Source organism: Oncorhynchus gorbuscha, linkage group LG05 (assembly GCF_021184085.1).
Source record: "Oncorhynchus gorbuscha isolate QuinsamMale2020 ecotype Even-year linkage group LG05, OgorEven_v1.0, whole genome shotgun sequence".
NCBI lineage: Eukaryota > Metazoa > Chordata > Actinopteri > Salmoniformes > Salmonidae > Oncorhynchus > Oncorhynchus gorbuscha.
In genome coordinates, this window is record NC_060177.1 from 24959599 (window position 1) to 25247956 (window position 288358).

Sequence of the window (288358 nt, forward strand, 5' to 3'; positions counted from 1 at the left end):
GAGCTGCCCCTCTGTCCCGAGCTGCCCCTCTTATGTGGGGATCTGGGTGAGGACTATTAGGCCATGGTCGGCGGAGAAGGTGGATTATCCCAGGACGCGAAGGTTGAGGAACTAGGACATTAATGGAGTGGGGTCCATGTCCCGAGCCAGAACCTCCACCATGGACAGACGCCCACCCGGACCCTCCCTATGCTCTTGAGGTGCGTCCGGGAGTCCGCACCTTAGGGGGGGGGGGGTTCTGTCACGCCTTGGTCATTGTATTTTGTGTTTTTGTTATACGTTTGGGTAGGCCAGGGTGTGACATGGGTTTATATGTTGTGTTTCGTATTGGGGTTTGTATTATTTGGGATCGCGGCTGATTAGGGGTGTGGTATAGGTTTGGCTGCCTGAGGAGATTCTCAATTAGAGTCAGGTGCTTATCGTTGTCTCTGATTGGGAACCGTATTTAGGCAGCCTGAGTTCGCTTTGTATTTCGTGGGTGTTTGTTCCTGTCTCTGTGTTGTAGTCACCAGATAGGCTGTAATTAGTTTAACGTTCCGTTCTGTTGTTTTTGTATTTAGTATTCAGTTATTTAATTTACCGCGATTTATTTTCATTAAAGTCATGAGTAACCTACACGCTGCATTTCAGTTCCGACTCTCTTCTTTCAACAGACGAACGCCGTTACACTCATGAGCTTTTAGTTAAACTGTCGTACCCTTTCAGAACCCAGGATATCAGCTTGTTTTACTTCAATGTTTGGAAACAAAGTAAATGTAAACAAACACTGTATAGCCTCAAAACATGGTTAAAACTATAATGTTGAGATCATGGATGTCAACATTATATTTGAGAATGGTTTCTCCAGCCATCTCTCAAGTATTTACTGAAAAAGGGGCGCATTGTTATTATTTCAACTCCGGATTGCCCCTTTAACAGACAAACTAAATAGAACTAAATGAAGGCCAACACTAAGCAGTGCTTCCACCTGGACTCTATCACTGCTCTGGATCAACTGCTGAATCTGCACTTTTAAAAACCACTCATTTCAGAGCAGTGCCAGGAACAGAGTGCTGACAGAGAGTAAACCTTCCACAAGTCAAGAGGAGAAAACAAAGCAATCAAAGAGAGAGGTTGAAAAACCCTGGATGATGATTGAGAATACTGTGGTCTCTCTAATATTAGAGACAGTAGTCTGAACAGTCTGAATCATCATCCGGGGTATTTCAAGATGGGAAAAGAGAAGTAACAATAAGCAGCAGTGTGGGGCTGTTGCCATGCACAGCTACTCCATGGGATGGGATATTCATTAGGGTCACAGAGCACCCTAGACAGCAGCCTCTTCCTCAGCTGGACCATGGTCACCATGGCAGCAACACCCAGGGTCCAGCCAACTTCACCATTGCTCAACACCATGCCAGTAGAAGAGACATCCATGCCAAGCCTAAGAACACTACCCAGACTTGGACTAATAGTTGTCTCGTGTCAATAAGTAAAAACATTTCTGACCCCGTCTGAGTCTCTTAGCCTGGCAGCCATAACTCCCCATTAATAAAAATACCCAGAGCTCAATTCCAGTGGAAACATTCCCCGCTACCAAAGCTCATGGGCATGAACATATGACTTACACCAATTAGTCAATTCAGTGTTGGTCTGAGAGACATTAACACCTGTAAACATGCAGTTTGGTCTATATCTATTAGTTGTAGGTGGTAGACATGAAAATCCAGGCTGCAGTGTTTCTCTCATTCTGCTGTGCAACTTACCCTGAAGTCACCTGCTTAGAAAAGATATATCAACATCAATAATGCAGAGAAAACCACCACTACTCCTTAACTGTCTTAAGTTCTTATACTGTTTATCTGGGCCAGGGCTGACGTACATGTTGAATAAGCTTTTACATAAGACAAGTGAAAAGAGGCCCTATTTTTCAAAGAGTTTGTTACACAATTGTACTAAATCAACTCTAGATAGTAGCTGAGGGTAGTGTGAACTGGAGACAGCTGTAGCCTGCAGGGCAGGGCTAGGTAGGCCTGGGTAGCTGGGTGCCTGTGTCCTCCCCAGGGAGAACAAACAGAGAGGTAAGGAGATGTGTAAGCTGAGACTGGAGGAGAGGTTTCAAAAGAGAGAATCCTCCTATGTACTGAATCCATGGAAACGCATGTGAAATGTCATATTTCACGAGAACACATCTACCGTTTATAAGTCTCCCTTAAATACATGACAATGTTTATGATAAGATTCACTTCTAGCCACACAAAAAAAAAATAATTACATGTAAAATCACATGCTATGGTATAGGGTGGCTAGATGTCACTGTGGGTAGGCCTACTCTTAAGAAGAGCCACACTATTTTCTTGCAGCTTGAACGTAAACAAACCATTTGCAGCAGGCTCTCATTTGTACCAATGATTTTCTGTGCCACACAGTGGCTGCTATTTGTCCAGACCAGTCTCAGCTTCCAGCTAGGAGCCCTCCTACAGGAAGGGAATATTTGCAAATGTTCAGCGCCTATAATAGAAATAATACATTTTTGCAAAGACAATATCTCCCTGGTCTCAGTTTTTGTATGGCGGTTTGTTCTCTCTGTCAAAGAGAACCTTCCATCCTTCTTTTTCAGCTTTCCATACATTACCGGGTAGATGAGTGCCACACATAGAATTTCCCTGAACTAGATCTCCTAAGTGGGTCCCATGGCACTGCCTAACATTGCTGTGGCAACAACCTTCACTCTTTCTAAAATCAGGTAGACCTCAATTATCTCCTGTAAACATGGCTGATAAGAAAATGCCATTGTGTGAGTTGTGACACCTGCAGGGATACCCTCCCATTCCCAACAAGTAATACCGTATTGCAGAGTTCCCCAATAGGCACCCCGTGGGCCAAATTCAGCCCCTGGGTGATTTTAGTTATCCCCCAAAAAAACATTTGTTGTTGGACATAAAAAAGACTGTAAAAATTAAAAAAAATAACCAGGAAATCAGCTCGAAGTCAATTTAAATTTAGGATATCTGTTCCCAGGTTTCCTATGCATAAATAGAGAGGCATATGTGGGTTTTATCCCAATGTAATCAAGGTTTGAAATATTTTTGTTTTTGTCAAATACTATCTGTTTGGGATTCTTGCGATGTTCCGGCCCCCCGATCATCCACTCAAGGATAAATTGGCCCACAGCTGAATGTAATTGGGGACCCCTGCTATACGGTCATTCAATATCCCTTTACTGTGGAACACATCTGGGTGGTCTGACATTCATACTCATTCATAAGGGATATGGGTAGAACTCTCTAGGAGTCAGTATTGGAACAAAATGTCAAGCTACAACACTGCCAGTTAGCAAAGAGTTTTTATAGTATAAATTACCACTAAATTATGTTTTTTCAAAAGAAAACCCCAATGACTGAAGGATTATACCAAATACTATTTCTCAGCTGTGAAATCACCTGCTAGTCAGGAGCCAACCACTTCTCATAAATGCAATACACCCTTCAATATCCACTGGGTATCTTGAAGATAGACCTTAGAAATCTTTCATGACATGGTATAGACTCCATCCTCAGGGTCTGAGACACCAAACTTCTTACTGATACAGGAGTTATCTCCTCTTGTGATAAGACTGTTGCCAGGAGGAGAGGCAATTGCCATAAACAGAAAAACCATCCTCTGAATTAGTGAGGCTTTAGCCCAGAAGCAGTCATGGGTTATGGCCTGGACTAATTGGCCCATTGAAACAGATATATGACAAAGTACCTCCCAGGCCTAGACAGGAGAACTCCTGAATAGGAAAAGGAGAAGAAGAGGGCCACTCACTCGAAAACACATCAATGCAGCAGGAGTTGTTTTTACAATGTGTACCAAAACTGTCTGGGTCCTGGGCCCAGTACTGCTGTGGCATAACACGGCTGAAATGAGCCCAGATGCCTCAAGTTACTGTGGGATAGGTCTGTGAAGGTCAGACACTGTTAAATGGTGTGGCTGGAGCAAAGCTAGGTGGATGTATATTCTCTAAGACACGATGAGTGCTTTCAGCGTCTGGATTTTTATCACCGCAACAGAGAGTGAGAGAGATATCTTCGACAGTGACAGAACAGGAGGGATACAGGCGGTGGTAGTGTGACGTGTCAGAAAGAAATGTGAAAGAGAACCTCGTCATAAGGGGTGTGGCTGGCTGGGTGTGTAGAAAAGCATGCCTTGTGCTTGTTCATGGTATAAATAGAATAAGGGCCCAGTTTATACATTGGATGTATGGTTCATTTTCCTCCTTTGGCTCCACCAAGTTCATTCCTCCGCTTATGAACCAGTCCTTTCAGGGGGAAAATAGAGGTTGACCGATTATGATCCAGATTATTGGAGGACCAAAAAAAAGCAGATACCAATAAAAAAAATTGGCCCATTTAGATAGGAGAGTAATAATGACAATTACAACAATTAACACTTTTATTTTCACTTAATATAAATACATAAATAAAATATATTTAGTCTCAAATAAATAATGAAACATGCTCAATTTGGTTTAAATAATACAAAAACATAGTGTTGGAGAAGAAAGTAAAAGTGCAATATGTGCCATGTAAAAAAGCGAACATTTAAGTTCCTTGCTCATAACATATGAAAACTGGTGGTTCAATATTCCCAGTTAAAAAGTTTTAAGTTGTAGTTATTATAGGAATTATGACACGTCGACTATTTCTCTCTATGCAATTCGCATTTTATATACCGTTGACTATTTTATGTTCTAATAGACACTTTAGTATTGCCAGCCTAATCTCAGGAGTTGATAGGCTTGAAGTCATAAACAGCGCTATGCTTCAAGCATTGCTAAGAGCCGCTGGCAAACGCAGTAAAGGGATGTTTGAATGAATGCGTACGAGCCTGCTGCTGCCTACCACTGCTCAGTCAGACTGCTCTATCAAATCACAGACTTAATTATAATAAACACACAGAAATAAGAGACTTAGGCCATTAATATGGTCAAACCCGGAAACATTTTCATTTTCAAAAACAAAACGTTTATTCTTTCAGTGAAATACGGAACCATTCCGTATTTATCGAACAGGTGGCATCCATAAGTCTAAATATTGCGGTTACATTACACAACCTTCAATGTTATCATTATTATGTAAAAATCTGGCAAATTAGTTCACAACGAGCCAGGTGGCCCAAACTGCTGCATATACCCTGACTCTGCTTGTACTGAACGTAAGAGAAGTGAAAAAATTTCCCTGGTTAATATTGCCTGCAACCAGGAATTTCTTTTAACTAAATATGCAGGCTTATAAATATATACTTCTGTGTATTGATTTTAGGAAAGGCATTGATGTTTATGGTTAGGTACATTCGTGCAACGATTGTGCTTTTTTCGCAAATGCCCTTTTGTTAAATCATCCCCCGTTTGGCGAAGTAGGCTGTGATTCGATGAGAAATTAACAGGCACAACATTGATTATATGCAACACAGGACAAACTAGTTAACCTAGTAATATCATCATCCACGTGTAGTTAACTAGTGATTATGTGAAGATTAAACTTATCTTATAAAAAAACAATGCTAGCTAGCTACTTACCTTGGCTCCTTGCTGCACTCGCATAATGCGTAGTCAGCCTGCCACGCAGTCTCCTCGTGGATTGCAATGTAATCAGCCATAATCAGCGTCCAAAAATGGCGATTACCGATAATGCATATTCATTCGGTCAACCTCTACCCGACATAGTGAGCAGTCCAACAGGGCAACAGCAGAGAACACATTCATTTCACTAAGAGGACACAAAGACACATAAACCGCCTGTGTCAATAACATCAGCTGTGTGATAAGCTGTCCGACAGAGGTGAACTAACAAAGCGACTTCTATACAAATCAATATTTGTTTTTTGGGCCCTGCTGCTGCTGTGTACGTATACAGAGAGGAAGCCACACTAGGTGCAAAATCTGTATAGTAAGTCCACTACTAGAGTGCCAAATTACAGCCTGCCATAAACTGCTCTGCCTAAACCAAGTTTGACAGATTCATACAGAAGCACAACGGCTTTTAAGAGATAGCAGCCCACAAAAGGGAAGCATAACTGAGAAGTTAATCAAAGCCAGACATGTGGGAGCTTTATTAAATATTCTGCCATCTATTTTTGGGATGAATTCTTTTTAAACGCGATTATACACCATAGTCAAACTCAAAATCAACTGGGTGCATTAAAAAAACAGATGTCCTGGGAACCGTAGAGACAGATTGGGTGATAATTTATCCTAAATGCTAACATCTAGCATGGCTCCCAGGACGGTAGCATCAGAGAGATGAAAGGCCGTGTGTACACCTGATGGTATAGAAAACAGGCAGACTAACAATGCTGGCTAGAGCATCTTACTCCCAGCCACTCGGGGAAATGGGTGCTGGCTGACGACCAAGAGCAGCACAACTCCCATCTGAGCTGATGTTAAACACTCAGGAAGTCATCAACAACGGCCTCTCCCCAGAAAGCATTCCACCCTCCCCAACTATGGCCTAATAACCTGGCTCACCCAACAGAACACTGGTAATAACCTGGCTCACCCAACAGAACACTGGTAATAACCTGGCTCACCCAACAGAACACTGGTAATAACCTGGCTCACCCAACAGAACACTGGTAATAACCTGGCTCACCCAACAGAACACTGGTAATAACCTGGCTCACCCAACAGAACACTGGTAATAACCTGGCTCACCCAACAGAACACTGGTAATAACCTGGCTCACCCAACAGAACACTGGTAATAACCTGGCTCACCCAACAGAACACTGGTAATAACCTGGCTCACCAAACAGAACACTGGCACAGACCTTTACTTTACACACCCATCCATTTACAGTCTGTCTGGGACTGGGTATGGGGCTGCTGTCTATCACTGTGTTTCCACACCACATGCCCAGAGAGAACTAATATAAAATGCTTATTTTTGGAATACTTTGTTTTGTCACCGACTTACTTTGTGTCTGAACAGCCCAAGCAGCTGACCAGGTCTAAAAAAAAGAAATGGAAGAGCTCAAACTCAGTCACTGCTACAGACACACACACACACACACACAGAAAAGTGATCCCAAATACAGCTTCATGACTTACTGTTCTGAATATACACAATGAATCCAATGACAAACATTTACATTCCACAAAGACAACCTTAATGAATCACAATCAGCTTCACTGTCACAACATCACATACCAGATTTCAGTGCAATCCTTTAGACACATTTCTCATAAAATGTTCTTTCAAAGCGTTTTTGTGCAGCAAAAATGTGAAAAGAATAAAAAATGATCGATGTTGCAGTAGGCTGTTTGTAGTCCTCTCCAGCTTTGAAGGGAATAATATAACACAGTTCCAATGATTTCCAGCTGACGATCTCTTGATTCTCTGATATTAATCTTATATTGATCACTATAGTATTGCAGAGCTACATCACACCATTTAGATATTTTCATTGAGGGTTACAGTTGATGTTTGGTTCAGTGATATGGACAGTTAAGACATATATACATATATATACACACACACACAGTACCAGTCAAAAGTTTGGACACTCATTCAAGGGTTTTTCTTTATACTATTTTCTACATTGTAGAATAATAGTGAAGACATTAAAAATATGAAATAACACATATGGAATCATGTAGTAACCAAAAGAGTGTTAAACAAATCAAAATATATTTTATATTCTTCAAAGTAGCCCCGCTTTGCCTTGATGACAGCTTTGCACACTTTTGGCATTCTCTCAACCAGCTTCATGAGGATTGCTTTTCCAACGGAGTTCCCAAATATGATGAGCACTTGTTGGCTGCTTTTCCTTCACTCTGTGGTCCAACTCATCCCAAACTGAGGTCAGGTGATTGTGGAGGCCAGGTCATCTGATGCAGCATTCCATCACTCTCCTTAGTCAAATAGCCCTTACACAGCCTGGAGGTGTATTTTGGGTCATTGTCCTGTTGAAGAACAAATGATAGTGGGACTAAGCGCAAACCAGATGGGATGGCGTATCGCTGCAGATTGCTGTGGTAACCATGCTGGTTAAGTGTGCCTAGAATTATAAATAAATCACAGACAGTGTCACCGGCAAAGCATCCCCACACCATCACAACTCCTCCCCATGCTTCACGGTTGGGAACCACACATGCAGAGATCATCCGTTCACCTATTCTGCGTCTCACAAAGACATGGTGGTTGGAACCAAAATTATCCCATTTGGACTCATCAGACCAACAGATTTCCACCGGTCTAATGTCCATTGCTCGTGTTTCTTGGCCTAAGCAAGTCTCTTATTATTGGTGTCCTTTAGTAGTGGTTTCTTTGCAGCAATTCAACCATGTATCCTCTAAACAGTTGATGTTGAGATGTGTCTGTTACTTGAACTGTGTGAAGCATTTATTTGGTCTACAATTTCTGAGGCTGGTAACACTAATGAATTCTACAGCAGAGGTAACTCTGGGTCTTCCTTTACTGTGGCGGTCCTCGTGAGAGCCAGTTATCATAGCGCTTGATGGTTTTTGCAACTGCACTTGAAGAAACTTTCAAAGTTTTTGAAATTTCCCAGATTGACTGACCTTCATGTCTTAAAGTAATGATGGACTGTCGTTTCTCTTTGATTATTTGAGCTGTTCTTGCCATAATATGGACTTGGTATTTTACCAAATATGGCTATCTTCTGTCACAACACAACTGATTGGCTAAAAACACATTAAGAAGGAAAGAAATTGCACAAATTAACAAGGCACTGTCACGCCTTGGTCATTGTATCTTGTGTTTTTGTTATATGTTTGGGTAGGCCAGGGTGTGACATGGGTTTATATGTTGTATTTCGTATTAGGGTTTGTATTAATTGGGAGTGTGTATTATTAGGGGTGTGTCTAGTTAGGCTTGGCTGCCTGAGGCGATTCCTAATTGGAGTCAGCTGACTCTAGTTGTCTCGGATTGGGAACCGTATTTAGGTAGCCTGAGTGCGCGTTGTATTTCGTGGGTGATTGTACCCGTCTTAGTGTTAGTCACCAGATAGGCTGTATTAGTTTCTTTCGTTTGTTGTTTTCTTCTTCCGTTATTTCATGTACCGTATTAGCTTCATTAAAAGTCATGAGTAACCTACACGCTGCATTTCGGTCTGACTTTCTACAAACAACAGACGAAGTTCATTACAGGCACCTGTTAATTTAAATGCATTCCAGATGATTACCTCATGAAGCTGGTTGAGAGAATGCCAAAAGTGTGCAAAGCTGTCATCAAGGCCAAAAGGGTGGCTATTTTGAATAATCTCAAATATAAAATATTTTGAATTGTTTAACACTTTTTTGGTTACTACATGATCCCATGTGTTATTTCATAGTTTTTGATGTCTTCACTATTATTCTACAATGTAGACAATAGCAACAAATAAAGAAAACCCCTGGAATGAGTAGGTGTGTCCAAACTTTTGACTGGTACTGTAGCTAATGAGATTATGGGTATTACTGGCACAATACAGTGGGAAACTGTGTGGCACAATAGAATACAATTTATGATTATAGGAAAGCCATAATGAGCCATTAGACTTAATCTAAGAAGTGATGCAGGGTGAAAACAATGGTGACCTAGGGCACGGTAACAGACTGAGATGGGTTGATAAAGTCTCCATGGGGCAGTGCTGGAGCCCAAACACTGAATCAGAGGCCTATGATCTTTTGACATAATGCAACAGAGGATAAGAAACAAGCTGAACAGATAAATGGAACTCAGCTCTGACAGAGCGTGACATTTTTCCATTTCCACAGCTGTGATAACGGGTGAGAAAACACATGCAAATAGAAGTTTCAAATAAGACTTTGTTTACTTTTTTGTTAGGTCAGAGCTTGCTGAACAGAGTTCCACCTCCTTAGTGTGGGAGACTGTAGACAGTGGATATCTGTTGAAAATTACAAAAGTAAAGCAACCAACCACAAAATAAGGAAAAACAGATCATGCAAATGAGGACATCTAGAGCATGTACTTGTCTCTCACTATGGTGTTACTTGTTTATAATTAAGCAATAAGGTCCGAGGGGGTGTGGTATATAGCCAATATACCATGGCTAAGGGCTGTTCTTACCAACTAAAGAATTCAGAGTGCCTGGATACAGCCCTTAGCCTTGGTTAGTTGGCCAAATACCACAACCCCCCCCCAGGTGCCTTACTGCTAATAGAAACTGGTTACCAATGCAGTAAATCATTTTTTTGTAATACCTGTAGTATACGGCCTAATATACCACATCTGTCAGCCAATAAGCATTCAGAGCTCAAACCACCCATTTAATAATAATGGCCATGGAATTCAGGGCATGTTTGTCTGTATGCAAACAGAACCCTCTCAGAACCCTGCTCAAATCCACAGACAAGACAGAAAAGATCCAGAGGCAGACATAAAAGACTCCAGCTGTGCTCAATGGGGCTGATATCATGGTAACTACTTTTGGAAAATATGAAAGTTATAGTGACAAATGTTGTGAAATCTTTGTCTCACAGCATGAAATTGCCTAAAATAAATGTCAAACCGACATACTTCAAGAAAAAACACGAGTTTCCATTTACTACACATAACACCTATAAAACTTAGCAGCTGTTTAATTGTGGCCCAGACTAGAACAGGTGGGTATTGTCTGAGCGAGAGAAGATATCACATCAGCCGTGAAGTCTGATCAAAAGTGGCCTCCTCTGCATGGGACCAAAGAGCTGCCTGGCACAGTCCTCCCCATCCCTCACTGGGGTAATGGGAGGCATTTGCTGTGAGAACAGACTGTGCTCTCCATTGGGGGTAGCCTGCAGGCTACCCTCACCCCAGTGGGCACCCAGTCCTGTGGGTAGTGGTGCGAGAGCCAGGCTCACAAATGGTGTGCTGTACCAAGGGCTGGGCATCAGTAAACCTGGGCAAGCCAAAAGAAAAGACTGGAGCTGACAGTGAGCTGGCCGGGACACACAGACCCAGATCACTTTACAGAGGGGAAAATGCAGCTGGCTGTTCCTCACCTGACCACCACATTCACAGCTGGCCCAGGTTGCTGAGGGATTTGTTTCAAATTTCAAAGACATTAAAGGCCTGCATTAGGGAAAGGGGGATACCTAGTCAGTTGTCCAACAATGTATTCAACTGAAATGCATATTCCACATTTAACCCAACCCCTGTGAATCACAGAAGTGTGGGGGGCTGCCATAATCGACATCCACGTCTTCGGCGCCCGGTAAACAGTGGGTTATCTGCCTTGCTCAGGGGCAGAACAACAGAACCACTGTGCCATCACTGAACCGACTGAGGAAAGCAGAAAATAAAATAATGATTTATGGAAACGTTCATGACACAAAGGTGAGGCAGAAAATGGGTATACAATTGGATCTAAAAGGAGAATCCTCTATATTTTTGCTTGCTCCAAAACCAATAGATTGACACATTTTATAATGTAGGGTTACCTGTGAATGGCCACAGTTAGCAGGTGGTATTAGTTTGCACAAAGGTAACATTTACATGTCAGTGAAGAACAATGGGGTTTTGGTTTGGAGAACAAACTGCCACCATGATCAACTACTGAGGAATACTAAGTAAGTGCCAAACAGAGGAAGTTGCTGTGTTAATGGCATCATGAATGGTCACCATGAAGCGGTATCCTCTAATCTGATGCACTTTAAAAGACATGGCAGGATGTGGCATCACATCAGACAGCATATCTGTTTGAAGACAAAGGTCAACAGCAGCTCTTTATAAAACTAATGAAAATGTTAAACTTTCAATAAAAGGCTCAATTAAAGAAATGCTAATTTTAACCAGTTTTATGTTTAATTCATCCTTTTAACTTTTCATTTTGCACAAACAAGTTACAACCAATAAGTAAATATCATTCAGAGGAGCTTCTGTGAGAACATTGTCAGAATACTAAGGCTAAGACGAGGGTTTAACAACCATTAATAAATCTGATTCTTGATCCAGTCTGATTCCATCTGTTCTGGAAGTCAGTGAGTCGGAACTTAGAACCTGTGTGATGGCTTATGGAACGCCACGAACATGAAGATGGAGCTTTGGAACAAAGACCAATATGCGTGGGATTGATAAAGAGGAGAGTGTAGGTTTACTGGATCTCTGTGAACAAATTGAACAAGTTCCCCAGAAGGGGTGTTCGCCCTGTTCTAAAGAAGGGCTCGAATTCCTGCAAAACTCTTTTCAGCATTGCTGGGTGGAAAAAAATGGAGCACAGGCTTTGAAATGAGGGGATATTACGGAGCATTCACCTCCCTGCAGAAAAAGATGATAAAAACCATATGCTGTCATACTGACCTAGTATTCAGCATCTGGCAGAGTGGGGCCTGTGAGTGATGCTGCCGCCTGGTGCTCCAGACAGTCAGAGTGACAGACTGCTTCTCTCCACACAAACCAAATATTAGAGTTCCCTCAATGTGACCCCAAAAAGCCGTTCTTTTTTTTTTAAAGGAAGATTTGTGCACTGAGTAACTGCGGTGTGTTTCATTCTTTATCTCTGACATCAGACTAAAGAGAGGAGAATATCTGGGGAAGGTTTATTATTTGACAGAAAGTCTGCTTATGACGAGCCAGGTTCTGACACATCCAGATGACGTACTATGATCTTGCACGCAAAACAGCTACCTACTTTTGGAGCAAACCTGGAAAAACAATTGCTCCTTTCATGTCCAATTATTCCAGGGCTGCAAAATGTTAAGATGCAAGACGTATTAAATGTTTTCCACCAGGTTCATTGAAAGGATACATTCAGTTGTGTCCAACAGTTTCATATTGTTTTGAATTCAACCTTTCCATTCTCTGCTTACTGAATATTATGCTCAATAAACCTGTCACTGATGAAAGGATCTGTATATACAGCACATATGTTCTACTGTCATTAAAGCTACCTCACCAGAAGGAAACCAGTCCATTTCCTTCTGGTCATTCAGCATGAAATTCAGCACCCATGCCAGGGAACCACCCACAAGCGCTAGTCTAAATAAGAATATCTCTTAACTTCAGCAGATCTAGGGGACTTGGGTTCACCGCAGCATATTACCTCTGAAGTGAGTCAGATTGTGCCTCAAGGCTAAAAGTTGTCTAATGTTGGCTCATCAAGATGTGTGCACAGCATGCTAAATCTATCCTCGTATCTGGGTTTATTCGTTGGAATCTACTACAGAAGGATGAAGATAATGTTTTTAAAACCATCATGAGCCTACAGAGAGGGGGTCATCCAGTCATCAAACAATGTATATGCATGCATTTTATGGTACAGGAGGACAATGGGTAAACCATTTGAATTCAATCAATTTTGACAGTACCTCTTTTTGATTTGAACTTAACCTTCCATACGTATTTGCCCATTGTAGAAATGGTCAGAAAGAGAAAGTGTGCTTCAAAAGATAAAGGTGTTCAAAAGTTGACCTTTTTATGCATACCCCACCATACTATTAGCTATCCATGTCTTCATCACTGGAAATTATACAGTTGAAATGTATAGAATTCAAAATCTTGCAAACAGGTTTTTTTGTGTTGTGCCATCGGTTGAGACACACAACATGCTCTTGAATACAGGGTGTCATGTTGTGGTTAATAAACGTAATAAAATGGGAATACAAATTTTTTAAATGCGACTTTCAAAATGGTATCACAAAGAGGGTTGGAGGTCCACAAATCAGACAACGTTGACTTAAAATGGTAATATATTAAAATGGTAATATATTAAAATGGTGCGTGGACCGGCGGTCCTCTTTGTGGTAGTAATTAGAAGTACAAATTTCAATTCAAATTTCAACGGTGTACCAGTTAAATCGCAGTTATCTGAAGGGATAAGATTGTTATTTCCATGATCGAGCACAACACAAATATCAGATGATATATCAGATGATGTAGGGTCTAAGAAATGATCAAATAGTTTGACAACCCCGTTCGTACGTTTTGAAATTATATCAAACTAAACCGTTTTATCTTTTCCAGTGATGAAAAGATAAATGGTATGGTGGGGTATGGAAAATGGGTCAAATCTGAGCACCTCTATCACCTGAATGTTTTGTCATTCAGGTCCAAAAAGTAACTTTCTGACCACTTCTTCCATGGGCAAACATGTATGGAAAGTTTTGTTTAAATCAAAAGGGATACTGTCAAAAAGTGATTGAATTCATATGGATTTACCCCAACGGAAGGTCACGTAAAATAGTTATATTGGAACTCCTGTAATTGTAACATTGTTCTAATACAGTGCATTAGGAAAGTATTCAGACCCCTTGACCTTTTCCACTTTGTTACATTACAGATTTATTCTAAAATTGATTCAATTTTTTTTCTCATCAATCTACACACAATACCCCATAAAGACCAAGTGAAAACAGGTTTAGACATTTTTGCAAATGTATTAAAAAACAGAAATACCTCATTTACATAAGTATTCAGACCATTTTCTATGTGACTCAAAGTTGACCTCAGGTGCATCCTGTTTCCATTAATCATCCTTGAGATGTTTCTACAACTTGTTTGGAGTCCACCTGTGGTAAATTCAATTGATTGGACATGATTTAGAAAGACACACACCTGTCTATATAAGGTCCCACAGTTGACAGTGCATGTCAGAGCAAAAACCAAGCCCTGAGGTCGAAGGAATTGTCCTTAGAGCTCTGAAAAAGGATTGTGTTGAGGCACAGATCTGGGGAAGGGTACCAAAAAATCTGCAGCATTGAATGTCCCTAAGAACACAGTGGCCTATATCATTCTTAAATGGAAGATGTTTGGAACCACCAAGTCTCTTCCTAGAGCTGACCGCCCGGCCAAACTGAGCAATCGGGGGAGAAGGGCCTTGGTCAGGGAGGTGACAAAAAACTTGATGGTCAATCTGACAGAGCTCCAGAGTTCATCTGTGGAGATGGGAGAACCTTCCAGAAGGACAACCATCTCTGCAGCACTCCACCAATCAGGCCTTTATGGTAGAGTGGCCAGACGGAAGCCACTCCTCAGTAAAAAGCACATGACAGCCCGCTTGAGAAATAAGATTCTCTGGTCTGATGAAACCAAGATTGAACTCTTTGACCAAGTGTCACATCTGCAGGAAACCTGGCACCATCCCAATGGTGAAGCATGGTGGTGGCAGCATCATGCTGTGGGGATGTTTCTCAGTGACAGGGCCTGGAAGACTAGTCAGGATCGAGGGAAAGATGAACGGAGCAAAGTACAGAGAGATCCTTGATGAAAACCTGCTCCAGAGCGCTTCGGACCTCAGACTGGGGAGAAGGTTCACCTTCCAACAGAACAACAACCCTAAGTACACAGCCAAAACAATACAGGAGTGGCTAAAGGTCTCAACGTCCTTGAGTGGCCCAGCCAGAGCTCGGACTTGAACATCTCTGGAGAGACCTGATAAAGGCTGTGCAGCGACACTCCCCATCCAACCTGACAGAGCTTGAGAGGATCTGCAGAGAAGAATGTGAGGAACTCCCCAAATACAGGTGTGCCAAGCTTGTAGCGTTATACCAAAGAAGACTCGAGGCTGTAATCACTGCCAAAGGTGCTTTAACAAAGTCGTGAGTAAAGGGTCTGAATACTTATGTAAAGGTGATTGGTTAAAAAATAACAATAATTAATACATTTTCTAAATGTTCTAAAATACTGTCTTTGCTTTGTCATTATGGTGTATTGTGTGTAGATCGTTGAGGGAAAGAAAACAATTTAATCAATTTTAGAATAAGCCTGTAACGTAACAAAACGTGGAAAAAGTCAATGGGTCTGAATACTTTCCCGAATGCCCTGTATAACTTCACGTTTTCAGCTCGACTGCTAGCCAAGGTACAGAGCTCAGTTACGTGGTACTGAGGGTTTGTTCCTTGGATTCCTTTGTGGGAAACCAGATCTACAGGCTCCATACCCTGAGCACTGGGAGCAGAGCAGACTGCATAACAGGGTTAACCTGTTCTAGAGAGACAACACGTGGGATATGGACCTTCCTAACACCTTTCTAATGTTTTGTACACTGTGTATATACTGTCATTACCAACCCCGCCCTATGTCCATATCCCACGTGTTGTCTCTCTAGAACAGGTCAACCCTGTTATGCAGTCTATGCACTGGGAGCAGAGCAGTGTATGGAGCCTGTAGATCTGGTTTCCCACAAAGGAATCCAGGGAACAAACCCTCAGTACCATGTAACTGAGCTCTGTACCCATTCTTGATACACACGGGAAACTGTTGATTTTGAAGAACCCAGCAGTGTTGCAGTTCTTGACACACTCAAACCGGTGCGCCTGGCACCTATTGACATACTCCGTTCAAAGGCACTTAAATATTTTGTCTTTCCCATTCACTCTCTGAATGGCACACACACAATCCATGTCTTAGTTGTCTCAAGGCTTAAAAATCATCATTTAACCCGTCTTCTCCCTTTCATATACACTGATTTAAGTGGATCAATAAGGGATCATAGTTTTCACCTGGATTCGACTGGTCAGTCTATGTCATGGAAAGAGCAGGTGTTCCTAATATTTTGTAAACTCAGTGTACAGTACATGACATTACAAGTCAAGCAAAGTCATTCAGTGGATTTGGGCAATTCAAGCAGAACAAATTATTTAAAAAAAGATTTATCCTTAATTAAATCAAAATACAGCAGTTGACTTGTTGGATTCAATAAACAGTACTTTAGCTGATACCCACAGTGGGATATCTGCCACAATGGCAATGGCCGCACGATCTGTGATCTAAACACAAAGGAAGAGGCCACGCAACAGGGACAACTTTCTCCATAACTCTCTCCGGTATGCTTAAGCTGATGACATTCAGTAAGCAGGAGAAACCGATCTCCGTGTGGATATCACACAGGCTGCTCTCTGTCTCCTCTTCCATGACCAACCTGTTTTATTCAAAGTAGGGCTGTGCCAACACTGTACCTAGGAAGTGGGAGCTGCATGTGACTGTCCGTCTGTATAGGTGGTTGCTATAGGGACTGTATCTGCAGGCCACCTTTCTTTTACTACAACACCAGATGTATACTTTTATGGTAAGTGAGATGAAAGTTGTTGAGTAGACAACCATTAAAAATGTGACGTTTTTTCCCATTATGCAATATTCGCTTAGTTGTGAGCAGTATGAACCACCTGTATCACAGGGAGTAAACAAACAAGTTTAACAACAAACTGGGCAGAGTGTTTCCACTGGGCCCTCTAGATCTCAAGAGATCCAATATCCAGTTTTCATCTTTAGCATGTCTCACTAAGGCTTTGATATCAGATACACACTGTTGTCAAAAACATTTTGGTTTAATGTTTTACCATATCTCTGTCCACATACAAAATCCTGCTCAGTTAGAGAGGGAGGACGAGAGAGAGTGTGAGAGAGCACTTTTATCATAAACATATGGTAGGTAGGTTACTCCTCAAATAGGAGGGGGAAAATAGTGGATTGGATTGTTGTTGCATTCTTATCAACATTCCATACAACCTGCTAGATCAGATTGAGACGAGAAGAGGCATTTAGTCCAAGTTGTTCTTTGAATTTAACTTTACACTGTAGCAAAACAAAATTTAATGATTTCAATTCCTGTCTACTTAAATATATAATTCTGTGAAATAGGCACTCATACATCTCATTATGTTATTATTCTCTATGACAATTAATACCATAAAGGCTATTGGTTGCAAAAATAGGCAACTTCACATCAGCCTGTAAAAATGACTCTTGCAACACCGCAGTAGGCTATGACTCATGACGACATTACCTTGTTGAATGACTAGCTAAACATTTCTTAAAATATTCTGGTGACAATTTACAGGATGCAATTTCAACCTTATTTGACCATTTAAATGATATGGTCATTAGACTAAACCCTAAGAATTTATTTAATAAAAGTACATTGTCCCCTTGCATTGACCATTTAATCTGTGCAATAGGAATATGCTAATCTTGCGATTTATAAGAATGTTGACATGATATTTAACGTCATCGTATCACGAATCCATCAGACCTCCATATATTTAACAATCTATAAAGAACTTTCACGTCCCTTTCAAGAAGAGACATTATCGTGTTCCTTCATATCCATATGAATATGTTATCCAGAAAAAAATTGTCTGTAAAAACTAAGTTATCTTACCATTCTTTCTCCTTCCCCAGATAGTTACAATGTATCCTTGTATTCCGTATTGAACAGGGGCTGGCTGTCTCAGTAGTCGTCTATTATTAAAAAATGTAAAACGTTGTTTTGCAGTTGGCCAGCTAAGAAAAAAAACAAGACAAAGTCTAAATAAAAAAATAGGATCGCAGACGCCTTCCAAGCAGGAACACACAGATTCTCCTCAGGACCAACTTCCTCTGTCCATTCTGTAGCTATAGTCTAAACATGAATAGACATAGGAACTGAACTCAGGCTCCCGAATGCTGCTGTTGTATGTTTGAGAGGTAAAGTTCAACTTCGAGGCTGGTAGCTGACTGAGCAGCCTGACCAAACAATCCCTAAATGGAAAATTCGTCTTTAGCCCTCAGCCAATAAGAGAGGGGTCTGGAAGCGTCACTCCAGAGGGAATCACACCAGATGATTTTGGGTACGTTGGAGAACGCATTTGCTGTGGCTAAAAATAGTAGCGATATCAAATCAGACAAAGAGTTTTGAATTTGATAAGAATTTATTCTAAAAGAGGACCATATTGTACAAGCATTATACACGGTATAATACTTTTAGGTCACTTATGGGAAAGCTTTTACAAGTTTATCTTTCCTTCTAAATTGAGCAGAAACAATGTCATGTTCCCTTTGATATTGCCATTCCGTTTATTTTTAATCCTGAAAAACTCCCCATTCTTTAACGATTAAAAGCATACTCATAACATCATGCAGCCACCACTATGCTTGAAAATGTGGAGAGTGGTACTCAATAATGTGTTGTATTGAGGACAAAAAGTTAATTGCTTGGCCAAATATTTTGCAGTATTACTTTAGAGCCTTGTTGCAAACAGGATGCATGTTTTGGAATATAACAAGCTTCCTTCTTTTCACTGTGTCTATTAGGTTAGTATTGTGAAGTAACTACAATGTAGTTGAGCCATCCTCAGTTTTCTCCTATCACAGCCATTAAACTCTGAAACTGTTTTAAAGTCACCATTGGCCTCATGGTGAAATCCCTTAGCGGTTTCCTTTCTTTCCAGAAACTGAGTTAGGAAGGATGCTTGTATCTTTGTAGTGACTGGGTGTATTGATACACCATCCAAAGTGTAATTAATAATTTCACCATGCTCAAAGGGATCTTCAATGACTTTTTTTGTACCCATCTACCAATAGGTTCCCTTCTTTGTGAAGGAATTGGAAAACCCCTGGTCTTTGTGGTTGAATCTGTGTTTGAAATTCACTGCTCGACTGAGGGACCTTACAGGTAAGAAATGAGGTAGTCGTAAAAAATATTGTTAAACACTATTATTGCACACAGAGTGAGTCCATGCAACTTATTGTGTGACTTGTTAAGCACATTTCTACTCCTGAACTTCTTTAGGCTTGTCATTACAAAGGGGTTGAATACTTGACTCAATATTTGTAATTAATTTGTAAAAAAAAAAAAAAAAAACATAATTCCACTTTGACAATATGGGGGGGTATTGAGTGTAGGTCAGTGACAAAAAAAATCTACATTTTATCCATTTTAAATCCAGGCTGTAACACAACTAAATGTGAAAAATGTAAAGGGGTGTGAACTTTCTGAAGACACTGTAAGTAACATAACCCAAATAATAATCAAATCAAATCGAATCAAATTGATTTATATAGCCCTTCGTACATCAGCTGATATCTCAAAGTGCTGTACAGAAACCCAGCCTAAAACCCCAAACAGCAAGCAATGCAGGTGTAGAAGCACGGTGGCTTGGAAAAACTCCCTAGAAAGTAATAATCATGTGAATTACATTTAATGAGTTCTATGTGACAGATAAGACAACTGTGTGAACACAAATAACTGGAGCAGTGGGATGAAGACAAAGCACACATTTTTCACTGTGTCAAATATAGAAAGAGTTCACCCAATTAATTTATTCCAAGTATTGAATATAAACCATTATATAGGGTGCGATTACACAGGCATCTCAATTCTGATATTTTTCCACTAATTGTTCTTTTAACCAATCACATCAGACCTTTTCATATCAGCGCCAGTTCAGAGCTAATCTAACTGGTCAAAATATCAGAATTGGGCTTCCTGGGGAAATGCAGTCTAACATGGTGGACCTGTTGAGTGGTTGAACCAGCTTGTGCCTTGTCAGTGCCAGGTGTGGGAGATTAATTGTAATTAACGGTATGGCCTTCAGTATATAACTAACCTGGATGTTTTCTGTGGCAGATTCCAATTACCATGAGACGGTTGGAGTGCATAGGGAAGATGAGATTGTCCAAATTCAGAAGGGGTGCTGCTCAGGTCATCTATAAGTCTTTGCTAGGTAAAGCCTCACCTTATCTCAGCTCACTGGTCACCATTGCAGCACCCACCCGTAGCACACGCTCCAGAAGGTATATTTAACTGTTCACCCCTAAAGCCAATTCCTCCTTTGGCCGCCTTTCCTTCCAGTTCTCTGCTGCTAATGACTGGAACGAACTGCAAAAATCACTGAAGCTGGAGACTCATATCTCCCTCACTAACTTTAAGCATCAGCTGTCAAGAGCAGCTTACAGATCATTGCACCTGTACATAGCTCATTTGTAAATAGCCCACCCAACTACCTCATCCACATATTTTTGTTGTTGTTGTTGCTCCTTTGCACCCCAGTATCTCTACTTGCACATTTATCTTCTGCACATCTATCACTCCAGTGTTACATTTCTAAATTCTAATTATTTTGCCACTACGGCCTATTTATTGACTTACCTCCCTAATCTTACCTCATTTGCACACACTGTATATAGACTTTCTATTGTGTTATTGACTGTACGTTTGTTTATTCCATGTGTAACTCGGTGTTGTTGTATGTGTCGCACTGCTTTGCTTTATCTTGGCCATGTCACAGTTGTAAATGAGAACTTGTTCTCAGCTGGCCTACCTGGTTAAATAAAGGTGAAATAAAATACATGTGGTTATGGCAAGGTTGCCTGCATGCAAGTTGGACCTGCTCTCCTTCTCCCTGGGCATGCCCCTCAGGTGTTGTGCAAAGTATTTTATTTTTCACTTATTTAACCCTTATTTTATCAGGTAAGTTGACTGAGAACACATTCTCATATACAGCAACAACCTGGGGAACAGTTACGGGGAGAAGAGGGGAAGAAATTAGAAAGAAATGGTATATTTGTGTTTGATTTATTTGATAACGAAGGAAACTCTCTTATAGAAAGTTCTTAAACATATAACTGCCCAATACATTATAAAGAATGTAATGTGTAATATGTAAAGCAATACCTTCAGGACTTCCTCAATTAATGAAATCTAATTTGTGTTTTGGAGAACGTATCAAGATAGAGGCACAATTTATGTTAGAAGGTTGCCCCCTGTTGGAAAATAAATGTAATAATACATTCATAAGAACTTTTTAAGTCAAAGAACAAGATCTCTCTTAGAGGGCAATTCTTCTGGAGTTCATACATTACTGGAATTGAATGGAGGAAAGCGTTGTTGCTCCGTCACAAATGTTGTATATCAAATAAAGTAAAAGAAATTCCCTTTAAAATATTGCACAAAATATACCCTTGCAATAACTTGTCTAAATTCATGGACTTAGGTCATTAGCCTTTTCTGTGATAAAGAAGGGGAATCTATATTACACATGTTTTATGTGTGACTCTGTGAAGTTATTTTGGCGCGAGTTAATTATTTACATTTTTAATTTCATCAATAAGTCCAATGTATTTACAACAAAAGATGTAATATGTTATTATTTAAATGAAAACAAAACTACTGAATTAGTCACTAATTTCCTCAGTCTCTGTTAAATTTTATATACACAAAAACAAATATTTAAAATTTGTCCGAAAATGCTAAATATTTATTTTGAAATCCAATATTTAATAACATTTTATTTTAGGTACCTTAATAACTTTCGAAAGTCAATTCTTGTGATGTTAATTTTTTACTTTTAATGTTTCTTCAGAGAAAATATACGTGTAGGGATGTCCTATGTTTGTATTATATTGTCATTTAAAATGTAATAATAATACATATTTTATGAATTACACAACAAAAAAACATACTAGCCTCATACCGACAACTGATATTGTTTTTCCTCAAAGTTGCGGGGATGTCACGTCCTTCTTACCAGTACACTCGTAACAACTTAAGCATTACGACACTTCTCTTTGATCAAATAAACTTCACGTAGTAAATAAGCCATACATTTTTTGTTGTCAATTCGACATATTGACCTCCACAAAAACTCATTGCTTGGTGGACGAAACAACAAAAAACGTCACCCGTTGGTGGGAGACTGATTTTCCGCAGTTGGGCCCTTCTGAAGAGATGGGTGCATGGCAATTACAGGAAAAAAAGGTATGTAGCGCCATCTGCAGGGACAATGTTTTAAGCACAAACTTTGCCCAGAGAAATTTGAGGCTGCAAAATGATAAGGGAACAGGGGATTTACATTTACATTTACATTTACATTTAAGTCATTTAGCAGACGCTCTTATCCAGAGCGACTTACAAATTGGATTTAGAGATGTTTTTATTGTTACATATTTACTTTGACAATATTTGGAATCACGACTCTGTCGTATCCAAAAACAAATGTTTTAGTCTTATCTACAGTACATTGCATGGAATAGTATATATTTACATAATGGGAATTGTCCTATGCTGATCATTAATGGACAGGATTTCGAGACTTACATGATTAACTCTTAAAATAAGATTAAATGTTTTACTAAATGTATAAGTACAACTAATCAGCAAAATAGTTTACTTCTTAACTATACCAGTCACATTACCTACTCACACCACACACGTCTGTTCATTCTGTCTTCCTGTCACAGGCAGCTCTATTTCCTCATTCTGTAAATCAAGAACAAGTTATTATTGTAAGTGCAACAGCCATGGATGTGTTAAATATCATCATGCTGATTATCTTGGGGAAATGTCAAGATAGGCAATTATTTTCACAAGCTAGTCAAACTTGATTGGGTTTGTTGGATACAATCAAGGAGCCTGATTCTTCTGTAACTTTGGAAAAATTATTTTCTCAAAGGGAAAACATGTCTAATGTATCAAGAAGACAAAGAAGTAGAGATACCACTGCAATGTGAAGAGGGTCTAGACAACACAGTCGATTAACTGCACTTCTGATGTCAATGAGAAGGAATGTGATGGCTTTAAGGGCAAAACACCAAGTACCAAATCATATATCACATTTAAAAATGTGCATTATTTGCATGTGTTTGCAATTTTACCTCAACATTTCTATTTTCTTTTCATTTCTGAAAAGATCCTTTATTGTGGCATTTTCTAAATCAATGAGTTCACATTTCCATTTCCACAAATTCACATTTCCTAAATGATCCTGTATGAGGAAACCAACTCATGTAAAATCTGATAAATATACACACGTATTCAATACAACTTATTTGCTTGATATTATATTCAGATCAATAGTTCAATCATTCTCTATTTCTGTTTAGGAAGATATGGTTAAAATGAAAATGTGTTCCTTCTCCATAGTAGTGAAAGATGTGCCTGATCTGGAAACTCAGGTCACCAAACAGGAACGAGAATCAATCAACCTTACATGCCATTTCACAGCTGCAAAAGATTATTCCGACAAGCCATTCTCCGTGTACTGGATCAAGACCATCAGCGAAGAAAGCACTTGTCTTTATTCCTTTTCTTATGAAAGCCATGACGCACAAACCTATAACCATCACTGTCTCACTGATAAGGACTTGCTTAAAAGAGTGACACATACTTCATATCCCTCCCAAAATGGACGCAACTATCATCACCTTAAGATGAACAATGTCACACATTCGGACAGTGGACAGTATGTGTGTCTTAAAAGTACAAGTACAAGGTGAAAAATGGTAGTCAGGTCATCACCAATATGACAGTCCCTGTGAAAGAGAATGAAGAATTCAACAACCACACCTCCAATAATGAAATAGCTCTGTAAAATAGTGAGTTACAGTACATTGTTAACACTAAACAATCATGAGTGAATAATACATAATTGATCTTCATTCTAAATGCTTTGTGTTTTAGATCCTTTCATACCACTATGTGGTGGGAGCCCTTTACTTCTGCTTATTTGTTACTACCATTGTTATTGTCATGAGGAAAACATTTTGGTAGCATTGCCTTTAAATTGTGGGTCAAATGTTTCGGATAGCCTTCCACAAGCTTCCCACAATAAGTTAGGTGAATTTGGACCCATTCCTCTTGACAGAGCTGGTATAACTGAGTCAGGTTTGTAGGCCTCTTTGCTCACACACGCTTTTTCAGTTCTGCCCAAAAATGTTCTATAGGGTTGAGGTCAGGGCTTTGTGATGGCCACTCCAATACCTTGACTTTGTTGTCCTTAAGCCATTTTGTCACAACTTTGGAAGTATGCTTGGGGTCATTGTACATTTGGAAGACCCATTTGCGACCAAGCTTTAACTCCCTGACTGATGTCTTGAGATGTTGCTTCAAAATATCCACATAATGTTTCTTCCTCATGAGGCCATATATTTTGTGAAGTGCACCAGTCCCTCCTGCAGCAAAGCACCCCCACAACATGATGCTGCCACCCCTGTGCTTCACGGTTGTGATGGTGTTCTTCGGCTTGCAAGCCTCCCCTTTTTCTTCCAAACATGACGATGGTCATTATGGCCAAACAGTTCTATTTTTGTTTCATCAGACCAGAGGACATTTCTCCAAAAAAGTACGATCTTTGTCCCCATGTGCAGTTGCAAACCGTAGTCTGGCTGTTTTATGGCGGCTTTGGGGCAGTGGTTTCTTCCTTGCTGAGCGGCCTTTCAGGTTATGTCGATTTCGGACCCGTTCAACTGTGAAAAAAGATACTTTTGTACCGGTTTCCTTCAGCATCTTTACATGGTCCTTTGCTGTTGTTCTGGGATTGATTTGCACTTTTAGCATCAAAGTACATTCATCTCTGGTTCATCCTTGGGAAATTGCTCCCAATGATGAACCAGACTTGTGGAGGTCTCCAATTTTTCTTCTGAGGTCTTGGCTGATTTCTTTTGATTTTCCCATGATGTCAGGCAAAGAGGCACTGAGTTTGAAGGTAGGCCTTGAAATACATCCACAGGTACACCTCCAATTGACTCAAATGATGTCAATTTGCCTATCAGAAGCTTCTAAAGCCATGACATCATTTTCTGGAATTTTCCAAGCTGTTTAAAGGCACAGTCAATTTAGTGTATGTAAACTTCTGACCCACTGGAATTGTGATACAGTGAATTATAAGTGAAATAATCGGTTTGTAAACTATTTTGGGAAAAATGACTTGTGTCATGCACAAAGTAGTTCCTAACCGACTTGCCAAAACTATAGTTTGCCAACAAACAATCTGTGTAGTGGTTGAAAAAACGAGTTTTAATGACTCCAACCTAAGTGTATGTAAACTTCTGACTTCAACTGTAGATGGAAACAGAAAAGTCTGACACTTCTGGGTAAAACACTGGGGTAAATCCTGTATGGAAATGCACCACTTGTCAGGCCAGGGAGTTTGGAAAAACTCCTGGTCGTCCCCAAAGCCAATTCCTCCTTTGACTGCCTTTCCTTCCAGTTCTCTGCTGCCAATGACTGGAACGAATTGCAAAAATCACTGAAGCTGGAGACTTATATCTCCCTCACTAACTTTCAGAATCAGCTGTCAGAGCAGCTTAACGATCACTGTACCTGGAAATAGCCCATCTTTAAATATCACTCCCAACTACCCCATCCCCATAATTTCTTTTTTTTGTTTGCTCTTTTGCACCCCAGTATCTCTACTTGCACATCATCCTCTGCACATGTATCACTCCAGTGTTAATGCTAAATTGTAATTATTTTTCCGCTATGGCCTATTTATTGCCTTACCTCCCTAACCTTTACGACATTTGCACACACTGTACATAGATTTTTCTATTGTGTTATTGACTACATTCATTTATCCCGTGTGTAACTCTGTGTTGTTGTTTTTGTCACACTGCTTTGCTTTAACTTGGCCAGGTTGCAGTTGTAAATGAGAACGCGTTCTCAACTGGCCTACCTGTGTCAAGCCCTGACCTTAGTTCCTTTTTATGTCTCTCTTTTGGTTTGGTCGGGGCGTGAGTTGGGGTGGGCATTCTCTGTTGTTTTTCTATGTTTTCTAAGTGTTTGGCCTGGTATGGTTCCCAATCAGAGGCAGCTGTCTTTCGTTGTCTCTGATTGAGAACCATACTTAGGTAGCCTGTTCCCACCTAGTGTTTGTGGGTAGTTGTTTCCTGTTTTGTGTTGGGTTGTGTCACCTTTCAGGACTGTTTTTCGATTTTCGTTGTGTCACTTAGTTATTTTGTATTTCGTGTTCAGTTATATTACATTAAAATGGACACTTACCACGCTGCGTTTTGGTCCGATCTTTCCTGTTCCTCAGATGAAGAAGATCGTTACAACCTGGTTAAATAAAGGTGAAATAAACATTTAAAAAACATGCTACTAATGATTTAATGCAATTCATATTTATTATTGATCTATTACAGAGATCAAGATGGAGAGGAGACGCATGACTCAGACTGTGAGTGTGCATTGTGCATGTTTATTCCATAATAGGAATGTGTGAATATGTTCATAGAAATACAGTGCTGCTGACTGCAGCTCAAACCCATCTAGTCCCACTACTTCCTCTTTCTGGGTGTAGGCTCCCCATATGCTGTGAGCAGAAGAGAGGAGGAGGGTCCCTAATCACTTCTGAAGATGACTGAAGTGAGAGATCCTATTACTGCACAGAACAGGGCCGAGGAACACTGCACAGAACAGGGCTGAGGAACATGCTGATGTTGCTGCCGAGCCCTATTCTGTGGTCATGCTCAATACTGAATATGAGGCCTTTGACCCCCAGGCCACACAGACGTCATGCACTTGACCACCTCAGGATTGGAACGAAAGTATGAATTACTAACAACCAATAGTTACTCATATCATGTAGATATTGTTTTTAGATGGGGGTTGGGGTGGGGCCACCAGGGGTTTGTTTGGGATGGGGGTCAAATCAAATCAATGTTATTTGTCACATGCCCCGAATACAACAGGTGTAGACTTACAGTGAAATGCTTACTTACAAGCCCTTAACCAACAATGCAGTTTTAAGAAAAAAATACCCCAAAAAATGTCAGAAAAAAAAGTAACATAATTAAAGAGCAGCAGTAAAATTACAATTGCGAGGCTATATACAGGGGGTACTGGCAAAGAGTAAATATGCGGGGGCACCGGTTAGTCTTAAGTAATTGAGGTAATATGTACATTTAGGTAGAGTTATTAAAGTGACTATGCATAGATAATATGCTGCAATTGTTTATGTGTCGGGGGGCTAGGATCAGTCTGCAATGCAAATAGTCCGGGTAGCCATTTGATTAGATGTTCTGAAGTCTTATGGCTTGAATCTGTTTAGGGTCCTCTTGGACCTAGACATGGCACTCCAGTACCGCTTGCCGTGCGGTAGCAGAGAAAACAGTCTACGACTAGGGTGGCTGGAGTCTTTGACAATTTTTAGGTCCTTCCTCTGACACCGCCTGGTATAGAGGTCCTGGATGTCAGGAAGCTTAGCCCCAGTGATGTACTGGGCCATACGCACTACCCTCTGTAGTGCCTTGTGGTCGGGGGCCGAGCAGTTGCCATACCAGGCAGTGATGCAACCAGTGTTGCTCTCGATGTTGCAGCTGTAGAACCTTTTTGAGGATCTGAGGACCCATGCCAAATCTTTTCAGTCTCCTGAGGGGGAATAGGTTTTGTCGTGCCCTCTTCATGCTCTCTTGTCTTGGTGTGCTTGGACCATGTTAGTTTGTTGGTGATGTGGACACCAAGAACTTGAAGCTCTCAACCTGCTCCACTACAGCCCCGTCGGTGGGAATGGGAGGCGTGATCGGTACTCTTTTTCCTGTAGTCCTTTTCCGTCGTTGTCGGTATTCAGGCTTACCACTGTTGCATCATCGGCAAATTTAATGATGATGTTGGATCCACTCATGCTGGATTGAACATTTTCATTAAATGGTGGTAGTGCTCAGTCCTACAGTTGTTCTTAATGTTTCTCTGATATTGTGTGATACTGAATGTTTGATTGCCTAATTATTATGTAGCATTGAATAAACATTGCATAAATAAAATGAATGGGATTTTTTATTTTGATATGCAATCTTTGCAATATCAATTTGATTATCAATTGGGGATAGTGTATAATGAGCCCTAAGTCGACATATGAATGGATCAGACGATGCTTGAGGAATCAAGAGCTTGAGAGAAATAACTTTATGGGGTTCTCCCAAGCCTCCAGTTTTAGGTCAAAAGGCCCATACGTTTTATAGTCTGGATAGCAGTCAGTTAAAACTGGTCCCAGGTCTGTACTTGGGGGTGCAACATAGCCCGCCTCGAAACTCCTCCCCTGTCTGTCTCTGTCTCCTCCCGAAGGTAAACATGGCCGCTGTGTCTATAAAGCGATACGATAGCAAAGCTTTGGATATAATGCTGCTAGCTAGCTAAATACCAAAGTTATCACTGCTGTATGCCATCAGGGTTTACGTTGTGGAGTTCTTCTCCAGCAAGCTAATGAATGGACCAACGTTCTGCAGCAAGGCGTTCGCAAAGTTCTGCAAATGGAATGCTTGCTAGATAGCTTTCTCTACCAAATTGTTTCACGAACTAAAACTTGCTTGCTAGCAGCGAACTGCAATGTTAGCTTACTAGCTCGCTAGGACACCCATAGCTCGCCAGCACAGCACAACAGCTGTGTGTTGACACGAAAGGGGATCGCCAGCCAGCTTTCTCAGCCTGATCCAAATGGAGAAATCAATCTCGAAAAATGGATTGTATTTGACTACTTGACATATTCAGCAGTTTATTTTTGAGCTGTTGTGCTATCGCGCTTACACGTTAGCTACGTTTTGACATTATTTTCTCACTGAAGTCTTGGAAGTATCCATTGATCAACTTTAGTTGTTGGACTCGAGCTATTAATAATGTTTTCTGTGAAGCCCATGAAACCAACCTTTAAATCCTACCTTCCGCCTTTACAGGTGAGTAACCTTACTTTACTAGCTACGTTACTTTGTCGTCAGTATACTATAACTTGTACTACTGAGTAGTTAGCTAGGTAGGATTACTTGTTAAATCCCTAGCTACTGTATATGTTGTGCATTTAGTTAGCTTATTATAGACTAACAAACTGTCTCTGTTTTACCTTTCATGCAGACTGATCTGAAAAAAATTCCACAGCCACCCATCAAGAAGTTAGAGGCCAGGTTACTTCCAGGTGAGTTTACAGTTCCCTCTGCCACAGCTAACTTGTTGCCTCTGCCTGTTCTAATGAACGAACAGCTATGTTATGAGACCGCAGAGGCTACATAAATTAAACCACCCATCAAAATATTTCACTCCTGAAAAATAACCAGTAAAGGCTGATCTCATCCAGTTATACTCTTTCTTCTCATGCTAAGGTAGAAGATAACTGATATTTCAATGACCAGCCAGTGAACTCCTGTATCTCTTCAGCTAAATGTAATTGGTTGTTTTGAATGTGTACTCTGTCAGTGCACCTCACTTGTGGTTTTGCCCACAGGTCATTTGCATCCCTAATTGTCACATTAGGCTGTGGTAATCTAATCCAATTTAGTCACTTTTTTTCTCTGGGCTGTTTCAAGTCACCATGGCAATGCAGTGCCATGGCTGGCCTCCTTTTCATCACTGCAACTAACGGTGCATAATTTAGCCTTAGTTAACAATGGGCTGGTTCATAAATTCCTTCCTGCCTTTGCAGAATCCCAGCTCAGAGAGGATGCGAGTTGGTTAATGACTGTCTTAAGGAGAATACAATAAGAGATTCACAAGGGTATTTCCTGTTCACATGGCATCAGTCACTAAAAGCTATTTACCACATTTAGTGTGTTTTTCTCCACCAATGAGTTTTTAATGTGTGGCAGGACCTCATGTTTGTTTATTTATATGTTTTTACATTAAGTTGGCAGTGTTTGTGTGAGCTAAACTGACACCCAACCTCTCCTTATTACATTTTGCTCCAGTATATTAAGATAAACAAGGAGACATCAGAAATAAAATGAAAATTCTGTGTATATATCTAACCATCACTTATCAAACTGTGTACAGGGAGGGGCCATGACCCTCCCACTCGATTCATGTTGCCCCCCCTCCCCCATAAACTATTGTTCCAAAAAAGCCAGGATGTGTAACAACATTCTTTGGCATTTCGGTTCATTCTAGGCTGTTATGGAGGCAGAATCTCACTGATATAATGGAGCAAGATTGAGAAACACTTGACCATATAACCTTGAAGTATCAGTAGGCCTATATCTGAGTCTAAGGACAAGTAATGAACCAGAGGTTGTGCTGTGGGACGAATTTCCCTTTGAGGCATTCACTCCTTATAATTAAGCAACAGAGAATAGACCTTCCCTCATTCTAGAAGCAATTAGCGCATATTTTTATTTATTTATTTTTTACGCTGCTGAAATAAAACCAAAATGTTGTCCTTTATTGTTATTTTCTCTGCTTTGCAGTGCTCTATGCTGACCTTGTTTTTACAAGGAACACATGTGCGCTGAAGTTGTAAAATGTTTGCGTACACAAAGAAATTTAGGAGCGCAGGGAAAAAATATTTGATGTAATAATGCTAGAATCCTTCATTTTTAGGATTGCACAGTAAAATATTTAGGCGCATATGTGAGTAAAACAGGTGCACTGTATAGCCCTGCTTTGGTTGTATACTTCTACTCTTCTCTATTTCTCTGCTCTATTTCAGCTGATCATTTTAAGATGCTGGTATGTTTTATAGAGGGATGGCCGCTGTTCTTTGACTGGAGGTTTAGCTAGTGTTATTGCTGGGTTCTGCCAGTGTCTTTAAATGAATGCTGGCAGTAAAAGTAAACATGAGGCCCTCACGCAGTGCCACCTGGCCTTGCTTTACAAAATAAGGTAGTCACCTCCTCTCCCTCAACTGGACTACAAACAGTTTAGCCTACATTGAATCTCAGGTTTGATTTTACACCATGGCCTATGTTCTGATCTTTAGTTCATGGCACTGTGAAGGTGGCCCTGAATGGGGAGACTTTGGCTTTGTTTGTGGGCTTCCCAGCTCCTTGGCAGTGTTGCTATGCAACTTGAATGTGACCCATTCAAAGGGCTCTCTGGTTGAATGAGCCATTCAAGTCCACACCAAACTGACCAGACAGAGGACCACACTGGGTCTAACTCATCTCAACAAATCATCTCAACTGTGCTCCCTCTTCTATCTTCCCCTCTCTCTCTCTGTTCATCTGTCCTACCCTTTTAATTTCTGGAGCTCTCTGTTTATATCTCTGTCCTATTCAGATTCTCTCCATCCCTGGCTTGTCCTTCGCTGGCTGACCACCATTTTTATTTTTTTCCTCCTCTAGGCCTAGTTCTCTCTCTCATCCCCCACTCTCTTTCTCTCTCTCCTACTCTCACTTTGTATGTGACTTGTGTTTCTGGCGTGTGTGGGTGTCCAAACATAGACAACCAACATTGACTGTCTTGCTTAGGCTCCTCGCTGACACACTGTCACCTTTATGACACATGTTCATCTCAACTGTAGGCATCTGTAATGATAGTTAGACAGGTACTTAGATGTCCCACTGTTGTTTTCTCAGTAGGAGAATGTGAGCTGAGGCCTCCTGAGGCTGTGGAAGAATGTGCCTGGCAGTGGTGTTTGCATGAGGCAAAGCTAACTCTCTGTACTCCCAAAACCCTTTCTCACCTCTCTGGCCACATACTAATGCTGTCCTCCGTCTCTCAAATCAAATCAAATGGATTTATATAGCCCTTCATACATCAGCTGATATCTCAAAGTGCTGTACAGAAACCCAGCCTAAAACCCCAAACAGCAAGCAATGCAGGTGTAGAAGCACGGTGGCTAGGAAAAACTCCATAGAATGGCCAAAACCTTGGAAAGAAACCTAGAGAGGAACCAGGCTATGTGGGGTGGCCAGTCCTCTTCTGGCTGTGCCGGGTGGAGATTATAACAACATGGCCAAGATGTTCAAATGTTCATAAATGACCAGCATGGTCGAATAATAACAAGGCAGAACAGTTGAAACTGGAGCAGCAGCACGGCCAGGTGGACTGGGGACAGCAAGGAGTCATCATGTCAGGTAGTCCTGGGGCATGGTCCTAGTGCTCAGGTCCTCCGAGAGAAGGAAAGAGAGGAGAGAATTAGAGAACGCACACTTAGATTCACACAGGACACCGAATAGGACAGGAGAAGTACTCCAGATATAACAAACAGACCCTAGCCCCCCGACACACAAACTACTGCAGCATAAGTACTGGAGGCTGAGACAGGAGGGGTCACCACGTAGTTTGTCAGCACGGGAGTTCTGCTCCGTTACTCACACAACCTAGGCTAATATGGGCAAAGTCATGAGTTTCTCAGAATGACATGTCTTATCGCTATCCATCAACAATGTCAAATCAAATGTATTTGTCACATACACATGGTTAGCAGGTGTTAATGCAAGTGTAGCGAAATGCTTGTGCTTCTAGTTCCAACCATGCAGTAATATCTAACAAGTAATATAACCTAACAATTTCACAACAACCACCTTATACACACAAGTGTAAAGGAATGCATAGGCAAGATGCAGTAGGTGATATAGAGTACAGTATATACATATGAGATGAGGAATGTAGGGTATGAGAATATTATAACGTGGCATTGTTTAAAGTGGCTAGTGAAACATTTAATTACATCAAGATGCAGTAGATGGTATGTGATTGTGTTACTGGCGCACTGTACTCTACTATTGTACAGGTGGAATGCTGAAGTATTATCTGTCCCTTTTAACTGCCATCTTTGTAACTGAGGCATTTCTCCCTAGTCCCATGTGACTGAGGGGATTGTGATAATCACTGTATACAGAGACCGTGTTGCGTCTCTGAGCCTGTGTCCCTCGCCACCAGCTGTCCGAACTGTGATCTGGTCTGCTAGGTGCTGTACATAAACACAGGCGGCCTGCTTTGAAAGCTACAAAACCCCAGGAAGCAAAGCCAGGTTGTGGCTAGTTGGGTCAGTTGGCAGGTCTGATCACATTAGTAGCACTATTGGATTTAGGGGTTTGTGGACTTAGTCAAAAAGGAGAACCTCATCCTTGGAAGCGTTTGTTCCCTCCAGTATGGTTACATGATATACATGTTTTTGACTTGCCAGTCACACACAGGATAGGCCTTGTGATTCTTATGGATCTGTGTTACCACGACCGTGGCCAACTGACATTTATCTGAATAGGCACTGAAAGTAGCCAACTCTGTGATAAACAGCGAGTGCTATGATGTAAGCGGTTGATGACATGACCACAGTACTGTTTGTTAGATGTTGTGGTAACCCAGGTTACTTGCAGAGTTGCTGTCCAGTGGGGGTTCAAGGCTGTGTGTGGCTGTACTGTACTCTTGTGTCAGACCCGTCAGCATTCTGCCTCCACAAAAAGAGTTGTTCACTCATCAAGCCTGCAGATTATTAGACCCAGCTTTCAAAAAAATACGTAATTTTTACCTTTATTTAACTAGGCAAGTCAGTTAAGAACAAATTCTTATTTTCAATGACGGCCTAGGAACAGTGGGTTAACTGCCTGTTCAGGGGCAGAACGACAGATTTGTACCTTGTCAGCTCGGATTTGAACTTGCAGCCTTCCAGTTACTAGTCCAACGCTCTAACCACTAGGCTACCCTGCCGCTTTGGAAGTGAACACGGTAGTGTTGGATGGGGGTGATGGTGGGCACTTGCTGACTTGTCCCACAATTACAAGAGCGGCAACCTATTTCTTCAGTCTCTCTCTCTCTCTCTGTTCCTTGTCTGATCTTAATCCAAGCTGAGAAACATGACCGTAGATCTCCACCTTACTATCCCCACTATCTTCAATAAGACTCACAGGCCGTAACGTTTTATTGTTATATCAAATAACTTGTAATGCAGTGACACGGGTCATATAATGTAGCTTGTAAACAATGTTTTACATGGATAACAGGCTAGAACAAATAAGCCTAGCCTTGGGTGGAATGTCCTATACAAGGAGTAGCCTACACAGTGCCTACACAGTGCAAGATTCACCTGGAAGTCAGCATTTCATTCCACTTCGTACGCCATCTTTATATCAATGTACGGTCAGGCTGTAATTTGGATGTACGGTCAGGCTGTAATTTGGATGTACGGTCAGGCTGTAATTTGGATGTACGGTCAGGCTGTAACTTGGATGTACGGTCAGGCTGTAACTTGGATGTACGGTCAGGCTCTAACTTGGATGTACGGTCAGGCTCTAACTTGGATGTACGGTCAGGCTCTAACTTGGATGTACGGTCAGGCTCTAACTTGGATGTACGGTCAGGCTGTAACTTGGATGTACGGTCAGGCTGTAACTTGGATGTACGGTCAGGCTGTAACTTGGATGTACGGTCAGGCTGTAACTTGGATGTACGGTCAGGCTGTAACTTGGATGTACGGTCAGGCTCTAACTTGGATGTACGGTCAGGCTGTAACTTGGATGTACGGTCAGGCTCTAACTTGGATGTACGGTCAGGCTCTAACTTGGATGTACGGTCAGGCTCTAACTTGGATGTACGGTCAGGCTCTAACTTGCTCATAGACAATGCAGTGTATAAAATGAATGCATCAAAAGAAACCAGCTCAATGGAAAGTGGCAGATTACTGTTGGGCTGAATGGGTTAAGCTCACGCTGACTGAGGAAAAACTGTCATTTTGACATGTGAGGATCCTGTTTGCAGTGCTGGGCCTGGTTCTCTTTGGCTGTTCCCTGCCTGTCCTACGGTAACCCTCTGCAAAGCAGCTCCAGCTGTTATGGATGGGCTGGCCTATAGTCTAGTGACGCTGCAGTGTCGCTCAACCATACTGCCACGATATAAAACCAGAGGGAATCACAACTGCACTGCATTCATGTAATGTACTAGTCTATCATAGTCTCTTCTACTTTAGGTCTTCACTTCATACATAGATTAAGCATGAATTTACCAATCATGAAATGCCAGGAACTTTGCACTATGTGAAGGTATCAGCTGCATTCGTTGAACTGGTCATTGTTTTAAATTTCAAATGTTTGAGAGAGACAACGGTTTGTCATAAACATTCATGTCCATCAAAGTTGCCAGCGAGTTTGCGAGCTCGTTACTGTCAGACCTCTTAGGTTCAGTGACACAGGAAACGGCAACATCAATAAAAACAACATTCATGGTTTAGTCTAGAAAGTTACGGTCTATTTTAGGACTGGGTACACCTGTCTTTTGATGAGGGGTTTTGATCTGGATGTAAACCTTGAGAGGAGGACCTCGATCCATCAAGCAGCCTTACTAACCAAAGCGGTTTCTGTCTGTTTGAGGCTGTGCTCAGTTAAAAGTTTATGCTTGGTTCTCAGTTCTCTTCATGGCAGATCATTTTCCCGGGAGGAGGACAGCTAGGCCCACCTGATCCCCATTCTCTGGCTCATGGGGTTTCCCTGGCAAGCCTGTAGTGCATGGGCTGAGTCTGAACTCCCACTGAATGGCCAGAGAGCGAGAAGGATCCTGGAGTAGAAACAGTCAGCAGTGTATGTGACTCATCATGGGCTCTTTTTTTATTTTGAAAAATATACCTCTTGGAGCCGTGTGCATCTGGGCTATGGAGGTAATTACAAAACATCTGTCTGTGACGAGGAGAGAGAAGTCCTGTAAATGGAGGGAATCCTCTTGAGTTCAGACACCAGGTTGTCAGGCTGTGGGTTTTTGTGTTGTGTCCTGAGATGCTACTGGAACCAAAGAGGGGTTAAAGTGTTGTGTTGACCTCCTCTGTCATGAAGCCGTCTAGCTATTCTCTGACAGGTATTTCCATCATCCTGACCCAATGCCTCAGACTGGAATGTGGGATCATTAGAGCCAATTCTAGGGCCTGAGAGGAGAAATGCACAGATCACTCTCCAGCAGTCTAACAGGATGCCTCTGGCTGGATGGCAGAAGCCTGAATGAGACTAGGAGAAAGACATTTTAGTGCGTGATCATTCCACTTCCATAGCATATTTCCCCCAGCTTCATTCATGTCATATTACTCAGCCATCAGTCCCTGTTTTGTTTCATCGCTATAAGACTTAAAATAACTGTGTGGTTAACACTCGCCTTCTATTTATGTCCCTTTTAGGCCTATGTTTTCTACCTCTTTCCTTTTTAATCCTAAATGTTATAGTTCATGTTACTTCCTGTTTGTCATCCTCAGGGGAGATTGTGGTGAACGAAGTGAGCTTTGTGAGGAAGTGCATTGGATCAGATAGCAGCCATGGTGACCTGTGGGGGAAGCTGATATGCACCAACTTCAAGGTTTCCTTCATCACCCATGATGCCCTCCCCATGCAGGTATGTTTTCAAGAAGGCTGCTGAGGGGAGGACGGCTCATAAAAGTAACTGGAACGGCGCGAATGGAATGTCATCAGATGCATGGAAACCGTGTGTTTGATGTATTTGATGCCATTCCACTGAATTCACTCCAGCCATTTACCATATGCCCGTCCTCCCTAATTAAGGTGCCACCAACCTCCTGTGGTGCACTCTGTATGCCCCTCTCTCAAAAATGACCGTAGCTCTATGGCCTGGTTACCCAGATTAATCCGAGACAATCTCCATTAAAATGTATTTTTATTCCACGACTAGTCTTAATCTGTGTCCCGGGAGACTGACCCTACATGATCACACCTGAGTTTATTGGAGAAAGTGTGGTCAAGGTTGTCTCACGATAAGCAACATGTGGGATAGGCCTGTTGTCTGTTGTAAAATACCCATCAACAAAAAGGTTTCTAGGACACTGCTGTCTTTCTTCCAGTGTCAGATGTTTTATGTAACCTCCCACCCTGTGCTTTTAGACCACCTGTTTTGTGTTAAGCTTATTTTGATGCCTTCCCCTCTTAAACAACTTAAGTGAGTCATCCCAGATCTGTTTACTTGAAAAACATAAGTTTATAGGACTCATGGAAGGATTGCACTACTCTTGGAAATTTAGCCTTGATTGTCATTGATTGCAAAGTTGTGGATTTGCCTTTCAGTTCAAATGGGTTAACTTTTAGATTAACATATTTGCTCAGAAGTTGTCAATGATCTCCATTCATCAGCTGATTCCATGTTAATCATTACATTTCACTGAAATACAAAAACAACAGTATCATCATCAGTGTTCCTGACCGAGCATTTCCAGATGGTTCAAATGTTTTCCCCTCAGCTGTTGATAACGTGGTGCAGTCTCACTCCGCTGCAGTTAAAACCAATCGTCTCCCTGGAACTATTGTATGCTTTTTCCCCAGGTCCCTCCTCACCATGTTCATCTCTGTGTTGTGTTCTCTCAGAGGTTCCAGGTTGCCAACCGTCTGCTTGGCGAGCACGATGTTCCCCTGGCGTGTGTGGAGCAAGTGGTGACAGGTAAGACCATGTGCCATTATGCTAACCATGGTGACAAGATGGCAAACAAACTCAAACAGAATTCTCCACCAAAATATAACTCCCAGTGGAAAGTAGCCTACATATGACACTGACAAGCCCTTTAGTCCAGAAAAAAGATCAGTTTAGGTTCCTGACAGGTAATGTTTTGTTTTTAAACGCCTGTAAAATAAATGACCTATGAAACGCATTGCCCCTCACGAATCTGTCTCTGACCAATATAGTGTATTTTGTCAGACACCCCACACTTGGACCGCTACAGCTGTAATGCTTCATCTACACCCAGCTGTTGAACTATGAATGCACAATGGACAGGTTGTGCTCTCCTCCTTTGAAATCCCCTTGAAAGTATTTTTTCTGTTGGCTGAGGGACCAGTCGGATCTCTCAGATTCAATCACATCCCATCTGGCTGACCTCAGTTTCTGTGTTTAGGTTTTATTTGACTGTCCTCTACCGGGCTGATTTTTAGATACACACCATTGACTTAAACCAGTTTTGGTGACTGCCTGCCTGCTCCCCCTGGTCACCGATCTGTTTTTAGTATCTCCATAGATGAGGTCATAGCCCAGACAGAGGGCCCTGGCTGAAAAGCCTATTCCGGATTAACCTTGTTTGTGTAACTTATAGCCTCACTCTCTGCTGACATGGCTGGGAGTGTGGGGCTCTTGTGCTGAGCTGATAGAGCATGAAGCAATGTTTTTTTACTCAGTACGCCCTCAACAAAGGTCCTTTATGAGAGCCTTGGCTTGGCAAAAACACTGACCCAATGCTCCACCCACCACAAACCGAGACGAGGCATAGGTCTTATCCTTGTCTTGTAAGGTTGAAAGTGTGTGCAGGTGGTGGTACACAGGCCAAGACTGGATTCCTGGTGTACCATGGAAACATGCATATCATCCTCTTCCTGTTATAAGATCATTAAATACTGAACAGAAATATAAACGCAACAGGCAACAATTACAGTTCATATAAGGAAATCAATGAATTGAAATAAATTCATTAGGCCCAATTGTCGTACTTGGGTAATTTTCTATTAAGGTATCTTTACTTTTCCTCAAGTAAAAGAGTCACCCAGTAAAATACTCCTTTAGTAAAAGTCTAAAGGTATTTTCAATATACTTAAGTATCAAAAGTAAATGTAATTCCTTATATTAAGCAAACCAGATGGCACCACCTTGTTTTTTATGTATTTACAGATAGCCAGGAGCACGCTCCAACCCGTAGACATAATTTACAAATAAAGCATGTGTTTAGTGAGTTCTCTGGCAACAACGCTGGTGGACATTGAGTTTCTTCATCTTTTTATGCCAATAACAAATCCACATACTGTATCAACACAGAACCCTCAAATTGACACCCTTTAGGGATTGTTTAAATGCAGCGTGATACAAAGTTGGACTATTTGTAAACATCATTCGTGCTCTCGTCCAGACATACTGCCAAATGTAATGTTACCTAATAGCCACAGTTGTTTTTTAAATTCTTGCAGGGATTATCCAACCCCAAAATCAGCTTACGTTACCCGTTACCCCACTAAATATAATACTTTTCTTGTGTAATTTTTGCCAATTTCAAGCTTTATTGCCCCCACACTTGCTTTTCCAATGACCAAAGGCCCCTTTGAGATTTTTCCGCTACCACCGCAATATTCGTATGATAACAACTCCCGCACAGACTCGGGAGAGGCGAAGGTCGAGAGCCATGCGTCCTCCGAAACACAACCCAACCAAGCTGCACTGCTTCTTAACACAGCGCGCATCCAACCCGGAAGCCAGCCGCACCAATGTGTCGGAGGAAACACCGTACACCTAGTGACCTGGTTAGTGTGCACTGCGCCCGGCCCGCCACAGGAGTCGCTAGTGCGCGATGAGACAAGGATATCCCTACCGGCCAAACCCTCCCTAACCCGGACGACGCTGGGCCAATTGTGCGTCGCCCCATATTCCTCCCGGTCGCGACCGGCTGCGACAGAGCCTGGGCTCGAACCCAGAGTCTCTGGGTTCTGCATCACGATGCCTTAGACCACTGTGCCACCCGGGACACCAAAATATGTACACATTTGATCTATATACTCACATACCCAAACTGTGTTCAAATACCTGTAATAATATACTGTATACGACATACTTGATTTTTATATACTTCATACTATATGCTATTAGTTAATTTTAGTACATTGTAAACAAACCGTAACCTTTCAGTTGAGCTTAGCATGTCTACCGGACGTTGATGCTGTTGCTATGCAGCCTCTTGCTAGCTTGTTAGCATAACATGACTAGTTTTGTTATTTTACAACTTCAGGTGTTTGGATTCAGACTGTTCAGAGCGCACACTACCCGCTCTCGACTAAGAGCAGGGTTGATCTGAGCGTTCTGACCTCAAAACCGTAGTCGAGCACATTTACATTTACGTCATTTAGCAGACGCTCTTATCCAGAGCGACTTACACCCAAGCTAACTGTCTAAAGTTGGCTAGCTTGTTAGCTACTTCCAGACACACATAAGAGAACACCTCACTCTAACCATTTTACTCTCTCTAGCAGAGCTGGTTATCCAAAGTGTTGGTGACTGTAACTGTGCTGCTGGCAACAATAGCCAGAATTAAATGTCTGTAGAGAACGCACAACGACTATACCATTTAACTAAGAATGACGTGAATAATCAAGTTAATAAACGTTGGGTAGTTAGTTAGATTATAGTTAATATACTGCCTAGGCTAAAATTTAAATGTACCAGTTCACAATAGCATATCTGAATTCTTTATTAGATTAGAATTTTGCCATCAGCAGGGAAATGCTTCCCAGTTTTATCCATGATTAGATGTTTTTCCCATATTTGAGCCGAATTGGTAGAATGCTCTTGCGCTTCTTTTAGTGCCTCTATTGCTTTGCTATAGTTGACCTTTTCTATGATGGTTATTTCTGCGCTTCTCTCAATGGTGTCAAGAGTTTAGATTTTCTTTCTCACAGGTTTTAATATGTGCCAGTTAAAAAAAACAAAATCCAAGATAGTGTTACCCACTTCCCAGGAGAGAAGTTATGGTATTTGTGCCTTTCAGTTGGTCACGGCACTTGATTCCTTTGCATTAGAACTAATAGTGAAGCGTCTGCCAATGTTCTACTGGAGAATATGGAAGACCTAATGTCTTATACCAGTGTCCCACTTCAAATATAACTGTTGTTGACAACACATGTTACCAAAATTAGGGTAATCATCATGTAAATCTCTCGTCAATACACACACTCAGGAAACATAAACACACAAAACAAACAGTATTTGGTTAGGAATGTCTTCCTTTGATATCATTTAAAAAATGAGTTATTTCTTCTCCAAATATTTTTTAATTACTATATGTAATTTTACATTTTGTAGCAACTTGGTAGTTTCCCCCATGCACATTTCAGTGTAAGGTTTAAAGTTATAGCTGGTATGACCTTTAAAAAAATAGATTTTTTTTTTTTATATATATATATATATATATATATATATATATATAAAAAATAAATCTATGTCTTTCAGAGAACAGGAATTTCAAAGTGTTCTTAGAACAGGTTTTTATAAGTTCCCAGAACTTTCCCCTATTGGAGGTTGCGTTTAAGAAAATCAGTCTCACCCTTAATTTATTTAGTCTGTTTGGAATGGCAAATCCACTCAATGACTCTCCCTGCCGGTCTGAGAGGGTCCCTTTTCTGCTCTGCTTTGAGTGTGGGGCTCCCTGCCATGTCTAACGCAACCTCGGTCTCCTCGGGAGCCATCAGGAAACTGAGTTAGCCATCACATCCGTGTCACCAAATTGTCAGATAAATTCTATAGGAAGAGACTGCAGATTCTTTCAAACAACAACAATTTTATTCTTAGATTTGCAGAAATTAAGCAATCAACCATCACTAAGAATAGTTAGAGTTGAAAGCTCTACAAACCGAGTTGGCCCTCAGCTTTTATAGAAAAGTCCAACCTCATTGTTTATGTGGCAGTTAGCAGATGTGTGCGTAACAGTGTACAAAAGGCGTTTAGTTTGTCTCTGTAGATGGCTGACGTTGCCACTATTGTCTGTTCCTTCCTGCATGTTTCCATACAGAGGAGTTCCTACAGATAGTACAAACGGGATGTTACATACTGCAGTCGCACCCAGCTCTTATCTGCACGCCCAGACTTATAACTGTCCCACAAGACAACAAGCCTGCATCGGGAGAAAAAAAACACGAGCATATAACAATGGACAATTATCTAAGTAAAAACGGCATAGTATGTCTAATTTAGTAATTTTCCACTACAACATTACTACAGTCAGCATGCCAATTGTACACACTGTCAACTTGAAACATCTGTGGTGTTTGTGTGACAAAACTGCAAATTTTAGTGGCCTTTTATTGCCCCCAGCACAAGGTGCACCTGTGTACCAATCATGCTGTTTAATCAGCTTCTTGATATGCCACACCTATAAAGTGGATGGATTATCTTGGCAAAGGAGAAAAACTCACTAACAGGGATGTAAACAAATTTGAGAGAAATGTTTTTGGTGCGTATGAAAAATCTCTAGGATCTTTTATTTAATCTAATGAAAAATGGGACCAACACTTTACATGTTACGTTTTATCGTTTTGTTCACTATATTATAACTGAAATAAACAGTTGAGTCTTGTGGAAGATGTTTTACCATATGTAATACTCGAGGAACCTCAAAAGATTTTTCTGTATTCAGAGTATTACCCCATAAAGAGTCATCCGAACATGAAGAATGAAGTTCCTCATTTGTTTTTAGACAGCTGAGGTCTGGTGGATCAATTTCAGTTCCTACTTGGTAGAATTTCTCTGAAGCTCTGTGGTGACATAGATAATCAGTTTTTCTGTCGAATCTTTGGTCACTCAGTTTCCCACTTCCCACATATACATTACCCCTCACAATACTAGTGTTGTCCCAGATCTGTACTGTATGTGCTTTATCCCAACTCTTCTAAAGAAAAAACATTAGTCCTACAGACCTGGGACCAGGCTACTACTGTTACTATTTGACTATCCATTAGCCCTAATAAGCACTGTCTCGCCCCTGGTCTTTGTTTTGTGTTTGTTCCTCTCAGTGAACGATGCTAAGGGGAAGCAGAAGGTTCTGTGTTCCAACCAGAAGCTGAAGTTTAATCCCACCGAGCTCATCCTTTACTGCAAGGACTTCCGAATCATCAGGTTCCGCTTCGACGAGGCTGGGCCCCAGAGCGCCAAGAAGGTTTGCGATATAAGCTTTCTGAACAAAATGGACACTGTTTTGATGTATGAACACTATAAATTGACATGGTGTTGACTCTTGAATTGAACCTGAGGCGAGATACCAGCAATCTAGCATGGTAATCCTCCAACTCAACTCTGCCTCACTACTACAGTGGATTAGTTTCTAAGAGGATTTCACTGGTAATTCACTGTGGAATGCCTCTGCTGTCAGTATAGCTGTTCCTAAAAGACTGCCACTGTTAGATTTAAAATATTTTTTAATCATCTCTTGTTAGTCTACATGATTATCAGAGTTCAATCGCATTATGTGAGTATGAGAGCAAACATGCTGGCAATGACACTAGTTAATCCTTTATTTTGCATCAGTAAAAATGCCATGTAGCATGTCCTCTCCCAGAAAACCAAACAGCTGTATGTTTATGGTAACACCATTGACAAACACACCAAGGAGGCTTTTGGAGAGCGTCTCCTTGGAGCCTTCTGGGGCCATGTAGGCTGCCCTATAACCTCCTCTCTTTCCTCCCCTCTCCACCCCTCTTCTCCCTTCTTCTCTCCACCCCTCTTCTCTTCTCTCCACCCTGTTGAGCTGCTCTCTGATGAGGGGATTAGTCTGTCTCCCTGGTCGGTGTTTCTTTCATCCTCCCTTCCATCTGGCTGGCTGAGAGCCTGAGATTGGCCAGAATCGCTCAGCCTGACTCAGGAGGAGTCAGGGTGGCATTGTCAGCATGTTGTTATTATCATTATCATGTATTGCTTTACATTTGTATTGCCTTTTTATGGTACTTTTCTTTTTCTTTTCTTTTTTTTTCAAGTAAGAACTAAGTCAATGAGATTATGCTTAGATATGTGTACAGGATGACTTGATACACATGTCACGGAGTGCTGCACAACAGCTGTTGTTGCTAGGCAACCTATGTAGAAATGAGTGTCAAATGAACATTCCACATTGACTCTGACCCATCTCTCTGAGCAAGTGGTGGATTATAGTCACAGATGTATCATGTCTTTAGAGTGGAACCAAAGCACTGCTCAAAAGGCCCCAGGACCCCCATGTGAAGAGTTGTGGGAGAGGTGTGTTGGATTGTTTTACTCACTGCTTGTTTTTGTTTGGTGTGAAACAATTACTTCGCTAATTTCTGACAGCAAAGCCAACAAACTAACAGGCCTGTTAAGATCATTCACCTGGAGTTACTGAGCCCTGTGGGCCTGTTGAGCTCATGCTGAACAACGTGAGGCTGTGTGCAGGGAGAAGGGAGCCAGGTATCAGGGAGAAGGAGCCACCCTGTGTATAACCTGCAAACCCCTTTGAACATGTGAAGCCTGGATGGAGGCGTTTTTAAAGTCACCACAAAAAAACAGGGAACAAAACCTCCATTCAGCCCTCTAGTTTCTGATCACTCTGCAAACACACATGCTGTTGCACCCTGGGTTCTGGTCCAAGGTCTCAGAAGCCAGGGGGCTGTAAGTTCATTCTAATGTGTTATGTGGAGGAGGGCCTCCAAGAGTTCTTAGTAGCAGCCCTGAGTCCTCTGCATGGCCGTGGCAGGGAGACCGCAGACCTCAGTATATCTTCCTGACAGCCTGCTTCTATGTACACACGTAACCTTAGATCTCCAGCCAGAGCACATGCCACATGGGAGCAGTTTGTCAGAGAAGGGGGGAGCTAGCACTTGAAGCGCCTCAACACACACCTGAAAGATATTGAACTAAGCGGTCATAACAGTGCCCAAGACACAAGAAGTAACTATCAACATTACCTGGCTACTCTACCTTCAGGGAGGGGAACCCATGACAATTTGATTTGTTGTGTCTTGGGCACTGTTATGACCGCTGTTTTGAAGTCCAATGGTAACTGGGTCCAATGGTAAATGGGTGTTTCTTTTTTCTTATTTTTTTTCCAATTTTACCTCTTTTTTTTTTTTTTTTTTTTTCTTTTTTTTTTTCTCCCCAATTTCATGTTCTCCAATTGTTGTAGTAGCTACTATCTTGTCTCATCGCTACAACTCCCGTACGGGCTCGGGAGAGACAAAGGTTGAAAGTCATGCGTCCTCCGATACACAACCCAGCCAGCCGTACTGCTTCTTAACACAGCGCGCATCCAACCCGGAAGCAGGTACACCGTGCACCTGGCAACCTTGGTTAGCGCGCACTGCGCCCGGCCCGCCACAGGAGTCGCTGGTGCGCGATGAGACAAGGACATCCTGACCGACCAAGCCCTCCCTAACCCGAACGACGCTAGGCCAATTGTGCGTCGCCCCACGGACCTCCCGGACGCGGGCGGTTACGACAGAGCCTGGGCGCGAACCCAGGGACTCTGATGGCACAGCTGGCGCTGCAGTACAGCACCGTTAACCACTGCGCCACCCGGGAGGCATGAATTGGTGTTGCTGCGCTAAGTATTGTAATGGTACATAGTGGGATTTAACTGCACTCCCTGTGTCTATTTCTATATGGGGACACACAGTGTAATTACTGTGGGGAGCTAAACCAGGGCTCGGTCCTTGTTTTTCTTTTGTGACATATGGAATGAAGCCATTCTATAATAGCTTATTATACCGAAGGAAATTACAGAGTTTGGAGTAGTCTCTCTCAAATACACACGGAGACGCGCACACACACATACATGAACACAAAAGTTCCTTCCTTGCATCCTGTGTTTTGGTTGCTGCTCCTCCAATGAATGGACAGCATTGTGTAATTCTATGCCACTGATGGAAAGCTCCAAACGCCAGACTCAGCCCTCTATCCCAATAGAAATAGGCGTTCTGCTAAGGTTTGCTTTCCTAGGTTTCACTTAAATGAGATCCTGGCAGCCACGCTCAAGTCTGAATTCTTGGTGCAACTTAGCTACCCAGATAGTCCCAAGGCACAATTACAAATACATGAGTATGGTTCAATGGTTGAACTTTGCTTCTCAAAGTTTGCCTTTCATTAGAAATAGCGAGACACAAATGTAATGTCTTCGTCACTCACTTAAAATGAAATGCATCACTGTGGTGAAATTACTTGGGGTTTTTTAATGGTCAAGTTCAAGGTTGACAATCTATTTTACTCTTCATCGTATTCCTATGTGAGTTCAATCTACCCTTCAAGGTGCAGAAAACATGACTTAGTGCCTCAGCTGTTGAGCATGTCTGGGCTAAATAATACTTTCAGCTGTTTAAATGGTGGAATCTTGTAGTAAAGGTAGAGGCCCCTTGCAGCCAAGGCACAGCTTGAAGTGTTATTGAAAGTTTCCATGCAGGTTCCTGAGTCTTTAGCCAATAAAAACAACTCCTGTAAAATGTGAACAGACAAAACACTCTGGCTGTGGTCAGTAGACTCTGAGGGCAGCCAGAACGTGCCTCAAAGTGCATTTCAAAGACACAACCCATTGAAAAGGGACATCATATACTATGGAGTCACCGACACCTCTCCATTCACAATACAGAATAATCTGGTGTCACATCTCAAAGATTCTAGCAGACCATCTCCCTTAGATTGTATTGTTGGGGCCAGGAGTTTTTCCAGACTCCCTGACCTGACAAGTGGTGCATTTCCATATAGGATTTACCCCAGTGTTTTACCTTGAAGTCTCAGACTTTTCTGTTTCCATCTACAGTTGAAGTCGTAAGTTTACATCAAATTAATTTCAAATTGAAAATATATATATATATATATATATATATATATATACCTTCTTACATCAGCTGATATATCAAAGTGCTATATATATATATATATAGCACTTCTTACATCAGCTGATATATCAAAGTGCTGTACAGAAACCCAGCCTAAAAACCCAAACCGCAAGCAATCTAGGTGTCAAAGCACGGAAAAACTCCCTAGAAAGGCCAAACCTAGGAAGAAATCTAGAGAGGAACCAGGCTATGAGGGGTGGCCAGTGCTCTTCTGGCTGTGCCGGTGGAGATTATAACAGAACATGGCCAAGATGTTGAAATGTTCAAAAATGACCAGCATGGTAAAATAATAGTAATCACAGTGAACAGGTCAGGGTTCCATATCTGCAGGCAGAACAGTTGAAACTGGAGCAGCAGCACAGCCAGGTGGACTGAGGACAACAAGGAGTCATCGTGCCAGGTAGTCCTAAGGCATGGTCCTAGGGCCCAGGTCCCCTGAGAGAGAGAGAGAAAAGGAAAGATACAAACACTTAGGTTGGAGTCATTAAAACTATTTTTTCAACCATTCCACAAATGTCTCCGTAACAAACTATAGTTTTGGCAAGTCGGTTAGGACATCTACTTTGTGCATGACATGTAATTTTTCCAACAATTGTTTACAGACAGATTATTTCACTTATAATTCACTGTATCACAATTCCAGTGGGTCAGAAGTTTACATGCACTATGTTGACTGTGCCTTTAAACAGCTTGGAAAATTCCAGAAAATGATGTCATGGCTTTAGAAGCTTCTGATAGGCTAATTGACATCATTTGAGTCAATTGGGGGTGTACCTTTTGGATGTATTTCAAGGCCTACCTTCAAACTCAGTGCCTCTTTGCCTGACATCATGGGAAAATCAAAAGAAATCAGCCAAGACCTCAGAAACATTGGAGACTACAAGTCTGGTTCATCCTTGGGAGCAATTTTCAAATGCCTGAAGGTACCACGTTCATCTGTACAAACGATAGTATGCAAGCATAAACCCCATGGGACCACGCAGCCGTCATACCGTCTCCTAGAGATGAATGTACTTTGATGTGAAACGTGCAAATCAATCCCAGAACAACAGCAAAGGACCTTGTGAAGATGCTGGAGGAAACTGGTACAAAAGTATCTATATCCACAGTAAAACGAGTCCTATATCAACATAACCTGAGAGGCCGCTCAGCAAGGAAGAAGCCACTGCTCCAAAACTGCCATTTAAAAAATCCAGACTATGGTTTGCAACTGCACATGGGGACAAAGATCATACTTTTCGGAGAAATGTTGTCTGGTCTGATGAAACAAAAATAGAACTGTTTGGCCATCATGACCATCGTTATGTTTGGGAGAAAAAGGGGGAGGCTTGCAAGCCGATCAACACCATCCCAACCGTGAAGCACGGGGGTGGTAGCATCATGTAGTGTGGGTGCTTTGCTGCAGGAGTGACTGGTGCACTTCACAAAATAGATGTCATCAAATGGGAGGAAAATCATGTGGATTTAATGAAGCAACATCTCAGGACATCAGTCGGGAAGTTAAAGCTTGGTCGCAAATGGGTCTTCCAAATGTACAATGACCCTAAGCATACTTCCAAAGTTGCTGCAAAATGGCTTAAGGACAACAAAGTCAAAGTATTGGAGTGGCCATCACAAAGCCCTGACCTCAATAAATTTGTGGTCAGGGCTTTGTAAATTTTGTTTTCTGACCTCAGAAAATTTGTGGTCAGAACTGGTAAAGCGTGTGCGAGCAAGGAGGCCTACAAACCTGACTCAGTTTCACCAGCTCTGTCAGGAGGAATGGGCCAACATTCACCCAACTTATTGTTGGAGGCTTGTGGAAGGATACCCAAAATGTTTAACAATTTTAAAGGCGATGGTGCGCTTTCTTCACCACACTGTCTGCATGGATAGACCATTTCAGTTTGTCTGTGATGTGTATGCAGAAAAATGTAAAACGTTCTACCTTCTCCACTGCTGTCACTTCGATGTGGATAGGGGGTGCTCCCTCTGCTGTTTCCTGAAGTCCACGATCATCTCGTTTGTTTTGTTTACGTTGAGTGAGTGGTTGTTTTCCTGACACCACACTCTGAGTGCCCTCACCTCCTCAATGTAGGCTGTCTTGTCGTTGTTGGTAATCACGCCTACTTCTGTTGTCGTCTGCAAACTTGATGATTGAGTTGGAGGCGTGCATGGCCACGCAGTCATAGGTAAACAGGGAGTACAGGAGGGGGCTGAGCACGTGCTCAGTGTTGAAGGTCAGCGAAGTGGAGATGTTTCCTACCTTCACCACCTGGTGGCGGCCCGTCATGGACCCAATTGTACAGGGCGGGGTTGAGACCCAGGGCCTCCAGCTTGATGATGAGTTTGGAGGAGATTATGGTGTTGAATGTTGAGCTGGAGTCAATGAACAGCATTCTTACATAGGTATTCCTTTTGTCCAGATGGGATAGGGCAGTGTGATTGCGATTTGCGTCGTCTGTGGACCTGTTGGGGCGATATGCAAACTGAAGTGTGTCTAGGGTGGCCGGTAAGGTGGAGATGATATGATCCTTGACTAGTCTCTCAAAGCACTTCACGGTGACAAGTGAGTGCTACGCGGGGGTAGTCATTTAGTTCAGTAATCTTTGCTTTCATGGGTACAGGAACAATGGTAGCCATCTTGAAGCATGTGGGGATAACAGACTGGGATAGGGAATGATTGAATATGTCTGTAAACACCAGCCAGCCAGCTGGTCTGCGCATGCTCTGAGGACACGGCTAGTGATGTCGTCTGGGCCAGCAGCCTTGCGAGGGTTACACGTTTTAAATGTTTTACTCACATTGTCCACAGAGAAGGAGAGGGAGGGAGGGAGGGAGGGAGGGGGGCGCAGTCCTTGTTAGCAGGCCACGACGGTGGCACTTATCCTCAAACCGGGCACAGAAGGTGTTTAATTTGTCTGGAAGTGTGACGTCAGTGTCCGTGATTTCCTGTAGACCCTGCCACATTCATTGAATCAAATGGCTCATTCATCACAAAGCCCACTGATATTGCCAACTACTTTAAGTACTTTTTCATTGGCAAGATAAGCAAACTTATGGATGACATGCCAGGAACAAACGCTGACACTACACATCCAAGTATATCAGACCAAATTATGAAAGACTATTGTACTTTTGAATTCTGTAAAGTCCGTGTGGAAGCGGTGAAAAATTAATTGTTGTCTATCAACAATGACAAGCCACCAGGGTCTGACAATCTGGATGGACAATTACTGAGGGTAATAGCAGACTATATTGCCACTCCCATTTGACACATCTTCAATTTAAGCTTACTAGAAAGTGTGTGACCTCAGGTCTGGAGGGAAGCTAGTGTCATTCTGCTACAGAAGAATAGTAAAGCCCCCTTTACTGGCTCAAATAGAAGACCAATCAGCCTGTTACCAACCCTTAGTAAACTTCTGCAAAAAATTGTGTTTGACCAGATACTATGCTATTTCACAGTAAACAAATTGACAATGGAATTTCAGCACTCTTATAGGGAAGGAGCACAGCACTTACACAAATGACTGATTGGCTGAGAGAAGCTGATGACAAAATTATTGGGGGGGGGCTGTCTTGTTAGACTTCAGTGCAGCTTTTGACATTATCGATCGTAGTCTGCTGCTGGAGAAACGTATGTGTTATGGCTTTACACCCCCTGCTGTAATGTGGATAAAGAGTTATTTGTCTAACAGAACACAGGGGGTGTTCTTTAATGGAAGCCTCTCTAACATAATCCAGTTAGAATTAGGAATTCCCCAGGGTAGCTGTTTAGGCCCCTTTCTTTTTTCCATTTTTATTAACGAAATGCCACTGACTTTGAGTAAAGCCAGAGTGTCTATGTATGTGGATGACCCTCACACTATACACGTCAGCTACTACAGCATCTGAAATGACTGCAACACTTAACAAAGAGCTACAGTTACTTTGAGTGGGTGGAAAGGAATAAGTTAGCCTAAAAGCATTATTTGGAACAAAACACTCATTAAACCCTAAACCTCAACTAAAACTTGTAATAAATGATGTGGAAATTGAGCAAGTTGAGATGACTAAACTGCTTGGAGTAACCCTAGATTGTAAACTATCATGGTCAAAACGTATTGATGCAATAGTAGCTAAGATGGGGAGAAGTCTGTCCAAAATAAAGCGATGCTCTGCCTTCTTAACAACACTATCAATAAGGCAGGTCCTACAGGCCCTAGTTTTGTCGCACTGTGAGTCGTGTGGTCAGGTGCCACAAAAAAGGACTGAGGAAAATTGCAATTGGCTTAGAACAGGGCAGCACGGCAGGACCTTGGTTGTACACAGAGTGACAGAGAGCTAATATTAGTAATATGCATGTCAATCCTTCCGGGCTCAAAGTGGAGAAGAGATTGACTTAATCACTATGTTTATTTATGAGAGGTATTGACATGTTGAATGCACTGAGCTGTCTGTCTAAACTACTGGTACACAGCTTGGACACCCATGCATACCCCACAAGACATGCCACGAAGTCTCTTCACTGTCCCCAAGTCCAGAACAGACTATGGGAAGGCACACAGTACTACATAGAGCCATGACAACATGGAGCTCTATTCCACATCAAGTAACTAATGCAAGCAGTACAATTTTAACCGATTTTAAAAAACCTTATGTAACAGCAGGGACTGTGAAGCAACACAAACATTTGCACAGACGCATGCATACACACACACGATAACATAGTCACTATACATACACATTGATTTAGTGGTGGTGGAGTAGGGGCCTGGGGCACACAGTATGTTGTGAATGTATTGTAATGTTCTTTTTAAATGGCATTAACTGTCTTAATTTTCCCGGACCCCAGGAAGAGTAGCTGCTGCCAAAGCAGCAGCTAATGGGGATCAATAATAAATACAAATGCATACATCTCGTGTCTGAGCCGTTGAATTGCGATTCCACCTTGTCCCTCTACTTGCGTTTCGCTTGTTTGATTGTTTTGATTCTTCAGAGGTTGTTGATTCTGCTCTTCACTAGTCCTCACTGCCAGCCCTAGCTATGGAAACAATTTCCCTAGTATAATATAAAGGTGTATACAATGGTGTTAGTCAAAAAGCAGCAATGAAACTTCCAGGCTCGTATAACTCGGCCCTACGGTGCATTCGGAAAGTGTTCAGACCCCTTGACTTTTTCCACATTTTGGTACGTTACAGCCTTATTCCAAAATGGATGAGTTTTTTTTCTTCTCATTAAACTACACACAATGCCCCATAATGACAAAGCAAAAACAGGTTTTTAGAAATCTTTACAAATGTATAAAAAATCTTGTTTTATTTTTAATAAATTTGCAAAGAAATCGAAACCCGTTTTTGCTTTGTCTGAGGTTTGTGTTGATTGCTGAGGAAAAAATGAATGTTGTCCATTTTAGAATAAGGCTGTAGCGTAACAAAATGTGGAAAAAGTCAAGGGGTCTGAATACTTTCCGATGACACTGTATGTACTGTATATTTGCTGGACCTGTTCAGTTCCTTCCTTTTGAAGTCATGCGTTTGCCCCACCCTGTGATTTAAGGTTTGCCTGGCCATCGCTCACTACTCCCAGCCCGCTGATCCCCAGCTGCTGTTTGGCTTTGAGTACGTAGGGAAGCAATACTATGGATCCTTGGGTAGGTATACAGTACACTGCTTAATCATCTGGTTCTGACTGAAAAGGCTTTGAGACACCCTAATTCCCTGTGGTCTGCCAAACTGTTCTAGCTATCAATAGCATCCCCACTGTACATGTCTTGACGTGTGAGGAACCTAAAGGAAAACATGCTGAATACACTGTTAACAGAACAATGTGATCAATTTAGTTTTGTTGGAACCCCGGGCAATGGTTGTGTCAAATGTGGCTCTTCAGTAAAGAACATATATTTACAGTTGTTGCAATGTTTGAGTTGAAGGAAACTCAGCAAGCAGGTGTGTCTTTAATTAGCAAGCGCTCACTGCTACATGTTCAGGGGAGCGAGTTAATGGAGTAGATCCCGGAGGAGGACTGCAGATGCCCCTGTTTGACCGGCCCTCTGAATGGGACCGAGAGATCAAGAGAACAGGTGCAGCAGAGTGGAGGGTGTGCTCCATCAACGAGGGCTACGTCGTCTCACCCAGGTGGGGCCCACATAGTTTAGGGGAGTGGGGATGAGGGGGAGGGAGGGTTACTGCAGGCGTTCAGCTCATTTTCTAAATGACATCATGGATTATTACCAGATTTGGATTATGATTAACATAGCTCATTAGTGTCATAATCCTCATCAGGCAGAATGGTAATACTTTATTTAACACACTTAGGTAATGGTTTACATTGACACTTTATGTAATAGAATCTTTGTCGAGATGGAAATGTAGTAATTGCTTCACTTGCTGCCACAGATTTAGAGTTTTTTCTTTTCATATTGTGATCAACCATTCAGAATCTGCTGTGGCTAATATGGCGCCTGACCCTAACCCTAACCCTCTTGCCATTTGGAGCATCTCTGTAATGCATATTTCCCTCTTATCTTTCTCTCTCCAGTCTCCCAGAGTACTTTGTGGTCCCAGTGTCCCTGGCGGATCAAGACCTGAAGCAGTACTTGTGTTTTTTCACTGTTCACCGCATCCCTGTGAGTGGCCAGCCTCTCATCTCAAGAAACAACACCTTTCGCTTAATAAAAGCCTTTCTCGCTGTTTTAGACAGAAACAGTCTGTCTAGGGAATTCTATCAAGCATTAATGACGCCGATTTTATTTTTAATTTAAGTGCTTTGAGAGGAGTGACTGCATTTTGAGTGTATGTGAGTGTTTTGTAAGTGAGAGAACGAGGGAGACTGTTTGTGTGACTGCTGAACCATGACAAGGTGGTGTGTTTCCCTTAAGTTGTGGTGCTGGAATCACCCCAACGGGAGTGCCCTGGTGCGCATGGCCAGCATCAGTGACCCACTGCAGCAGAGGAAGCTGGACCAGAGGTACAATAAGACTGAATAGAATGTCAATGATTTTTTTAAAAATTTGTTGATGTTTTCATATTGTTCACCACAACTATCTGTTTTCAATTTTCTTTCAAATGGTGTGCTTATCATGTCAGCACTGCGATTTGTTGTTTTGGCATAACTGACAAGTGAGATTGCCAAACTATTCTGTCCAGACTCGCAGTACCATTGAAATAATTGTGCTGTTAAGACTATTTCCAACAGTCTTTTCCTGCCTTGTGTTGTGGTAGGATCTGTAGTGCCATAACAAAGAGCCACCCACAGCGCAGTGACGTCCTCAAGTCCGACCTGGACAAGAACCTGCCCAACATCCAGGACATCCAGGCTGCCTTTGTCAAAGTGCGGCAGATCTGTGTCATCGGTAAGTCGGGGGAATTGAAATCAATCAATCAAATGAATGTTGTGATCTATTTGTTAATTCGTTTTTTTATGAAGGCACTTTGTTGTTCTTAGGCTTTTATTGCTGCTCTTAGGCATTCTGAAAGAGCTTGGGATATTTAACTGTGTTTGTGTGCAGAGCCCTTTGAGGAGTCTGAGGAGAAGTGGCTGTCGTCCATGGAAAGCTCTCGATGGCTGGAGTATGTCAGGTATGTACAAATACTTAGACGCCACTGGCTCAGCAGGTTGGCTCACCTTGCTGTTTACACGGGCAGTGCTGCTGTCTTGTCATGCATGAAGTTTCATTTAGAAAAGTACTAGCATTGACAGACGCTCCTGCTAGTTCTCTCTCTACCATCTGGTAGGGTTGGCAGGGTAGCCTAGTGGTTAGAGCGTTGGACTAGTAACCGAAAGGTTGCAGTGTCAAATCCCCGAGCTGTCGTTCTGCCCCTGATCAGGCAGTTAACCCACAGTTCGTTCCTAGGCCGTCATTGAAAATAAGAATTTGTTCTTAATTGACTTGACTAGTTAAATAAAGGTCGAATAAATATATTAGTCATTTTATTTCCACTTTTTAATGGTGGTAAAATTTACGGTGCAACTACAGGATCATTTTGGTTGGACTCAAGTTTTGGTCAGAGTTAATGAATGTTGTACTTAAGATGTATGTGTAAGTGTTACATATTTGTACCTAGAGTAAAGTCAACTGTATCCTTTGCTATTCCTGTCTCCAGGGCCTTCCTGAAGCATTCAGCCGAGGTAGTCTACTTGCTAGAGGGAAAACATGTGTCTGTCATTCTGCAAGGTAACGAAATACATGGTTTTGTCTTTTAGTTGTCTGTCTCTCTGTATGTTTCCTGTCTGTGTGTCTTGTCGATCTTACTACCTGTATTTCTCTCTCTTCTGTTCTGTTTCTCTCTTCTCTCTCCAGAGGAAGAAGACCGGGACCTGAGCTGTGTGGTGTCCTCTCTAGTACAACTGATGCTGGACCCTCACTTCCGTAGCCTTACTGGCTTCCAGAGCCTGGTGCAGAAGGAGTGGGTGATGGCTGGCCATCGCTTCCTCGACCGGTGCAACCATTTGAAGAAGAATGACAAAGAGGAGGTAGGCTCTGTCTATTTGCATACTTGAAGTGGAGCTTGACATGGAGTTGTACTTTGAAATGTTGTCATTGTTTTGTGCTTAGTGATTTTAATCATTTAGCATTTTAGTCATTTAGCAAACACTCTTAACCTTAATTCATCCTGTAAGCCGCGCTGGATAACGGCCTTGCTCAAGGGCACATCAACAGATTGTTCACCTAGTCGGCTCAGGGAGTCAAACCAGCAACCTTTCGATTACTGGCCGACCACTTTTAATCACTAGACTACCTGCCGCCCTTAATCACAGTATTCTTTCCCTTTCCGCTCTTCCTCTCCTCCATCCCCTCAGTCTCCTCTGTTCCAGCTGTTCCTGGACTGTGTGTGGCAGATTATAAATCAGTACCCAGCAGCCTTTGAGTTCACTGAGACCTACCTGACTGTGCTCAGTGACAGCATGTGGATCCCTGTATTCAGCACCTTCCTCTTCAACTGTGCCCAGCAGCGCACTGAGAACAGCATGGTGAGGAGCTCTCACACACACACAAAAAGCGACAAACACAGGAAGTTCCCCCTCAACCCTCACAACATAGTTGCGGTTGTATTCAACTCCGTCAACGCACCTCTGATATGATACAGCTCAGAACTGTTTGCAGCTGTGTGCAGTATTAGTGACTTTACCTGTCCTCCTCCACAGGACTTTGCTAAGAGTAAGTGCATCCCTGTGGGGGAGGAGAAGGCCCTGCGTTTCCCCCCTGTCTGGGACTGGTCACAGCAGTTCACCCCCAAAGACCAGGCCCTTTTCAACAACCCCATGTATGTTGGCAAAGGTGCCACCTGTGTTCAGAATGGAGCAGTGAAGTCCTTCAGACGCACCAAGGTCAGTTTGCGCTCTTTGTTTGAGAATGCAAATGATAACAAAGAGTTCTCAACCACCCCATAACAGGATAAGTACATTTCAATTCTAGATGGGTAAATGAAGGAGCTTTGCAAGAAAAGCTATGCAAGACTATCCAGGGACAGTCCCAGATGCCTGGAAATAACCTGAATTCATGAAGATCAAAATGTCATGTTCCTCAAAGTAAAATCAACACCATCTACATGCATGTACATTCTATATGAAATAACTTGTTAATGAGTGTGTGTTCCTTTATCTCCCAGAAAAACTACAGTTCTACACTCCGAGGGATGCCCTCTTCCCTGAGGAACATCCTGATGGACGGCCATGACAGCCTCACCCTGACCAGACGGAACTCCCTGGTGTCGCGGCTCAAACCAGACTTCTCCCAGATCAGAGAGGTGGTGGAGAGCCCAACAGAGCGCTTCTTCAGGGACTGGGTCTCCCGGCCCGCAGACCTGCAGGGGATGCTCATCCCCCAGCTCCTGCCTTCACACCTGGCCCTGTGGAGGCTCTACTTCCTGCGCTGGGTCCCTGAAGCCAGCATCCCTAAGGGCGGCCCTGTTACCGCATACCACAAGCTCTCCCAGCTGGCTGATGAGGTAGAGAAGCTGCAGAGCCAGCTACGCCAGTACAAGGGGGCCACTCCGGCCAGCACCCCGACCTCCACCCCCAGCGCCCCCCCATCAGACCACAGCAGGATGTACTTTACGGCCGGTTCCACCCACGAGTCCTCTTCAACTCCAGAGTACCTTAGCTCCTCCTTCCCCTTCTCTCCCGTGGGGAACATGTGCCGCCGCAGCATCCTGGGCACTCCTCTCAGCAAGTTCCTGAACGGGGCAAAGATATGGCTCTCCACTGAAACTCTTGCCAATGAGGCACTCTGAGGTCCCGTGGCTAAAGTTTTCACTCAAATCAGTGCTTAGTCCAGAAGGGATGTCCTATCATGCTAGAGGCTGGAGGCTAGCTCAGTTGAATATGATGTGGCTGTTTTGTTTTTGCACAAGATTATTCGTCTTTGCTTAAATCGAACATTTCTTCAGGGTTTTTGTCAGAGTTGTTCTCTTTAGGAAGTCACTTTCGATTTCCATTTTCATAGTTTTAGATTCAGTACGTAGAATGTTAGTGGAATATGATTTTGTAGTGACATGGATGTAGCGCTGATGACACTTTGCGATGGGAAAAAGGAGTTATGAGGAGGAGTTAAATCTGTGGTAGACACTTATCGCTTTATTTGTATCACTTAATATAGTTTAGTTGTATTTCTAGAGACCTTCTGGTAAGGTACTGCATTAATTCTAGAATGAAGATGAACTAAATCATGAATAGTGACAGGAGAAGGACAGAGGGGGCTATTTACTATTAGGCCTTCTTGCAGGAAATGATCATCAATCACGTAGTGCACCAATAAAATGCCAGGGAACCGGCACTGGAAAATGCCTTCACCGTTTGAGACAAGAAATTTGTGGACATTCATCAATCAACTTTTTCCTTGATGGCTTTGACATTGAAAAGCATCAGTATCTGGACATGTATGTTTTGGCGCTGTGGGCAGTAAAGAACCGCTGGGCAGGCTGGATACCAGTCTTATCATTACTGTACACCCACACAGCCTGAACTGATGCTGCTAATGGCTGGATGCCGCCTGAACTGATGCTCAGACAATCATCATGTCTATTCACCATAGTCAGGTGATGTGTTTCAGAGTGGGTTTGAAGTGGAGACATGTAAACAGTTGGAATCTGTTTTCTCTAATGAGCCCTCATTGCTCCTTCACCTGATATTAACAAGACAAATCCCAAATAAGAAGTGAAACTTTATGAAATAACTACTGGTAATGGTGGTGGTTGTTTGAATTATGAGAAGGTGAAAATAATATTCTGTTTTTATTTCTATTCTAATTATGGTACTTACTGTTTTTTTTAGACCCAACTTTTAGTTTATATACCATGAATGCACAGCCCTTTTAGTTTACCACTAATTCACACCATTGGTGCACTCAGCACTGTTATTGTATAACAATTGTGCTCCTCATTTGACACAATTTGATATTGATCAACAGTGCACATATTTATTCAGTTATGCAAATGTTTAAATACAGGGATGTAGGAAATTCTCAGTGCCTTTTTAGATGGAAATGTGGCTTTGCTTACTGTGTTCAATGTACCGGTTCACTTCTATCACTTATTCTACTACGCATGTTACACCCAGAGTAATGACGTTAGGAGAGACTGAATACTTCAAAAGCTGCACCTGGAAGCCAATTTGAAATTCTTGATCTGAAGGAACACCATGTTGGGATTAATGTTATGTTTTACCTTTGCTCTGTGGAGTGTCACTGTGTTAGATCAAGTTTGGAGATACACATTTATGGCATTGCAGAGCACTTGTTGGACAATTGAGTGGTCTGTAGTGCAATGTTGACCCTCTCCCCCCTTCAAAAGCACTGTCAACACTCTGACCACAGGGGATCACAGCTGTAAGGCAAAATGTCAATGTAAAGGAATATAGAGCAAATAAAAATGTCAAATGTCTGAAGTTGTTTTTTGTTATGTGGGGGGGGTGGTAGATGTGGGAATATTCTTCGACTCTGTATTTCAGACACCCAATAGGGTGGCTGGAATGCTTGTGACTGGTCTGGATCGGAAAGCTGTCAAAATAAGACGATGAGCAATGTCTGCAACACAGATTAGTGAGGGAAACTGAAGATATTTCACATGATATTCCATTATTTATTTTTTTCAATTTAAAGTTTGAACTTTTCTTGTTTTCAATCAACCAACAAAACACATTCCACATTCACAGATGTGACAGACTTGAAAAAATATATAAAATAAAATAAAAATATATACACACAAAAAAAAATGTATATAAAACTTGCAGCAGCACTACCAGGGTTCTTATGAGCTATTTCCAGCCTTTGCTGAGACGATGAGGAAATGATTAGTTTTTAGATTTTATAGCACCTTACATGTTGTGTATCTGCTCATTTCCTTAATCACCCCATTCACTCTGTCCAATTTGAAATATAGTTGAGTAGTGGAGACAAATCTGGCAATCAACAACTCTAAAATACATGCATATAGGTTCCACTTTCAGAGGTATATCTTTTACAGTTAGGAGAAATGTCTGTTCATTCTATGGAGTCTCAAAGGAGTGTAATAAAATTTGTAATTAGATTCTTTCATTTTTACATTAGTAGAGGAGCATTATACCCTGTCGCAAACCTCTGCCCATAACTTATCACTGATAGTCAGACCAAGGTCCTTTTCCCAGATTATTTTCAAAGGAGTAAAGGAGGAGCCTCCTTTCTCAGAAAGGAGTCTATAGATATAAGATATTTGCCTTCAATGGATTGTGCTGTGACAAGAAGGGTTTCAACTTCATTCAACTGAGTTCTAAACATCTTGGAAGTAAATGAGGAAATTCCATGTCTAATTTGAAGATAATACAAAAGAATGGGATCTATGCACATTGAATTCACTGCAGAGCTCTTGAAAGGATTTCAGTGGTTTTCTGATGAAATAGGTCTGAAAAGGTCCTGATTCCTAGAGTATGCCAAAGATTAAAGTTGGCATCCCTCAGGGCTTTTGGCAAGTCTGGGTTGCCTACTATAGGCGAGTGAGAACATATTTGGGATGAAATGCCCAGGTATTTGACCAAATACTTATTTTCCACCATAATTTGCAAATAAATTCATTAAAAATCCTACAATGTGATTTTCTGGATTTTTTTCTCTCATTTTGTCTGTCATAGTTGAAGTGTACCTATTATGAAAATCACAGGCCTCATATTTTTAAGTGTGAGAACTTGCACAATTGGTGGCTGACTAAATACTTTTTTGCCCCACTGTATGTGTATTGAGTCTGGGAGAACTCTGTTTTTCCAAAAATCCTCCAGCATTGGCTTGAAAATAGGGCTAAGCTGGGGCCAAAAAGCTTTGTAGAACTCTCTGGGGAATCCATCTGGGCCTGGGGACTTATTAGGTGGCATGGAGGTAATTGCCTCCAGGATCTCCTCAAGAGTGAAGGGGGAGTTGAGATCTTCTTGGTCGGTCTCTGATAAGTTTAAGTAGCGAGATTCCCTCTAGGAAGGAGTGGAGTTCTGCCTCCGTGTGTTTTCTCTCAGCAAATTAATATATTAACCATGCTATATGCAGGTCTGATATTAGTCAAATCAGGTCACACTACAGTCAGTGTATGTATAATAAAATGCAAAACTACTGTGCACTCTAACGTATATCAATAAGGCCACCAGCACCCCCTGCTGTAATACTGGAGCATCAGCCGGGAAAATTGCAAAAACAACTCGTCACAATAACATACCGGTACTGTGAATCTGAGAAAGGACTGCATTTGTAATTCAAGAACCTCCTAAAGTATCCCAAGGAGAGACCCATAATGGGCTAGAATACCACTTGTTTTCATTGCCAAGGGATTGCCATTTAGAGAGGAACAAGGCAACGTGTGTTCCGAAGGGAAATAGATAATTCCCTCATTTGTGCATACAGACATTCGGGGAAAAATGGCAATTTAGGTATTCCTAGCAGAAGGTAAACGTGTGTATGTTTTTTTATTGGCCATGAAGCTCAAATTTATGAAAATGATAGGATTTATATGCCTCAAAATCATCCAGGAAATTGAATGTACTGTGTGTGACGTCATCTAGGAGCGCCACTGGGTTTTCGTCTGCTGGCCTCCGATATGGGCTCGACTAATCAGCATTGATTTCATCCACATTTCCTTATCATATTAACTGTTCCGAAAGCGTAAGGCAGTTGAGGAATATCCACAATGATATTTGGAGGTAAGTGCACGAGAAGACAGGAAGTAGTGGCGTTTGGAGATACTATATTTGAACGATAATAACAGGTGATAAATGGCTATTCAGCTAACTAGCTAGCCATTACTAGTGTTCGCTGATGTCCAGCCATATATTCTGACGTTGCCTGGCCTTCTCACTTCACCATTATTTTGATTCCACGAAAGTTAACTTTTCTAACTATGCCCACAACCGTAGGTAATTGTCATCCAATTATTTGATAATGAGTATTCTCAATCTTGTATGAATGACATGAGGAAACACCCAACCAGATTGCTACTTTTGACACTCATCCAAACTCAAATTTCAGTTTTAGCCAGAGAACTAGCAAGAGAGCTTAATCAATTTGATATCAGATAGTGCAGTTTGTCCAATGTTCTACGTTGCGAATAACAAAAACATTATCTATGCTTTGGAGCATTGCTCCTATTCAAAGAAGATGAAAACAGCATATTTCACCAAATAGGCCTACTGTAGCGAATAACGCAACATTTCTTAATGGACATATAGACTATATTCGGGGGAAATGTTAGCACTAAATTGATGAAAATATCAAGCACCCTGCTGTCTTTCGCTCCTCTGCACGTAGAAAGTGAGCCATGTGATTTGAATGTGGGTCATTTAAGACGTTTATATAAGGTTTTATAAAGAATGGGAGGATATGTGTGGGTGGAAGAGGGTTGTTGTGTAAGTGTTTGTGCATGCCTGGGTGTTTTAACAGCCTCAAATCTGTCTTCACCTGTACGTTTCCCTCCCATGGCTTCCAACTAATAACCCAATTGACTGTGGAGAAAATACACAGCAGTGTCATGGGACGAGACAATATAATTAGGCAAGCTGAAAAAAGGGTTCTGAATAATCTGAAAGAATTTCTGGTTGCGGCAGCTGAGGTGTAGAGAAGTCTCTCCATTACTCTCCTACTCACTCTCCCTATCTCTTGTGTGCTGTCATTCACTATGCCATACAGTTCAGCAAGTAACAACTTGTTGCCATGTGGAGAAAGCAATATGGCACAGGCCATAAAAAGAGCTGAAGTGTGTGCCTAATCGTTATGGTGCTGTTGGTTTTCTCACCTCCTGTCATCACACAGAGGCCTAATTATTCAAGGAAATAATATCCAGAGTTAAAAGCTGCAATATGTAACTTTTTGGGTGACCTGACCAAATTCATTTAGAAGTGTGATATAGATCTGTGATTCTCATTTAAAGCAAGTCTAAGAGGTAGATGTGTTCTATGTGTGCTATTTCTAGTCAAATCCAATGTTATTGGTCAATGTTATGGTTAGCAGATGTTATTGCAAGTATAGAGAAATGCTTGTAATGCTTTATCATCCCTAAAGTTTTTTGTTTTTGCATATTATAATTTTGCTTATAGAAACTATACTTCAAAGCGGTTAGAAGATAGTGATTCTCTAAACTATACTTGCATGTTATGTCACCAAACTGAAATCAGGCAAACTATTAGAATTTTAGCAACCAGGAAGTGGCGGAGCGATTTCCGCATGGTGCATCTTTAACTGAAATTCAGTTAATTTGGTTTGTTTGTGTCCATTTTGTGGATCTCCTGTGCCTAGGTCTGGAAACACAAGTTTCCTTTCATCTACTTTCTCTCTCAAACATCTTGGCACTCTAAGCCTGGCTTGTGACGTGGGTCCAGTATGTGTTGATGTAGTATGTTAAGGTGAATCCTTGGGGTCGTCTGACGGCTGGTCACAGTCTCTCTCTGTGTTTCTAGGTGAGACGGTGGACGAGGTCAGCTTCAGGTTCTCAGAGCTGGTTCCTGTGGTGCTGATTGCCTGGATGACAGGCTCCACTCCCCGTGCTGCACAATAAAGAGCCTTTCAAGCCCAGACAAGACTACAGGGCACCGCCATGAAGCCAGGTCACGAGCGCAATCAGGAGTGCCTGCCTCCCAAGAAGAGGGATCTCAACAACAGCACCAGTAGTAGTAGTGCGGGAGGAGGGGCAGGAAGTGGGGTGGGGGGAGGAGGAGGGGGGGAAGTGGCCACTCAGAGCTCAGGGGTCAGTAGTGACACTCAGGGAGGAGGCACAGCAGAAGAGTGGCTGCGTGCCCAGCCTGGTCTACACTATGGAGTAGAGAGTGCTGAGGGCCTCCAAGGGCTGCCCGTTGACCAGTACAGCATGCTCTATAGGGTGGCTCTCCCCTCTGTCTCCTACTCCCAGACCAATCTACACCCAGTATTAAGCCATATCTCTCCAGCTTACACTGTCCCCTCATCTCTCCTACAGCATCATCCAGGGATCTCCTATCCCCCTCTAGGCTATGCCCAGATCCCCCACTCCTCTTTCCAGTTTGTCTCCCCATACGGTGCAGTCCCTTATGCAGTCCCCCCTGGCTTTGTCCCCAGCTCCCTGATCTCTCCCTCGGGCACCCTCTCCCAGCCCCACCTGGTCCCCTACCAGTCAGTCATCCAGGAGGGGGTGGTCTCCCCTCCTACCCAGACCCATGTATCTGCCCATGCCTTTGCCAAAGTGGGTTCATCCGGAGGAGTCCCGCTGATGCTGACCTCGGAGCAGGCTGCCCAGCACCAGCACCAGCAGCACCTGGGTGCGCTGCCTGCCGCAGAGCTCAGTCCTCGGGGAGTGCCAGTCTTTTACCACTCTCGGGGAACCAGGGCTGCACCTGCCCCCTGGGACCCCTACAGCGGGGAGCAGGAGACAGACGGGCATAGGGAGGTGAATGGAGGGGAGAGGGAGCAGGCTGCCAGGGAAATGCTCCAGGACTCAGTCTACAATGCCAGGAATGCACGGCTGCTGCAGGCAGCATCTGCAGCACTGGAGCATGCACAGGACAGAAGCCTGAAGAGCCGCAGGCTGGACGAGAGGGCTTCGCCTGGGCAGCGCAGCACCCCAGACACTGACCTGGAGGTAAGACTTGAGCTTTTGTTGTAATTACTTACACGCATGTATTTACTCATTTAAATTTATTTCAAATCTACTCCATAAGTCAGATAAATGTTTTATTTTCAATTTTCGAATAAGGAGTTTTGATATGAATTGTCCAAAATTCTGATTTTATTTAGTGCACATGACTTTTTATAGTGTCTGCTGTGGCACAATATCCATGTTCCCCTCCACTTCCTTCCTTTATTACTTTGTTGAGTGTGTGCTGATCATTGGGCAACCAGTCACATCCACACACTGCCTGCTGCTTCTAGGAAAGACTAAAAATGCTCTGGTTTGTGGTCTCGACTAGAGTTGATAGGAAACCACTGCTTTCTGAGGCTTAATAATGGTGGTTGAGAGGAGGTACAAGAGGACAAAACTTAAGTCTTTCTTTCCCTTTTTCTCAGACACAACAATCTATTACATTTAAAGATAAAAAGGTTGATTGATTGAAATGTGTTAATAAGATGAATCTTTTGTCATCCTCAAGGTTCAGCAGGTCGTTGGTCGCCTAGCCTCTCCTGTCCAAGGTGTGAGTGGAGGCCGCAAAGAGGTGTCCTTTGGTCCCCTGAACCTATCCCAGGGCTCTCAGAGAGGCAGAGAGGCTCATGGGGAGGCAGGGGAGAGTGCTGGCCGGACAGGGTACACGATCCACCCTGCGGTGTATGGAGACCCCCGAGTGATTGCCCATCAACAGCAGGCAGGGCAGCCAGGCCACGCTGTCATCTTGGCCAATGGACAGACAGTCCTGGTGCCCTTAGATTATCACCACCTCCCCCACCAACATCAACAGCCACCCCAGCACTACCCCAGCCAAACCAATGATGACACCTCTGCTGTCACCATGGCCTCCCCCACCCCCTACTCTAAAGCCTCTGAATCTCCAGCCAGAGTGTGCCTCCCAGACAGGGCTGTGGTGGAGCTGGCTGCCGTGGAGCAGCACCCCCAGCAGCCTTTTTCTGTCCCAGTCACGGCAGCCCTCACGCAGGCCCCGGCGCCCACCCCTGCCCCCTCCAATCCCTCCCATTTCATGAAGGGGGCCATCATCCAGCTGGCCACAGGGGAGCTGAAGCGTGTGGAGGACCTACAGACTCAGGACTTTGTGCGGAGTGCTGAGGTGAGCGGGGGGCTGAAGATCGACTCCAGCATGGTGGTGGACATCAGGACCAGCCAGCAGAGACCCGGCCTGGTGGTGCTGCACTTCACAGTTGGCGAGCAGCAGAGCAAGGTGACCATCGACGTGCCCCCGGAACACCCCTTCTTTGTGTTTGGCCAGGGCTGGTCCTCCTGCAGCCCAGAGCGCACGGCCCAGCTCTATGGCCTGGCCTGCCACCACCTGCAGGTAGGAGACGTGTGTGTGTCCATCACTCTGCAGCAGCCGCCCCAGCAACAGAAACAGCCCCTGCAGCAACAACAGCAGCAACAACAACAACAACAACAGCAGCAGCAGACCCAAGCCAGGACTTCCACCAAAGCCAACTCCACATCAGGGGCCATCGGCCAGCCCATGGGGCCCCCTGCCCCCCAGCAGCCCAGGCCACAGCCTCACTTCAGGATGGAACGCGTCCACAGAGAGAGGGAGAGGGGGGATAAAGAGGAGCCCATGCAACTAGGGGGTGTTGGGCAGAGTGAGATGCCTACCAGACCAAATAGGACTTCAGCAGAGCAAACTAGGAGCCAGAGCAGTTACTATTTGCACACGGAGGGTTCTGCTCGTCCAGGGGCGGGGGTGGGAGTGGTGTCGACAGTGTTGAGCACATCTCAGAGGCGCTGGTCCGCCCCCGGCCTTCAGAGATGCATGAAGGTGGAGGAAGGGGCGCACCCTCAGTTGGGCTCCTCTCGACCCTCCTTCATCCCACAGGAGGTCAAACTGTCCATTGAGGGGCGCTCTAACGCTGGGAAGTAGCACCAACCACAGCAGTCCACACCACAGAAGAGACAGTCAGAGGAGCGAAAGCATCAGAGAGGGAGAAAGGGGGTAAATAGTGGAAATGTAGCCTCAGAATGTTTAATATTTTGCACACCTAATAAGATTACAAGCTCTTTGTTTTCAGAGGAATTACCTGGTCTGGTGTCTGGTCAGGTCCGCTCTATTTAGTAGTCAGTCGGTCAGGACAGCTCCTGGTCCAGTGATCAGGAGATTGGGTCTCTGCTCTCCCAGGCTGACAGGGAGCGGATGCAGAAGCAGGGAGTGTATGTAGCTGGTGAATCGCCTACCAAAGTCCTCAGACTGCATCTTCCTTCATCCCTACCAACCCCTCAGAACCATCCTTATCAGAGGTGAACCAACTCTCAGAACCATCCTTATCACAGGTGAATCAACCCTCAGAACCATCCTTATCACAGGTGATCGCATTCACTGGACGTTCTCTCTTCTTTGACCAAACCATCTCTGGAAACCCAAGACTGTGGAGAATATGTAGCCCATGTCTGGTAAACAGACACCGGGTCTGACAGTGACAAGAACATAGCTATCCTATTATGCTCTGTCTCCCCCACATTTCTATTTTGGTCTGTTACCTTCAAAAGCGTTCTCCAAAAAGAAAAAAAGACTAAAGGTGCACTTGCGGAGCTGAATTGCTGCCATCGGCACATAGATGCTTTTCCCTCCAATGATATTGGTTCTCTTGATGCAGACTCTTGACGTGTCATCGTCACTTTGTGTGCTTCTCTAGTAGGAGCAGAGGACTTCTACCAAAGCACAGACACTCTCCCTCGTCTCCCTGCCTCTCCTCGTAGGGCCCAGTCTGCCGAGAGAGGGTCTGAGAGGAGGGTAGGCAGCCTTAGAGGTCTTTCAATCAGCTCCTTCAATCAACCAATCAGAACCTAGGAAACCGCTCACTCCTTTCGTAATGCACAAACCACACTTCCGCATTTTTAATTTTACACCCCAACCCCATTTTGTGCCACGGTTACATGCCAGTTTTCCTTTCGAAAGAAACCAAAAGAGATCATGCATTCCAGTATCCTAGTGATTATCATAGTGACCACAACACTCATCTTCCCGACTGCAGCCCTCCCTGCCTGCTACACTTCTCAGCATTCCTCTGAATGGTGACTGTTTACTGTCATTGTATTAGTAGACACCACTACTGGAGGCACGGGCTGGTCTCCACCAATGTCACCTGTGGGATTGATGCCTGCATGGAGCAGTACTGGCTGAGAGAGTGAAACCTCTCCATAGAGTCAATTTGTCTCTCTCAGTACAGCAGCCCCTGGGCCTATGAGGGGGAATCCTGTGTGTGTTGGAGGGGATTGAGTTGGCCCTGCTTCATACCTTTTTCACACTATTGTCCCAACACAAACTGGGGGGGATCTTTTGGCTTGCTTTCCAGTGAATATAATTGGTTTAAGGTTACCCTGCTTTTTTCCAGCCTGTTCTAGGTTGTTCATGGCTAGCTAAACTATGTGCCTCTGCTCGTTTAAAAGCAGGATGGCACTACATATGTTATCTGGCCAGGTCAGCTTACACGACTGTGTGAAATGGGTATATGAGACCAGTCAATCCTTGCTCAGTTACCAAAATGAAAGCAATAGTGTATTTTCTGTTTATTTGGGGTTTTCTGTATATTTTGTTATTGTTTTTATATAAATATACAGCTTGTGTATCAGACCTAATACTATCTTTAACCCTGACCTGAAACGTTCCTGCTTTTCAAAGGTGATGCACAATTTGGCTCTGAAATGTTTTGATCTTTGTTATTACAGATTCACAATCAAAGCATGCCTTTTGAAATGATTTTTATTTCAAAAACCAGGCATTTATTCTGAAGAGAATAGTCTCCTTTTTGATGGACTGGAGGTTCGGGCTCTGATCCTCACTGATAGTATTCATTATGGTTTTATATAGTTACCCTATATGGTTTTATTCAAGTGCATCTCCAAGAGAGGCTTGACTCCAAATCAGTGGTGAGCATCTTAACTCTCCTCTGTTTTGTCCTCTCCATTGTCTTTTAATCTACTTGTGTACATGTCAAATTGTTTTATTCTGTCCATGGCAATATTATTTCCAGTGGACCTTAAGATTGTCTTGTATTGCACATAGAAAACTTCACCTGTTGATTCACATTGACCTTGTAATGGGAATCACAAATAGTTTCTTTTTTTTATTTTTTATGAAGGGAAAATGTTTTTGTAGCTATTACATTTTTGTTGAAGTGTTCTTAAGGTAGTTTTGGCAATAGAGAAACTGACTTGCATGGTTGACACTGTTTACAAATTAGCCAAGAAAAAATGCTGCAGTTTCCTTTTTCGGACACAGATTTTAGTCACAGAAACTTCAAGTGGATGAAATCAAGATGAAGTGCAATTAGAGCAGATTCAGCAATCACACAGACATTTAGTTTGATATGTCATTCCATAAAGCAGACAGACATTTAGTTTGATATGTCATTCCATAAAGCAGACAGACATTTAGTTTGATATGTCATTCCATAAAGCAGACAGACATTTAGTTTGATATGTCATTCCATAAAGCAGACAGACATTTAGTTTGATATGTCATTCCATAAAGCAGACAGACATTTAGTTTGATATGTCATTCCATAAAGCAGACAGACATTTAGTTTGATATGTCATTCCATAAAGCAGACATTCCACTTAGCTTAAGGTAATTCCGTTTTTCTTTTGGTCTTCTAAAATGTCTTCACTGTTAATCCTCTTGTCAGAAAGACATTTCACCTCAGTTATGTCTAGTTTTAATGTGTCTGGTCACTTCTGAACCGATAGTCCTTGTCTGCAAATAATGTGTATTTGTTTTGATATCACCTGTGTCACATGATGTGCTCCAACACAGATCCAAGCATTAATATCCCATGCTCACCGATACTGTGTGAGAAGGTAACTGTGTGTTAGAGCATCTATCTGCTGGCCTGTCTGTCCTTGTATCCTGGGCTTTGAGCTCTGAGGTGAAGACTGGTGATTGTGTGTGGTGACATCCAATGCCTTCTAACGGACTTGAGTCCCTCATCCACGCTATTTATAGACTGCAGTGTCAAATCTAGTTCATACACCCCTTCCAACCCCACCACCCTACTGCCTCCAGAACATTTCTGTTGAGTGGAGCCTCCAAGGACACACGGTTCACTGAGGATAAAACCTCAGACAGTCTTTGACAACAAGCCATGAGAGAATGTTCCTGAAGGAGAGGGGGCGGTCCGTTAGGCCTGATCAGGGCAGAGTCACATGCCATTTGATACAGTCATAACAACCAATCTGTAATTTTGTTGAAATATAAATGTTTTTAAATACGGTAGTGGTTAAATGCCATACAGAGATGAGCTGGATGATTTTCCACAGTGGAGCAGTAGACATTTAGTCATAAACCGCTCAATACTTATTAATTTATTTTTTACAATAATTTACGTTTGTTACATTTTTTTATGCTATAAGCAATACAGTTAAACAGAATACCTAAAAATATGTCATGTAGTTTAAGGATGTGCTATGCAGTAAACTCTGAATTATTCTGCTCTTCAGTGACCAAGTGTACCTACTACGGGGTAGGACAGGTTTGTCATGTATGTAAGAAGGTGGCTGATGCAGTCATTGTACACTGATCTCTCTGAGTACTATAGCTTATCATTGCCCACCATTGGGTGTCTGAATATAGTGGATTTATTTTGTTTTTGTTTGGTTGTTTTAGTTCAGACCCTTAGTTGTCACTAACCTAAGTTCAGCACAGTGTTTTGTTCCAGTCAGCTCAGACTATTACCTCCACCTTCCGCTGCCAGGTAGTACAGGCTAAATCATGACCAGAGATGGGTATGCATGTGGAACTCAAATTTGTATGTAAATCTGTCATATCCAGTTAGATTTTGGCCTTACGATCTCTCTTGGTCACATGTAGCAATCCCTTGGTTAGATATGGTATGGATGTTACGGTGTGTATTCAGCCCTGTGGGGTCAGAGTCTTCTCTTTGGTGAACTTTTACTCTCCAAAATGTACTGCCTTACCAAGGGCTCTCAGCTGGGCCTGTCTCACATTTTATAGGAGATGGTGTGGAGAGTGCAGATGCTCTGAAAAAGGATGCTGTCAACAGCCTGCCTGTGTCTGTGCACTGTTGTCAAATGTTTTGTGAATGGGGTTGCATCTCATGTCCCACCTCCCTGGGGGCTCTTCTAGAAAGCAGGATCAATGAGTTAGCCAGCTAACAGTCCCCCAAAAAACAGGAAGAACTGCATTTTTTTCTAGAAATGTGAACTTTGAAATTTGTAATGGTATAATTGACTTGACAACCAACAATCCATATTCGGTTTTAGTTTTCTAAATAAAAATCAGATGTATTTTACTGTTTATCAAAGTTACCTGGCTGAGGTAATGATCCTACTTCCTGGAACACCCCACTGCTCATCAACACACTCTATCCTCCAGATATTCTTACTTCAGTAAAATATTATTAACATACAGAACTTCTGTGTCCTACCACCTCCTCCTCCCCTTGCCTTGCCACACGTGTATCAAACACAGTATTCTGGTCTGGGACAACCATTCTAGGTGCAACGCAGTGCCTCTTGTTTATTTACCTCTTCCTCTCTGTCTTGAACACGGTATGAGGCAGTGGCTGCATATGACCACTCTGACTCTCAGCAGACAGTCGGGTGGACAGGCACATTAGCAGCACGCCATCTGTTACACTCAGACTAGCATCGTTCTCAGACTTCTGCTCGGAGCGTGAAAGTGCTACTTCAGCTGTTTTCTAGGTTCTTCTCTTGACTCTAACCATCGTAAGAAAAGGGAAAACATTTGACCTGTACGTTTTTGACCTCACTCTTCTTATTACATAGTCAAAGAAAATTGCACTAATTTGCCATCCTTTATAGTATTATAAAATTAACGGTTAGTTAATTGAAGTTTTTAATTATTAGCGCTAAACACAAAACCCAATGAAACATTCACTTGTCAGTTGTGCATGTTTGTAGAGAATGTTTTGTATGGCTATTATCAAGCTTGTCAATAATGCCTTAAGATCTGTACAATGTGTTAATGGAATGATGCTAATAAGTGACCCAGTTTCCCTGTTTTTCTGTAGCTGCAAAGGTGGATCAGTTCACTCTTGTTGTATTGACCCTCTTGGCTCTCCTGGTGTTTTATTCATAAGCAGAAAGGCATTTGGGGATGGACTGTATCTCCGGATAGGGAGAGGTTACAGTGAGAGATCATGTTAGGGTGAGTCCCTATCGCTGCTTGAAAGCTGGACCAGTAACTGACTCACTGTTGTTGTTTTCACACACACACACACACACACACACACACACACACACACACACACACACACACACACACACACACACACACCACCCTCTGTTGTTAATGTGAGTGCATGTTGGGAGTAGGTCCCTGAAGGTGAGAGGTTGTGCTCAATGTATTTTTGTTCTGGTCCTGTCTGATCTACTTGGGAGAGAATGTGAGGCTTTTCAAACCAGTGACAACTTTCCTTTATTGGTAACTGTATGGTCTGTTTTTGTTTTCGTGATTATGGAAAAAGGCTTTATGACCCCTGTATAAAGTAGCCCTGTTGGTCTGATCTTGTATGACTGAGGTAAATAGACTGGATGGGATGGTGTTGTTGCCAGGCACTAGAGATGCAGAATTAAATCAGGAAGATGAGAATGGTTAAAAGTTAATGGAGTCATTGGGTATTTTCAGATTTTACATTTGTATTTTGGCACTAAAGTTACTGCTTTTTACGTGACATTTGACTAGTTTTAAAAGAAACAGCATCTTTTTTTAAAGTATAAAATCTGCAAAATATATGCAATGATGTATGTAATATTCAATCCTCAAATATAATCCAGGTTGTATAAACTTTTGTATAGTGAGTTTTAATATCGTATGGCCGTACCAATATGTATTGATTCGTATCAAAAGCCTTAGTTGTCTATCCAAAGTGCTCCCTTAGAGTACAGTACCCTACACCTACCTGAACTTTACAAAGCATTAATAACTATATTTTGTTGCGTTTTTTTATTTGTACCCTTTTTGAATAAAATAGATTTGTACTGTATATTTGTACCGCTGTGAACTACTTAAGGCTGTTTTGTTTTTGTTTTGCTGTTTTAATTCTATGTACTTAAGGACACAAAGATATTGTATTTTTATTGTTACAGCTAACTTCTTGGAGACATTGCATTTATCATGTTTGTTAAGTAAACACAATAATATATATATATACTTACTATTACCCTATGTCCAGAGTTGTGTTTTATTTGATCTCTTCTTTGACTGGTCCACATGGAGAGATATGTGGGTTCTGGAGCTAGTTCCAGGGTCATAAACCATCTCATCTGCAGCTTTGGGTTATCAATGATTTAATAACCACAAAGGTCAAACTTGAGTTTCAGGATTATGTCTGAATTACCTAGAGTTGTTTAACTACAGAACAATACACCAGTGATATTCCTTTCATTCCATGTTCCTGCTCTGTTCACACCCCAGAGTTCGCATTGGACAGCACTACTGTCTAGGTGTTATAGAGGCTTATTACACTGTCTGTGTCTGCCATGAATAGAGAGGCCATTGTGGCCTGGAAAGAGCCAGTCCATTTGAGTGGCATGCTTTATTTGCTGACTGGAGCATAGGGTGAACTGAAAGAGAAGAGAGATTGAATTTACACACAGCGCGGGTGTCAATGTTTATTTCCACATTCTATTCCTGCTTTCTAATATGATCTGTACATCTGTTAATCCAGTAGCAGAACAGCTGCCGTAAAAGTACCATTCTGAGAATTGTGACAACAGAACTAGCATAGTATTCTCCTTTTCACTTTTGTTTACCCTCATTGATTTTGGCCTCCTTAAAAGGATTTCCTTTGTAAACATGGACATCAAGAGAATATCCTGATAGACTAGTAAAAAGGCCAAAGTTCAAAGAACAGTCTTGATTAAATTGAACAAAAACAGGCAGGCATAGAATAACAGTAGAATACAAATGCAGTTTCACGACATGCAGTGCTAATCCAGACTGTCACGCTAGGCAGAGCTTTACAGTGCTTTTCAAAAGCACAAACAGAACCTGGGAAACTGTCAATACCATTTCCTTTGTAGTATTTTAATGTCGAAGAGCGTACTCCACATTTTCCATAGCATTATTCCACTGTGTGAGGATGACACTGCTGTCAGTTCAAATCAGTCAGAAAACCCAGTATTCATTATTGAAAAGGTGTCCATACGTTTAGTACTTGGCAGAAATGATACAGATTTTGTAGCAAAGATAATGACCGTGTGTGACAACACTGTCTGCAGCATGGCTCTGCTCTCTGTGTATCTTAAATTAGGATAGTGATATGACCCTGCTGAAAATAAGTTAATGGACCAGGGCGCTGAATCTATGGCCAAAGAGGCCTCACTGAGTTGCATTGCCTGAGTTGCACAATTCTATACATTTGAGTCCATTTGTTTTTTCCTGCACTCTGCATAGTTTTAAGAGTCAAATTTCCCTTGGAATAAACAGCACTGTTGCATAGAGGTTTGAACCGCTCCTAGACTCTTAAGGACAATTAGAATATAATAGCTTTTCCCTGTTGAGCGGGATACTATTCTGTTGTGGGCTTTAGCCTGGTAGTGGCTCAAACTGAGAACCCGTCTTAGTTCCTGTCTTGAGGAATAATCCAGAAAACTAATCATGTAACGTTGTCAATGTGTCTGCAGAGCTCAGTTGTGAAACAGTGTGTCAGAGGTAACCTTTTGAGGAAAGAAATTGAGAACAAATGACCAAAGAGAAGGAAAAAACAAATACATACAGTACAGAACCAAACATGGCAACATGTGTAATTGCAGCTATTATATTCACCAACAAACAAAATATCCCCCCCCCCCTTTTTTTTTAAACAAAATATATATATATATACATTCACATCATGTTGCATAAATATCAATTGGAATGAGGTCAATGAAACATAAGAGCAGAGATCTCTCCCAACTGGTCAAGTGGCAACAGGTTTAATAATGAGTCTAGAACATGCTCATTGGAGAGTTGAACTCTGCAAAGTGAGATCACTTGAAAAATGCAGAGATTCATTATTTAAAATATAGCATTTACCCTGACACATGAGCATTTTTAAATACCTTGGCTGGGTGAGGAAGGAAATATGACAATTTGGGGCATTTAGAAAAATGCTATTAAAATAGCATTCTCAGTTCACATGTTGAGTCCTAAATGTCCTAGAGGTAACTAACATATACAGAACAATAACAGCAGCAAAGATTGTGGTTTGATGAGCCAAAAATGTCAATGCAACAGAAGATGCATAAAGTAAAAATGTAATTATTACCAACTACTTGGCAAAGGTTATGGGAGTGTTGAGAAGGTACGAGGAAAAAACAGATTGAGGAAGGTCAATGTGACTAATAAAAGGCAAAGAGACCTACAGTAGTGGCAGTATACAGTTGAAGTCAGTTTTTTACATACACTTTAGCCAAATACATTTAAACTCAGTTTCACAATTCCTGACATTTAATCCTAGTATAACTTCCCTGTCGTAGGTCAGTTAGGATCACCACTTTATTTTAAGAATGTGAAATGTCAGGAAATAGTAGAATGACTTATTTCAGATTTGATTTCTTTCATCACAATTCCCAGTGGGTCAGAAGTTTACATACTAATTAAGTGCATTTGGTAGCATTGCCTTTAAATTGTTTAACTTGTGTCAAACGTTTTGGGTAGCCTTCCTTAAGCTTCCCACAATAAGTTGGGTGAATTTTGGCCCATTCCTCCTGACAGAGCTGGTATAACTGAGTCAGGTTTGTAGGCCTCCTTGCTCGCACACGCTTTTTCAGTTCTGCCTGCAAATTTTCTGTAGGATTGAGGTCAGGGCTTTGTGATGGCCACTCTAATACCTTGACTTTGTTGTCCTTAAGCCATTTTGCCACAACTTTAACTTCCTGACTGATGTCTTGAGATATTGCTTCAATATACACCATTTTCCTGCCTCATGATGCCATCTATTTTGTGAAGTGCACCAGTCCCTCCTACAGCAAAGCACCCTCACTACATGATGCTGCCACCCCCGTGCTTCATGGTTGGGATGATGTTCTTCGGCTTGCAAGCCTCCCCCTTTTTCCTCCAAACATAACGATGGTCATTATGGCCAAACAAGTTCTATTTTTGCTTCGACCAGAAGACATTTCTCCAAAAAGTACGATCTTTGTCCCCATGTGCAGTTGCAAACTGTAGTCTGGCTTTTTTGAATGGCAGTTTAGGGGCAGTGGCTTCTTCCTTGCTGAGCGGCCTTTCAGGTTATGTCGATATAGGACTCGTTTTACTGTGGATATAGATACTTCTGCACCCGTTTCCTCCAGCATCTTCACAAGGTCCTTTGCTGTTGTTCTGGGATTGATTTGCCCATTTCGCACCAAAGTACATTCATCTCTAGGAGACAAAGTGTCTCCTTCCTGCGGTATGACGGCTGCGTGGTCCCAAGGTGTTTAAACTTGCTTACTATTGTTTGTACAGATGAACGTGGTACCTTCAGGCGTTTGGAAATTGCTCCCAAGGATGACCCAAACTTTTTTTTCTGAAGTCTTGGCTGATTTCTTTTGATTTTCCCATGATATCAAGCAAAGAGGCACTGATTTTGAAGGTAGGCCTTGAAATACATCCACAGGCCTTTGAAAATTACATCCATTGTTTGCTGTTTGGGGTTTTAGGTACACACTTTGAGATTGACTCAAAAATAAATTTGATTTGATTTGATTTGAATTAGCCTGTCAGAAGCTTTTAAAGCCATGATGTAATTTTCTGGAATATTCAAAGCTGTTTAAAGGCACAGTCAACTTAGTGTATGTAAACTTCTGACCCACTGGAATTGTGATACAGTGAATTTACAAGTGAAGTAATCTTTCTGTAAACAATTGTTGGAAAAATTGCTTGTGTCGTGCACAAAGTAGATGTCCCTAACCGACTTGCCAAAACTATAGGTTTGACTCCAACCTAAGTCTATGTAAACGTCCCGACTTCAACTGTATATTGAGTTGAAGAGGACATGCTGGAATGAAGGAGAATGTTGCTCAAAACAGGGCTCATTAAATAATACAGAATATTCTGAGCATAGCTGATAGAATTGTGATGTATAGAACAGGCACGTTTTCTATCGTTCCTGTTTTATACAGTACATTTCTGACTGTCTTTCGGAATGTTCTGTCCTGTTAAATATTCCCCCAGTAAGCACATCCTAAAGATATAAACAAACCCTCAAACTAAGGAAACAACCCGCATTCTCTTCTGTAGTGTACGTGTAAAGAAGCTTGGAGTCAGAACGTAGACCAGAGGGCTCGGCCTCGGCCCCTTACTGAGGTAGTTGATTGGGTGGATATGAGCTAGCCAGAGCAGAGACCCACGTTGGCAGCGTGAGACAGAGAGAGGTGTAGCTACCGGTAAACTCCAGCGACTGGGCTAGCAGAAGGGACCCGAGGCGAGGGAAAGAGCTATGGGCTACGTGACTCACTCCTACCACTGAAGGTCCATGTGCAAAAGATGGAAGGGTGTAACTGCTTCTGTCACAATGGGCTGCTAAGTCAAAGTCTGCTTGCCCCCAGAACAGAAAATCTCTTGACAACATGCTTTATCAATATCATTAAGTGAAACATTCTTGACCCTGCTCTTCTTTCCTGCCAATCTGTAATAAATTAATGTTATTTGTTGACACAGGAGTTTGGGTATCAAGCCGTTGGACACAGAAGCTGCTGGAATTTCAACCAGCATGAAATGGTTCTATCTGTGACCATGGCAACCCATAGGCGTAGTGGAGTAAGTCATTGTAACTGTTAGTGGTCCAGTGTGCTGCCCCCAGTGACCTGGTCCTGCTAGGGCAGCTTCATGAAGAGGCTGTTGTCCAGAGAGGGGACAGGCATGGGGCAGGGGAACTGGAACAGGCTCATGTCTGCCGTCAGGGCAGCCATAGCAGCTGGGTCATGCTCTATCTGACCTCTCAGGGATGGGTCAATCTTCTCCAGCCGCCGTTTCAGTCTCTTGGCCTCTCTCTCACGGATCAGCCTAGCCTGCCTCTTATCTGGCGTCTCATTGGCCCTCTTCATCCGCATGGCCTCCCTGTCGCGCAGAAGCCTCCGTGTCCGTTGCTCCTCTGTCTCCTGCAGCCTCTGCATCCGCTTGGCCTCGCGGTCCCGCAGCCTCCGCAGCTCCCGCTCCTCGGGCGACTCGTGCTCCCGCTTGGTCTTCTTGGCGGAACGCTCGCGCTCTAGACGGTGCATGCGTGCCTCCACCGGCTCGTTCTTCCTGCGCATGGCCCACTTCCTCATGGGAGACTGGGCGTCCACCAGCTGCTGGTAGGCCACACAGCTGTTGCACACCAGCAGCACTCCGGCCGGGTGCACAGGCATGGGGCTCAGGATGTCTGGCAGCAGGGGTAGGCCTGGTGAGGGGCTGAGGGTGTCAGGGAAGGAGGGGGGCGAAGTGAGGAGGCTGTGGTGCAGAGAGGGGAGTGGGTGGCCTGGGAGGTGTCCGTGACCTTGGCCATGGTTGTGTCCCTGGTTGTGTCCGGGGTTGTATCCCGGGCCGTGGTTCTGTCCCGGGATGTGGCCTGTGCCACGGCCAGGGTTGTGTCCTGGGCCTTGGTTTGGGCCGTGTCCTTGGTTGTGGCCGAGCCCGTGGCCTTGTCCCAGGCCATGACCGGGGTTGCCCATGGGGCTGCTGGAGAGAGACCGGGACATGGAACAGTTCTCATCTCCACTGCTGCATTCCATACTGCTGCCTGTGTTCAGGACCTCTCTGAGCTTCTCCCTGTGTAGGGGGGCAGAGACGTGAGGAGTTACAGGACACAGCTGTTACAGGCTAGTGCAGACAGACAGCCTAACTCTCTAAACTCTGTAGATAACCCATGTCATTGTGTGCGTGAAAGGCTGAAGCACTACATTTACATTACATTTAAGTCATTTAGCAGACGCTCTTATCCAGAGCGACTTACAACTAGGGTATAGGGCTGAAATGAGGTAGTAGTGGTGGAGGAGGCACAGACCTGTTGAAGTTGTTGGTGTCGGTGAAGCGTGTCCCACACACAGCACAGTTGGAGAGGCGGTCCTCAGAGTGGATGAGAAGGTGGCGCCCCAGGGAGCCTGGCGAGCTGAGCGCGCGCCCACACACTGGGCACACATAGTTCTTACTGCTGCCCATCAACGATGTGTGCTGCTCCACAGAGAGACAGGGGGACAGAGAAAGAGGGAGCAAAAGGGAGAGAGGTGGACATTTATAGTCATTTAATTAGGTCGACCACAATCGTTTTGTCAGTGTGTTTTATAAGAGACATAAGAGACATTTTATAAGACAAACCCCAACAGTGCATATCTAAACATACACATATCTACAATTGTGGCATAAACATATGTGGTTAACACTACACCATCATGTGAGAAAGTACACAAATGGAAGGAGGAGGAAGTGGTTGCTGGTAAACGTTTAATTCTGTCTCAGTTACAAAACACTGGCATAACTTCAAACTGGATGAAACATCCAAACCTTAGGTTTGACACATAACCCAGAAATGATCACATGACCGGATCATAATTATCCTTCCCTCTTTAGTGTAGTGATGACAGTAGGAGGTTTAAAGGTGATTATCTAACCCAAGCCCATTATCCCCCTGATCCAACCGCTGAGGCTAAGGAGGCTTTGGTCCTGTCTGAATACTTGGTGCCATGGTGGGCTGTCTGGTACTGTACTGTCCTCACCTGGTAGACGTGTGTGATGAGCTGCTCGGGGCTGCTGAACTCCAGGGTGCACAGAGGACACACACAGCTGCTCATCAGGTCGGCCCCCTCCTCGCTCTCCTGAGAAACACAGAGGCATCAGTACTACTGTACACTCAGATACTGTGGATGCTATGAGGAGCTACCATACAGATCTGTTTCATCAGTAATATGTATGATAATGATTGTGTAATAATACAGTAAGTTATGTAATGGTGGTTCTGTCTAAACTGAGAATGTAGGGCAAATATTAGAAGAGGATTTCATGTGTACATCTAAAGGGTGGATATGCTCATCCTCTCTACAGTACCTCTATGGCTGGTCCAGGGAGCAGGAATCCTGAATGGTAGGTCATAAGGTTGTGTGTGTGTGTGTGTGTTGGGTGGGTTGAGGGTGAGAGAGAGAATTACCCTCAGGCCCCCAGTGACTCATTGACTGTCACTATGACACACTGTATGACTCTGCCATGGGTGTGAATCACACCACACAACCTGAGATGCTTTCGGTTTCTGGGGTCCGAAAGTGTGAGGATATTCTGTGAATCGCCAGTTTACAATTGACTAACGCAATTTATTCAGACGTATTCTTGTGCTGCATCGCTCTTTTTGTACGATTATCGAATAACATAATTCTGGAAAATGGACAGAGCGGGGTGGGGCAATAACCTTTCCACATATGTCTAGAGGGCCAGATGACCCTGAGATCTGTAGAACACTATCAAATCAGGAAGGAAATGCATGTGTGAATCAGCAACCAGGCAGGCCTGCACTCAGCGACCACACAGTGCTAGGAGGAGAGAACACCCCTCCATGGGTAACCCTGACAGCGACACTCACTTCTTTAACTCCCCTGTGGTGTGTTCTCTTGGTGGAGGTCATGTGGTCGTCAGCTGAGGTGTTGGAGGATGAGTCGTGGTTGTCCAGGTCGCTATCACTGTCTTCTATGGGGGCAAACACAGTCCTATCAATATAGACAGACAACAGAGCTAGTCATTCTCTCACGACACTCCCTACAGAGAGTATGTCACATTAGGGTCAGGTAAATGCCCTAAATGCCTACCTGAAATGCTGTCCTGTTGGGAATTGTTGCTGTGGCATTCGCTGTCCTCGATGAAATCGTCCCTGCCATCCATGTTAATAGTGTGAAGGGGGCCTGCAAAGCCGGTGTTGTGGAAGGGCCCTGTGAACAGAGGAGTCACAGGGAGATGATAGGACCATCAGAGGGAGGGGTGAACTAGGCATATCCACCTGATTTTCAAACACTTAAAACATGGAAGCCAAATGCAGAAACTATGGATACAACTTCCTTTCGCTGATAAATCCTGGAAAATACACCATATCACTGGCCTGCTAACGTGCCTGGACCTTGTAGGCTAACAGCTGAGAAGACCCCAGAACTGATCCAAATGGTTGCCCAATCAGGCAGGCTACATGCAGCCATTTCTAAATTAACATTTAAAAACGCTAGGCTTTTGAGCGTTATTCAAATGAAAATAGGCTATTCACTGTAGTTTACACCCTAGACTAGAGTTTTGTACTCAATTGAAAACAATAACATTCTTCATTACATTGTGTTGTAGCCTAGGTAGGATACATTTCTGGTACCAGGGGACTGGGAGGGAGAGCACTCAGCACAGCCTCAGGGGCCCACAGTGTAGGGTACCTATGATTTCCTGATCGAATAAACTTGTTTTTCCTTTCGTAAATTGACTGGATATATTCACTGCAGTATTAAGCCTAACATTGAGCTTATGAATTATGAGCTAATATGCATATGTTTCTAATTTAGGAGATCTACATCCCAAGCCTGTCCCAGAAAAAGCCAGACTACAAAAGCTTGCTGGACACTTATTTTCTTTAACCTACTAAATTAGCCTATTAGAGGAGATATACCTGCTGAATGTAAAATAGGCTACAGCATTAAGAACGGGCATGGAGTTAGAGAGGAGATGCCCATATTTTCCTATAGTAGGCCTATTTTAACACTGGGCTACATCGTGACAAAACATGAGTGGCCTGTATATGTACCTTTCTGGACCTTCTAAACTGCTGAGAGTAGTCCCAAACTGATCCAAATGGTATCAAAAATCAGGCCTAGGGGTTAGTAATATGCAGTTTTTTTGTTATGCATTTTATTTTTATTTTTTTACAAAATAGGACGTTTGAGAGATTATTCAAATTAGCCTACATAACATGGACAATAATTGTGTACTCAATTGATAACAGTAAAACTTTTCTTGCACTTTGACTGGTAAATATTGAGCTTCTTACTTCAGCTACACATTACTAGCCTCTCTCTTCCAGCTGTTCTCATTCACAACAGGCTATAGCAGGGGTAGACAACACTGGTCCTGGAGTGCAGCAGGCACTTCATGTTTATTATTTAATTGACCTGGAGGATCAGGTGTGTTGAATTTAGGCAAACATTGAACTGATCAATTAGCTCAGTTGGTCAGGTGTGGTGCCTAGTTGGAACAAAATCCTGTAGTACCTGCAGATTGTTGAGGAGAGAAAGTGCATTGGTGTGATCACTTTTGGACAGTTATTATGATAACACTGTTGCACTGATGCATTGCAAATGGTTTGCACAGGACAGAGAGATGAGCACAGTGAAAAATAAGACCCAAAGAAATTGACAACCATTAGAAAAATGGAAATCACTTGCAAACCACTTGAGCAATGAGGCAATGACATGCTGTAATAGATGTGCAGGCAATATGGTGTTTGTTATTGAATAGCTACATTTAAATACAGTAGGAGTTACTATATTGCTTTACAATAGGCCTACATTGACGTATTAGTTGCAGTTGTCACTATGACAATGAACAGACCCTGAAAGTACCGAATGGTCTGAACCAGTATCTGTGTGTTAGAGAACGCATGGTGACCTTATTAATAGGCAGCGTGCAGTAGGATGCGTTGATCGGTTTATTGACACGTGTAGGAGGACTTCAGAACAATAAACGTTCCTCTAGTGTGGATGCTCACCAACGTGTTAATAGTTATGTAGCCTATAGTTTATCATTATAGTTATTGGCTTGGTGCCTGGCCCTTAACTCTGACAACACAACTAACGTTATTATAACAACAGAACTAGCCTAGTAGGTCTAGTGAACAGAGAACTTGAATGAAATAAATGTAAAATTACACTTATATACTTGTTTACTTGACTTTTAAACTGTATACTATAAAATGACTCCAAATAATTGACCCTGGCTAATTTGCCACCGGCGAACTGCAGTAGAGAAGTAAAGCGAAAGTCGAATCCATCACTTCCGTTGATTGGCTGTGCCCATAACGTTTCAAAAATAAGGGTGGATACGATGGGAAAGTGTGACCACTAAATGTCGACTTTTTATTTGATTTTTTATGTTCTTTAAACGCAACAGACACAGATGCAAACAGGACGCAAATGAACATCTTAAAAGGCATCGGGTAGAAGTAAATTAATACACAAATAAGAATATAATTGTATATCTTAAATGACAAGAGTTTGAGAATTTGGTTATATAACCTTGAAGCCCATTCAAAAACCGGAAGATCGAGGAACCAAGGCAAAATGGGCGGTCACTTTCCCATCAAATTCTTGATTGAGGCAATCCCCTCAATGACATAGGAAAAAAAGATGTGTATTCATTTGATATAGTCAGGTGTGTATAATATATTGGAAAATACAACCAGTAGACAAAGCCTTGGGGTAAAACGTGCTAGGCATAGGAATGACAGCCCTGGAACAGAAGATTGACAGGTCAGTATAGTGCAAGGCGGAGCGTGATCATGAAGTCAGGGGAAGACATTTCTAGAGCACAGACCTGTAATATTCAACATGGAGGGCATAACAAACACCAGAGAGCCTGGTGTGTAGTCTGTACTTCAGTTACCTGGTGTAGGTGCTGACTAGCCACAAAAATCCAAGCAATCTATCACACATAGCCTACTGAAGAAAGTGCTTCAGATTAGAATAGCAAGCCTATCCAGCATTAAAAGGAGCAGTAGCTACACACATAAACCCAGCATAGCTGCTATAATACACTAGTACAAGACGGTTATAGAAACACAACAGAAATACATGAAAGACCTGAACCTTTTAAACACAATCATTCCCCGAGCCTATATGCAGTTGACAAGGATGCGTTCATATTCACTGACATGCCAATATAATGCTGCATCAACACATCGCAGAAGCGCACGTTGACACATGCACACATAACCAGACCCCCACTTTTCACAGAAGCAGAACGAACACACACACACGCTTATCCAGGCATGCTGCAGTCCCAGGGGGAAGCAGCCTGCACTCCTTTCCAGTAGCAGCCTGCAAGGCAGTGTTTCTCCCTCTCTCAGTACCACCCACACACTGCACAGCCTGGCTCACCCTCTGTCCTCCCTGTTCATACGCAGCTCTGACTGTTCTATATCCATACCAGCAGCTCTGAGGGGAAGGCCAATGCCTCATACCAGTGGAGCCCATGTGTGTCTGCTTAACCCCCTCACATGGAACTTAGCATTTTACAGCATCTCTGCTCATTGCATTCGTATCCCATTTCCCCTCCTATCTACACCCAAGCTTGACACAATTGGGATGGGAGCACAGGACCTCTCCAGTTATTAGTGACAGTACACTCATTCCTGAGGACCTCTCCTGGCATCAGTATCAAAACAGGATCAGAATACATTAATGGGAGATTTATCCTTTTTAGATATCTCAAAGGTAAAAATATATATTTAAACTGTAACAGTTTAGGTTCCATAGCCCTCCAGTTATCACCCTCTGCTTCTGAATGCAATGAATTCCCCCCTCCCCTTTCTGTCCAGTCTTTCCATTCAGTGTGATGGAAGGAACATCTCTCATCCAGTTACCTGAGGCTGGCAGAGGTAATTACAGCCTCTGTTCTAATCCTGGAGCAACACACCACTGAGGAGCATGGTCTGTGTGTGAGAGGGTTGAGGATTAATCTTCAAGTATCTTTTTTTTTTCAAACTCCACTCTAATCATCACAGGGCTGTCATACCAGCATTAAACTTTTTAGCGGAGTATGGTATGTGAAAATAGTTTGGGCACAATCCCCATAGTGATCCAGGCACTCATTAGCATTGGTAGAGTGGGTCTGATTGTTGAACTATGAACTGCTACAGACTGGCTCCACAGCACACAGCCAATGATTGATGTGTGAGAGCTACCCATCCCCCACTGCTAGGGTCTGTCTGTACATCTGTCTCTCTTCTCCCTCCCCATGTCTCTGCCACTCTGATGTTATCTCTGAGTCTGCGTGTCTGTAGGCAGGAGGTGACGCAGTGTCTGACTGAATCCAGACAAAGACAAACTCATCAGCCAACAGACACAGAGGGAGAGAGGAGGAGGAAGGGGGGACAAAACAAAACAGACAAAAGAGAGAATGCCAAAACTCTACTCAAACACTAAGCAATGGGGCTCCTGTTGAATTCAAGCTCCCCTCTTTTTTTACCCACCCTCTGCTCCAACACACACAGTCACACAATACTGTCTGAGTCTCCAGGAAGTGCTGGGGCCCCTGCCTTCCATCTGTGTACAGGCACTATGGTGTTCAGGACCATGGGAATGGTGAAACACAGACATCAGCTAATCCCAGACTCCCAGATCATTTATCACGTTGCCTAATTGACAGCCTGGTATTTAATTAAGGCAAGGAGGACACTACCATCACCCCTTTTCTCCAGAATCCCTCCCTCTCTATGGAGCCCTTCTCCCCAGTGAAGTGTCTGAAATGATCCCAACTCTGCTCTCAGAGAAATCAACACAAAATGACCCATCTGTATGGCTTCCTCAAGTATGTGTGTTGTAAAGATGATACATTATAGATCCACAATGAAGACTATTCTGATACAACCGGACTATCAACGCATGCTATCAAAACAGACCTGTTTATCATCACCAACCCTTTCAAGGCTAATGAGACTTCTAACAGAGCTGCTATGCTTTCCCACTACCCCAGCCATGATTGGCTCAGACAGGCTATCTGATTAGTTTCCCATGCTGGTAATGTCTGTGCTCTACATCGAGGGACATTTCACATCAGTTCATGACACAGACATCACTTTTAAGGATTATAATAATGTTTACTTTGACGGTGGGTTAAGAAAATGGCCAATTGTCATTTTATAAGCTGTGGTATGTGTGTGAATGTGTGAATTTGTCTTGCACCAACTGTATGTGGTCATAGGAAAGTGTGAAGGTCTGGTTCATTCGGAGGGTAATAAAAAAGACAGTTGTTATTTCATAACTATCAGTCAGAAGTAGTACGTGAAGCTTGTAGACATCACTGTAGAAGCCCCCCAAAAAACACCTTAGGATTGATAATGTGTGTTGTATTATACCGTGTTTGAACAACAGAGTTCTATGGACCAATAAATCGAGAAACACAATGCATCCTTACTGTGTTACTGTTTCCTGTGACAGATGATGTTATTAGCACATAGGGATTATTGAGGCCATTAGAGCAATACGCACTTCGATACGCCTACCTACCTACAGCACCCGATGTCACAGGAAGGCCAAAAAGATCATCAAGGAAAACAACCACCTGAGCCACTGCCTGTTCACCCCTCTATCATCCAGAAGGCGAGGTCAGTACAGCTGCGACCAATAGACTGTTTTTCAGCTTCTATCTCAACACCATCAGACTGTTAAACAACCACCACTAACACAGAGGCTGCTGCCAACATACAGACTCAAATCTCTGGCCACTTTAATAAATGGACTTAATAAATGTATCACTAGTCACTTTAAATAACACAACTTGAATAATGTTATCCTACATTACTCATCTCATATATATACATACTTTATTCTATACCATCTACTGCATCTTGCCTGTCAACAAGGCCATCGCTCATCCATATATTTATATGTACATGTTCGTATCCATCCCTTTACATTTGTGCGTATAAGGTAGTTGTGAATTTGTTCGATTACTTGTTAGATATACTGCATTGTCGGAACTAGAAGCACAAGCATTTCGCTATACTCACATTAACATCGGCTAACAATGTGTATGTAACCAATAAAATGTTATTCTATTTTGAAAAGGACCCTAAAGGACCTCACTGTATCGTTGGGTTCGATCCCCTTGGGTGGACTTATGAGTCCTCAGGCATCCAGTAGCCTACATTATGAAGGATCAGCCGGCCAATACATCATGCTCTCAGTTTGGCCTTTTAACATGCATAGGAAAGGGACATCATTACCATCAGTAGAAATGTTTGTCAGGCAACTGCACAGCTACCAAATCTGTGGTACCTAGACTATACCAGCTCTGGAGTAGTCTCCCACTGGAATTGGAGGAATGGTGCTTGCAGATAGCCCGAGTAGCTAAAGTAGTCAGTGACACTGAAAAACACCCTCCCCTAAAGCTGGTGACTATGACGGAGACAACGACACTCATGGAACATAAACTTAAAAATTGAGAAATAAAACGTGTTTTAGTGGCCACAGGCATTGACAGTGCCAGTAGTATGACCGACATTGCTATTCTCCACTGGCTGTACTGGTTCTGTATTTAAATCTAAGATGTCAATGTGGAGAGCTTCTCCAGAGAAACAGAAAGTACACTCAAAGCAAAAGCATGTTGTACCTAGTTTAAACTGACATTTTACGAGGGACATCATCTTAAATGGATTCTGAGACCAATAAGGGTGAAATCTGTCCTACTCTCAAGACTAACATTATTTGCATTGGTAGGCTATATCATACTCTCAAAACAAGAGTTGAAAACAGGGACCAGCATGCCACAGCAGGTGTTCATGCAGTCTCTTCTTAAAACCCACCAACATAAGCTCCGGTAAACACATGGAAATAACTATCTGAATAGTTTCCCTCAGAGAAAACGACCTGCGCACGCAATTGTGAGGTTGTCATCTCCATACAAATATGAATATCATAGTATTAGTAGCCTAATAATGGTTAATGATAATTTGTTTGGCTCAAAGATACAGACAGTCGTCAGTGTCACGCGCGTTGATTCAATGTATCATCAAAATTATTAAAATATTGCCGCTTGTATCAACGATGGTGATTGACACATTGTCTTGCAGTTCACAATTGCAACCGTGGCAAAAACAATCGTCTAGTTAGATGGATGGAAATGATCCTCCTCACTACTTTTCAACAAGTAAAAATGGCAGTTACAATATCTTAGATACCTACAATTAACTTTGAAGGGGTTGTTCTGTTTTCGCCTGGACATATTATCCCCCACTCCCGGTTGGAAAAAAATCGAATCTCCTCCTAGCCCAGACAGATTTGAAGATTCCCCTAAGCAATCCAGCTGTATTCCGTAAAGGGACTCCCTTCCGAGTACAACAATAACACTTAAATTATTGAAAATAAATACCAAATACCAGTTGATCAAAATGGTCTACCCAGGCAGAGATGAACACAGCTTACACCATTGGTGAGAGTCGGGGTCATTTAAATGAATACAAAACAAATAGCCTAAACAAAAAAAATAAAAGCACAAATGGCCTGGATACAATCTGATTCACTTCAATTTAAAACACTCTCCAGTCGATCTAGATATATTTTTCAAATGATAGAAACTGCGATTAGGGTCCTATCCAACCCGGACTGGGATGTTATTTGCTCAGCAGCCCCGAGCAGCTACAATCCTGCGTTGCTGTAGCTTTGCCAATGCACTGCAACGATACCTTGGCACAGCTTCTTCTTCTTCGGTTATAATGAAGTTCGCACATTTTGTTTGCGCATGCCGCCATCTACTGTGCGGTAGTGTGTGGTCGATCATGTACATTTTTGTGATACAAAAAAAAGGGTTGGGGGGAATAAATAAAAATGAACCACCAACTAACCCTACACCCATTTTTTTTTTAAATCACCACCCCATTCCACTACTTTGACCCTAACTGACCCTACACCAGGATCCCATGACTAAACCAGAATGTGAACAGGGGAAAACTTCCATCAAATAGTTTGACAGCTTGGGAGGACAGGACCTACACTACTGGTGCCAGCAGTGGGAAACCCATGATTTCTCTGGCCTTTGATGGAAGTTTTCCCCTGTTCACATTCTGGTTTGTACATGGGATACTATATTTTCTGGAAAATATAGTGCCTCCAAGTATGGGAGTGTACTATTGCTTCTGCCAAGCGGTCTGGACCTCTATGGCACATGTAGTAGTGTGCTCGCTAGTCTGAAACCTGGTGACGCTGGTTCAAACACCCATCCAGTTGTTCCTATTCAATCTATGTACAGTATATTTTCAGATGGCAGAAATAAATGTATACTTCATTTTTGTTTAAAGAATCTACGATGAAGCCCATGTCCTGATTGAACTTAGTGCGGAATTGTCAGTAAAGTACACTAGATGGAGCCCACACACCTCACAAAATGACAAATGTCATAACATTACATGTTGACGTCATCACTGTCCGCCACGAGGTGAGGTGTGCGAACCGCAGCACGACGTTGAAAGACAATATTACTCATCCGCACATTTCGGACACATCTAAATACAACAAAATAAGATACAACAAATAGCTACCTAGCTAGGTAGAACACCAGCCAAGCAAAATAATCAGACTGTTGCGTGATATATTACCAATACTCGAAGCGTGCATTAATATTTCTAAACGTCTCACAAGTGCAGCTAGAAAGGCAGGCATATGCTAGCTAATGGGTTATTTAGCTAGCTACTACTAGCTATAGCATTATTGCAGTGGTAAAATAAACATGTTCGTATAACCAAAATGCTTACATACATACCAGCAACCCATGTTACTCACTCAAATATCACATAGCAGTGTCGAGGCAGGTGGATTTGCTAGCTAATTGAGAGTTCTGTAAATAATTTGCGCGTTCGCCTGTTTGAGGTCTTCATTCCTTTCTCGTTCTACAAACGTTGAAGTTTTGTTTTTTTCGGTGTAACCCTCCGCCTGCGGTAGAAGTGCTGAGGCTAGGAGAGCCACCATTTTGAATGTCTGGTCTGTTCCTCCCTCCGTCGCAAATAGAGAAGATTCCAGCTATTTTCTGGTATCAATACGGCTAGTGAGTATAACTTTATACAACTATGTCAGTTAAACAGAGTTGTTTATTTTGATAATAGCTGAAAAAATCAGCACGACTTTGTATTAAACCTTGGTGACAATAATCCATGTTGGCGCTACATGATCGGAAGTGAGGCTGCGCTAACCACCCAGTGTACCGGGGGGTTGTCTGTCAGAGAAGCGTTAGCCTGGTGTCGGCTAGCTGGTATGCTTACCTGATATGTACTTGTGCGATCTTTAACCTTAAATCTGTTTTTATACTGAACTTTTACTTGCCTACACGCCTTCAATGTATTTCAACATTGCATTTGGTTATTTGCTGTGTAACTGAAACGAGATGTCCGGTAGGGCAAGGTAACTAACGTTATCTAGTTGTTAGTTAGCTAATCCTACTAGCTAGCTAACCTGCTAGCTAAGTCAGTGCGATGAAGGCCTCTTCGTGATTGCGTAGCTAGCTAGCTAGCTAGCTCTAGCTATGCTCTGTATGTCCACTTGCTAAAAGGGTTTACTTATGTCTGAGAAATTAGAAAGCTGTAATTGTGCCATGCTCGCCCTGAAATGGCCTCTGCTCGGACGTTAGATTGCTAACTTGTTAGTGCCAATGCTAACTAGTGGTAACGTGACAATGCATAATATATTTGACAGGTGTGGTTAAATGTTCGTAAACTTTTGTGTTCAAGCTAACCACCCTACCCAGCTAACGCGTTACTAGCTAGCCAGCTACTCGGTATGCGGAATGTAGCTATATACCGACCATTGGTACTGACGTGTACGTTTACCTAGCTCTCTACTTCAGCTAGCCAATTATGTTAGCTAAGTAGCTAGCTAACGTTAACTTAGCTAGAGCAATACCATGATGTGTTCAAGTTGAACTGTAACGTATACCCACGCTTCAAATAAGGTGTGTGTTATACCTAGCTTGGGTGTAAATGTTTCTACGTGGTTGCAATGAAGTCAAGCTTACTAACGTTACTTAAGCTAGCAACTATAGTATTGTTGCCACTTAACGTTAACTAGCGAACTAGTTAGCTACAATACTCACATACTGGTTGTGATTATTAGGCTAGTTATGTGCCATTACAGCCATTGGGTTGTTTTATTTGAGCTTGCTGCAAGTTCTTAAAATATTTGTATCTTTTTGAATTGTGATTTCCTAGTTCCATTTTGTCACCTCTTCTGTCAGTCGATTCTCCTGAAGTCAACATCAGTGTCATATACTCAAAGACTTGCTTTTTTTCATTGCATGTTCTTTGTATTTGCATTAAACCAGCTGACAAGTGCCCATGTTTGTACCTGCATTTTCAGCCAATTCAATGAAAGCTTTCTGTCTACAGTACACATATTGGTAGGCCAATACTTGGCTAAACCATGTAGGTCCAATGTTTTGTATAAATGTTCTGTCATACCACTTGCAGAATAGTTTTTTTGTTGGAATGGAGGTAGCATCCTGTTGTATCTCTATCTTTTCATTCAGACTCAATCATGGACACTCTTACTGACAGTTGTGGCTGCTTTGTGTGATTGTCTCTAGCTTCTTGCCCTTTGTGTGCTGTTGTTTGTGCCCAATTATGTTTGTACCATGTTTTGTGCTGTTATGTTGTGTTGTCGCAGGTCTCTTTATGTAGTGTTGTGATGCGTGTTTTGTCCTTATATTATACATATTTTTAATCCAAGGCCCCTGTCCCCGTAGGTTGTCTTTTGGTAGGTCGTCATTGTAAATAAGAATTTGTTCTTAACTGACTTACCTAGTAAAATAAAAACACAACCAATTAAATATCTCAGTGAGAGCTTGGCTGAGCAGTGACAGCAAAATGAGTGGCAAAGAGAACAATATGCTGAGATATTGTGTTGAAAGGAGCGGTCCCTCTACAATGGTGGCTTCAGAATTATTTCTGTAGCTTAATGAACTTCATCTGCACAACTTTGGTTAAGGGGGAAGTAAATTGTGGCACATACTCCAGTTCCTGTATTATTGAATAGTGTCGGGGTTCTCAATTGGAAAGAGCCTCATTGATGGTGTGCGTTGATTCTGGACATTGGAAATTGTCCCCAGTGGACTCTTCCGTGTGTTGAGGTTGTTTTCTCTTGCCACTGGTTGCTAGGCTCTGCAGGCTTGTGTATCTTCCAGAGTCTCAGGAGAGGAATGGGCAATTCCATTCACACAGGAAATCTGCCACAGTTGGTGTCAGATATGATCCCTTCTGTGGCTATATGAGGGTGTTGATATAAATCAATATATCATTATTATGTCTTCCTTTATGCCCATTTTGTTCCCAAAGCAGTCTTAAATAACATGATCAAATGCATCAGTATGCATGTGGAGGACAATAGCCTAATTCAACTGGAACAGGAATAAGTTCAGGTGAGTTTGAGATTCTCCCCCTCTAATTGATCAGGATAATGCCTCACGTCAGTCATTCCATTTGACAGAAATGTTTTTGGCTTGTTGGCTGTTCAAGCTCCTGTGAAATATAGCGGGGCTAAAATCTGTAGCGTGGCCACCCAGCCAAACAGTACTGTTTTTGTCCTGGGAGAGTAAGGCTGAGCAAAACTGATGTTGGTGAGTGTGTCTGGTGGTTGCTGCTCAACAGTTCAGCATGTGCAAACTTTCTCCACCTATAGTCTTCCTAATCCACTTATTGTGTTCAACCTGTCCTCTGTCGTGACCAAACGTGTCTTTTGTGCCAGCTTTTAGGGACATAATAAAGAAAATATTGTGTCTTACATGTTGTAATTAATAAAATAATGTGTGCTTATAAAAGTTATTGCAACATTGTAGTAGAACAGACATTTCATAAGTCTTTGTTAGTCTAGCAGAGACTGGATTTTCCATATTTGTTGTGTGCGCACACTTAGGAGCACATAGGCTGATTGGGGCCTTTGGTTACTTGTCAAAGGAAATATAAGCTTTTGTTTTGCTCGAGTCATTAAGCCTAGGTGACAGGCCTGAATGTGTTATGATTCATGCATTAAAACAGATTCCTGGACTATAGGGTGTGAATTACTTGTTGCAGTTAATTGTACTTTCTTGTTCTATCTGGGAGTGACGGAGGTTGCTAATGCGTTGTGCCTAAGAAGAACACTTCTTAGCCATGACGTTTTACCATGGGTTCTCATCTATGCTGCCCAGTTTCTGTTTGAATGTTAATGGAAGGGAGTCCACCTGCTCTTCTGGAATGTGCACTGACCTTCTGTTGCACTTTGATCACAGTGAATTCTTACATTATCAACATACTGGCTTGTGCAACTATGCTCCTTTCTCTGTACCTTCCTTGATCTATTTAACTTCCTCCAGACTCCACGGTAGGGCTGGGCGATATGGCCTAAAAATCTTATATATATTTTTTTTTTCTTCTTAAACATATGGATATTCACAATGTGTACATTATATGACAAAGTATGTGGACAACTGCTCGTCAAACATCTAATTTCAAAATCATGGGCATTAATATGGAGTTGGTCCCCCTTTTGCTGCTGTAACATCTTCCACTCTTCTGGGAAGGCTTTCTACTAGATTTGTGAGGTTGGGCAATTAGGCCTGTCTCGTCGGTGGCATTCCAATTCATTCCAAAGGTGTTCGATGGGGTTGAGGTTCGGGCTCTCTGCAGGCCAGTCAAGTTCTTCCACATTGATCTCGATAAACCTTTGCTGTATGGACCTTGCTTTGTGCACGGGGCCATTGTGATAAAACAGGACAGGGCCTTCCCCAAACTGTTGCCACAAAATTTGAAGCACAGAATCGTCTAGAATGTCACTGTATGTTGTAGCTTTAAGATTTCCCTTCACTGGAACTAGGGGTGTATAGCCAAATCCTTTATTTTGAACAACCATTTAAAAAAATCTAAATATGCTTTTGTTATACAATTAAAGGTCAAACAGTCAGCGATAATCTAATGAATTGAGGACTTGTGAAGTTCTACCAAGGCTAAATTCTAAGCCTTCCATGACCATAAAACCCATATTTTATAACAACAATAGTTTAACCTGCTTTTTTGCCATCACTAAAGTGGCTTTCAGGTCTATGAAAATGCCATTAAAAGAATAAATAAATTAAATTGAATAGTAATCATGTATATAATGTACAATTCAAGTTAGGAGTTTACAGACTTTTAGGTTGGAGTCATGAAAACTCGTTTTTTCAACCACTCCACAAATTTCTTGTTAACAAACTATAGTTTCGGCAAGTCTGTTAGGGCATCTATTTTGTGCATGACACAAGTCATTTTTCTGACTTTTGTTTACAGACCGATTATTAAACTTATAATTCACAATTCCAGTGGGTCAGAAGTGTACATACACTAAGTTGACTGCCTTTTAAACAGCTTGGAAAATTCCAGAAAATTATGTCATGGCTTTAGAAGCTCCTGATAGGCTAATTGACATAATTTGAGTGAATTGGAAGTGTACCTGTGGATGTATTTCAAGGCCTACCTTCAAACTCAGTGCCTCTTTGCTTGACATCATGGGGAAAATCAAAAGAAATCAGCCAAGACCTCAGAAATAAAATTGTAGACCTCCACAAGTCTGGTTCATCCTTGGGAGCAATTTCCAAATGTCTGAAGGTACCACTTTCATCTGTACAAACAATAGTACGCAAGTATAAACCCCATGGGACCACGCAGCCGTCATACCGCTCAGGAAGGAAACACGTTCTGTCTCCTAGAGATGAATGTACTTTGATGCGAAATGGGCAAATCAATCCCAGAACAACAGCAAAGAACCCTGTGAAGATGCTGGAGGAAACGGGTGCGGAAGTATCTATATCCACAGTAAAACTAATCCTATATCGACATATCTTGAAAAGGCTGCTCAGCAAGGAAGAAGCCACTGCTCTAAAACCGCCATTAAAAAAAAAACACCTACGGTTTGCACATTGGGGAAAAAGTTCATACTTTTTGGAGAAATGAGGTCTAGAGGTCGACCGATTTTAAATGGAATGGCCGATTTCAAATTTTCATGACAATTGGTAGTCGGCATTTTTGGACACCGATCATGGCCGATTACATTGCACTCCACGAGGAGACTGCATGACAGGCTGACTACCTGTTATGTGAGTGCAGCAAGGAGCCACGGTAAGGTGCTAGCTAGCATTAAACGTATCTTATAAAAAACAAGCAAACTTAACATAATCACTAGTTAACTACACCTGGTTGATGATATTACTTGTTTATTTAGCTTGTCCTGCGCTGCAAATAATCGATGCAGTGCCTGTTAATTTATCATTGAATCATAGCCTACTTCGCCAAACGGGTGATTTAACAAGCGCATTTGTGAAAAAAGCTTGGTCGTTGCACCAATGTGTACCTAACAATGACAGCCAACTTGGCCAAACGGGGGATGATTTAACAAAAGCGCATTCGCGAGAGAAAAAAAGCATAATCGTTGCACGAATGTACCTAACCGTAAACATCAATGCCCTTTCTTAAAATCAATACACAGAAGTATATATTTTTAAACCTGCATATTTAGTTAAAAGAAATTAATGTTAGCAGGCAATATTAACTAGGGAAATTTCATCACTTCTCTTGCATTTATTGCACGCAGGGTCAGGGTATATGCAACAGTTTGGGTCGCCTGGCTCGTGGTGAACTAATTTGCCAGAATTTTAAGTAATTATGACATACCATTGAGGTTATGCAATGTCACAGGATTATTTAGACTTATGGATGCCACCCGTTTAGATATAATACATCAATAAAATCCATGCTTTATTAAGTTAAAATAAGTGTTAATTCAGTATTGTTGTAATTGTCATTATTACAAATCAATTTTTAAAAATCGGCTGATTATTCGATCTCTGCTTTTTTTGGTCTTCCAATAATCGGTATCAGCGTTGAAAAATCATAATCGGTCGACCTCTACTCTATACCATACAAAATTTGTGGGCAGAACTGAAAAAGCGTGTGAGCAAGGAGGCCTACAAACTTGACTCAGTTACACCAGCTCTGTCAGGAGGAATGGGCCAAAACCCACTTTATTGAGGGAAGGGTTAGGGTTAAAACATTTGACCCAAGTTAAACAATTTAAAGGCAATGCTACCAAATACTAATTGAGTGTATGTAAGCTTCTGACTCACTTGGACTGTGATGAAAGAAATAAGTTTAAATAAATAATTGTGTACTATTATTCTGACATTTCACATTCTTAAAATAAAGTGGTGATCCTGACTGACCTAAGTCGTGGAATTTTTACTTGGATTAAACGTCAGCAATTGTGAAACTGAGTTTAAATGTATTTGACTAAGGTGTATGTAAACCATGGACCTTTACTGTACATGCAAATGAATTTGATCGCCCAGCCTTACGCCACGGTGCGGCTAACTTGACCTGAAATTTTTCTCAGCTGTGTGTGTGTGTGTGTGTGTGTGTGTGTGTGTGTACAACTATAGTACCTGACAATTTTTATTAGGTACACCACCCTGTTCCTGAAACTGGATCGATCCTACAGACAGTGAGTCATGTGGCCGTGACTTCCTATGTAAAGGAGGCATTCAGTTACTGTTCGATTGAATGTTAGAATGGGCAAAACAATTGACTTTAGCAACATTGAGCATTGTGTGATCAACGGTGCCAGGTGGGCCCGATCCAGTATCCAGAAATGGTTATCCTCCTGGGCTTTTCACACACGGTAGTGTCTCATTGTGACAAACAAAAAAACATCCAGTCAGCGGCAGCCCTGTGGGGGAAAACCTCTTGTTGATGAGGTCGAAGGAGAACGACAATCATGCAAGCTAGCAGGTGGGCCACAAACGGACAAATAGCAGTGCAGCACAACAGTGGTATTCAGAACAGCATCTCGGAAAGCAGTAACATTTCAGTTTACTTGAGTGTCCTGCAGTCCCCAGACCTCAACCCAATAGAGCATCTTTGGGGAGATTTTGAACTGGCTGTTCGCAGCATGACTGGACCGTCGTCCAATCTGCAGCGTCTGCGTGATGCCATCGCGTTAGCATGGACCAACATCCCTGTGGAACGTTTGACACCTTGTCGAATACCTCAAATAATTCAGGCTGTTCTAGAATAAACTGTCCGGTGAAAGTAAATTAATTATCTAAGACGTGCCAAATTGAGGTTATATCCAGCTCAGAGCTCCCGCTATGCATTTTGGTTTTCTAAGTGGCTAGATGTCAAGATCAAGCTCCTTGGTTACAGCAGGGACAAACAATCCCCTCCTGGATTAAGATCCATGTTGCCTAAAACATTTTTTTAAATAGAAATAGCAGCACTTGTGTGCACTCAAAGTAATACTGTATACCGTGGTTTGGAAAAAGTCTTTGATGTGATGATAATATAACTGGTGTTATTAATTGGATTGTCTGTTCTCTGTTGGACCTTTTTGTGTGTACAACACCAGCCTTTATATTTTCCCTAGTTCTAAGAGAGCCTCTTCTCTGTCCATTTAGCAAGTGCATTATTTTTTTCAGCAACCGCATCAGCTCTGAGGTGGCTTGATGAAGAAAATGGCTATGTTCAGCAATTAATTACTGTCGTCCCTCTTGCTGTAACGGCTCAATTATGCTATCCATGCTAACCGATACGAGCCATGCATCTTTTGAGATGGGAAGTCATAAAGCACCTCTTCTCCACACGCAGGAGCCAGCGGTAATAACTTACTCTCTTTGTTCCTGGCATAGTGGCGCGTGATGGATCCCCTGTTGTGGTGGTGGTGCATTTACACACACCCCTCTCACCAGGCCCTTCACTGCAATAAACAAGGCCTCCTCCAGACCCACTGCTGGTGCCAGGCCCTTGACCTTGTTCTGCCCACTCCAGCCTGCCCAGGGTTTCTCTTACAGCCTCTGTCACTCTGCTGTAGTACTGTAAGTGTACACTTCCTGAATGCACTACAATAGAGGGTAGGCTGCAGTGTTCATTGCTTTAACTCAGGTGTTGAAAGTCAAATGTGTCAGTGCTATAGGGGTTTCTAAAAGCAGGAAGTAGAGTTTGTTTAGCACACCCAAGGACATTGTGCCTTTGGAATGCCGAGATCTGTTGGTCTCTTGTCGTACGAATCACTTTCTTTGATTTGGCGTCTGTGTTTCATGTGCAGTTATTACACATTCATATTTTCCCCTTCCACGGTCTCTCATTGTGACAGTTTGTATTACTACTTTCTTTTTTACTGAATCTTTAAGGCCAAAAGCCTATTGAGCAATTTTGTCTCGCTGTTTCCGGATTGCTCTCACTAGCAGACAGTTCATGAAGGATTGTGATGCTCATGCACCATTTACCTAACTAATTCCTGCAGGTTTTAAACGTAGAGTTTCTAAACCCAGAGGCGCAACATCGTGAGACTTCAGGAATGCTTGCAAAACGGACCAAACAGACCAGGCGGTGGTTTGAAAATTCAATGAGCGAAGTGAATCTTCCTTGGTTGTTAATTTTCTCGAAGTCTAAAGGCAACCTAGATTCTAGTAAATTTCTTAAGTAGTTGAACATGTTGTTACTCCAATCTCGTGAAAGTAAAAAAACTGACAGCTTTTTCATTTTCGTCAAACTACTTTTATATCGAAGGGGTGACTTTGAATTGACGGCCTGCACATGCGCAGTTCGGCGCGAGATGACTGTTAGACCCGACGACGCATTTCTGCTCATGAGCTTAGCTAGCCAAATTTTTCATGACATCACCTACAAGTGTGATCGGTGATTTCTATAGGCTAAAACTGCTTCTCCAATCTTCATACTGTACTCTTGACTTACAGTCTAGGTCTCATTTACCTGTTTGTATATTTGATCCTCTGAAATGGGCATGAGACTAATTTAGTCAACTAGTGCACAGATCCAACATGCGGGCTGCTTCTTGACCAGAGGTCACTGGATTGTGGTAGTGTGCACATACAGACTAGGTGGTCAATGCGCAGGACAAGCAACTTGCTGTACCTTGCCGGCCTCTGAGACCACAGGCTTTGGGACGACCAATGTGAACTCGATTGATGGTGAGTGTTAGAACACACAGGAAGTCTACTTATCAAATAGGAAGTAGTACAGTGTATTTGTCATCTTGCCGCCTACCTATAAAAACAAATCAAATCCCTCTATCTCTGAGTCGGACACATACCATTAATGGGGTGAGAGATTATATGCTTGTCTAATAATTTAATACTGAATGCATCCTCTCATGGAGCAGCGTTCTTGTTAGAATGGGAGTACATTAGTAACATCGTAGAGGCACGGTCCTGTTAGTTCTCTTGTGTTTGTCAGGTCTGTACCTGGCTGATGTTTTACAACTGGGGCACTGTGCTCCTGTTATTATTCCTCTGTGTGGCTGCATGTTAATACTGGAGAATGTAATCTCACCTCCAAGCATGTGCCCCTTCAATATTTAATCACCCTCCACTGGTTTGAAACCTTAGTGCTCTCTTCACAAGCTTCTGAGCAAGGCATTCTCCATTTACTCGTCACATTTTGAGGCTGTACTCACAGAACAATGCTAATTTGCTATTCAAATATTTATAATCACATATGCTGCCAAAAATACCATTACAAGAGTATGCTTCTATCTTATAGAATGAGTGAGCACCCATGGCTTCCTAATGATAACTATATAATGAGCTAGACAGAAGTGGTGGTCAGGTGATTTTACTAGCCCCCCAGCTACTTGCACGTTAACTCAGAAATGCATGAAGACAGACGCTCTGTGGACCCACATCGGCCCAGGCATTCATGTTAATGGATTTGTCTGTAGTAACGCCATAAGCAATACACATGTTTGAGAAACAAAGTTACTGATCTTATTGTCATTTTTTTCCATACTTTCAAAATGACATAGGTCTACTTTCATCTACTGGTTGTCAGATTAGAATGTGACTTTGCAGTATGGCCCTTGTTTAAAAAAAAATAAAAAGCCACCTGTGCCAACATGTTTAGTTTCTCTGTGTTTTCCAGAGGATGCCAGCGCCGATCAGACTGCGGGAGCTGATCCGGACCATCCGGACGGCTCGGACCCAGGCAGAGGAGCGTGAGATGATCCAGAAAGAGTGTGCTGCCATACGCTCGTCCTTCAGAGAGGAAGACAACACTTACCGCTGTAGAAATGTGGCTAAGCTACTCTACATGCACATGCTGGGCTACCCAGCGCACTTTGGGCAGGTATGTTTAAAAATAACACTATGTTCTTAATTTATTAACCAACATCTGTGAGTGTCTTGTTTCTGGCAGTGAATGTGTCTCTTGCTGAAGAGAGCAGTTTTGTGAACGGATTAATACGGCTCAGTGTTAAACACCATAGTGCCCTCAAAGCTCATCACAAAGCTAAGGAGTCTAGATCTAAACGCCTCCCTCTGCAACTGGATCCCGGACTTCTTGACGGCCCACCCACAGGTGGCAATGGTAGGGAACAAAACATCCGCCACACTGATCTTCAACAAGGGGGCCCTTCAGGGGTGCGTGCTCAGTCCCCTCCTGTGCTCCCTGTTCACTCATGACTGCATGGCCAGGCACGACTCCAACACCATCATCAATTTTGCCGATGACACAACAGTGGTCACCAACAACGATGAGACAGCCTATAGGGAGGAGGTCCGAGACCTGCTTGTGTGGTGCCAGGACAACAACCTCTCCCTTAACGTGATCAAGACAAATTGTGGACTACAGGAAAAGGAGGACCGAACAAGCCCCCATTCTCATCGACAGGGCTGTAGTGGAACAGGTTGAGCGCTTGAAGTTCCTTGGTGTCCACATCACCAACAAGCTATCATCGTCCAAACACACTAAGGCAGTCGTGAAGAGGGCACAACAAAGCCTTTTCCCCTCAGGAGACTGAAAAGATTTGGCATGGGTCCTCAGATCCTCAAAAGGTTCTACAGCCGCACCATCGAGAGCATCCAGACGGGTTGCATCACTGCCTGGTGTGGCAACTGCTCGGTCTCCGACCGCAAGGCACTACAGAGGGTAGTGCGTACGGCCCAGTACATCACTGGGGCCAAGCTTCCTGCCATCCAGGACCTCTATACCAGGTGGTGTCAGAGGAAGGCCCTAAAAATTGTCCCAAGACTCCAGTCACCCTAGTCATAGACTGTTCTCTCTACCACATGGCAAGCGGTACCGGAGCTCCAAGTCGAGGTCATAAAGGCTTTTTAACAGCTTCTACCCCCAAGCCATAAGACTCCTGAACAGTTAATCAAAGGGCTACCCAGACCCCTCTTTTACTCTGCTGCTACTCTCTGTTTATAATCTATGCATAGTCACTTTAACTCTACCTACATGTACATATTACCTCGACTAACCGGTGCTCCCACACATTGACTCTGTACCGGAACCCCCTGTATATTGGCGCGCTTGTTATTTTACTGCTGCCGTTTAATCATTTGTTACTTTTATTTTACATTTTCTACTTAATGCTTTTAGGGGAAAAATAAAAACTTGTTGGTTAAGGGCATGTAAGTAAGCATTTCACTGTTGTATTTGGCGCATGTGACGTTCAAATTTATTTGAATTTTGTTTTCCAGCTTGAGTGCCTGAAGTTGATTGCGTCCCAGAAGTTCACTGACAAGCGGATAGGGTACCTGGGAGCCATGCTACTGTTGGACGAGAGGCAGGACGTCCATCTACTAATGACAAACTGCATCAAGAAGTAAGGCAGGCCAGAACCGCATTGGCTACATACAATTATTTGTAGTGTAGAGATGAGAGCTGTGCTGCAGGAGGTGGTGATGTGCACCAATGGCAGTATTCTGTTACTGCGAGAATTGTTACTCATGAGTGGTGCTCACATCAGCAGCGTGCGCTTCTGATGTTGGATATGGAAACAGCCCCATAACCTGCCGGATCAGCTGTTGCGTCTTTTTCTCGATCTCTTGCTCTCGTGCACATTTTTCTTCTTTCCTGTCTCCCCTGCTCCTTCGTCGTCCCTTTTACCCACCTCTCCCTGTCTATCTTATATTTTCTTCTCTCCGTCTTTCCTCTTTCTCTTCTACATCTCAGCGCCATCCTATATCTCTGATCTGTTATCTCCCTGTGAACGGAGACACAGCCACATTCCAAAGTCTAAGTTGAAAATGAACGGAGACCGGGCATTTGCCATTTAGACCCTTAGACTTTGGAATGGTCTGCCAGAGATCAAGCTTTCAGATTCAGTGCCTATTTTTAAATCCCTGTTGAAGACACACATTAATAAAGATGCTTTTAATGTATGATTTTGAATTAGTTCTCTTTTTTTAATTCTCCTTCCCCCAGTCTTTTTCTTTGCTAGTACTTTTATTTTATGATGTGAAGCTCTTACTTTATACACTATATAAAGTTATTATTATCTGCTATCCACTCATTCTTCCTCAGTGATCTGAATCACAGCACACAGTATGTCCAGGGCCTGGCCTTGTGCACCCTGGGCTGCATGGGCTCCTCGGAGATGTGTCGAGACCTGGCTGGAGAGGTGGAGAAGCTGCTCAAAACATCCAATTCCTACCTGAGGAAAAAGGTACCTAATTCTCACCTAATCCCACATTCACTCTTTACAAAGTAGTGTTAGTCAGGTGATTAGTTTGATGTGTGTCAGCAGACCTGCCAACCTGCACACAATTTGAGGTCAAAGTATGCTGGTATGAAAAACTACCCTAAAATACGCTTCTATTGGTATAACCGTCTGAAGTTGGAGCTGAGCCAATCAGGACTTTGGCGAGGATAAAACATCTCTAGCTCTCCACTCCGGCACGCCCCCTGTAGTCGTAGTAGTCTACTAATTTCCTCCCTCGAGCGGAATGGCAGCTCTCCACTTTGTCCGTTGATACCACTGATGTGTGAGGAATAAGTGTAGGGAAAATGGATAATTAACTATTTGGTGAATACATTTTCCAAAATTGTATGTGTTAATCAAACACGTGACCACCATTATTTCGTAGTTAGCTCCTTCCGCCATTAAGACTAATGTGTTAAGTCAACAGACATGGCAGAGAGAGCTGTTCTGCTAATACTGTCCTTCACAGAAAGTTATATTAGACTGTGTTAAGATTAGTACGCCTATGTTGATTTAATCAGTTGTTGATCTGGCCTCTTGATCCAGCTGTATGTCAACAGTAGGTAATGTTGTGATAATAATCAGTTGTTGATCTGGCCTCTTGATCCAGCTGTATGTCAACAGTAGGTAATGTTGTGATAATAATCAGTTGTTGATCTGGCCTCTTGATCCAGCTGTATGTCAACAGTAGGTAATGTTGTGATAGTAATCAGTTCACCAATGACAAGGCATGTTGATTGATGGTAGCCTAGTAGTCAGACCTTGATGGATGAGGTCAGGGATGGAGATCTGAAACAAACTGATATAGGCCTAGTTCAGTTGTTTCATATTCCAAACAGCCTACAGTAAGCTAAACCACTATATTCCATCCTGTAATTGAATTATTCTAAATGTTCTCCCCAAACAAAATTAAGGATCCAGTTTGTTTTTACTAGACTATCCACACACCTATTAATTTTAATAATAAAAATTAACCAAAATGTAACCTAGAAAAATTTGAGTGTCATTGAGATCACCAATTTCATTAATTTCTCTCTCACTCAAACGTTTTAGAACATCTACTGATTCCTATTTTTACTATTTTCTACATTGTAGAATAATAGTGAAGACATCAAAACTAAACAAATCTAAATATATTTGATATTCTTCAAATAGCCTTCCTTTGCCTTGATGACAGCTTTGCACACTCCTGGCATTCCATTAGGTAGTCACCTGGAATACATTTCAATTAGATGTGCCTTAAGTTAATTTGTGGAATTCCTTTCTTTCCTTGATGCGTTTTGAGCCGATCAGTTATGTTGTGATAAGGTATGGTTGGTATACAGAAGATAGGCAAATGCACTTTACCATATAGGGCTATGATTTGAGCAGTGTGGGTGCTGCACGTGCACCGTCGTGGGATCCGGGGGTGCCGCCACGCTAAAGCCGTAGTCATAAAACTGATTTAAAGTTGGCAGGTCTGCGCTTGCACGTCATAGTTGAGGACTTTGAAAACATTTAGAATTTTCTCCCCAGGCGGCGTTGTGTGCAGTCCACGTCATCAGGAAGGTCCCAGAGCTGATGGAGATGTTCCTCCCAGCCACAAAGAACCTGCTGAGTGAGAAGAACCACGGTGAGACAACCGGGGGCTGGGGGCAACTGTGTCCTGCACAGAGAGCATTGGGTTTGGTCACTCACAGGTAAAATGAAGATTCTGGTGCCCTCTATACAGTTGAAATGTCCTTCAGTGACTAGAGTTGGATTAATGACTGTGTCCTGATGAGCTGTGGAGCTGCTGCGTCCTTCACAGTTTTAAATTGATCACCTCAGGTGTTTTCACTAGACACTGATGGTTGTCATAGTACAATGGCTGATGTTCTGACAGCTTTATAAAGAGGTGCTCTTGTCAGAACCAGTGTTATCACTTCACATATGTTTCTAAACAAGTTTGATAGATGAAGTTGCCCCTAGAAATTGTATGGTCAGTTTTGTGTTTTCCCCTCAATGGTCAAGGTAAGGATTTGGTGAGTTGATGCTAGATATATACCTGTAGTTGTTTTTTTGTAGTGCTAAAATAGGGCTTAATGGCATTAAACTGGAACTTACTAAGAGTGAGAATCCAGACTATAAACCACCACAACGGAACCAGCAAACAGCTTCCCCCATAGACTGTTCCTTATTTTAGTAACAATGCTGTGACATTGCAAAAACGTTCACTCACAGGGAATTGGCAAGGAAATTTGTGCAAATTTGTTAACTACTACGGTTCACCAGGGATGCTGTTTTCAAACTAGTTTCTCTTTGTCTCCTTAAGGTGTTCTCCACACTTCTGTTGTCCTCCTCACTGAAATGTGTGAAAGAAGTCCTGACATGCTCTTACACTTCAGAAAGGTATGGATAGCCACCATCTAATTAGAGAAATTACTACTATCAAGAGTTTTTGGGTTACAGCGCAAGTCTTCAGGGAGTTAATTAAGCATTTGTCCTTAGCTCACTCTACATTTCATTCTCCCTTAGTATTCATTTTCCTTTCACTATGACTGTTTTGGATATACTTCAAACATATCTTGCACTTTGAATCCTTGGATTACATTTTCCCTTAAGGTTTGCTCTACATTCATAGTAGGCCTATGTCTCAGTCGTATCTCCTTGCCTCGCTTATTTCCTCGCTGTATCTCTAGTGGCTCTGTACCTCTTTCCCTTAACAGCCATAACAACCTTGAGCCAGTCTCCCACCCCTCATGTTCATGATCAGAACATGACTTTGAGCTCTCTAAAAGTGAATCTTCCCTAACATCTACCTCGTATTTTTTCTGTCATTTGTCTTTGTTACAATTCCTGCATTGTGTTAGAATGAGAAGGTAAGAGTACATTCTGGTTTCATAGCTGGTGCATGCTGTAACTAGTAATCACTTCACATGGTCACCGTAGATGTAATCAAATCTATGTTCCGTCAAGTTCCCTTTTGTCTTTTTGATTTCTTTGACTTTTACAGCGGTCATATGCTGGTGTTCTCTTTTGATATCATGACAGGATTTTTAAAATGTTCCTTAGACATCTCTCACTATTGTCAATGTGTCATCATTAACCTAACGTGTAACTCATTTGATCACCCACCGTATGTTGAAAACAACATGATGGGTCTGTTTTCAATTGATCACCTCTGGTGTTTTCACTAGACACTGATGGTTTTATGTTTGTTAAAAGGGAGGTATGTGTCTTTATACGTACAAATATATATTTCAGAAAATTTGCACCAATGTGAATATATTTGTCTATGAATACTCTTGCCTAGCATTCCTGTTAAGAATTAGGATGAGGGTTCTATTTCATCCAGGTGTGATTGAATGTGACATCACAGTTCGATTAGCTTTTCAAAACTCAACATCCTAACCGAATGTTTTCATACAATCAATGTTGTCTTGATTACCATAACCCAGAAATGTAAGTTACATTGATGATTAAATCAAGAGAATGTAAAGAATAACTGCACATTCTACACAATAATTTGTCCAGTTATTTCAGTAACAAGGTAGGACACCAATTCCTCAGAAATAAAGACCTTGACCCTTGATGGCACCCCTCTCCTGTTGTTGGTCTTTTGTAGTTGGTTCCACAGCTAGTGAGAATCCTGAAGAACCTGATCATGTCTGGATACTCTCCTGAGCATGATGTGTCTGGCATCAGTGACCCCTTCCTGCAGGTGAGAACTTTGACCTTGTGTTTCGTGCCAATCATTTGATCTTCTGTAACAAACTTGGCTAGGCCAGTCAGTGATGCCCCTTGACCTCATTGCAGGTGCGGATATTGAGACTATTGCGGATTCTGGGCAGGAGTGATGACGACTCAAGTGAAGCAATGAATGACATTCTTGCACAGGTGAGAAGAGAGGTTATACTCTAGTGACACCCCATCCTGTGAACGGGACCGTTTTCATCATCTTACACTAATTAGCATAATGCAACGGACATAAATCTTCCTATTCATGAAAATCAAGAGTGAAATATATTGGAACACAGCTTAGCCTTTTGTTAATCACCCTGTCATCTCAGATTTTCAAAATATGCTTTACAGCCAACGCTAGACAAGCATTTGTGTATGTTTTATAATAGCCTAGCATAGCATTATGCCTTGCTAGCAGCAAGCAACCTTGTCACGGAAATCAGAAAAGCAATCAAATTAAATCGTTTACCTTTGAACTTCGGATGTTTTCACTCACGACTCCCAGGTAGATAGCCAAAGTTCATTTTTTCCCAAAATATTATTTTTGTAGGCGAAACAGCTCTGTTTGTTCTTCATGTTTGGCTGAGAAATCGCCTGGAAATTGCGGTCACCACAATGCCAATTTTTTTTTTTTTTTCAAATTAGCTCCATAATATCAACAGAAACATGGCAAACGTTGTTTAGAATCCATCCTCAAGGTGTTTTTCTAATATCTTTTCAATAATATATCCGTCGGGACAATTCCTTTTTCTCTAGGACCGATTGGAGTAATGGCTACCTCTGCACTTTACGTGAGAATCTCTCTCGGAGCCACCATGTGACCACTTACGCAATGTGCCCCCATACGGCTATTCTTCAACAGAAATGCGTAAAACTACGTCACAATGCTGTAGACACCTTGGGGAATACATAGAAAGCGTAAGCTCGTTGATGGTACATTCACAGCCATATAGGGAGTCATTGGAACGCAACGCTTTCAAAACCTGGGGCACTTCCGGATGAGAGTTTTCTCAGGCTTTCGCTTGCAACATCAGTTCTGTTATACTCACAGACAATATCTTTACAGTTTTGGAAACGTTAGTGTTTTCTATCGAAAGCTGTCAATTATATGTATATTCTAGCATATTTTCCTGACAAAATATCCCGTTTAAAACAGGAATGTTTTTTTTCCTCCAAAAATGACAATACTGCCCCTAGAGTTCCAAGAGTACTCGAGGCTTACTGCCCTAGAGATATGACTAATCAGACTAATGGTTTCTTCGCCCTTGTAGGTGGCAACCAACACAGAGACCAGTAAAAATGTAGGAAATGCAATCCTCTATGAGACAGTACTGACCATAATGGACATCAAATCAGAAAGTGGATTGAGGGTGTTGGCCATCAACATACTGGGACGCTTCCTTCTCAACAATGACAAAAATATTAGGTAACACACTTGGGGAACTAATTCACTGAATGATCTGAACATAGGTCATCATAGTCCCAGTTAATATAACACTTAATGTGACTTTCTGTCCACCCTCAAGATATGTGGCACTGACGTCCCTACTGAAGACTGTACAGACGGACCACAATGCAGTGCAGAGGCATCGGAGCACCATTGTGGACTGTCTAAAAGACTTGGATGTGTCCATCAAGAGGTGAGACCTACACCTAAATGAGGAGAACATGAGTGACATACAGTATAGACTTTAGTACATAACACACTAGTACAACACTTTGCTCGTCACTGTACATGCATATCTGCACAAGATATGGGTCAGAAGATGTAGAGATTTCCTTGTCTTATCGTCCTCTCATTCTCCTCGCTAGGCGTGCGATGGAGCTGAGCTTCGCCCTGGTGAATGGGAACAACATCCGAGGCATGATGAAGGAGCTGCTCTACTTCCTGGACTCCTGTGACCCAGAATTCAAAGCGGACTGTGCATCTGGAGTCTTCCTGGCTGCAGAGAAGTAAGGCTCATGGGTGTGGTCCAGTTAGGAAGAGCTGTAGAGATCAGGCTTTGCCAATCTGAAGGCTCTTGCTTGTTCCATAGCAACATTAAGCAGTTGCACCATGTGAAACCGTTCTCAACATTATCCCGGCTTGTAGGTCTTTACCACCTCATTCTTTTTGTATTGGCCGTTGCTCAGCAGTTGTAGTAGTGGTTCGAGAAGTAATAGAAGGATTAGTAGTGATTGCATGAGGCCATGGCAGCAGTAGTTTTTGCATGTGGGCTGTTCACACAGATCCTGACTGTATGCCTCAGTTTACTTGCATTAGGAATGTAGGCTTCGAGAATAGATTACAGCCAGTGGCCTCGTGCACCTCCAATGATTTAACTATTGTTTCTGCAACCTCCGGTTAATGTGTGTGGCTTACTTACTAAAATGCTGTATGATGATAAATGAGTGATCCATCGTCAGAACATGACATTGTTGATACCATATTTTCTGACAGCAGGCCAATTGTTTTTCAGTTCCTGGTTATATGATCCTCTGCTCAGTGTAATGCAGAGGTGACTGATGTGTGTTCTGTTTCACAGGTATGCGCCTTCAAAAAGATGGCACATTGACACCATCATGAGAGTCCTGACAACGGTATATGTATAATTTCATCAAATACTTTTCTTTGCACAGACGATGGTGAAATAAGTCATTATGCTTGACTGTTGAGTGACGAATCCTTGAGTGATCCATCGACTGAACTACAAATGATGATCTCATCATATCTGACAACCGCTGCTATTTTTTACCATGGTGACCCAAGTCCCTTGGTTTCTTGTCTTGAAAGTGACTTATACAAAATGATCATCTACCTCATTGTCCATTTTGAGACTGGTTTCTGTTAACACCTGTTTGTGTCCAGGCGGGGAGCTATGTCCGAGACGACTCTGTCCCCAACCTCATCCAGCTCATCACCAACAGTGTGGAGATGCATGCCTACACGGTGCAGAGACTCTACAAAGCCCTGCTGGATGACATCTCACAGGTCCGAGGCATCTCTGGTCACACACACGTCTTGTATGATAAGAGGAAAACGCACATTGAAACAGCCCAGTAACCAGACAAATAAGAGGAACCTGACAAAGAACATGTTGATTGAAACGTTTTTGGATCACTAAAGATCACATTTGGAAGTAGCAAACAGTGTGCTGATGTTTCCCTTCCTCTCTGATGAGGACTGGTTACAGTGAATCTGATCTATTAGTGTTTGTCTCCCATAGCAACCACTGGTCCAGGTGTCATCCTGGTGTATAGGGGAGTATGGAGACCTGCTGGTATCTGGACAGTGTGAGGAGGAGGAGCCCATCCAGGTAGACCTCCTGATGCACTCGATCACCTCAACTATTTCATCTAGAACGTTACATACAACACATCTATGTGCACTGCCGACCTCAAGAAGTCGAAATGTATATTTTTTTCTCCCCCTTTGCTTGCAACAGGTGACAGAGGATGAAGTCCTGGATGTTTTGGAAGGTCTTCTTGTGTCCAACTTGTCCACCCCTGTAACCCGTGGTTACTCCCTCACTGCCATCATGAAGCTGTCTACTCGCTTCAGCAGTGTCAAGTAAGTCCATCTGTGTTGAGCAGAGAGAATATCCAACAGCTTATGATGATTTTTATCCCTTAACTTTGAAATGAATGGGATGGCATGACGCACACTCAAGGTTAACATTTGTGTCTTAAAATCTTCAGCCGAATCAAGAAGGTGGTGTCAATATACGGCAGCAGCATCGACGTGGAGCTGCAACAGAGAGCTGTGGAGTACAATGCACTTTTCAAGAAATATGATCACATGAGGTGAGTATGCCTCCAAATGTATTCCCATTCATTACAAGCACTTTTCTGTAGAAATGATTGGTGCTTCTCCTTGTCAAGGAAATTTACCTCTCTTATTCTCTTACTCTCTGAAGGCCTGCCTTACTAGAGCGAATGCCCATCATGGAGAAAACAGCCTCCAATGGCCCTACAGAGATTGTGCAGACCAATGGGGAGACAGAGCCCTCGGTGCCTGACACAAAACACCCGCCCCTAGTCACCCAGCCAGCCAACCAGGTGAGGGCAAGGTCACATGACAAATCTGTATTTACCATTGATGGGAGGTTTTCTGTCACAGACGATGTGTTGCTGAATCAATTAAAAGTCATTTCCATTTGAGCTGACATGCAGCAGCTTTTACCGTGAATGCAATCTTTGCTGATGCGTGAATAAAATATTAAAAATGTATATTGAGCTGTAGCTCAGATCTTCAGCGATACAAATTGAATTGAGCACTTAAGCTCTTTAAAACGCACATGCACGTACACTCACACACATTCTTTAAGTTTAGATTTCTATTCATGTGGTGAAAGTCCACAAATCAGTGAGTCTGCTAATGCTTTTACACACTGTTCAAACGAGGACCCCTGCTGGTAGGAAAATTAAACTGCTGGGCATATCAATCTACAGATTAATATGAAGCAGTCTACATTTTCCTTTGTAGAGTTCTGATTTGAGTTACAAAATATTTGACCATCTGTCATGTTTTAAGACAAAGTATAAATGAGATGTTATTCAGAGCACTGTTGTTTTTGTCCAAATCCTCCCTGTTTTACAGGTTCAATCTTCATGTGCTTTATTATTTGGTTTCTCTTCTGTTCCAGGCTAATGACTTGTTAGACCTGCTGGGAGGTAATGATGTGGTGCCTGTGATCCAAACCACCCTGCCCACCAAGCCTGCCTCGGCTGGAGGAGAGCTGCTCGACCTATTGGGGGACCTCTCACTGTCTAGTAGGACCAGTCTCTCTCTCTCTCTCTTTTCTTTCTCTCACTCACTCACTCACTTTCACTTTCTTTCTCTCTAGCCCCAAGCACAGGTGGACCAACGTTGGTCAGGGCAACTAGATTGGTTTCTTTTCTTTCATTGCAGTGTCTCACTGTTCACCACCTATTCTCTCTGTCACCCTGCCTGCACCTTCCTTCATATAGAAACCGCCACATCCTGCTTGACTTCAGGAATCAACTTGTCTTGTGAACAATCACCAGTGGTATCACTATGTCTTTGTGGTGCCCTATTTTAACCCCCTGTGTTGTTGTCCCCCTACCTAGGTGGTCCAGCTCCTGCCCCCTCTGTGCCCATCTCCCAGCCCCCCTTCCTCCTGGATGGCCTCTCCTCACAGCCCCTGTTTAATGATATTTCAGCAGGTGAGAGCTAGCACTTATCAGTGAAGCTTTCAAATTTCTAATTTGATCCAAAGCCAACCACTCTCCCATGTTGTTCAGCAAGTAGAGTACTGTGTCATTATGTATCCCTTTTAAAACAATGTGACCTTGTACAGGTTTCTATGTTTTTTTGTGGGTTATCATGTTTGGTACTACGTTTTCACTCTGAATTGTATTGACTTGTGCGTTCTTGTCTTTAGCTATTCCCCCCATGACAGCGTATAGCAAGAATGGCCTGAAAATAGAGTTCACCTTTGAGAGGGCCAATCCGAACCCGAACATAGCAGTCATCACTATCCACGCCACCAACACCACCGAGGCTGACATGACAGAGTTTGTTTTCCAGGCTGCAGTTCCAAAGGTGAGCCATGACTGGACAGTCACATTTGTATAACTATGTAATATTAAGAAAAATATGTGTGGTTCTATGATTGACCTCTGTAGCATTGTACAGCTTAGTCAAAGTTGGGAATATGCAGGCGTATGTCCTACGAAGCAGACATGGCAGGAGCAGTCTTTTACGCTCTGTGTCCCTCTCCTTCAGACATTCCAGCTGCAGCTCTTGTCCCCTAGCAGTAATATTGTCCCAGCACTCAACCAGGGAAGCGTCACACAGGTCATCAGAGTTCTCAACCCACAGAAGGTATGAGATGTTCCTGTCTGTCCTCATCTTCCTCACATTCTTATTTAGTTTCCTGATCTATTGGTGCGATCAGAGGAATTTAGTGCAGAGGGCTCCTATAGAGTTCAGCTCTACATTGAGTAGTTCATATTGCTTTAATAAACATGTCTTATGATTTACAGCAACAACTCCGCATGAGGGTCAAGCTGACGTACACCCACAAAGGCTCACCTGTCCAAGATCTGGCCGAGGTCAACAACTTCCCTCCTCAGTCCTGGCAATGATGACCGTGCCCTCTCGCGCTTAAAGACCCCGCCAAGGGAACTATGGGAAAGATTCTCTGACATCACTGCAGACTGCTGCCCTGGGGTTGCATGGGAAGCAGCGGAATGTCAAACACAAAAAAACAATGGTATGAAGACCATGATGACGACAACCACAACAACGACAGCAATGACGATAGGCATCACCAGAAATATGTGAAAACATATTCATTTACTAACCCTTCTTTTCCTTGATTGGTTTCACCTCAATCTGTCTGCTTTGCAGTTGCCACTATTTCCATCTCCTCGCCCTCTTAATGCACGTACGCACACATTGCACTCTCTGTGGTATGCCCACCCCTCTAAGCCACCATAGAAAAGAGCTGTTGACAATGAGCACTTGATTAAGCAGTCTGTTTTTTCTTTTGTTTCATGTTTTTAATCTTACAGGAATTTAACATGGGTATATATATATTTTTTTGTACCTATTTTCAAGTCTGAATGAGGTGCAACTTAATTAACTCTATGAAATTTGCACACTGTCCATTCACCACTTTCCCGAATTGGGTTTGTAAACTTGGAGTACTTTGGCTCTCAGTATTTTATCTAGTTTGTTCTCCAAAGTGACTATAACACCTTCTATTATAAAGATCTCCAGCTCTATGCTTCAAATGCAAGGTCTTCGCGTTGCAATACAAAGGTTAATCTCTCATGAACAGATTCTGGGTATAAACCGAAGAATCTGTTGGGATGGAATGCGTAGAATCAGTTTTCGTCACTGATTATTTGGATGTATCAGGATTGGTCGAAGGCGGTGCTTAAACTTTTAACTGATTCGCTTGTGTGGGGAAATTGGTGGAAGTGGGGAGCTTTGGTTAAGGGTTTCCTTTTGCAAGGGTGGAGACTTCGCAAACTGCAACTCCCAATTTCTAATACGTGTGGACTCACAACTACATCACGCAGCTGACCAAATTATGCCAGATTTTAGTCCTGCGTTAAAGATTATACAAACATTCACATTATGACTTTTCCCAGTTGTACCTGGTCTGCTCTTTTACATCCATTAACTTTGGCAGCAGAAAGATTTTAAAGACGCAGAGCACTCATTCATTTTGGGGTTAACTTAATTTGACCCTCCATCTCATGAGTGATTTAAAAGGCAAAAGATGTGTGGAGTCATTTTGAATTACATCAGTTTTCTCTGTTGAAATCAGTTTGAGAGTTGTTTGAATCCCATTCACCTTGGTTTTGCCAGAGAGTCCTCTCAGCAGGGTTGAGATACTGTAAATGGCTAAAGTGCATATTTCGAAAGCTGGAGTGTATTTGTTTGTCATGGGCTGGCTAACACAGAGTATGGTTCCATTTTCTTTAGTTTGGTCAGCAGTGTGGTAGCCATAGCATGGCGCATCTTGTAAAAGTTTATTTTCTGAGGTGGAATCTAGAGGATGGACATTTCTACTTTGTTTGACTGCCCTGTATAGCACCGTTTCCCCCACCTAGATGGGCACTATTTACAGTTTCTTCCATCAATCTTGTTAAATTCAACGGTTATTTGCTTAGATCAAGCTGAGGTTATTGAAGCAATATGGATATCGAATATCAGTGCAGGTCTGAGACGCATCTTAGTTCATGGAAAATCCTTAAACATAGTTTCATTGAATACATTAACTTTGGAAGTACTGAATCTTCCATGCATCTGAACAAACAACCGGAAATGTAAGATTTACAGCTTTGGGTCGTCAAAATATCTCTATTAACCTGGCTGGACATAGCCAGCCTAGAGACGACATGTACATTAAGTCTATTTTGAATGTAGTTATATGCACTGAATGCTTTTTCTTTGCAGGCTTTTTCTGTGGCTGTCTTCTCTGAGGGCGCTGGCCATTTTGTTGGCACTATTTTTGTGGTAGTATGATTATTTGTATTTTTTTGCAGTGATTTGTCTTAAACATTATTGTCTGATATCAAAATGATGTGCCTTTTGACATAACTAGATGGGAAGTCCCTAAACTGGTCTCATCTGATCTGTGTGACGAGGGTTTGTGTGTCAGGGAGTGCTTATTGTGGGTTATATCCTGACTAGAGAGCAGGCAAGACAGACAGACAGGCTGGATGGAAGGTAGGAGTCGAAGAAGAATGTGCCCTTTTTATTTTATTGACATCTCACACTGAGTTTCTAGCATTTAGAGTGGAAATGATGTAGTCTGACATCAGTGTAGCTTGGTGTGATTCCTTGGCTGTCATACTTCTCCAAATCAGAATCCCGACCAAGCTGTCGGAAACATTAACCTGAATACCTCACAATGTTTTCTCTTCCTGTTAACTATCAACAGCACAGTACCTGGAGAGCTGTATTTAGTCTTCTGTATGATCTGCAATCAAGTGGGCACCTGTAGGACATCTCATTACTAACTCGCTTCGCTGCCCCATGATGCTGTATGTGTTCAGACCGTCAGATGTTCAATCACACTATATGCTTATTGATATTCACTATGCTACACTATCAAACTTTTGTGACCAAATCGGAGATGCTATTGGCGTTGGAAATATTTTTGAGCAATGATATGTGTATATGGAGAAAATGATCTTCATTCTATTAGTCATCTTTTTTCTGTTGTTGACTAAATGCTATTTTGGGTTTTTCTGTATATATTGAGGGCTTTTAAGGTTAGTCAAATATCCTTTCTTTCATCCCTTTTTATTTTTAGATACCAACCATTTTCTAAGACTTCCAATTACTCACGGTGTATATTGTCTTAATAGGTCTTAGTCTAAAATATGGTCTAAAGAAAAGACTTCCCTATTTCATCAGTCATCACAAAATATATATAATCGGCTGCCTGTACATTGTATATTATTGTAAAACGAAACAACACAGAAGATGATCAAATGAAATAAAACCCCATTTGAAGACTTACACAAATTAGCTAAGGACTATAATTGTATACATGTAAAAAAAGAATCATCTTGAAACGATGCAAATGAGCTGCATCCACTTCATAAGTTTGGATGCATCTTTTTTTCCTGCAGATTTTAGTGGGTGATTAGGCTGCTATTGGTTTTTATACATGTCCTCTTAAGGTTTGGTTGGGCAGAACTGGTGTTGTCTGTGAGGGATGTACTGTACTACTGAGAGGTCTGTGAGCTGAACACAGTGCTGCACAGTGACCGAGGTGGCACCGTGTCGGTATCCGTGGTCCTCTAAAAGGCCTAATCTATTTTCATATGCCCCTTAAGAGGAGTAGGCCTCTTGCTAAGAGGCTGTAACGCCTCCCTTGGCCTGTAATGTGCTTTATCGTTTTTTTCTCTCCCCAGCAAAAGTAATTGGAGAAAATTAATGTTGTCAGTCATGCTAGCTAATTAAATAACGGATGACCTACCTACAGTGCACATGGTCCTTCTAAGAGAGCGATTCTCATTGTTGGCCCCCTTTAAGTCTCATTCTGTTTTTCTCCAGTCCTATAGATTCTCTCCCCATTCATCTGGCATTTCACCTCCCCACGTTAATTGTCTTGGATTTCAGAGACGTGAGAATGGGCCCAGAGTTTCTCTGAAGTGTTGAGTGAGGTCTTTTTTTTTACCCTTGTGATGCTGTTGCACGTACCTTTTATTGTAAGATGGGGATTGAATATCCTGAGTATTCTCAGGCTATGAGAAGTTAAATCTGTGTGGTGGATATGGTTCATTAAGTCGTAAGGCCTTGTCCCCTCGTGTGGTTGACAGATACAATGTGCTCTTGGCTGCCTGTCATCATCCAATCTTCCTGGGTCTGTTCATCGCTCCTGATGACTGCATTAAGGAACCCGTCTTATGGACTGGTTTGTACGGCTCAAAGAGAGCAGAGAATAGGCCTGGTTCTGTTACAGGGACCGGGCCGGCGGGGCAGTTTAAGTTCAGGCTCTCTTAGAGGAAATATGATCCTTTCTATTTATTGAAATCCAATTAAAAAATCAGGACTGAAGTGTGAGGCTGATCTCTCTGCTGTGTGTATGGCCTTTGTGTCTACATTCTTTTCAGGAGACCTGTGATCTTAATGCAGTGCTGCTTAACCTGTTCTTGTGATATGAGACAACTAGAACACTGAGCTGAAGCTGCATGTTAGCTGTGCTGTGAGCTCATTTCCACAAGGGGGAGCTGGTCAGGATAGAAGGCTGTAGGGAAGGGAAAGATCTTATTCTTGTACCTTGGGTTGAATGTTGTTTTTATCGGTTCGATTCCATCAATCATGTTTGACCAGTTAATACTTTTAAGGATCCAGTACCCCCATATAGTTTTAAATGAGAAATGCATATGAAGGTGAAATCTCATTGGTTTGGACACTGCATCTGTAAAAAGGACATTTGTAAAGTCAAGAACCCTTCAGAGGTCTGAGCAGCTTTTGAAGCGTTTTGTTTGTCTAATCAGCCTGTGTGTGTGTGTGTGTGTGTGTGTGTGTGTGTGTGTGTGTGTGTAAAAATATGAGTGTGTTGGCATGTCTTGCTACAGTCACCTAGTAAGGACATGAAATTGGCTGCAAGGATTTTCATTCACAACTTCAGAGCTGCATGTGAGAACCAATGTAAATAGTGTCATTTCTACTCTAAGTAATCCTCTTTTTGAAATGCAAGAAAAGGTCCCATTTTTCAACAAATCCAACACACCACCTTGTTGGGTTGTACATTTGAAAATGTTTTTTTGTTTTGTTGGTGGTGGAAGGGGTTAAAAGTGCACACCACTCATTCAGATGTAATTGTTTTTTTACTTCTATATTTGGCCAGGTGAATTCTCCGTGTGTAAAGGGGTTTGAAGGCACATTTGACTTTAGCCACTATTATCCCGTTCCCTGTGAAATCATAAAGCGTCCATTGTACTTTTGAAAGAGAATCTGAATATGTAACCCTCAGATTTATCCCGACTATACGACAACATATCTGATTTGAGAAGGGTAGGAAAAAACATTTTTTGAAATTCCCTTTTCCAGACAGGTTTAACCTTTTGAACTGAATGAGTCCCATGTCTTCAAGGTGGGTGTGAATGGACTGAAAATATGAATAATGATGATGATGATTTAAAGCTGAGAAGGCTGTAAATTACATGGGATATTTTAGACTTATGCTGTGTATTATTGTCTTTTGGGTTGGAGGAAATGATGATCAAGAGTATAAATAAAAAGTCAAACAAAATTTTGACCGGACTCATTCATTTATCAACTCTTATACGCTGAACAAAGATAAACGCAACATGTAAAGTGTTGGTTTCATGAGATGAAATCATGTTTTGAGGGGGTGCAATTGGCATGCTGATTGCAGGAATGCCCACCAGCGCTGTTGTCAGAGAATTGAATGTTCATTTCTATACCATAAGCCAACGCTGTTTTAGAGAATTTGGCTGTATGTCCAACTGGCCTCACAACCACCGACCACATGTATGGCGTTGTGTGGGCAAGTGGTTTTCTGATTTCAACGTTGTGAACAGAATGCCCAATGGTGTGGTTATGGTATGGGCAGGCATAAGCTGCACACAACAAACTTTATCGATGACAATTTGAATGGACAGTCACTGACAAATCCTGAGGCCCATTGTCGTACCATTAATCCACCGCCATCACCTCATGTTTCAGCATGATAATGCACAGCCCCATGTCACAAGGATCTGTACACAATTCCTGGGAGCTGAAAATATCCCAGTTCTTCCATGGCCTGCATACTCACCAGACATGTCACCCATTGAGCATGTTTGGGATGCTCTGGATCAACATGTGCAACAGCGTGTTCCAATGTCCAGAAACTTATCACAGCCATTGAAGAGTGGGACAACATTCCACAGGTCACAATCAACAGCCTGATCAAATCTATGCGAAGGAGATGCTGCACTGCATGAGGCAAATAGTATCTGGTGTGACCAACTGGTTTTCTGATCCATGCCCCTATTTTTTTTTTTCCAAAGGTATCTGTGACCATATCTGTATTCCCAGTCATGTGAAATCCATAGATTAGGGTCTAATTTTTCAATTGGCATTCTTTTTATGAACTGTAACACTGCAAAATCATTGAAATTGTTGCACTTATATTTTTGTTCAGTATAGTTACAAAAATGGGGTTCACCTACATAACTGATTTAGAACAGGCCTACACAGACGTTTTCAGCTTAACATAGCCTGACATGTTTCAGTATACATAGGCTACTTGTCCTACTAAACTAGATTGAGTCACAGTGCGGTTGGAGCAGCGTACAAACAAGGAGAATGCCGATCGAAGTTTAACTGTTCCAGTATCTGTTTCCACGGGAGTAGTTTCTTAGGTCAGAGATTCTTGATTAGAATTTGAGGAACCTTAACAAGACCAAGCTGTTAAACGTGCCTCAGTGTGGGCTGGGAGTTGATTTTCTGTGAGCCTAACAAACTACAGTAGTGGAAGACGCCAAGTCATGGCAGTCAATCAACAGTGGTCCAGATGGAATAGAAGTGACAGGATTCTCTCATGCACCACTTTAACACACCTGTTTGCTTTTACAGTTGTGGTATGTTGATGTCTGCTGATGAACCCATTGGCTGAACATTGCTATAAGTTCAGTTCTCAAGAGGACAACTCAAGGGAGAAGTCATGAAGGAACATGCAAGTAGGAATGGTGCTTTCTTGAAAGATACAGTTGAAGTCAGAAGCTTACACTTTGGTTGGAGTTTCTCATTTTTCAACCACTCCACAAATTTCTTGTTAACAAACTGTAGTTTGGCAAGTCGGTTAGGACATGTCATTTTTCCAACAATTGTTTACAGACAGATTATTTCACTTAATTCACTATCACAATTTCACTGGGTCAGAAATGTACATACACTAAGTTGACTGTGCCTTTAGACAGCTTTGAAAATTCCAGAAAATTATGAAATGGTTTTAGAAGCTTCTGATAGGCTAATTGACATCATTCTAGTCAATTGGAGGTGTACCTGTGGATGTATTTCAAGGCCTACCTTTAAACTCAGTGCCTCTTTGCTTGACATCATGGGAAAATCAACAAGTCTGGTTCATCCTTGGGAGCAATTTCCAAACGCCTGAAGGTACCACGTTAATCTTTACCAATAATAATACGCAAGTATAAACACCATGGGACCACACAGCTGTCATACCGCTCAGGAAGGAGAAGTGTTCTGAGATGAATGTACTTTGATGTGAAAAGTCCCAGAACAACAGCAAATAACCATGTGAAGATGCTGGAGGAAACGGGTACAAAATTATCTATATCCACAGTTAAACGAGTCCAATATCGACATAACCTGAAAGGCCGCTCAGCAAGGAAGAAGCCACTGCTCCAAAACCGCCATAAAAAAGCCAGACTACGGTTTGCAACTGCACATGGGGACAAAGATTGGACTTTTTGGAGAAATGTCCTCTGGTCTGATGAAACAAAAATAGAACTGTTTGGCCTTAATGACCATTGTTATGTTTGGAGAAAAAAGGGGGAGTCTTGCAAGCCGAAGAACACCATCCCAACCGTGAAGCACAGGGGGGCAGCATCATGTTGTGGGGGTGCTTTGCTGCAGGAGGGACTGGTACGCTTCACAAAATCCCGTCCTATATAAAGCCTTGACAACAATATAACCTCCTGTTCCGAAGACGTGAGGACGACGGTCCGATGTTAGAATGGTTCAGTTAAGAACTACAGAACGAAGCCAACATCAGTGTGAGCTTTGGTTGCGAATGGTATGAACTTTGAACTCTTATTCTCTACCGAAGTGATACCTCCTAGCCGTTGAGTTAGCAACAGCCGTTCTAAAAGAGGGTTAGGAAGGAACAGACAGAGTATGCCGTCTACCACACAACGATGTTACTACAACATATTCAATTTACCAGTAGAGAAATTATTCAAAGGACTTGGTTTCGCAACACGGGCTTCCATCTACCACCAACCTACCGAAGGTTGAGAGTAAATATTTATTGCATTTTCCTTTTCCAAATGGGCGGTAATTTAGAATGCATAAGATACTGTATTTACGATAGAACAGCTTCGCCCCTTGTTCCTCAGTCTTCCCGCTCTTTCACTCAAACCCAGCCCCTTTTGTATAACCAGCTGTCATCTGTTCCACCCGCTAGGGACGTTTTCCTTTATGACGTAATTTGTAATCAAGTTATGATTTAAATATGTGTATGTGTAATTCTGTGTGATTTAGTTAGGTATTTAGTAAATAAATAATTAAACCCAATTTTGTATTGCTGATTCAACTTGTTAGCCAGAATTCATGCAGATAACCAAGAATTTACAACTTTCAGATGAGACTGAATTAAGATGAAGATTAATATTGACTGCTATTGATGTAAAATATTACTAGGTCTTTAAGAGTTTATTCGGAAGATAACAGCTCTATAAATATTATTTTGTGGTGACTGACTCTCGTTAATTACATTTACATGATTAGCTGAATCAGGTCATATTATTTTATAGAATAGCATGTCATCACTTAATCCGGCATAGCCAAAGACACAACAATGGCTCAAGGACAACAAAGTAAAGGTATTGGAGTGGCCATCACAAAGCCCTGACCTCAATCCCATAGAACATTTGTGGGCAGAACTGAAAAAGTGTGTGCGAGCAAGTAGGCCTTCAAACCTGGCTCAGTTACACCAGCTCTGTCAGGAGGAATGGGACAAAAATCACCCAACTTATTATGGGAAGCTTGTGGAAGGCTACCCAAAACATTTAACCCAAGTTAAACAATTTTAAAGGCAATGCTACCAAACACTAATTGAGTGTATGTAAACTTCTGACCCATTGGGAATGTGATGAAAGAAATAAAGCTGAAATAAATCATTCTCTCTACTATTATTCTGACATTTCACATTCTTAAAATAAAGTGGTGATCCTAACTGACCTAAAACAGGGAATTTTTACTTGGATTAAATGTCAAGAATTGTGAAGAACTGAGTTTAAATGTATTTGGCTAAGGTTTGTGTAAACCTCCGACTTCAACTGTGCTTGGTTGAATCTGCTCTGTTTCAGACCCACCCCCTATACTGCTTTTCCATGACCCTGAAGAGACATGAGTGCCTTGCTTACTTCTTATTCGCTCCACATTTATTTAACCTTTAACCTAATTTAACTACATAGCCCTAGCCTGCCTTGTTGAGAGATCCTGACATGCCTTTTTAACAGGGTATTTTGTCATTAACATACTTGTTCTAATTCAGACCATAATGAAATGGGATATTGGCTACTCTGATTCCCTATGAGGAATAATTTGATGAGTGCTTATGTATGTATGTATGTATGTATGTATGTATGTATGTATGTATGTATGTATGTATGTATGTATGTATGTATGTATGTATGTATGTATGTATGTATGTATGTATGTATGTGTGTGTGTGTGTAACATTTTTCAAAATGTAAGTATCAGACTCTAGGGCAGCAACAAGAAGCAGCCTACATTGAGTGAAATTAAAATGTCATGCATTAAATCAAAATCGCAAGACAGTTAATGCGGTAAAGCACACGTGTAATATGTGTATAGGAAACCTAATGAATAATTCAGTACGCCTCTACTCAGAAATGGGCAGTGCCTTATGAATAATATGTTACCCTGCCTCTCTAATGTTTATTGATAGTCCCAATCTGACAGCGGTGATATTCAGAGTCGTTATGGCGTCGCACCGAACGGGAATGGGATTTTTCAGTAGCTGCATGTATTGGAATTTACCAGTCATGTTCCAGGTTCTTTTGTAGTTAAATATACACATGCAAATGAAGGAAGAAGATAATATACCGGGAACGGTCAATGGCACCGTTATGGAGCGAAAAAAAGGTGGTGTCGAAGATAGCAGGGGGTTGTACGGACACACTGATCTACGAAGCGGGATCTAATCAAGCTGCAGGTCGTGGCGACCGCAATGGTACAGGAAACCGTGTCGGAACGGGGATACGCGTTCTAAAGGTAACTAATCAAGCAGGTCATATGTTTAGGTTTATCAAAATTCTGCAATCGCACATTTCCCGGTTCTAACAGGGCCGAAGTGCGTGTGAAATTATACTCACGCGTCATCCAGTTTGAGCATCATTGATGTTCTCTTCTATAGTGATAATTATGTTGGTTTTGAAAGTATAGCGTTCAGTGCAACAATGTGTCGAACCACATCGCCAGCATCCTTTCACTGTAGCTCTTTCTACATTGTAACAAACATTTGACTGAACTGTTACGGTAGGCAATCGTTCGAGATGTTGCTACATATTGTCGTGCTAAACTGTGAGTCTGACCTATTGATCAGAACACGTCAAATTACATGTTTGAACTTGCTGTTTATTGCTGAAAATGAATAGCATAACCTATTATGGATAGTGTAACATTTTGTAAACTTTTCAAAGTGTTTAGCTATTTAGGCAACATGTTTGTCATTGGATCAAATCCACTTTGAAATTCCTAAATAGCCTATGCAAAACCGAGTCAATGGGCTAGCGGACCACCGATAGGCCCCATCGAAATCTTGGACTGAGATTGTTCTGTAGCTTCGAGCCCTCAGTTAGCACGCACGATTGACAAGACATGTGATTAACTGTTTCCTTACTCATTCGTGTGCTCTTCTTCCGCCATTATGTCACTCATTAACCCATTAGGCGCAATTTACATAAAACATAATGGCTTGTGCCAATTATTACCATGCATAATCATTTAGAAAATACATTTCATAGGCTGACATGACCCTCAGCCATGCTTCTATGGATAGACTGCTTATCTCACCAATCTCTCATGTGATACTGTCATGGAGAAGGACACATTCCAGTTACAATTGCTCTAATAATAAATATCCAAAAGACAACTTCATTGGAAGGACCATTACATTTTATGTTCATTGAATCATGAATGGCTGCTGGTAGCCTTGTATTCAAGCAACCAATATTTACACCTATGAGTGGCGAGTTTAAACACATATCAGCGGCGGTTGGTGCCATTTTAAGATGAGGGAGGATGATCATTGTTTTAATGAGCTTGGCCTTATTTCTGTTACAGCATATTGAATGACTGCCATTGATATTCTATTCACACAGCTCAATGTAACATCGATAGGTTTAGGCTACTCCATGATACTCAAATATACCCTGACCCATAATGAGGTTGTTTAAACTAGCCTATGAATGAAAGTTTACAAGGCAGGTGCACATGTCAAGATACTGTCACCTTGATTACTAAAAAGTGACACATTCGAAACCGCCTTACAGAATCTGGCATACATTTAGCTGATCTAGGGTGTAGTCATTTGTCCAACAGTTGCAAATGAGAGTTTCTATTGGACAAATTCGGGTACAGTGCATTCTGAAAGTATCCAGACCCTTTGACTTGTTCCACATTTTGTTGCATTACAGCCTTATTCTAAAATTGAATAAATAGTTTATTTCCCTCAATCCACACACTACCCCATAATGACAAAGCAAAAACAGGTTTTTTTTTTGTATTTTGTGTGCAAATTTTTCAAAAATGTAAAAAATGGGGCTATTACATTTTCCGTAAGTATTCAGACCCTTTACTCTGTAAGTCCGGGCTCTGGCTGGCCCACTCCAGGACATCCAATCTGATGTCCTGAGCACTCTGGAGCAGGTTTTCATCAACGATCTCTCTGTACTTTGCTCTGTTCATCTTTCCCTCGGCCATGACTAGTCTCACAGTCCCTGCAGCTGAAAAACATTCCCACAGCATGATGCTGCCAACCACCATGCTTCACCGTAAGGATGGTATTGGCCAGGAGATGAGCGGTGCCTGGTTTCCTCCAAACTTGATGCCTGGCATTCAGGCCAAAGAGTTCAATCTTGGTTTCATCAGACTAAATAATCTTGTTTCTCATGGTCTGAGAGTCCTTTGGGTGCCTTTTTTGATAAACTCCAAGTGGGCTGTCATGTGCCTTTACCTAGCAGTTGCTTCTGTCTGGCCACTCTAATGTAAAGGCTTGTTTGGTGGAGTGCTGCTGAGATGGTTGACCTTCTGGAAGGTTCTCCCATCTTCACAGAGGAACTCTGGAGCTCTGTCATTGACCATTGGGTACTTGGTCACCTCTCTGACCAAGGCTCTTCTCCCCCGATTGCTCAGTTTGGCCGTGCAGCCAGCTCTAGGAACAGTCTACTCTAGGTGGTTCCAAACTTCCTCCATTTAAGAATGATGGAGGCCACTGTGTCCTTGGGGACCTTCAGTCCTGCAGAATTGTTTTTGTACCTTTCTCCAGATCTGTGCCTTGACACAATCCTGTCTTGGAGCTCTATGGACAATTCCTTGGACCACATGGCTTGGTTTTTGCTCTGACATGTATTGTCAACTGTGGGACATTATATAGACAGGTGATAAATTCATGATTTGGAAAGGCACACAAGTGGACTCCAATCAAGATGTAGAAATATCTCAAAGATGATCAATGGAAACAGGATGCACCTGAGCTCAATTTCAAGTCTCAGCAAAGGGTCTGAATGTTATGTAAAATATGGTATTTCTATTTTTAATTTTTAATACATTTACAAAAAATGATTGTTGTGATTTTTGGGGTGGTGTGTGTAGAGGCTGTATTTTAGAATAAGGCTGTAACATAACAAAATGTGTAAAGTCAAGTGGTCTGGATACTTAATGAATGCACTGTATGTTTATCCCTGTTTGACATCTCTGAACATTGTTTGTTAATTGATCTTCTGATTACTCTGAGTTGTTTGAGCTTCGTTTGACAGATATGATCTTTGCCCTTTCTGGCCTTGGACAGTTGTAGTGGCCATGGAATGAAATGACGGCAATGACTGTCTGGGCCAATGGTCAATGCTCAGGGTCGTGGCAGCCTCTGTGAATGAGTTTTCCCGTCTTGTTGACTCACACATAGAGACCTATGGTGTGTGACTTTGTTGCCTGTTGCCATTGACATGTGTGTGTTGTCATTGCACATAGTGAGGTTCTCTATTTTTGGGTGAGTGTGTGCATATGTTGCCTGTCACCCAGTGAGGTGTGTGTGTGTGTGTGTGTGTGTTGTCATTGCACATTGAGGCCTGTTCTGTGCGTCTTTGGCGCTGTTGTGCTGAATAGATGCAACTCGGGGCCCTGCTGTTTCCTCTGTTGTCTGTGTGTGTGCTGCGGTGCAGTGTGGATGCCAGCAACTGCCTCCCTGTGCCGGGCGGCTGTGGGGATGCACAGCATCGTGGGAGGATGACTTCATCAGTGTCTAACTAATGACCTGATGCCTGGCCACTAGACTCAAAAACCAGGGTCCAGTTCACACAGCACCGTCCTGGCTGTTCTTACCCTGTGTAAATATTTGTTCCGAGCTTCTCCAGATTTGAAAATAAGGCCAGTGATTCTGACACAGGCTACACATGTCATTCTGGGTTGGGCTCTCAGATTTAGCAAGGATCCCATTTTAAGGTCTAATCTGAACTTTCAGTTTTGCCAACCTGACAAATTGACTCAATTGAATTTGTCCTCTGGATGTGTTGGAACATGATGCAGCTTGAGATGTCTTGCAGCAACCTTGTTCTGAATAAAGGACGAGTTATCATTAACTACCGTAGAAGACCATTGTAAAGTACTCTTCTCTTACATGCCCAATACATTTACAGCGTATCGGTGGTGGCGGTCTCTTCATCTAATGTTTCTGTTTCTCCAGCGGAACATGAAGAGGAATGGGAGCAGAGGCTGTGTTACCAGGAAGACCCGCTTTGGATCGCGGGAGCGGGACTGGCTGAAGGGGGATGCCCAGCGGGGCTGTGTGTGTCTGTACGGGGGAACAGTTGACCCCCAGCCCCCAGCCTCGGGCCCACAGGCCTCCTCCACCCTCCAGGCAGACCTGCGGCTGGTGCTATGCTCCACCACTACCACGGTGGAGGAGCTGTGTGCCCAGAGAGAAGTAGAGGGACTATACCTGCAGCTCCATGGAGACCTGCTCAGGTAATACTCACCACCACAACTCTCCTCTCCCACTCACGTCTAGTACCACGGTGTTATGTTCACAACTCTCCTCTCCCACTCACGTCTAGTACCACGGCGTTATGTTCACAACTCTCCTCTCCCACTCACGTCTAGTACCACGGCGTTATGTTCACAACTCTCCTCTCCCACTCACGTCTAGTACCACGGTGTTATGTTCACAACTCTCCTCTCCCACTCACGTCTAGTACCACGGCGTTATGTTCACAACTCTCCTCTCCCACTCACGTCTAGTACCACGGCGTTATGTTCACAACTCTCCTCTCCCACTCACGTCTAGTACCACGGCGTTATGTTCACAACTCTCCTCTCCCACTCACGTAGTACCAGTCTCCTCTCCCACCACGGCGTTATGTTCACAACTCTCCTCTCCCACTCACGTCTAGTACCACGGCGTTATGTTCACAACTCTCCTCTCCCACTCACGTCTAGTACCACGGCGTTATGTTCACAACTCTCCTCTCCCACTCACGTCCAGTACCACGGTGTTATGTTCAACTCTCCTCTCCCACTGACGTGTACAACTCTCCAACTCTCCCACTCACGTCCAGTACCACGGCGTTATGTTCACAACTCTCCTCTCCCACTCACGTCTAGTACCACGGCGTTATGTTCACAACTCTCCTCTCCCACTCACGTCTAGTACCACGGCGTTATGTTCACAACTCTCCTCTCCCACTCACGTCTAGTACCACGGTGTTATGTTCACAACTCTTGAATATGTTAAAAAGATGGCATTCTCATAGTGTCATTGGTTCTATTTATTGCTAGACAGTGTTAAATTCCAAATCTAAGTAATCCCATTCATGTTCAATGTCACATCTTTGTGCTTTATTCACCTAGTCTCAAAGCCTGATCAGTCTCAAACCTTTTCATACTGTTGAAGCTTTGTTACCACATTCTGGCACTGCCAATTCCTCCATTCTATTTTTACACATTGTGTCAGGTTTGTACTCTGTTTTCTTGAGTGCTTATGAGAACTCTGCTGCCTGTATAGAACAGGAGCAGTCTCAAAGATCTAGACTTTGACTAACCTACACTACCGTTCAAAAGTTTGGGGTCACTTCGAAATGTCCCTGTTTTTGAAAGAAAAGCACTTTTTTTAATCCATTTAAAATAACATAAAATTGATCAGAAATACAGTACATTGTTGTAAATTACTATTGTAGCAGGAAACGGCTGATAAAAAAAAAAAAAACATTTTTATGGAATATCTATATAGGCGTACAGAGGCCCATTATCAGCAACCATCACTCCTGTGTTCCAATGGTACGTTGTGTTAGCTAATTCAAGTTTATAATTTTAAAAGGCTAATTGGTTATTAGAAAACCCTTTCGCAATTGTTTATATTTTATTATAATTTTTTATCAATTATGTTTATTGTATTTCTGATCAATTTGATGTTATTTTATTGGACATTTTTTTTAAATTTTCTTTCAAAAACAATGACATTTCGAAGACCATTCTCTTCCTCTATAGTGCGCAGTGAATTCTACTAGAAGAAAAGACTAAATGAGAATGACATCCTGGCATTTCAAAGCATAAAACATTTTTTTAAATGCATGCATTATAAAACTGCATTTTTTTGCATACCCAAAACACCTAATATTTAGAACACAAGTACGGGTATTCAGACAGTGACTTGACAGCTGTTTATGACAGCACTTTTCCAGAATAACTCGTCATGACGATGCCTCTGAGACAGGCTATAATCTGGTTACACCCACTTGCTCTCCTCTTGGTTTTTTGGTCAGGCAAGGGAATGCATTTTACTCCCGGTAAGACTATTTTTGGTTGAATGCTGAGCACTGCAGGATGCACTAAATGGGTCATGTTGTGCAGAAGAAAAATAACGCATAACATGACTTGAGTTTTGTAGTGAATTACACACCTTGTTGCAGGATGCGCTTTACCTCCCCCTATGATATTGATTTTTACCAGCTGGAGCCCTCTACCACCTGAATTACATTTCTATAATCTATTAATACAGCTGGAGCCCTCTACCACCTGAATTACATTTCTATAATCTATTAATACAGCTGGAGCCCTCTACCACCTGAATTACATTTCTATAATCTATTAATACAGCTGGAGCCCTCTACCACCTGAATTACATTTCTACATTCTATTAATACAGCTGGAGCCCTCTACCACCTGAATTACATTTCTACATTCTATTAATACAGCTGGAGCCCTCTACCACGTGAATTACATTTCTACATTCTATTAATACAGCTGGAGCCCTCTACCACCTGAATTACATTTCTACATTCTATTAATACAGCTGGATATGCACTGGCAGTTTAGCACTATGCTGGTAAAGTGCTTTTCTGAAAAGACTGGATCAGCACGGGCATGTCTCTTTCTTTTTTTGAGCCTGAAACCCTCTCAGGTTTGGTCCTGTAACCACCTAGGCTTCTCCTCTCTCCCCTTAAAGGGAACTCTGATCAAAGTCATTTCACATATAGGTGATACAATGTCCGATTTATCTCAGTAGTGCCATGTTGTCTCCTCCCACACCCTGAAGACTGTTGGATAACTGTGCTGCCTGGTGGAAATGTCAACACTGGGTAATTTCATGTACCCTCAGATTTGAGTAGTGTTTGTTGTATTCTTGTTATTACAATAGTTAGAGATTTTCCTGTACTTTTGTATACTTTTTAGTCAGTACTTCTGAAAGTAGCGCTCAGAAGCCAAAAATGGTCCCAGAAAATGTGTAGATATGTGCATCACGTTATTGCTCTCACTCTGCTGTGTGTGCATATTGCTAGCTGTCACTCAAAGGAACTTCAGCGAGGAACTTCAGCTCATTGGCTGGAACTCTACTTGTTAGGGGGCTGGCCATACGTGAGGGGAAATGTGGGGAAAATGGGGCTGCACAGCTTCCAGTAAAACCCCTTTCAAACTAGGGATTTGTATAGCAAATTGATGTAAAACAGTCATTCTACTCATAGATTATGCATGTATGAACTACACTTTGACACATCTAGCGCAAAGCGCTAGGTTTAAAATATATATTTATATTTCACCAAAGTTCTGGAGAATGTCTTAAGAGACATGTACACAACAAATTAAGGGAATGTATCTAGCCACCCAAATGAAGGAAAGGAGCATTTTGGTGTCTTTTGACACAGATTAAGTGACTAGATTAAGGAGCCTACTGTACTCATGGCCACGAGGGGAGTGGATTTGTGAATAAATGTACATGCTCTCAGAGCATGTGTGAATGGTCGACAGGCAGTCCTGTACAGACGGTCATCCCTCCGAGCCTGCCAGGATCTGTCTAAGTCCTGTGTGAGGTGCTGGGGCCACGACTGTGTGTGATCAGCAGACATGATCCTGATTGTTAGACCCCGCTGGCAGAGGGAGTGTGGCCTTGGGCAGAGAAATGTCACAGCAGCCACCAGACGCTGTGTCACCTCACCATCGCACTGGTGTGACAAGGGCTGTGGCTGGAAACTAGTCACTTCTGGCTTAGCATCATGGTAATCCTAAACTACAGTACATAGAGGACCTGCGCTGGGAGTTTGCTATCACAGGCGTACTGACTAGGGTGGGTCTCTTAGAATGTATGGAGTGAGGTGGGGAGGAGAGAGCCAATGATGACTTCTTCTAGAATGATAATGCGTTAGAATAAGTAACACAATCACACACTGTATGCCGCAAAGAGTTGCAAAATCTGAGGCTTATTGATTTACAGTACATTATGAGCTTCCATAGACAGTGGGTCATTGTGAAAAATACCCTCACAGATTTTGAGTGCATGGAGTCTTTAGTGGTTCTGTAGCAGATATCCTTGGTGTGTTCACATGTGGATCAGAGGTGTTATGTTGAAGGCGTGCCAGTGACAGGCTGGGGGTCACAGATTGCAGGCTCAGCAGACCTGTTTGATAGCAGCATGAGAGGCCCTTAACAGGATTAGCCATGGAATGAGATGAGGATTTCATTCGGGCAATAAGGCAGAGGACTCACACAGGGAGTTAAAAGAAAGCGGTTCCATCACCATACCATTCACACATTATTCAGATGAGCCATTGTTATTAGAGTGCATGTTGGTCATTAGCAGGTGCTTCATATGATTAATGATCTTCCTCCCTGTTCTTCCTCCATATCTGACTTTGAACTTAGGACCTGATACCGGTGCGGGGATAGTTTCTCTCTCTCCTTGATTGACATCCGGCACAGAGTTGGACTCTGTAAATGTTTTGATAGAGGAGCCTTGTCAATTCCCCGGTCTGAAAGTGAATCACCTGTGTCCAGCTCTGCTGATTGGCGTGACAGCTTTCCTCTGGACCTTACCTGTCATAACACAGGGAAGGATGGATTGGAATGTCTCTGCTTGCGTGTGAGTGTGTGTGTGCTTGCGTGCCAGAAATGGTGGATGAACTATGACCCTTTGGTTGGATTCCAAGTGTGGAGGCAACAATACGCAAATGATTTATGTGTAGAGGATAATATGTGTGCCTGTTAAGGGTATTGACTGTGATTGGCATATATCCTGATGGTTTCTATTTCTGTCCCTATAGGAGGCTGGACCCCTCTGAGCGCCCTCTCCAGATGGTGTATGACTACCTGGCTGCTATAGGCTACCAGGACCCTCTGCGGGTTCAGAGAGAGGCGGCCAACTCGGACCTCAGCTGCATGATCCGCTTCTACAGTGGTGAGTAGTGACCCAGGGGGCCTGTCTACGGCCATCTGCAGGCCATGATGGGCTCTCCTTCACTGGGCTCTGGCTGGGCTCAGCCAGCTCTGCTGGAACTAGGCCTGGAGCCCTGTCAATGGACCTGGCTCTACAGCTGATGGAGCGATCTAAACTGTCAGCTTCTGGGATGGGTCCTGTCGTTCTGATCCATAGCATGTGTGTGTCGGAGTGTTTGTGACGGTGTGTGTATTTTTCCACTACTCTCCCGGCTGCAGGGCTGTTAGCACTGCCCTGACTTAATGAAGTAGGCTTCACTCACCTGGATTGGGGTTTATTTTTGCATAATATTTTTATGCATATGGTACTCTTTCTAGTATTATCATGATTTGATAGGTAAGAAAATGATTCATATCTGTTAATATTGTATCTCTGTGTCTGGGTCTGCATACTGTCTGTCTGTTTGCAGGAGCCAAACAGCCTAGGCTTGTTGTACTTTAGCTTTCATACCGGCAGCAAAACACACCTCTGATCGTGCTGACAGATCTATCTGTCAGAGATTTTGGAGGAGCATTTTGTACTTATAAGAATTCATGTTTTCCACTTAAAGGATTATGCTTTCTCTGTCTGTGCCTCTCTACACGTGAGTGTAGACACTGTCCTAGCTTCAGTATTCAGCTAGTCTCAATTATTCTAGCACATTAAGAGGAATCAAACTGGTTTATCAGGGCCAGAGGGGTAAACTACGAAGCAAGCTAGATCTACTCTAAAGATAGCCAGCTTCAGTTAGCTTTCCATTCCAGCTCAGGCTTCATCCGTTCTACAACGGTGAATGTCCACCTGCGGCTAACTCTAGCACTTCTCTAGTTGAAAACGGAACCCTTCATTGAGACAATGCTGAAACGTCAATCCATGGGCAAGTCAGTACCACTTTTATTTTTGTCTTTATATATTTGGGCCTTTTGTCTCCCCAATTTCATGATATCAAATTGGTAGTTAGTCTTGTCCCAGCGCTGCAACTCCCGGACGAGAGAGAGGCGAAGTTCGAGAGCCATGCATCCTCCGAAAAACAACCCAGCCAAGCCGCACTGCTTCTTGACACACTGCTCGCTAAACCCGGAAGCCAGCCGTGCTAATGTGCTAATGTGTCGGAGGGAACACCGTACAGCTGGCAACCGAAGCCAGCGTGTATACGCCCTGCCCGCCACAAGGACTCGCTAGAGTGCAATGGGACAAGGACATCTGGCCGGCCAAGCCCTCCCCTAACCTGGACGCTGGGCGCTGCCTCATGGGTCTCCCGGGATCGAAACCTGGGCTGTAGTGACGCCTCTAGCTCTGCCACGCAGTGCCTAACACTGAACCCAAACCGGCTGTGAGCGTGTGCCATCGCGCCAAATTAATGCCATTGGTTCAGAGTTTGTGTTGATATTTTAACCTGCGTGTCGTGATCGCGTTTGGTGTAGGGGAACAAAATAAATTTATGCACAATGGCGCACGCTCGCAGCCGGTTTGGGTTCAGTGTTAGCCCTTGGCAACGCAGGCGCTTGTTGACGCGCGCAGTTATTGAATAACAGATTTCTAAATGTATTTTGCGACGCACGCGACGCGAGCGGTTTAGTCAGGGTATGAGACCCCTACGCCACTCGTGAGGTGCCCCGCATTTTAATTTGTGCCGAAATCAAAATGAATGAAAAGGTATCTTGCAAATTCAGCAGGCTATCATATAAACTAGACTTTTAGATGTGCAGTCTCTATTTTATTATTTTGGTGTGGTTATCAATGCACAAGCACCTTTTCCCTCCAATTATAAAATAGTTGTATTGGGTCATACAAAAGTTTTAACTGTGCATGAAGTTTCCAATGCATTTGTCATTACTAAATGTGTAATGTGATAGGTATTGTAACATTACTATTTTGAACAAAGAACACTTAATTTAATAAAATATTTAATCAGTTTGTCTTCCTCAAATTAACTGGATGATGATGCAATCTTTGCGAGAGGGCGGGAATCTGCTGTCATTGGTCCTCAACTCGCGGCTCAGACACTCAAGATCAATGTAGTTAACTCGTAGTTAGCCTGCCCGGTGCAGGTTAGATCTGAAGGATTTGTTGCCATAGAAATTCACCTGGCTAAAAGGTGAGCAATGTTTGTGGTACTGGTTATTACAAGTCCTCAAACTACATTTGTAGTTTTGGTGCTGAGGTGATGTCTGTTTTAAATAATGTTTCCATTGTTTGAACAGGGTTCTATTGTGGTTTGGGTTTCTACTACAACGGTTCAAACCCACATCCTCAAAATGAGGGCCCGTGAGTGGCCACCTTCTCTTCTGGGAAGGGGTTAAGTGACCGCTGCTGGTTCAGCCCAGTGAGGGATTTTTGTCAGACGCAACCCTGGGCGTGGGTAACATTCATTACTCTGAGGCCAGGACGCAGCCCAAACAGTCATACTTCAGGGCCCAGACTGACCATCCTTCTTCCCTGGGCCTGGCGCAGGTTAGCGTTTTTGTAATGGATCTTGTTCTTTAGGCAACTCTGTGGCTGTGCCAGCTAGTGACCACTGCAGAGTCATAAAATCTGATTTATAAACCAAACTGTAACCACACTGCTAACCTTAATGCCTAAACCAAACTATAAATGAAGACCAAAAGCACATTTTCGTTTCCTGAATGTTTACAATATAACCAATTTTGACTTAGGCCAGCTGCAAAGGGGAAATCGCTCAGTTTGAACTCTCTCAGGACAAGACTCATGACAATAAACGCCAACCTGCGGGCCTGGCTGGCAGCGTCACTGCTCTGTCACAGCCCCAACAGTAACTAACTATCCCTGAGTCACTGTGATGTATGGCACCAGATACAGGATGGATGTGGCTGGTTCATTTTAACACACTGGGACATGTATTTACAATGGTGTGATGTGTCCATATCATTGAGTCAGTCTCTCTCTCTCTCACACACCTCGAGTCTCACACTCCTCCCTCTTTGTGATCCTGGGTGGTAGAGGCAGGTATAATTATCCTCTTATCAGTCCTGATAGGCTTTGCTGTAAGGGGAAGAGGAGCGAGGACCTGATGTTCTGTAATGCCTCTCCTATTGATAACCAGGCCGGGGCTGAGACTGGCTGGTCCTAGCACTGTGCAGCGCTGAGTCAGTGTCACTGTCACTGTGTCTGATTGGCAGGGGCCGTGGCCACGCCCATGCTGTGGTGAGAATGACGGAGCGAGAGGGGAAGAAAGCGTGGCCACCATCTCTGGCCAGCATAGCCTTCTCACACTGTCACACACGGTGAAGGAGCCCCTCTCTTCCCATCCACTGACTGGACATGCTCAGGCATTTAAAAAAAAGTTATTTAACCTTTTATTTAACTAAGCAAGTCAGTTAAGAACAATTTCTTATTTACAATGACAACCCACTGTTCCTAGGCTAACTGCTTTGTTCGGGGGCAGAACGACAGATTTTTACCTTTTCAGCTCGGGGATTCAATATAGCAACCATTGGGCCAATATCCAAACTCTCTAACCACTAGGCTACCTGCCGTCCCATTCAGAATACCTCCCAGAGAAATCCTTTTCATTTAACCTTTATTTCTGAGCATACTCAGGCTGTTTCAGTGCATGTACTGTCACTACGTACTATAATACACTAAAACTATAGTTAAAGTGTATGTGCCTTGTTGTATTGAGAATAAAGCATGCCCCTCTTGTCTGTCTGGTTGATATTCTCCGTGCTGTAGCTCTGTTTGTCTGGCTGTCAGCTCTCCAGCACGTTGCAGGCCTCATTCTCAGTCACGGTGTGTAGGCTACAGTGGGAACAGAACAGCGCTGGTCTTTCCCCTGCTCGGCCCAGTCCTGTGAGAGCTGGCTGTGCTGTGCCGTGCCGTGGTGTTATTGAGCAGAGCAGGCCTGTGGCCCGGAGGTTGGCCAAGCCCTGGGAGAGAGATCCTTCACCTTTTATTAGCTGCTTGTGGGAAAACACAGGAGACACTGGCACCCTGGCATCCTAACTAGGCTAGCAGGGTGGCTGGATTGGATCAGATGAGGACTCATACAGAACTATGGTAAAGTGTCTCCACTTTCAACCCATACAGTCATGGGGTAACAAGTCTTTCCACCCACACATCTAAGGGGTTGTTAAAGAGCTCTCCACCCATACAGTGGTGATGAAATAGATGGGCTGTGTTAGTTGGAGAACTCCATAACAACCCTGTGCTGTACATATGTCTTTCTCAGGTGCCTGGCAGCCGTTGTCAGGGGTAACCGAACCTCCTGATTAAGCTGATGAGGGGATCTCTGCCGCAGCTGTAAACAGTACAGCTGTCATATGAAGGGTTTGTCAATATGTTCAAGCTTAATGAAGTCTTTTTAAACCCTTTCTGAGGCCTGCATAAAGGCTTCACAAATCAGTTATAAGCATATGTCATTCTATATAAAGGGTGGAATAAGGGTGATCAGTTGACACATGACAAAGCACCTCTTATCACCCTTAAATAGTTAAGCTTTATATGTAATAAAGTGTGTTGCTATTAAAGTGTGACCATGAATCCTGCATTAACTGGGCTTTGCTGTGCACACCTTTCTAAAATGTGTTGGTATTCACACTGCAGGGGTGTTGAAGGTTTTTTGCTAAGCACAGGTTTATGACTTCCTTCTCTCTTTCCATGTCAGAGAGGTGTTGATAAGGGAACATTGTGTGAGTTATTAAAATACACAAGGCTCTATTTATACAGAAAACTAATCTCCGAACCCCCCCCCCCCCCGAACCACAGCCCTGTTGCCCACTCACAACAGCCTGCTGTGGTGCTCCAATGAGATGAAAACAAACATGGAGGGGGGAGTAAACATGAATAAATGCTGACTTAATAAAGCCCTCTATGAAAACAACGCTCCAGAGACCTGGGGGGGGCGTACAGCTGCAGCTCTGAGGGGGCATGTGAGTCCTGGCGCTGGTCCACTGGGTCTGGCTTCACCTCGACCGGTCCGGACCTGGTTCTGCTGCAGAGCTCAGGAGCTCACATCCAGCCTGGGAGCCTTAGTGTCTCAGCAGAGGGGAGTTAATCATATGAGGGCTGACCAAGTTTGTCAACTAATGAGTTATTGATCTGCCAGGATCTTATAAAAAATACCAATGAAAACTAAGTAAACAGCGTGGAGGCCCTAAGCTGCGCTGACGGGGACCACAGCAAACCGTAGGGGGTCCAGCAGCCAGGCCATAGAGGTCACTGGGCTGCTGCTCACACAGGGGTCTTCTGGGCCCCTATTACAGACTCATCCATCTGTAATGGTCAGTGCCTGGAGGAGCAGAAGGAGCGAGATTACAGTACAGCTACTTCCTGGTCTCGCTAACTGATGAACTGAATAACAGAGGGAGGTAGAGGAGGAGGGGGTAAGAGAGGGATGGCACGACCAGGAGGAGAGGAAGAGCGCTCCTACTCATGAGAGACATTACACCCCACTGAGCAGCATCTCTGCATCTCTCTACCTTCTCAATATTATATGCAGATCCTAGATGTGAGTCAGCAATCAACTGCTAGAGATTTCCAGTGTCAGACACTGGCACCTCAGCCTTGAGTCACGCAATATCTGGCTTAAAGAGCTGGGTGTCTCGGAGTTGGAGGGGATCCTGCCAGTTTAGATTGGTCTATTTCATTGCAATCTTTATTGGGAAATCACCCCTCATCCTATTGCTGAACCATAGAGGGATGGGGAAGATGTGCATATCGGAAAGATGCTAGCTGGACTTTCTACCTTCCCATTGTTCAGTATCCAGTAAGCACTGCCCCTGTCCCATAGTTCTGTCCTGTCTGACTTGTCTGCATTCATTATTCTGCTGAAGCAGTTTGACATTTCATTTGATTTCCCTAGTATGGAAGCAAGCTTAAGGACTTTATGAATTGCATTTCTCACAGTAAGAATAGGTCACAGAGGGGGCCTGCACGGCTCTGATTTGATGTTATTGCCAAAAATGGCCTGCTGTTCTGATCCTGGGCTGCAGTAAGCTTGTGTTTCTGCCTCCACTGGCCCCCCACTGCAAGCTAACCTAATCTATGCAATATTCTTCTAGTTCTCCCTGTTGGAGACAGAACATCAAAGCAGTTGTTCAGTCTGGATGGACGGACGGGGCTGTCTGGAGTCATGTCTGGCTGACAGTTGAAACATGGTCTGGTTTGGGGGATTCTCAGGTTCTGATACTCCATAGGGAAAGTTGATGTGCAAGTGTTGGGTCTATAGAATGTGTTTGGCCCATTGCCACCTCCTTTAACTCTCTCGCTCACTCTGTGTCTCTGTATGGTAGTTTCAAAGCCATAGGGGACACAGTTTGACCTGCCTCACTCCCCTGCCCATCTGGTGACTGTTGAAGTAAGACTTGACCACTGTCGCCAAGACTACCGTCAACAGGAGACAGGGACATTACAGCTGAGGGACAGAGGGCAGGGGTGTTAGGGGGTTCACCCAGGACATACACTGCGATCTGTCACTTGTCACTCTGTCCCTGTGGCTTGGCAGTGTCTGAACAGCGGAAGTGGGACTAGGTTTAGTGATTAGGCATGTCCTCTCTCTACCCCTGCTGCTGAGGACTCCCACCCTGCTGCTATTGGAACTGCTGCTGGAGTCCAGCCTCAGAGAGAACAGAGTTAAACAACATCTGCCGCTCTGCCAGATCTGTACACATTTTATGACCAATGAGATTGGTCCATATCATAAATCACTGCTGTGGGATTGGCTGACTCCTGCTCAGGGGTGAAGGGTAATTAAACACTCTCCTACATATTTATTTGGACAGTGAAACTAAAACTTTTAATTTGGCTCTATACTGAATTTAAACTTTTAATTTGGCTCATACCCCTCAAAAATGCTAACCGCCCCTGTTAATGGTAATGATGAGAGTTTAGCATGTCTTGGGGGTATGATCTTTGTGCCTTCAACTTTCTCACTCATCATTATTCCACAATTCATTCATGATTATCCATAATCATGGTAGCATCCACATTCATGTAGAAGTGTATAGAAACATATTATATACTTATTTACATTAAGAGACTCAAATGACACAACATTATTTACCATTCATTTCTATTGGGAACAACATAATCTGAAACGCAATCAAAACAAACTGAAAATGCATCCAACAAGATTGTATCGTATCTAGCATGATGTAGTCATTGCGTGCTAGGAATATGTGACCAAATACGAAGCTTTTGACTGCTTTAATACACACAAGTACATTTTTCCAAATTCTTATGACACCTTCAAATGAGGGGACTAGACACATTTAATTTCTAAACAGTAAAACAGACATGTATGAAAATACCCTCAAATTAAAGGTGACATTCTGTACTGTTGCCTCATATGAAACATGTGATCTCAAATCCAAAATGCTGGAGTATAGAGCCAAACTAAAAGTTATAGCTTCACTATTCAAATACATATGCAGGGGAGTGTAGATGGTGCAGATGTACTAGGCTGGAGCAGACTTTGATTCCAAGTTACTCATCGTTTCCCTGGCAACTCCGACATGGTGGGAAAGCATGCGTGTTTGTTTTGGGTGCAGCAGTTTGTGGTGAATGGCTGAGACTTGTTTTCATTGTGATTGAATGAGAGGGTGATTGTCAGAAAGTGTTATTGTTGTGTTAGGAGAGGAAGTTGAAGTGTCAGTGTTCTCCCGATCCGGGGCACACTGCAAACATTAGTAGGGTTGTCTTTCGTTTATTCTTTTCAGTCAGTTAAGAACAAATTCTTATTTTCAATGACGGCCTAGGAACAGTGGGTTAACTGCCTGTTCAGGGGCAGAACGACAGATTTGTACCTTGTCAGCTCGGGGGTTTAAACTTGCAACCTTCCGGTTACTAGTCCAACGCTCTAACCACTAGGCTACCCTGCCACCCCTGTTACATGACAAAACATGTATTTTTACTGCTCTAAATACATTGGTAACCAGTGTACAATAGCAATAAGGCACTTTGTGGGTTTGTGGTATATGGCCAATATACTGTGCCACTGCTAAGGGCTGTATCCAGGCACTCTGTTGCATGGCACTTAAAAACAGCCCTAAGCTGTGGTATATTGGCCATACGCCACCCCCCTCAGGCCTTATTGCTTTAGAATGATCTTGTATTCCCCGTCATTCTGATAGAATGAGATGATAATGAAAGTACGTACCTGCCAACACTCTGTAGCAATGCAACAGTATAGACTGTGGGTATTTACACACAACCATGTTAATGGGGGTGGCATTTATCCATGGCCAGAGCAGGGAGAGCAGAGCACAGCTCAGTGTCTCTGTGCGTTCAATTATTTCAGCGTAATGCGGCTGTGTGCAGAGGCCCGCTTCTCAGATTTGGAGTCGAGTCCAGGGGGATGTCCAATTTAGAAATGCTTGTTGACATCCTGCGTGATAGAAGATCTCGAAGTAGAATTGATTTGAAGGTTTCTTTTAGGGCTATGCTTCGTTTAAAATAGCACTGATTTGTCCTTGAGCTACATTCTGCGGCCGTCTCTCAAAATGCAATCAAACCCCCAAATATTGAGTGACTTTCACTTTCTTCTTATTGCTGTAGAAAACGCTAACTCTAGTTAGAAGCGGTGTTTTCAGTCTGGCCCTCTGGCTCCATTGTTGAGAGAGGGATTACATCTGTAGTGTTTCTGGGGGTTGCTCCAGCTTGGTTCATCACTGTGCGCTAACTACAAACACTATCAACTATTCCCTCTCTCACAACCCCCTGCACCAGAATCCACACTATTTATAATAATGAGGCAGTGTTTTTCCTGTGTTTGTGTGATGGTGGAGGTGACAATGCTCAGTGGGACTCTGAGCCAGTAGTCTGAGATTGTATTGACGTGCCTTATTGGCCTGCTGTGTTCTTGGATAATTTCACATTGAGGTGGAAAGAACAGGGAGGTGATTATTAGGTGTTTAATTCAGTTGGATGGTGAAATGAGTTGAAGAGATTTTGGGTTGGCTGGTAAGCAGCAGATCATTGGGGATAGAATGGAATGAGTGTGTGGAGGAATGAGGAGGGAGGAATGTGGATTTGCTGTGGGGCCAGTGGGAGAGAGCGTCCTGTCTGCCCGTGTCTTCCTGGCTGTATGTGGAGCCCCTACAGGGCTACAAGTCTGCCTTTGACAGGTCAGCCTCCTTCTACTTCACTGAGACAGACACATAGAGGACAGGGCAATGATGCAGCTCCCCCCCTCTCTCTTTATCCCTCTTTCCCTCTCGATTGCTCTTCCCCTCTCCTTCTCCTTCTAAGGCTGGCTGCCCTTGCCCCCGAGTGCATTTGTGCTGGAGCTGAGGTACTCTGGTCCTCTTGTCTCTGACAGAGGGGAAGCCCGGGGATCAAAAACCACTATTGATCCCCAGCCAGCGCCAGCGGCCCAGTTTGCTGTCAGAGGCCATTGTCTTGTTCATTATGGGTTTTCCAGACAGCACAAAATCAATCAGCCTGACTTAATTTTGATCCCTGGCTGCCACTGACGTGCAAGAGAAGAAAGAAAAGGGCAGAGAGAGCGAGGACATGTCTGCCTGCCTCTGGGAGGTGGTATTAAGGAAAACGCAGATCTTGTTATTTCAAGGCAAATTGAAAAAAAAAAGCTGTGTGCCCTTTGAGCTTATTTGACCACACTTTAACCTGAGTGTACTTGAGGCCTGCTGGGGAGGCCTGCTGTTTGTGTCCTTCAGAAGCAGCATACTCAGGCTGCAACACTAGCCTCACCTCCCTGCTACATAATTTGATTGAACGAGGGTTTAATGTGACAAAAGCCTGACTCATTCATCAACCTGACTGATGGATCAGGGTTAGAGCATCTCTGAGAACGATCGCAAAGTCGTGTGTGTGTGTGTGTGTGTGTGTATGTGTGTTAATGAAAAGGGGAGACTGATCAAATGCTAGGGACACCTTGAGTTGAGCTAATGAATGCTCACCTGTATCACCTGGTGTTTTGATCAACCTTGTCAGCCGCCTAGACATTGCGAGCCCCGTGATCTCTGATCAGATGTTAGAGGGAGTGACACTCACACCTTTAATCTCTACCATGGATGAAGCAATAGATTATAAAGCCTTTTGATACGTTATTACAGTGTGTCATATCAGATGTTAAGCATGCTCTAGAGGTATCAGCAAAGGTCTATGTGGATGATAATGAGACTATAGGCTGGCCTGATCTGCTGACATAAGAACACTTCCAGGAAGAGATGTCCTATTCATTGACTAATGCATAGGTGACATCATCGTGACCTGTTGATATCAGTGTGACTTCATGTTCTGGCAGCGTCTAGCCCTCTCCTTGTCTTTGTCTCTTAATAACACTACCCCTGTTGAGAACATATGGTATTGATTAACGTAATGTTTCTACAGGGAATGGGTGGGATGTACAGTGGGGCAAAAAAGTATTTAGTCAGCCACCAATTGTGCAAGTTCTCCCACTTAGAAAGATGAGAGAGGCCTGTAATTTTCATCATAGGTACACTTCAATTATGACAGACAAAATGAGGGGAAAAAATCCAGAAAATCACATTGTAGGATTTTTAATGAATTTATTTGCAAATTATGGTGGAAAATAAGTATTTGGTCAATAACAAAGGTTTATCTCAATACTTTGTTATATACTCTTTGTTGGCAATGGCAGAGGTCAAACGTTTTCTGTAAGTCTTCACAAGGTTTTCATACACTGTTGCTGGTTCTTTTGGCCCATTCCTCCATGCAGACCTCCTCTAGAGCAGTGATGTTTTGGGGCTGTTGCTGGGCAACACGGACTTTCAACTCCCTCCAAAGATTTTCTATGGGGTTGAGATCTGGAGACTGGCTAGGCCACTCCAGGACCTTGAAATGCTTCTTACAAAGCCACTCCTTTGTTGCCCGGGTGGTGTGTTTGGGATCATAGTCATGCTGAAAGACCCAGCCATGTTTCATATTCAATGCCCTTGCTGATGGAAGGAGGTTTTCACTCAAAATCTCACGATACATGGCCCCATTCATTCTTTCCTTTACGCGGATCAGTCGTCCTGGTCCCTTTGCAGAAAAACAGCCCCAAAGAATGATGTTTCCACCCCCATGCTTCACAGTAGGTATGGTGTTCTTTGGAGGCAACTCAGCATTCTTTGTCCTCCAAACACGACGAGTTGAGTTCCAAAAAGTTATATTTTTGTTTAATCTGACCATATGACATTCTCCCAATCTTCTTCTGGATCATCCAAATGCTCTCTAGCAAACTTCAGATGGGCCTGGACATGTACTGGCTTAAGCAGGGGGACACGTCTGGCACTGCAGGATTTGAGTCCCTGGCGGCGTAGTGTGTTACTGATGGTAGGCTTTGATATTTTGGTCCAAGCTCTCTGCAGGTCATTCACTAGGTCCCCCAGTGTTCTGGGATTTTTGCTCACCGTTCTTGTGATCATTTTGAACCCACGGGGTGAGATCTTGCGTGGAGCCCCAGATCGAGGGAGATTATCAGTGGTCTTGTATGTCTTCCATTTCCTAATAATTGCTCCCACAGTTGATTTCTTCAAACCAAGCTGCTTACCTATTGCAGATTCAGTCTTCCCAGCCTGGTGCAGGTCTACAATTTTGTTTCTGGTGTCCTTTGACAGCTCTTTGGTCTTGGCAATAGTGGAGTTTGGAGTGTGACTGTTTGAGGTTGTGGACAGGTGTCTTTTATACTGATAACAAGTTCAAACAGGTGCCATTAATACAGGTAACGAGTGGAGGACAGAGGAGCCTCTTAAAGAAGAAGTTACAGGGTCGTGAGATCCAGAAATCTTGCTTGTTTGTAGGTGACCAAATACTTATTTTCCACCATAATTTGCAAATAAATTCATTAAAAATCCTACAATGTGATTTTTCTGGATTTTTTAAAAATTCTCATTTTGTCTGTCATAGTTGAAGTGTACCTATGATGAAAATTACAGGCCTCTCACATATTTTTAAGTGGGAGAACTTGCACAATTGGTGGCTGACTAAATACTTTTTTGCCCCACTGTATGTGCTCTGTGTACGTACAGTATGTGTGTGTGGTAATGTATTCGGAAAGTATTCAGACCCCTTGACTTTTTCCACATTTTGTTACATTACAGCCTTATTGTAAAGTTGATTTAATTGTTCTTTCCCCCCTCATCAATCTACACACAATGCCCCACAATGACAAAGCAAGAACAGGTTTTTAGACATTTTTGCAAATGTATTAAAATAATAAACTGTTCATCTTTCCCTCAACCTTGACTAGTCTTCCAGTCCCTGCTGCTGAAAAACATCCCCACAGCATGATGCTGCCACCACCATGCTTCACCGTAGGGATGGTGCCAGGTTTCCTTCAGACATGATGCTTGGCATTCAAGCCAAAGAGTTCAATCTTGGTTTCATCAGACAAGATACTTTTGTTTCTCATGGTCAGAGTCATTTAGGTGCCTTTGGCAAACTCCAAGTGCGCTGTCATGTGCCTTTGGCCAGACGGAAGCCACTCCTCAGTAAATCTACCATAAAGGCCTGATTGGTGGAGTGCTGCAGAGATGGTTGTCCTTCTGGACGGTTCTCCCATCTCCACAGAGGAACTCTGGAGCTCTGTCAGAGTGACCATCAAGTTCTTGGTCACCTCTCTGACCAAAGCCCTTATCCCCTGGTAGCTCAGTTTGGCCAGGCAGCCAGCTCTAGGAAGAGTCTTGGTGGTTCCAAACTTCTTCAATTTAAGAATGATTGAGGCCGCTGTGTTCTTGGGGACGTTCAATGGAGCAGAAATGTTTTGGTACCCTGCCCCCTCAACAGAATCCTGTCTCGGAGCTCTACGGACAATTCCTTTGACCTCACAGCTTGGTTTTTGCACTTACATGCACTGTGGGACCTTATATGGACAGGTGTGTGCCTTTCCAAATCATGTCCAATCAATTTAATATGCCACAGGTGGACTCCAATACAGTTGTAGAAACATCTCAAGGATGTCTCAAGGATGTCTCAAAGATGATCAATGGAAAAAGGATGCACCTGAGCCCAATTACGAGTCTCATAGCAAAGGGTCTGAATACTTATGTAAATAAGGTATTTGTTTTGTTTTGAATAAATTAGAAAAAATGTCTTAACCTGTTTATGCTTTGTCATTATGGGGATGTTGTGTGTAGATTGAAGAGGAAGACAATTAATTTAATCCATTTTAGATCAAAATGTGGGAAGAGTAAAAGTGTCTGAATACTTTCTGAATGCAGTGTATGTGACCATGTTCTTTAACTAACCCCTCTCCTCCCCAGAGTGTCCAGTGAATGCGGACCAGCAGGAGCGAACCCTGTTGACGGGAGTGTTCAGCGTCAGGAAGGGAAAGACCCAGCTGCACAAGTGGGCAGAGCGCCAGGTCCTCCTGTGTGGAACCTGTCTGATTGTGGCCTCTGTCAAAGATAGCCTGACGGGGAAGATGCACATCCTGCCCCTGGTGGGGGGAAAGGTGAAGGGTTAGAGGTCAGGGGTTGGAGAGATTTTTTCCAAGCCCACACATTCCCCAGGGGTCAAAAGAGACAACAGCAGATCACAGATACAACAACACAGCTGGGACTGACAGACGGACAGCGGGGATGCACTGTACAGCACAATGAGAAGGGAGCAAATACATGCATGCTGTGTTTACACAGGCAGCTCAATTATGTTATTTTTTTCCCAATTATTGGCCAAAGAGCTGATTTGATTGGTCAAACAACCAATTAGTTTAAAAAAGATCAGAATCGGGCTGCCTGTGTAAATGCAGCCATAGACATGCACATTCAGGCACACTTAAGTGTCTCTGCCTTATATGGATGGAGCCAGTAGACACCATAATGCCTTATAATAGTTTCTTTGGAACATCAGTGGCTGTGTCTGTCCTCCTCAACATCTCTGTTCTGTACGTTCAGGTGGAGGAGGTGAAAAGGAGACAGCACTGTCTGATGTTCAGCTCAGCCGGACCTCAGGCCCAGACATACTTTGTTAACTTCGACACACTGGCAGACTATCAGAGGTGGCATCGGCAGGCTTCAAAAGTAAGTGTGTTTACCTGTCAGAGTTGTTATGTAGGACAATCTGTGTGCCAAAGCTTTGTGTTTGTTTTCCCTGATCAATTATGCAAGGTGTCTGTCAGGAAACACAGTGAGGGGTTGTCCTGGTTGGTTTCTCTGGGCTGGGATTCAGAGTGTACAGTGTGCTGAGAGGGCAGAGTTACAGAGTGCCCACTACCTGGTCTGTCCTCCAATCAGAGTCCTGCTGTGGACCACATGTGACCTCTGTGATTGGCTTTACTGCGATGACAGAGGACCAGCAGTGTCTGGCTTTGATTAAACAACTGGCTAGGAGGGTGCATGGGTTATTGATTGTGTCTGTGTTTCTGTGTGCTTGCACGTGGGACTCAGTACAACTATATGGGGCGGCAGGTAGCCTAGTGAGCGTTGGACTAGTAACCGAAAGGTTGCTAGATTGAATCCCCGAGCTGACAAGGTAAAGATCTGTCATTCTGTCCCTGAACAAGGCAGTTAACCCACTGTTCCTAGACCATCATTGTAAATAAGAATGTGTTCTTAACTGACTTGCCAGGTTTAATAAAGGTTTAAAAAAAATGAAGTTAGTGTCCTCAGCCCCTCTCTCTGTCCCTCCCTGACAGCTCTGCTCCTCTCGCTGTGCCTCTAATTTCTAAATTAATGGCCATTGTGTCCCAGCCCCTTACTGGGCCCTAACGAGCTCTGTGAATGCCTTCACCAAGGCACACAATGAGCTCTGTGAATGCCTCCATCCAGGCACACAATGAGCCGTGGAGAAAAAAGGCAACTGAAAAATGAAAATCCAATTAGTAGTAGATCCATGTCAAGGAGCTCTCTCTCCCTCTCTCTCCAGCTCTCTCTCCTCACTACCTACCTACCTATCACTGTGGTGCGGATCACTGAGCTGGAGTGGCCCTGTTACTATGGGAGCAGTTTAGGAGAGTTAGACATCAGAGGTTCCTATGGCGACATGATTGGCTGGAGATGAAGACCGAGAGAGAGAGAGGGGAGGGAAGGCTGAAGAAGAGAGTGGGAGAAATAGAGAGAGATAAAGGGGGAGTGAGAGAGGGAGAAATAAACAGAGATGTAGGGGGAGTGAGAGCGAAGAGAGAAAGAAACATAGAGATGTAGGGGGAGTGAGAGAGAAGAGGGAGAAAGAGAGAGATGTAGGGGGAGTGAGAGAGAAGAAGAGAGAGAGGGATTAGGGGGAGTGCTTTGAGATGAAGGCAGAGAGGTGAGTTGGGGCTGAGATTTATTTTTTAAATCTTTATTTAACAAGGCAAGTCAGTTAAGAACAAATTCTTATTTTCAATGACGGCCTAGGAACAGTGGGCGAACTGCTTTCTTCAGGGGCAGAACGACAATTGTTTTTACCTTGTCAGCTCGTGGATTCGATTTTACAACCTTTCGGTTACTAGTCCACCAGGCTACCTGCCGCCCCAGATTAAGAGATGAAGATGGAGGGGAGGATTGAGATAGAGAAAGGACTGGAGGGGCAGAGAGAGATTGGAGGGGCAGAGAGAGATTGGAGGGGCAGAGAGAGATGAGGGGAGAAGAATTAGAGGAAGAGTGGATAAGATGGTGGATTTGGGGCAATACTCATGCCAGGCTGGACACAATCAAGCCCTTGTTTCAGTGTGTGTTTCTGAATCAGTGAGGGGGGGGGGCTGTGGCTGGCTGGCTGGCTAATGGCTCCATGCTCTGACAGTGGTCTGTATGTGAGTAGTTGGGCCTGGTGAGTGGCCTTGTGGCGTGCCCAGTTCCTCCCAGACAGAAAGGCTTTTGGAGGCTGTCTGAATGCACACAGGGAGGAGGGGGTCATCTTCCACAGCCACACACACTGGGCATTAAGAGCTCTCACTACTGCCTACCTGGCCTCTCCCCCACAGGCTTCTCTCCTCTCAGGCCAGTCAACATGCAGGTCACTTACCCAGCCTTTCTGTCTATTTCAATCTCTTTTCTCTCTCATTTCTCCTTCTCTCTCTCTCTCCTCTCTCTCTCTCCTTCTCTCTGAAATCTCTTCATCTGTTTCTCTCTGACCAGCGCTGAATGACCTTTTAACAGCCAGCTGATGAGTACTCTAAGATTTTGTCTTTGTTTATCCCTAAAAGCAATGATGTGACGACATGCTTTGCTGGGCAACCAATCTATTTCCTGGGGTGTTGCACAGTATGCAGTCCTGTGGTGGATTGAAGCGAGCATGTTTTCAGACTGAGAAATGTGTTAAGCTACAACCCCCAGACAGACGGTGTCCTCCCTGTGCTGACAACTATACAGTCTTATCTTTTCAGAGCTGAAGGAAATGCTGTTCAGCTGCATTCTGCACATGTAGATAAGTGAGCAATGACTGTGTGAGCACAGCCAATGAAATGTGATGGCGGGACTGGGAGAGCAGAACAGTGCAAAAAATCTAGACTAAAATCTGATTTAGTCAGGGGTGAAAGTAAGCCAGAGTGGTCCAGTACGGAGTCCTGGCCAAATTTTTTATTTTTTATTTTTTTATTTCACCTTTATTTAACCAGGTAGGCTAGTTGAGAACAGGTTCTCATTTGCAACTGCGACCTGGCCAAGATAAAGCATAGCAGTGTGAACAGACAACACAGAGTTACACATGGAGTAAACAATTAACAAGTCAATAACACAGAGAAAAAAAGGGGAGTCTATATACAATGTGTGCAAAAGGCATGAGGAGGTAGGCGAATAATTACAATATTGCAGATTAACAATGGAGTGATAAATCATCATGTACAGGTAGAGATATTGGTGTGCAAAAGAGCAGAAAAGTAAATAAATAAAAACTGTGGAGATGAGGTAGGTGAAAATGGGTGGGCTATTTACCAATAGATTATGTACAGCTGCAGCGATCGGTTAGCTGCTCAGCTAGCTGATGTTTGAAGTTGGTGAGGGAGATAAAAGTCTCCAACTTCAGCGATTTTTGCAATTCATTCCAGTCACAGGCAGCAGAGTACTGGAACGAAAGGCGGCCAAATGAGGTGTTGGCTTTAGGGATGATCAATGAGATACACCTGCTGGAGCGCGTGCTACGGATGGGTGTTGCCATCGTGACCAGTGAGCTGAGATAAGGCGGAGCTTTGCCTAGCATGGCCTTGTAGATTACCTGAAGCCAGTGGGTCTGGCGACGAATATGTAGCGAGGGCCAGCCGACTAGAGCATACAAGTCGCAGTGGTGGGTAGTATAAGGTGCTTTAGTGACAAAACGGATGGCACTGTGATAAACTGCATCCAGTTTGCTGAGTAGAGTGTTGGAAGCAATTTTGTAGATGACGTCGCCGAAGTCGAGGATCGGTAGGATAGTCCGTTTTACTAGGGTAAGCTTGGCAGCGTGAGTGAAGGAGGCTTTGTTGCGGAATAGACAGCCGATTCTTGATTTGATTTTTGATTGGAGATGTTTGATATGGGTCTGGAAGGAGAGTTTGCAGTCTAGCCAGACACCTAGGTACTTATAGGTGTCCACATATTCAAGGTCGGAGCCATCCAGTGTGGTGATGCTAGTCGGGCATGCGGGTGCAGGCAGCGATCGGTTGAAAAGCATGCATTTGGTTTTACTAGCGTTTAAGAGCAGTTGGAGGCCACGGAAGGAGTGTTGTATGGCATTGAAGCTCGATTGGAGGTTAGATAGCACAGTGTCCAATGACGGGCCGAAAGTGTATACAATGGTGTCGTCTGCGTAGAGGTGGATCAGGGAATCGCCCGCAGCAAGAGCAACATCATTGATATATACAGAGAAAAGAGTCGGCCCGAGAATTGAACCCTGTGGCAACCCCATAGAGACTGCCAGAGGACCGGACAACATGCCCTCCGATTTGACACACTGAACTCTGTCTGCAAAGTAATTGGTGAACCAGGCAAGGCAGTCATCCGAAAAACCGAGGCTACTGAGTCTACTAAATAAATAGGAAGGGTCCACCGTCCCGGTAAAACATGAGCCTGTCATAATAATTCAAACAGATTCCAAGAAAAATGTAGGCTATTACACTATTTATCATTAGTCATGTGAAAGATTTGCGTATTGACTTGAAGAGGTGTGGAATATTGCCGTTTGGTTCGACGAAAGCACTGAAATTTAATGAAGGACAATCACAGAATGCCAGTTGTAAGACTTTGGTGTTTTGTAATGGATATCTCTTTGCGTTTATCAAATGGCGGGTGCACAGGGCACTTGTATGGATGCCAGAATGATAGTTGGAATTGTGTGTGTGTGTGTGTATGTATGTATGTATATATATATATATATACCACTAGGTTACCTATTTGTTTCAGGTACAGGAGTGGCAAAATATGATTAAAATGTGTGTTTAGGGACCGTGTTGTGTAGCCTAGATGTGCAATTTCTTTCAGCGACATAGAAGCTCAAAGTATTCCATTTTCAACCACACAAAATATCCATCAAAGACTAATTGAAATACTATCAGAACTCCTATTAAATGAATAGGGATTATATGTAATTCTACGATTAGGACTATAAACAATTTTAAAAGCACTTTCACACACAGGAGGTTCCGTTCCGGGAAGAAATTAAATCTACTTTCACCCCTGGATATACACAGCACTCACTGTGAGGATCATGATTAAGTACCACACACCTCTGTGGAGTTCATGCTGCCAACTCTACTAGACCACAACACTAGAGCTGTGTGAACATGCTGTTTGGTTATGGACTCAACAACATGACCTTATCAGTATTACTTTATTTATAATGCTCCATAAATCATTCTGTAATGCTGAAGACGGTGTATGAATCCAACTTCCCTTCTGTGAAATTATCATTATTGAACCGACTCAACCTTTTTAAATTAAAGTTGCCTTCTTTAATGAGTGTGTGTGTGTGTGTGTGTGTGTGTGTGTGTGTGTGTGTGTGTGTGTGTGTGTGTGTGTGTGTGTGTGTGTGTGTGTGTGTGTGTGTGTGTGTGTGTGTGTGTGTGTGTGTGTGTGTGTGTGTGTGTGTGTGTGTGTGTGTGTGTGTGTGTGTGTGTGTGTGCAAACCTCATTTGCTCCATGCAGGTGGTTTCTGGTCAAAACCTGATTGATGACCATGCTGGGAAAAACCTTGTTCTATTATCACCAAGCTTCAACAAAAAAACAATTTGGGAGCAGTAAACAGACATGTCCTGTGTTTGCAGGTGGTTTCTCAGACCATCAGCCTGGTGGATCTGTCATGCTACAGTCTGGAGGAGGTGCCAGAGTACCTGTTCTACAGCCAGGACCTCACCCATCTCAACCTCCGACACAACTTCATGTCCCTGCAGGGCCCCGGAGGACTGCTCAACCTCCCCAGGTAAATACACTCTCTCACCAGGCGGGGCAGCACCCAGCCACTGACACACCTTATTCAGGAAACCCCTACCTCACATATGTCAGAGTCAAGGCCCGCGGGCCACATCCGGCCCGCAAGAAGGTTTTTTACGGCCCCTGGGATGATCTTGATTTATTATTAGAACCGGCCCGCAGACCGCAGCAAGCCGGCAGCCCGCAGATCTTTTACACGCACCAATACTACATTTCCCACAATGCAACGGTGACGCACCGAGCAGTAGGCTGCTTCATTTCAATATTTATTGGCACAGCAGTTGTCAGCATCACAGTAAAATTAACTTTCAGATACCCATCAAAAATGGCAAAACGGAAGGTGGACACTGAGAACCGGGGGTTTCAAACAAGGTGGGAGTCGGAGTATTTGTTCACGGAGGTAGCTGGAAAACCTGTGTGTCTTCTGTGTGGAGAAAGTGTGGCGGTACTGAAAGAGTATAATCTGAGACGACATTATGAAACGAAACACGCGGACAACAACAAGAATATGGACATGGAACAAAGGCTACAAAAGGCAGAGGAATTAAAACGAGGCCTCAAATCTCGACAGGCTCTGTTCAAAAAAGCCAAATCACAAGGCCAGGCTGCTGTCAAGGCCAGTTTTATTTTGGCAGAAGAGATCGCTAAATCAGCCCGGCCATTTACGGAGGGGGATTTCATCAAAAACTGCATGATTAAAGTTTGTGACGAAGTTTGCCCAGAAAAAAGGCAACTCTTTTTAAATGTGAGTCTGAGCAGAAACACCATTGCCGAGAGAGTAGACCAGTTGTCCATCAATCTAAAAGAGCAGCTTGTGAAAAAGGGAAAAGATTTCATTGCATATTCCTTGGCTGTGGATGAGAGCACCGACATTTCTGACATTGCCCAGTTGTCAATTTTCATCCGCGGAGTGGACTCCAGCCTAAGCGTGACAGAGGAGTTTTTGGCTTTACGTCCTATGCATGGCACAACTACGGGGCATGATTTGTATGAAGAGGTGTCAAGATGTGTAAATGAGATGGAGCTGCCTTGGGAAAAACTTGTGGGTTTGACAACCGACGGAGCACCTGCGATGTGTGGACACAGGAGCGGACTGGTGGAGAAGATACGGGAAAAGATGCAAGAGGAAAACGCGACAGGTGAGCTGACAGCTTATCATTGTATCATACACCAAGAAGCGTTGTGCGGTAAAGCCTTGAAAATGGAGCATGTAATGAGCATCATCACGCGCACAGTTAACTTTATCAGAGCCAAAGGTTTGAATCACCGCCAGTTCAAGGCATTTCTGACGGAGTTAGAAACGGAGCATGGTGATTTGCCTTATCACACAGAGGTGCGATGGCTAAGCCAGGGAAAGGTGCTTCAAAGATGTTTCGAGCTTCGTGAGGAGATTTGTCTGTTCTTGGACAGCAAAGGGAAAGACACAACACAACTCCGAGACGAAATGTTTCTGTGTGAAATGGCTTTTCTGTGTGACATTACGAGTCATCTGAATGCAATGAACTTGCAGCTGCAGGGTCGGGATCGTGTCATCTCTGATATGTACAGTACAGTGAAGGCATTTAAAACCAAACTGACTCTGTGGGAGACGCAGATGCGGAAAGAAAATTTGAGCCACTTTCCCAGCTGCCAGACCATGAAAGAGAAGCTCTCTACCAGTGCGTTCCCGAGCGCACAGTTGGCTGATAAAATAGGTATGCTTGCCGCTGACTTTCGACGCCGATTTGCTGACTTTGAAGCACAAAAAAGCAGGTTGGAACTGCTCGGTAACCCATTTGCTGTTGACGTGGAAAGCTCACCACCAAACCTCCAAATGGAGTTGATTGACCTCCAATGCAATGATGCACTGAGGGCAAAATATGCGGCAGTGGGTGCTGCGGAGTTCGCCCGTTTCCTCCCCGACACAATGCCCCTGCTGTGCATCCAGGCTGCTCAAACGTTGTCTATGTTTGGCAGCACATACCTGTGTGAACAACTGTTTTCTTTGATGAACTTGAACAAAACATCACACAGAAGTCGACTTACTGCTGAACACCTCCACTCAATTCTGAGGATTTCCTCAGCTCAGAGCCTTACCCCGAACATTGATGAACCTTTGGAATAGATGGGACACCACCAAGTATCACCCTCAACCTCAAACAAGTGAACATTACTGTGCAATCACATATTTAGAGTTTTTACTCAGTTCAAGTTTAAAAGTTAAAGTTTAATATTTGTTTTCACTGCATGTTACTTCTCCTTAAACAAAGTGTTGTTTTTGATTAATAGATTTTTGCACTTTATTTTATTGTATTTCAATCCAATTATATTTTAAAAATATTTCAGTTGAGTGGATGATAGAAAATTGCTATTATTGTTTTTTTCTTTGAAGTAAATTTAGCCCACTTTTGCTAAAATAGAAAATATAGGCTACTGATGGTGCCTTGAATACCGGTTTCTTTCATTTAATGTTCATGTTATGGGGATTTTTATATAAAGGAAATTTGTCTTTTGTGTCTGTTGAAAATTAAAGATTACTGACAGAGCCATAAGAAAATATTGCTTTATTTATCTGATCATATTGGAATATATTTGTTAGGTTTTCAGTAGGTTCAATTTGGTTCACTAGACTATATGCGTCATTTAAAAAATTTTCAATGAACATTCGAACAGTCCGGCCCTCGGCTTGTAGCTAAATTTTTTATTTGGCCCTCCGTCCATTTCACTTTGACACCCCTGCCCTACCTAATAGTAAGTCCAAACATGCCAAACAAAACCTGCAGCCCAATACCAATCCTGCCAAATCTCCCAACAAAACCTGCCCAGTAACACACTTACCTCAATACTAAATCTTCATCTGTCCACAGATATACTTGTCCTCCCTGTTACAATGCAATGTGTGGTCGTGTTACAACACAGTCTGACCGTATTACCCAAATGCATTATGTAAGCATGTCATATGATTTTCTGCAACTACGTACATTGTTTATCACAGATCTTGTTTTATGGTCTAGTCGGTGCTGATACGTTTTCCTGACTATATATCTTTTGTTTGTGGTCGATGATCAGAGACAGTGGTTCAGCCTGCATATTATCTTGTGGAGAGAAACAGTGTCCACTCCTATGGTCCAACTGAAGCATATTTGAACAAGCTGGCATTATCAAAAGATATAATGCTATTAAATGTTAATGATCTACTACCCTCTGTAGTATTTCCTGTTGTAAGGCAAGCATTACAGGAAGGGCCGAGATGGAATAAGTGGTGTACGTGTGAGAAGGGCTGTGGAAAGAACACATTCTAGAGGATCTACTGTGCCGGGTAGCTGAGAGGAATAAAATGTACACATCACTGCATCTCTCTCACTCTCACTCTCTCTGTCACTCTCTATCTCTATCTCTCTCTCTCTCTCTCACTCTCTCTGTCACTCTCTATCTCTCTCTCTCTCTCTGTCACTCTCTCTGTCACTCTCTCACTCTCTCTCTCTCTCTCTCTCTCTCTCTCTCTCTCTGTCACTCTCTCTCTCTCTCACTCTCTCTCTCTCTCTCTCTCTCTCTCTCTCTCTCTCTCTCTGTCTCTCTCTCTGTCTCTCTCTCTGTCTCTCTCTCACTCTCTCTCTCTCTCTCTCTCTCTCACTCTCTCTCTCTCTCTCTCTCTCTCTCTCTCTCTCTCTCTCTCTCTCTCTCTCTCTCTCTCTCTCTCTCTCTCTGTCACTCTCTCTGTCACTCTCTGTCTCTCTCTCTCTCTCTCTGTCACTCTCTCTGTCTCTCTCTCTCTCTCTCTCTCTCTGTCACTCTCTCTCTGTCACTCTCTCTCTGTCACTCTCTGTCACTCTCTCTCTGTCACTCTCTGTCTCTCTCTCTCCTTTTCTCTCTCTCTGTGTGTGTTTGTCACTCCCTCTATCTGTATATTTAGACTCCGAGCAGGCCTAGGAGAGTGAGGGAGGCTGGAGGGGGGTATGTGTTCTAACATGTGGTGTGACTCACAGCGGCCACCTCCATCCCCCATCCGTTCTGCATCACTTCTGCATCACTTCATTCACTGAAATGCTTGTATTGGTACTTTTTGTGTTTGAAATGGGGTTTTGATATGGATATGATACTCACCGGTCTGTGAAGAGGAAATTAAAATGTGAACAGCCCGTAGTAACAAGGACACAAATTCCAATGGAGCGTTTAAGATGAACGAGACTACAGGAGCCAACGCAATGAGCTCACAAAATACATCTCTTTTTATAATCAGACTTGTCGCAACAAGCAAAGTGTTGCGTTTGGTCATTCATTGAACATGTCAGAAAAGCCAGCTCCAGTTTTTCAAACCCTCTCCTTCTCCCCAGGTTTTCCCAGCTGAAGAGCCTGAACCTTTCACATAACCGCCTGGGAGTGTTTCCAGAGTCTGTCTGTGAGATCCTCACCCTGACAGAGCTCAACCTCTCCTGTAACGGCATGAACACTGTCCCTGCACAGATAGGCAACCTCCAGAGGTAAGACAGTCACACACATATACCCTGTATCAGTCCGCCAAAAAGATATCTTCTTTTCATTTTGGCGTAGAGAACATTCTAACATTCCCACTCTAGCTGTGTTAGGTAGGGTGTAATTCCATGGTGGTCAGTATGAGTATCAGTTCCTCTATGTACTGGATGTTGGGTTGGACATGTTGTGCTGCTGGGTGAAGAATACTCCACTCGCCCCGCTGCTCGCCTCTCCACATTAGCCCCTTTCTGGCCACATGAGCCCACATGCTCCTCTTAGCAATGAATCATTATCTAGCATGTTATAGCTGCGTGTGTGTCTGTGTGTGTCTGTGTGTGTGTGTGTGTGTGTGTTGAACCAATGCATTAAGTTCAGCTGTTTGTTGTTATGCAATCAGATTAAATCAAGCTTTAAAATCAGGCCAGTTTTCATGCTCTCAGCTCACATGATGCTTAATATAGAATGATTTCAAATATACAAACACCGACATTTTCACCTCTCATTATGGAATGCCAAATAGTTGTGTATCCTCAGAAAACAGAGATGAAAGAAATGTAAATGTCTGTCTCTGTCCCCCAGTCTGCAGACCCTGTCTCTGGATGGGAATCAGTTGAGCTTCCTTCCTGAGGAGCTTGGCGGCCTAGCTCAGCTCAGCAGCCTGGGGCTTTCCTTCAACAACTTCCCCCACATCCCTGGTGTGCTGGATAGGCTAAGTGGCATGGACAAGTTAGCCATGGCTGGGAACAGGGTGGAGACCCTGGAGCTGGGGATCCTTGCCAGGATGAGCCACCTCAAGAACATCGACCTGCGGTGAGGAACTAGACCAGTCTGTACTCTGCCCTCGTACGGGCCCTCCGTCTCTTTCTTTCTATTCCCATTTCTCCCTCACTGTCTCTCTTTCTCACTCTCTCATTCCTCAGTGTATACACTCTACTCATCAGTCACAGCATGCATAATGCAGGATCAATACACAATGGTAATAAGATCTCCCCTGTCAGTAAATCTCACAGAGAGTTGGCAGCAGCGGTTCAATGTATCCCCCCCAAATGCACCCCACCCTGATGCCTGACCATGCCTCACCCAGCCATTTTCATATAAAATGCCTTTCTCATCTCTCTATCCAGCTCTGATGCAGCCATTGATAGTGAGGTTGATCCCCTAAAAATCTGCAGTATCACCCCCTTGATTCCCTGTCACTGTTTTAAAGTTTAGTCATTATTCATCTCTCTCCTCCCATCTTTCTCCCTCTCTCTCCCTCTATCTCTCTCTCTCTCTTTCTCCCTCTCTCTTTCTCTGCCTCACCTTGAAAATGAGTTATTGGGTGGAGGGATGGGTTGGATTTATGGGGGCTGGGTGCCTGCAGGATTAGGAGGCCAGTTGGGCTCATAAAAGGGAGAGGTACTGCAGAGTGAAATCAGATCAAGGAGACACACAGGGCCAGTCTGGAACTCATCAGCCAGGCAAAGAGGATGGACTACTGCTCTTCTCCACTCCTCACCTGAACTTGCCTCTGGTTTGGAGGAGGAGCACCAATACTTTTTTTCTCGTTGCTGACTATATACTGTCTTGTCTGTCTGCGGTCAGCATTGTAACCCAGTGTTCTGTTTGTCTGAAGCCAGTGCTTTAACATCATGTTGATGTTAATATCTTAATTCTATGTGTATGAGACCTGTGTGTAAATTAAGCAATAAGGCCTGAGGGGGTGTGGTATATGGCCAATATACCATGGCTAAGGGCTGTTCTTAGGCACGACTCGTTGGATACAGCCCTTAGCTGTGGTATATTGGTCGTATACCACAAACCCGAGGGGCCTTATTGCTATTATAAACTGGTTACCAATGTAATTAGAGCAGTAAAAATACACGTTTTGTCATACCCGTGGTATACCACCGCTGTCAAACCAATAAGCATTCAAGGCTCAAACCACCCAGTTTATAATGCTGTTTATACCATGGCATTGTTGAATACTCATTTCTGATTGGCTTGAAGGGCATTTAAGAGTGTGCATTATTTCCCTATAATGCATGGTATATCAGCAGGGTAGAATTCAATGGCTATAGTTCATTCATGTTCTATGTTTGAGCTGCTTTTGAAAGCAAAGTAAAATTGAAAACTTTATTGGCATTGTTAAATGAACACATTTCTAGCGGTAAATGTGTTAAATTATAGTATTATTATGGTATAAAAGGGATAATCAACTTGGGGCTGTGTGTGTTCTCTGGAAAATGCAACTCCGTGAACGGTCAGTTCCACTACTCTAGCGCTTCGTGTTGGAACACACCACGTCGTGAACGCATAGCCCCTGGTTCATTTTCCCTTACGTACTGTATGAGGCCTGGGTGTTAATGCTGTATACTGTATGAGGCCTGGGTGTTAATGCTGTATACTGTATGAGGCCTGGGTGTTAATGCTGTATACTGTATGAGGCCTGGGTGTTAATGCTGTACTGTATGAGGCCTGGGTGTTAATGCTGTATACTGTATGAGGCCTGGGTGTTAATGCTGTGTACTGTATGAGGCCTGGGTGTTAATGCTGTATACTGTATGAGGCCTGGGTGTTAATGCTGTATACTGTATGAGGCCTGGGTGTTAATGCTGTATACTGTATGAGGCCTGGGTGTTAATGCTGTATACTGTATGAGGCCTGGGTGTTAATGCTGTGTACTGTATGAGGCCTGGGTGTTAATGCTGTATACTGTATGAGGCCTGGGTGTTAATGCTGTATACTGTATGAGGCCTGGGTGTTAATGCTGTAACTGTATGAGGCCTGGGTGTTAATGCTGTATACTGTATGAGGCCTGGGTGTTAATGCTGTATACTGTATGAGGCCTGGGTGTTAATGCTGTATATACTGTAATGAGGCCTGGGTGTTAATGCTGTGTACTGTATGAGGCCTGGGTGTTAATGCTGTGTACTGTATGAGGCCTGGGTGTTAATGCTGTGGAGGCCTGGGTGTTAATGCTGTATACTGTATGAGGCCTGGGTGTTAATGCTGTATACTGTATGAGGCCTGGGTGTTAATGCTGTATACTGTAAGAGGCCTGGGTGTTAATGCTGTATACTGTAAGAGGCCTGGGTGTTAATGCTGTATACTGTATGTATGGGCCTGGGTGTTAATGCTGTATACTGTATGAGGCCTGGGTGTTAATGCTGTTGTATGAGGCCTGGGTGTTAATGCTGTGTACTGTATGAGGCCTGGGTGTTAATGCTGATAGGCCTGTGTTATGAGGCCTGGGTGTTAATGCTGTATACTGTATGAGGCCTGGGTGTTAATGCTGTATACTGTATGAGGCCTGGGTGTTAATGCTGTATACTGTATGAGGCCTGGGTGTTAATGCTATGTACTGTATGAGGCCTGGGTGTTAATGCTATGTACTGTATGAGGCCTGGGTGTTAATGCTAAGTACTGTATGAGGCATGGGTGTTAATGCTATGTACTGTATGAGGCCTGGGCGTTAATGCTATGTACTGTATGAGGCCTGGGCGTTAATGCTGTGTACTGTATGAGGCCTGGGTGTTAATGCTGTGTACTGTATGAGGCATGGGTGTTAATGCTGTGTACTGTATGAGGCCTGGGTGTTAATGCTGGGTGTTAATGCTGTATACTGTATGAGGCCTGGGTGTTAATGCTGTGTACTGTATGAGGCCTGGGTGTTAATGCTGTATACTGTATGAGGCCTGGGTGTTAATGCTGTGTACTGTATGAGGCCTGGGTGTTAATGCTGTATACTGTATGAGGCCTGGGTGTTAATGCTGTATACTGTATGAGGCCTGGGTGTTAATGCTGTGTTAATGCTGTGTACTGTATGAGGCCTGGGTGTTAATGCTGTATACTGTATGAGGCCTGGGTGTTAATGCTGTATACTGTATGAGGCCTGGGTGTTAATGCTGTACTGTATGATGGGTGTTAATGCTGTATACTGTATGAGGCCTGGGTGTTAATGCTGTATACTGTAAGAGGCCTGGGTGTTAATGCTGTATACTGTATGAGGCCTGGGTGTTAATGCTGTATACTGTATGAGGCCTGGGTGTTAATGAGGCCTGGGTGTTAATGCTAATGAGGCTGTGTTAATGCTGTATGAGGCCTGGGTGTTAATGCTGTATACTGTATGAGGCCTGGGTGTTAATGCTGTGTATACTGTATGAGGCCTGGGTGTTAATGCTGTATACTGTATGAGGCCTGGGTGTTAATGCTGTATACTGTATGAGGCCTGGGTGTTAATGCTGTATACTGTATGAGGCCTGGGTGTTAATGCTAACTGTATGAGGCCTGTATACTGTATGAGGCCTGGGTGTTAATGCTGTGTACTGTATGAGGCCTGGGTGTTAATGCTATGTACTGTATGAGGCCTGGGTGTGAGGCCTGGGTGTTAATGCTGTGTACTGTATGAGGCCTGGGTGTTAATGCTGTGTACTGTATGAGGCCTGGGTGTTAATGCTGTGTACTGTATGAGGCCTGGGTGTTAATGCTGTGTACTGTATGAGGCCTGGGTGTTAATGCTGTGTACTGTATGAGGCCTGGGTGTTAATGGCCTGAGGTGTTAATGCTGTGTACTGTATGAGGCCTGGGTGTTAATGCTGTGTACTGTATGAGGCCTGGGCTGTGTACTGTTAATGCTGTATACTGTATGAGGCCTGGGTGTTAATGTTAATGAGGCCTGGGTGTTAATGCTGTACTGTATGAGGCCTGGGTGTTAATGCTGTATACTGTATGAGGCCTGGGTGTTAATGCTGTACTGTATGAGGCCTGGGTGTTAATGCTGTGTACTGTATGAGGCCTGGGTGTTAATGCTGTATACTGTATGAGGCCTGGGTGTTAATGCTGTGTACTGTATGAGGCCTGGGTGTTAATGCTGTGTACTGTATGAGGCCTGGGTGTTAATGCTGTGTACTGTATGAGGCCTGGGTGTTAATGCTGTGTACTGTATGAGGCCTGGGTGTTAATGCTGTGTACTGTATGAGGCCTGGGTGTTAATGCTGTATACTGTATGAGGCCTGGGTGTTAATGCTGTGTAGTATGAGGCCTGGGTGTTAATGCTGTGTACTGTATGAGGCCTGGGTGTTAATGCTGTGTACTGTATGAGGCCTGGGTGTTAATGCTGTATACTGTATGAGGCCTGGGTGTTAATGCTGTATACTGTATGAGGCCTGGGTGTTAATGCTGTATACTGTATGAGGCCTGGGTGTTAATGCTGTGTACTGTATGAGGCCTGGGTGTTAATGCTGTGTACTGTATGAGGCCTGGGTGTTAATGCTGTATGAGGCCTGGGTGTTAATGCTGTATGAGGCCTGGGTGTTAATGCTGTGTACTGTATGAGGCCTGGGTGTTAATGCTGTATACTGTGTGTACTGTATGAGGCCTGGGTGTTAATGCTGTGTACTGTATGAGGCCTGGGTGTTAATGCTGTACTACTGTATGAGGCCTGGGTGTTAATGCTGTACTGTATGAGGCCTGGGTGTTAATGCTGTTAATACTGTATGAGGCCTGGGTGTTAATGCTGTGTACTGTATGAGGCCTGGGTGTTAATGCTGTATACTGTATGAGGCCTGGGTGTTAATGCTGTATACTGTATGAGGCCTGGGTGTTAATGCTGTATACTGTATGAGGCCTGGGTGTTAATGCTGTATACTGTATGAGGCCTGGGTGTTAATGCTGTATACTGTATGAGGCCTGGGTGTTAATGCTGTATACTGTATGAGGCCTGGGTGTTAATGCTGTAACTGTATGAGGCCTGGGTGTACTGTATACTGATGAGCCTGGGTGTTAATGCTGTATACTGTATGAGGCCTGGTTGTTAATGCTGTGTACTGTATGAGGCCTGGGTGTTAATGCTGTATACTTTATGAGGCCTGGGTGTTAATGCTGTATACTGTATGAGGCCTGGGTGTTAATGCTGTATACTGTATGAGGCCTGGGTGTTAATGCTGTATACTGTATGAGGCCTGGGTGTTAATGCTGTATACTGTATGAGGCCTGGGTGTTAATGCTGTGTACTCTAAGCAGGCTGAACGGTCTGCGCTGGGTGAAGAGTGAGGCCCTGGAGGCAGTGAAGCAGGTGACCCAGCTGGACCTGAGGGACAACCACTTGGCCACCCTGGATCTGAGCTCCATCTGCAGCCTGGAAACCTTGCACTGTCAGAGAAACCAGCTGAGGGCGCTAACGCTGAGTGGCTTCACCCTGCGCACGCTCCACGCCAGCAGCAACCGTGAGTGGAGCATCTCCCTCCCTGGTCCTGTCTCTCCAGGCCCTCTACCACTGATACTGTTACATAATGCATATAGCCATCACTAGCTTGGCTGCTGATCACTGCTTTTCCTCTACCCACAGGCCTGACCACAGTCAACATCTACCCAGTACCCAACCAGCTGACACAGATGGATCTATCACGGTGAGTGCTGTGTGGCCAGGGCTTCAGTGTCTCAATCAGTAAGGAAAAGGTGTTATGGTATTGTTATGGTAATATAATTAATCCATCAACATTCTTCTCCTCATCATGAACTTGGTATATTGGTACCTTTTTCATATACAGTGCTTCCAGTTCATATACAGTGCTTCCAGTTCATATACAGTGCTTCCAGTTCATATACAGTGCTTCCAGTTCATATACAGTGCTTTCGGGAAGTTTCCAGACCCCTTCACTTTTCCACATTTGGTTACATTACAGCATTATTCTAAAATTGATTAAATAAATAAAAATCCTCGTCAATCTACACACAATACCCCATAATGACCAAGCGAAAACGGGTTTTTAGAAATGTTAGCAAATGTATTAAAAATAAAAAACGGATATACCTTATTTACATTTATAAGTATTCAGACCAATTGCTATGAGACTCAAAATTGAGCTCAGGTGCATCCTGTTTTCATTGATCATCCTTGAGATGTTTCTACAACTTGATTGGAGTCCACCTGTAGTAAAGCATCCTGCTGTGAGGGTGTTTTTTTAGCGGCAGGGACTGGGAGACAAGTCAGGATGATGAATGATCCAAAGTACAGAGAGATCCTTGATGAAAACCTGCTCCAGAGACCTCAGACTGGGGCGAAGGTTCACCTTCCAACAGGACAACGACCCTAAGCACACAGCCAAGAAAAGGCAGGAGTGGCTTCGGGACCAGTCTCTGAATGTCCTTGAGTGGTCCAGCCAGAGCCCATACTTGAACCCGATCAAACATCTCTGGAGAGACCTGAAAATAGTTGTGCAGCAACGCTCCCCATCCAACCTGACAGAGGTTGAGAGGATCTGCAGAGAAGAATGGGAGAAACTCCCCAAATACAGGTGTGCCAAACTTGTAGTGTCGAACCTAAGAAGACTTGAGGCTGTAATTGCTGCCAAAAGTGCTTCAGCAAAGTACTGAGTAAAAGGTCTGAATACTTGTAAATGTGATATTACAGTTTTTTGCTTTGTCATAATGAGTTATTGTGTGCAAATGGATTAGGGGGAAATAAACAATTGAATACATTTTAGAATAAGGCTGTAACGTAACAATGTAGAAAACGTCAAGGGGTCTGAATACGTCCGAATGCACCGTGTATGTACAGTTGGAGGTAAAAGAAATCGTATATCCCCTCTGACCACTGTGTTGACTGTGACCTCTGTGACCTCTGAAAAGGAACCTGCTGGAGTACCTTCCAGACTGGGTGTGTGACAGTAGAAAGGTGGAGGTGCTGGACGTTACACACAACTTCCTGTCTGAACTACCAGCCAGGTTAGTCTCCCTACGAGGACTAGTTCATCCTTCTCTAACTCCTCACTTCCAACTCTAGTTATTCATCTAAAGATGTTCTAAACATTCATATTTGTTAAGGTAGATTAAAGGCCGTTACTTACATTGTCCATCATGTTGCGCTATATGTTTAATATGTCCATCTCGTATCATCCGGATTTGGCTTTTAAACATTCTGAAATGATTATAAGAATGAGCACCATATTAATCTGATTAACATTGGGCATCATTTAGCCAATGTCCGGCCAGAAATAACTGTCCCTAAAACATCAGCAGATGTGTTGACAGTCAGCTGATGAGAGGATTTCATTGCCTGTGTGAAGCCAACGTACGGCTTGTCGTCTTTCTGTCAGCAGACTGTGATCTCAGTATGGTGATGCTGGAGCACTCTGCTCAAAGCAACCGTCATTTAACGTTACCCTTTAACACAACTATATTTGCATTTGAATCGACCAAAGCCTTCACAAACAAGATAATATTCGGCTCAATGGCATAGCTGCAGATGAGACATCTGTGTTATTCTTTCTGGAGTAAATTGTGCTGTGTTGGTTACTTTAGGCTGCCAAGTTGAAAAATACATTGATGGATTTGTTGGGTGTGGAGTTACCTTACCTCAAGATTTCCCCCAGTTTCACAAATGATCAAATTCACAGCAGGAGATGTTCTCTCTCTTTCTTTTTTATCTCCCTCGCCACTAGACTGCTCAGCAGCCTGAGTCTGAGGAAGCTGCTGGCTGGGAACAATAGGCTCCAGAGACTGCCTGACCTACTTGACCACATCCCCCTGGAAGTACTCGACCTCCAGCACAACAAGCTAGGCGAGCTCCCAGAGAGCCTCTTCTACAAGGCCTTAAAGTGGGTCAATCCACCTTCCGCTCTCTCTTCTCTCTCTCTTTGCACCCACCCTCTCTCCTCTTTGGTGCTTGTCCTCTCTCTCCCTCTCTCTGCCTCTCCCTCCATTTCTGACAGGTGTTTTGGAGGTTGCAGCTGATGCTCTGTCTCCCCCAGGGCCTGTGACGCTACTGCTGCTGCTCTAACCCCGGAGCCTCTATTCAACCACAACAGCCAATTAAAGGACAAAACAGGATCGGGCATATTGAAATGAAACACTGCTCTACAGTACATCCTCCTTATATCATGCAGTAGAAATACAATATAAATATTTAATGGGGATGATGTATCTAGCTTAATTTGGTTGGCAGTCTGTAAGAGATGTCTTACTTCACATAGACATGTGGTGGCCCTATTTAGCTGCTCCAGTAGAGGTGGACTGACTGGGTCCACTGGGCTTCTTATGCCAGGCTCTGGAGGGTATGGCTCAGTGGACCAGTCAGAGAGATGGACTGTAACGTGAGCCCCCCCCCCCCCCCAGCAGCTGCCTGACGCTCTACTGTTTACTGTCTGATAAATCACCCATTAGGCCTGGCCTACTCTACTCTGTCTCCCATGCTGAGACATCGAGCGCCAGTGTGACTGCTGTAAAGTGCCTCATTGGTCAACAACATTTGTTTCTCAGTGTTTTAAAATAGCCACCACTAGAAGATGTATTCTTATGGATTTTCTCCCTGTCATCCTTTATCTGAATCTGTTTTGTTAAAGGAAATGTATGGCCAGAGTTTTGGTAACAAGAGCATTTAACTCTCAGGTCATAACAGTTTTAAGAGGAAGTCCTACATTTTACACTGTCTATATCATCTAATGCTGACTTGATATTACACATTTACATCACTTACAGTTGAAGTCAGAAGTTTACATACACTTAGGTTGGAGTCATTAAAACTTGTTTTTCAACCACTCCACAAATGTCTTGTTAACAAACTATAGTTTTGCAAGTCGGTTAGGACATCTACTTTGTACATGACACAAGTAATTTTTCCAACAATTGTTTACAGACAGATTATTTAACTTATAATTCACTATATCACAATTCCAGTGGGTCAGAAGATTACACACACTAAGTTGACTGTGCCTTTAAATGGCTTGTAAAATTCCATAAAATGATGTCATGGCTTTAGAAGCTTCTGATAGGCTAATTGACATCATTTGAGTCAATTGGAGGTGTACCTGTGGATGTATTTCAAGGCCTACCTTCAAACTCATTGCTTGACAACATGGGAAAATCAAAAGAACTCAGCCAAGACTTCAGAAAAGAATTGTAGACGCCCACAAGTCTGGTTCATCCTCGGGAACAATTTCCAAACGCCTGAAGGTACCACATTCATCTCTACAAACAATAATACGCAAGTATAAACACCATGGGACCACGCAGTCGTCATACCGCTCAGGAAGGAGATGCGTTCTGTCTCCTGGAGATGAATGTACAAGTGCAAGAACAACAGCAAAGGACCTTGTGAAGATGCTGGAGGAAACGGGTACAAAAGTATCTATATCCACAGTTAAACGAGACCTCTATCGACATAACCTGAAAGGCCGCTCAGCAAGGAAGAAGCCACTGTTCCAAAACCGCCATAAAGTCAGACTACGGTTTGCAACTGCACATAGGGACCAAGATTGTACATTTTGGAGAAATGTCCTCTGGTCTGACGAAACAAAAATAGCACTGTTTGGCCATAATGACCATCGTTATGTTAGGAGGAAAAAGGGTGAGGCTTGCAAGCCGGCGAACACCATCTCAACCGTGAAGCACAGGGGTGGCAGCATCATGTAGTGGGGGTGCTTTGCTGCAGGAGGGACTGGTGTACTTCACAAAATAGATGGCCGCATGAGGAAGGAAAATTATGTGGATATATTGAAGCAACATGTCAAGAAGTTAATGCTTGGTCGCAAATGGGTCTTCCAAATGGACAATGACCTCAAGCAGACTTCCAAAGTTGTGGCAAAATGGCTTAAGGATAGCAAAGTCAATATTATTGGAGTGGCCATCACAAAGCCTTGACCTCAATCCTATAGAAAATTTGTGGGCAGAACTGAAAAAGCGTGTGCGAGCAAGGAGGCCTACAAACCTGACTCAGTTACACCAGCTCTGTCAAGAGGAATGGGCAAAAATTCACCCAACTTATTGTGGAAGGCTACCTGAAACGTTTGACCCAATGCTACCAAATGCTTATTGAGTGTATGTAACTTCTGACCCACTGGGAATGTGATGAAAGAAATACAAGCTGAAATAAATCATTCTCTACTATTATTCTGACATTTCACCATTCTTAAAATAAAGTGGTGATCCTAACTGACCTAAGACAAGGAATTTGTACTTGGAATAAATGTCAGGAATGGTGATTTGTATTGTATTTGGCTAAGGTGTATGTAAACTTCCGACTTCAACTGTATATCACTGGCAATTAATCCTGGGTTCTTTCCTATTTACATACAACGCTCTCTGCTCCTCCTCCTAGCCTAAAGTACCTGAACGTGTCAGCTAATGCCCTGGAGACAATTCCCCCCAGCAGCCATTCAGAGGAGAGTCTCAGCACCCTCCAGGAACTGTACCTGACGGGGAACAAACTGAATGAGAACTGCGCTGCTCTGCTTGTGGGACACCAGAACCTCAGAGTCCTGCACATAGCCTACAACCAGTTGCTTTCTTTCCCTGCCAGGTAACCAGCTCCACACCCAGTTATTCTGCCTTCCTACTGTACCTATGAAATGCCTCCAATCAGTGGACGTATTCTACACTACTTTAGAGATTGCGTCTCTAGACATAAAATGTTTTCTATTGCTCCTAATATACTGTAGCTATTCTTTAGATCTGATATGAGCCATTGTTCTGTGGTGGAGACATCTCTATACTGCTCTGTGTGTGCAGTAAACTGAGTAAACTAGAGCTGCTGGAGGAGCTGAATCTGAGTGGCAACAAGCTGAAGACCATCCCCTCCACTGTATCCAGCTGTAAGAGGCTACACACCCTCATAGCACACTCCAACCACATCAGTGTGTTCCCCGAGATCCTCAACCTGCCAGAGATCAAGGTCAGTTTCACTCATATCTGTTTATATTAGGGCTGTCCCCGACTAAACAAAATCTTGGTTGACCGAGAGTCGTCCTGTTCTTTCGACCAATCGATCGGTTGAAATATTTTTCCATATATAGGCAGACACACCCTAATAAAAATCAACCATATACACTGAGCTTGTCTGATGCTTTAAGCCACTGTTTGATTAAATAATTAAGATGACTCAAGAAAGAGCCCGATGGGCACATTGTGTTAAAAAAATGAAAAGTAATAATAAATAATAATAAATAATAATATATGCCATTTAGATGGGTCATGTGTGCATTGTGGGTGGTCCCGGAAAAAACCCTGGCGTTACAAGCGCCATGAAAAGCTGAAGGACCACAAAAAAAAAAAAAAAAAGTGATAGCGAGTGCCTGTGTGACTGGTGCACGTTGTCTCTCTCTCCTCCCTGCTGCAGCGAAAAGTCACCACAGCAAGTGTTTATTGCCGCTGTCCGTGCTGAAGCAGCAACGTCATTTCAGCCATTACCTGTTTCTGACTGAAGTTATGTTACTGAAATACGTCATTTGTTTAAGATAACATTCCCTATTCCCTCAAGCTTTGCTCTCTTTACTTGGAACATGTATTCATCACATGCACGTGACCAATAGGGCCTGACCTATAACCTATCATAATCACATCAATAAATTGGTTATAACAAATTTCGAATACAGTAACACATGACAGCAAAATACATGTGGAAGATGTGAAAAATAAACTCAAAACAGGTGAATGTTTACTGGTGTTGTGCCAAACAGTTGCTGTTAGATTATTTACATTTACATTTAAGTCATTTAGCAGACGCTCTTATCCAGAGCGACTTACAAATTGGTGCATTCACCTTATGACATCCAGTGGAACAGTCACTTTACAATAGTGCATCTAAATCTTAAAGGGGGGGGGGTGAGAGGGATTACTTATCCTATCCTAGGTATTCCTTAAAGAGGTGGGGTTTCAGGTGTCTCCGGAAGGTGGTGATTGACTCCGCTGTCCTGGCGTCGTGAGGGAGTTTGTTCCACCATTGGGGGGGCCAGAGCAGCGAACAGTTTTGACTGGGCTGAGCGGGAGCTGTACTTCCTCAGTGGTAGGGAGGCGAGCAGGCCAGAGGTGGATGAACGCAGTGCCCTTGTTTGGGTGTAGGGCCTGATCAGAGCCTGGAGGTACTGAGGTGCCGTTCCCCTCACAGCTCCGTAGGCAAGCACCATGGTCTTGTAGCAGATGTGAGCTTCAACTGGAAGCCAGTGGAGAGAACGGAGGAGCGGGGTGACGTGAGAGAACTTGGGAAGGTTGAACACCAGACGGGCTGCGGCGTTCTGGATGAGTTGAAGGGGTTTAATGGCACAGGCAGGGAGCCCAGCCAACAGCGAGTTGCAGTAATCCAGACGGGAGATGACAAGTGCCTGGATTAGGACCTGCGCCGCTTCCTGTGTGAGGCAGGGTCGTACTCTGCGGATGTTGTAGAGCATGAACCTACAGGAACGGGCCACCGCCTTGATGTTGGTTGAGAACGACAGGGTGTTGTCCAGGATCACGCCAAGGTTCTTAGCGCTTTGGGAGGAGGACACAATGGAGTTGTCAACCGTGATGGCGAGATCATGGAACGGGCAGTCCTTCCCCGGGAGGAAGAGCAGCTCCGTCTTGCCGAGGTTCAGCTTGAGGTGGTGATCCGTCATCCACACTGATATGTCTGCCAGACATGCAGAGATGCGATTCGCCACCTGGTCATCAGAAGGGGGAAAGGAGAAGATTAATTGTGTGTCGTCTGCATAGCAATGATAGGAGAGACCATGTGAGGTTATGACAGAGCCAAGTGACTTGGTGTATAGCGAGAATAGGAGAGGGCCTAGAACAGAGCCCTGGGGGACACCAGTGGTGAGAGCGCGTGGTGAGGAGACAGAGATTCTCGCCACGCCACCTGGTAGGAGCGACCTGTCAGGTAGGACGCAATCCAAGCGTGGGCCGCGCCGGAGATGCCCAACTCGGAGAGGGTGGAGAGGAGGATCTGATGGTTCACAGTATCGAAGGCAGCCGATAGATCTAGAAGGATGAGAGCAGAGGAGAGAGAGTTAGCTTTAGCAGTGCGGAGCGCCTCCGTGATACAGAGGAGAGCAGTCTCAGTTGAATGACTAGTCTTGAAACCTGACTGATTTGGATCAAGAAGGTCATTCAGAGAGAGATAGCGGGAGAGCTGGCCAAGGACGGCACGTTCAAGAGTTTTGGAGAGAAAAGAAAGAAGGGATACTGGTCTGTAATTGTTGACATCGGAGGGATCGAGTGTAGGTTTTTTCAGAAGGGGTGCAACTCTCGCTCTCTTGAAGACGGAAGGGACGTAGCCAGCGGTCAGGGATGAGTTGATGAGCGAGGTGAGGTAAGGGAGAAGGTCTCCGGAAATGGTCTGGAGAAGAGAGGAGGCGATAGGGTCAAGCGGGCAGGTTGTTGGGCGGCCGGCCGGCCGTCACAAGACGCGAGATTTCATCTGGAGAGAGAGGGAGAAAGAGGTCAGAGCACAGGGTAGGGCAGTGTGAGCAGAACCAGCGGTGTCGTTTGACTTAGCAAACGAGGATCGGATGTCGTCGACCTTCTTTTCAAAATGGTTGACGAAGTCATCTGCAGAGAGGGAGGAGGGGGGATTCAGGAGGGAGGAGAAGGTGGCAAAGAGCTTCCTAGGGTTAGAGGCAGATGCTTGGAATTTAGAGTGGTAGAAAGTGGCTTTAGCAGCAGAGACAGAGGAGGAAAATGTAGAGAGGAGGGAGTGAAAGGATGCCAGGTCCGCAGGGAGGCGAGTTCTCCTCCATTTCCGCTCGGCTGCCCGGAGCCCTGTTCTGTGAGCTCGCAATGAGTCATCGAGCCACGGAGCGGGAGGGGAGGACCGAGCCGGCCTGGAGGATAGGGGACATAGAGAGTCAAAGGATGCAGAGAGGGAGGAGAGGATGGTTGAGGAGGCAGAATCAGGAGATAGGTTGGAGAAGGTTTGAGCAGAGGGAAGAGATGATAGGATGGAAGAGGAGAGAGTAGCGGGGGAGAGAGAGCGAAGGTTGGGACGGCGCGATACCATCCGAGTAGGGGCAGTGTGGGAGGTGTTGGATGAGAGCGAGAGGGAAAAGGATACAAGGTAGTGGTCGGAGACTTGGAGGGGAGTTGCAATGAGGTTAGTGGAAGAACAGCATCTAGTAAAGATGAGGTCGAGCGTATTGCCTGCCTTGTGAGTAGGGGGGGAAGGTGAGAGGGTGAGGTCAAAAGAGGAGAGGAGTGGAAAGAAGGAGGCAGAGAGGAATGAGTCAAAGGTAGACGTGGGGAGGTTAAAGTCGCCCAGAACTGTGAGAGGTGAGCCGTCCTCAGGAAAGGAGCTTATCAAAGCATCAAGCTCATTGATGAACTCTCCGAGGGAACCTGGAGGGCGATAAATGATGAGGATGTTAAGCTTGAAAGGGCTGGTAACTGTGACAGCATGGAATTCAAAGGAGGCGATAGACAGATGGGTAAGGGGAGAAAGAGAGAATGACCACTTGGGAGAGATGAGGATCCCGGCGCCACCACCCCGCTGACCAGAAGCTCTCGGGGTGTGTGAGAACACGTGGGCGGACGAAGAGAGAGCAGTAGGAGTAGCAGTGTTGTCTGTGGTGATCCATGTTTCCGTCAGTGCCAAGAAGTCGAGGGACTGGAGGGAGGCATAGGCTGAGATGAACTCTGCCTTGTTGGCCGCAGATCGGCAGTTCCAGAGGCTACCGGAGACCTGGAACTCCACGTGGGTCGTGCGCGCTGGGACCACCAGATTAGGGTGGCCGCGGCCACGCGGTGTGGAGCGTTTGTATGGTCTGTGCAGAGAGGAGAGAACAGGGATAGACAGACACATAGTTGACAGGCTACAGAAGAGGCTACGCTAATGCAAAGGAGATTGGAATGACAAGTGGACTACACGTCTCGAATGTTCAGAAAGTTAAGCTTAAGTAGCAAGAATCTTATTGACTAAAATGATTAAAATGATACAGTACTGTTGAAGTAGGCTAGCTGGCAGTGGGTGCGTTGTTGACACTACACTAATCAAGTCGTTCCGTTGAGTGTAATAGTTTCGACAGTGCTGCTATTCGGGGGCTAGCTGACTAGCTAGCAGTGTTGTTTACGTTACGTTGCGTTAAAAGAACGACAATAGCTGGCTAGCTAACCTAGAAAATCGCTCTAGACTACACAATTATCTTTGATACAAAGACGGCTATGTAGCTAGCTATGTAGCTAGCTACGATCAAACAAATCAAACCGTTGTACTGTAATGAAATGAAATGAAAATGTGATACTACCTGTGAATGCGACCGGGTTGTGAGTCTATTCGGTAGACGTTTATAATAGATTATAGATTATAATATTATAATTTGAAATAGTGTAAAATACACTAAATATGTGTACCAAGGTCTGTTCTAATGAAAATAAATAAATAAATATATAACGTCTTTATTACAGCAGACTAAAAACAGTTGCATGCATTTGTGAATTGCAGTTTATTTATCGTTGAGGCTAATTATTCACCGCTCCCTTTGTTATTTCATTTTTAAACAAAAATGCTTGATTGCATTTCAGAGCATCAATGTCTTATTTGCTGTGTGATGGCATGAACGAATGGATGATTGATTGATACAGTAGCCTATATATTGAAATATAGGCCTTAGTAAGTTATGGTATTAAGACTAAACAGGACACGCTCTTTTGCAAGACCACTAATGATAATGACACTACTTATTAATATAATGATTATTATAATAATAATTGTAATAATAACAGTAAGGAGATCAAGGAAAAGGAGGCTACAGGAGTGAGAGCTGGGTACATATTATGTGTGACAAACAGGTGCTGTTAGATTACAATATCATTTTTCTGCCTGTTTGGAACAGTGTAAACAACACTAAATACATTATAAGTAATACCAGTCTGTACTAACCCCCCCCAAAAAATGTAAAGCTTAAATTACAGCATAGGAAAGATTAAAAACAGTCGAATCTGTGAAATTGCTTTATCTGACATTTTGCTGTTGCATGAGGCTTGGTGCTCAGGGAATCATTAAATAATCACTCAAACAGCCAACAGGAGCAGGATCTGTCTTATTTCTGTAGATATATATGGATGATTTATAAAGCCAGGCATATTTGACAGTTAAGTTGGCGTTTCCTCTCTCCTCATTTGTTTTTAGACAATTAGTCAAGATCTGTTTCCGCTGGCTCCACCACATTGTTTTCAATCCCAATATGCAGGTTAACTTTGCTATTATGCAACATAGGGAAAGGCGTCAATTCTACGGCGCACTGAAGGTTATGTTTCAGAATCGCGGACAGCGACCGTATCCAATGCGGGAGAAAGTGCATTTGTTATAAAATAATACTAGACTTACTAGTGTTGTATTATTTTTTACATAATCTAACCACATACAATTTCAGTATCTCACGTCTTAGAGTGATGGACTGTGCCCTCCCCGTGGCATCTGCAATGGATTAGTCCACTGAGACAGGCACGAATCAGACAGGTGTCTTGTGCACTCCTCGACTAAAGAAATCTCGGTCAACCAACAGGCTATCGACCAAACAATCAACCAGTCGACTAAATGGGGTCAGCCTTAATTTGTGTTTTGTTTATGCATATGTCTTTTAGATGTGTATATGTCTTTATTACAATGTTTTAATGTATAACAGTGTGTGTGTTATCTTCTCCCTCCACCCTGTGTGTGTGTGTGTGTGTGTGTGTGTGTGTGTGTGTGTGTGTGTGTGTGTGTGTGTGTGTGTGTGTGTGTGTGTGTGTGTGTGTGTGTGTGTGTGTGTGTGTGTGTGTGTGTGTGTGTGTGTGGTGTGTGTGTGTAGCTGGTGGACTTGAGCTGTAATGAGCTGACTGAGATCTTACTGCCAGACTCTCTAACGGCCACCCTGCACGAACTAGACCTGACTGGCAACTGCAGCCTCTTGCTGGAGCACAAAACACTCAACCTGTTCAGGTGACACACAGAGACTACCGTGTCACGCCGCACAAAAAAAGTATCAGGCCGCTGGTGTACTTGGATAAGCTATGCGATAAATTATATTCTTGTGCTACAGCGTGAATCATGGTTCAGCCCAGTGCATGGTGAGGTAATGCCCCCATCTCTTTGTCTCTCTCTCTCCTCAGTCACATCACCACCCTGAAGCTGGATCAGAAGCCAGCCATGGCCACCGGGGACTCCCTGGGCTCCTCCACCCTGTGGGACCACGGCTACTCTGAGATGAGCGGGCAGAGGAACAAGTGAGCCGAAGGGAGGGAGGGAGGGAGGAGGGCTGAGGGAGAGAGAGTTAATTTGAGACAGTGAGTGAGCGTGTATGTGAGGGAAGCCCTAATTTATGACAATCTGATGAGAGGCTATAAATGGGATTATGAGATCACGTGTGGTTTTAGCGAGCGCCTTTAAGGAGCATTTCCTCTTTCAGGGAATCGCTGTGAGCAGCACTACATTAAATGGTCTGAGAAGAGGATGTGCTTCTCATAGTCCATATCAGCCCGTTTCTTTTCTGCTCTGCCTCTTGGCTGGCATCCTATTTTAAACCCTACCCGGGGCTATAATATGCATCTATGGAGGAGTTACTTAGTTATCTGACTGTACAGCCCCAGCACAGCTTCCACTGCCTGGGTGAACGTCTGTTGGGCCTGGCATCTAGGCCCCTGGGCACTGGATCTTGTTTAATAGTAGGGAAGGTGGGGAAGCCTAATACTTCCTGTGGATACAATGGGTATAAAGCAGTGTCCCCTGCATCATTGATGGGGGCCCAGTTTGCCTGGCTCGTGTCCTAACAGGGCCTCACAGGGTCATGACCACCACAGTGTCACAGGGGGCCATGTCTGGATGAGCCTCTGCTGCCTCTGTAGGAATAGGGCTCTGTTTCACTGTGTTCAAGTATGGATGAGTTATTCCTGTTTGGCTTGAATTTGAGGAAGATTCTAAGTTTATGAGCAAGATTGTATAATTAAATTTTAAAATATATATATATTTCACCTTTATTTAACCAGGTAGGCTAGTTGAGAACAAGTTCTCATTTGCAACTGCGACCTGGCCAAGATAAAGCATAGCAGTGTGAACAGACAACACAGAGTTACACATGGAGTAAACAATTAACAAGTCAATAACACAGTAGAAAAAAAGGGGTCTATATACAATGTGTGCAAAAGGCATAAGGAGGTAGGCGAATAATTACAATTTTGCAGATTAACACTGGAGTGATAAATGATCAGATGGTCATGTACAGGTAGAGATATTGGTGTGCAAAAGAGCAGAAAAGTAAATGAATAAAAACAGTATGGGGATGAGGTAGGTGAAAATGGGTGGGCTATTTACCAATAGACTATGTACAGCTGCAGCGATCGGTTAGCTGCTCAGATAGCTGATGTTTGAAGTTGGTGAGGGAGATAAGTCTCCAACTTCAGCGATTTTTGCAATTCGTTCCAGTCACAGGCAGCAGAGTACTGGAACGAAAGGTGGCCAAATGAGGTGTTGGCTTTAGGGATGATCAGTGAGATACACCTGCTGGAGCGCGTGCTACGGATGGGTGTTGCCATCGTGACCAGTGAACTGAGATAAGGCGGAGCTTTACCTAGCATGGACTTGTAGATGACCTGGAGCCAGTGGGTCTGGCGACGAATATGTACTGAGGGCCAGCCGACTAGAGCATACAAGTCGCAGTGGTGGGTGGTATAAGGTGCTTTAGTGACAAAACGGATGGCACTGTGATAAACTGCATCCAGTTTGCTGAGTAGAGTGTTGGAAGCCATTTTGTAGATGACATCGCCGAAGTCGAGGATCGGTAGGATAGTCAGTTTTACTAGGGTAAGCTTGGCGGCGTGAGTGAAGGAGGCTTTGTTGCGGAATAGAAAGCCAACTGTTGATTTGATTTTCGATTGGAGATGTTTGATATGAGTCTGGAAGGAGAGTTTGCAGTCTAGCCAGACACCTAGATACTTATAGATGTCCACATATTCAAAGTCGGAACCATCCAGGGTGGTGATGCTAGTCGGGCATGCGGGTGCAGGCAGCGATCGGTTGAAAAGCATGCATTTGGTTTTACTAGCATTTAAGAGCAGTTGGAGGCCACGGAAGGAGTGTTGTATGGCATTGAAGCTCGTTTGGAGGTTAGATAGCACAGTGTCCAATGACGGGCCGAAAGTATATAGAATGGTGTCGTCTGCGTAGAGGTGGATCAGGGAATCGCCCGCAGCAAGAGCAACATCATTGATATATACAGAGAAAAGAGTCGGCCCGAGAATTGAACCATGTGGGCACCCCCATAGAGACTGCCAGAGGACCGGACAGCATGCCCTCCGTTTTGACACACTGAACTCTGTCTGCAAAGTAATTGGTGAACCAGGCAAGGTAGTCATCCGAAAGACCGAGGCTACTGAGTCCGCCGATAAAAATATGGTGATTGACAGAGTCGAAAGCCTTGGCAAGGTCGATGAAGACTGCTGCACAGTACTGTCTTTTATCGATGGCGGTTATGATATCGTTTAGTACCTTGAGGTGCACCCGTGACCGGCTCGGAAACCAGATTGCACAGCGGAGAAGGTACGGTGGGATTCAAGATGGTCAGTGACCTGTTTGTTGACTTGGCTTTCGAAGACCTTAGATAGGCAGGGCAGGATGAATACAGGTCTGTAACAGTTTGGGTCCAGGGTGTCTCCCCCTTTGAAGAGGGGATGACTGCGGCAGCATTCCAATCCTTCGGGATCTCAGACGATATGAAAGAGAGGTTGAACAGAGGGAAATAGAGGGTCCAGATTGTCAAGCCCAGCTGATTTGTACGGGTCCAGGTTTTGCAGCTCTTTCAGAACATCTGCTATCTGGATTTGGGTAAAGGAGAACCTGAAGAGGCTTGGGCGAGGAGCTGCAGGGGGGTGGAGCTGTTGGCCGAGTTGGAGTAGCCATGCGGAATGCATGGCCAGCCGTTGAGATATGCTTATTGAAGTTTTCGGTAATCATGGGTTTATCGGTGGTGACCGTGTTACCTAGCCTCAAATGGTGAGGAAGTTACTTTTAAAGAATGACCAGGCATCCTCAACTGACGGGATGAGGTCAATGTCCTTCCAGGATACCCGGGCCAGGTCGATTACATTTACATTTACATTTAAGTCATTTAGCAGACGCTCTTATCCAGAGCGACTTACAAATTGGATTAGAAAGGCCTGCTCACAGAAGTGTTTTAGGGAGCGTTTGACAGTGATGAGGGGTGGTCGTTTGACTGCGGCTCGGTAGCGGATACAGGCAATGAGGCAGTGATCGCTGAGATCCTGGTTGAAGACAGCGGATGGTGTATTTGGAGGGCCAGTTGGTCAGGATGACGTCTATGAGGGTGCCCTTGTTTACAGAGTTAGGGTTGTACCTGGTGGGTTCCTTGATGATTTGTGTGAGATTGAGGGCATCTAGCTTAGATTGTAGGACTGCCTGGGTGCATGGTGGGCGATCAATTCACAAATGGTGTCCAGGGCACAGCTGGGAGCTGAGGGGGTCGGTAGCAGGCGGCAACAGTGAGAGACTTATTTCTGGAGAGAGTAATTTTCAAAATTAGTAGTTCGAACTGTTTGGGTATGGACCTGGAAAGTATGACATTACTTTGCAGGCTATCTCTGCAGTAGACTGCAACTCCTCCCCCTTTGGCAGTTCTATCTTGACGGAAGATGTTATAGTTGGGTATGGAAATCTCTGAATTTTTGGTGGCCTTCCTAAGCCAGGATTCAGACACGGCAAGGACATCAGGGTTAGCAGAGTGTGCTAAAGCAGTGAGTAAAACAAACTTAGGGAGGTGGCTTCTGATGTTGACATGCATGAAACCAAGGCTTTTTCGATCACAGAAGTCAACAAATGAGGGTGCCTGGGGACATGCAGGGCCTGGGTTTACCTCCACATCACCCGCGGAACAGAGAAGGAGTAGTATGAGGGTGCGGCTAAAGGCTATCAAAACTGGTCGCCTAGAGCGTTGGGGACAGAGAATAAGAGGAGCAGGTTTCTGGGCATGGTAGAATATATTCAGGGCATAATGCGCAGACAGGGGTATGGTGGGGTGCGGGTACAGCGGAGGTAAGCCCAGGCACTGGGTGATGATGAGAGAGGTTGTATCTCTGGACATGTTGGTTGTAATGGGTGAGGTCCCCGCATGTGTGGGAGGTGGGACAAAGGAGATATCAGGGGTATGAAGAGTGGAACTAGGGGCTCCATTGTGAACAAAAACAATGATAACTAACCTGAACAACAGTATACAAGGCATATTGACATTTGAGAGAGACATACAGCGAGGCGTACAGTAATCACAGGTGTTGAATTGGGAAGCTAGCTAAAACAGTAGGTGAGACAACAACAGCTAATCAGCTAGCACAACAACAGCAGGTAAAATGGCGTTGACTAGGCAACGGGGCCGACAGATAAAACAAACAAGCAGAATGGAGTACCATGATTAATGGACAGTCCAGCGTGTATCAGCTATGTAGCCAAGAGATCAGTGTCCAGGGGGCAGCGGTGGATGGGGCAGGGAAGCTGGACTGGCGAGTGTTATCCAGGTTTTAAAAAACTAACAATGACTAAATAGCTTGTAGCTAGTTAGCTGGTTAGCTTCTGGAGGTTCTTGAGTGTGTTATAAAAATAATAGTGATTCCGTATCACATTGGGTGAGGCAGGTTTCCGGAAGGTATAAACAAATAAAAAATCGAAAAGAGATAGAAAGTAAATATGGGTCCAGTGAGTGTTTGGGACGCGGTGATTCAGACGGTTAGCAGGCCTGTGCTAACAAGCTAACAATTTGTAGGCCGGGGCTAAACAAGGTAGCAGTTAGCAGGCCGAATTAGCAAGCAAGGAGATAGCAAGGGCTAGAGAGTTAGCCTTTGGGGGACGTCGCGATGGGGTGAGTCTGTTTATTCCTCTTCATGCGGTGACATCGATAGACCGTGGGCCCGGGTATTGTAGCCCAGGAGTATGCTACGGTGGTAGCACAGGTGCTCTGGCTGGGCTAGCTTCAAGCTAAGTGGGTGGAAACACTAGCCTGGATTAATCATCTGGGGTTGCGGTTTAGCTAGATAGCTAGTTGTGAAGATCCAGCTGAAAAATGTTCCGTTTGCGGTGGGAATCCGGGGATGAAAAATAAATAGGTCCGTTATGCTCTGGTTAGAGTCGCGTTGTTCGAACTGGCGAGAGCTTTCCGAGCTAAAGGTTAGCTGATGACTGGTTAGCTGAAGACCGCTAGCATAGCTGGTGGTTAGCTGGCTAGCTTCAGTTGAGGGGTTCCGGTTCCGAAGTAAATATAAATACTTTAGGAAAAATAGCTACATTGGGGGAGGCGGGTTGCAGGAGAGTATTTGGAAGCTTAGGTTTAGCAAAGTGTTTTTAAAGAGATGTGCGAAGAAAAATATGTAAAAACGAAAAAGAAACGATATATACAAGGGACACGACACGACAGGACGACTTACTGCTACGCCATCTTGGAAACATGGGATTTACACACAGAAAATGTAACCACATTTTGTTTCCACTTTTTGTTTCCACTTTTTCCACTTTTTGTGTTAATCTTATATCAATACTAACAGTATCTTCTCTTCCTTGGGGACAGATTGTGTGTGTCTGTGCTGGCAGTGGACCGCTTTGGGGATAGTGTTGAGGCGGCCTATGGCGTCTTCGACGGAGACCGCAATGAGGAAGTTCCTCGTCTGTTGCAGTGCACCATGGGAGATGTGCTGTCGGAGGAGCTGCTGCATTCCAGTGTGGACAGTGTGTACATGAGCAACACCTTCCTCACCTCACACAGGTATGAGCATCATGCATACACAGACATACACCCATTCTGCTTGTATTACTGTAATACAACTGCATTAGCTAGGAACTAACAAATGCAAATAACAACATAATGAATATTCATAACGGTCTACTTTGAATGTTTAACAAAGAAGCTAGCTAATTGCAGGGCATGTGCTGATAGTTGCATTCTGTGATGTATGTTGTATGATGCAGGAAACTGGGCATGGCTGGTCAGAAGCTGGGTGCATCTGCCCTGCTCTGCTACATCCACCACGAGCCGTCGGAGCTGGGCAGCTACTTCAGCCTGACGGTGGCTAACGTGGGCAGCTGCCAGGCGGTGCTGTGTCGAGACGGCCAGCCCCTGCCCCTCTCCAAGGTCTTCAGCCTGGAGCAGAGCACCGAAGAGATGGACAGGGTCAAACTCAGCAAGGCGATCATCACTGAGGTACTGTTGGGAGTCAGGCGTGTGTGAATGCACGTTTTTGTGAGGGCCTTTGTGTTCATTAAGATCTACTTGTTAGTTAACGTTTGATGTGATGCCTTATGCTCCGAGGTATTCATTTGTATTCAAAGTGCAGAGTCCCCTCCTGTGTTATTGTGTTGTAGGATAACAAAGTGAGTGGAGTGACATGCTGCTCTCGCCTGCTGGGATGCTCTTATCTGTCTCCCTGGGTGCTGCCCAAGCCCTGGGTGCGCACTGAGCCCCTGTGTTCCCAAGATGAGTTCCTGATCCTGGGGAACCGGGCGCTGTTTGAGAGGGTGTCCTACCAGGAGGCTGTGTGCACCGTGCAGGCCGTGAGGGACCCCCGCGCAGCTGCCAAGAAGCTCTGCACGCTGGCCCAGAGCTACGGCTGCCGGGACAATGTGGGGGCGGTGGTGGTGTCCCTGCACATCGGGGAGGACAGCTGTACCTGTGAGCCCCCTCACGCCAGTACTGGTACTGAACCCCGGGGACCCCCTCCAACACCCCTCCCCGTCAGTGCTCCCCCAGGGGAGCAGGCCACGCCATCCTCCAGCAGTGGCATCGCTTCAGAGTTCAACAGCGAGACTTCGGCCTCGGAGGTGGGGAGTGAGGCGGGCTCCACGGCCTCTGACGAGCACCCCTCTGGCCCCACAGTCCGACCTGAGAGGCGCTGTAGTCTCCACCCTGCAGCCACGCTCTGTGCCCCCGCGGGACCCGGCTCAGCTGGAGTAGGGGGGCCCCACCCTGTCCTGTTCCAGCGCCAGCCCTCCTGTGCCACCTTCTCCAGTAACCAGTCTGACAACGGGCTGGACAGTGATGACGAGGCTCCACTAGAGGGGGTCATCTCCAATGGGAGCAAGCTGGAGGTGGAGGTGGACATCCACTGCTGTGCTTTCCAGATCCGTTCTGGGCCAGCCGCGAGCCCAAAGGACCACAACCTGGACAAGACACGCTCAGACTACCCCAACGGAAAGATGCGTCGTCAGAACAGCGTGGTGGTGTCAGCCACTAATGGCTGCCTGCTGGCTGTGTGTGGCAGAGAGATCTCCGACCTAAAGAAGTCCCCCTCCACCTCCAGCCTCTTTGGGAAGAAGCTTTCCAATGGCTCCGTGGTGGCCCCGGAAGATAGCCACAACCTCATCGAGGTAGCCCTGGAAGCCCCAAAGAAGAAGTCGGGTTACTTCACTGCCCCTGCCCAGCAGGACCCCGAGGACCAGCTGGTAGTGCCTCCCAGTCTAGAGCATGATGTTAGGGAACAGCTGAGGGGCCAGAGCCCTATGGTCCCAGGACCTCCACCCCCTTTCACACCCCCCCTCCATCAGAGACCCTGTGTGGGACCACCCCCACCCCCCTGCTCCCATGCTGCCCCAGCGGGACCTCGCCCCTAACCCTATCCCTGCCCTACAGCAGGAAGTCTATGATACTGCCCTCTAGAGGGGGCCAGAGCACAGCGCCACCCTGTGGTAGTCCTGTGACAGTGCCATACCAGGGGGGGCAGAGGAGGTCTCTCTGGCACAGGTGGGATATTCCAGTTCAAGATTCCATTCAGCTCTGTTATGAAGACCAGATGGACATGTGGGGCCTTGACTGTTCACACATGAATGCGTTACGTCACGTTAGACGTAGAGAGGTACTTAGCGAACTGTCTGAAGAACCTGGTGGAACTGTCTGAGTATCAGAGCTGAACAGGCACTGAAGTCACCAACCATGAAAATAGGTTGTGAAAAGAAGGGGGCCACCGGAGGCCAAAATACCCCAGCCTGAACTAGAATACCTCATGTGTTTTAGACTGCAGAACTTGTTTGCAACGTTTCCCTTTACTTGGAAGGAAGGTCAAATAGTGAAATGGTAGAATAATCCATTTGAGTGTGTTATCATTCCATTGCTGGGGGCTGCAGGGGCTCCAAGATCCCAGGGACAAGTCCTGTGACCAAAAGGTGAAAAAGTGCCTACTGTAGATGACTCAGCCCCAGATGTCCCTGCCTCCTTGCCTGTGTGTGTATGGAGGGGGGAGGGGACACACATCAGTATTAACCCTGGAATAGGACATCACTGTGTGACAGCGTCCTCCAGGGGCCACCAATGGTACAGCCACTTCTCGCGCTCTCTCTTTCTGTCTGTCTGTCTGTCTGTCTGTCTGTCTGTCTGTCTGTCTGTCTGTCTGTCTGTCTGTCTGTCTGTCTGTCTGTCTGTCTGTCTGTCTGTCTGTCTGTCTGTCTGTCTGTCTGTCTGTCTGTCTGTCTGTCTGTCTGTCTGTCTGTCTGTCTGTCTGTCTGTCTGTCTGTCTGTCTGTCTGTCTGTCTGTCTGTCTGTCTGTCTGTCTGTCTGTCTGTCTGTCTGTCTGTCTGTCTGTCTGTCTGTCTGTCTGTCTGTCTGTCTGTCTGTCTGTCTGTCTGTCTGTCTGTCTGTCTGTCTGTCTGTCTGTCTGTCTGTCTGTCTGTCTGTCTGTCTGTCTGTCTGTCTGTCTGTCTGTCTGTCTGTCTGTCTGTCTGTCTGTCTGTCTGTCTGTCTGTCTGTCTGTCTGTCTGTCTGTCTGTCTGTCTGTCTGTCTGTCTGTCTGTCTGTCTGTCTGTCTGTCTGTCTGTCTGTCTGTCTGTCTGTCTGTCTGTCTGTCTGTCTGTCTGTCTGTATATATATCCTACTTTATCTCCCTCTCTAACCTGTTGACTGCACAATGGCTGGCAGGACAGGAAACTGGGCTGACTGGCCTTACTCTGTGGCACAAGGATTCAGACTGTGATTGTTAGAGGCAGGTAGGAACATAACAGCAGGCGATTAAAAAAAATGAATCTAATTTTTATTTACTAAAAAAACTAAGAAGTGACCCTTTCTATCAACACCATAATCCTCTATATGGGAAATACAGTTAGTATCTATATACACATTTAGTCTGAGCAGTGTAGTGCAGAACCACATAGTGGTGTAATCACAAGGCCAGCTTGGCCTAGTCCCAGCATCAGGATGCGTATCCATTTGGAAACTATTGAAGCCTTGCTGGGAGGAATAATACAGAAAATAACATTCAAAAGTAGCATCAAGCTCTCATAAAAAGGCAAATGCAAAATAACATAACAGTGCATTGCTCACCTGTACAGAACCAATATGGCATACTGCTTCAAAACCATTATTGTAACACTGTATCCGTGACAGTGCATGGTCAACAAATTTTAACAGAAAAAGTCATTATATTAATTATGTTTAATGGGCAACATGAGTGGTGACAATGAAGATGAAACAATTGTTCACGGTGTTCATATCTCAAAGACGCTACAATGCACACCAGATCCTGTACAGTAATCATTACAAGTGATGGGTGAAAAAACATGTTCTTCACATTATTCGGGTGCCATCATTTAAGGAGTCCAGATACTGTGAGATGTGTAGCCCCTTTTTCTTTCGTTTTTCTAGTTTCATGCTTGTTGTACCCAGGAAATTGTGCAAAATCTCTCCAGTGACCAACATATCGAAAGTGTTTTTTAAGGTTTGAGAATCATTCTGTTCCCATCATTCCATTAGCTTCAGTCAACTGAACAAAATATCCATGTTTAGTGTACTAAAATGAGGATGTAACATGGTATATTATTTGACATGTATATGAAAAGTATGCATGTTGTGAAAGTCTATTTTAATCATGCAGTTTGCATAATTCATTTGGAGCCTATAGATATAGCTGGTTGATGCTCTTCATTTTAAGTCAGTGACTGGCGAGAGAAAGACTAAAAATAATTGAAATAATTAGATATTTCATTCTCATAGATCTACTGACAGATTCAATAGGGGTTTGTGGGATATCTGGTGGTGATAACTATGAATTGCCTCAAATGTTAGTTCTATATCAGTGAATATCACCAGTGTACTCTACCACCGCTACCACCTACTGTATAACAGATTCAGAACAAGCACAGTGTGTTTTTGTTGGCAGGACAGAAAAGCTCATTGTTGTCTTGGCGACAATAAGGGCTGGTTTGAGTAAGAGGGGTGGTGTGAAGCTCACATGAGTGGCAACACCAAACCATTTCAACAGGTGGGTGGATGACTGGATGGGGTATTGTGAAGGAACAATGTTTCAAGAGGAATGTAAGGACACCTGACCTAATGCTGAGGGGGATGTTCTCTTACTCTTCTTTCACAGTGTGGAGACAAGCCTTTGTCTGTTCCATATGTTTCTAAGCTGTCAGAGGACCATTGGTTAATACCATCCAACCAATGAGGAAAACGGGTTTATCAGATTACGTTTATGTGGAATTTTAGCAAAAATGAGCAAAGCACTTTTGTGTCCCAAGAAGAGTGAAAAAACTAAAGTATTGAGTGTAAGCCATTCGTTTTGCATCAGAATTTGAGTTCAGACTTAATTTGGGGCATTTGCTAATGGTTTTAGTGTTGCTAAGGTATGGAGTGGCCCTGACTTTTATCTAGCACAGACATTGTGAAATATGCCCGTCATGGACATTGCTTTGAATAAAGGCATCTGCATAATATGGGTCAGTTGACTGTGAATATGACATTTCTATAAAGTTGTACTTTAAGTTGCAATGTTAGAGGATAGTATACCACTAATTGACTCATCATTGATATAACAAAGCTGCAGACCAAAATCTACCACCCTTCCCCTTTGTGCCAAACTGCCTAACCCATTTTTAGAGAGGACAACTTTCTGACTTAGTAAGAGAGGGCTTGTGGTCTGACAAGAGAATGACTGGGATGTGTTCCTAGATGCCACTGTGAGAAGGCTAGTGGCATGGTTGTAATACTTACCATAGCTGCTTAGCTAGCTACAACCCACTCTATGCTTGTTCATAGCCTTAATTGCAGCACTGCTAGTCCTAATGATGATGGTGACTGTCTTTTTCTGTTGGTTTTATTTCCTTTAGCGGAGCTGGTTTTGCCCTTTGACCTTACGTGGCAAGGTCAGGAGCATATAACACGGCAATATTTTGCATTATTTTCTCCAAATTGCAGAGGGAGCAATGTAACGTTTCAAGCTAGTAGAACAAGGATTGGGACCAGAGGGGTGGATTCTAAAGGTTTAGTAGAATTGGCAGTATTTTAGATGCTCAAAAACCTCACAACTGCTTCGAAATGGCTACTTACTTCATCCTTAACGTTCAAGACTGGATTGATTGGTGAATTTGCCTTTCTAAAGCCTGCTTGCTTATAATATGAGATGTATTACATACAATTGAAGTTGGAAGTTTACATACACCTTAGCCAAATACATTTCAACTCAGTTTTTCACAATTCCTAACATTTAATCGTAGTAAAAATTCCCTGTCTTAGTTAGGTCAGTTCGGATAACCACTTTATTTTAAGAATGTGAAATGTCAGAATAATAGTAGAGAATGATTTCTTTCAACTTTTATTTCATTCATCACATTCCCAGTGGTTTAGAAGTTTGCATACACTCAATTAGTTTTTGGTAACATTGCCTTTAAATTGTTTAACTTGGGTCAAATGTTTCAGGTAACCTTCCACAACCTTCCCTCAATAAGTTGGGTGAATTTTGGCCCATTCCTCCTGACAGAGCTGGTGTAACTGAGTCAGGTTTGTAGGCCCCATGTTCCCACACGCTTTTTCAGTTCTGCCTACAAATGTTCTATGGGATTGAGGTCAGTGCTTTGTGATGGCCTACTTTGTGAAGTGCACCAGTCCATCCTGCAGCAAAGCACCCCCACAACATGATGCTGTCACCCCGTGTTTCACGTTTGGGATGGTGTTCTCCGGCTTGCAAGTCTCCCCCTTTTTCCTCCAAACGTAACAATGGTCATTATGGCCAAACAGGTCTATTTTTGTTTCATCAGACCAGAGGACATTTCTCCAAAAAGTACGATCTTTGTCCCCATGTGCAGTTGCAAACCGTAGTCTGGATTTTTTATGGCGGTTTTGGAGCAGTGGCTTCTTCCTTGCTGAGCGGCCTTTCATGTTATGTCGATATAGGACTCGTTTAACTGTGGATATAGATACTTTTGTACCCATTTCCTCCAGCATCTTCACAAGGTCCTTTGCTGACTTGTGGAGGTCTACAGTTTTTTTCTGAGGTCTTGGCTGATTTCTTTTGATTTTCCCATGATGTCAAGCAAAGAGGCAATGAGTTTGAAAGTAGGACTTGAAATACATCCACGGGTACACCTCCAATTGACTCAAATTTTGTAAATTAGCCTATCAGGATCTTCTGAAGCCATGACATCATTTTCTGGAATTTTCCTAGCTGTTTAAAGGCACAATCAACTTAGTATATGTAAACTTCTGACCCACTGGAACTGTAATACAGTGAATTATAAGTTAAATAATCTGTCTGTAAACAATTGTTGGGAAAATGACTTGTCATGCACAAAGCAGATGTCCTAACCGACTTTCCAAAACTATAGTTTGTTAACAAGAAATTTGTGGAGTGGTTGAAAAACTAGTTTTAATGACTTCAACCTAAGTGTATGTAAACTTCTGACTTCAACTGTAAGTTTTATTCACTTATTTTGTTCCAACTTCGGCCAAAATCTGCTCTTCAAAGGATCAAACACTGTTTAAAGCACTTTGTACATAGGGAGATGAATATATTCAAAGATTGATGTTTGAGTATTGTGTGAGATATTTATAAAAAAAAATGCACATTAACTCATAGGGCTTGAGTTGTCGTTGTTGTGGCTTCTGTCAGCCAAACATATCATGTCTTCTCTAAGAGAAAGTATCCAATAGAAGTGCTAATAATTCAAAGTGGAGTGTGAGAGAATTACAAAACTGCTTTTTCTGGTGGATGCAAGTTTGTCTTTTAGCACAAAGATAGGTATTGTTCTTCCTTGTTCAAGTCTTAAGGCTTTTTTGTATTGAGTCATTCTGCTTCCATGAGAGGAACAGCAGCTGGTGTTGTGGGGTGAAAGATCCTGGCTCCTTCTAGGGATGATAAGTGGCAGAAAGCAGGCATTTTGAATATTGCTTTGTTGGCTAACGGAAGCCACCTGCTGTGCCTCAGGCGGTAACACAGGTACATGTACGCACCACAGGTGTGGGTTTGCCCTCCACCCTGAGCATTTCAGGACAGACTAAAGAAACAGATTTGAACTTGCACACATCTGACATTTTCATATGGCATTTAAGTTGAGAACATAAGAACAGTATGAAGAGGTGATTGTCTTTGATGTGGTTGGTGGAACAAGAGAATTCAAAGTTCTCATAATCCTCTTAATGAACAGGAAGTTGGACTTCAAATACACTACACAATGTAGATGATTATGAACATGAATTCCCTCACATCAAATATGCAAAGTGTCACCTGTTTATATTACTCACAGGTTACACACCTGACCTGAAAATAGGAGGATCCTTTTTTCTTAACTATGGAAATGAGTAGTAACTGAGCATTCTTGTCTGTGTGTGCGTATGCATGTGTGTGAGAATGGTGAAGTGCAGTGTTCTGCCATCGTGTGCGTTTTCACCTTCTGTCAACTCTTTCTACACAGTGGTCCATGTAGAAAAGTTGATCAAGAGGCTCCATAATTGGGCCCTAGTTTGCCAAGTGAGGACCAGCAACACACTACTAAGCTCTGTGCGTTCCAAATGCACCCATGTTATGTGTTCTAGCAGCCAAAAATGCATTCCAAATGTAAGAACATGCATCTGCAAATCCTTAGCCAATTATTATTTGCTATTTTGTTTACAGTCAACTCTCCCTTGCTTTTGTGAAGAACCAAAAAGTTGACTGCTACTAACAAGAGCTAGAAACAATATTGATTGAGAAGGTCATTAACCTAGATAGAGGAATAAATGTGCCTGTACATATGCATACCGTACGTATGGCTATAGTAAGATGGGGCACAGAGTAACAGATCAAGGTGACATCACCTTGATGGCAAAGTATTCCCTTTAATTATTTAGTAGAGGAGATCAACTACTGTTCATGATCTGAGTGCACCATCATCCTATGTAAATACAGCTGTGTGTGTGTGGGTATGCATATTTAAGTAGGTTATTGTGTCAATGCTTTTCTGATTCCGTTGAATCCACTCTCTGTAAACACATGATGTGTTTTATTTCTCTTCTCAGAGGGAGAACATGCTGCCTGTTTGTCATTGCAGTCTGAGTGAGAACGTATGCATGTGTTGCTGTTATATTTCACTGAATGAATCTGGAAAGAATCTGATATTGAGGACGTTTCAATTGTTTAACATGTGACCAAAGTAGACATTGTTTGATCTCACCTTTCTGTACTTTCTTTTCTAGAGATGCTTGAATATTTTCTCTCAATGCCAAGAAGCTGAGGTTTATTTTTGTACATTGTTTCATGCAAATGTATAGGTCCTTCTCCACTACAGAATCCAGAATAAAGGGATTCTATTGTATATCGTTGCATATTATGGTATTTTTATTTAAGATTCTAATTCGTGTATTTAATGTCTGAAGCATGCCATATATAAATGCATATAAATATAAAATATATACAGTGCATATATGTGATTACTTTCTACAAAATGTTAACATTGTTTGTAAGCCAAGGCATTGTTTTGAATATCTGGAGCATATCTAATATTTTTGTTTATATTTTAGCATGTAGAAAACTGCTACAAATATTTGTATTCTGTTAAATATTTGTTGTAATTAGTTTCAGAGGATACCTTGTTTTATCATTTAGGAAAGGACTAACCATGAGCATTTTTGCTGTTTCAGCCAGAATTGTACTCCTTAAAATTTTCAGTGGGCAATGGTTTATTATTTCATTTGAGATGCTGCTATGACTAGTTTTGAGCAGAAAAGCTGTATTTTTAATTAACTTTCAGCCAAGTAGCAATAAAAATTTATACTGTGAAAAACCTGGGCCTTGGTGCATTTCTATCGTTTCCCTACCTTCTGTTCCCCTCCATTGTCTTTCTGATGATCGCATTGGCCAGGCACTATCCACAGACGCAAACCCATGGTGTTTCTGATGATCGCATTGGCCAGACGCAAACCCATGGTGTTTCTGATGATCGCATTGGCCAGACACTATCCACAGACGCAAACCCATGGTGTTTCTGATGATCGCATTGGCCAGACACTATCCACAGACGCAAACCCATTGTCTTTCTGATGAGAGCATTGGCCAGACACTATCCACAGACGCAAACCCATTGTCTTTCTGATGATAGCATTGGCCAGACACTATCCACAGACGCAAACCCATTGTCTTTCTGATGATAGCATTGGCCAGACACTATCCACAGACGCAAACCCATTGTCTTTCTGATGATAGCATTGGCCAGACACTATCCACAGACGCAAACCCATGGTGTTTCTGAGCTGCATTACAGAAACAGTTTACCGTTTCAGAACCAAATGGAAGAAAACATAGCAAAACAAGAGTTTTATTGGATCAATTCAGGTAGATCCGTTCGCTTTCGTTTAAGAAGCGTTTTGCAACAGAATCAGCGGAATGAATACACCCCTGCTCTCTTTGCTCTGCTCAGATTTATGTTTTCAGTCCCAAAGAGACCACAAACAATAACTATTCTTCCACAAGGTAAAATGGAGATATTCTAGGCAAGAGTTCATGAGGAAGAGAAATACATCTGTTTAAGATTTTTATTAGTAAAGAACAATGTTTGACAGTGTAGATGTCTCACATCTGTAACATTTAGTAAAACAAGTGCGGTTTTTGAAGTCACAAATGTACAAAATTGCTCTTTGTACAGTTAAACTTTTATCAATCACAGTTCATATAAAATACACTAGCATTTATAGCTGTTTGACCAAATTTGACCTCAACTCTACATTTTTTCCACTCTATTCACAGTGGGGGGGGAGTGAGCAAACCCCGTTATAAGTTACCATCTTCCATCGCTCTCAGTCTCTTCATCTCCCTCACTGCCCTGAAAGCACGGATGGCCAAGACCATTCCGAAGATGAAAACAATGACTCCAAGCACCCCGAAGAGGCCTCCAGCGATGTCTGCTCCATTGAGTGCACACGCAAAGCCCTGATGCCCTTTGCTCTTGTAGAGCGCTTCCCTCTCTGTACAGATGGGGTTGTCGTAGGTCTCCTGCAGCTTGATGAAGTAGAAGGCCAGGGCAGGGATGTAGCCCAGGCCGATCAGGAGGTTCACCAGGGCCTCACCCAGCAGCACAGGGGGCCAGCGGTAAGGCACTCTCAAAACCCCGAAAGCCAGAATGATGCAGGCATAAACCATCAGAGCCCCTCCACAGGCCATGCTGAAGATGTATGGAGGTAGCTTGAGCTGGTGGAACAGTTTGTCCAGCTCCTTGACCCTGTCTGCGTCGGCTCCAGTGAAAGCCTGTGCTCCTCCATAGTAGTACTGGTAGAGACCCCCGAGGCTGGCCAGGTCCCGGTAACCCCCGGAGTTACTGTAGGACACTCCTGAGCAGATGACTATCAGCAGGTTTACAAAGACCTCCATTATCTGGCATAGACCTGAACAGAACGGATCAAGAAAGAGCTAAATACATGACTTATCATACAGTAAGAGTCTGGGAGAAATCGAGCTGAGTTGAAGGTCAAGTTATACGTTTCACAAGAGAGGGAGGATTATGCGACAATGCAGCTAAATTGAGGTTGATCCGAGTTCAACCAACATGGTTGATGGTTAATTTCAGTGGGAATTTCACCTCAGAGGGAGATAGAACATACAGCATGCCATTGTGTGAATTAAACATACATCATGGATGAACAAACAATTTGGAGAAAGAAACCAAATACAAAAACTCCTAAATGTTGAGTAATACAGATATTATAACTCAAAACACCAATCCCCTCAAATACCCTGTACCCTCCGAGAGGGTGGTCATGTGGTTGGTAAGGTCATTCGCAACCTACCCAACTACATTCCTACTACAGGGGTGTAATTATTAGTTCAAAACATTTTGCAATGGAAACCATTTATGCCCACCGAAATCGAGTTTATATTGGACAAATTCAGGTAGGTCCCTCCCCATTTGGTTCTGTTTGGTTCCGAGTGACTAAATCCCAGGACCAATCAAACAGAACAACGCCTACTACACCGTACCAACAAGATTCACCCACAAAAACATTTCAGGTGTAAGTTGTTGCTGTTTGTTCTTTAATTTAAACATGACTTGCCTCTGGCTGTTAAAGCATATCTGAGGTTGTACAGAGCCTGTCTGTGTTGTGGCTCATAGTATTCCCCCACAGAGGGAGATGTGGAGGCTTCTGTATACCTGCAAAGACAAAATCACAAGTTGATGTCTGCTAAATCGTACATTGATACTACACCACAGAAACCCACCACACCACAACCCTCCTCCATAGCAGAGAGCAGGTTTTGTATTCAAGGGGTTCATATTTACTTTGGGCACCCCAAGAGTCAATGTGCCATTCAAACACAAGCAGACAGACATTACAAGGAGTCAATTCCAAACCAGTGAAACCGGAGACTTCTCACGCTGTACAGTATATGTGGTCAATAATACGGTAACAGAATGATGCAGACTCAGATTTTCACTTTAATGTCTGCCAAACAAAAAACAATGATTGGAAAGTTAAATAAATCATACAACTATATCCCCAAGGATGACTTTTCCTGTGTTTTATATACACAGTGTAATAAACAGTAGGAACACCTGCTCTTTCCATGACAGACTGACTAGGTGAAAGCTATGATCCCTTATTGATGTCATCTGTTAAATGTACTTCAGTCAGTGTAGATGAAGGGGAGGAGACTGGTTAAAGATGGATTTTTAAGTCTTGAGACAATTGAGATATGGATTGTGGCATGTATACTATTCAGAGAGAATGGGCAATACGTAAGATCTAAGTATGGTAGTAGGTGCCAGGTGCACCGGGTTGAGTGTGTCAAGAACTGCAACGCTGCGGGGTTTCTCACACTCAAAAGTTTCCCGTGTGTATCAAGAATGATCCACCACCCAAAGGACATCCAACCAACTTGACCCAACTGTGGGAAGCATTGCAGTCAACATAGGGCAGCCTCCCGGTGGAATGCTTTAGACACCACCTAGAATCCATGCATTGACGAATTGAGGCTGTTTTGAGGGCAAAAGGGGGTGAATCTCTATAATAGTAGTATTCCTAATATAATAGTGTTCCTATTATTTTGTACACTGTATATTTCCACACTGAGGTTGGAATAATAATGTGAAATTGTGAAAATTATGATAATGCCCTTTTAATGTTTTGGTGGGATGGAGTTTTGGCCTGCCTGGTGACATCACCAATAAGAAAGAGTTCCAAACCTCTCTGCCCATAGAGGGGTTAGTTGTTTAGCAACAAAACCAACATGTGCTCAACAATGCCCAGGATGGTAACTGTGGAAGCCACTCTGTGACAGTCAGATGGTCTCTTACGCTCTCTGTTGTCCTTGTTGACTACTGCCTCTGTGGTCAGGTGGTGCGTCCTTGTGAGAGTGAGGTGTCGTATCCCACTGTCTGCCAGAGTTGTCCTTCTCTCTGACCTTCCTGTCAGCTCCAGAGTCCTTCTCATCCCTGTATCTCTCGTCCATTTGGTCTCTCTTCCGCCGGTCTCTCTCTCTTTTCCTTTCCCGGTCTCTCTCTTCATGTGAGGAGCTTCCTCGGTCGTGAGTGCGGTCCCTCTCCCTGCTCTTGTCATACTCATCCCTCTCCTGGTATCTGCTTTTCTCTGGCATTGTCTGGTCTCTTGGCCACTTCTCTGAAAATGTATTCGAATGAACATTGCCGTGATCAATTGAGTATTAGTGTAAAGGTGTCATACCGATATCTCAGGGAGATCAGATGAATATCCCAATCTATTATTTGTGCATGTAGCCCAACTAAACATTGGTGGCAATGCTTGTTGGCACTAGTGACAGTTACCACGTGGCATTCCTCAGATTCAGAAATGACTACAGAGTAAAGATGGGGGCAATCTAACAGCAGTAATGGGTATCTCTCCGTAAGGAGCCCTGGGGAAGAGATGTAACCTGAATCTTCCGATATGGTCTGACTGTGACCCACGTCTTGGGTGGTTCTTACACTACCAGGCAAAAACTGTCCAGGAGAAACCTGCCAAAAACCCACCCCTTCTGTCAATTGGCTCCTGGATGCTTCTCTTTTTATTGTCTCCTGACTATTTCCTCATTCTACAGGATGTAGTACCGCCCGAATGAGGAAGCAGCCTGGAGCCAATAGAGAGATGCATCCAGGAGCCACATGAAAGCGGGGCAGGTTTTGGGCGTGTTTTCCCTGGATGGTTCCAACCTGGCCAGGATGGGAGTCAGTCAGACCCATCCTGAATGATATCGCGATGATTCTGCACACAACTGAATACACGTTGAAAAACTTTGACAAAGGTTTAAAACGTCAAACAAAATGGTGACACTGACTATCAATCTGGTCTCCGAGCCTTTCGTATTATTCTGTAAGTAAATCTGAGGTGCGCCATTTAGTATGACGTTTGGTATGGTTACATAAGACAGATGGTTACTTAAGGCAAAACCGAAAGTATAACGCGAGAGTCTAGCAACCCAAATGTCACAACATATCATACGAAATGGGTGATGGACACCCACAAATGAATACATACCATACTAAATGGTGTGTTTCGGATTTACGTACAGAATAATACAAAATGCTCTGAGACCAAGTTGTGATTTGAGGGTTGAAGGCACTAGGGAATAAAATTTGTTTGATGAAGTTAAAAACATACAAGTTAACGTTACCTGTGACGAATGATAAGGGTCACGGGTATGCTGTGTGTTGAAGCGAACCAAACATTGAGATAACGAATTGATGAATGAAGAAAGAATAATTAACAATACCTCTTAATTCTGGTTCTTATCTGGATTAATTTGTGCGAATGATTGGATTCTTTACGTCTTTTACTTTTCCTGTATCTTGGGACGTCTTTCGTCTCCAAGCTCCTCCCTCTCACCTGTTCGCTCTATAGAACTCCACCCCTACCACAAAAACAGCATTCCGAGGGCATGGGACAAAGGTGTGTAGTGTCGGTGGAAAAAGTGGTGTTTCAATTGTGAAGTTTTTGGGTGTCAGAGATTTTACTGCAGAAGAACTACTGGGGGCTTTAAGAGAAGGGATTCCAGACTCCCAGGCAGGACGACTCTGTTGGTGCCAAAGTAGTGGGAAGGGGTGTTGGGGATAGTTAGATTGTGATTCATCCACCCCCCCCCCCCCCCCATACACACACACATTTCCCTTTTTATTTTTTACACATGTGCATATGGATGGAATGTTGAATTAGCAATACAGTTTCGTTATAACAACACAATCGGTCTGTCCTAAATGATACGTAGCTGACAGCTCTTTTAACTCCTACTCAAGCTGTCAAACGTTCACTACTATACCCTCCTACCCGGACGTAAACGCACGCGTTCCCAGAGCACACTAGCCATCCGCGGCGCGCGCAGGCCAGAAGCAAGGAGGCGAGACAGAAATGGCGGCGACGGCGGGGGAAGCAGCGTGATATGCTGTAGCAATAAAACAACCTTAAAATACAACTGTCAGTCCATTGTCGAGAAAATGAAAAAGATGTCGAATTAGGCTGTCTTTTGTAATAATTATTACAAAAAAACGAACACCTTCCCCGGAGAACGTCCATCTTCTGATTGGAAAAGAGAATCTCACAGGGAGCATGGCTTCTCAGAGTAACGTTAACCAGGTAACGTTACAACTATTCACGCTGCTGATACGCCTAGAATTTCACATTTGACATAAGATTCATGGAAAAAGTAGTCTTAAGTAAAATATTGTTAGATTTCTTGATGTGTTTCTTGGCCACAATATAGTGGTAACTCGCGTCATAGAGACGTGTGATGATAAATGCTTGCTAATGCTGCCCTAAAAAGCCTATTTCCCCATTGAAACACCAGCATGGTACAGGCCCGAGGAGCCTCCATTCAAATTAGCCAACAGTACTCGAAGTAGGGTTAGTTGAAAATCTAAAAATTGGCAAAAATCGTGGTCACGTTTTGGGTTGAGAAAATAACATTCGAAAGACTCGAACAGTTGTAATTTTCCTTTGACAATTTGTAGTTGTTGAAAAATGCTGCGTGTATGTGCATGGCCCACCTGCTCTGGCTGATGCGACAGGCCTGCTTATCACAGTGCAATTTTGAATAACTGGTTGTTAGCTAGCTTAGCATTTAGATACGAGTAATGTTAAAAAGTGCCGACGAGTTATAAGCAAGGAATTCATAAAATTGTATATGGTCAAACGTAAACTTTAATTGATTTGTCTGGTCAGCTAGCTACCTAGCTTCATTTAGTTAGCTGGACAACTAGCCAGAGTTCGTGCGGACGCAGGTGGTGTGGCTAATGATTTAGCTACTAACTACACTGGGCCTGATCAGAGGCGGTTTATGTATATTTCCGAATCTGTACCATTAATAATTATGCAAACGGTTCGGAGCTTGCGCGTTGTGCACTCCGTTTTTGATGTCCCCTTTAGAGCACGTAGCTAGTTGTGCTGCTATCAAGGGAAGCTGACTCATGTGGACAGACCTCCATGATCTGTTTAGCTGTAATGACTTGTCACGGCCTGAAGTCGTAACTACTAGCTAGGTAGCTACCTATCTATCCTACATTGAAAGGTAGCTAGCTAGGGTAGCCTAGTGGTTAGAGCGTTGGACTAGTAACCGAAAGGTTGCAAGTTCGAATCCCCGAGCTGACAAGGTACAAATCTGTCGTTCTGCCCCTGAACAGGCAGTTAACTCACTGTTCCTAGGCCGCCATTGAAAATAAGAATTTGTTCTTAACTGACTTGCCTAGTAAAACAAATGTAAAATGTTTAAAAAATATTTTTCCCCCGTGTATAACATTAGCTAACAAGCTAGACATGGCTGTATACATCCATGTAGCAAGCTTGCCTGCTGTGGACCAGGCTAGTGAATTTCTAAATCCACCAACCTATGGAACATACTTTTTAATTCAGGAAATGGTAATCTGGAATGTTGAATAAAATAAAATATGAGCCTACTGTACCGGTTGTCTCCGTGGGCAGGAATGAGACTATAATATATCCACAATAAATTATTATTAAACTAACTTTTCAAAGTGCTGGTAGTAAGATTTGTCACATTTGGCACAAGCATGAACACAATGCATAAACATGCACGAGATGCATGTATACTTGCCAAGCTCTGTACGTTTTTTTACATGGTTTTGTGCATGTCAGGTGATAGAAATCTGAACACACTACCAGTACTTTGAAAAGTTGGTTTAATAATACTTTCCTGTGGATATATTGTATAATTCCTGTCCATATAAGGAGAGCCACGCAGATAACCGGTTGAGTGGGTTCAATTTAAATCGTATTCACCATTCTAGCTTGTAGAGGACCGTTTCCTGAATTAAACACAGATGTTCCAGACCTTGGTGGATCGCCTAGTTAAAAAAATAATAATAATTTAAAGCTAGAAATTCACCTTTCTGCTCCCCGGGCTAGGTAGTAGTGCTGAGCGATTAAAAGAAAAGTTGGTTATTTTTCATTTTTTTAAACAACTAATTGACCGATGACGGTTCAATTATTTTAATTCCAATTTTTGAGCCCTGCGCATTTTCTGTAGAGATAAATGGAATAAAGTCTGCACTGTGTGACGTTGTAGTTTTCAACAGGCTAATATACTACGTACTTTGGTGCTGAAAACATGGTGATTTGAGTATGATGACCATAATCTATTGTGCCAGCCTACTTTTCCATTCTGTTTGGAGCTCTGAGCGATAATAAAAATGAAATGGAGCTGACACGAAGACTAAGCGAAGAAAGAATGTGCAATCGAGAGGGGTAGAAACAGTTTCGAGGTATCTCTACCTGAAAATACATGACCTAAGGGATCGATGGTTGGTATTCAGCATTCAAAAGTATGCCTTATTTCCTTTGAATAACTACTAAAATTGTGGTTTTTGTCAGACAGCATAGGCCACAGATCTATAGAGATTGATGACTTGAAATGAAATAGTAATCAAATATTGTATTAAAGTAATGCGAATACATTATGGTTGATAAGTAGTAATATACAGTCAGTTCCATTAATTGTTTTTTATTTTATTTTATTTTGTTAGTGTTCAACCTGCATAATTCATAATTCTTTGGGACATTAAATGCACTATCGAAGATTGTGAGTGTTTCTTAATAAACACCACTCACCTCAAAAAGCACTAATCGCACAGCACTACTATGTTGTAAATATCATAGCTAGCTAGCAGCTTAGCTTTGTGCTATTGTTCTACCATAGCTATTACTGTTACAACTTTCCATTGCTTATGTCTGCTTGAGATCTAGTGTTGGCTAGCAGCTTCTTAGTTTGCAACAAGGGTTCTCAAAGTGGGGTCTTCTAAGATATTAGCTTTAAAGGTGCAACAACACAAACATCTCTGCCACATGACAAAATGTGTAGATTGCAGGAAATTAGCTTAAACTGCAAAATTATCTTCGATGCCAAGAGACGGGCCTTTAAAATGGTTCTTCCCAGGGCCCGAGACTTGGTTCATCTGACCATGCACAACCAAAGTCATAAAACTCAGTGTAAGCTGTTTAAAATATAAAAAAATCGAGTTCTGTTTATGAGGGCGTCCCACATTAATTTTGGGGTGGCAGGTAGAATAGTGGTTAGAGCGTTAGGACAGTTTATTTTTTATTTTTTTCACCTGGCCAAGATAAAGCATAGCAATTCGACACATACAACAACAGTTACACATAGAATAATCAAAACATAGTCAATAATACAGTAGACCAAAAGACAACAAAGTCTATATACAGTGAGTGCAAATGAGGTAAGTTAAGGCAATAAAATAGGCCATGGTGGCGAAGTAATTACAATATTGCAATTAAACACTGGAATGGTAACGCTCTAACCACTAGGCTACCTGCCACCCCAAAATTAATGTGGGACCCCCTCATAAACAGAACAACTCTAAATGAATGTGCAAGTAGAGATACTGGGGTGCAAGGGAGCAAGATAAATAAAATAAAAATACCGTATGGTGATGAGGTAGGTAGATGGGCTGTTTACAGGTGCAGTGATCTGTGAGCTGCTCTGACAGCGGGTGCTTAAAGCTAGTGAGGGAGATATGAGTCTCCAGCTTCAGAGATTTTTGCAGTTCGTTCCAGTCATTGGCAGCAGAGAACTGGAAGGAACAGTAACCAAAAGGTTGCTGGATCAAATCCTGGAGCTGACGAGGTAAAAATCTGTTGTTCTGCCCTGAACAAGGCAGTTAATTGTTCCCCGGAAGGCCATCATTGTAAACAAGAATTTGTCCATAACTGACTTGCCTAGTTAAATAAAGGTTGGAGTAAATAAAAACCTACTTTCACAAAATGGGTCGCCTGGTGGAAAAAGTTTCAGAACCCCTGGTTTACAATACAAGGAATGGCAGACGTTTCAAATTTGAGGGTTATAATCTACACTGCCTTCAGAAAGTATTTACACCCCTTGACTTGTTCAGCATTTTGTTACAGCCTGAATTTAAAATGAATTACATTGAGATATTATAACCCATAATGTCAGTGGAATTATGTTTTTATAAATTAATTTATATGAAAAGCTCAATGTCTTGAGTCAAGTATGGTGTAGTTATTAATTCCACTTTGGATGTTGTATCAATACACCCAGTCACTACAAAGATAAGGCATCCTTCCTAACTTTGTTGCCGAAGAGGAAGGAACCCAGATTTTACCATGGTGACTTTAAAACAGAGTTTAATGGCTGTGACGGGAGAGAACTGAGAATGGATTAACAACGTTGTAGTTACTCCACAATATTAACCTTATTGATAGACTGAAAACAAGGAAGCCTGTACAGAATAAAAATGTTCCAGAACATGCATCCTGTTTGCAACAAGGCACTAAAGTAATACTGCAAAACAATGTGGCAAAGCAATTTACTTTCTGTCCTCAATACAAAGTGTTATGTTTGGGATAAATCAAATACAATATATTACTGATTACCACTAGCTTACCACTATATTTTCAAGCATAGTGGTGACTGTATCATGTTATGGGTGTGCTTGTAATCATTAAGGACTGGGGAGGTTTTTTTTAGGATAAAAAGAAACGGAATGTACCTAAGCACAGGCAATATCCTAGAGAAAGCCTGGTTCAGTGTGTTTTCCACCAGATACTGGGAGATGAATTCACCTTTCAGCTATACAATAACCTAAATCTAAAGCCAAATATAAATACTGGAGATGCTTATCAAGACGACGGTGAATGTGGCCGAGTTACAGTTTTGACTTAAATTGGCTTGAAATACTATGGCAAGACCTGAAAATGGTTCTCTAGCAATGATCAACAACCAATTTGAATTTTGAAAAGAATGATGGGCAAATGTTGCACAATCCGGGTGTGGAAAGCTTTTACACTTACTCAGAAAGGCTTGCAGATTTAATTGCTGCCACAGGGGATTCGAACACAGGAGTCTCCCACCCTGTTCCTGGAGAGCTAACTTCCATTACGTTTTTGCTCCAACCCCAGTTGTAACTAACTTGATTAATATTCTCACCCAGCTAATTATTAGAATCGATGTGCTAGATTAGGGTTGGTGTGAATTTACAGGACGGTAGCTCTCCAGGAACAGAGTTGGAGAACACTGTTTTAACATGCTGTTGAATCTAATCAATATGTTTTACAAATGTTAGATTTCTTCTTCCACTTTGACAGACTATTTTGTGTAGATCGTTTACAAAAAATGACAAATCAATTTGAATCCCATTTTTGTAACAACAAAATGTGGAGAAAGTCCACGGGTGTGAATACCAGCTAACTAGTTAGTACTTTTTCTTGTTGGCCTATTGGTAATCTGTCATAAGGTCCATGTTTGTCCATCTACTAAGTGTTTTTAATCCTACTCAACCATTATCAACAATGGTGGTTTATAGCGACACTTAACCTCCTGCTCCTACCTGACACGCAGGCGTCCCATCTAGATATCTGGAAATGCAAATGCGCTACGCTAAATGCTAATAGTACTAGATAAAACTCAAACGTTCATTAAAATACACATGCAGGGTATTGAATTAAAGCTACACTCGTTTTGAATCCAGGCAACAAGTCAGATTTTTAAAATGCTTTTCGGCGAAAGCATGAGAAGCTATTATCTGATGGCATGTAACACCCCAAAAGACCCGCAGGGGACGTAAACAAAAGAATTAGCATAGTCGTCGCTACACAAACCGCACAAATAAAATATAAAACATTCATTACCTTTGACCATCTTCTTTGTTGGCACTCCTAGATGTCCCATAATCACTATTGGGTCTTTTTTTCGATTAAATCGGTCCATATATAGCCTAGATATCGATCTATGAAGACTGTGTGATAAAAGGAAAAAAATAGCGTCTTATAACGTAACGTAATTTTTTTAAATTAAAAAAGTCGACGATAAACTTTCATAAACCTTCGAAATACTTTTGTAATGCAACTTTACGTATTAGTAAACGTTAATAAGCGATCAAATTGATCACGAGGCGAAGTATATTCTTTAGCTGTCCGTCTGGAAATAATGTCCGGGTAAATCTCAACCAAAATATCCGGTCGGAGACCGGAAGAACTGCGCTGCCTTGCGTCTGTTTGACCTAGAAACAAATAGTAGGCAAATGACAAGACTCTAGACAACGTGTGGAAGCTGTAGGTATTGCAACCTCAGCCCCATTAAATGTGGTTCACCTTTATCAATGGGTTCAAGTCGTGCATGGATATATTTTATCATTTTCAGTGATCAGATTTTCCTGCACTTTTCGATGAAATGCACGTTCTGTTATAGTCACAGCCGTGATTTAACCAGTTTTATAAACGTCTGAGTGTTTTCTATCCACACACACTAATCATATGCATATACTATATTCCTGGCATGAGCAGCAGGGCGCTGAAATGTTGCACGATTTTTAACAGAATGTTCGAAAAAGTAGGGGGTAGGAGTAACAGGTTAAATCAATACAGAGTCGGCCTAAACTAGATGTCAAATTCCCATTGTGCCATAGGGTCCACCCCACCAGAGCTGGTGAATGTAAGAAGACTATCTAGCTGGCTGGCTTGGAGTTTAAGTTTAGGTGCATGTGTGAAACTGTGTATATCTCACTGAAGGGGCGAAATATTAAACCATTGATCTAAGGGAGGTAGTTTTGTTCTGAGTTGGCTGTTTTTCCTCCTGATGTGTCCACTGCCCTACCATTTGATATTCTTAATATAAAGCTCTGGTATCAGGGATTGAATGCACGTAATGTAGACATTCATTTATGATTCACAATAAAATTATATTTTACACTATAGATTGTCTCTGAGCATAGAAGCAAATTGATTGAATGCCCATTGCAGAGAATTGAATGTTCCTGCAATGTATGGGTTGTGCACAAGGAGCAGCAGAAACCACACCTTTGCTTTATGACTCAGGGATTCTAGATTGAAGCAAAGGGTAGAGGAATGGCAGTTGTTGGACACCGTTTCACATCACAGCGGTGGGTTGTCTGGGTGTTGCATACCAAAGTATCATCACAGTATTTTCCAAGTTATTAAATTAATGCTAGGAGTCTTCAGCTGAGTAAATGCTTCCATGTATTGTGGACGTCAAGCATAAAATGGTTCATGGGCCTGTATAGTTTCTACCTTAGTATATTGTACTGTGCATTTGTGAAAGTGTTATGGTTCATTTCCAAGCATGATCTGATATGCTGGTGTTGGCCTTCATCTTTTGAATGGTGAGCTTCTGATTCAACGTTATGGAAATGGCACATGAGGCTCAGAGTTGCCTGGCTGGTAAGGTATTTTTCTGAACAGCAGGGTGGAGCTGTGTTTAAAGAGCTGGGCTTGCCTTCCCATTTGTCTTATTCTTGAAAGATCCTGCAACACAATGGCCTCAGAGAATACCATCCGCTGTTGGTAGTGTTTGAATGACATCGCCCGGTATTAAAGTGTCTCTTACGTGAATAAATTATAGTCGTCTTCTCTGTTATGTTTCTGCTCAGTGTTTTTTTAGTTCTTGGGCGTCACTCACTGTCAGCTCATTTATTCATAAGAATGTAATACACAAGCCCCGACATGCATCATTGGTTTATTCGAAACGTGTTTGACCTTATTTGTAGTGTTACATATTCAAGGAATGCCAAGTTTGCTAATAGTGACTTTTTGCATTCCAATTTGTGAAGCCTTGCAGGGCTGGCTGAGTCCCAGTCCAATAGGGAAGACTGAGTAGTGATGAGGTAGTCCCAGTTCTTGTAGGTATATGGGGTAGTGGATTGTTATTCTATGCATCAGGTGGGAGTTGGTCATGTCTGGTAACTTGAAATTCCAGTGAAACAACTTGTTTGACTGGATCTTATCAGCTTGTCTGCTGTTTGACATATTTTCTCTCAATATACCCCCACCCCTCTAAGCCATCTGCCCCATCCACTTCCTTAAACCCTTCTTCCACATAAAGCACATTTTGGATGTCGTTTTGTTAAACAGAAGCCTCATTGAATGCTCTCTGTAATATATGATTATCATTATACTCTATTGACGTAAAGTATACTAACATTAGACATTTGCATGTGTTCAGTTTCTCTAGTCTAGCTCCTTTTATCAGAGACCATGTCATCGTGCTTTATATTTCATATGGATCCCACCTTAGAATGTAAGCCCCACCCCTGCTCCCTGATCTGTAACAACATTCATTAAAAGTGTATGTGTGCGCACACCATCTCACTGGAGCATGTTGAAGTAATACAGATGACCATTTTGTGGTAATCCTCAATCCATACCAACAGCGAGGGAAGCTTAGTGTGGTACGTGTGGCACGCCTGTAAAAAGAGGCAAAGGGACATTCTTTCTGTTGTGATTGTATTAGTTGTCCCGAGGCCTTTGGATTATAGCTGGCTGTTTGTCGCTTGTAGTGCCATTTCAGCAATGTTGGGCCCTCATTTGCGAAGAGTTACATATGCTTGAACTGCACTTTCTTTTCTCTGTGTCTCCCTTTTCATGTCCCACAGTGCTGGGAGGATTCTGTGTGGTTAGCGAGCTTGTTTCAACTGTTCTTTACTGCTCCATGTCATTGGACACCTTCCCCTCACCATGCACCACCAACACTTGTTTTATTTAGAAATCATTTTTTATTTGTTGCCTAATGAAAGACTTCAAGGTTTGTTTTTCAGGCTGTAATGTTATGCAGATATGTTTTTGGCCCCTGCTATTCTGTAATGTGCCAAACCAAGAAAAGTCAACCATGCAATTGAAGGACCAGTTCACCCCACTGTGCAGGGCTGTCAGTGTGCAGCAAGTGTAAGAGACCTTCAATTACACAGTGCCACTGGGATTAACTTAACCTGCCTTCCCCATGCTGGCTATAAATATCTTTACATAGCAGTGTATTGCTGTGGCCAGCACGTGGCTGGGTAGAGTACTATCCCACTGTTAGTGTCTGGTCTGGAGGGGGATTGCCTTGTCAGGTTCATGCCGACATTTTAACGCCTTCCCTAAAGATTCCCATTTAGATGAACACACATTGGCCGTGGTCCAGTTGAGTTTCAAACTGATTGATAATGGCAGAAGGGTGTGGTTGTGTGTGTGATTTGGGGATTCCTATATTTATGAATATTTGAAACATCAGACGTGGGCCATTGTAAATTAACTACATTGAATTCTTATTACTGCATGGATCCTCAAACAATACGAATGACCACCCCACTTCCAATTATTAATATGGGGAATTTGGTTGTGTGTAGTGTGAAAAGTGTTGCCAGTACTCAACTCAATTTGCTTAATCACATTAGTGTGGAGCCTTGTGTAAAAGGTGCAGCTAGAAGGAGTAATCCCTGGACAGTGCTTGACATTAACTTTTTTTAAAGTCATTTGTCCAAAAATAGAAAAACGTTACAAGGAACCACTTTACAAAATAAAATGCATTACTGTATTGTTTACCATAGAGAAGAGAATCAGACAAAAATGTTGGCTGCACTCTACTTATTGATGACTTTGCATATTCAAGCCTGTCTCTAAATAAAACACTGCCCCCTTTAAGGAGCTCCTGGAGGATGTTTGGCCACCTTTTGGTAGCCTATAAATAATTGCAGCATTAAAATGACAACCGTATACTTTTGTATGTCCACGGTTTAAAACACTCTGGGAGAGTTCTGGGACGACAGATCCAAAATTCATAACCACTGCGCATAAAAGTAAAACAATGAGACTGATGAAACTGATCAAACAGTTTTGCTTAATGTTGATACATTTTTATTCCTTCATATTATACGCTCAATTTTTTTTTTAAATGACAGTTTATTATGAAATAGTTTCAAAATGTTGGCCACCTCCACAACAGGCACTGTCCTACAGCCTCTAGGCTTGTGACCATTTGATCTAAACTAAGTGCCCTGAGTATGTCGACAGAATCAAGCCTTCAGAGGTTTAATGTTAATTATCCTAAATTATTTTTGTCAAACATGACTGGTGTTTACCCTATATTTATGTAATTAAAATTCACATTAAAGTTTGGCTACATCTTATGGCGCCTCCAAGTCGGCATCGGTTTGGACATGAGGCTGTAGCTGATATGCATATCACATACACTTTGTCATGTAGGGTTTTTATTTGGTCTCTGATCCAATTCTGATTGGAGTAATTATTTTTTAATTATCTACTTGTCAGTTTTGGGCAACTTAAATCTGTTATTCTTGTCCTGCAAGCATTAATATCAAGCCCAGCTGGATGAACCCATGGGGTCACAAGTCCAGTCCAGCATACCAAATAATGATACTTCACTGCCATTAACATTTTCCTGCCCCAGAACATTGTGAGCATTTTTGAAGTTGTTACATTGGGGGACATAAGATTGATAAAATAATGCATTGTGGCCAAATGTCGGCCAAGATTTCAAAAGCATTGTTTTGCTCCACTTTTGAAGAAACAAAAAAAAGGGACTACAATAGTTACTTGTAGTTCATTCCCTTAGAATGTGTTACATATTGGCTGAAGACAGTGAGTTGGGTCTCTCCATTTGGCTCAGTTCTCTGGGAAGTGGGCTGCCGGGAGCCATTTTGCCATTCTAATGCTGCATGACTCGTCACTTTTTTATGTTGTCCCTTACTTTTACCCAAACCCATGGCGCAATCTGGGCAGACTGATAGGCAAGCCCTCTCCCAGGAGGCCTAGTTTTACTTCTCTAACGGGTCTGTCACAACTGTATCAGTTAATCAGTAAGAGGTGTACTCCTTGTCTGTAAAGTTCTCTGTAGACAAATGGAGGGCGAAAGCAGACTTTTTTTCAAAGTGTGTTTCTCATGGCGTCTTGGATGTTTTAGCAATATTTCACACCTACGTTTCCTACACATGTTAATATTGAAGATGCCATGTAATATATGTAGTAATTTAATAAACAATATATTGATTTTAAAAGGTTGCACATGATTATCCTCAGTATGTTGAATCAGATGTTTTATGTAAATATATATTTTCTCTCTGCGCAGTACATCTTCGGGGAGTTCAGCCCTGATGAGATCAATCAGTTCTTCGTGACTCCACGATGTTATGTTGAGGTAAGACAAAGAGTTTTGAATGAGGCTTGAATTAAATATTTTTTTCACATACGTTTCCCCCAGCTTATAGCTGTTTTGACACAGTCTAGTCTACGGTGTTAAGTGTTGGTGTGCCGTTTGCTCTTAATGTTAACCGGGTCGATCTTAAGAATGGCCTTTTGGAAGCTCATTAACACTCAAATCGCTGAGTTTATAGATTTAGTCCAGTGTGTTTATCTACTCTCATTGTGTCTAAAACACAGAGAAGACGATGGTTTATTGCATATGTTCTCAGTTTAGTGAGTGTGAACAATATAAGCCACAAAATAACATGTTATCATCAGTACTGTCATCTGCCCCCCCTCCAACATGCACATTACACAGATGTGATTCATTGATAAGCAGGAAGGCCCAGACTGACAACAGTCGTGGTCTGAGGTTAACACTGTTTGATTATTTACTTTCACTAGAAGTGTCTTTTTAATATGTAATCTAATCTCTGCTCTTTGACAGCTTCCCCCCTTCAATGACAAAGTCTCCTGCGTCAGTCAGTCTTCAGGTAAGAACGTCTACTGGATTACTCTTAAGTTATTTAAGTTCGTCTTGTAGACCATTCCAATCGTCATCCGCATGAGGCCGGCCAGCGATCTCTGGGTTGACAACACACCCCCCCCACATGATGTAATGGTTACGACCAAAGTCAAACATACATACGCCCGTTTGTGCTAGTTGGATCCAGACCTACCTGACTGAACTGCATGTAAGAGAGTGACAGTTTAAGTCTGAATTGACATTGTTTTAAGATGACGTTTAACTTGTAAGAATATGTCCAAGCATACCTGTAGGGCAGGGATTTTGGAGCCAACAAGTTACAAAAGGTCTGTCAACTATATCCCTCCCCTGCTCATAACACTTAATTTTTTACCCTGATTTGTATGAATTATTCAGGAAGTTACTGCACTCCTGCTGTGCCTTACATTACGGAGTCTATGAGACGGCAGGTTTGCGGTGAGTTTTGGGTCCGACACTCTGTGCTTATTATTTGTTGCTGAAGCACTCAATCCCAGGTCTTAAAAACTGGTGGCTTTCTAAACCTTGCCCCTATTTACTCTCACTCTTGCCTGTCCGTACCATCTGTGAGGCTTTGCATGCTTAGATGCCGTTAAATATCTCCTCTCTATTGCATTAAACACATTGGCACCGCAGCAGTGCTTTAAGTTGACTTGTGATTGATTTGTATACCCCCTCCGTCACTTAACTGGATGTATTGAGAAAACCCTTTTTCATTGGACTTAAGGGCATAGTAATGGTCTTATGGAAGCTAACAATTACAATAGGTTTTTTTGTTTTGCTAGGGTTTGTCACTCAATGCATCATTATGACTCTGGAATTAAATCCCTTTGGTAAAAACACTAACAGGGGACACTCTAATCCACAGAGAAGAGCGAATCTCAAAGGAACTCTAACCATACCTTAATTCCCCCTCAGGGTTTCCGGTGTCTGGTTTGTATGGATGACCAGTCATGTCTTTTATAGCCCCGACGTACCATTTTCAGTGTTGGAACTGAATTTACTAATGTTTTCCTCGTGTTCACCTTCAGCTGTTTCTCTTACTGCCTATCATCTTTCAATTTGAAATGTTAGCAACTTGCAAGGTCAATGTTTGATATATTCAATTCAGTTTGTGACAGGTAATGAAGTTGGAAATTGTGTTGTATATTTCATGATGCCGGAACTTTTTGGGGAGTAGTAATTATGAATAATTGGTCACAACCGTATTTTTATTGTGTTGTGTGAACCTTTGTCTTCAGTGCAGAACTGTAGTGCCTTATGTTCCCAAGCTGACTGACATATCCTCCTCTGCAGGTGAAGACTACCAGCACATTGAGTTTGGTGTGGACGAGGTGATGGACTTGGAGCCCGTGGGAGTGAAGGATCCTCTCTTCAAGGTGTCCAGCACTCTGAACCCCCAGGCTCCAGAGTTCATCCTAGGATGCCAGCCGTCTCAGAAGGTCCCGCAGACAGCCGCAGAAGACGTCCCAGACGGCGCACACTACAACTCCCTGGACGGCCCGGACGGACCCGATGGCCCCGACTCAGAACCCTCCGCCATGGACAGCAACCAAAACTGCCAGGATGGGGACGGGGGCCCGGGCAGCCTGGGCCAGCGGGAGAGGAAGAAAAAGAAAAAGCGCCCGCCAGGATACTACAACTACTTGGAGGGCTCAGGCCCCAATAGCGGTGGCATGGGTGTGGACGGGCCTCCTGGAAAGGGGTTGGTGAATGGACACGCTCTTAGCGGCCCTCACCTCGGGTCACAGGACATGGTTGGTAAGACGTTGTCAGGGGGTGGACTTTCCACCTCAGCCCCTGTCGCTACGGCAGCGGCGTCGGCTGCTGTGAATCAGAGGACTTGTGATAGCCCTGATGAATCGTCTTTGGACTTCACAAGTGGAGCCGCCTCTTTATCAGATGGTAAAGATGCGGCCTCCTCCTCTTCCTCCTCTTCTCAGAGCAGTGGGGTGGCAGAGGGAGGCAGAACTGCAGAGCAGCAGCCTGAGAACATGGCTCCAGAGAGCCCTGAACTGCTGGGCAGCGGTGGGCACAGCCCCTGCCCCACCTCCCCTCCCCCCCCCTCAGTTGCTGTGGCCAGCCCCCTTGCCACCATTGCTACTGCTACTACTGAAGAAGAGGAGGAGACTAAGGACAGTGGGGTGGCTAATGGGTTGGCTGAGCCCCATGCTGACATCAGTGCAGACGGACACAAGGAGGCCTCTGAGGCATTGGAGCAGCCCCAGCAGCAGGCCCCAGCTCCCTCAGTGGAACCTGCTTCCTCCCCAGACTCTGAGGCCCAGCCGTCAGTGTCAGATCAGCCTAAGTCGCCTGCCTCTACAGCTGCGCCCGCTGCTAACCCCCTCAAATCCTGGGCTAGCCTCTTCCACAACTCCAAGCCTCTGCCTGGAAGCCCTCAGGCCTACGTGGAGGTGAAGAACGTGGTGGAGGTAGTGGCTCCCTCCCTGGCTGCCGTGGAGCAGCATGAGAAGGCTGGGGAGGTGAAGGAGAGCCCTGTCCATGTATCAGAGGATCCCATGGCCCCTAAACTTGCAGGTAGTGTACTCTCACAGATAGCCCCACAGTGTGAGGAAGAAGAGCTCACAGGTTAACCCTTATGTCCTTTGGAGTGTGTTAGGACTGTCCCCGACAAAAAATATATATATATATTTTAGCATTTCTACCTACCGATCTGCGTGCCAGTTCTGGTTTTCATATGCACATTTTCGTTGAAGTTTCATTTAATTTATACCATCTTTGGATCTCAAAATCATTCTCATGTGGTTCATCAAAAATCTATATGAAAATGAGCCACTTTTTAGGTTTGTATATGTAACAATAACCTATAAAGCCAACCAATGAAAACATTGCATTCAGCAGATAGAACACATTGGCTACGCGTGGCCTGTCTAATGAACTTGAAACGTATTAGCTATTAACTTGGGTCTGGCCTGAAGCTCCTTCCAACGTTGTATAAAATATTCTGGGCCCCCAGAGTTTCCCGTGCGTGCCTGTGCACTCTGGACATGCAGCTGTAGGCTATTTGCGCAAGGGATAAGAAGTATCCAGGTAGGCCTATTTTATGATGTTTCCACTGGATCAGAGCATGACATTCATCTAAAGGAGAGATCTGAAAGGTTTTTCAAATACATTGAGGAATTATTGAAATTCTCAATGGATGTAGAAACAGACTTTGTTTGCTTGCTGTTTGAGGTGAAGAAAACATTACTTTGAGAAGTTCCACGACTCAATAGTGGTGGTTTGTTAAGACGATCAGAAATACCTTCAGATCCCCAAATGGGCACATTTATAAGCCAGCATTTGCGCGCAGGCCAGGTAACCTATAGGCCTACTTTTATGCATAATCAAGTGCGCATCCTTTCTCGACATTGACAGGAGCGCTCCAAACAAAAGACAATGACTAAATTGACAACTCAATTTAAATGGAATGAAATAAACCAGAACTTGTTTCTCATAAGTGTAGCATAGATTGTGCGCTCTGCAAATAACCTGTCCACTCCGACAGTGAGAACGGTAAAAGACTGGAATATTAATAATATTGAATGTATTAATCTTTTTTTCAATTTTCACCTAAATGACACCCAAATCTAACTGCCTGTAGCTCAGGCCCTGCATCAAGGATATGCATATTCTTGGTACCATTTGAATTGTGAATTGAATGTAGGAGTATATAATGCAATAGATCTGGTAAGAGAAAATACAAAGAAAAAAAACGTTTTTTTTTTTTCAACCACCGTCTTTGAAATGGAAGAGAAAGGTTCCAGTTCCAGCTATCACTGGTTGTAATTCTGATGGTGGCCACAAGATGGCAGCAGTGTATGTGCAAAGTTTCAGACGGATAACTTGAACTATGAGTGAGCTACGGGACATTTAGTGGGAATTCACCCAGGTACATATGGGCAAATCGTGAAAGACATTTGCATTCATATTACATTTTTTTGCAAGAATATCGTCAAATCTGTGTGCTTGGACTTTGATTTAGCGTTTCCAGTATTAGTAGCCATATTATAAGTTCAACATTTGTAAAACAAACCGTTTTCATAACTTCATAACTCTCCATATTCTTATCATCTTTGTCCAAAAACAAAAGGCATGCACCAACATTTTGCGACATAGTGTTTCCTGATACTCCCATAAAGCCCAGCTCATTGGCTATCTAGCTAGCTTTGTTTGACCGATTGGTTCTTTTTTGACAAACAAAGTTGTTCAAGTGAAGACCGCTCACATCATCGGCGTGCCATGAAGATGTTGCGCTCTGACCAAATATGGTGTCCTATAGGATATACTACACCCATAATAATATAGTGAAGTCTTGTTATGTTCTAGGATCTCTGAGGAATACATACAAATGTGATTTGACTCATTGAAACCACGTTTAGGGTGAGATTTTCGCAGATTCCTTTCTTTGCAAATTGAAAGAGTGAAATACAAAATTGGTCGTGCATGCTATATGGACCTTTTTTTAAGATATGGAAAAGGATTTTATCTAACACAACTTCATGTTATCTCTGGGATCCTTTGGATGATAAATCAGAGCAAGATTTCAGAATGGAAGTACACATTTCGCCTTTAGAGGTGAATTTATCAAACCTATCGCTGTGAAAAGGTGTTTTGTTAGGAGCTCTCCTCAAACAATAGCATGACATTTTTTCGCAGTAATAGCTACTGTAAATTGGACAGTGCAGTTATATTAAAGAATTTAATCTTTCATCTGATATAAGACACTTATATGTACCGACATTTGTTGTTTCTTTCAAATCTGCAATGGTGACTGACACAAGGCGCTGCATGATTTACAACTGTCCCGTTGACTGGATGCCGGCCTCTTAGAAGTTTTAACGGACTTTACCGTAACCAAACAAACATTGTAGATTAGAAATGATTGGATTTAACCATGTATGTACTGGTGATATATGTCATGGGGAATTGATAGACCCTAACAATCAAAAGCAAACAATTCTCACAATTAAGTTATTCAACAATGAATGTCCACAAATTAGCAGGAGGGTGCACATTCTGGAGAGAGACGTGCATTGTGCCGCCACACTTGCCTTCTTGGGCTGTGCCATCCCCCCCCGAAGCCTCCGCGATGGATTAGTTCACTGAGATGGCCGCGGGGGGGATATATTTTGCTCGGCTTACCATCAACCACTCAGATAATTGTGGTCAGCCCTAGAGTGAGTTGACAAAACTATACCCATTGATTATTAGAATAGTCATTAATTTGTGCACTTTTCATGTTCTGTATGCATGTGCTGAAGTTCAGCCTACCATCCACTTGGTGTCAACATTGGTGCGTTTTAGCTAGACTGATACACATGAGCACCAGGTGGTGCTAACACTCAATGCTTGGTAAGGCCCAGATTACTATGACACATCTCCATGACATGCTTTACCTCACCACCCTATTTTCCCAAATAATTCACCAATGAATGGAGCTGGGGAATGAATAGCAGGCCATGTGAGCCCAGGGAGACTCACATGTAGCCAACTGGCCTTGCTGGCGTCAAAGAGAGTCATTGTATATAGCAGTAATAATACATGTTGAAGGCCTCTATTCCAAACTGCATTCATGAGAATACAGGCATAGGGTGGGCTTTAGCTACTGCTTTACCAACAATGTATGAGCAGCACTAATTAAGTCCCATTACAATGACATCAACCTTATGGATTTTTGGATGCAGTAGACTAGAGCAGGATAAATCTCTGACCTCACACACAGAATATAAAATAAAATTGCAAAGCTACATAATGAGTTGATCTTGTAAGCTGCCTAATTAAAGGGGATATGTAGGATCATATCCTGATTACTAATTTCCCAACAACAGCCTCCAGGTGTTGAGACCACACAGGGTACACTGGTGGTTTTAAACAGCCTGTGACGGGGGATTGCCATGTCTGGGTAATATGTGTTTTTTGTCTTGGCGGGGTTATTGCTTGTCTCACTCAGTGGTATGACCCTGGGCTTCCTCAGGCCTCATGGATGTAGTCCTGTTTCTGGAACAAATATACAGAGAGGCCTTCTCAGTGGGTTACTTAAGCCTGTCATCCTTTTTGTAAAGTGGGATTTTTCATCTGAGGTATGAGAGGGGGCTTCTGGGCATTCTAATGTGCTTCTGTCTAGATAAACCTGATGGTTTCCTGTGCTCTACGGCTGTAAATAAATAAACCAGGCTCCATGTGGTTGCCTTCTCCGTTCAGTGGAAAGGCTTATTTTGTACCCACAATACAGTGCTCAGACAGCACGCTCCTGTCAGGAAATGAACAGGAAGCTATTATAGGACCCCTTACTGGTGTCACCACTACCACATCTCATTTTGATTTCCAACCCTGTATACGATTGTATCTCATCTGGAGTGTGCCTTTACTGTTTAGGCAAACAATTTCTCTTCTCTCCTGGAATGATCGTTTCACTTTTAGCAAACCTGTTATCTTTAAAAACCATGTTTCTATCATTGAGGTTGTTCATATTATGATATGTAAGTAGGCGGAACTATCAAAAAACTGCTTGCTATTTTTAACCCATTGTTTTCCCATAATGTGATTATATGGTGGTGTTATGATATTTTCTATGTTGGAATGTCTGTCCACGTTACCATGGGAGCTGTGTTGCCAGTGACAGTCTCCCTTCCTAGGCGTGGCACAGTATCTCCTTGTTCTAACAAACCAGCCTTGTGTGCCACTGTCATATGATGCAGAGTTGGAAGAAGGGACACTATCTATATAGTACATGGTGTAAATTTATATTATCTTTTTGCCTGAGGTTTACAAACTATCTTCTATTTTAACTTTTTGTTTGATTTTAGTAAGGGATGTGTGTTCAAAATCATGTGTACTTGTTTGAATCCTCAGAACTAATTGAGAATGTGAAGTTGATACACAAACCAGTGTCTTTGCAACCAAGAGGACTGATCAACAGGGGAAACTGGTGCTATATCAACGCTGTATCCTTTTCTCAGTTGCATGTGAAATGCTTGAATCACATCATGTCATAAACAAAATTACATTACATGTCTATTTAGTGTTCCAATGAGGTTATTTTGCCCTTGACTGCCACCCCCAAGACATTGCAGGCCCTGATTGCTTGCCCCCCCATGTATCACCTGTTGAAGTCCATTCCGCTGTTCAATGACACCCAGAGACCCTGTACTTCCACACCCATGATGGACAACTTGTAAGTAGCCTCTCTCCCTGGGAGCTGACTGGCTGTTTTTAAAAGCCAAATCTCACAATCAATCGAGGTCTTGTTTGTGTGCAAATAAGCAGCGACAACAAATTCCTGCCTGAACTAAATTGGTTAAACTGTGTTAAGAGTATTGAGAGAAGGTGTTAATGTGTTCCCGCTGCATTGGGTTGGGTGTGTACTTCCTTTGCTGATTACAACTCCCTGACCTTGTTTCTCCCTCCAGTGTAAGGCTTGTCAATGAGTTCAACAATATGCCTGTACCATCTAAAGCCAAGCAGCAAGGTAAGCTGTCTGTCAGCATCTTCTAAAAGGAGTTTCTTTTATTTCCTGTTGATGTTCATTTGATGTGTTCCTTGTTGCTTTTTCCATAGCTGCTGGTGAAAAGATAATAAAAGACATTCGCCCAGGTGCTCCTTTTGAACCCAACTACATCTACAGACTCCTCATCCTCATCAAGTCGAGTCTCTCGGAGAAGGTAAAGCCACTGGGCATCCAGAGCAAGCTTTACCTTCGGCCTGTAAAATGAGTAACGTGTACTCCGAGGTTGTACTAGCAATTAGGACTGGGAGATGTATTTTATTCATTTGAATGTTTTAGCGCAGAATATCGCAACAGTCTTTTTTATGTCCGATTGTTGTCATGTTTTATTTTTGGTCTAGTCTCCTTTGCTCCCTCTGTGCTGTGTGCACCTTACCATTTACACACACACACTAAGTCCCTCTCCCTGCCACTCACAACAACAAAGATGAGAGATCACTTCTTCCTCTCTGACAAACCGTTTTCAACTTGCCATTTGTGGTTTGGTCCAACTGAATCGGTCATATGGACACCAAAACACGTTGAGACATTATTTTACTGTAATAGTGGAAGGAACCTTTCTAAATGATACCTTTTTTATGTCTCAACTCCTCAAGTTGCTCACAGAGCAGACACTACTAACAGGAGTATCAATGAACATTGGTTCTGGAAAATTTGTGTTCATCATTTTAGCCAGAGACTGTTAAACTAGCTGTCTAGTCTGTTTTATAATTGTGCAATAAGCATAAAACACAAATATAAGGAATTCTAATTCTGAGAAGTAAGGTAGGCTACATGATTTCAACGTCTGAACAAAGTGGACAGGCTAGCATGCTTTTCAAACCGTTGGAAACAGACAGAACGGTGTGTTCATAACAATTATACCTTGTTAGCCAGCAAATAGGCCCAAGTTGGCTAAACTTGAAATATAAAGATTAACTGGCTACTCTGTAGCACATGGGCTTGAGTGATTGTTTGAGACCTGTGTTAATGTTCTATAATGCCTGCTACAAGTTGGTAATTATTAGTGAATGTGCATTATACATGGTTCTGGTTAAATTTGTTACAAAAAGGTTATTTTCACAGACTGACTTGTAAGCTAGATCAGTGATTATTGCAAAAAAGCAGGTGAACTATTTTTGATAAAATAATTAAATTATTGGTGGCTCTTATGGTTGTGGAAGGCTTATATTTAGCCTAAGTATAACTTCACAAGCCCTGAATTAGAGCAATTAAACTGAAACACTATCACCTGTTTCCTGACACTGGTTTTATGTAAAATTCCACATTCTCATCAGTACACTTGAGTCTATGCACCGGAGACATTCAGTCTGTACCTGTCTGGATGGTACAGTACATGGATACATGTACAAATATCCATCCGTTGGTGCATGAGACATCCTGACTCATTACTGATTCATAATCATATGGAGTGTAATTAAAAAAGCTATTCCAAATGGAATGAGAGAGCTCTTGAGGCAGGCATTCCCTATGCGGTTTAGATTGTATCTCACCTGTGCCATGTGCACACTGATGTCCTGTCCTGATGCTCAGTAACAGCTGAGGCAGTGGTGTTGCATTAGAGCGGAGGCTCTCTTGGCACCGTGGTCTCATTAGTGCTGATGGTTGTGCGTTCTCTGTCAGGGTCGACAGGAGGATGCGGAGGAGTACCTGGGTTTCACCCTCAACGGACTGCATGAGGAGATGCTTGCTTTGAAAAAGCTCTTCTCCCCTCAGGAAGAGAGTAAGTAGTGCCATGGTCTAAATCTGATGCATGAGGTCTTACAATTATCTATTTACACGTGCTCTCTGCTTATGAACTTAGCTGATCTAGTCCATTTTCATTTCACATAATTTAGTCCATTTTCATTTCACATAATTTCCTTATGTTCTTTGGCCTCACTGCTGAATCTGCTCTATGATTTCCATTGGCTGTGGATCTAAATCAGTTGTCATTTCTCCTGTCTTGATCAGAAGCCCCCACACCCAACGGCCCAGAGTCCCAGTCAGGTGTGGATGACGATGTTGCTGATAAGGAGGAGGGGAGCGAGGACGAATGGGAGCAAGTGGGCCCCCGAAACAAGACCTCCATTACCCGTCAAGCTGACTTTGTCCGCACCCCTATCACTGACATATTCGGAGGGCACATCCGGTAGGGTAACACCATTGACTTGTGTTGACTTGTGAGGTGTCAGGAAACTCACGCACAGTTTCTTAACATGTGAGGTGTTGCTTATAATGGAAACTTAATGTTGTTCATGACGATATAGTCAAGTCAATGTTTTGGTGGACCCAAAGCCTTTACTACTATTTCCTTGGAAGAAAAGCCTGAGGCTTGGAAAGACACCTGGCTTCTCCCACATGAAGCCAGAGTGATGGTCAGCCACTGAGTGTTTCTTTTCTCCCTGCCCAGAGCTTATTTTTCTTAAAGCCCAGCAGCAGAACTGTGGCACCAGTGGTGTCCTTGCCCTTCTTTTTATTGGCTGTGGCGCAGGTGCTTGGTATGACAGGAGAACAGAGAGTATAGTGCCATCTTTATCTGGGCCCCCTTGGGCTGGTTGCCCTGGCACCACCTCTGGGCCCCCAGCTCCAACCTCAGCTGAGGATGCCATCCCAAACAGGCCTGCCACCAGCTGGCTCTGGGCTTTCTCTGCTCCAGAAGCACTCTTCAGAATAACAGCCATTGTGTCCCGGCCTGTGGTCGGTGGCCTGGACAACCAGGCGTGAGACACACACTCTAGCAAAGAAAGAATCACAAAACAACTTTGAAAGTTTTGGACCTGTGATGGTGTGCCTGGGCCAAATGTCATGCTCTCTGAGGTTCTTCTCTCAGAGGTTCTGATCTGGCACACGCCTGGCCTGACTGGGTTAAAGATCACTTCAGAGGATTATTTTTCTCTGAAAAAAGAGAGTAGTTAAAGTAAATGGAACATAAGGGCAGACCTTCAGGAAGGTCTTGGTTGAACTATGCATACCCACTGAGTTCAGCTACATTCACTTTTTCAGCCATTCGAGTCAGGATAATTGCTTTGGCTGAGGGGAATCATTGGAGCAAGGTTGAAATTATTTTCAAAATTTAAAGAGATTAGCATGACCGTTTCACTCATATGGCTGTCAGAGGGCTATGAATGTTGGAGTTGTTTTTGCCATTTGAACATTTTGGATCATTTTCTGCCACTAAGGAGAATTTGAGGAAGGAGAGGAGATGATTCATAAAGGTGTAGTTTGGAGAGACATGTAGAGAGAATCTGTAGTATGACCCATACACTTTCCTTCAAAGCTGTGATGCTGTTTTCTGAGGTCAAGATGTCGTTGAGACACTCAAAACCCATTACTGTATGAAGCTTTGTGTAATGTCCTTGTATGCATTGTATTTCATTGTCTGAAGTGGGGTATATTTGACTTTCTGTCCTATGCAGGTCGGTGGTGTACCAGCAGAACTCTAAGGAGTCAGCCACCCTGCAGCCCTTCTTCACCCTGCAGCTGGACATCCAGTCAGAGAAGATCCGCACCGTTCAGGAGGCCCTGGAGACCCTGGTGGCACGGGAGTCAGTTCAGGGCTACACCACTAAAACCAAGCAGGAGGTAAGGGTCTTTCACACAGTACACCAATGCTACTACTAAACCATTACAAGGCTTGGATGTGTTTGCATATCAGTAATTCTGATTTCATGCTCAATCGCTTGGTTTTTCCCCCACATGCAATTAGTTGAAGTATGTTGATCCAAACTTGAATGCTGCTTTGAAAACCTCCAATTAATTTCCATTTGTTTTTCTTCTGCAATCCGAAACAAGGATGTGGGCATGTTGGCAGTTAAAAGTAAAAAATGTAGTGTTTAAACAATGAGAATATTAGTTACTGTGGTGTCTCGTTTCTTTTAGCTGGAGTATTTGGGATGCTCAGCAGCACACTCCAGTACACAAAGCACTCTCCCCTTGATGGGCCCCTTCTAATGGGCTGAAGTAGTCAGACTCTTAACAGATCGTCTTCCCATTGGCCTTGTTTCTCTTAATAGACTGAGGGCTGTGTTGTGCGTGTGGACTCTAAAGCATTGTTTATGCTTCATGTCCTCTCTGACTGAGCTTCCTGGTGAAAACACATTGTTTTAAAGCCACAGTATAAGAAGACAAATGTGCCTTGCATGCATGCTTCTTCTGTATGGAAACAAAACTGGTGAGGGCAACATCTGTTGGACAGCTGTGTTGTTTACCAACCTCATCAGCTTTTATTTTATAAGACAGTTGTTACAGTACCTTGATATCGTTTTAGAAGTAGCTGGTAGTTGGGGTCACTGTCTGGTTCTGACAGTGAAGGTGTCAAACCCCATTGATTCACAAGTGACTAGATCAAAGCTCACAGCAGGCTCTTAGTGTAGGCCTGTGTGACCGTGTGTGCTGGTTTTGTTCAGAGTCTAATCCCTGGATAAATTGGGAGATCCTGTTCTGGTTTATATTAGCTGTTTGATGTGGCTCCACTTTGTCAAATGGTCCCCGGGCTCAGTTTGATAATCTCTCCTATGTTTGCAGATTGAGATCAGCCGGAGAGTGACCCTAGAGGAGCTCCCTCCAGTGCTGGTGCTCCATCTCAAGAGATTTGTGTTTGAGAAGACTGGAGGCTGTCAGAAACTGAGCAAGAACATTGATTACCCTGTAGACCTGGAGATCAGCAAAGGTACATGAATCACTGAAAAGCCTCCACAAACCATTGGGTGAAGTCCCCACTTAAAACACATGCCCCAATTATTTAATTAGCACTATTGAATGTGTGTGAAGCTCTCTGAACCCTGGGTGAGAAAGGCAATCGTTCATAACACACTTCACAGTCAGCATCTGATCATATTCCAGTAAAGACTAGTCTTTCCACAGTCTGGATCCTAGTTAGACACACACACAGGTTTAGCTCACTTATCTGACATTGCGTATTTAAACGAGGGTGCTGGGAAGTTGTCATCAGCGGCAGGGAGAGATGATTTGTGGGTTGACCTCATACCGTTAAAGGCCTCCTCATTCAGCCCCAACACCCAACCTCACACAACTTTACACCTCATCAGTCCTGTGCTGGCCAGCCAGCCTGCCTACGTTTACTGCTCCGCCCGGCCTACCCTACAAGCCCTGAACCCACAGCACACGGAGGAAATATTTATAGAGGAACCCCCCCAAAAAAAATACCATGTCAGGTCAACATGTCATTAATATCTGAGGGAGCCTCTGTTTCCATCTGTCCCATGTAGGAGGTTCATGTGGGGTTTCTGTAAGTAATCCTAACAGCACGTTTACCAAATCCCCACAGACAAGGTCCCAGGAGCTTGAGGATATTAGTACTGTAGATTTACAGAATAAGCATCAGAATGTGGAGAGAATCCCTGGTTCGTTCCAATGTAAACTGGGTCCAGCGTGTTGGGTCTCCTGCGGTGTATAAATTATAAAAAAGTAGGCTTTATTTTGGTTTGGCATGAGTGGCAGCCTGCCAGCATTCTGCGTACGATTTACCAAACGCTACACTGGTGTATTTTTATAGCCACCTTTATTTAGACAGGCTGGCTTTCATGGCACACAGACCCAAATAACTATAATTGATGGTGCTCTGAGGGAGTATCTTATACATTTTGTTTCTCTCTGTGATGTGGCTGTACTTTATTAATTTGTCTCTCCTTAGATCTCCTCTCTTCAGGGGTGCGGAGTAAAATATTCAAAGGCCAAAGAACCTACAGGCTCTTTGCAGGTATGTACTATATATACTGATTTATGATCAACTACACACCTCTCCTTCTACACCCACAGTGTCACACAAATGGTCATAATCATTCAATTATATGCAGTAATAGGGCATTGGCCCTATGCTACAGGCAACAACATATATAGTCTAGCATAAGATGTATTCAAACATTAAGTTCAATAGTTCATAGGATTCTCTTTCGATGTGTTCAGACTCGTACTGAGGTTTCCTTTCATACTCTGTTTACTCCACATGCTATCTCAGTGACTGATAATATTGATCTTTTTGAGTTGAGCTACCTTGGAAGTCTTGCTTCGGCAACTGTGTTTTTGTTAAGAAGCAGATTGAACTTCTCGGAGTCATGACTTGCTCTTGGAAAAATGTTATGTTTTGGACAAAACTCAATTGACCCTTCACTAAGCCACACCCAATAATTTTCAGCAATCAATGGAAAGCAATAGTTGTCAAGTCCCACTCTTCAGACAAGCTCACGCTTAAATCTCATGAATGGTAATAACTTCAGTTTTCATTATTTAAAAATAATAATACTAATTAAATGGCTGAATAATATAATACTACTACTTGGTACTGTGATTCCTGAAATACAGAGCCTATTTATCAAATCTACTTTTGTTTTTATTGTTTTCTAGCACAGCTGGTTAGGTAGTTCTGTCTCATTGACCACCAAACGTTGCTAATGCTAGCTAGCCACTTAATGTATGTTAGTAAGATAAGTTAGCAATGTTATGAATCTGCTGTCGACATCAGGATAAGATTTGAAAGAACTATTTAGCTCCAAAAAGGGTTATAGCTTTGACTACATGCTGACAGTGAATTCAGAGCCATTTAGTTACACTATAAACATAATTTTACCAGGTTCCTGTGAAGAAATTGTAATGACAGTCCACCACAACATAGCCTATCCAAGTATCCTGACTAGCAAGGTGTAGTCTGTTTTTTTAAACAGTAACCAAGGGATGCGGGGCTTAGCGAAGAGTCAATTTCAGGAAAGGTTGACTCAAACCATGTTTAAAAACTTTTAGTGGGAGCAAAATGCTGTTTCTGCATATTTCTCAATGCCCTACCAAATTCTAGAGTGTTAACATACCTGTTTAATGTACTGGACAGTATTATGATTTGTCTATGGAGAAAGGTGCAGGTGAAGTGTTTCTAGACTAGAGCATTACCCCAGACTTTACCACAGGCCTGCCCCCCCACCCCTATAACCTCCTCCCTGGCAGGACCAAAGGGAATAAAAGTGGGCCTTCATTAGGGAGCTCTGCCTGCTCAATGAAAACATCTCCACTGTGCTGCTGTCTGGTGTAGGTGTGAGTGGCCAGTGTTCAGTTAACTGTTATTTCCAGCAGCTCATTCAGCATGTAGTTCTCCTGCCCCCTCCTCCTCTCTCTTCACGCCTCACTGACCAGTTTAAACAGAGAAAACCTCCACTGTGGATATGGGGGTCCTGTTAATCTCCCTGTAGTTTGGAGGTAAATTGTCTTCAGCTGTTTATTTTCCTTTCAGAGAAGAAAAAGGCTTTCCTTACTTGTCAAAAATCTGTTAGTAGAGTAACCCCTAGCAACTGTTGCTATAGAGGTGCAGTTAATCTTTTGCTGTAAGATCCTGGAGGTAAAAGTTTTGCCTGGTCTCTGACCATCTGGCCCATGGGACAGAGAAAGTCTTGATGAAAAGGTCTCATGCTACACAGTGTGTAATATGATAACATAACAGTATAGTTAATATGTAATATAAGCGACTTTGGAAACTTCATTCATGCCATTTTAAAATTCTGCCGCCAGTGAAAAGGTGAACCTATGCAATCAAGCACTTAGGTAGAAAGTTGTCTCAACTACACACGAGTATTTCTTGTTTCCCTCCAGTTAAACCAACCATTCAGTTGTGGTTGCACATATCTGTTGTCAGATGTGAGGGGGTAATGATGTTACTCCTTGCCTATAGTAGCTTATGGTTTCAGTACAAAGAATGAGTTACCGCCTGAATCTAGTTCTGTGTCCAAATCAAACGGATCAGACAAGATTGCCGTGTTTACTCAACTTAATGACTTATTTCTGCCTGGTAATAACTGTCACTGTGGCTTAAATCCGACGCCCTCTTTTAAACGTGGTCTTCATGGCATCGTAGTGTTTCGCTTTAAGGGCGTTAAGTCCATTTGGAACACGTGTTGCCAGTCTGTAAATACGGGCACAGAATGGAGGATGTTATTTTCTTTCCACATTCTCCTGATGTATTTACTTAGGTTTTTACATTTGGTCATGATTGATGCATTGCCAAGAATTCTTACGACACTTGATCAGATATGTGAAAGAATTATAATAGAAGTTTACTTACAACGTGATATTTAATGCCTACATCAATAACACACTGAAATGGAGGCCTCTCTAAGGCTAGCAACCCTGGTCTACATGCCTAGGGTGCTCCAGACAGTTTCTGATATCAGTAGTTAATTACTGGCTCTGACCTTGTGTAGCCAGAACCAGATACCAGAATTACTTTTTCATTTGGACATTTTAGTCATTTAGCAGATGCTCTTATCCAGTTAGTGCATACCTCTTAAGATAACTTGGTGAGACAAACATGTAAGTGAATTTTTCCTCGTTTCAGTTTGATTTCCGCCTCTGAAAAGCTTCCATTTTGTGTGTCCCTGTCGCAGTTGTCTATCACCATGGGAACAGCGCTACAGGCGGCCATTACACCACGGATGTCTTCCACATCGGTCTGAACGGCTGGCTGCGCATTGACGACCAGTCAGTGAAGGTCATCAACCAGTACCAGGTGGTGAAGCAGACTGCTGAGCGCACTGCCTACCTGCTGTACTACCGTCGCGTCGACCTGCTGTAGACACCACACACACGTTCATGCACACTCAGAGGAACACTCGCTTTACACACATTCAACTACACATACACGCCCACTACAGACATACACACTCAAGTACACATGCATACATACAAACTAATGAACAGGAACACTGCCCAACTTCTTGCAAGATTTTCTTCCTCCCCCTCGTCCCTGCTTTTCCAGAGAGCCAGCTTTTCCAACAATGCCTTTTTTCCTTTAATCTTTTTTTTGAAAGAATTAAAGGGAAAAAGGACGCGTTGTAAAATATTTTCCCTGTGATGGCTTCCTCTTCTCTGTGCGCCACTGCTGTTTTTTTAATGCTGAGAGGAGAGACTGTTGAATGGACTGAGGGGAGGGGACCTTGAGACTCGCCTCTGAACCTACAGCCTCGTTCAGACTGGGAACAGTGGGTACTTTACCCACAGGACGAACTATCTATCTACAACACCAGGCTGCAGATGTCCGGTTGGGCTGCTGGAGAGAAGTCATCTTTTTTTTTGTTATTATAATCTACTCTTTTTTTTTCTTTTTTTTTCATCTTTCTTTTGTTGTTGTTGAAAATGGCATAAAATAATCAGTGTTTTGCCTTTTGGCAAGGGGAGTTGTCCTAATGAATTTGCAGCAGTTTAAACACCTGTTGAAATTTTGTCAGAGTGCATCGAAAAAGGCCCAGCACCAGCAAACAGCAAAACATTATCGAATGAGTCTCTTTAACTCCAGAGGCAAGATGCTCTTCATGGCCACCATCTCTTCTTACTTCTCCACCTTCCTCACTTTCCTGATGCTTTTAAATCTAGGTAAAACTTGAGCCATCAAAAAAAATAGAAACAATTACAGAAGAGGTGCTGCTACAGTGTGCTGAAACTAAACAGCTTTGTTTGAAAGAACCTTGTGTTTTCTGGGTGTAGAATTAGAAAGAATATCTAAAAACAATTTTAATGCGCTTTAGGATTTAAATATGATATAAAAAAAAAGAAGCTACTGTGCACGTATAATATATCTGATCAATAACAAGATGTGGATGTGCTAATGCACACTTGCAGATATTTTAAGATTTAAAACTGTAAAAAAAAGATTAAAAAAGAGAGACATCTGAATCAAGTTGAGTGTCACCTTGTTTGGCTCCCTGAGTGGCTGTTAGTTATAAGGATTTCTGAGTACTCTGGAGCGCTGGAGAGATACCAGTGAAGACTGAGATTCCACCACAAGCACCAGCCCGTGTTAATTTTATACCGATCCTTTCCCCCCTCATCCTTCATTTATCATTTTTTTCCTTGTTCTGGTCTAAAGCTTCCATCTATGTATAGGCGGTCTGCCGTTGTAGAGTTACAACAGCCACATGACCCCTCACCAGAAAAAGGGGGCTGCCTTAGGTTCGCTATGCGAGGCTTTCTAATCCAAATCTCCACTCAATGTACGAGTCCAACCCAGTGAGTGTGACAACTAAGTCAAATGTCTGTAAAGTTTATGGGAATGTACCTGACCTGTGCATTTCCTCTTTTGTGGCTGAGTGCAGTTCCTTTCCAGCAAGAGAGACTGTCCATGTTGAGGGGAAGTGGGTCACATCTGCTGCTTGGCTCTAGAAATGAAATCCCCCACAACAAATGCCCACAAAAGGAAATCATGTTTGTTTTTGTTTGAGACCTTGCTTTTGCATCATCATTATTATTCATTGATTGTGTTTTGAGTTTCGCTTAAATGTTATTTTTCATTTGTTCAATAATACCATGACCGTTTCCCCAGAATTATACTATATGGCATCTAAATTGATATTTGAGCGAAATTTCCCAAGGTAAAGCACAACAATGAATAAATTGGACAAGGTCTTTGCTTGATCATACATATTTTTTTCCTTTAAGTTTGATCCATAGTTTAAGCTTAAGGGACATTTCAACCAAACCAATGTCAGAATCTGTCATTATTTAATCCTTTACAAAAATAACATAACTGGTACATTACCTTACTGAAGACTTGGTGTATTGTGGTTTACCCTTGTATACTCTATGTCCTTAATGGGCAAAGCAGACCATTTTCTAAAGATCTTTCACATACTGTATACACTTTCTCACATACACACTACGTGCGCACACACTTGGCCATTAGATAAAGCGAGGTACACAACTGGGAATGGGTCTTTTGGGAAGGCGGCTCTCACACTTTCCCATTTCTGACCACTGGAAGGTTGGGGCAGTGTGAAATCATTTTTCCCACATTGGAATAGCAGAGCATGCATTTTAGATCCAACAGGAAGAGCTTATTTTATCCCATTTCTCACTTTGTAGTTCTCTCACTGATGGTAGCAGAGGCTTATTCAATATAACTGTATCCCCTTTTATTTGAAGTGACTGGAAACTGAGTAATGGAAATAGTTATCTTACCATGTGCAATTTCTGTGTTGCATACTTTATTGAGTTTGGAGCAGTGTCATTTAAATTGGCCACACAATTCCCTTCCCATAAATTAGCGTTGAATATTTTGTCCTGAAAAATGTGTTATGTTAGTGACTGAAATTTTGTAGTCTAAACCGTGCAGAATTTGGTTCCCACAAGTCATTTGCTTATTACTTATGGGTACGTAAAGTTTTTTTAAATCTCCAAGTGAAACCAAAGGTTACTTCACATTGACCCTGTTGGCTTTCATAATTGCGTTAATGCTTCTGTGTAATTTTGGTTTCACCTCTGCATCAGGTTCTGTTGCCACAGCTCATGATTCATTCAATCGGCATGCCTCAGTCATTCCATATGAGGAAATTGAGCTGATATGTTCAGATCATTATAAAACTCCTTATAAGTGTTAGTTCAATTGTGCTGATGGCTATGTGGTCATATCTGATACTCATTGTGACAATGTTGGTTTGATTTGTTTTTCTTTCCCCCCTGAAGAGTGTTTTGAAGAAGATGGTTTGAAACAGACACTAAAGCTTTCAGAAAGCTTTCTGTTGTACACATTTTATCCCTGAGTCTTTTTTATGATTATGGTCAGGATATGTGCTGGCGAATCGCTTCAATGATGTCGTTCTGTTTAGTTTGTGCTTCCTAACACGGTTGTCTGCTGAGGGCTTGTGTTGGGATATCAAGCTGAAAACTATATGCTGTCTTTTAATCTTAATCCTCCAGCATTCTACTCTTTTTGTTTATTGTTCAAATAAAAGATTGTGGAAAACCGAAGCCGTTTGTTAATGGTTTAGTCAGAAGACTGCTTAGCTTTCTTCTAGTACTCCTAACATCTGTAGTCTCTACACACCTTCAACTGCCCTAGTACAGACAATGTCACAATAACAGCCTGGTCTCATAGACTGGACATAACATAGTAAATGTGACTCTGGGACACTCAAATTAGTATGGTATGGTCTAGAGGTAGACCGATCTATGATTTTTCAATGCCGAAACTGATTATTGGAGGACCAAAAAAAAGCAGACCCTGATTAATCAGACACTTAAAAATATATTTGTAATAATGACAATTACAACAATATGGAAGGAACACTTATTAAAATTTTAACTTAATATAATACTTCAAAATAAATTTAGTCTCAAATAAATAATGAAACATGTTCAATTTGGAACAAATAATGCTAAAACAAAGTGTTGGAGAAGATAGTAAAAGTGCAATATTTGCCATGTAAAAATAAAAAAGCTAACATTTAAGTTCCTTGCTCAGAACATGTGAACATATGAAAGCTGATGGTTCCTTTTAACACGAGTCTTCAATATTCCCAGGTAAGAAGTTTTCTGTTACAGTTATTATAGGAATTCTAGGACTTTTCTCTCCACACCATTTGTATTTCATATACCTTTGACTATTGGATGTTCTTTTTGTCACTATAGTATTGTCAGCCAAATCTCGGGAGTTGATAGGCTTGAAGTCATAAACCGCACAATGCTTGAAGCACAGCGAAGAGCTCCTGGCAAATGCAGGAAAGTGCTGTTTGAATTAATATTTACGAGCCTGCTGCTGCCTACCACAGCTCAGTCAGACTGCTCTATCAAATCATAGACTTAATTATAATACACTGCTCAAAAAAATAAAGGGAACACTTAAACAACACAATGTAACTCCCAAGTCAATCACACTTCTGTGAAATCAAACTGTCCACTTAGGAAGCAACACTGATTGACAAAATCCACATGCTGTTGTGCAAATGGAATAGACAACAGGTGGAAATTATAGGCAATTAGCAAGACACTCCCAAAAAAAGGAGTGGTTCTGCAGGTGATAACCACAGACCACTTCTCAGTTCCTATACTTCCTGGCTGATGTTTTGGTCACTTTTGAATGCTGGCGGTGCTTTCACTCAAGTGGTAGCATGAGATGGAGTCTGCAACCCACACAAGTGGCTCAGGTAGTGCAGCTCATCCAGGATGGCACATCAATGCGAGCTGTGGCAAGAAGGTTTGCTGTGTGTCAGTGCAGTGTCCAGAGCATGGAGGCGCTACAAGGAGACAGGCCAGTACATCAGGAGACGTGGATGAGGGCAACAACCCAGCAGCAGGACCGCTACCTTCGCCTTTGTGCAAGGAGGAGCAGGAGGAGCACTGCCAGAGCCCTGCAAAATGACCTCCAGCAGGCCACAAATGTGCATGTGTCTTCTCAAACGGACAGAAACAGTCTCCATGAGGGCCCGACGTCCACAGGTGGGGGTTGTGCTTACAGCCCAACACCGTACAGGACGTTTGGCATTTGCCAGAGAACACCAAGATTGGCAAATTCGCCACTGGCGCCCTGTGCTCTTCACAGATGAAAGCAGGTTCACACTGAGCACATGTGACAGTCTGGAGACGCCTTGGAGAACGTTCTGCTGCCTGCAACATCCTCCAGCATGACTGGTTTGGCGGTGGGTCAGTCATGGTGTGGGGTGGCATTTCTTTGGGGGGCTGCACAGCCCTCCATGTGCTTGCCAGAGGTAGCCTGACTGCCATTCGGTACCGAGATGAGATCCTCAGACCCCTTGTGAGACCATATGCTGGTGCGGTTGGCCCTGGGTTCCTCCGAATGCAAGACCATGCTAGACCTCATGTGGCTGGAGTGTGTCAGCAGTTCCTGCAAGAGGAAGGCATTGATGCTATGGGCTTGCCCGCCCGTTCCCCAGACCTGAATCCAATTGAGTACATCTGGGACATCATGTCTCGCTCCATCCACCAACGCCACGTTGCACCACAGACTGTCCAGGAGTTGGCAGATGCCTTCATCCAGGTCTGGGAGGAGATCCCTCAGGAGACCATCTGCCACCTCATCAGGAGCATGCCCAGGCGTTGTAGGGAGGTCATACAGGCAAGCGGAGGCCACACACACTACTGAGCCTCATTTTTACTTGTTTTAAGGACATTACATCAAAGTTGGATCAGCCTGTAGTGTGGTTTTCCACTTTAATTTTGAGCGTGACTCCAAATCCAGACCTCCATGGGTTGATAAATTTGATTTCCATTGATCATTTTTGTGTGATCTTGTTGTCAGCACATTCAACTGTGTAAAGAAAAAAGTATTTAATAAGAATATTTCATTCATTCAGATCTAGGATGTGTTATTTTAGGGTTCCCTTTATTTTTTTGAGCAGTGTATAACACACAGAAATGTGAGCCTTAGGTCATTAATATGGTAAAATCTGGAAAATATTTTGAAAACAAAACTTTTTCTTTCAGTGAAATATGAAACAATTCCGTATTTTATCTAACAGGTGGCATCCCTAAGTCTAAATATTGCTGTTACATTGCACAACCTTCAATGTTATGTCATGATTATGTACAATTCTGGCAAATGAATTATGGTCTTTGTTAGGAAGAAATGGTCTTCACACAGTTTGCAGCGAGCCAGGCTGCCCAAACTGCTGCATATACCCTGACTGCTTGCACAGAACGCAAGAGAAGTGACAATTTCCCTAGTTAAAAGAAATTCTTGTTAGCAGGCAATATTAACTAAATATGCCGGTTTAAAAATATATACTTGTGTATTGTTTTTAAGAAAGCATTGACGTTTTTGGTTAAGTACACATTGGTGCAACGACAGCGATTTAAAAAAATAATAATAATAATTTGCCAATGCGCTTGGAAAATCCATCACATCGATTATATGCAACGCAGGATAAACTAGTAATATCATCAACCATGTGTAGTTAACTAGTGATTATGTTAAGATTGTTTTTTATAAGATAAGTTTAATGCTAGCTAGCAACTTACCTTGACTTCTTGCTGCACTCTCGTAACAGGTAGTCAACCCGCCACGCAGTCTCCTCCTGGAGTGCAATGTAATTGGCCATAATCGGCATCCAAAAATCCAGATTACCGATTGTTGTGAACACTTGAAATCGGCCCTAATTAATCGGCCATTTCGATTAATTGTCGACCTTTAGTATTATGTAAGAGAGATGGTTACTTAAGGCAAAAACGAAAGGGTGGTTGGCCAAAGGTTTGCGAGGTTGAATCTCATCATGGACAACTTTGGCATTTTAGCTAATTAACAAGTTTTCAACTACTTACTACTTAGCATGTTAGCTAAACCTAACCTTAACCCTTTTAGCTAACCTAAACCCTTTAACATAACTTCTTAAATTAACCCCTAGTCTAGCTAATGTTAGCCACCTAGCTAGAATTTGTTACACATCATCAAATGCATAGCATATTGTACATTTTGCAAATTCATAACATGTATAATACGAATTGTAATTCTTAACATATGATACGAAATGGGTGATGAACATCCACAAATGAATATGTACCATACGAAACTTAACATATTAAACTAAATTGATTGTCTCGGATTCACATACAGAATAATACGAAGTGCTTTGAGACCAGGTTGACATACATGAAATGAAGTAGAAACCAATCCTCATTGTATATATTGCATGTATTGTAGCCAATCTATTAATAATCACCTGTATTGTAGCCTACCGATCTGGAAATAACCACCCATGGTCTCATTCCTCATTTAGTTTTCACCTACAGTATATGATGTGCAGTATTTACAGTATGCTGTAGCTGTTCTCCTGACCAGGACTGTGGTCAAGCTGGCTGCCTCTGTGTCCTGACTACAGTCTGTTTCAGGGACGTGAGCTTGCTTCTGTTTGGTTTATACAAGCAGGCCCATCATTTCAGATTTTGCCAGTGATGGAGTTTTCCCCCCTCTGTTTTTCTTGCTATAATTTGGCCTTTTGCAGGGTGCAGGTTTTGCTCTCAGACTTGAATATGTAATTAAGTGTGGTATTTTTCTTGTTAATGTCACTGCACAGCTAAAGATCCTCTTTATAGGCCTGGGGGGGGTGTAACAGCCCTGGGCTCTTTCAGCCACACAGATCAAATTATAGGATGTAAGGGAGCTTGTTTTATCTCTTCCATTTTTATGGCATGAGTGGATGTTTATAGCCGGAACACACATTTTTTTAAAGTCAGTAATTTGTAATGGGCATGTTGTGTTGCAAACCCTGGCATGAATGTACACTGAAAACAGGGGCTACTCTGTAAAAGTAACATTTCAACCTTCTAGGAGATACTTTAACATTACCTGTGACGATTTAAAACTAGCACCATTCCCTGTGCCACAGAGGTTTGACGCGTCAGGGAGAGATGGTCTAGTGAGGGATGGCTGAGTCAGAAGTGCTTAGACCACTTCAGTCCTTATTTTCAGACTCATTTGTCTTGGCTCCAGAAAACTATGCAATTTGAGACAACCATGTCCTGTCTGTAGTAACCAGTGAACTCGTAGGGGGAATCACATAGTTTTAAAGTTTCTCTTCTGAATTGCAAACACAATTCAGTCATTTGCGTTTGAATGGTAATGAGCAGTAACGGCCACTTTCGCCCCCCTCCACTGTGTGTTGGCACAGGACTATCCTGATCCAGTCAAACAAACTGTCGACTTTGAGACTGGAATCCCAGGCATGCACTCCCTCCTCTGGTGCTGTGATGGTCCCTGTGCCCCCCAGCTACACAGACCTCTCCCTATAGCCCCATTGGCTCCTCACTCCAATGGCTGAACCCCAAGAGACTTGCCACTTCGCTCTCTGTGATACTCCCACCCTCTTGTCCACCATCAAATCCCATATGCTGCAGTCCTACATTTCCCAGCCTAAACTATCATGGATGTCTTATTTCCTATCTACTGTATGTGGAGCATACAGCCCATATTCACCCAGTCTCATTTGGTTCAGTCACACTGTGTACCCCATTACCCCCCCCCCCCATTCACCTCCTCCCTCCCCTCTGGCTACATTTCTCCCTCACCATCTCAGTGCCTCCCGTTCAGAGATTCCACAGTGCCCCCTTAGTCGCTAGGTAAACAAACCCATGGCGACCAGGATTCAAAGGACCCCCCCTCGCCAATAAACTCCAGAGCAGGGGTATGAGCAGAGCAGGAGGGTGTTCTGAAATACTGCTGAAGTAAATGTGAACCCCCCCCCCTCTGTGCTTCTCAGTGTAGCATGGCACCTGGACAAAGGCCCATTCAGTCAAGGTCATGGTTGACATCCTGTTACCTGAGTTTTATGAAACGCTGGAGATTTCCAGATCCATGGTGGATTGCATGATAATGAAGAGCAGTGCTCGAACTGACACAGATGGGAGGATGTTTGAGTCACCTTTCTCATTTGGTTTTGAACCCCCAGATACAGTCTAGGATGTGAATAATCCCCACTCAAATGAAATCTGTAAGGACTCAATTCTATCTGAAGTTTGATTCTGAAAGTGATCCTCTTCCTCTGTCCACATCTCTTCCTACAGGTCTCAGGGAACAGTGCCCTCTGGTGGACATAAATCACACAACCATCAAGCCTGTGGAGATTGTTTGAATGTTCAATGTCAATTATTCAGTATACCGGTAACATGTTTAGACTTTGCCATCTTTTCATGGCACCATTCATTGTGGTGAAAAGAACCCTCTGGCTGTTCTGCCTCTCATAACATGTGAGCCTATTCTCAGGACTAGAAACTATAATTGTTTTCCACAATTGTTTGCGCATGTTTGCTGAATCTTTGGACCAATTTCCCAAAACTCGAAACACAAAACCACAAACACAAAATGCAAAACTTTACAAATCTCGAGCAAAAGCAGACACGGCAATCAAACTGTTTCACCTCTTTCCAAAATGTTTTTTTTTTAGCATCAAAATGACGTGCGTCATGAATAGATCTGTCTACTAACCAACACACTGATGTGCTCAACATAAAACACTGCTATGAATATCACATGAGTAGGTTTATGCCTTTTGCATTTTCAGTGTTACACTGTAGCCGGTTGTAAAAGTTTGTTGCATTAATGTATACCTCTGAAATATACATAAATGGACAAAGACAAATGCCATACAGTAACAAAAACTTTGTCATTTATTTCCAAAATGCAGTATTTTTTTGAATACTTGTTTTGTATCTAACACTTTCCAGACCCAACAGGAGAAAACCAGGAAAAACATTCAGTAAGATAAAGGGTTTTCTGCACAAAAATTAAAAATGAAAGTGGCTCATTGTTTCAAAACTCTAAATCCAAAACTACAAAAACATGCAAAATGTAAGAAAAAATACATTAGGCTCCATCGTGCCTCCTGTTTTGGTCTGGCTCACAGCACCTCATCTACATCGCAAGCTAAATTCTCCCTGGCTAAACAGAGGGGAAAGAATATTCTGGAGTGACGGATCCAGCCGCCAAAAGCCCCCATATCAACTTCACCACATGCCTCCTCCATTGCCTGGACAATAGGCATGTGTGCGAGGGGATGGCGGTCATACACCTTCCATCGCCATGCCGAAAAAAAAATATTCATTTGGGTTTAGGAATGGGGAATATGGTGGGAGGCAAAGAACAATAAATTGTGGGAGGTCGATGAACCAGTTGCGGACCAGAGCAGCCCGGTGGAAACTCACGTTGTCCCAGATGACAGCATACCTGAGCTGCTCTGGTCCACCCCTCTGCTCGGCTAGAATGAGGATGCCGTGTAGTGTGTCCAGGAATGTGATGAGAAGGGCGGTGTAGTAGGGATCAAGGTTGGCATGGTGATGGAGGACGCCTTGCTGGCTAACGGCTGAGCACGTGGTGATATTCCCTCCACGCTGTCCAAGGACAGTCACCGTGGCCAATAATGTTCCGTCCCCTTCTTTTGGCTAGGTTGATGCCAGCCTCATCAATGTAAATATAAACGCGCTGAATTGCAGCGGCATCCAACTCCACGTCTCTGAAACAGACGATACAATATGTGACATAGACCGAGAGCAGTCAATATGGTGAAGCACAATACACTGGATTACAGTACTGTAATGTGTCTATACAGTGCTGATATGATAGTAAATTCACAGTATAGTACTTACTTATTCATTGTGCTGTTCTTCAACCCTCTCTGAGTTTCGCTCAAATGGCTCCCTGTAGACCTGTTTCATCCGGATTCGGTTGTGCTGTAATACACGGTCCAATATAGACAAGCCCACCTGGTGAATGTTATTGAATATTGTGTTGTCTGCAATTATGTGGTTCTGGGTTTATTGTAGTCTAATGGTATTGTTTGCCACCACCATGTTCACAATAACGGTCTCTTGTTCTAGCGCGAACAGCCAGTGTCTTCCACTATAGTTCTGCGGAAGATCCACAAATATGATATGATTTTTTACAGAAAGCAAAAATAATATTTTTTCTTAGGCCTACTGATATGTTGAATTGCAGTATACTACAGTATAAATACAGTGCCTTGCGAAAGTATTCGGCCCCCTTGAACTTTGCGACCTTTTGCCACATTTCAGGCTTCAAACATAAATATATAAAACTGTATATTTTTGTGAAGAATCAACAACAAGTGAGACACAATCATGAAGTGGAACGACATTTATTGTATATTTCAAACTTTTTTAACAAATCAAAAACTGAAACATTGGGTGTGCAAAATTATTCAGCCTCCTTAAGTTAATACTTTGTAGCGCCACCTTTTGCTGTGATTACAGCTGTAAGTTGCTTGGGGTATGTCTCTCTCAGTTTTGCACATCGAGAGACTGACATTTTTTCCCATTCCTCCTTGCAAAACAGCTCAACCTCAGTGAGGTTGGATGGAGAGCATTTGTGAACAGCAGTTTTCAGTTCTTTCCACAGATTTTCGATTGGATTCAGGTCTGGACTTTGACTTGGCCATTCTAACACCTGGATATGTTTATTTTTGAACTATTCCATTGTAGATTTTGCTTTATGTTTTGGATCATTGTCTTGTTGGAAGACAAAAAATCTCCGTCCCAGTCTCAGGTCTTTTGCAGACTCCATCAGGTTTTCTTCCAGAATGGTCCTGTATTTGGCTCCATCTATCTTCCCATCAATTTTAACCATCTTCCCTGTCCCTGCTGAAGAAAAGCAGGCCCAAACCATGATGCTGCCACCACCATTTTTGACAGTGGGGATGGTGTGTTCAGGGTAATGAGCTGTGTTGCTTTTACGCCAAACAACATTTTGCATTGTTGCCAAAAAGTTAAATATTGGTTTCATCTGACCAGAGCACCTTCTTCCACATGTTTGGTGTGTCTCCCAGGTGGCTTGTGGCAAACTTTAAACAACTTTTTATGGATATCTTTAAGAAATGGCTTTCTTCTTGCCACTCTTCCATAAAGGCCAGATTTGTGCAATATACGACTGATTGTTGTCCTATGGACAGAGTCTCCCACCTCAGCTGTAGATCTCTGCAGTTCATCCAGAGTGATCATGGGCCTCTTGGCAGCATCTCTGATCAGTCTTCTCCTTGTATGAGCTGAATGTTTAGAGGGACGGCCAGGTCTTGGTAGATTTGCAGTGGTCTGATACTCCTTCCATTTCAATATTATCACTTGCACAGTGCTCCTTGGGATGTTTAAAGCTTGAGAAATCTTTTTGTATCCAAATCCGGCTTTAAACTTCTTCACAACAGTATCTCGGACCTGCCTGGTGTGTTCCTTGTTCTTCATGATGCTCTCTGCGCTTTTAACGGAGCTCTGAGACTATCACAGTGCAGGTGCATTTATACGGAGACTTGATTACATACAGGTGGATTGTATTTACATTGGAGCAGAAGGTCGCAAAGTTCAAGGGGGCCGAATACTTTCGCAAGGCACTGTACATAAAGAGCATAGTGTAGATGGTAGGTAACTTACTGGTTCTCATTTCTGAATGTATGGATCATAGATGCAACGTAGTGGCTCAGGTTGGGCTGAACTCTCTGTCCAGCCTCCCTCATACTCAATCCATGGTTGAGCACATGGTCAACCAATGTGGCCCTGATCTCATCTGAGACAACTGTCCTTCCTTGCCTTTCTCATCCTCCTCTTCCTCTCACTCCTTCACCTCTAGCTCTTGTTTCATCATTGACTTATCAAACATCTCCAATCGAAAATTAAATCTAGTTGGCTTTCTATTCCGCAACAAAGCCTCCTTCACTTACGCCGCCAAACTTACCCTAGTAAAACTGACTATCTTACCGATCCTCGACTTCGGCGTTGTCATCTACAAAATTGCTTCCAACACTCTACTCAGCAAACTGGATGCAGTTTATCACAGTGCCATCCGTTTTGTCACTAAAGCACCTTATACCACCCACCACTGCGACCTGTATGCTCTAGTCGGCTGGCCCTCGCTACATATTCGTCGCCAGACCCACTGGCTCCAGGTCATCTACAAGTCCATGCTAGGTAAAGCTCCGCCTTATCTCAGTTCACTGGTCACGATGGCAACACCCACCCGTAGCACGCGCTCCAGCAGGTGTATCTCACTGATCATCCCTAAAGCCAACACCTCATTTTGCCGCCTTTCGTTCCAGTTCTCTGCTGCCTGTGACTGGAACGAATTGCAAAAATCGCTGAAGTTGGAGACTTTTATCTCCCTCACCAACTTCAAACATCTGCTATCTGAGCAGCTAAACAATCGCTGCAGCTGTACATAGTCTATCGGTAAATAGCCCACCCATTTTTACCTACCTCATCCCCATACTGTTTTTATTTATTTACTTTTCTGCTCTTTTGCACACCAATATCTCTACCTGTACATGACCATCTGATCATTTATCACTCCAGTGTTAATCTGCAAAATTGTAATTATTCGCCTACCTCCTCATGCCTTTTGCACACAATGTATATAGACTCCCTTTTTTTCTACTGTGTTATTGACTTGTTAATTGTTTACTCCATGTGTAACTCTGTGTTGTCTGTTCACACTGCTATGCTTTATCTTGGCCAGGTCACAGTTGCAAATGAGAACTTGTTCTCAACTAGCCTACCTGGTTAAATAAAGGTGAAATAAAAATATTAAATCATTTTAAAAACTTCAATTTTCCTCAAACAGGAGAGCTCATCTGTGGCCTTTTATAGTGCTAAAGCTCTGATTTCTAAGTGAACAATTCAGCAACTAGTGTTTACACATGTGAGGAGTGGGTGTTGCCAATTGGTGTGTAGAGTTTGGCATTGTTTTCCAAAGAGACTAAAGATTTTGAATGTTGTGCCTAATTTAGAGAACTGTATGTATTTTTTTTGCAAAAAGTGTGATATAGAATTGAAAACTGAGTATAAAGCAGGAATTGTGCTTGTGATTTTGCAGACTTGGTTTTGGGATTTGGTGCATGAGTTTCAGGTTTCGGTTATTGCGTTTCATTTTCCAATTTTAGTGTGTAAACAATTGGGAAAAACTGTAATCCTAACAGTATTTCCTGTAGCATGTTGGTATCTTTACCAAGCACTGGACCCATGTGAGAAGGGAGGGGGAGATGTAGAGATGTTCTCATCCTCTGTCCTAGCTGTCTGTTGACACACTAGCTGTAGTGCTTGGGCATCTGGGCACAGTGTTTAAACTGCTGAATTTCACTGCGGGTTTCTTGGGTGATTTGAGTAAAAAAGAAGAGGCCTTCAGCTGGTTGCACACACTGTGGCCTCTTAAAGGCCAACAGAGGGGTTTCACACAGAAAAAAGTCAATCACCGGATTAAGCGTTCCCGTCTCTCACTGCTGCTAACCAGTAATGTTACTGTGGTTACCTTAATGTTGTTCATTTTGGCCTTATCAGAGTGGTACAGCGAAAAAAAAAAAAGATAATTGAGGAGTAATGTAAATACAGTTTATGTGCTGGGTTCTTAGCAAGAGGGTGGTGGAGGATGTAGATATTTCCAGCTTCCAGCTTTGCAGCACTGGCCCGGCAGGCAGGCCAATCATGGGACGCTAGGGGGTCACGGCTTCCCCTGGAAGGGTAGGAGAAGTAGGACAGGGTACCCTCTGAAGGGTAGAAGAAGTAGGACAGGGTACCCTCTGAAGGGTAGGAAAAGTAGGACAGGGTCCCAGGACAAATCCCTTTAGAGAAGATTCGTTCCTTGTAAAACTCACAACCTAAATGTTTCAGAGCAATATATTTATGGAGGAATTATGGGTAGAAAATTGTATATATTTTTTTGCTATTTAGTTGGCTAGGTTCTTCTGCTAGGTAAATAACAGCGACAATATGATGAACCATCTTCTCAGCAGCACACGAAGTCTCGGGCTTCTCTGTGTTACCGTGCCAACCCTAATCCGTGTCTGGCGGGTCAACACCCCTCATGTCCCCCCGTGCCAAGTGTCATAAACTTTTGTTTCTCCTACGTAACATGTTTGTTAGTGCGTCTTTTATGTGCTGCTGCTGAGTCAAATGAAGGCCAGCAGACATTATCTCTATTTTTCATCTCCCTCTGTGGTCCCATGAGGCTGTGTGTTTAGACAACAATCAAATCATGATGGAGTAGTACTATGCCTTTACATCCACAGGTCTGGGTCGGTACAGAAGATGTAGGCATGTATGCTATACTTTACATGTGGAGTGTGATGTAGAGGTTGGTGTGTCAGTGTTGCAGTGTGTGAATCACAGTATGTGTGTTTAAAGTTCCACCTTGGATTCCCACTCTGATGGGAGTCTTGGTCTCCATACCTGGGGGTAGAAATGTGAGTTCCCCATGGGTTAAGTCATCATCACGGAGACCATGCTGAGCTGTACCAGAGGGAGATAAAGAAAGAGACTGCTCTGACAAACTAGGTACTTGGTACAGATGTGAATGAAGTGTTTGCACATCTGAAGACAGTGAAGAGAGACGAGTGTAGTAAGAGCACCCCCTATTCTTCATTCCTGTTTTGATCTACAACTGTTCTGTTTTAGAACCAAACTGCCCCTCCACTCTGCTATGGAAAGAGGACATTCTGTCATGACATATCCTCTGATTTTACTCATGCACATGTATGGCTTTTTCAAGTTTTATGTGTGCTTGTTTTTTTAAATGGTCGAATTAATAAAATAAAATAAAACCATAAACTGATATATCATACCAGCTATCATATCATATGAAGGATATATTATAATACAACTATAGAGATAATTATTAATACTAATAAAGTTATACACAAATTACTATCACTTTCAAAATAGAGCAAATTATAATAATATCTTAGGTGGAATTATGAATTATATTTACATGTATCCGACTTTAATGATATACAATCATGCAATAATCTGTATGATAGGCTAATGGTAATTATCGATGAACTGTCTTGAAGAAACTCTGACAACACTTTTGAATTGGAAAAGAAACAGAAAAGTTACAAAACTCTAAACTCTAAAAATACAAAACACTATTACGCTTTTCGATTGCACTGTTTCGTAGTGAATTACATACTTTGCGTTTTCCTTTCGAAATCAATCGTCAGAGCGCAGGATGCTTGCCAAGAACATAGCCATCTTGAGGAGGGAGCTGTGGGAGTGACTAAAGAAAGAAGAGTTCAAATGTTCCCTCCTCGCTCGTTCAGCGGGGTCTCTATATAAAGCACTGAGATGCCGCTGTAAAGTTAGTCAACAGTCACAAAGTTACTCTGCCCTCTAGGACCGCAGCCAACGAGTACAGCTCCACTTCAGCACCAATTTAGCAAACGGGAAATACTCAACCGGTGCTGAAGATTTTGGATAATTGCCGGATAATTGTCAGTGATTGAGGTTAGCATGTTTTTCTACATTTAATCAGATTTATTCTGCAACATGTATTCACCGTGTAATTTTATGCTTTTGGCTGCTACTGAGTTGAAACATTTTATAATGTTCAGAGTTGATAAGAATATGTGAATGTATTTAATGCTGTTGTAAATTAATTAGCTTGTCATGAAACACTACTTATTTCAGTATTGTCTTGAACATTGTTATAACACATGCAAGTGCAGTGCTTCAGCCATCATCACTGTCCACATTTCTTCTTCTGTGAAATAATGTCAATCTCAGGTGTCAATTCCTAGAGAATAATTTAATGAAAACTGTGCATACAGTATGTAGCTTATATCAATAATATAACTATTTTGAGTCAGGTTTTGTCTACTTCTCCAAGGGGAGTTGTGTTGATGTGTGACACTCCTGGGTTTGACATCGGGGGCAGTATAGGACAGAAGAGCTACTGCAGAGCCACCAGGTGAGAGCCCACCAGGCTTGTGTGTGTGTGTGTGTGGCTGGCTGGCTGGCTGCTCTGTCTGTCACTCGGGTATAACATTCATGAGAATCATGAGAAAGGCCCAGAAATAAAGACTGGTATGATAAGGTAAGCAGGGACACAAAGAGAGGGCCAGAGGAGGGGTGTGGTGGGATGGTTGGGCTGCCTCAGGCCAGCCGGCTGGCTCCCATCACTGGCTGTGGCTGCTTGGCTCTGTGACAGTGTGTTGACACAGACCGGCCGTCAGACCTCAAGCCGCAGTTCCAGGCTGAGAGAGAGAGGAGGAATTGAAGGATGCATGGAGCAGTGGTATGACTGCTCTCTCTCTTTACTTCTCTCCCTCTCTGCCATGCGTTCTCCTGCCGGCTGATTTAGTAGCCCTGCTGTTTGTCTTCTCCTGCTGTCTTCTCCTGCTTCTCCTGCTGTTTGTCTTCTCAATGTGGTGGTGGCTGAGGCTGAGGCTGGGAGCCTGCCTTGTGCCCTGTGAGCCTTGTGTGCTGTGGCAAAGGAGGATGAGAACCACACACTTCCTCATTTTCATACTAACATCTTCTGTTTTAGTAAAGAACTCTACATCTGTCTCTTCCCCCCCACTCTCTTTATTTGGCTTTCTCTCCCTCTATTTTCATCTCTCTATCCATCATTTTCTCATTAACTAATAACCCTTTCTGCTGTAGTTCTTCCCTCTCTCCCTCTACTGTTTTAGATTTTTTAAATCTGGCTGACCTGATTTTGCAGGTCAGCCAGACGGGTATCAGAGAGAGGTCACAGAGATTATGGACTTCTTGAACCTGACTGATTGCTCTCTTTCCACACAGATTATATATCACTATGGCATCCAGGGCCATTAAGGATAATTCATGTCTTTAAAGAAATATCTGCAGTTATGTTTACTGATACAGTGGGGCAAAAAAGTATTTAGTCAGCCACCAATTGTGCAAGTTCTCCCACTTAAAAAGATGAGAGAGGCATGTAATTTTCATCATAGGTACACTTCAACTAGGTCAGACAAAATTAGGAGAAAAAATCAAGAAAATCACATTGTAGGATTTTTTATGAATTTATTTGCAAAATATGGTGGAAAATAAGTATTCGGTCACCTACAAACAAGCAAGATTTCTGGCTCTCACAGACCCGTAACTTCTTCTTCAAGAGGCTCCTCTGTCCTCCACTCGTTACCTGTATTAATGGCACCTGTTTGAACTTGTTATCAGTATAAAAGACACCTGTCCACAACCTCAAACAGTCACACTCCAAACTCCACTATGGCCAAGACCAAAGAGCTGTCAAAGGACACCAGAAACAAAATTGTAGACCTGCACCAGGCTGGGAAGACTGAATCTGCAATAGGTAAGCAGCTTGGTTTGAATAAATCAACTGTGGGAGCAATTATTAGGAAATGGAAGATATACAAGACTACTGATAATCTCCCTCGATCTGGGGCTCCATGCAAGATCTCACCCCGTTGGGTCAAAATGATCACAAGAACGGTGAGCAAAAATCCCAGAACCACACGGGGGGACCTAGTGAATTACCTGCAGAGAGCTGGGACCAAAGTAACAAAGCCTACTATCAGTAACATACTACGCCGCCAGGGACTCAAATCCTGCAGTGCCAGACGTATCCCCCTGCTTAAGCCAGTCAGATGAAACCAAAATATAACTTTTTGGTAAAAACTCAACTCGTCGTGTTTGGAGGACAAAGAATGCTGAGTTGCATCCAAAGAACACCATACCTACTGTGAAGCATGGGGGTGGAAACGTCATGCTTTGGGGCTGTTTTTCTGCAAAGGGACCAGGACGACTGATCCGTGTAAAGGAAAGAATGAATGGGGCCATGTATCATGAGATTTTGAGTGAAAACCTCCTTCCATCAGCAAGGGTATTGAAGATGAAACGTGGCTGGGTCTTTCAGCATGACAATGATCCCAAACACACTGCCCGGGCAACAAATGAGTGGCTTTGTAAGAAGCATTTCAAGGTCCTGGAGTGGCCTAGCCAGTCTCCAGATCTCAACCCCATAGAACATCTTTGGAGGGAGTTGAAAGTCTGTGTTGCCCAGCAACAGCCCCAACAAAGGGTATATAACAAAGTATTGAGATAAACTTTTGTTATTGACCAAATACTTATTTTCCACCATAATTTGCAAATAACTTCATAAAAAATCCTACAATATGATTTTCTGGATTTTCTTTTCTCATTTTGTCTGTCATAGTTGAAGGCCTCTCTCATCTTTTTAAGCAGGAGAACTTGCACAATTGGTGGCTGACTAAATACTTTTTGTCCCACTGTAGATCATAGTTCCAAAGGGGCTGAGTAAAAGTGAATTTCCTTGGTCACTGTGTTGAGCAATCGATGGAAGATTACAATTAAGTCATTATTATGGATCTGAAAGGATATCCCCAGCTAATTGCTGTATTATGAAAGAGCTGAAAAGAGCTTTGAAAGGATTTGGCCAAACTGAAGATGATCAGGTACAATGTGGAGATTACATTTATGAGATATTGTCTGACTACTGAAAGCCTTGTAGAGAGAGTATATCCTTTGATATGGAGTAATACCAGTCATTTGGCTACATAGCTGATGCCTGCTGGACTGTTCATTTATCACGGTACTCCATTTTGTTTATTTTTATTTTTTTGTTTTTCTGTCGGCCCTAGCCCCGAACTTAGGCCCTGTGTGTAGTTAACCGACCCTCTCTGCCCATTCATCGCCATTTTACCTGTTGTTGTTGTCTTAGCTGATTAGCTGTTATGTCTTACCCGTTGTTGTCTTAGCTAGCTCTCCCAATCAACACCTGTGATTGCTTTATGCCTCACTTTATGTCTTTCTCAAATGTCAATAAGCCTTGTGTACTGTTTAGGATAGTTATCATTGTTCTAGTTTACTGCAGAGCCCCTAGTCCCACTCTACTTGCCTCAGATTACTCCTTTGTCCCACCCCCCACACATGAGGTGACCACACCCAGTATAACCAGCACGTCCAGAGATGCATCCTCTCTTATCGTCACTCAGTGCCTGGCTTACCTCCATTGTACCCGCACCCCACCATACCCCTCTCTGCACATTATGCCCTGAATTTATTCTACCACGCCCAGAAATCTGCTCCTTTTATTCTCTGTCCCCAACGCACTAGACGACCAGTTTTGATAGCCTTTAGCCGTACCCTCATCCTACTTCTCCTCTGTTCCTCGGGTGATGTGAAGGTTAACCCAGGCCCTGAGTGTCCCCAGGCACTCTCATTTGTTGACTTCTGTAATCGAAAAAGCCTTGGTTTCATGCATGTTAACATCAGAAGATTTCCATACCCAACTATAACATTTTCCGCCAAGATAGAACTGCCAAAGGGGGAGGAGTTCTGCCATACTTTCCAGGTCTATGCCAAAACAGTTCGAACTTCTAATTTTAAAAATGAATCTCTCCAGAAATAAGTTTCTCACTGTTGTCACCTGTTATAGACCTCCCTCAGCTCCCAGATGTGCCCTGGACACCAGGGAATGAATTGATTGCCCCTCATCTATCTTCAGAGTTTGTTCTGTTAGGTGACCTAAACTGGGATATGCCCTCAATCTCACACAAATCATCAAGGAACCCACCGGGTACAATCCTAAATCCGGAAACATGGGCACCCTCATAGATATTATCCTGACCAACTTGCCCTCCAAATACACCTCTGCTGTTTTCAATCAGGATCTCAGCGATCACTGCCTTATTGCCTGCATCCGCTATGGGTCCGCGGACCACCACTCATCACTGTCAAACACTCCCTAAAACACTTCTGCGAGCAGGCCTTTCTAATCGACCTGGCCCGGGTATCCTGGAAGGATATTGACCTCATCCCGTCAGTCAAGGATGCCTGGTCGTTCTTTAAAAGTAATTTCCTCATCATCTTAAATATGCATGCACCTTTCAAAAACTGTAGAACTAAGAACAGATATAGCCCTTGGTTCACTCCAGACCTGACTGCCCTTGACCAGCACAAAACATCCTGTGGCGGACTGCAATTGCATCAAATAGTCCCCGCGATATGCAACTGTTCAGGGAAGCCAGGAACCAATACACACAGTCAGTCAGGAAAGCAAAGGCTAGCTTTTTCAAACAGAAATTTGCATCCTGTAGCTCTAACTCCAAAAAGTTTTGGGACACTGTATGAAGGACAAGAGCACCTCCTCCCAGCTGCTCACTGCTCTGAGGCTAGGTAACACGGTCACCACCGATAAATCCAAGATGATCGAAAATTAAATATGCATTTCTCTACGGCTGGCCATGCTTTCCTCCTGGCTACCCCAACCCCGGCCAACAGCTCTGCCCTCCCCGCAGCTTCTTGCCCGAGCCTCCCCAGCTTCTCCTTCACCCAAATCCAGATAGCAGATATTCTGAAAGAGCTGCAAAACCTGGACCCGTACAAATCAGCCAGGCTAGACAATCTGGACCCACTCTTTCTAAAACTATCCTCCTCCATTGTTGCAACCCCTATTACCAGTCTGTACAACCTCTCTTTCGTATCGTCCGAGATCCCTAAAGACTGGAAAGCTGCTGCGGACATCCCCCCCCTTCAAAAGGGGTGACACTCTAGACCCAAACTCATATAGACCTATATCCATCCTGCCCTGCCTCTCTAAAATTAATAAACAGATCACTGACCATTTCGAATAACACCGTACCTTCTCCGCTGTGCAATCCAGTTTTCGAGCTGGTCACGGGTGCACCTCAGCCACGCTCAAGGTACTAAACAATATCATAACCGCCATCGATAAAAACAGTGCCATGCAGCCGTCTTCATCGACCTGGCCAAGGCTTTCGACTCTGTCAATCACCGTATTCTTATCGACAGACTCAATAGCTTTGATTTCTCAAATGACTGCCTCGCCTGGTGTCAGGACCCGGTTATGAACCCGGGTCTCCGGAGTGAGAAACAGTCACTTAACCAACTGAGCCATGAATAGTCGGCAGAACCCAGAAGATGAGGCAGACACAGCAGTACTTGAGACGGTGTATTTAATGAAGTAAAAAGTGAAGTTCTTCAGGAAAACATGTAACTCCACAACCTCAAAAGGAATCCTACAAGAACAAAGGAAATCCTCCAAGACAAAAAAGGTAAATCCACAAGGTGGAAGGTAAAGCACAAAAAGCCTCCAAAGATACTCAAAAAACAAACAAACAAGAACAAAAAACAGAATTCCACAAGAGAGTCCACCGGGATCAACAAGAGTTCTCAGAGTACTAGGGCTGGGTGCTAACATACAAACACAGAGCAAAGAACAGAGGAAAACAAAGGGTTTAAATACAATCAGGGGAAACGAGGCACAGGTGCAAATAATAATGGGGATCAAGGGAAAACAAAAGGTCAAAAGGCACAATGGGGGCATCTAGTGACCAAAAACCGGAACAACCCTGGCCAAATCCTGACACCTGGTTCACCAACTGCTTTGCAGACAGAGTTCAGTGTGTCAAATTGAAGGGCCTGTTGTCTGGACCTCTTGCAGTCTCTATGGGGGTACCACAGGGTTCAGTTTTCGGCCGACTCTTTTCTCTGTATATATCAATGATGTCGCTCTTGCTGCAGGTGATTCCCTGATCCACCTCTACGCAGACGACACCATTCTGTATACATCTGGCCCTTCTTTGTACACTGTGTTAACCTCTCTGGGATATGTGGGACGGTAGCGTCCCACCTCGCCAACAGCCAGTGAAAGTGCAGGGCGACAAATTCAAAACAACAAAAATCTCATAATTAAAATTCCTCAAGCATACAAGTATTTCACACAATTTTAAAGATAAAATTCTCATTAATCCAGCCACAGTGTCTGATTTCAAAAATGTTTTACAGCGAAAGCACCACAAACGATTACGTTAGGTCACCACCAACTCACAGAAAAACACAGCCATTTTCTCCAGCCAAAGAGAGGAGTCACAAAAAGCACAAATAGAGATCAAATTCGTCACTAACCTATGATGATCTTCATCAGATGATACTCCTAGGACTTCATGGTACACAATACATGTATGATTTGTTTGATAAAGTGCATATTTATATTTAAAAAAATCTCATTTTACATTGGCGCATTACATTCAGTAGTTGTAAAACATGCAGTGATTGTGCAGAGAGCCACATCTATTTACAGAAATATTCATTATAAATGTTGATGAAAATACAAGTGTTATACATGAAATTAGAGATATACGTCTCCTTAATGGAACCGCTGTGTCAGATTTTTAAAAGACTTTACAGAAAAAGCAAACCATGCAATAACCTGAGAACAGCGTTCAGACAACAAAGCAGCCAAAAAGATATCCGCCATATTGTGTAGTCACCATTAGTCAGAAATAGCATTATAAATATGATGATTTTGATGATCTTCATCAGAATGCACTCCCAGGAATCTCAGTTCCACAATAAATGTTTGATTTGTTCGATAATGTCCATCATTTATGTCCAAATAGCTTCTTTTGTTAGCGCGTTTGATAAACAAGGCACCGGATGGACCGGGCTGTGGGGGAGCACTGGAGCTCTGGTGCGCAGCCTTGGCACCACTCCTCCAGGCTGGATGACCACTTTAGCCCGCACCCCCCAGAGTGCAGGCACAGGTTGAACCGGGCTGTGGGTGAGCACTGGAGATCTGGTGCATACCATTCACACCTCTCCCTTAGGTTCAATACCCACATTCGCACTGCACCCACCCAGCGCCCCGGAGACACAGCACGGTGCGCTTTAGCAGGATACCCTGGGCCGAAACGGCGTACCGGAGACCAAACACGCTGGGCTGGCACAATACGCCCTGGCTGGATGCCCACTCTTGCATGGCACTTGCGGGGGGCTGGGATGTAGTGCACTGGGCTAAGAACGCATACTGGAGACACCATGCGCTTGACCACATAACACGGTGCCTGACCAGAACGACGCCCGCCACGGTAAGCACGGGGAGTTGGCTCTGGTCTCCAACCTGATTCTGCCACACTCCCTGTGTGCCCCCCAATTTTTTTTGGGGGGGGGGAGCTTCCTCACGTGCCGCCTGCGCTGCTTTACCTCAAATCGCCGCCGCTCAACTTTCGTTGCCTCCCGCTCTTCCTTGGGGCGGCGATATTCCCCAGCCTGTGCCCAGGGTCCCTTGCCTTCCAGTATCTCCTCCCAAGTCCAGGAGTCCAGAACCCTCTGCTCCAATTTACCACTCTGCTTCGTCCTTTTTTGGTGGTGGGTGATTCTGTAACGATTCTCCTCCTCAGAAGAGGAGAATCACCCACCACCAAAAAAGGACCAGAAGGAGTAGGAAATATCGGACCAATGCACAGCATGGTAAGTGTCCATGTTGTTTATTATAACCGGAACACTGAAACAAAAACAGAAGTAGAACCAAACACAACAGTTCTGTCAGGTACTCACACAAAACAATCACCCACAACTCAAAATGGGAAAACAGGCTACGTAAGTATGGTTCTCAATCAGAGACAACGATTGCCAGCTGCCTCTGATTGGGAACCATACCAGGCCAAACACATAGAGATAGAAAACATAGAACACAAAACATAGAATGCCCACCCCAACTCACGCTCTGACCAAACTAAAATAGAGACATAAAAAAGGAACTAAGGTCAGGACGTGACATAAAGACTGTTGGCATCTAGTGGAAGCCGTAGGAAGTGCAATATGACCCCATTTACACTGTATATTGGAATGGCAAAGAGTTGAAAAACGACAAACCTCAGATTTCCCACTTCCTGGTTGGATTTTTCTCAGGTTTTCTCCTGCCATATGAGTTCTCTTATACTCACCGACATCATTCAAACAGTTTTAGAAACTTTAGAGTGTTTTCTATCCAATACTACTAATACTATGCATATATTAGCATCTGGGACAGAGCAGCAGGTAGTTTACTCTGGGCACCTTATTCATCCAAGCTACTCAATACTGCCCCCCTGTCACCAAGAAGTTAACCTCTTGCTCCTACCTGACACGCAGGCGTCCCATCTAGACATCTGGAAATGCAAATGCGCTACGCTAAATGCTAATAGTACTAGTTAAAACTCAAACGTTCATTAAAATACACATGCAGGGTATTGAATTAAAGCTACACTCGTTGTGAATCCAGGCAACAAGTCAGATTTTTAAAATGCTTTTCGGCAAAAGCATGAGAAGCTATTATCTGATAGCATGTAACACCCCAAAAGACCCGCAGGGGACGTAAACAAAATAATTAGCATAGTCGTCGCTACACAAACCGCACAAATAAAATATAAAACATTCATTACCTTTGACCATCTTCTTTGTTGGCACTCCTAGATGTCCCATAATCACTATTGGGTCTTTTTTTCGATTAAATCGGTCCATATATAGCCTAGATATCGATCTATGAAGACTGTGTGATAAACAAAAAAAATAGCGTCTTATAACGTAACGTCATTTTTTTTAATAAAAAAATTTGACGATAAACTTTCACAAAACACTTCGAAATACTTTTTAAATGCAACTTTAGTAAACGTTAATAAGCGATCAAATTGATCACGAGGCGAAGTATATTCTTTAGCTGTCCGTCTGGAAATAATGTCCGGGTAAATCTCAACCAAAATATCCGGTCGGAGACCGGAAGAACTGCGCTGCCTTGCGTCTGTTTGACCTAGAAACAAATAGTAGGCAAATGACAAGACTCTAGACAACGTGTGGAAGCTGTAGGTATTGCAACCTCAGCCCCATTAAATGTGGTTCACCTTTATCGATGGGTTCAAGTCGCGCATGGATATATTTTTCCATTTTCAGTGATCAGATTTTCCTGCACTTTTCGATGAAACACACATTCTGTTATAGTCACAGCCGTGATTTAACCAGTTTTATAAACGTCTGAGTGTTTTCTATCCACACATACTAATCATATGCATATACTATATTCCTGGCATGAGCAGCAGGGCGCTGAAATGTTCGAAAAAGTAGGGGGTAGGAGTAACAGGTTAACTAACCTCCAAACGAGCTTCAATGCCATACAACACTCCTTCCATGGCCTCCAACTGCTCTTAAACGCTAGTAAAACCAAGGGCATGCTTTTCAACCGTTCGCTACCCGCACCCGCCCGCCCGACTAGCATCACTACCCTGGACGGTTCTGACCTAGAATATGTGGACAACTACAAATACCTAGGTGTCTGGCTAGACTGTAAACTCTCCTTCCAGACTTATATTAAACATCTCCAATCCAAAATCAAATCTAGAATCGGCTTTCTATTTCGCAACAAAGCCTTCTTCACTCACGCCTCCAAACTTACCCTCGTAAAACTGACTATCCTACCGATCCTCGACTTCGGCGATGTCATCTACAAAATAGCTTCCAATACTCTACTCAGCAAACTGAGTGCAGTCTATCACAGTGCCATCCGTTTTGTTACCAAAGCCGCTTAGACCACCCACCACTGCAACATGTATGCTCTAGTCGGCTGGCCCTCACTACATATTCGTCACCAGACCCACTGGCTCCAGGTCATCTATAAGTCTATGCTAGGTAAAGCTCCACCTTATCTCAGCTCACTGGTCACGATAACAACACCCACCCGTAGCACACGCTCCAGCAGGTATATCTCACTGGCCATCCTCAAAGCCAACACCTCCTTTGGCCGCCTTTCCTTACAGTTCTCTGCTGCCAGTGACTGGAACGAATTGCAAAAATCGCTGAAGCTGGAGACTTATATTTCCCTCACTAACTTTAAACATCAGTTATCTGAGCAGCTAACCGATCGCTGCAGCTGTACATAGTCCATCTGTAAATAGTCCACCCAATCTACCTACCTCATTCCCATATTGTTTTTATTTACTTTTCTGCTTTTTTGCACACCAGTATATACATTTACATTTAAGTCATTTAGCAGACGCTCTTATCCAGAGCGACTTACAAATTGGTGCATTCACCTTAAGACATCCAGTGGAACAGTCACTTTACAATAGTGCATCTAAATCTTAAAGGGGGGGGGGGGGGTGAGAGGGATTACTTATCCTATCCTAGGTATTCCTTAAAGAGGTGGGGTTTCAGGTGTCTCCGGAAGGTGGTGATTGACTCCGCTGTCCTGGCGTCGTGAGGGAGTTTGTTCCACCATTGGGGGGGCCAGAGCAGCGAACAGTTTTGACTGGGCTGAGCGGGAGCTGTACTTCCTCAGTGATAGGGAGGCGAGCAGGCCAGAGGTGGATGAACGCAGTGCCCTTGTTTGGGTGTAGGGCCTGATCAGAGCCTGGAGGTACTGAGGTGCCGTTCCCCTCACAGCTCCGTAGGCAAGCACCATGGTCTTGTAGCGGATGCGAGCTTCAACTGGAAGCCAGTGGAGAGAGCGGAGGAGTGGGGTGACGTGAGAGAACTTGGGAAGGTTGAACACCAGACGGGCTGCGGCGTTCTGGATGAGTTGTAGGGGTTTAATGGCACAGGCAGGGAGCCCAGCCAACAGCGAGTTGCAGTAATCCAGACGGGAGATGACAAGTGCCTGGATTAGGACCTGCGCCGCTTCCTGTGTGAGGCAGATCATCTGCTCATTTATCACTCCAGTGTTAATCTGCTAAATTGTAATTACTTCTCTACTATGGCCTATTTATTGCCTACCTCCTCACGCCATTTGCACGCACTGTATACAGACTTTATTTTTTTCTATTGTGTTATTGACTGTACGCTGGTTTATTCCACATGTAACTCTGTGTTTGTTTGTGTCACACTGCTTTGCTTTATCTTGGCCAGGTCGCAGTTGTAAATGAGAACTTGTTCTCAACTACCTTACCTGGTTAAATAAAGGTGTCTGGCCATGTGCTTTGCTCTGTAGCCTGTTTTGTTGGCTGGCCGGCTCACAGTGTGTTTTCTCCCCACAGCATCGTGTCTGCTGTGCTCAGGACCAGAGCTCACACAAGGCTGCCCACTGTGGTCTGCCCAGCCTGCCCAGAGCCCTAGACACAGACGCCCAGAGACCCGTCCCAGAGACCGGAGATGACTGCTGCCATGCCCTGCTGGCTCTCTGCCCTCACCCTCACCCTAAACCTCCTGGTCCTCTCTGCCAGGGAAGGAGCTGCCCTCTTCCTGCCCGACTCCAATGAGCTGCGGCAACTACTGAGCCGGTACCAGGATGACCAGAACAGCACCGATAACACAGCAGGTAGTAGGACCCGACGGGCCATCCAGTGGACAGACCGCGGGGAGATTCTACAACTGCACAACAAACTGAGAGGACAAGTCTACCCCACCGCATCCAACATGGAGTACATGGTGAGACATGCCATCCTGAAATGTACACTACCGTTCAAAAGTTTGGTCGTCACTTAAGAAATGTCCTTGTATTTGAAATAAATGCAATTTTATGTCCATTAAAATAACATCAAATTGATCAGAAATACAATGTAGACATTGTTAATGTTATAAATGACTATTGTAGCTAGAAACGGCTGATTGTTAATGGAATATCTACATACAGAGGCCCATTATCAGCAACCATCACTCCTGTGTTCCAATGGCACGCTGTGTTAGCTAATCCAAGTTTATAATTTTAAAATGCTAACTGATCATTAGAAAACCCTTTTGCAATTATGTTAGCACAGCTGAAAACTGTTGTTCTGATTAAAGAAGCAATAAAACTGTCCTTCTTTAGATTGTTGAGTATCTGGATCATCAGCATTTGTGGGTTCGATTAGGCTAAAAATGGTGAGTTGCAAAGAAAAAGCCATATCTCAGACTGGTCAATAAAAAGAAAAGATTAAGATGGGTAAAAGAATACAGACACTGGACAGAGGAACTCTGCCTAGAAGGGCAGCATCCCAGAGTCGCCTCTCCACTGTTGACGTTGAGACTGGGGTTTGGAAGGATCAATTTAATGAAGCTTCCAGTTGAGGATTTGTGAGACGTCTGTTTCTCAAACTAGACACTCTAATGTACTTGTCCTCTTGCTCAGTTGTGCACCAAGGCCTCCCACTCCTCTTTATATTCTGATTAGGGTCAGTTTGCGCTGTTCTGTGAAGGGAGTATTACACAGCGTTGTCCGAGATCATCAGTTTCTTGGCAATTTCTCGCATGGAATAGCCTTCATTTCTCACAAGAAGAATAGACTGATGAGTTTCAGAAGAAAGTTATTTGTTTCTGGACATTTTGAGAGTGTAATCGAATACACAAATGCTGATGCTCCAGATACTCAACTCGTCTAAAGCAGATTTATGGCTTCTTTAATCAGTTTTCAGCTGTGCTAATATAATTGCAAAAGGGTTTTCTAATGATCAATTATCCTTGATAAACTTGGTTAGCTATCAATTATCCTTGATAAACTTGATTAGCTAACACAACGTGCCATTGGAACACAGGAGTGATGGTGGCTGATAATGGGCCTCTTACGCCTATGTAGATATTCCATTAAAAATCCGTCGTTTCCACCTACAATAGTAATTTACAACATTAACTATGTCTACACTGTATATCAATTCGGTGTTATTTTAATCAACAAAAAATGTGCTTTTATTTAAGAAAAAATACATTTCTAAGTGACCCCAAACTTTTGAACAGTAGTGTATGTACTGTAGCTTTAACTATCATCACCCTGACAGATACACTGTCAACACACTGTAAAGAGGCTCACTATTCACACACTACTGTAGCGCAACAACCTCTATTACATGTAGAATACATGGTGAAAGTGACGGGTTGGAAGTTGTTTCCCTAGCTGGAGGCACAGAGAGCTGATGAATAGCAGGTGCGTGGCAGGTAGCCTAGCGGTTCAAGCATTGGGCCAGAAAGCAAGAGGTTGCTAATTCGAATCCCTGAGCCGACAAGGTGAAAAATCCCTAATTGCGTCAGAGTTGATAATGGCAGACCCTGCTGGCCGTGACCCCCCCAGTTGGGGTAGGCAAAAAACACATTTCCAGTTCACACATATGCAATTGGACAAATATATTTTATCATTAGATAGTACAGAGAGATGGAGGTAAACGTCAGCATCAGTCTGCTGCTCAGGAAATACCAAGGTCTTGTGTTTATGAGATATAATGTAGGTGAGTGTTTATAGGCTCCACATTTTACTACTGTTAGGTTTTGAACAAACAGAATAAAAAACTCATGGACATCTAGAAAAAGCTCAAACCAAGTTTATTCACCCACTGGGTCATACAGCTGCAAAGACAAAGATAGGATTTACACAAGAATAAGTATTTATACCTTCCTACTAGGCGCAGTCTACTCCTTGCACATCTAGACAGCAAATACAGTCATTTCTTCTTTTTTCACCTTTATTTAACCAGGTAGGCCAGTTGAGAACAAGTTCTCATTTACAACTGCGACCTGGCCAATATAAAGCAGTGTGACACAAACAAAAACACAGAGTTACACATGGAATAAACAACTGTACAGTCAATAAAACAATAGAGAGGAAAAAAAGTCTATATACAGTGTGTGCAAATGGCGTGAGGAGGTAAGGCAATAAATAGGCCATAGAAGTGAAGTAATTACAATTTAGCAACATCTCTGTTGCTAGTCAGGAACTTAATTGGTTCCTCTCACTGGTGTAGCCATGGCCCTGCCGGGTGCTAGAACCTTCCTGGTTGTGGAAGTATATGTGTGTGTAATAGGACGGTTCCTTCTCACTTCATCTGACCTGACCTCGGGCCGAATTCCTCGCTCCTCCCTAATCCTCAACTGTCCTAACTTAACAGTGACTGAAACCAGACTGTTTGCCCTTTGCCTCCCTCCTTAGGCTCCATGATATTTAACAATACCATGTTTTGACAGAATGTAAACTTTCTGCACTCCCCCTTGTCTCACTCAGTAACTTCCCCTACACCTAGGTTCTATCCACCCTACATTGACCCCAACATATTCATTTACTATACATGTAAAGTCATCAATAAGTTCTAGTATGGTAACATGAATAAGTATGTTTTCAAGCTAGAACCCAACACGACAATAATCTTCTCTCCTGGAAAAGATGAGCTCATGGTAGTCAACTGCTGGCAGCCTGGAGAGGAGCTGGCTTACTGGGAGGATAATTACACTGACTCTACACTACCTGCTGGGAGTCAGACACTGCAGAGAGGGGTGAATGAAGACAGGGTAGACCTCCCTCTGCCCTGCTTTTCTGTTCTCTGCCAGGCCTGGTTCTGAGGACAGGACTGGGGGTATAGCTGAGCTGGCATAGTCACGGGCATGCATATGTATGTGTGTGTATTTGTATGTGTGGTGGTGACCACCAATGGCCTGGAAATGTACTGAGGAGAGACACTGTGAGGTGCCACACTGTACCAGTCCTCTCCTCCCCCTCCTCCCCCATATCCTAGTGGTGAGAGTGGTGGCAGAGATGAGTTGCATCCCATCTTTCCACGTTCTTTTTCATGGGTAGAGAGAGAAACCCGCTCAGGAAATATGCCTAATTCAGCTGTGATTTCTGGGGATTTGTAGTGGAGAGGGGCCAGGTGCTGCTCCACTCACATTTCCTGGGCTAAAGCTAATGTTTTCCTTGTATCCAGATCAATTTCAGCTCCTTGGGAAGAAAGAGGGCTAGCAGAGGCCTACAAAGGTAGCTTGTGGTTAGGTAGGTAGCTATGAGGAGACAGGAGGAGCAGTTATTATATGAAGGGGATCTACCTGGTGGCCTGATATTAAAGCAGCTGGGGTAAGTCTAGCTGTGGTGATGGTCATGGATGCAGGTAGTTTTGATGGGTCTGTCTCACTGTTCACTGATCATATGTTGGAGTGTGTCACAGTGTGGACCCCTTTGCTGTCATTAATGTTACTGAAATGTGTGAGTTTTAGTGTTACAACTTTGTTCTAACAGTGTTATTTGTGTGTTTCCAGGTCTGGGATGATGAGCTGGAGAGGTCAGCCACTCACTGGGCAGAGGCATGCCAGTGGGAACATGGACCTAATGACCTGCTCATGTCCATCGGTCAGAACCTCGCAGTTCACTGGGGCAGGTAAGACAATATGACACACACACGCATGCATACACACATGTACACTTCACACACACACACACACACACACACACACACACACACACACACACACACACACACACACACACACACACACACACACACACACACACACACACACACACACACACACACACACACACACACACACACACACACACACACACACACACACACACACACACACACACACACACACACACACACACACACACACACACACACACACACACACACACACTTTGTGCTGTCTGCTACCGAGTCTATGTGTGGCTGTTGTGTGTGGATGTACACTGAGTGAACAAAACATTATGATGAACACCTGCTCTTTCCATGACAGACTGACCAGGTGAATCCAGGTGAAAACTATGATCCCTTATTGATGTCACTTGTTAAACACTTCAATCAGTGTAGATGAGAGAAGACAAGTTAAAGAAGGATTTTTAAGCCTTGAGACAATTAAGACATAGATTGTGTATGTGTGCCATTCAGAGGGTGAATGAGCAAGACAAGATATTTAAGTGCCTTTGAACAGGCTATGGTAGTAGGAGCCAGGCGCACCGGTTTGTGTCAAGCACTGCCTCACTAATGTTTTTTTCATGCTCAACAGTTTCTTGTGTGTATCAAGAATGGTCCACCACCAAAAGAACATCCAGCCAACTTTTGGATGCATAAGGGAGTGCAACTCCCGCTTTAAAATTTTATTATATTTTTATTTGACCCCTTTTTCTCCCCAATTTCGTGGTATCCAATTGTTGTAGTAGCTACTATCTTGTCTCATCGCTACAACTCCAGTACGGGCTCGGGAGAGACGAAGGTTGAAAGTCATGCGTCCTCCGATACACAACCCAACCAAGCCGCACTGCTTCTTAACACCGTGCGGATCCAATCCGGAAGCCAGCCGCACCAATGTGTCGGTGGAAACACCGTGCACCTGGCAACCTTGGTTAGCGCGCATTGCGCCCGGCCCGCCACAGGAGTCGCTGGTGCATGATGAGACATGCACCAGCGACCAAGCCCTCCCTAACCCGGACGACGCTAGGCCAATTGTGCGTCGCCCCACGGACCTCCCAGTCGCGGCCGGTTACGACAGAGCCTGGGCGCTAACCCAGGGACTCTGATAGCACAGCTGGAGCTGCAGTACAGCGCCCTTAACCACTGCGCCACCTGGAGGCTGCTCCCGCTTTTTATCATAGGTACACTTCAACTGTGAGAGACGGAATCTAAAACAAAACTCTCAAAACTCACATTGTATGATTTTTAAGTAATTAATTTGCATTTTATTGCATGACATAAGTATTAGATACATCAGAAAAGCAGAACTTCATATTTGGTACAGAAACCTTTGTTTGCAATTACTGAAATCATACGTTTCCTGTAGTTCTTGACCAGGTTTGCACACACTGCAGCAGGGATTTTGGCCCACTCCTCCATACAGACCTTCTCCAGATCCTTCAGGTTTCGGGGCTGTTGCTGGGCAACACGGACTTTCAGCTCCCTCCAAAGATTTTATATTGGGTTCAGGTCTGGAGACTGGCTAGGCCACTCCAGGACCTTGAGATGCTTCTTACGGAGCCACTCCTTAGTTGCCCTGGCTGTGTGTTTCGGGTCGTTGTCATGCTGGAAAGACCCAGCCACGACCCTTCAATGCTCTTATTGAGGGAAGGAGGTTGTTGGCCAAGATCTCGCGATACATGGCCCCATCCATCGTCCCCTCAATACGGTACAGTCGTCCTGTCCCCTTTGCAGAAAAGCATCCCCAAAGAAGGATGTTTCCACCTCCATGCTTCACGGTTGGGATGGTGTTCTTGGGGTTGTACTCATCCTTCTTCTTCCTCCAAACACGGTGAGTGGAGTTTAAACCAAAAAGCTCAATTTTTGTCTCCTCAGACCACATGACCTTCTCCCATTCCTCCTCTGGATCATCCAGATGGTCATTGGCAAACTTCAGACGGGCCTGGATATGCGCTGGCTTGAGCTGGGGGACCTTGCATGCGCTGCAGGATTTTAATCCATGACGGCGTAGTGTGTTACTAATGGTTTTCTTTGAGACTGTGGTCCCAGCTCTCTTCAGGTCACTGACCAGGTCCTGCCATGTAGTTCTGGGCTGATCCCTCACCTTCCTCATAATCATTGATGCCCCACGAGGTGAGATCTTACATGAAGCCCCAGCCCCAGATTGACCATCATCTTAAACTTCTTCCATTTTCTAATAATTGCGCCAACAGTTGTTGCCTTCTCACCAAGCTGCTTGCCTATTGTCCTGTAGCCCATCCCAGCCTGATGTCCTTACACAGCTCTCTGGTCTTGGCCATTGTGGAGAGGTTGGAGTCTGTTTGATTGAGTGTGTGGACAGGTGTCTTTTATACAGGTAACGAGTTCAAAAAGATACAGTTAATACAGGTAATGAGTGGAGAACACGAGGGCTTCTTAAAGAAAAACTAACAGGTGTGTGAGAGCCAAAATTCTTACTGGTTGGTAGGTGATCAAATAATTATGTCATGCAATAAAAGGCAAATTAATTACTCAAAAATCATACAATCGGCCTCCCGGGTGGCGCAGTGGTTAAGGGCGCTGTACTGCAGCGCCAGCTGTGCCACTAGAGACTCTGGGTTTGCGCCCAGGCTCTGTCGTAACCGGCCGCGACCGGGAGGTCCGTGGGGCGACGCACAATTGGCCTAGCGTCATCCAGGTTTGGGAGGGCTTGGCAGGGAGGGATATCCTTGTCTCATCGCGCACGAGCGACTCCTGTGGCGGGCTGGGCGTAGTGCGCACTAACCAAGGTTGCCAGGTGCACAGTGTTTCCTCCGACACAGTGGTGCGGAAGGCTTCCGGGTTGGATGCGTGCTGTGTTTAAAAAAGAATAATTGTATTTTTTTAACCTTTATCTAACTATTCAAGTCAGTTAAGAACAAATTCTTATTTTCAATGACGGCCTAGGAACAGTGGGATAACTGCCTGTTAAGAAGTGTTAAGAAACAGTGCGCATGACTTTCAATCTTTGTCTCTCCCGAGCCCGTACGGTACGGTAGCGACGAGACAAGACAGTAGCTACTAAAAAAAACAATTGGATACCACGAAATTGGGGAGAAAAAGGGGTAAAAAATAAAATAACAAATATTTTAAAAATCCTCCAATGTGATTTTCTGGATTTTTGTTTTAGATTCTGTCTCCGACAGTTGAAGTGTACCTATGATAAAAATGACAGACCTCTACATGCTTTGTAAGTAGCAAAAACTGCAAAATCGGCAGTGTATCAGATACTTGTTCTCCCACTGTATATATATATTTTTATTATTATCGAGGAACACAAAGAAAGTACAAATAAAGTAAAAGAACCACAAAAAAAGATCTGCCAGTTACAGCACATCATACATTCATCAGAGTAGTTACATTGACATCATCTTTGAATTAGACCATTTTCAAGTATGAAACCCATTTTCCCAAGTATTCCTGACCTCTCTCCTGTTGAGTTCTTAAAGAAAAGGTCATACGCTCCATCTGGTGTATTTCTTCTACAATGTCTATCCATTGTGTCACTGTGGGAGGGTCTTTTTGTAGCCATTTCCTAGTGATAGCCTTTTTACTGGCTGCCAGTAGGACCTTTTAAGAGGTACTTTTCTCTATTGTGTAAGTTGACAGGTATTTCACCCAAGTAGAAAGAAATCAATGTTTGTTCTATGTCAAATCCCATAATTTTCCAATGTTAGATCTTATTTCTCCCCAGTAAGTTTTGATTGCGGGGCAGAACCAAAAGATATGAGAGTGATCCACCCTCTATAGCCCGCATTCTCTCCAACACAAGGGTGTAGTGAGCCAGTCGGTTTTGATGTCAGTTTAGGTGTTATGAAGAAACATATAACATTCATCCAACAGAATTCTCTCCATGACCTTGAGATGGTGGAGCTTTGAGTCTCTAATATGTTCAACCATGTTTCATCAGTTATTTCAATGTTAAGTTCCTCCTCCCGTTTCTGTTTAATATAGTTTGTTGATTGTTTCTTTGAGGATTGAATACCCAAGTAAAGACTGGAAATAGCTGCTCGAGGGTCAATCACTTTTATCTCCCTTAAGATATAGTGTCGTACTTGTAATTATCTGTAAAAATGTTGTTGATCCAAGCCATGTTCTTTTACTTAGGTCCTGAAAGTTCTCTAGGTCCCCATTCCTTGTAATTGTACTGAATGATGTGATGCCTTTCTGCGTCCATTGTTTAAACCTGCTGTCCCAAGTTGCAGGGATGATGCTGGGGTTGTATACGGGCCAACTCAATAGTTTGACCTCTGTCTAAATCATTTTGCTTAACTGCCCTAAACCATGTCTTCAGAGAGAAATTAATCCACGGATTGTGTCTATTGGATATTTCTATTACCATGTCCTTATTTCCCCAAACTGACTATGTGTATCTCTGTCAAAGTAGTCTCAATGTCTTTTCATTTGGATTCGTATTCTGAATTGCACCAACACACCAGAGGTCTCAATTGGGCTGAGACAAAATAATATTTTAAGCTCTTCAAACAGTATCTTAAATAATCCTCCTCACCTCGACTCTACTGATAACTACGTTATTGAAGAAAAATATACTTTCTGTCCCTGTGATATGTGGTTGTCCCACCTAACTATCTTAAGATGGATGCATTAACTGTATGTTGCTCTGGAGAAGAGCGTCTGCTAAATGACTCAAATTAAAACATTTAAAACATGGACCAACATCCTTGTGAAAAGCTTTTGACACTTTGTAGAATCCATGCCCTGACAAATTGAGGCTGTTCTGAGGGCAAAAAGGGGGAGTGCAATTCAATATTAGGAAGGTGTTCATAATGCTGGGTATACTCAGTGTATGTATTTGTGCTGTGTGTTTGTTAGGGTGTTCAGAGCATTGCAGCCTGACAGTGGGGCTCTTTGTGTATGACAGTGGAGGGCTCTTTGTGTATGACAGTGGAGGGCTCTTTGTGTATGACAGTGGAGGGCTCTTTGTGTATGACAGTGGAGGGCTCTTTGTGTATGACAGTGGAGGGCTCTTTGTGTATGACAGTGGAGGGCTCTTTGTGTATGACAGTGGAGGGCTCTTTGTGTATGACAGTGGAGGGCTCTTTGTGTATGACAGTGGAGGGCTCTTTGTGTATGACAGTGGAGGGCTCTTTGTGTATGACAGTGGAGGGCTCTTTGTGTATGACAGTGGAGGGCTCTTTGTGTATGACAGTGGAGGGCTGGAGGGCTCTTTGTGTATGACTTTTTGTGTATGACAGTGGAGGGCTCTTTGTGTATGACAGTGGAGGGCTCTTTGTGTATGACAGTGGAGGGTTCTGTGTGTATGACAGTGGATGGCTCTTTGTGTATGACAGTAGATGGCTCTTTGTGTATGACAGTGGAGGGCTTGTTGTGTATGACAGTGGGACTCTTTGTGTATGACAGTGGGACTCTTTGTGTATGACAGTGGAGGGCTTGTTGTGTATGACAGTAGAGGGCTCTTTGTGTATGACAGTGGGACTCTTTGTGTATGACAGTGGAAGGCTTGTTGTGTATGACAGTGGGACTCTTTGTGTATGACAGTGGAGGGCTCTTTGTGTATGACAGTGGGGCTCTTTGTGTATGACAGTGGAGGGCTCTTTGTGTATGACAGTGGAGGGCTCTTTGTGTATGACAGTGGAGGGCTTGTTGTGTATGACAGTGGAGGGCTCGTTGTGTATGACAGTGGAGGGCTTGTTGTGTATGACAGTGGAGGGCTTGTTGTGTATGACAGTGGAGGGCTCTTTGTGTATGACAGTGGAGGGCTCTTTGTGTATGACAGTGGAGGGCTCTTTGTGTATGACAGTGGAGGGCTCTTTGTGTATGACAGTGGAGGGATTGTTGCGTATGACAGTGGAGGGCTCGTTGTGTATGACAGTGGAGGGCTCGTTGTGTATGACAGTGGAGGGCTCTTTGTGTATGACAGTGGAGGGCTCTTTGTGTATGACAGTGGAGGGCTCGTTGTGTATGACAGTGGAGGGCTCGTTGTGTATGACAGTGGAGGGCTCGTTGTGTATGACAGTGGAGGGCTCGTTGTGTATGACAGTGGAGGGCTCTTTGTGTATGACAGTGGAGGGCTCTTTGTGTATGACAGTGGAGGGCTCGTTGTGTATGACAGTGGAGGGCTCTTTGTGTATGACAGTGGAGGGCTCGTTGTGTATGACAGTGGAGGGCTCGTTGTGTATGACAGTGGAGGGCTCGTTGTGTATGACAGTGGAGGGCTCTTTGTGTATGACAGTGGAGGGCTCCGTGAGCAGGTGCCATTCCAGGAATCTGCTCGCTCGCGCTCTCACAGACCCCCTCTCTCCCTCTCTCCCTCTCCCCCCCCTCTCTCACAGACCTCCTCTCTCCCCCTCTCTCACAGACCCCCTCTCTCACTCTCTCCCCCACTCTCACAGAACCCCTCTCCCTTTCTCTCTCTTCTAATGCCAACACCGGCCAGGGCTGTTTATCTCCCTCTCCGCTGCCAGTTTGTAGTCTCAGCACTTTTCAGTACCGTAAAAAGAGATGTTTACAATAAAGGACCATAATTGATTCGACAGGCTGTGGAGCCATGTTTAGTTTTTGTAATTTTTTCTCAGCATGGCTTGAGTTCCCCAGTGTTGGAGGGAAACAGACTGTGAGTGTGTCTGTGTGTCTGCTAGGTCAGAACCGGACTAATCAGTGGAGGCCAGAGGGGAGCCTGAGGGGAGGCTGTTGCAGTGCGTCTCAACCCCAGCCAAAGCACCTGGCAGCCCCCTCAGATATTCCTCAAATGGCCCTGGCAGCTGGAGATCCTCCTGTATGAGCTCTCTGTGCTGCTGAAGCTGATGCTGCTCCCTCCGTGTCTACAGATACCGCTCCCCGGCCTACCACGTCCAGGCCTGGTATGATGAGGTGAAGGACTACACCTACCCCTACCAACATGAGTGCAATCCCTGGTGTCCCGACCGCTGCTCAGGGCCCATGTGCACCCACTACACCCAGGTGAGTCTTGGCTGGGGGAGAAAGGGGGTGGGGGTTCTGAGTTTGGAGCGAGTACTTCCCTCAACAGTTCTACAATGAACAGAAAACCACATTTGGATCTAATTCCATATGAAATTGTATTTTTACAGGTTTCCTTTGAACTAATATAGATGATCTGTGTATGAGCCTGTGCAGTTTTCAAGGTCATACGTTTCCTCTCTACCATCAGTATATAATGGACAGCACGTGACTTTTAAAGGGGATGCTGCTGCAGGTATTCAGGTCCTTTGTAAAAACAATGTGTTGCCTGCAGCCTCTTCAATGTGTGTCCAATAACTAAAAACAGGGGGAGTGCTTTAAACAGCGTGGTTACCATAGGACCACATGGGGGCACAGTAGTGTAGTGACAGGGGAAGTTATTTGCCGCCTCAAGAGCATTAAACCATCACAGCAGAAAGGGTGAAACAAAGGGGAAGAAAGAGAGATAAACAGAGAGGGGAAGAGAGGGACAAGAGGGGGATGAAGAGGGAGAATTGGCCTCCTCTCCTCATAGACTTTACTTTGTAGCTGGGATGGGTTTGTGAAAACAGCCCGACTCATCCTCCTGCATCTGCATACTTCACACGGGAAACCAGGTCGCTAGCATCTGGAAACACTTCCCAGACACACCAATCATCTCTGTGTTTGACCTGGATTCCTTTGAAGATGTAATGCAGGAATGGGGGGAACAATGCCAGGTCTGAACACCCTCTCCTTGTTTCTGCCTTTCATTTTCTAGGAATACTAGTGTAGCGTAGCATAGTTGGGGTCCAATCCCTACCATAACACTGCAAAGCTGGGTTATGCTAGCCCCTCCGGGTCAGTATCCTCATAGTCTCTCTCTGGGATGACACAGAGCTTTACCACAGGCTCCAGCCCTCATCATCACATCTCTGTGTATGCTGTAGCGGTGTAGCAGTGCGGTGTCTATGCTGAGTCATTGTCTCTAAGTCAATACTGCCTGTGGCCTCTCACTGGCCCAGGAAAGGGAAGCACATTCCTGAAAGATGGGAGGGGGAGGAGTGAGAGTCAGAGAGAGAGAGAAATAGCGGGAAGAATTAGGGGTACAGGGGGAAAGATTGGTATTGGAGTCACATAACAAGCTCTCAGTAGTAGGACTGCCCTGGTGTCAAATCCATAGGTGCTGCCTGTAGCTTAACATTTAAGTAGTAAAACAATCAAAACCTGTATTACTATTTTTCACTTTTGTATTTGGCATTTGATTATATTATTGTACTGCATTGTTGAGGAGAGTTAGCAAGCAAGCATTTCACTAACGTATGCGTGCACGTGACCAATACACTTTGATTTGATTTTGATTGAACTAACTCTCCATATTGACAGAGGAAGTGGGTCTGTCCAGAGTTGTCTTTGTTCGGTCCGAGCCACTGCCAGTATCATTTATTTACATTATTAAACTGGATCATGAGAATGATCACAGAACGTCGCAGGAAACAAACTGTGGTCACACTCGACATCTATCTCAGAGGCCCCATCAATCCGCCTCTAAACCCCAGCATGGGAGCCACTTCCTGTGGCAGTAATGAGGGATCTACGAGGGGCGAGAGGAGTGAGAAAAAAGAAAGAGAGAAGTCTACAGTGACATGGTGCTTCCTACCGATTTGTCTGTGATGCTTTTCTCAGATCTCCATAGCCACCCATGACAGGCCCTTTCAAAGGCTACACAGCTGCAGGGCTCCAAATCAAATAGTTTCAGCTAGTACAGTTGTCTGCACTTTTATGTGGAGCTGAGGAACTGTATCGGTGGAGATGGATGTATGGTCATAGAAAGAACAACGAGTCAGCAATGCGAATGTCCTTTTATAATAACAATGTTAATGGAAGTGTTGTCTTCTCTGCAGCTGGTCTGGGCCACCACTAGTCGTGTGGGGTGTGCAGTGCATGTGTGTCCCAGGATGAACGTTTGGGGGGAGATCTGGGAGAACGCTGTTTACCTCGTCTGTAACTACTCCCCCAAGTAAGACCAACTCACTAACGTTACTCTCATTTCCCCACTCAATCACACATCACGTCTCCAGTGTTCTGTTTTACATACTTCTTACCACCACATGGGGTGTTTACCTAATACCAAACGCTTTTGAGGGCACATGTCAGGGTATGAATTTGTCTGTCTAATGTTACAGTTAAAGTGTCTGTCTAAGAAGTATTTCATGACACATTGAGGCCATGCTGAAATTCCAGCAGAAGTTCAAATACAAAAATAATAAAGGAAGGGGAAAGAGAAACAGGTCTTAAGCAGAATGTTCCAGACAGACCTCGTTTCATTTCCAGAGGGAGAGCAGGAGGGTTTTCATTATCCAGCTGGACTCAGGGATTTAAGAGTGTGTGATCATGTGCATAGAACACGTGAATAATTACAAGGCCATGTGCCGTGATGGCTGAGTGCTGATTAGTTTCCAGCCAGTCATCCTGACCACTGTGCTCCTTCCTCCTCCCCAGGGGAAACTGGATCGGAGAGGCCCCTTACCAACATGGCCGCCCATGCTCCCAGTGCCCTCCTAGCTACGGAGGAAGTTGCAGGGACAACCTCTGCTTCAAGGGAGACTCTCAGCGTTCTGAGACTGAGGATATGAACGAGGTGGAGAAAGCTCAGATTCCCATGTCACCCCGCACCACTGCCAAGCCTGTCCCCAGACCCAGACCCAAGCCTGCTGCTCCCAAGAAGCCCTCCACTCCCAAGGCTCCCACCAGCACTTTCCTGGGTGAGTTTGACTAGTAGGAATCGTGGTTGGGGGCTTTCAGAGTTGACTATTTGAATGTATTGTTTGGTAAGGAATGCCACTGAGATCCCTTATTGACCAGTAATTTATTTGTCTCCCACAGCCCAAAACATCAAGTGTGAGACCAAAATGCGTGACAAGTGCAAGGGAGCAACCTGCAACAGATTCAACTGCCCTGCTAACTGCCAGAACAAGAAAGGGAAAGTGTGGGGGACGCTCTTCTATGATGTGGTGAGTCTCACACTGAAGTCCAACATTTCACACTATACAGTTAGTATGCCTGAATGTGTTTCTAAGGATTATTTTTCTATTTTTCTAGCAATCAAGTATCTGTCGTGCTGCTATGCATTATGGCATCATCAATAACAATGGTGGTCTGGTGGACACTACGAGGAAAGACAAGTTGCCATTCTTCGTCAAGGCAACAAAGAACGGCATTGAGTCATTCAGGTAGATATTTCTGGCAGTCTTTATTTTCTGTCGTCATTCTGTCTGCTTTGCTCATTCATGTTTTGTGAAATGAATTGATTTCCTGAAATGTAATGGTCTTCTCATGCCTGGCTTTGATCTCTTGACAGTAAATACAAAGCCGGCAATGCATTTGTGGTGTCCAAAGTGGAAAGTAAGTCACACTTCTTCCAGAATAAGTGGAGCATGCACACCCTTGTTTTTTAGTTTCTTCACCTGATGACTTTTGCAGCTGTTGATGGCGTATGTCTCCTCTCTGTACCACAGGACAATCAGTGGACTGCTATGCAACAGTGGCGGAGATCTGCCCCTTCAAGAAGCCCTACTCCAACTGCCCGAGGTGCCTAGCTCCTCTCCCCCCACCATGTTTCACACGCACAACAAGAAGTGATGACTTGTGAATTAAGAGCTTTGCTTTGTAAGCAAAATCTAATTAGAGTCAGATTCCTGTGCCGGGACAAATGCTTTAAACATCAATTACAAAACCACTGGAATCTCCTAAACATGCAGACTCTGCTAGAAGGAAGCGTCAGTCTTTCCTCTGTTCTCCAGAAGTTCTATGGGAAATGTGTCGGGGTTATTCATAACATGACATACATTACATTTAGCTAAATGGCAAATTCTTGCATAAATCCTGCATTTCTCGTTGTTGCAACATAAACCGTGGGTCACCCATTCAATTGTAATGCAATCTCAATATGTCTCCCTCAGAGTATTCTGTCCTGCCAACTGCAAGAACGAGCCATCCTACTGGGCTCCGGTGGTTGGGAACAGCTTCTACACAGATGTAAGTGCTGGACCTAGTCACTGGGTATACCAGAATGGCATCACCATGCCTGTCCTATCCTCACCATGCCTGTCCTATCCTCACCATGCCTGCCCTATCCTCACCATGCCTGTCCTATCCTCACCATGCCTGTCCTATCCTCACCATGCCTGTCCTATCATCCTGACCATGCTGAACGGCTGAGAGGTCATACTGACAGAGGACAAAACGTTTGTCCCCACTGGGCCTGCCAGACAGATACACCTCAGTGTGTCTGCTCCCCAGAGAACTGTATCTGACTGGAACACTGAGCAGATTTATGTTGGACAGCAGATGAGTGCGGTCTAGCCCCGTTGAGCACTTAAGAGACTGTGGCCTGAGGCGACCACGAGCAACTTCTGAATAGCGGTGTGAACATAGTTGGAATGGGAGCACTGGTGATGCAGGCCTGGTAATGGTCGCCAGTAATGTCTCTCCCAGTGCTGAGTTCGACCACACACAGCTGCTCAGCCCTGACTGGCGGATTAACTGACTCATAACTGGCCCAGAGATTGCATGCTTGAGGCCTGAGGTCTGAGGCAAGGGACTGTCAGGAGAGGGCTTTAGGACCAGTTTCAGAGAGGGAGGAGCAGGGGACACACTGTCACCTCCATTATTGTCACATCACCTCAGTTCCTGTCAGATCACCTCTTTCACTTCCTAATGACCCGAGGGTAAATCTCAAGTGATACACTATACTCCATACAGAGCGCTACATTTGACCAGAGACACATACAACTCTAGTGACAAGGAGTGCACTATATAGAGAATAATATGCCATTGGAGACACGCCATATGTCATTCTAAAATCACCTCTGACCTAAGTTGCAAGTTGCATGTGTAAGCTAATGTGAGACTGCAGTGGATGAAAGGAGTGAAACAAATAATGATGCTCCCCTGGGAACCATTTTGGACCTAAATTGACCCAGTTACATGAAGTTAATGTTTTAAGTGTTGTTGCCTCGAATGAACTTGTTGACTCTTGTTTTTCCCCAACATTATTTCACTTAGATGTAGTCCAACTAGACAGCAGTTTCCCAGAGATCTCAAACAGGGCCTAATGACTGTATTTTGTAAGGGCATAGCCTGATTCTAACACTTAAACACTCACGGTGCCAACACACAGCAAAACACAGCAGGAGAAGAGGAACAGGCCTATGTTGACATGACAGAAGTCCCTAGAAAGTGGCCTGAGTTACGCTGAGTGACACGTTGGAGCCAGACTCAGTGCTTCGGACTGGGGGACAGGAGGCACCATGCCCTGCCTCAGAACCATGTGTGGAGTGTACAGCTCTCTGCTGCTGTCTGTCATCTGTAATCCAGAGTGGGGCAGCAGTTTACATCCTGATAATGATGTGCCTGGCTTCGGCCTTGCTATTGTCATGCATATGTACATGTATAGGATTTGTACATATTGAATGCTCTGGAAACGAATACATTGCCTGTATTTGGTGTGGCTCTGTGCACTGTATGTGCCTGTACTGTACCGAATACAAGAAGCATTACTGATATAGTGAAATGGAATAATAAGCCATGAGTGCAGTATCTGATATCATGAGGTATAATGAACCCTCTCTTCTGATCCCCCCTCCCTCAGCGCTCCATCTGATATCATGAGGTATAATGAACCCTCCTTCTGATCCCCCTCCTCAGCGCTCCAGTATCTGATATCATGAGGTATAATGACCCTCTCTTCTGATCCCCCCCCCTCAGCGCTCCAGTATCTGATATCATGAGGTATAATGAACCCTCTCTTCTGATCCCCAGCGCTCCAGTATCTGATATCATGAGGTATAATGAACCCTCTCTTCTGATCCCCCCTCCCTCAGCGCTCCAGTATCTGATATCATGAGGTATAATGAACCCTCTCTTCTGATCCCCCCTCCCTCAGCGCTCCAGTATCTGATATCATGAGGTATAATGAACCCTCTCTTCTGATCCCCCCTCAGCGCTCCAGTATCTGATATCAGAGGTATAATGAACCCTCTTCTGCCCCCAGTCCAGTATCTGATATCATGAGGTATAATGAACCCTCTCTTCTGATCCCCCCTCCCTCAGCGCTCCAGTATCTGATATCATGAGGTATAATGAACCCTCTCTTCTGATCCCCCCTCCCTCAGCGCTCCAGTATCTGATATCATGAGGTATAATGAACCCTCTCTTCTGATCCCCCCTCCCTCAGCGCTCCAGTATCTGATATCATGAGGTATAATGAACCCTCTCTTCTGATCCCCCCTCCCTCAGCGCTCCAGTATCCAGTATATCTGATATCATGAGGTATAATGAACCCTCTCTTCTGATCCCCCTCCCCCCCTCAGCGCTCCAGTATCTGATATCATGAGGTATAATGAACCCTCTCTTCTGATCCCCCTCCCTCAGCGCTCCAGTATCTGATATCATGAGGTATAATGAACCCTCTCTTCTGATCCCCCTCCCTCAGCGCTCCAGTATCTGATATCATGAGGTATAATGAACCCTCTGATCCCCCTCCCTCTGATCCCCCTCCCCCCTCAGCGCTCCAGTATCTGATATCATGAGGTATAATGAACCCTCTCTTCTGATCCCCCTCCCTCAGCGCTCCAGTATCTGATATCATGAGGTATAATGAACCCTCTCTTCTGATCCCCCTCCCCCCTCCCTCAGCGCTCCAGTATCTGATATCATGAGGTATAATGAACCTCTCTTCTGATCCCCCTCCCTCAGCGCTCCAGTATCTGATATCATGAGGTATAATGAACCCTCTCTTCTGATCCCCCTCCCTCAGCGCTCCAGTATCTGATATCATGAGGTATAATGAACCCTCTCTTCTGATCCCCCTCCCTCAGCGCTCCAGTATCTGATATCATGAGGTATAATGAACCCTCTCTTCTGATCCCCCTCCCTCAGCGCTCCAGTATCTGATATCATGAGGTATAATGAACCCTCTCTTCTGATCCCCCTCCCTCAGCGCTCCAGTATCTGATATCATGAGGTATAATGAACCCTCTCTTCTGATCCCCCTCCTCAGCGCTCCAGTATCTGATATCATGAGGTATAATGAACCCTCTCTTCTGATCCCCCCTCCCTCAGCGCTTATCTGATCCCCCCCCTCCAGCGCTCCAGTATCTGATATCATGAGGTCAGCGCTCCAGTATCTGATATCATGAGGTATAATGAACCCTCTCTTCTGATCCCCCTCCCTCAGCGCTCCAGTATCTGATATCATGAGGTATAATGAACCCTCTTCTGATCCCCCTCCCTCAGCGCTCCAGTATCTGATATCATGAGGTATAATGAACCCTCTCTTCTGACCCCCTCCTCTTATCTGATATCATGAGGTATAATGAACCCTCTCTTCTGATCCCCTCCCTCAGCGCTCCAGTATCTGATATCATGAGGTATAATGAACCCTCTCTTCTGATCCCCCTCCCTCAGCGCTCCAGTATCTGATATCATGAGGTATAATGAACCCTCTCTTCTGATCCCCCTCCCTCAGCGCTCCAGTATCTGATATCATGAGGTATAATGAACCCTCTCTTCTGATCCCCCCCTCCCTCAGCGCTCCAGTATCTGATATCATGAGGTATAATGAACCCTCTCTTCTGATCCCCCTCCCTCAGCGCTCCAGTATCTGATATCATGAGGTATAATGAACCCTCTCTTCTGATCCCCCTCCCTCAGCATGAGGTATAATGAACTCCAGCGCTCCAGTATCTGATATCATGAGGTATAATGAACCCTCTCTGATCCCCCTGATCCATGAGGTATAATGAACCCTCCCTCAGCGCTCCAGTATCTGATATCATGAGGTATAATGAACCCTCTCTTCTGATCCCCCTCCCTCAGCGCTCCAGTATCTGATATCATGAGGTATAATGAACCCTCTCTTCTGATCCCCCTCCCTCAGCGCTCCAGTATCTGATATCATGAGGTATAATGAACCCTCTCTTCTGATCCCCCTCCCTCAGCGCCTCCAGTATCTGATATCATGAGGTCCCTCTCTTCTGATCCCCCTCCCTCAGCGCTCCAGTATCTGATATCATGAGGTATAATGAACCCTCTCTTCTGATCCCCCTCCCTCAGCGCTCCAGTATCTGATATCATGAGGTATAATGAACCCTCTCTTCTGATCCCCCCAGCGCTCCTCAGCGCTCCAGTATCTGATATCATGAGGTATAATGAACCCTCTCTTCTGATCCCCCTCCCTCAGCGCTCCAGTATCTGATATCATGAGGTATAATGAACCCTCTCTTCTGATCCCCCTCCCTCAGCGCTCCAGTATCTGATATCATGAGGTATAATGAACCCTCTCTTCTGATCCCCCTCCCTCAGCGCTCCAGTATCTGATATCATGAGGTATAATGAACCCTCTCTTCTGATCCCCCTCCCTCAGCGCTCCAGTATCTGATATCATGAGGAACCCTATAGCGCTCCAGATCTGACCCTCTCTTCTGATCCCCCCTCCCTCAGCCTCAGTATCTGATATCATGAGGTATAATGAACCATCCCCCTCCCTCAGCGCTAGTCTGATATCATGAGGTATAATGAACCCTCTCTTCTGATCCCCCCCTCCTCAGCGCTCCAGTATCTGATATCATGAGGTATAATGAACCCTCTCTTCTGATCCCCCTCCCTCAGCGCTCCAGTATCTGATATCATGAGGTATAATGAACCCTCTCTTCTGATCCCCCCTCAGCGCTCCCTCAGCGCCCCCTCCAGTATCTGATATCATGAGGTATAATGAACCCTCTCTTCTGATCCCCCTCCCTCAGCGCTCCAGTATCTGATATCATGAGGTATAATGAACCCTCTCTTCTGATCCCCCTCCCTCAGCGCTCCAGTATCTGATATCATGAGGTATAATGAACCCTCTTCTGATCCCCCTCCCTCAGCGCTCCAGTATCTGATATCATGAGGTATAATGAACCCCTCCCTTCCAGTGATCCCCCTCCCCCCCTCAGCGCTCCAGTATCTGATATCATGAGGTATAATGAACCCTCTCTTCTGATCCCCCCCTCCCTCAGCGCTCCAGTATCTGATATCATGAGGTATAATGAACCCTCTCTTCTGATCCCCCTCCCTCAGCGCTCCAGTATCTGATATCATGAGGTATAATGAACCCTCTCTTCTGATCCCCCTCCCTCAGCGCTCCAGTATCTGATATCATGAGGTATAATGAACCCTCTCTTCTGATCCCCCTCCCAGCGCTCAGCGCTCCAGTATCTGATATCATGAGGTATAATGAACCCTCTCTTCTGATCCCCCGCTCCCTCAGCGCTCCAGTATCTGATATCATGAGGTATAATGAACCCTCTCTTCTGATCCCCCTCCCTCAGCGCTCCAGTATCTGATATCATGAGGTATAATGAACCCTCTCTTCTGATCCCCCCTCCCTCCCTCAGAGGTATAATGAACGCTCCAGTATCTGATATCATGAGGTATAATGAACCCTCTTCTGATCCCCCTCCCTCAGATCCCCCTCCCCCCTCAGCGCTCCAGTATCTGATATCATGAGGTATAATGAACCCTCTCTTCTGATCCCCCTCCCTCAGCGCTCCAGTATCTGATATCATGAGGTATAATGAACCCTCTCTTCTGATCCCCCTCCCTCAGCGCTCCAGTATCTGATATCATGAGGTATAATGAACCCTCTCTTCTGATCCATGAGGTATAATGAACCCTCCTGATCCCCCTCCCTCAGCGCTCCAGTATCTGATATCATGAGGTATAATGAACCCTCTCTTCTGATCCCCCTCCCTCAGCGCTCCAGTATCTGATATCATGAGGTATAATGAACCCTCTCTTCTGATCCCCCTCCCCCCTCCCTCAGCGCTCCAGTATCTGATATCATGAGGTATAATGAACCCTCCTCTTCTGATCCCCTCTCCCCCCCAGCGCTCCAGTATCTGATATCATGAGGTATAATGAACCCTCTCTTCTGATCCCCCCCTCCCTCAGCGCTCCAGTATCTGATATCATGAGGTATAATGAACCCTCTCTTCTGATCCCCCCTCCCTCAGCGCTCCAGTATCTGATATCATGAGGTATAATGAACCCTCTCTTCTGATCCCCCCTCCCTCAGCGCTCCAGTATCTGCCGGGCAGCCATCCATGCCGGGGTGACACAAGCCGGCGGGGGCTACGTGGACGTCCTGGCCCTGGATAAGAAGAAGAGTTATGTTGGTGTCCTGAAGAACGGCATCCAGTCAGAGAGGTGGGTGCCTGCTCTTACCCTCCTCTTCCCCTGTAAAATACCCTTCCCTGCCCTCTCCCTGCCCTGCCCTCTCCCTACCCTTCCCTCACACACCCCTCCCCTGTCAGACAGAGGTCTAGCGCTCAAGCACGGAAGCCATTGGCGCCAAGTCCATGTTTGGCACACAGGGGTGCAAGAGTAATGGTGTGGTTTGGTGTGCGGACGGCCCACACATGAACTCTTTGCTTATTTTACCCGGATATTCAATGGAGTGTGCAAAGTGCTGCATGGCCAAAATCAGCTGAGCTAGAGTACAGTGGAATCTACTGCTGAAATCAAGGGTCCCCTACCTGGGAGCCTCACCTTGACCTTAGTGTGAGTGAGGACATGGGCTGTCAGTGACAGGGAACAGTATGGTATTACAACCATGGCCATACCCATCAACCCCTGGTGTGATAGAGACTGATCCAGAGGTTGACTTCTGTCCAAGTGATGAACCAGCTGTTAGGAAGTGGGGCGTACATGTAGCTGGTTGGGTGGACGGTTCTTTAATAAGGAGGAAATAATCACAGCCTATCCATTTACCCAGGGATGGAAAAGCTGTCGGCGGCTGACTCAGTGCTTCCCCCTGCAGGTAATTGCAGCCAATCTGATGCCAATGGGACGGGCATCATCCTGGCATTACTGAGATTGGCAGGCCTTCAAGGCCTCTCCACTACTGAGTTAATAACAAAGCCATCAGGCCCAGCACAATAGTGGTTGTTGGAAAGATCAGTCAGTCACTATAACAGCATGGTTAACAATGAGCCAGTGTTTGAGTCATGTTTCCAGGTACGACCACTGTGATTACGCTACTCTTACTGTAGGATGTCATGAGCAACAGGCTGACTTGAATTGGAGCCAAAAATACATTTGGTCCACAAAACAACTGACTGACAATTTATATTATTTTATATTATTTTAGTTTTTCTTAGATTTATGTCACTTTATCTTAGTAATGAGTTGAAAGGACACTGGTTAACTGTTTTGAGTTCATGAATGAATGCTCAATGTAACCATCTCTCTCACTTCTCTTTTGCAGTAAGAGCAATCCAGAGGGTGGCTCGTTCCGTGTTTTTGCTGTGAGGGAGTGAGTCTCCTCCATCTCAGGGCCTCCCACTCATTGGTTCAGGGACTAACAGGGTCCCCAATCTGCTCTTACTGCAATATGGGGGCAGGAAGTGCCCATAGGTTCGATGCCATGGCAACTCCTCCCATCTGTCTCTGTCCCCCACTCTGGGAGGAAGCAGAACTTCCCATTGGACCAACCAAGACTTCTCCCTCTTAGCTAATAAACAGTATCTGACTGCTCAAAGTCGGTGGCTAACATCACAAACAACCCTTCTGCCTTCTCCTACCTTTCTCACCTTTAAACTCCAGATTATTTTTATAAGATACACAAGCGTTAAATGCAAAAATGATGTGTAACATCAAAGACCAATAGAACAGCTGGTGCTGGATCTCGGCGTCTTGACATGTAGTTAGGTTTCAAATCCAATATGTCATATTTGTTTATATTTTATGTTCTTAATACAAAAGTGAATCATTGGTCTCCATACACAGGAATGTATATTGATCACTGTATTTAATCATTCTGTACAGATTTCATTAATTCATTTTTTTCTTCTTAAATGGCTGTATATTAACAGTTGTATATGTGTTCATAGTGTATTTTGTAGCTTGTCTCTGCTTTCCTAACACATTAATGCTTTCATCGTTGTCTTTACCTTTGGCGGAAAGGCCATGGTGCTTGAGTTAGGAGAGGATCTGTGTTTGGCATGCTGGACGAGCTCACAGTGGACAGACAGGCAGACAGAGACAGACAGACTTAGGGGTTGCGTAGGAAGGGAAGGGGAATGAGGAGGAGGGGAAGGCATACCTCCAAGGAAAATAAACCTTTCCTGAAGACAGCTTGTACTTGTTCCAGTGTCAATAATGTTCAGACGATCTGGTAAAGGTACAAAAACATTGTAGCAATATTCTGTCCACTGTGAGCTCAGGAAGGCAATGGGAGCTTGTGTGGGCAGGGCTTTCAAAATGGTGGCATATCTGGCTTCATCTGAGGACATTCACAGATGAACGATGTTCTTGTTTGAAAAAAGTATTCTGTATTTACAATAGCTCACTGCTTTCTTCCCCCCCTTTCCTCTCTTGATGCCATGTGTTTTGATTGAATAATATAAATACTGTACAATAGGTTGAATTTGTCCCCACTTAAGACAGTTGAATGTCGTAGGTTTTGTAGAAAGAGGGTCTTATACAGTCCAGTGTAAGAAAGGTGTGCCAAGTGTTCCTATCAGCAGGCTTAGCTTCAGTTAGGATTCATGACTAGGTAATGATTTGTAAAATACACAGAGGATGCAGAACATGGATCTGTTTAAACCACTCATACCCAGGAATGTAATAAATAGTTACTTATCCAGAAGGAAGGCAGAGGCAGAGGCAGAGGCAGAGGCAGAGGCAGAGGCAGAGGCAGAGGCAGAGGCAGAGGCAGAGGCAGAGGCAGGCAGAGGCAGAGGCAGAGGCAGAGGCAGAGGCAGAGGCAGAGGCAGAGGCAGAGGCAGGCTTCAATTGGGGAATATCCTCTTAAATGCTGAGACTTTGTCGTGAGAGCAGAGTAAATCTATGTAAATTGATGCTGGAGGTTTTGGGTCTCCTAAAGAATGACATTAGGTATCCTCTATCTATCCCTAGGCTAGACTGGACAACAGTGCAGCCATTCTCTCTTTGTTTTAGTTTTCATCTTTCTACTTTTCTTTTAGGCTACCTCAGTCTTGTCGCTGCGCTAGGTTTGTAGTACATTGGGAAATCTTAAGGGAAATGTTAATGGTTTGTACAGCTTTGGAAATGGAGTGTAAATACTTTTATTTGTCTTTTCTCAACTGTTCTCTATGCTGTAAATGTATCTTTCTAAATATATGTGATGTGTTATTTTGTTTGTTTGTCTAGTTTGTATGGTGTTTATAGGCATTGGATGGGTTTTGTATTTTTTTGGCACAATTTTGAAAATAATTAAAGTTTGAAATATTTAGAATATAAGTTTATTTGTTTTGTTCTTTTTTTGTTTTCTTTTTGTTGTTGTTCAATGACACATTTATTACACACAGTTGTTCAAAACAGAGGCCCAATTTAGCAGTCTGTCAATCATCAGAACAGCCAAGGGGAGAGCTGACAGTCCTGCTTTAGAGTTCCTTGAAGTTCGCTCATTTCAAAACATGGAAACAGAAGAGCAGCCCAGCATTCTTCCACACACTTACAAGTGTCTATGCTTTGAATTGTGGTAGGCCTATTCACAGACTCACTCATCACTTCAGGAGGTAATAAGTCAGCATAATAAAATACAACCCCCATTTGGACCCCTTTAAGTTAGTTTTGCTACTATTCACAATTAATCATTTCAGTGCTGTGAGTATTGCAGAGATTTTCAACTTTGGTCCATCAGTAGCCTTTCCTTCCCCTGAATCTGGACCGGTTATCTAACATGGACCTCTTGCACTCGAAGAAAGAGGTCTGCAGTGCCTTACAGTGGCCCTCCTTCAGACACTGACTGGGCATCTTCCCCTCCTTTACAACAAGGTCGTGTTGAAGGAGACATGCCTTGAAGTCCTCCCTGATTCCCGAGCAGGCCCTGCCATCCTCTTTGGCCTCGTAGAATTTAGGCATTGTGCTGCACTTACATTTAAGACAATTACGCAAGAAATGTAGATTTGAAGAATATATTTAACTACAGTATGTTACATGAACATTGTAATGCAAGCCACCATATTTCAGAATATAAGTTTCTTTTGTACACTGGATATAGTATGATATAATACGTACACTTTCCTAGGTAGTAGAAACATGTTCCTGTAGCAATTTAGCATAAATACTTATTTCTCAACAATCCAAATACAACAACACATCTTGAGCCAGATCAGATAACTGGAGCAGTCAGGTGACATGACAGGCATGCTGAGTAGTGATGGGCATTCCTGCTCTTTTCAGTGGGCTGGCTTGGCTCAGGTCACCAAAAAGAGCCAGCTCTTTTGGATCCCAAACGGTGCTTTAAAAAAAAAAAAGGGTTGTATTTTTTCAAGTCACACAGTTTGAGATAGTTTGTCTATGATTGGCGTTAAAACAATTCTACTTAAATGATTAAATGAAATCATACTCTACCATAACCACAATTTATTTAAAAATGCATGTGTTTGTTATAAAAAAATGCTATTAAACATTTGCATTTAATGTATAACTTTTCAATGTATATAAACTAAGTGCATATAAATCTAACCATTCAAAATGAATACAATCTGAACAGCATAATATAATATTGCACCATATCAACGAAAGATAAATAATACTGTGCAAAACTGCAGCATCCCAGTGAAAACATTAAACTGGTCCCTCTTTTCTCTCTCTTCTTTACTGCCATGTTATAACCAGCAGCACACAGAAATGCTGAACATCTTTTGCCTTTATGAGAGATTTGCATTCAGAAATGCAAGCTGCCGCACTTTCGAGGGGTTGATGTGGTTTCTTCTCTCAGTAATTATTTGTCCCGTTTTCGAGAAGACCCTCTCAGAGGGAACGGATGTTGCCACTATGCAGAGTCTCCCTGTCATGACTTTAGTAAGCTGTGGGGAGACAGAGGCCTTGTTCTTCCACCAGCTCAGAGGATCTGTAGATCTTTGTAGGGGCTCCTCCAAATAGGATCAGACCTCCATTATGGCATCTGCTGAGGGATTCCTTTGTGCCAAACAGCATCCAAACAGCAGACATTTCTTGCACTACTGGTGGTGCTTCTGCTCCATATGATCCCTCTTCTTCCTGTTGCCCTGGTGCCTGAGCCAGCTGACTGCTGGGGCTGTCCCTCCCTCTTCTTCCTGTTGCCCTGGTGCCTGAGCCAGCTGACTGCTGGGGCTGTCCCTACCTCTTCTTCCTGTTGCCCTGGTGCTTGAGCCAGCTGACTGCTGGGGCTGTCCCTCCCTCTTCTTCCTGTTGCCCTGGTGCCTGAGCCAGCTGACTGCTGGGGCTGTCCCTCCCTCTTCTTCCTGTTGCCCTGGTGCCTGAGCCAGCTGACTGCTGGGGCTGTCCCTCCCTCTTCTTCCTGTTGCCGTGGTGCCTGAGCCAGCTGACTGCTGGGGCTGTCCCTCCTTCTTCTTCCTGTTGCCGTGGTGCCTGAGCCAGCTGACTGCTGGGGCTGTCCCTCCCTGCTATTGAGGTTATTCTTTGAAGAGCCAATCGCTATGGCATCACTGAAGGCTAACTTCTTAAACCTGGGGTCAAGTGCAGTGGTTTCTGATAGTACGTGATTATATTCCATTCTGTGGAACTTTCTGTCCCCTGATGAACATAGGGTGTCCATCAACTCTGTCACATGTCCTGTGGTTACATTTAGCTCCTCTCTGACGGCTGGCTGTGATTCGCTGCAGACCCTTACACAGGAGTATCATTTTTGAGGCTGTCACATAGCTGAAAAGAGAGAACAGTAACTTATTAGTTCAGATTCATGTTTTGTCTACTGATACTACATTCTCATCTACTGCTCAAATACATATATAATACTGGATTAAGTAATGATGTAGTAATAACTGCTTACTGTACCTCTCTCCACTGATCTCCACAGTGACCTGCTCAAAGGGTTCCAGGACTCTGCACACCTCCTCCACCACCTCCCATTCCTCTTGGGTCAGAGCATCAACAGGACTCTACACACCTCCTCCACCACCTCCCATTCCTCTTGGGTCAGAGCATCAACAGGTGCATTGACAAGGGCCAGAGTATAGATGACGGCATCCTTTGACTCAAGAAACCTCTTCAACATATAACATGTTGAATTCCACCTTGTAGTGCGGTCTTGTTTAGGCCTCAGCTCAGGCATCCCCATCTGACGATGTGTAGACTTTAGTTTTTCAGCACCTACTGTGATCCTGTGGAAGTATTCCACAGCTGCTTTCACTTTGTCCACTGTGGGCTTCATCACCTTCAGAGCATCTCTTACAATCAGGTTGATTGTGTGGGCAAGACATGGATGATGGGTCCATTTAAAAATGTTCATGACTTTGGTTATATTAGATGCATTGTCGCTAACACAACAGACCACTTTTCCATATACCTGCCATTCTCTGGCCACTCTCAACAGTTCCTCTGCCATGTTCTCTGAGGTGTCTATTGCTGAACTCAAAGTAGTCCAGTCCAGAAGACAGTTAGACATCGAAAAATCTTCAATGAAGTGACATGTAACTGACATGTAAGAAGTGGTTACCCTTGATGTCCAGCAGTCAGTGGGAAGGCAAACTGCAGTAGCTTTTTGGACTCTTTCCCGTACTGAAGCCTGTGTGGTCTCATACAGTTGTGGAATAAGTGATTTTGAAAGGGTTTTCCTGCTTGGAATTGTGTACATTGGATTTAGACTATTGCTATAATTTCTAAAACCTCTGTCCTCCACGATTGAAAATGGCTGGAAATTGGTGGCAATCATTTTAGCCAATGCAATATCAATTTGGCCTTGTTTTGCTACAGACATAGACTTTGGCATAAACTGGTCCATAGAAGTGCATTGCTGTGGGTCGCGGAGTCGGCCTACTTGACTGAGTGGATACATCTCCTCGTATGGAGCAGGCCCGCTAGTTTCTCAAAGCTCCGCTACAGCTAGCTTCACATTTGGGTGCACAGTTCATATATGCCGGTGTAGGTTGTGCATAGAACCGGCTTTATATGAGATTTTGTTTTGGCGAATTCTACACTGTGCTCTAACATTGTCTACATTATTAAAATGCATCCAAATGCTACTTGTGCTTCCGACTAATTTTCCAGCTGTTGTTTTCACAGCTGTCCTTCCTCTCTCTCATCGGCTGCTAAGTGTGTGACTGTGAGTGAGTTGGCTCGGCCCTCCCTCACGCATCTTTAGTTCATTGGTTGACACTGCGTGCCTGATTGACAGGAACAACAGGTGAGGCTGTTAGTCTGAGCAGAAGGTCAGAACGAATTTATGCGCCTGAGCATTTAGGCCTATATTATTTTATTACATTTTTTTTCTTTGAATGAGTTAATTCTATTAATTTAAATATTTTGATTATTCATATCTTAATTTAAAAATATTTGTATAAATAGATTTGGCTCTTCTGATATGTGAGCCGGCTCCCAACGTTCACCTACAAGAGCCGGCTCTTAGAGCCGATTCGTTGGTGAACGACCCATCATTAATGCTGAGGTCCACAGCAGGAATGAATGGAATGGAATAGAGACCTAGGCCACCCAGGTTAGGCCCATTATCTTTGGAACAACTTCACTGACCACAGACACGATCTGAACTGGCCTTGGTCTACCTCTGGTGGGTACAGACATGCAGGAATGGGGTGGAACAGATTCCCACTCAGTTCAAACAATCACTTAACCTTAGGGAACACAGAGATGGTATGCTGATACTGTAGTCCTGTAGATCTGAGTTAGCACAGCACAGAGATGGTATGCTGATACTGTAGTCCTGTAGATCTGAGTTAGCACAGCACAGAGATGGTATGCTGATACTGTAGTCCTGTAGATCTGAGTTAGCACAGTACAGAGATGGTATGCTGATACTACAGTCCTGTAGATCTGAGTTAGCACAGTACAGAGATGGTATGCTGATACTACAGTCCTGTAGATCTGAGTTAGCACAGTACAGAGATGGTATGCTGATACTGTAGTCCTGTAGATCTGAGTTAGTACAGTACAGAGATGGTATGCTGATAGATCTGAGTTAGCACAGTACAGAGATGGTATGCTGATACTGTAGTCCTGTAGATCTGAGTTAGCACAGTACAGAGATGGTATGCTGATACTGTAGTCCTGTAGATCTGAGTTAGCACAGTACAGAGATGGTATGCTGATACTGTAGTCCTGTAGATCTGAGTTAGCACAGTACAGAGATGGTATGCTGATACTACAGTCCTGTAGATCTGAGTTAGCACAGTACAGAGATGGTATGCTGATACTGTAGTCCTGTAGATCTGAGTTAGCACAGTACAGAGATGGTATGCTGATACTACAGTCCTGTAGATCTGAGTTAGCACAGTACAGAGATGGTATGCTGATACTGTAGTCCTGTAGATCTGAGTTAGCACAGTACAGAGATGGTATGCTGATAGATCTGACAGTGGTATGCTGATACTGTAGTCCTGTAGATCTGAGTTAGCACAGTACAGAGATGGTATGCTGATACTGTAGTCCTGTAGATCTGAGTTAGCACAGTACAGAGATGGTATGCTGATACTGTAGTCCTGTAGATCTGAGTTAGCACAGTACAGAGATGGTATGCTGATACTGTAGTCCTGTAGATCTGAGTTAGCACAGTACAGAGATGGTATGCTGATACTGTAGTCCTGTAGATCTGAGTTAGCACAGTACAGAGATGGTATGCTGATACTGTAGTCCAGTAGATTTGAGTTAGCAGAGTAATGACACAAGTATGCTATTCAATAGATGTAAGGACACCATCAGGGTTTCTTGTTCTTTGTACTTTGCAGCTTTCCACATTGAGAACGGACAAATGGAGACACATTGGAAATAAGGACTCATGGACCATTGGAAGAATGTCTAAGTTTGAGATACACTCTTTAAGCAATGGTACGTCCTGATTCTGTCATTTAGAAAGACATACAGTAGTAAGGACATGTGGTGTTACTTCAGCACACATTGACCCGATGCTGAGAGTAGAGAGCCATCTGAACAACACTCCAGTCTACTCCATGTGTAACTCTGTGTTGTCTATTCACACTGCTATGCTTTATCTTGGCCAGGTCGCAGTTGCAAATGAGAACTTGTTCTCAACTAGCCTACCTGGTTAAATAAAGGTGAAATAAAAAAATTAAAAAAACACTGGCAAGATGCTGTGTTTAATCACTTGGGGAGGGGGGGGGAAAGAAAAAGAGAGACAGAGAGAGAGAGAGAGAGAGAGAGAGAGAGAGAGAGAGAGAGAGAGAGAGAGAGAGAGAGAGAGAGAGGCAAGGGGTGAGTCCTGGCTGGAGCTAGGAGCTAGGTCTGCTGATTAACAGCTGTTATAGGCCAGCCTGATGACTGTTTAACTCTCAGTGATGATGAAGATGGAGTGTTGCTCTCCACTCAACCTTTAACGACCCTCAAAGTGCAGAGAGAGAGGACCAAGTTTTATGCAGTTTTGTTCCAGTTTGCTCTTTCAACGCTCTTGGCACGCACCACATCCGTTTGAATGTCATACAATACACGTTTCTCATTTCCTCCCTGCTATGTTGAAGCTGCTATTTTGAAGTTGAGGCTCTGAATGGCTGTTTGTGTGTCTGTATTTGTGTCTGTTATCTCCAGAAGACTGTATCTTGGCATAACAACTCCACCAGGCTCACCCATTCAGGAAGTCAGCTGCTCCTCTGCTTCTGCTTAAGATTACCTTGCCGTGTGCTGCAGACTGTTTGGTTGGGTTACTGTAGTAGTCCAGGTGTGTGTCCTTGTTGTTGAGCTGAAGACTATTTGTCCCAGGGCTGCACTGGAACATGGACAGGGCAGTGCTGGGGAATCCAGTACATCAGGTCCACTCACGCTGTGGGAAGCAACAGGGGATGGAAAAACAAATAGGCCTCACTTGTCTTGTAACCCAGCCACTAATGCACAACAAACAGCAGGGCCTTCAGTGGAGAACATGCAGCCTCAGCCCTTATCCTGCCCCACTGCAGCAGCAGCAGGAGCAACACCCTCTATCAACCAGTTGCTGTGCATAAGCAGCCTGGAGAAGAGCCCTGTCTCCTCTGATGGGGATATGTTCTACGCACTGACCTCAGTGTGTGTGTGTGTGTGTGTGTGTGTGTGTGTGTGTTGGAGGTGATCTTAAAAGCAAGGTATCTGGCTGAAGTCCTTGTAGCTAGGACTTTGCACTCCTTACAATCATTTACTGTATGCTAGTGAGCAGCTGAATTTAACCTCCAGTGACTTTTGGTTGAAGATCTCTCTGCTGTTATTGCGTGCCATTATCAACCACAATGTCTCAGACTACGGTCAAACTACGGTCAGACTACGGTCAAAGACTGTAATTCACAGTGACTTTGTGCTTGCCTTGTTTCCACCTGAAATTTGCGAAATGAAAGAGGACATGTTGAACAAATTACATTAAACAACTCCTTAACCCTTTAATTTACACAGCAGATCCTCCTGAAACTGTGGTCTCTAAGTCAAGGCCTGGCAGCTCCATTTCCTTTCCATCCTTCTGATGTGCTGGACAATTCCTGCATCTCACCCTCACACATCGTTTAATCAACATCTGTGTGGGGGCTGGAAGTCATTTCTGAGGAAGGCAGTACAGTAATTATTGTAGTGAAGTTCTTTGGGGGAAGTGGTCATTGCTGTGTGTCCGGGAGGAAGCACCGCGGGGCTTCCAGGATATGCTGCATGGCTGTTATCAACCTCCGGTTTGTTGGCTTGATTTAACGAGGCTTCACAGGCCAGGACTGCTGACCTACAGTACTAACATGGATCCCCTTTCTGGGGGCCTTGTACACCTCTGTAACATTCCACTGGACTGTGTGTTGTGTGTCCTGTGTCCACCACTCTCCATGCTGCTTGTCCAACAGTCTACAGTTCATGATGAAAAACACTGTCCACTCTACTCAAACAGAGAGATGATCAACATGGTCATGTTCATAGTCCACAGTACCAGAGTTGGGGGAAACCACTTGGACACTGTGACCTACAGCTATTAGTGTCTGCGTCCAAGGTAATACATTAATCTGTCATTTATCAGCTGCTGACCCTTGGCTGGTATACACTGTATGTTGGAAACATTCCCGCAGACCTCAAGGCTGCTCAAGATAAACACAGCATTAATGAGATGTACAGGTTGTGGACAGCATCGATGTAAACGCAGTAGAGGAAAATATCCTAATACATCATACAGTATTTCCCCAGGCCATGTGAGAGAAGATCCACCTGGGTTCTCCGGCTGTGGAGCCATGGATGTTGAGTTATCACTGTATTTGCATCTGTTAGGGAGTTGTTGTTCAAACTAGGTTGACATAGCACACATGCCCTGCACTCACTGGGGGCAGACCAATATGTTAAGAAGACTGCACCAAAACAAAAAGAGGACTCCAGATTTAAACTAATATGACAGACTAGGTAAATTGAGTGTGTTTTTCCATCCGGGGGGATTGATAGTGATGCAGCATGTGCTCTGAAGGGACACATGGGGTCTACAGGGTTAGTGGTGTGGGAGGATGCAGGATAAAGGACTGGATTTGGTATGTGCAAAGGTGGCTGATACTGCTGTGATGTTAGGGAGGATGCTTGCATGGCCTCATTGGCCTGCTGCTTAGCAACACTATGGGGTGATGTTTCTGAATTTCTAATACATCAATATTAAAAATCAATGCGCCTCCTTTAGCATAGGTGTTTATGGATTGGCTAATAGTATAAAGATCAGGAAAGGGATCAGGGAAAGGACATTTGACAAGTGTTTGAGGTGTGATCAGATTGTTGGAGGAGGATGGTGCATCCCTGCCTTATCTACACTGTATCCCCTGGCAGCATATCAGAAGTCACCGAAAGAGGGTTGAGGACATGAAGCTAGGGTTAGAGTTATGGTTAGGGTTAGTGCTGAGCTTGGGTGAGGACACGAAACTATGGTTAGGGTTAGGGTTGAGCCGGGCTGAGGACATGAAGCTAGGTTTAGGGTTATGGCTAGGGTTAGGGTTAGGGCTATGGTTAGAGCTGAGCTTGGGTGAGGACATTAAGCTATGGTTAGGGTTAGGGTTGTGGCAATGGTTATGGTTGAGCCGGGATGTGGACATGAAGCTAGAGTTAGGGTTGGAGTTGAGCTGGGGTGTGGACATGAAGATAGGGTTGGGGTTGGGGTTGAGCTGGGGTGTGGACATGAAGTTAGGGTTGGGGTTGAGCCAGGGTGTGGACATGAAGCTAGGGTTAGGGTTGGGGTTGAGCTGGGGTGTGGACATGAAGTTAGGGTTGGGGTTGAGTCGGGGTGTGGACATGAAGCTAGGGTTAGGGTTGGGGTTGAGCCGGGGTGTGGACATGAAGTTAGGGTTAGGGTTGGGGTTGAGCCGGGGTGTAGACATGAATCTAGGGTTAGGTCTGGGGTTGAGCCGGGGTGTGGACATGAAGCTAGGGTTCGAGATTAGGGGTTAGCCCCACAGGGTCACATTCACCCAACCTTCTCACTCCTCACTGCTGTGGGGGTTGAGGTGTCAGGGGCCCCTGAATAACATGAGCGGAGGAAACCTGGGGTACCCCCTGAGGGCTCTGGGGTGTAGAGTGGAGGCAGTAAATCACCTGCAATCTGTGAAAGTAATCACTGGCACACAACATGGTGTGGCAGCCATCTCCAACACTGCAATGTGGGTCACATCTGACAATACAGTTACATGAGCCAGAGACATCAGTGAACATATTCTACATTTCATACTGTACTGTGTATAATCCATCTTCATTTCTCTCCAGTTTATTCAACCTGCCATGACCTACTGAACAGGCGAAGACACGATAAACACAAGCCTACCAACATACACACACTCTGGTATTACCCTTAAGGTGGTGAATACACTGTAGCAAATGTTCCTGTGAAGGTTTGAACTGTGAAGGACTTCTAGCAAGTTGTCTTACAGAATACAAATCATAATGTAACATTTTAAATGCTTCCAAACGACTGCAAACTAACACAATTACACGTTGTTGTTTGATTGACTCTTCCCTCAGTTATTTGTGTTTGATTCAGTCTCTTCTATTGTTTCTGTATAAAAACAGCTCTCATTGATTAGTTGACTAGGTCCCCCTGGGGAGTGGAGTAGAATACTGGCACAGGGCAAAGCTTCTCAGAGCAGAGAAACAAAGAGTGTCTTTCACAGGGCTGATGGGGAATCTGTGGCGATGCTGCATACTACTTAGTTAGACAGACTGTTTTGACTGGAACCACAAAACAAGCTCGAGACGTACAGTGAGCTCCAAAAGTATTGGGACTGTTTTTATTGTAAATAGAATATGAATAGAATATGAATAGAATATGTTTCTAAACAATTCTACATTCATGTGGATACTACCATGATTATGGATAATACGGAATGAACTGTGAATAATGATGAGTGAGAAAGTTACAGTTACAGGCACACAAATACCCCCCCCCCCCAAAATGGTGAGAGGTTAGCATGTCTTGGGGTACAATATTTATGTGTCTTTCTCACTATTCTCACTATTATTCATAATAATTCATTCAGGATTATCCATAATCATGGTAGCATCCACATTAATGTAGAAGTGTTTATAGACATATTATATTCTTATTTACAATAAAAGTACCTCCAAAATGACACAATACATTATTTATCATTCATTTCCATTGGGTACAAAATCATCTGAAGCACAACCAAAACAAACAGCAAATGCATCCAATGAATGTGTAGTCACAAGCTTGATGTAGTCCTTGCGTGCTGTGAGTATGGGACCAAACTTTTCACTACTTTAATAAACATATAAGTGAATTTGTCCCTATACTGTTGCTTCCCTAAAATGGGAGGACTATGTACAAAAAGTGCTGTAATTTCTAAACTGTTCACTCAATATGGATGAAAATACCCTCAAATTAAAGCGGACAGTTTGCACTTTAACCTCATAGTCATTGTATAATTTCAAATCTAAAGTGATGGAGTACAGAGCCACCCCCCAAAAATATGTCACTGTCCCAATACTTTTGTAGCTCACTGTATATAAGGACAAAGCCATAAATTGTTATGTTTTATCACACTGAAACAGCCCCCAAGTTTATTTTTTCAGTGACGCACTTCCATGCTGGGAAGAGTGTGCTGAAGATTCACAGCCCAGTGATCAAACATGGTCGCCTGTGGATACATAGTTCAACCAATGAGCAGGGACTCACTGGTGCCAGCTTTGGAACACTGAAATGTCTAGTAGAAATCATAAATCCATGTTGTTTTTGAAAACACACTTGTCACCCAGCAGTGATTCCATGTTGAAGAATAGATGAACATGGGGATAGATTAATTTAAAAGTCATCCATTTTAGATTTGTGTGTATTGTGAAATTGTTGAATGGATATTACTTGTTAGATATTACAGCACCGTTGGAGCTAGAAACACAAGCATTTCACTACACCAGCAATAACATCTGCTAAACATGTGTATGTGACAATAAAATGTGATTTGATTTGATCTGTGCCCAAGAGTGACTGACCAGAAACCTGCTGTGCCACCTGGTTGACATGACATCACACAGTCACTAGAAGCCCTCTTATTGAATAGTGAGAACCGGGACTCATTCATGGAAACCACTTCTCTACAGGTTTACATAATCAAATCAAACATGGGATCCTGTGGATGTTAGAATCAGTTAATAGTAACTAAATGTAATCGCAAATGTAATCTACCTAATCCCCAAAAGCAATTATTTATAATTAGAGGGTCATAAACAATGACTAGTGATGCTGCATACTCCAAGAAAGGTTAACATCTCACCTTGCTGCTAAAATTGTTATAAATTGCTGAGGTCTAGTCACTTTTGAGGACACAAGCATGCAAATATGAAATATTTGACATTATGTATTTCCTATTAAACAAAACTGTATGAATAAGACTTACATATTTTTTAAATTGAACTAGGCAAGTCAGTTAAGAACAAATTCTTATTTTCAATGACGGCCTAGGAACAGTGGGTGCACTGCCTTATTCAGGGGTAGAACGACAGTGTTTTACGTTGTCAACTCGGGGGAACCGATCTTGCAACCTTTCGGTTATAAGTCCAACGCTCTAACCACTATGTCTCGTTCTAAACATAATATAATCAAATTATAAAATGACAAAATATAAGATTTCGCCTTTCCTATAACTGCAAAATGCATGTTTGTATGTTCAGTGTCCATAACATAGGTACTTATAGATGTCCACATATTCTAGGTCGGAACCATCCAGGGTGGTGATGCTAGTCGGGCGTGCGGGTGCAGGCAGCGAACGGTTGAAAAGCATGCATTTGGTTTTACTAGCGTTTAAGAGCAGTTGGAGGCCACGGAAGGAGTGTTGTATGGCGTTGAAGCTCGTTTGGAGGTTAGATAGCACAGGTATACAGAATGGTGTCGTCTGCGTAGAGGTGGATCAGGGAATCGCCCGAAACAAGAGCAACATCATTGATATATACAGAGAAAAGAGTCGGCCCGAGAATTTAGCCCTGTGGCACCCCTATAGAGACTGCCAGAGGACCGGACAACATGCCCTCCGATTTGACACACTGAATTCTGTCTGCAAAGTAGTTGGTGAACCAGGCAAGGCAGTCATTAGAAAAACCGAGGCTACCGATAAGAATATGGTGATTGACGGAGTCGTAAGCCTTGGCCAGGTCGATGAAGACGGCTGCACAGTACTGTCTTTTGTCGATGGCGATTATGATATCGTTTAGTACCTTGAGCGTGGCTGAGGTGCACCCGTGACCGGCTCGGAAACAGATTGCACAGAGGAGAATGTACGGTGGGATTCGAGATGGTCAGTGATCTGTTTGTTGACTTGGCTTTCGAAGACCTTAGATAGGCAGGGCAGGATGGATGTAGGTCTGTAACAGTTTGGGTCCAGAGTGTCTCCCCTTTGAAGAGGGGGATGACCGTGGCAGCTTTCCAGTCCTTGGGGATCTCAGACGATATGAAAGAGAGGTTGAACAGGCTGGTAATAGGGGTTGTGACAATGGCGGTGGATAGTTTCAGAAATAGAGGGTCCAGATTGTCATGCCCAGCTGATTTGTACAGGTCCAGGTTTTGCAGCTCTTTCAGAACATCTGCTATCTGGATTTGGGTAAAGGAGAAGCTGGGGAGGCTTGGGTGAGTAGCTGCTGGCCGAGGTTGGAGTAGCCAGGAGGAAATCATGACCAGCCGTTGAGAAATGCTTGTTGAAGTTTTCGATTATTATCGATTTATCAGTGGTGACCGTGTTACCTAGCCTCAGTGCAGTGGGCAGCTGGGAGGAGGTGCTCTTATTCTCCATGGACTTTACAGCGTCCCAGAACTTTTTGGAGTTAGAGCTACTTCTGCTCAAAAAGCTAGCCTTTGCTTTCCTGACTGATTGCGTGTATTGGTTCCTGACTTCCCTGAACAGTTGCTTATCGCGGGGACTATTCGATGCTATTGCAGTCCGTCACAGAATGTTTTTGTGCTGGTCGAGGGCAGTCAGGTCTGGAGTGAACCAGGGGCTATATCTGTTCTTAGATCTGCATTTTTTAAACAGAGCATGCTTATCTAAGATGGTGAGGAAGTTACTTTTAAAGAATGACCAGGCATCCTCAACTGACGGGATGAGGTCAATATCCTTCCAGGATACCCGGGCCAGGTAGATTAGAAAGGCCTGCTCGCAGAAGTGTTTTAGGGAGCGTTTGACAGTGATTAGGGGTGGTCATTTGACTGCGGACCCATACAGGCAATGAGGCAGTGATCGCTGAGATCCTGATTGAAGACAGTGGAGGTGTATTTGGAGGGCCAGTTGGTCAGGATAATGTCTATGAGGGTGCCCTTGTTTACAGATTCAGGGTTGTACCTGGTGGGTTCCTTGATGATTTGTGTGAGATTGAGGGCATCTATCTTAGATTGTAGGACTGCCGGGGTGTTAAGCATATCCCAGTTTAGGTCACCTAACAGAACAAACTCTGAAGCTAGATGGGGGGCGATCAGTTCACAAATGGTGTCCAGGGCACAGCTGGGAGCTGAGGGTGGTCGGTAGCCGGCGGCAACAGTGAGAGACTTATTTCTGGAGAGATTCATTTTTAAAATGAGAAGTTCGAACTGTTTGGGTATTGACCTGGAAAGTATGACATTACTTTGCAGGCTATCTCTGCAGTAGACTGCAACTCCTCCCCCTTTGGCAGTTCTATCTTGACGGAAAATGTTATAGTTGGGTATGGAAATCTCAGAATTTTTGGTGGCCTTCCTAAGCCAGGATTCAGACACAGAAAGGACATCAGGGTTAGCAGAGTGTGCTAAAGCAGTGAGTAAAACAAACTTAGGGAGGCGGCTTCTGATGTTGACATGCATGAAACCAAGGCTTTTTTGATCACAGAAGTCAACAAATGAGGGTGCCTGGGGACATGCAGGGCATAATAACAGAACTAAGGTCAGAATGTGACAGCTATATTGTAATTACTTCACCACCATGGCCTATTTATTGCCTTAACTCCCTTTTCTTACCTCATTTGCACTCACTGTATATAGACCTTATAAAGTTTTTTATATATATACACCTTTTGTGTTCTTTTGTTCTACTGTATTATTGACTGTATGTTCTGTTTATTCCATGTGTAACTCTGTGTTGTTGTATGTGTCGAATTGCTATGCTTTATCTTGGCCAGGTCGCAGTTGCAAATGAGAACTTGTTCTCAACTAGCCTACCTGGTTAAATAAAGGTGAAATAAATAAATAAATAAAAATGAAGCTGGTCTGTGCTGTAGCAATATAATTGGTTGTTACTTTGCCCGCTTTGAGGACAATACAGTGCCACTGACACGGCCTGCAACGAAAACATGCGGTCTCTCCTTCACTGCAGCCAAGGTGAGTAAGACATTTAAACGTGTTAACCCTCGCAAGGCTGCAGGCCCAGACGGCATCCCCAGCCGCGCCCTAAGAGCATGCGCAGACCAGCTGGCCGGTGTGTTTACGGACATATTCAATCAATCCCTATACCAGTCTGCTGTTCCCACATGCTTCAAGAGGGCCACCATTGTTCCTGTTCCCAAGAAAGCTAAGGTAACTGAGCTAAACGACTACTGCCCCGTAGCACTCACTTCCGTCATCATGAAGTGCTTTGAGAGACTAGTCAAGGACCATATTACCTCCACCCTACCTGACACCCTAGACCCACTCCAATTTGCTTACCGCCCAAATAGGTCCACAGACGATGCAATCTCAACCACACTGCACACTGCCCTAACCCACCTGAACAAGAGGAATACCTATGTGAGAATGCTGTTCATCGACTACAGCTCGGCATTCAACACCATAGTACCCTCCAAGCTCGTCATCAAGCTCGAGACCCTGGGTCTCGACCCCGCCCTGTGCAACTGGGTACTGGACTTCCTGACGGGCCGCCCCCAGGTGGTGAGGGTAGGCAACAACATCTCCTCCCCGCTGATCCTCAACACGGGGGCCCCACAAGGGTGCGTTCTGAGCCCTCTCCTGTAATCCCTGTTCACCCACGACTGCGTGGCCACTCACGCCTCCAACTCAATCATCAAGTTTGCGGACGACACAACAGTGGTAGGCTTGATTACCAACAACGACGAGACGGCCTACAGGGAGGAGGTGAGGGCCCTCGGAGTGTGGTGTCAGGAAAATAACCTCACACTCAACGTCAACAAAACTAAGGAGATGATTGTGGACCTCAGGAAACAGCAGAGGGAACACCCCCCTATCCACATCGATGGAACAGTAGTGGAGAGGGTAGCAAGTTTTAAGTTCCTCTGCATACACATCACAGACAAACTGAATTGGTCCACTCACACTGACAGCGTCGTGAAGAAGGCGCAGCAGCGCCTCTTCAAGCTCAGGAGGCTGAAGAAATTCGGCTTGTCACCAAAAGCACTCACAAACTTCAACAGATGCACAATCGAGAGCATCCTGGCGGGCTGTATGACCGCCTGGTACGGCAACTGCTCCGCCCTCAACCGTAAGGCTCTCCAGAGGGTAGTGAGGTCTGCACAACACATCACCGGGGGCAAACTACCTGCCCTCCAGGACACCTACACCACCCGATGTTACAGGAAGGCCATAAAGATCATCAAGGACATCAACCACCCGAGCCACTGCCTGTTCACCCCGCTATCATCCAGAAGGCGAGGTCAGTACAGGTGCATCAAAGCTGGGACCGAGAGACTGAAAAACATCTTCTATCTCAAGGCCATCAGACTGTTAAACAGCCACCACTAACATTGAGTGGCTGCTGCCAACACACTGTCATTGACACTGACCCAACTCCAGCCACTCTAATAATGGGAATTGATGGGAAATGATGTAAATATATCACTAGCCACTTTAAACAATGCTACCTTATATAATGTTACTTACCCTACATTATTCATCTCATATGCATACGTATATACTGTACTCTACATCATCGACTGCATCCTTATGTAATACATGTATCACTAGCCACTTTAACTATGCCACTTTGTTTATTTTGTCTACATACTCATCTCATATGTATATACTGTACTCGATACCATCTACTGTATGCTGCTCTGTACCATCACTCATTCATATATCCTTATGTACATATTCTTTATCCCCTTACACTGTGTATAAGACAGTAGTTTTGGAATTGTTAGTTAGATTACTTGTTGTTTATCACTGCATTGTCAGAACTAGAAGCACAAGCATTTCGCTACACTCGCATTAACATCTGCTAACCATGTGTATGTGACAAATAAAATTTGATTTGATTTGATTTGGGAGGCTCTGAGAGAAGCAGAAGGAATAGTGGAAAGTTAAGCAGGGGTAAACAAGGCTTTGAGGCAGTGTTATGGTATGTTTAAACAGCTCTGTGCTTTAGTGGAGCTGAGCTGGGATGGCGCCAGAGGCTGAGAATGTGACCAGCTGTTTGGGTGAGGAGAATGTAGCCTGTGAGAGGTGCTGAGAGGTGGGACATTCCTGACCCCAGCCTGGCCTACCAGATGGTCTCTCATCACTTGAGTCCTGGTTCCAGGTATCTCCATGTGGGACTGGTTCTGGACTGGGAAACAATACCCTCCACAGACTGGTATCAGGCCTTAGAAAGTACTGTACCCTCAGCCCTCACAAAATCGATGATAAAATAAACATTTACATTTGAACCTTACTTTTTAGTCTCCAGCCTTGGTTTATAAATGCATTCGTGTTTCGAGGGCTATTTCCATAAAGTGTGGCTGCGCTCATGATGCAGAGAAATCCCCCCAAAATTCTAGGTGTCCTTGTGTTGTCAGCGGTTTAATATAGTGGTGTTTTTCCTATTTTCCTCATGTAAGTCTACTATCTCTAGCATGCTAGCTGAGCTGGGCCCCTCGAAGCTGAGGACCCTGTGTCATGCAGAGTACAATATTAACTGGATCATGGAAGGATTGGTGATAAATCGCCCCTCTGGTACTCTCCCTCTGTATTTGTGTCTGTCAGACTTCTCTCAGGAGCTAAAGAAAACCGTGGTTCAAATGGGGAGCTACAGTGACTTGCGAAAGTATTCACACCCTTGGCATTTTTCCTATTTTTTTTACTTACAACCTGGAATTAAAATATCATTTTTTGTGGGTTTGTATCATTTGATTTACACAACATGCCTACCACTTTGAAGATGCAAAATATTTTTGTATTGTGAAACAAACAAGAAATAAGACAAAAAAACGGAAAACTTGAGCATGCATAACTATTCACCCCCCTAAGTCGGTAATTTGTAGAGCCACCTTTTGTAGCAATTACAGCTGCAAGTCTCTTGGGGTATGTCTCCATATGCTTGGCACATCTAGCCACTGTGATTTTTGCCCATTCTTCAAGGCAAAACTGCTCCAGCTCCTTCAAGTTGTTGGGTTCCGCTGGTGTACAGCAATCTTTAATTCATACCACAGATTCTCAATTTGATTGAGGTCTGGACTTTGACTAGGCCATTCCATAACATCTAAATGTTCCCCTTAAACCACTCAAGTGTTGCTTTAGCAGTATGCTTAGGGTCATTTCCTGCTGGAAGGTGAACCTCCGTCCTAGTCTCAAATCTCTGGAAGAGGGTTGCCTCAAGAATTTCCATGTATTTAGCACCATCCATCATTCCTTCAATTCTGACCAGTTTCCCAGTCCCTGCGGATGAAAAACATCCCCACAGCATGCTGCCACCACCATGCTTCACTGTGGGGATGGTTTTCTCGGGGTGATGAGAGGTGTTGGGTTTGCGCCAGGCATAGCATTTTGCTTGATGGCCAAAAAGCTCAATTTTAGTCTCATCTGACCAGAGTACCTTCTTTCATATGTTTGGGGAGTCTCCCACATGCCTTTTGGCGTACACCAAACGTGCTTATTTTTTTCTTTAAGCAATAGCTTTTTTTTGGCCACTCTTCCGTAAAGCCCAGATTTGTGGAGTGTATGGCTTAAAGTGGTCCTATGGACAGATACTACAATCTCCGCTGTGGAGCTTTGTAGCTCCTACAGGGTTATCTTTGGTCTCTTTGTTGCCTCACTGATTAATGCCCTCCTTGCCT

The 288358-nt window shown here is 43.5% G+C and overlaps 11 protein-coding genes and 1 long non-coding RNA gene across 27 annotated transcripts in view; 8 read left to right on the forward strand and 4 right to left on the reverse strand.

Annotated features, from left to right (window-relative positions):
* The window catches only part of LOC124035730 (unconventional myosin-Ie-like), a 70013-nt gene extending 51612 nt beyond the window's left edge, over positions 1-18401 (reverse strand). For both annotated transcript variants that reach the window (XM_046349345.1, XM_046349344.1), the window contains exon 1: positions 18063-18401. In XM_046349345.1, the coding sequence (XP_046205301.1) occupies positions 18063-18065 (3 nt within the window). In that variant the 5' untranslated portion in view covers positions 18066-18401. The remainder of the gene's footprint in view (positions 1-18062) is intronic.
* An 842-nt stretch (positions 18402-19243) lies between these two features.
* On the forward strand, positions 19244-27017 carry LOC124035051. The gene is made up of 4 exons (XR_006838671.1): positions 19244-19334; positions 20289-20385; positions 26582-26616; positions 26740-27017. It is a non-coding gene; the product is annotated as an uncharacterized LOC124035051 (long non-coding RNA).
* Positions 27018-28488: 1471 nt separating this feature from the next.
* On the forward strand, positions 28489-58263 carry LOC124035732 (myotubularin-related protein 10-like). Its single transcript, XM_046349349.1, has 16 exons — positions 28489-29107; positions 29283-29343; positions 36313-36449; positions 37430-37502; positions 42599-42741; positions 51941-52034; positions 52371-52518; positions 52922-53009; positions 53262-53350; positions 53605-53735; positions 53892-53961; positions 54487-54557; positions 54684-54856; positions 55184-55354; positions 55529-55711; positions 55993-58263. The coding sequence occupies exons 1-16, from the start codon at positions 29051-29053 to the stop codon at positions 56614-56616; spliced, it is 2313 nt and encodes a 770-aa protein (XP_046205305.1). The 5' UTR covers positions 28489-29050; the 3' UTR covers positions 56617-58263.
* Positions 58264-62558: 4295 nt separating this feature from the next.
* Positions 62559-71638, forward strand: LOC124035733 (ataxin-1-like). The gene is made up of 2 exons (XM_046349350.1): positions 62559-63438; positions 63947-71638. Exons 1-2 carry the CDS (start codon positions 62692-62694, stop codon positions 65360-65362), a joined length of 2163 nt encoding a protein of 720 aa, XP_046205306.1. The 5' UTR covers positions 62559-62691; the 3' UTR covers positions 65363-71638.
* A 3668-nt stretch (positions 71639-75306) lies between these two features.
* LOC124035738 (zinc finger protein 821-like) lies at positions 75307-88233 on the reverse strand. 8 transcript variants are annotated; one of them, XM_046349360.1, is made up of 6 exons: positions 87928-88233; positions 79213-79332; positions 78990-79093; positions 78136-78234; positions 77427-77593; positions 75307-77191 (listed from the first exon to the last, which is right to left on the reverse strand). In XM_046349360.1, exons 2-6 carry the CDS (start codon positions 79283-79285, stop codon positions 76258-76260), a joined length of 1377 nt encoding a protein of 458 aa, XP_046205316.1. In that variant the 5' UTR covers positions 79286-79332; positions 87928-88233; the 3' UTR covers positions 75307-76257. The 8 variants fall into 8 exon arrangements, with proteins under 8 accessions (XP_046205316.1, XP_046205319.1, XP_046205315.1 ...); XM_046349363.1 differs by having other exon boundaries at positions 78990-79113; XM_046349359.1 differs by having other exon boundaries at positions 87908-88233.
* On the forward strand, positions 88042-115571 carry LOC124035736 (AP-1 complex subunit gamma-1). Of its 4 annotated transcripts, none has more exons than XM_046349352.1 (23): positions 88042-88189; positions 98073-98276; positions 99635-99759; positions 100461-100602; positions 102154-102250; positions 102932-103008; positions 103470-103478; positions 104225-104320; positions 104416-104496; positions 105612-105766; positions 105867-105980; positions 106153-106293; positions 106866-106920; positions 107189-107311; positions 107547-107636; positions 107766-107890; positions 108019-108123; positions 108237-108378; positions 108966-109092; positions 109411-109506; positions 109725-109885; positions 110069-110167; positions 110329-115571. In XM_046349352.1, exons 2-23 carry the CDS (start codon positions 98076-98078, stop codon positions 110428-110430), a joined length of 2463 nt encoding a protein of 820 aa, XP_046205308.1. In that variant the 5' UTR covers positions 88042-88189; positions 98073-98075; the 3' UTR covers positions 110431-115571. The 4 variants fall into 4 exon arrangements, with proteins under 4 accessions (XP_046205308.1, XP_046205312.1, XP_046205309.1 ...); XM_046349353.1 differs by having other exon boundaries at positions 88049-88189; positions 98055-98276; XM_046349354.1 differs by lacking the exon at positions 88042-88189 and adding an exon at positions 88245-88393.
* A 4440-nt stretch (positions 115572-120011) lies between these two features.
* On the forward strand, positions 120012-178812 carry LOC124035735 (PH domain leucine-rich repeat-containing protein phosphatase 2-like). The gene is made up of 19 exons (XM_046349351.1): positions 120012-120310; positions 123999-124279; positions 128845-128978; positions 142184-142374; positions 142817-142942; positions 148075-148229; positions 152554-152700; positions 153272-153502; positions 158696-158898; positions 159021-159081; positions 160304-160399; positions 161116-161271; positions 163770-163970; positions 164180-164342; positions 170209-170339; positions 170510-170623; positions 175960-176154; positions 176358-176589; positions 176751-178812. Exons 1-19 carry the CDS (start codon positions 120155-120157, stop codon positions 177993-177995), a joined length of 4218 nt encoding a protein of 1405 aa, XP_046205307.1. The 5' UTR covers positions 120012-120154; the 3' UTR covers positions 177996-178812.
* Positions 148566-150344, forward strand: LOC124035737 (general transcription factor II-I repeat domain-containing protein 2-like). Its single transcript, XM_046349357.1, has one exon. The coding sequence runs from the start codon at positions 148566-148568 to the stop codon at positions 150342-150344; it is 1779 nt and encodes a 592-aa protein (XP_046205313.1).
* A 7335-nt stretch (positions 178813-186147) lies between the features above and the next one.
* On the reverse strand, positions 186148-190486 carry marveld3 (MARVEL domain containing 3). Of its 2 annotated transcripts, none has more exons than XM_046348467.1 (4): positions 190337-190486; positions 188907-189228; positions 187666-187763; positions 186148-186999 (listed from the first exon to the last, which is right to left on the reverse strand). In XM_046348467.1, the coding sequence occupies exons 2-4, from the start codon at positions 189203-189205 to the stop codon at positions 186389-186391; spliced, it is 1008 nt and encodes a 335-aa protein (XP_046204423.1). In that variant the 5' UTR covers positions 189206-189228; positions 190337-190486; the 3' UTR covers positions 186148-186388. The 2 variants fall into 2 exon arrangements, with proteins under 2 accessions (XP_046204423.1, XP_046204422.1); XM_046348466.1 differs by having other exon boundaries at positions 190238-190451.
* Positions 190487-190875: 389 nt separating this feature from the next.
* On the forward strand, positions 190876-221810 carry LOC124035739 (ubiquitin carboxyl-terminal hydrolase 10-like). Of its 2 annotated transcripts, XM_046349367.1 has the most exons (15): positions 190908-191193; positions 201965-202033; positions 202526-202571; positions 202961-203020; positions 203879-205120; positions 209438-209529; positions 209650-209759; positions 209995-210053; positions 210143-210246; positions 211713-211812; positions 212043-212220; positions 213488-213653; positions 214596-214740; positions 215725-215790; positions 218456-221810. In XM_046349367.1, exons 1-15 carry the CDS (start codon positions 191167-191169, stop codon positions 218641-218643), a joined length of 2652 nt encoding a protein of 883 aa, XP_046205323.1. In that variant the 5' UTR covers positions 190908-191166; the 3' UTR covers positions 218644-221810. The 2 variants fall into 2 exon arrangements, with proteins under 2 accessions (XP_046205324.1, XP_046205323.1); XM_046349368.1 differs by lacking the exon at positions 202961-203020 and having other exon boundaries at positions 190876-191193.
* Positions 221811-234399: 12589 nt separating this feature from the next.
* LOC124035740 (cysteine-rich secretory protein LCCL domain-containing 2-like) lies at positions 234400-270214 on the forward strand. 3 transcript variants are annotated; one of them, XM_046349371.1, is made up of 14 exons: positions 234400-234560; positions 234923-235023; positions 245867-246257; positions 249819-249937; positions 256801-256933; positions 258814-258929; positions 259412-259674; positions 259796-259923; positions 260012-260142; positions 260271-260314; positions 260428-260500; positions 260872-260947; positions 267027-267157; positions 268218-270214. In XM_046349371.1, exons 3-14 carry the CDS (start codon positions 245982-245984, stop codon positions 268267-268269), a joined length of 1542 nt encoding a protein of 513 aa, XP_046205327.1. In that variant the 5' UTR covers positions 234400-234560; positions 234923-235023; positions 245867-245981; the 3' UTR covers positions 268270-270214. The 3 variants fall into 3 exon arrangements, with proteins under 3 accessions (XP_046205327.1, XP_046205326.1, XP_046205325.1); XM_046349370.1 differs by having other exon boundaries at positions 234404-234560; positions 234943-235023; XM_046349369.1 differs by lacking the exon at positions 234923-235023 and having other exon boundaries at positions 234404-234560.
* A 302-nt stretch (positions 270215-270516) lies between these two features.
* Positions 270517-270838, reverse strand: LOC124035741 (cytochrome c oxidase assembly factor 5-like). Its single transcript, XM_046349372.1, has one exon. It carries the CDS (start codon positions 270836-270838, stop codon positions 270614-270616), a length of 225 nt encoding a protein of 74 aa, XP_046205328.1. The 3' UTR covers positions 270517-270613.
* Positions 270839-288358: the final 17520 nt, after the last annotated feature.

Coding starts and splice junctions, on each gene's coding strand:
- LOC124035737 (XM_046349357.1), top strand. CDS start 148,566: ATGGCAAAACGGAAGGTGGACACTGAGAACCGGGGGTTTCAAACAAGG.
- marveld3 (XM_046348467.1), bottom strand. CDS start 189,205: ATGCCAGAGAAAAGCAGATACCAGGAGAGGGATGAGTATGACAAGAGC. Junction 187,764..188,906: donor CAACAAGGACAACAGAGAGC/GTAAGAGACCAT, acceptor TTGTCTTTGCAG/GTATACAGAAGCCTCCACAT. Junction 187,000..187,665: donor ATATGCTTTAACAGCCAGAG/GCAAGTCATGTT, acceptor CGTTCTGTTCAG/GTCTATGCCAGATAATGGAG.
- LOC124035733 (XM_046349350.1), top strand. CDS start 62,692: ATGCTCTATAGGGTGGCTCTCCCCTCTGTCTCCTACTCCCAGACCAAT. Junction 63,439..63,946: donor CCCCAGACACTGACCTGGAG/GTAAGACTTGAG, acceptor GTCATCCTCAAG/GTTCAGCAGGTCGTTGGTCG.
- LOC124035740 (XM_046349371.1), top strand. CDS start 245,982: ATGACTGCTGCCATGCCCTGCTGGCTCTCTGCCCTCACCCTCACCCTA. Junction 258,930..259,411: donor GTCTGTAACTACTCCCCCAA/GTAAGACCAACT, acceptor CCTCCTCCCCAG/GGGAAACTGGATCGGAGAGG. Junction 260,501..260,871: donor CCCTACTCCAACTGCCCGAG/GTGCCTAGCTCC, acceptor TGTCTCCCTCAG/AGTATTCTGTCCTGCCAACT.
- LOC124035732 (XM_046349349.1), top strand. CDS start 29,051: ATGTTTTCTGTGAAGCCCATGAAACCAACCTTTAAATCCTACCTTCCG. Junction 52,035..52,370: donor GCAATACTATGGATCCTTGG/GTAGGTATACAG, acceptor CTACATGTTCAG/GGGAGCGAGTTAATGGAGTA. Junction 52,519..52,921: donor GGCTACGTCGTCTCACCCAG/GTGGGGCCCACA, acceptor TTCTCTCTCCAG/TCTCCCAGAGTACTTTGTGG.
- LOC124035741 (XM_046349372.1), bottom strand. CDS start 270,838: ATGCCTAAATTCTACGAGGCCAAAGAGGATGGCAGGGCCTGCTCGGGA.
- LOC124035735 (XM_046349351.1), top strand. CDS start 120,155: ATGGCACCGTTATGGAGCGAAAAAAAGGTGGTGTCGAAGATAGCAGGG. Junction 176,155..176,357: donor ACCTTCCTCACCTCACACAG/GTATGAGCATCA, acceptor TGTATGATGCAG/GAAACTGGGCATGGCTGGTC. Junction 176,590..176,750: donor GCAAGGCGATCATCACTGAG/GTACTGTTGGGA, acceptor ATTGTGTTGTAG/GATAACAAAGTGAGTGGAGT.
- LOC124035736 (XM_046349352.1), top strand. CDS start 98,076: ATGCCAGCGCCGATCAGACTGCGGGAGCTGATCCGGACCATCCGGACG. Junction 104,321..104,415: donor TCAGTGACCCCTTCCTGCAG/GTGAGAACTTTG, acceptor ACCTCATTGCAG/GTGCGGATATTGAGACTATT. Junction 107,312..107,546: donor TGCTGGATGACATCTCACAG/GTCCGAGGCATC, acceptor TGTCTCCCATAG/CAACCACTGGTCCAGGTGTC.
- LOC124035738 (XM_046349358.1), bottom strand. CDS start 86,374: ATGTCCAGGCGAAAACAGAACAACCCCTTCAAAGTTAATT. Junction 79,333..86,334: donor CAACCCCTTCAAAGTTAATT/GTAGGTATCTAA, acceptor CTCTGTTCACAG/GGCCCTTCCACAACACCGGC. Junction 78,235..78,989: donor ACCACAGGGGAGTTAAAGAA/GTGAGTGTCGCT, acceptor TGTGTTTCTCAG/GAGAGCGAGGAGGGGGCCGA.
- LOC124035739 (XM_046349367.1), top strand. CDS start 191,167: ATGGCTTCTCAGAGTAACGTTAACCAG. Junction 210,054..210,142: donor ATCTAAAGCCAAGCAGCAAG/GTAAGCTGTCTG, acceptor CTTTTTCCATAG/CTGCTGGTGAAAAGATAATA. Junction 211,813..212,042: donor CTTCTCCCCTCAGGAAGAGA/GTAAGTAGTGCC, acceptor TGTCTTGATCAG/AAGCCCCCACACCCAACGGC.